The sequence below is a fragment of the Harpia harpyja genome, chromosome 2 (genome assembly GCF_026419915.1).
Source record: "Harpia harpyja isolate bHarHar1 chromosome 2, bHarHar1 primary haplotype, whole genome shotgun sequence".
Lineage (NCBI taxonomy): Eukaryota > Metazoa > Chordata > Aves > Accipitriformes > Accipitridae > Harpia > Harpia harpyja.
Window position 1 is genome coordinate 72,580,485 of NC_068941.1, and position 288,358 is coordinate 72,868,842.

Here is a 288,358-nt window from a genome sequence, read left to right on the forward strand (position 1 = left end):
TGGAAAAGATTTCCTGAGGATAATTAAAACCTGAAATCCCGGGGGGATTAACATCAGCAAATCCCAGCCCCCTAGGTCTAAGGGATTGGTCTGAGAATTCATAGATGTCCTTTACATAGTCATTAGTGTTTCAGCCTGCCAGGTTCATGTACTAACAAAAACTACCAGTACAGCCTTTTGTCAAAGTGAACAAAAACAAAGTGCTTTAGGAGGGTAGTCAGGCCAGGTAGTGAAGCATTTGACCTTACACCTTTGTTTTGCTTCTGAAATGGCTTTGCTTTCCCCTGGCATGCAGTCATTGCCTAGGTCATCAGGGCAAATTTTAGAGTGTTTCCTTTATTCCTGTAGGGCGCTCTCACTCACATACACCCATACATATACATATATATATATAAAGAAAGGGAGGGTGTGAGAAAATTCCAGATAGTAGTTGTCGTGGTTTAACCCCAGCCAGCAACTAAGCACCATGCAGCCACTCACTCACTCCCCCCCCACCCAGTGGGATGGGGGAGAAAATCGGGAAAAAGAAGCAAAACCCGTGGGTTGAGATAAGAATGGTTTAATAGAACAGAAAAGAAGAAACTAATAATGATAATGATAACACTAATAAAATGACAACAGCAATAATGAAAGGATTGGAATGTACAAATGATGCGCAGTGCAATTGCTCACCACCCACTGACCGACACCCAGCTAGTCCCTGAGCGGCGATCCCCCGTCCTCCCTCCCCCCAGTTCCTATACTAGATGGGACGTCACATGGTATGGAATACCCCGTTGGCCAGTTTGGGTCAGCTGCCCTGGCTGTGTCCTGTGCCAACTTCTTGTGCCCCTCCAGCTTTCTCGCTGGCTGGGCATGAGAAGATGAAAAATCCTTGACTTTAGACTAAACACCACTTAGCAACAACTGAAAACATCAGCGTTATCAACATTCTTTGCATGCTGAACTCAAAACATAGCACCGTACCAGCTACTAGGAAGACAATTAACTCTATCCCAGCTGAAACCAGAACAGTAGTAGAAAAAATGCATGAAAAAGATTTTGAAAGGAAGCAGGAATAAATGAAGATGCCATACTGGGAATATAGTAAAAGCCGGGGACTAACAGACAGGCATTTCAGTCTAGGAAAACAGAAAAACACATCTAAGATACATATGCATCTTTCACTTAAAAGAATCATCTGCCAATTGTATTTTTTCACTGATGGCAACTACTGGTATGGGGTAGGGTGGGCAGCATGTAGCATAAGTTAAGTAAGAGAAGGATGTTCCTAAAGGCAGACAAGTTGACAGAAAGTAATTTTCAACTTCTATTGCCACAAAATGACCAGGTAAGCAGGACTCCCTTTACAGTCCTCCTTTGAACACAAACTTTGCCTGAAGTAAATTCATGGTGTTATGGAGATACTGACATGGTATTCTTGAATCACAGTCCTGGAGAAAAACATTGACAAAATGGAAAAAATTAGGTCTTGTGGAGTCTTTTTTCCCCAAAGCATATGTGTTAGAGCCCTAAAACTCCACCATTATAGAAATAACACTGCTCAAACAAGAGTGTGAGAAGACAAAATGCCATCATAACTTCTAAATAATTAATGATATTCACAATCATATGAAGGAATAAAATTTTAAAATATATGAAAGCTAAAGAATCTTCCATTAAGTACATAGGATACACCCACAAGGGAGCATGAATCCTGATGTGTTAGTTTTTTAGATATTTTCTTTTTATTAAAGATTTCACAGGTGCTACAGTTACTAGACTATAAAGCAAATATTAATACATTAATAATTCACCATACAGAATTGTAAGATATCTCCTAAAAGAAAACTGTTGCAATTTGCACATTTTATATTTGCCAGAAACCTTGGGGTAGAGGTCAGCACACAAAAAATTTATCCCCCAAAAGACAATGTCTATTAGGTGTAGTTAGGGAGATCTTCACTGCTGTATACCATACATATACTGCCTGTCATCTGCACTTGGAAAAGAAAGGTGAAGAGTGAAAACCATTTGATCTCCATAGCATTTTCCTGTATTCTGTCCACCAGGCTGCCAAAATTCAATGTATTGTGAGGATTCATTAAATATATGCTATGCAGTATTGTAACACATGAACAGCATTTTTTGCAAGATGTGGAGGGCCACCAAGGCAGGCAAGGGCTGGGGCACATGGCATACATGGAGAAGCTGAAGGAGGGTTTGTTCAGCTTAGATAAGAGGGGACTGAGGGGGAACCTTATTGCTCTCTACCTCATGGGTGATCATAGGAAAGACAGTGCCAAAGTCTCCTTGGAGAGGCATAGTGAAAGGATGCAAAGAAATGGACACAAGTCACAGGAAGGACAATTCTATGAGGAAAAAAATATCTCCCAATGAAGAAAGTTGAACCCTGCAGCAGGTTGTCCAGAGAGGTGGTCTCTGTCCTTGGAGATATCTAAAACTCTCCTGGATATGGCTCCAGGCAACCTGGTCAACTGCAAAGACCTTCTTTGAGCATGGGATTGGACCAGATGACCTCAGAGGTCATATTCTGTGATGATAACTATGCATTGTAGAGAGGTATGGAGCCATTTGCATAAAAGCAGCAATTTTAGAGGAGGCCACAAAAGTAGGAATTTATAAGAGTAAATGACTGAGTTTAAAAGAGACTAAAAAATACCCTTGTTCATATCTCTTACTGTATTTAAAAAACAAAAGGGATTCTGAAATTCTGATATACAAATGAATCACATTTCCAAAGAATACTACATACAGTAAGAAAATAGTTCAAACACTGATAATCTCTGATTCCTCTGGAACATAAAGTATAAGCAGAATTCCCAGCTGGTTAAGGTAGCAAACATGGGGGTGGTGAGAAACACTAATTATACATTAGCTCAGTTAAACTAATTCATGTGGGACTGCATCACATGAATAGATGAAAAAAATGTTAGTATATGAAATGATGGAAAAACTAGTAAAGATGTAATCATTGTAAACCCATCTCTGTGATAAGTAGCCTGGATTTGTAAATGCTACAGTAAAAATGAGACTTTAAAAGAGGTTAGAGCTGTCCAACCTGCACATATCCTACAATTTGTTTTCAACAGCAATTAAACTGACAGTAAAACCAGCAGAAAAAGAGTGTAAACATCAACTGCAAATAGAAGACAGCCCCTAGGAACTTCCTGAAAAAGTGAAGTAATGATAACTCTGGGGGACAAAACATACTTTAATTATATAGAAAGACAAATTAAGTCATAGAATACAATCATAGAATCATAGATTCATTTAGGTTGGAAAAGACCTTCAAGATCATCGAGTCCAACCATCAACCATGCCCACTAAACCATGTCCTGGAGTACCCTGTCCACTCGCTTTTTTAATATCTCCAGGGATGGTGACTCAACCACTTCCCTGGGCAGCCTATTCCAATGTCTGACAACCCTCTCAGTAAAAAAATTTTTCCTAATATCTAACCTAAATCTCCCTTGCCTCAACTTAAGGCCATTTCCTCTCGTCCTATCTCCAGCCACCTGACAGAAGAGACCAACACCCACCTCACTACAACCCCCTTTCAGGTAGTTGTAGAGAGCTATAAGGTCTCCCCTCAGCCTCCTCTGTTCTAGACTGAACAGCCCCAGTTCCCTCAGCCGCTCCTCATAAGACTTGTGCTCCAGGCCCCTCACCAACTTGGTTGCCCTTCTCTGGACACACTCCAGCACCTCAATGTCTTTCCTGTAGTGAGGGGCCCAAAACTGAACACAGTACTCGAGGTGCGGCCTCACCAGTGCCGAGTACAGGGGAACAACCACCTCCCTGCTCCTGCTGGCCACACTATTTCTGATGCAGGCCAGGAGGCCATTGGCCTTCTTGGCCACCTGGGCACACTGCTGGCTCATATTCCGCCGGCTGTCAACCAGCACCCCCAGGTCTTTCTCTGCCGGGCAGCTTTCCAGCCACTCTTCCCCAAGCCTGTAGCGCTGCATGGGGTTGCCGTGACCGAAGTGCAGGACCCGGCACTTGGCCTTGTGGAACTTCATACAGTTGGCCTCAGCCCATCGATCCAGCCTGTCCAGATCCCTCTGTAGAGCCTCCCTACCCTCAAGCAGATCGACCCTGCCTCCCAACTTGGTGTCGTCTGCAAACTTGCTGAGGGTGCACTCAATTCCCTCACCTAAATCATTGATAAAGATATTAAAAAGAACAGGGCCCAACACTGAGCCCTGGGGAACCCCACTTGTGACTGGCTGCCAACTGGATTTCACCCCATTCACCACAACCCTCTGGGCCCAGCCATCCAGCCAGTTTTTCACCCAGTGAAGAGTGCACTTATCCAGGCCACGAGACGCCAGCTTCTCAAGGAGTATGCCATAAGAGACAGTGTCAAAGGCCTTGCTGAAGTCAAGGAAAATAACATCGACAGCCTTTCCCTCATCCACTAGGCGGGTCACCTGGTCATAGAAGGAGATCAGGTTGGTCAAGCAGGACCTGTCTTTTGTAAACCCATGCTGACTGGGCCTGATCCCCTTCTTATCCTGGACTTGCCATGTGAGTGCACTCAAGACAAACCGTTCCATAATCTTCCCCAGTACCGAGGTCAGGCTGACAGGCCTGTAGTTCCCCGGATCCTCCCTCGGACCCTTCTTATAAATGGGAGTCACATTGGCAAGCCTCCAGTCCTCTGGGACCTCCCCTGTTGACCAGGAACGCTGATAGATGATAGAGAGTGGCTTGGCAAGGACCTCTGCCAGTTCCCTCCGTACTCTTGGATGGATCCTATCAGGTCCCATAGATTTGTGAGTGTTCAGATGGCGTAGTAGGTCCCTAACTAATTCCTCCTGGATTAAGGGGGGTATGTTATGCTCTTCATCCTTACCTTCCAGCTCATGGGGTGGAGTACCCTGAGGATGACTGGACTCACTATTAAAGACTGAGGCAAAGAAGGCATTAAGTACCTCGGCCTTTTCCTCATCACTGGTTGCTACGTTCCCTTCTGTATCCATTAAAGGATAGATATTCTCCTTGGGATTCTTTTTACTGTTAACATATTTGTAAAAACATTTTTTGTTGTCCCTTACGATAGTGGCCAGATTTAGTTCTAGCTGAGCCTTTCTAATTTTCTCTCTGTATGATCTAACAAGATCCCTGTACTCCTCCCAAGTTGCCCGCCCTTTCCTCCAGAGATGATAAACTCTCCTTTTTTTCTTAAGTCCTAGCAAAAGCTCCCCATTCAGCCAGGCCAGTCATTTTCCTCGGCGGTTTGACTTGCGGCACATGGGAATAGCCTGGTCCTGAGCCATTAAGATTTACTTCTTAAAGAATGTCCATCCCTCCTGGACCCCTTTGCCCTTCAGGACCATCTCCCAAGGGACTCTCTCAACCAGTGCCTCGAAGAGGCCAAAGTTAGCCCTCTGGAAGTCCATAGTGGTGGTTTTGCTGACCACCTTCTTTGCCTCACCAAGAATTGAAAATTCTATCATTTCACGGTCACTAAGCCCAAGACGGCCTCCGACCATCACACCTCCCACCAATCCTTCCCTGTTCGTAAACAACAGATCTAGCAAAGCTCCTCCCCTGGTTGGTTCACCCACCAGCTGTGTCAAAAAGTTATCTTCCACACACTCCAGGAACCTCCTAGATTGTTTACTCACTGCTGTGTTGTATTTCCAGCAGGTGTCTAGAAAGTTAAAGTCCCCCACAAGGACAATGGCACACAATTCTGAGACTACTGCCAGCCGCTTGTAGAACGATTCATCCGTCTCTTTAACCTGGTCGGGCAGTCTATAACAGAATCCCAGCACAATATCTGTCTTAGTGGCTTTCCCTCTCATCCTCACCCATAAGCACTCCACCTTGTCATCAGAATCATGTAGCTCTGAACAGCCAAAACATTCCCTAACATAGAGGGCCACCCCACCACCTCTTCTACCTTGCCTATCCCTTCTGAAGAGCTTGTAGCCATCCATTGCAACACTCCAGTCATGGGAGTCGTCCCACCATGTTTCCGTGATGGTGACTAAGCCATATCTATCCTGCTGCACAATGGCTTCCAGCTCCTCCTGTTTATTGCCCATGCTGCGTGCGTTGTCGTAGATGCATTTGAGCTGGGTCATCGAATCCACCCCTAACATCGGCACGCTGCCCCCAGGCTCATCTCTGGTGCACCTAGTTTTATCCCTTACCCCCTTCGAACCTAGTTTAAAGCCCTTTCTATGAGCCCTGCCATCTCATGAGCAAGGATTCTCTTACCCCTTTGAGATAGCTGGACACCATCTATCGCTAGCAAGCCCGGTGCTGTGTAAGCCTCCCCATGATCAAAAAACCCAAAATTCCACCTATGGCACCAGCCTCTGAGCCACGTATTGACCAGGTGTGTTTTCCTGTTCCTTTCAGTGTATTTCCATGCCACTGAAGGGATTGAGGAAAACACTACCTGTGCTCCCGATCTTTCTACTAATCGTCCCAGTGCCCTGAAATCCCTTTTGATTGCCTTTGGATTCCTCTCTGCAATCTCATCACTGCCAACCTGCACAACCAGCAATGGGTAATAATCAGAGGTCCGAACCAGACCAGGGAGTTTCCTGGTAATGTCTTTTACCCAGGCCCCAGGGAGGCAGCAGACTTCCCTGTGGGATGGGTCAGGTCTGCATATTGGGCCCTCTGTCCCCCTTAAGAGGGAGTCACCTACGACAATTATCCTCCTTTTTCTTTTTTCAGAGGATGTGAGAATGCATGGGGTTGCCCGACTGGGCTTAGGCACCTCCCTAGATAGGGCTTCATCTACACCCTGATCTTCACTGGCCTGGTCCTCAAGTTCCAGAGCCCCATACCTGCTGAGTAGGGGCAACTGGGAAGGTGAGGGAGACCGGGAGCAGATACGCCTGCCTCCCTGAGCAGGGACCTGTATCCATTCCCCTCCATCTCTTAGGTCCCCTCCTGCCTGGTGGCAGGAGGGCAGGGGAACCTCCGCTTCTTGCGGAGCCTCCCTCTGCTGCCCCTGCCTCAGGGATGGTAGGGTGTGGTGTGTGTGTGTGGTGTGTAGGGTGTGGGCCCACCAATCTATCTCCCTCTCACACTCCCTGATACTCCTCAACCTTTCCAAAGTCAATAGAATCAAGGTGTTTGATTATACCAAAAGGGAAATAACTTGGATGTTAAAATAAAAGTTAAAGAGATTCTGCTCCAAGTCTTTACTTGGTGTAAATCCTACAGCTCTAGCAAAGTCGGGGGTAGATCATCACTACGTAGATCATGGCTAGGTATCCAAACTCCAAGACATTTATTTTGGAAGAAAGTAAGGTATAGTTCATACCTCTCTTTTCACATTGATTAGTGTTTTGTTCTTCAGAGACTCCTCATAATTCCAACACATTACTTGCAAAACAAAATAATATTTAAAGAGATGAAATGTCAAGGTTTAGAAGAAATTAGCAAAAGTGAGCAAACCTAATGGAGGAATATCAGATTTTGTGCCCATAAACAAAACTGCTGCTCCTCTATATCCCTGACGTCTAAAGAATGTGCTATATATATACTGTATATCATTCAAAAGATGTTAACACATTTCTTTCACCTGGAAAGACAAACACATGTTTCTGCAGCTTTGATAAATGCCCTATTTTAGTAAATTAAATCAGAGCATATTGTCATAAACAGGTACTTTTAGGATAGACAAGATGCATTACTATGAAAAAGTGCTTGTGTACATTGCCTATGGGATTACGCTTAATTTATAGAACTCACCCTCTGAGAGTGGTTTTAGTCATTTATTTCAGAGTGTATTTACGTAAAACACAAGTGATCCCATCAGGATCTGTAAGTTAGCACTGAGGATAGCAGCCAGCCATGGTATTCAATGTGAAGTTCATTCTCTCCTCCACAATTTGTCCTTTGTGACACTGAATAAATAACAGACCTGTAGTTTTTAAGGGCCCTACACAGAGGTTTTGTGATAATCTTCTGAATCTGATCACAGAAAGACATCACATCCTGATTTTGAAACTTCAGGTAATGGAGAATATATGACTTTTTTATTAGATGATTCAACAGTCACTTACTTTCAGCTTAAGAAAAATAAATCTACATTTAAATAGGAACTGAATTTCAGCCTTTGGAGTAAGTCACTCCATTGCTCCAGGCTTCCTTTTCCACCTGCTGTATTTTGTTCACTTAGCCCAGATTGAACCAACATGTTGCCTGGAAGCAAAATTCATCCTGAGTGATTCTTCCATCTCACCCACGATGACTTTTTTTCCCCAAGAAGATAGATCTTGTGCAGATCCTTGTGCAGTACCAGTGCAAACCAAGCCGCTACCTCATCCAAAGCAAGGCAAGGCAGGGGGTAGATTTTTGCACACATAGGACTTCTTAGAGTATCTGCTGTGTCTCGTGGTGGGGAAAAGCATCCCAAGTCACCTGCCTCCACCTTTCTGAGCAAGAGCACAGAGGCATGTGGCATACAGAGGAGTGACATGCCATTGCCCCACCAGTGCCCGCAGGGATTTGGAGAGGTGCATTCCTGCTTCGAGAGTTATCAGCATGTCCAAGCATGTTTTGGAGGTAGGGGAAGGAGCATGTCCTGCACAGGCAGTGTGCGTGTGAGAGCTGGAGGAGGAGGAGGAAGGTGTGCTTCCTCCACGGGGCCAGCCTCAAATGTGCCATGTGCCTAGTGCTGCTGCCACCACGTTGATGAGCAGAGAGAGTCCCAGACTCACACCGGGACTGCCACATTTACATCACAGCCTTTCTGGGATGGGAAGGGAGTCTTCTTTTACCACCACTGCACAGTGTCTGTTACAGTGTCTATTACAGATAACATAGCACAGTGTCACCCAAGGAGAAGAAAAAGTACTGGTGCTGACTTGCAAGTGGAATAAATTGTTAGATTTCTTCTCATAGCCTGCTGCAATGAAAATTCTTACTCAATGTGTTTTTTGCTAATTTCTAACCTGTGTTTATTTAGGGAAAAACATTTAGATGACTTAGATGGCTAGGAATCCTCCCGCTCTTAGCACACTACTTTCAATGATTTCCTTTCCTAGCTAGATTTTTGTCCTTTATTACTCAGGTAAATGTCAAACAGCAGTCTTGGCCTGCATGCAACAGATAATGCGTGTTGACTCCACTTCTAACAAATTAATGATGTATCTTTGGTAAGGTACCATTTTCTGAATATTCATTTTCTCAGAGGGATTGAATTCTTTCTGCTGATTTCAGCAGCCTTTGTTCTCAACCACCAACCACCACTATTATGGTCTAGTAAACACGACATCCTGAACTGAGGGTTCAACCGATTCTAACAGAATTCTGGCAACACCCAATTGACTAAAAGAAACTCAGGGAGATACCTGAGATGACAAAATATTTTAAATGTTAGTAAATTAGGGCCTTGGCATGGTTGCTGCCAATGGAGAAAAATGGCATGTCTAAATAGCTGTAGAAAAAAATGGTGGGTGGGAGGAGGGAGAGCTTCACAAGCGATAATTAACTTAGTGAACTGTATCACAAACAGTATTGTAATTTTGTAATAGATCTGAAGTGGAGAAAAAGGTAATGTGTAAAATCTTCTTAATAAGCATTTAAACGCAAAGTCCCCAAAGCAAGAACTGAATCTACAAGGGGAAGTCTCACTGAGCCAAATCTTACTGACACCTTGCTATCTCCTAAATTGAGGTGACAAGCTGTCTGCCCCAGGGAGAACAGCGAGCCATGAGCTGATAAAATGGGGGAGATGTACTTAGATATGAATAGAGCCACCAGGTTCTAATCTTTCCCACCGACTATCTTGGCTGTATAACCCTTGGACCTGCACAGGCTGCCCTAATTCACAGACTGTTCAAATGCTGCACTCAATGCTTCTTTTGCCTTTGATTTTCAGGAGTTTATAGTAGCTCATAAGGGTATAATAAGTTATTTACTTAAGTGAGGAGGTATTTAGGTGCTTTGCAGCATAGACACATGCTCTAAAGAATTTTCCAAAGCACTTACTCAGGTAACTGCCATCTCTGCTAATAAGCATGAAGCTTTTCAGTACCTTGAGACCTATATATTTCCTTAAAAATCTGGATTATATGCTTGCTGAGGTCATTTAACACCACTTATGGTGAGCTATGTTTGAGAAATTAAGCCTCAAATGGGCTGTATTTTTTGCAGCTGCAACAATACTAGGGCAACTGGATGTAATACTGAAATAGAGATGCTAATGAACCTCCTGGTGATAAATCTTTTAGGCCAGCTGGTCAGTTAAGTCTCATTTTGAGTTGTTCTGCATATTCAGTAACCTCTCAAAAATAATACAAACAGGACATGTTTTGAAAATAAAGACATGTACTCACAATAATAGTCTTAATCCCACAAACCTTCTTGCAGCCTACCACATCACTGGGCTCCAGAGCAATTGTAAATGGAAACCCCACCTGGGCATAAGTAAGCCTGAATCCTCTTCAGAGAATAAGCCTAAAAGTCAGTTCATGCCTATACCCCAGGGACTGGTGCTGCAAAAGACTGATTCCTAGTATAAGGAAAAGTCCGGTAAACCAAAATTATAGTGAAATAGTTCTGGGAATTGGACCCTTTAGTTACTAGACCATTGATTCAACCCCCATGAAGATTCAGCAGAATGAAAGAATGAATAACTTTATCTCAGAAGTTGGGTTTGACCACAGTTGTTTACAATAGCAAACCTTCAAAGGTAAATACCTGAGTAATTCACTTTTTTTTAATCCCTTATAAAAATGATTTCTGATTTTTATTTCTATTTCAAATGCTTAAGAACACTCATTATGAAAAGAAACATAGCTCAGCAGGATCCTCACACAGTATGTTGATTACAGTTCTATGGTATTTATTTAAGATAGAGAAAAATGTTCCTGGCATAATGCCAGTATCTTTCACTACTGTTTACAGTCAGCACAGAGTCTGCATAACTGCAGAGGTTAAAAAGGCTAAATTTTGGGTACATTTACTTGCTTCTTTAATTATTGAGGAGAAAACAGTTGGTCACTAGAGGTTGATAACATTCCTACTGTTAAAGGCCTTTTTATCTCCCAAGGTAATGAGAGAGTTTACTTTTTATAAAAATAATTATTTCTATATAATGCTAGGGGTTTTACATATGTCAAATTTTGTATTAATTTTAATTAAAAACAAGTAATTATAATACCAATGCATGGTGACTATGCAAAGATAATGAACTACAAATTATTGATCATTAAATATTACACATGAAGGTACTTAGAAGTATTCATATTTACAATTAACAATAATCTGAAATAAAGAGGCATATGAAAACCAAGACCTATTAATGTATTAAGATTGTCTTCCTATAAGATCCTGCTTTCTCTTATGAAATTATTCATATAAAAGCTTATAATTAACTATTACAATATTTAATTTTCTTAGCACATGATCAGTAAATTATAGGGTTTACTTTTGGTACCTTCTTACATTCTTTTTGTTCTGACTGTTACGATACATGTCTTGTGGCAAGTAACTGAATTTTTTCAACATAATGATTTACAGTTCTCTGTTGGTAATCTGGTAATTGAATAGTTTGTGCATGGCTAAGCTGTTGTGGCAGTTCATCACCTCTGTAATTCTTAATTTTTTTTTTAATGATCTCTGATGTGGAGAGATTTGTGGAGTTATACAGGGAAAATTAATTTAAATCTTTGCAAATCTGGTTTTGTATAGAAAGTAACTTTTGACAATATTTTTACTTTTAATATTCATAAAATAATCTCTGAGTTTACTTGATTGAGATCTAAGAGATATTCCAGATTTCAGAATGTCACACTATAAGTAAAACTGTGATAAATTTAGGTAGATTGATGTGAATCTGATTTTCAGAAATATTGAGTCCCCAGTCATACCACTTCAAGCTAATAAGAGCAAATAAGCCTTCGCTTCTCTAAAAAAAAATCAATCTGTTATGCAGATGTACATTTTCAAATTAACATCCATAAATACCTCATAAAAGCTCAAGAATAAAAAAGAACATGATAAATTGAACTAATTCTGCTAGCTAATGTGCAGCATGGATTTGCTTTGATGCCAAGAGCAGAAAAAAGGTTTTAGCATCAAAAAGCACCAGGTCTTTTTTTATTTATTTTAGATAACACCATTGTTAATAGCTGCCATGTCACAACTAAAATGAGTGAATGTGTGCATATGCATCTATGTAAAAATGTGCAATAATAAAGATGTAATAATTCTGTCTGTGCTCACATACACAAGATAAATCTCACTATCTTTGTTTGAAAGGCAGCTTGGCTCCAAACACTTGCTTTTAAAGCCTCATAGACCCTTTCCCTTTCTTCATTTCTCACACTTTCTCTAGGGTGAAGGACATGAGGGCATGTATATTGCTGACAGGAAAAACTTTGCTTAATGAAAATAAGCTGAGCTAAAGATTCTGGAAGAAGGATACCTCAACACTGAAATGATATGTATTTGCTTTCTGTGCATTTTAGCACAAATAGATGAAACACTGGTGCCAGCAACTGGAGTGTAGATAAGGAACAGATCAAGAGCTTTTCGTGTGGAAAGATTGCATTAGCCTAGGGAACAATAGTCTCCAGATACTGCTGAGCCACAGTGTAAAGAGGAAATATAATTTAAACAAGTGAGAGCAGGTATATATTACCCACTGACCTACTGCCATGGTTCTCATTTCTTAACCTTTAAAGAGAAACCTCTATTTGTTGGAGGACAAAAGAATGGTCCTGGCGTAGAAGAGAATGTGACATATCTCAACCCACAGTAAAATATGGCTTATGTTTATAGAGCATTCTTCACACAAATGAATACATACACATACAAAGTCTGTCATTATTAATTTTGTTTTCTTCCCTGAAAAAAAAAAGGGAAAAAAAAAAACAAACAAAGCCCAAACGTTTCCATGCAAGTGTTTTAAATGAATGTTTCACACAAGAGAAGCAATCTTTCCAATTTTCTAAGTCATATTACATGAATGCCTAAAGGGTGGCTGCAGACACCCTTTATTCAGCATTACATTTTATCATTATGGGAGTTTTGCCTTTCACTGTAATACTTAGTGCTCAGACTACTTCTAAGCAGACTAGAAAGGGCACATTCATCTCTATGGCCCAGTCCCACATTGCTGCAGAGATCCCTCCACCACAAGCTAGCGACATGCAGGAAGAGAAACCGGGAAATGGGTCAGTCTGCTGCAGCAATGTTCAGCTAGATGAATCCCTAAAAATTTTCCCATGGCAGTTCAGATCACTTTAAAATTTTTGCATGCTGAGATTATTTTATAGTTATATATAAATATATTCATGAGTTGTGGGAGCTCTCCTACAGGAAAACCCCGTGAGCAGACATAGCTAAAGGAAGGGCTGCTCCCCAAAAAAAGCAGCCGGGACCTCCAAACTCACCACAGTCTGAGCAGAAATGCATACTTAGAAAACAGCTGGATCTGCTAAGCTTGATGTCAAAACAGACCAAAGCCTTGAAAAGAATCCAAGACAAAGTTTATGACACTTTTATTGCTGGTTTAGAGATAACCTTTTATGGATATCTCTGCAGAAAATGGGTGATTGCGCCTCAGTTTTCTCTTTTCATTATGTTCAGTTTTCATAACACTATCACTAGCTCATCTTGTGACAAATTTTAAGGAAATAGCTGTTATAAAAATAACGAACAGACAAAGGTTATTAACCTGGAAACTTTTGACATCAACAGGCCTACTTGCATGCATAAGTATTGGGCGCCATAGAAAATTTTTAGTTAATATTTAAGCTGTCAGCAATGTCTCACCTTAAAATGAGAGTCTATGTTACTGAATATTACTTAAGACATAAATTTGTTTGTTTGATCTCCATATTACCCTGTAATGACCCCTCTGAGATGATCTTTCAGCACCATGTGCTACCAGAAAAAGCAAGTACATACATGTATACTTTTTCAAATCTTCATACGCAGTTAATATTTTCCCTTGGTACAGTAACATATTCCACAGATAGGACTAGTCATGTTCAGAAAGGAGAAAACCCACAGCCTGGTGAATTTAATATTACGTATTTGAATATTGGCTGGTAGTAAATAAACAGCTACTTACTGAGTTTTATGCAATATTTAAAATAAATAATTTAACTATATACTATTCGAGAATACTATCCAGGAAGCTACATCCATCCTCCTAAGACTAAAAGCACTCTTAGTCCTCCTAAGACTAAAAATGTCATGTAAATAATATTCGCCTGTACAGTAACCTACCTATTTTGCCACCTTTACAATTACTGGTTTCACAACACGGAAATGATTGACTTCCTAGTGAGAGGTATTATTCAGCACAAGCAAAGATAGGAGAACATGACCTAAGCAACATGCTTATCTAAAAGTTAATCATGTTCTCACTGGATGGCCTCACAAACTGCCAGGGAAGCAGGACTACCTATTTGACTTTATGTGCTCCTTTCAAAGATGCAGGCAGAATCTAGTAATACCTTTCAGATATATCCACCTTTCGTAAGCCAGCTTTTTGTTTCAGTGTGTATCACAGCTACCTCATACACCATGGAAATTACAGAGCTTCTCTACTGGAGTTAAATATGGCCAAGAACAAAAGCTGTTTTCAAAGTGACATTTAAAAACTAGCACTTTCAGTGTAATTAATAGAGCTGTGAAATAACATCAAGTTATTTTCCTCCTCAGACCAAATTATACCCTGAGATAACTGTACGCTGTTTCCAGCAAATTCCATAAAGTACATTTACCAAGGTGCATGCCCTATTTAGAGTTTTAGTAGAGCAGCCATGTCTCGTGGCCTTCACTATGTCAGAGCCTGATCTTACATCTAAGTTCCAAGAGACACAGTGTCTGTCAGATTATTGTATGTCTCCAAGACATTTAGTAGAAGACTAGCAGTAAAGCCACCAACTCAGCTTTTCTCTTTGTTCTATTAATCCAGGTATTCCAAGATTAACACGGAGGGGGGAAAATTAAAAATAAAAAACCCTGAAGCAGTGGAAAACAGTCAGCTAAAGCAGACAAGGCAAAATTATGGTTAAAAGGAAAAAGGTTTAAAACCGCCATGTCTTATTTTATTCCTTTGCCTCTTACTTCAGGACTCATCCTCAGGTATATGTGTGGTCTACGGACACCACAAAAGAGTTCCTGTCATACACCCATGCTTATGCATTTAAAACATGGAAAACACAAGTGCTTTCTCTTTGTTGTTGTAACCAAACTTTAATATCTCATGGCTGTGGGGCACATTGCATCCACAAACACAGAAGCACTATGTGCAGGAAGGAAGAAAGTACCACTATCTCCACTGGGAAATATGAGGGCACAATTTTGTGTTACAGCTCTGTGGAGCCCATCTGAACTGGCATTCCTGGAATGTGCAGCCCCACTCCCAAAACACCTGCCCTACCTGCAGGGGTAGGTTCCTAAAATTGTCTTGAGTCTGACCCCAAGTCTGTGCAGCCGCAGGTGATGGATCCAGTAAAAATAAGCTATGATTTTGCAGTGTGGTGTTCTGCTGTACGAGCCAGCTGAACCCAGTTGACTCTACAGCTGCAAAACTGCAATTTCCAATCAAGGGGAAGGGGCCAAAGACGTACAGCGGGAGCGGGACTGCCACTCTCAGAGGCAGTCACTGTTAGATGGAGCTACACATCAAACCCATGCTGAGATATAAGAGCTACCAGGGTATGACATAGTGGCAGTACCCAAAGCTGGTGCAGGTCTTGGTCTCCAGCCTCATGACCAAAGTGCTGGGAGAGGAAACTACAAGTATAGTTGTGAAGCGTTGAGAGGACCACATCAAGTCAGTTATATTTTAGGCAACTAAGTCATTTGCTGAGTGGGGATGTGAGGTGCAACCTTAATGAACTTCAGTGAAGAAATGCTATGATGGGAAAGGACATTGAGGGGGGAACATGCAGAAAGAAGTTGTGGTGTTGGGAGAAACAAAAAAAGCCTTTCTAACACTGATCTTCCTCAAAAGGGAAAGGGAGGGAATAAACAATCCACATTTCCCGATTTATTGCCAGTCATTGACTTGGCTGTAATGTTTATCACTCTTTTAATCCACCACAAATTCTCTTTTTGACCCCATGGCACAAGCATATCATCAGTCAGCAAAAGTCTCTTCTTCCTCCCTTCACAGACCAGAGCACACAAAGGGACAGTACACACCATGCCATACCCCTGCTCCTCTGTGAAAGCTCAGTGAGTTTGTGTAGCGCAAGTGTGTGACCTTCCTTCCTTTCTGCCATTCACTTTCAAGCCATTTGCAACTTTGTACTGGGATGGCTGTTGTGCCTGGACCTTTTGGAGTGGAAAATGGACGGTAGGGACCAACACAAGTATAGTTTCCTCTATTCTTTTCGTCTCCCTTTCCCCAAACAACAGCACGCACACCAAAGACAATTGAACCTGTATTGTTCACAGAATTAGTGTATCCACTACATTTTGCTGCTCTAATTATCTGCTTTGTCTTCCTCTGCCTCTGATTCTCCTCCTCCCCAGATCAAGTACATTGTCATGTACCATTTGAAATTGCTGGAACACAAAACACTAGCATACATTTCACAAAATTATACATTTACAGTATATGTCCCAGCTTTTTAGCATGGGTGGCAATGATGTACTTTAGTTACAATCGAGAACATCAACAGATTGTATTACAATCTGTCACACATTCTCAGGAGGGAGAAATTGGCAACTCACTACACTGAAGAACAGTAATCAAGCATCTGGAATATTACAGTACAAGTAGATATTATATGATCTGACTAGTTGAAGCAATTTGTAATAATGACTTTTTAAAAATGAGCTTGCCAGCAAGAGGTCTCTGTAACAAGCTTATGTTCATATTGACACCAGAACACTTAATGCATGTGTCTCTCTGCTTAATAGTATCTCTCATCTATTTTACTAATGACATTGTTCTAAATTATTTGCACCCAAAATAGATGTACCTTAAAGGCAAAAAAAAAAAAATCTCTTGGTGCTAATCAAAAGTAATACCCTATTTTTATAGATGCCTAATGCTTAGGAAGAACTTTAAGAATGCTCAGTAAGCAAAACATTTATGTCATTTTCTGCACCATTGGCAAGTAAAACATAATAACTGCATTCTCTCATGTGAGGAAAATGATACATTGAACAATGTGACAAAAATAGAAAGGCTGGCAAAAAATAATCCAAAGGGGAAAAAAATGTCCTCTGGTCTCTATCACTCTGAGTTGGGACCATTACAACAGTTCCTTTTGTTCAAAGAAAACCAAGATGAAAAGAATCAAAGAAACTGTGAATATGATGTTTATTTCCTGAAAGCACAAGTTATTAATGTTCTAGCTGAGGTAAAAAGCTCAATATAGTAGCCTACACTGACAGGGATCCCAGAAACTGCTAAGCTGCTCCTAAGTTTGTATCTGTCAATCAGCAGCACACAAGAAAGAAAGGAGAAATCTAAAGAGAATGCTACAATATTCTTTCAAGACAAATATTTTAAAAGGAAGGTAAAAACAAATTCAAAAATATCCTATAAAATTATTAACTTGGTCAGCCCTGAATTGGTCAGGCAGTTGGACTAGATGATTGCCGTAGATCCTTTCCAACTGAAAGAGTCCTATTCTATTCTATTCTATTCTATTCTACTCTATTCTATTTTAAAATATAGTTATGCACAATTAGATTTACTCAAACAAACTTAAAATTACTGCTATCTTCCAACTCTGAAAATATGTATGTGAAATGGAGACTTGAAAGAGAAATTTTAGAGTAGTCTTTAAGAAGGATACAGTTTATGATTAAGGTATATGGTTAAGAATTAAGGTCTAAGACACTTTAAACCTGGAATACTTATGAAATAAATAGTAAGATAAATCAAATAGTTTTGATTTATTGCTAGACTTAAAGCCAGAATAGCTAAGCACAGACCTGCAGAGCCTTAAAGCCATGGTCTGACCCAGTTCTCACAACCCATGACATCTGTGCAGCCAGAGAACTGGGAACAGCAGAGGATATGAGATAATGAAGGAATCACACCAGTCATACATCATTCTTGCTCCTTGTCCTCTTCTTTCTACTTCTTGACCCCAAAACAACTTCTTCTCCAGACAGTCAAGCTAGTCCTGACCATCCAGACCCATGCTGGGCCACATTAGGCACAGGAGGAGAGAGCTGCTATACCTCTCCTTCCCCTCTGGTCCAATGAGTGAAGAGAAGTTTCCCATCATTTCTGTCAGTCATACGTAGCTAAAGGAGATAACTTACTCAGGGATACCAATTTCCTTGTGTCCACACCTGGGAGTGGCAAACCTGGCAACAGACATACACACACATACACACTACAAGATTACAGGCTTTTGGTGTGTCTCAGGGTCAAGAAAAACACCATCTACAAGGAAATTCTCACGTGACTGACGGGTCTAACCCATTCACAACTCACTGTTGTGGGAGACTCAGGAGAGCAGATGTTCTTCTGACCAAGACGCAGCCTTACGTCCAGTGCCTCCCCTTCTACTGTTATGTCCTGAATCCTCCAGACCCTTTCACACTCATCTCCCAGCATGTACCTGTTGATCCCTCTCAAAAAATTACTGGATCAGTCTCATCAAGAGTTAGACATACAGGAACACTTCCAAATTCCTCTTTTGCCTTTCTTGGCGTTGTCTCAGTGCTGACAAGGCACTGCTAGAGCTAGATACAGCTTAAGAAGCATCACAGTCTTCAGGGGAAGCCACCACTGTCTCCCTTGAGTTTGGCCTAACTCAAACTTATTACTTAGCTGAGCTTCATTAGATCCACTCTTATTGGCAGGTGATCCCAAAGAGCAATGGAAACCCCAAAAGCCTTATGAGTTATCAGGCTGAAGCTGGGAAGACTTCAGTCATAACACTGATTGTAAGGGAAGAATAACAGAGCCTCAAAGGTCCTGGAGTGATATACAGGAACGAAGACACACAAGCTCCTTTGTGTTCACACACAACGCCTAAAGAGCAGAGAAGGAGCTTTCCAGAGCACTTGGAGTTATCCAGAGTAGAGACTCCTGTAAAAAAGGGTTAAAATCAGCTCTTAGGACTTGAGTTGAACAAAGATAATGTCCTTGAGCTAGAAATGTAACAACCCTTGGACTTTTCAGTTTAAAACTACTTTTTGTGTGTTAAGGTTGGCAGGCAGCCTGACTAAGCTGCAAATGCCTTCCTTCTGAATTTTCCTCCTGTTTTTTAGTTTACCTGCTGTTCTGTTTAAAAAACGTGACACACATAGTTCAGGCTCAGAGCACCGATCACTTATTCTGACTTGGAGATCTCACTGCCTGCAGACCATCTTTGGGGTGGTTTGTGAATGAAGAACAGAGAAAGAGGGAAGCAGCAGCACATGGATTAAGTCTGGGGAGACACAGAACAGCTATGCTGAATGAACAGCAGATGGAGAAAAGAGGGTCACCAACAGTGCATTTGGGGAGAGCAAACTGTGCATAAGGGCTTCAAAGTGACTGGGTATGACTCCCAGTATGAAGACGGACAGTGTGGGTGATTTGGCAAATGCCAAGGGAAGTAGTGAGAGGGATCAAGCAGTGCCTAGGGCATCAGTGTCTGATGTGAGTATTACAGAAGAGGTTGGCCACAGGAAGAAGAATGAAGTTCTGAAGTCCTGGCAGGGAGCAATTGCTTTAACATCAAAAGATCGAGTGCTACAGTAGCTCATTTCTTTGTTTTTACAGTCTGCAAGGCTCCACAGGGGTAATTCCTGCTCTGCTCCCTTGCCAAAGAGGAAGCCCAGCACATATGACCTCTGATAGATGTTTCTCCCCCACTGTTAGGGAACCATAGAAGAGTGCCTGTCAGGTTGGGACATCTGCAGAGGCATAGCTAACCCTAACACACGGAAAGGAGCCTGACAGCTCCCTAAAAGAAAGAACTTTCTTTATGGAGGAAGCTTGAATAGCTGCTTGAAGAGCAGAAAGTCATAGAATACATTAAGATGCCACTTCTCCATGGAACAGCTTAAGCATGACCAATAGGGCTGTTTCAGTAACACCCTGTATTGTATACAGGCAAAGCTGCTGCTTATCTGCTGCTGTTCTGCTTTTGAAGCATGAGGAAACACAACCAGCTATTTGCATTTATTCAAGGGGCACTAAGAACAAGGACCACAAATACAGAACTGAAGGATCAAACAGGGGCCAAAAAATGAGTGGAAATCTTGGGCTAAGAGGCAAGAAAGCAGTATGTAGAGTTGTCAGTACTGAGACCAGTGCTAGAGGAGTTAGACCAGTCCTCTCGTTTTGAGACCAGGAGCATGTTGTGGTTTAACCCCAGCTAGCAACTAAGCATCACACAGCCACTCACTCACTTCCCCCCCCACCCAGTGGGATGGGGGAGAGAATCAGAAAAAAAAAAAGTAAAACTCGTGGGTTAAGATAAGAACAGTTTAATAGAACAGAAAGGAAGAAACTAATAATGATAATAATAACACTAATAAAATGACAATACTAATAAAAGGATTGGAATATACAAAACAAGTGATGCACAACGCAATTGCTCACCACTTGCTGACCGATGCCTAGTTAGCTCCTGAGCAGCAATCCCCAAGGCCAACTCCCCCCAGTTTATATACTAGGCATGATGTCACATGGTATGGAATACCCTGTTGGCCACTTTGGGTCAGCTGCCCTGGCTGTGTCCCCTCCCAACTCCTTGTGCCCCTCCAGCCTTCTTGGTGGCTGGGCATCAGAAGCTGAAAAATCCTTGACTTAGTCTAAACACTACTTGGCAAGAACTGAAAACAGCAGTGTGTTATCAACATTATTCTCATATTAAATCTAAGACATAACACTATACTAGCTACTAGGAAGAAAATTAACTCTATTCCAGCCGAAACAAGGACAGAGCAGAAAGAAGACAGAAAGGCTGCTGAGATGTCATGGAGCAGTATGAGTGTCTTCACATTTAAGAAGGGATGAGCAGATAGGGTTCTCCTCTTTGGGAGGAGGACAAGATGAGGAAAAGTAAAGACAGCTGGATCTTGAAGAGTATGACAAAAAGGAGAGGGAAAAATTCCTGATCCAGCTTTCTGATTAGGGTGTTAATGTTGTGTTTCCTACAGCCTTGAATAGATTTTAGTGGATTGAAATGTTGATACTGATTTTGCAAATAAGTAACTTCCTGATGGGGTTTTCTGAAGTCAATAGAAATTGAATCACTAAAATCTACCAAGTAATTTTAAAATCCAAACCTGCACATTCATTTGTGTGAATTTTATGGCATTTTCTTGTAGATGAAAATGAAAATTAAGGTTGGTTGATTTGATTTGGAGGAGATGTCACTGCTATTAATGAAATTCTGTTGCTCAGTGTACTGGAACCAACTTAAAGTATTCTATCAGACCTCAAAATTTACATAAATATTTCCCAAACTTTTTCATTAGAGTTTAGAGAAAAAACCCACAATACATAAACATAAATTCATTTAATTTCTTGGTTAGTTCCTTAATACTCTTTCAGTAAATGTCCTCTGAAATATTTTCTGTATACAACAAGTTATTCACAAAATAAGATTTGACAACAGCACAGTGTTTGTTATTAAATATTCACAAAGAAGAGGGAAGCTACTTTTTTAATGTAGAGGTTGGTAAAGTGTGAATATGAAATACTCGGCTCTATTAATATGTTTGTTGTATAAGTCTTTATGGGAGGGACAGGAAAACCTTCTGACAGAATATTGCTAAGAAATCAACCAAAGCGTTATATCTTTTGGTCATTTTATGATATATTACTTCATACAGTGGCAAAGCCAAAAGCAAATTTGCTAACATCTATCACATCATCTTTCAAAATTAGTTTAGAAATGTGAGCTCAGTGTTGGATATTGTAACAGTTTTTTCCATTATGTGTGAGAGTATAATAAAATAGTAATAAAAGCTCTTTATTTACACAGTAGTTCAACAGTCCTGCTTACACAGGACATTTTCATCCTATTCCATTTTTAACAGTTGCAAATATAATGCTGATTTTGCAGCTGATATAGCAAAGGACAAGTCATGTTCAGCATCATGTCAGCTAGCCGTACTTAAACTCATTGAGAATACAGCTTCAGTTTGAGTGTATGATATGATTACTACCAAAACTTGTCTTTTTCTACACCACCTGCAAAATCGCACCAAGCTCTGTCAGCTCACTTGTGTATTACAAATCACATTTAAGGAGGAAAATATTTGCACCCTCTCAAGCTACATTTCTTTCATTCAAACAGGACTTCCTCCATAAGGATGATTCGCTGGGTTTCCAAAATCAAGTATTTTCTCATCTTTTGTGAAGAACTTTCAGGTACAGCAAGATACCATCACAGCTCTGTGAGATGTGAGCTTGTCTTATTTTCACTCAACATTAATTCTTTCACTTTGTTACATTAATTCTCTCTATTAATTGAGAATCAAAAAATAGAGCTACCTCACTGTTCCTGTTGTATTACATTGCCAATTCTTCCCTTCCTTCTGACCACATAGTCCCACCAATGTAGCTGAGTGTGCAGTGAGGCTCCTGGGCCTAAACTTAGTGCTCCACAAGTCCTCATGGCCTTTAGCAATTGCTCTGTCTTCACCCATTGCCGTAATACATCATCCTGGGGAGTTTGAACCAAAATCTGTTCTTAGAGACAGGAGGGTAAACCTGAAGCCACCGTGCTGTGTGTGCTGGCTCACACTCTTCTTGTCCCCAGCTGCCCCATCTCAGCTGGGCATCACCCTCGCAGCAGACAGGGCCTGGGGTCCTGCAGGGCAGGAACCGGCAATGACTTGCAGGGACAGTTGCTCATCAGCAGTGCACCCAGATAACTTCATTAGTACCTCTGTGAGTCACAGCAGAACTGCTTCAGGATGCCAGAACAGCAGTGGGATCCATTTAGCTGCTGTAATGCCTAAAACACTTAAACAACTGAATAATTTACCCTTGGTCTTTCTGAAACTAAGCTGCGGCTCTTCCCTAAGGCTAAAAGAATACAGCAAGTATCTGGAGCAATGGCTCCCAAACACTTTAACAGACCACTGCCTAAATAGTTTTATGGACCTCATATACACTTATATTCTATATTGGAAACACTATAGACACTAAGGTTGCCATGACCAGTAGTTGCATTAATGGTCTGCAGAGGACATTGACAATCTATACTAAAACCTACTGGAAACATGATAACAAAAGGAAGCTTTTCAAGAAACAAAAGATATTCATTAGGAGGTCCCAAAATTCAGCTGATAATGAAAACATTCTGCATTAATTACAGACACTAGAATACAGGTAATATTGGTATCAAATAATAATAGCTTTGTTCTTGTTGTAAAAAGAGCCTTTAAAAACAACAGTGGAATCTTTCAGTTATATATATTTAATCAGGAAATACCTATTCATTTTAATCAGGAAAGAATTGACCTTGGAAAATCTGGAAAATGGCATACAAAAAGTTCAGAAAACATCAAAACATTTCATCCTGGTGCTTTGAAATTTTAAAATTACTTTTCCCAAACTAAAAATAAGTTTAGAATATAATTATAATAAAACAAAAGGTTCAAAAAACCCACAGTCAAATAGAGGAGAAATATTTGAAGCTATTAAATAAAGCACTTCAATTGACTCGAGCTGACTGTTTTCCTCATTTTGGTTGTGAAGACTTTTCAAGATTTTGATATTGCATTCCTTTCTTAAATAGGACACATTTCAGGCTCCAAAAATTGTACAAGAAACAAGCAAACAAATACAAATCCTTCCTACCCATACTTCAGCGAAAAACCTTATAGCTGTTTCTCCCTGGCCTGGTGAAGGATTACCAAAATGCTCTGTGAAGCTCCATTGTCCTGCAGTGTTTAGAACAGTCCAGCTTTCCCTGACACTCATTATTCTGCCTTCACCGTACAAAGCTCTCCAATTTCTTTGTTTAAGACTGCTTTACAAAAGCAATTATAAAGAGTACTATTTTTGTGCTCCGAGTATTCTTCAGTCAATGAAGGTTACAATAACATTTTCTTTTTAACACGGATGCTGAGCAAAAGGCCTAACCTTGCTGCTTCACAGCTCTGGAAACAATTGATCTGCTAGTTCTTTCTGAAACAATGAAGCTAGCTGAAGCGAATGCAGTATCACATGGCTTAGAGGTACAATCGACCAGTACGTACACTATCTATGTGAGTACTTCAGTGGTCCCTAGCCTTGTGATGCTTAACATATTTATCTTGTGAACATGCTCATTGTCTTCCTAGTAGCTGGTACAGTGCTGGTTTTGAGTTAGGTATGAGAAAAATGTTGATAACACACTGATGTTTTCAGTTGTTGCTAAGTAATGTTTAGTCTAAAGTCAAGGATTTTTCAGCTTCTGATGCCCAGCCACCAAGAAGGCTGGAGGGGCACAAGAACTTGGGAGGGGACACAGCCAGGGCAGCTGACCCAAAGTGGCCAACGGGATACTCCATACCATGTGATGTCACATCTAGTATAGGAACTGGGGGGGGAGTGGGGGGCAGGGAGGATCGCCACTTGGGGACTAACTGGGTGTCGATCGGCAGGTGGTGAGCAATTGCATTGTGCATCACTTGTATATTCCAATCCTTTTATTATTGCTGTTGTCATTTTATTAGTGTTATCATTATCATTATTAGTTTCTTCTTTTCTGTTCTATTAAACCGTTCTTATCTCAACCCACAAGTTTTACTTCTTTTCCCTATTTTCTCCCCGATCCCACTGGCTGGGGGGGGAAGTGAGTGAGTGGCTGTGTGGTGCTTAGTTGCTGACTGGGGTTAAACCACGACATAGCTAGATCCACAAAAGTTTAATTATTATTTAAATGCCTAGCTCATTTACAGGTAGACAGTATAACAGTTCTGTATTCAAGGATTTTTCCACATCCATCAATGCATATGTAAAAACAGAAGTTGTCTTGGGTTCACTTTGTGAAGTTAATCCAAAATAATAAATACACAAAATAATAAATACACCATTTACAGTAATTATTACACTTAAGAAAACCACTAGAACTGGGACTGAGGAGTTTTCTTGTATCAGAGAGTCAAGAGCCACTGGGATTTTTGTTCATATGGAGTGTTGTTCTCATATGGAAATGTTATGTAATAAATATCCTGCTAGTGCACTGACAATGACCACAGTCTCTCCTGATCTCTTCCTGTGGAACATTTTAGCGAAGACTTTCATCTTTTATTACAGACCTTGCATCTTTAAGGGAATGCAGAAGTGTTTTTTGGCCCGTGAGATGCATAGATAGTGTGTAGCACAGATGATACTGTGGACCCTTCAAACTTGATATGATTGCTGAGGATTACAGAGAATTAGATCTGATGATGCAGGTGGCCATTTCCTGCCCTATATTCCTGTGCATTTCTCTTTTCATTTTTGATCTGTATCTTCTCACGTCTCTTACTTTTGTGGAAGAGATGGCTCCTCATACAGAACTTTGCTCGATTCTAAGGCTAAAGCACGCCTCAGTGAAGAAGGTCTTCGTTACAACGGCTAGGGCTGCTTCTTCTCCCCCCCCCCCCTTTTTTTTTCCCACAGTCCACAGGGACAGATCTCACAGCCATGGAAATTAAATCAGTAGTAGTTGATTCAGGACGTTTGGATTCAATTCTCCAAAATGCTGAACAGACTAGCCCTTATCCAGCAATTTATATAAATACTTGCTTAACCTCAAACATGTTACTAATCACAGACTTTAAAGAAAGCTTCACTTTGCATATGAATATAAACTATGGTTTTTATTTACTTTAGTGAGAGCTCCATAGTCTATTGAGAGTACTCCTGTAGCACTCCTTTAAGTACAGATCTATAAATCTTTTGGTGATCATGCCAAGCCAATCACTAATCTGGTGGTTTAATGGAAAATGAAAAAAAAATCACTTACTTAAACCAGTGAATCTCAGCCTTGGAGTTCAAGACCTAATTGGTTTCCTATATCCTGAACTCTATTAAATTATGTACTCTGTATTTTTCAGATTTTCCGCCTTCTGAAAATGAAAAAAAAGCCCTAAAATTTCAGTTTAAAATAACATGAATATAAAATAAATGTAACGTGTCAATGTGTGAGCCATATTTACCTGCTACATCTGTAGCTGTTCCACCTAATTCTTGGCAAAATAGAAAACTACTGGTCAAAATGTATTTTAATAATTCATTTACTAATTTTCCCCTGAGAAGCATTTAATTTTGTAAGATGTCTTCACTAAGTACAGATGGGAATTAACAGTGTGCTGTCCAGTAGAGTATAACTTGGTAAGGCTTTTGTTTAGCATATATAAGTACAAGGAAAAATACGCTGACATTCCAGGGAAGCCTTTGGTGATGTAGCACTTCTCCCAGGGCACACATAATCTCTTCCATCCATCAGATTAAAAATATGTGCTAGCTATACACAAAGAAAGCTTCCTCTGCATCCTAGAGAGAAAGCTCTGCCAGAGACGCTTTATCTTTTTTGACCCTTAACCCAAATTTGTGTGAACTTCATGCTATACACTCTGTTTGAAAGTGTAAGAAATACATTAGAGTGATGATCAGAAACTAGTAAAAGATGTATATGCATGGTTAGACCAAATAATGTCACGCAGGATATTCTGTCTGGTGTGTTCCCAAAGATTTGTATCACTAATACCAAGTTTCTAGTCTAAACTGTATTATTAGCTTCCTTAAAGATGGAAATTGCTTGTTACCTATGAAATATCTTTGCAAATAATTCACGTCATCCTCAAGAGAACTACTTTTAACAGAAATATGTGGAATTTGTAACTGCAAGTTTCATGTTCAGCTCAATTATAAAATAAAACATCTAAGGGAAAAACAAGTGTAAGCATATGTCATAAAAATTAAATTGCTTTTAAAGTGGAAAGTCCTCTGCATAAATTTATGTAACCCTTGAGAATAAAGCAATCCACCCTTTCTGAATGAAATGACAGCAATAACTGTATAGCTTCAGAAATCTCTACTTTGAATGATTTTTGGTGAAGAAAAGATGTCTCATAGACACTCAATAATTTGGTATTAAATGTTCCATAAAATGCAACTGTAAAAACTTCTAATATAATACTTTTACTTATTCCTTTTTTAAATCATAAGCCAAATCCTTCAAAAGCACAAAAGTCTGTATGTTAAAAGTCCTTCACACAAAGCCTTAAAAAGTTTATGGGCCCAATTTTCAAAGAATCCTGAAACAGTCACATTCTTAGTGACAGTCAAGTGTACACAAAGGCCAATATTTCTGCAGGCATGACTACATAATAATAAATAAAAACAACAACCAACTGTCCTGTGTCAGGTGGAAAATCCCTTCCTGTGATTTTTTTTAACAAGTATAAAAGCTTTGAACAAACTTACTAACCTCAGAAAACACCACTGTCTAATGATATTCTCTCAGCTTCTCTGTTAAGCTTTATATAAAATTTTCTCTCATTCTCCTCCTACTTGTCTTTTACAGAAATGACATATCTCTTCACACTTTTGCCTACCCATTTTTCCCACAAACACATTTTTAATAAAATAAGTCATTAAGTATTATATTACAGACGCAAAGAAGTCATTAGCTTTACCATTCATCAAGAGCCAGTTATCTGCTGGTCTTTGGTAGTTACACCCACTTTCACCTGATGCTTTTTAGATTTTTCCATTGTATTTATAAACTCCATAAGTAAACTTTTATTCAGCAGATTTAAGACTCCTCTTAATATAAATATATATAAAAAATCATTTAGCTCCACCTTCTCTCCCTTTAGATGACTAATTCAGATTAATTTGGACACAAGGGAGGAGCAGCTCTAAAGAATTCTTTGAGCAATGATTTTCCTCATTGTCTGAGATCCATGTTGGTAGAGGGGTTGAAGGCACATGCTTGCAATTGTATCACAACACAAGGCTTAGTGTTTGGAGCTGAAAAACTTCTTTATCTCCTTCTTATGAATCTGAAATTCTCAGAAACTATTTCTTCCATATATCACAGAGGGTAAATTAATGCTTTCTAACATTTCCATCCCCGGATCATATAGAAACATGAGGCAATATTCTTCTTCGGTCATGGAGTTCTGCAGCTACTGTTTTTTAAAATCTATTAGTCAATGTCCTCAATATAAAGTCTTTGAATTTTCTCAACAGCTTCTATGCTGGGCTGCAGGACTTGCATCAGGTTTCTGCAGGTCAGGTCTTTTTACAGATATTCATGGACTCTTTCAATTTTTTACCTCCACCTCATAATGTGTGGAACACCATCCACATAAGGGCTCACTGAAGTGATAACGCCACTAATTAGATATTCTGACATACAGTTTGCATTCCTGTATGAGCCTTAGGCAATACCTCAATTGCTGTGAACTCGGAGCCAAACCTGGCAGTATTTCAAGGTGGAACCCACAAGTTTGTCTGCACTGACCTCCAGAGACTCTGAATGATTAATAATAGTGGCTTTATATAATCTGCAGCAGAGCAATATCTTATTTTTTAGTCGTCTTAAAAATCACAGAAGCTAAGGGCCATCCTACTGTGTCTCTCCTCTTTTTTTCATGGTTGCTCTCCCTCGCTGGAAATTATCAAGTCGTTAGGCCCATGTGGGGAATCCCTCAGAGCCCCATATCCTCACCAACAATCCCTCTGACAGCTGAGCATCCTTTTCAGCAAGAAGGGAAGCCACTGGGAGCCCAACAGTACCCTACCCTACCCTACCCTGTAGCATCCATTTGTTTCTCAGGACCTACACAATGTCTCACTGCCAACACCTGCCAAAGTAACTTCAAACTTGGAAATGTTATAGAAAGCCAATATGGAGGATGCAGTCAATTAAAATGAAGCAAGGATATAACTGCTATTATATCTACTGACATAGTCGGAAAAAAATAAGAAGCTTTCAGGCACACAGATTGCTTTTCAATTAAAATTGAGAATCTGTGTTTATTATAAATCCATGAAAACATTGTTTGCTGTAACCTGATAAAGAGCTTGTCTTTATGAGGATGGTTACCATATTAATTTGCTCCTAATATTCAACATTTTGAAAAATTAAGTCATTCACATTTCAACATTTAACTGTCCTCTATTTTTTTAATTTGCCTGCACTTGCACACGCACTTGCACATACATGATTCTTATGAATATAAAAGCCACAGTTAGCTTGGTGTAGTTCACGTTTTCTTCTACAGAATTCTAAGCCAATAACCTCACTTACTTTCTGAGCATGCCTTAAACTAGCATTGTGTTTTTCCTAAAACTTCCCATAATATTAGACAGTTGCTAGCTAAAAGGAAGAATCAGGAGCAGCTCTAATCTGATAAGCAATTATTCTAATGTACGTGTTTTTAACAGATTTCAGTTAATTCAGGCAGAGGAGGATAGCTATGAAGTTGTGATTTTGAAATGTGAGAAGTTCTGCATTGTCACATTAAAAATAAAACACAATTTATATGTTTTATGTAACAGTTCAAAGAATGAAGAAGCTATTTTTTGGACTGATAGAAAACTGAAAAGCTAATATTGCAATTGTGGGAGATTGAGTTTCTGCTAAAGTAAAAAAATCATAATTGGGATCTGGGATATAAAATCTGTAGAGTGAGATTTATCCTAAAATAGTACTTAGAACTTGCTAAGCAAAGTCACCCAAATCAAAGTAAGGTTTATGCAACCTAGATGACATTCTGATGTTATGAAGAACACAAAATACTACAAGAAATGAACCTGTAAGCAGCCAAGCAGACATACTTCAAATGAGTCTTCAAGAGCTGCACTAAAGTCACTTGGCCAAACAATACAAACCAAATTATGATCCAATATTTGAAAGAAGATGTAAAGCAGTAAAAGCAAAGAGAAGAAAGCCCTTTAGCTCAAAGTTCACTTCATAGGCACAAGGCACAGAACTGCAGCAGCAGATGATAATACTAAGAGCCTTGTTGCAAAAGATATGTTAGTTTTCAATTAGTGCATTGGTGGTATGGTGCCAAAAGCAGTTACATTAGTTTCAAAAAAGCCTCATGTTTTAAAATTTATATTGATAGCACTCAGGGTTGTAAAAAATACTGCCCAAGTAAACAAACAATGTGAACTTAATCTGATAGTAAATAAACTGGAAAATATGGAATTTGCAGTAGTATTAGTATATTTTTAAATGAATGAACATGTTTACTGAAGGAAAAGGGGGCTAAAACAACTGAGGGAGAGTTTAAGGTGACTTCCCAGGTGGATATTTTTCTCACCGGAGTATAGAATATAGGTAATGGAGCCCAAACTTTCACTTTGTCCCAAGGGAAAGGATGCATATCAGAAGAGACACATCACTCTGGGAATCAAAGAGCAAACAAAAGAACCAGTAGAATAGTTGCATGTGGTGATCACTGCTAGAGAAAAAGAAAAAAAAAAAACAACAAGACAATGCATTGTTTAAGTTAAATGGTAGAATACATAGATTAGGGATATTTATTTTCCAGTACTTCAGAGATTTTATGAGAGAAGGCTAAGGTTAATTTTTTTTTAATGTAAGAAATACGTTGCATATGTGCGGGTAGCCACCCTTCCAAAAATACTGTGTACACCTCTGTATGTTCAATTTATCTTTTAGGTGACTGTTGCACTGCTACTCCCATTACATTCCATAGCCAACATACTGAAAGTTCAAGGCACACACATATGTGTTGTGTGTATACATTTTATCATACAGATTTGTATTGGTTTTGTGTGGCAAGGTTTTGGTAGCAGGGGGGATTACAGGAGTGGCTTCTGTAAGAAGCTGCTGGAAGCTTCCCCTGTGTCCAACAGAGCCAATGCCAGCCGGCTCTAAGATGGACCCGCCGCCGGCCAAGGCCAAGCCAATCAGCGATAGTGGTAACGCCTCTGTGATAACATTTTTAAGAAGGAAAAAAAGTTGCTGGGACAGACAGAAACGGCAGCCAGAGAGAGAGTGAGAACATGTAAGAGAGACAACCCTGCAGACCCTCAGGTCAGTGAAGAAGGAGGGGGAGGAGGTGCTCCAGGCGCCGGAGCAGAGATTCTCCTGCAGCCCGTGGTGAAGACCATGGTGAGGCAGGCTGTCCCCCTGCAGCCCATGGAGGTCCACAGTGGAGCAGATATCCACCTGCAGTCCATGGAGGACCCCACACCAGAGCAGGTGGGTTCCCGAAGGAGGCTGTGACCCTGTGGGAAGCCCGCGCTGGAGCAGGCTCCTGGCAGGACCTGCGGATCTGTGGAGAGAGGAGCCCATGGAGCAGGTTTTCTGGCAAGACTTGTGACCCCGTGGGGGACCCATGCTGGAGCAGTCTGTGCCTGAAGGACTGCACCCCGTGGAAGGGACCCATGCTGGAGCAGTTCATGAAGAACTGCAGCCCATGGGAAGGACCCACATTGGAGAAGTTCATGGAGGACTGTCTCCTGTGGGAGGGACCCCACACTGGAGCAGGGGAAGAGTGTGATGAGTCCTGCCCCTGAGGATGATGAAGCGGCAGAAATAACGTGTGATGAACCAACCGTAAACCCCATTCCCCATCCCCCTGTGCTGCTGGGGGGGGTAGGTAGAGAATCCAGGAGTGAAGTTGTGCCCAGGAAGAAGGGAGGGGTGGAGGGAAGGTGTTCTGAGATTTGGTTTTATTTCTCATTACCCTACTCTGGTTGATTTGTAATAAATTGAGTTAATTTTCCCCAAGCTGAGTCTGTTTTGCCCATGATGGTAATTGGTGAGTGATCTCTCCTGTCCTTATCTCGACCCACAAGCCCTTTGTTATATTTTCTCTCCCCTGTCCAGCTGAGGAGGGGGGAGTGATAGAACGGCTTTGGTGGGCACCTGGCGTCCAGCCAGGGTCAACCCACCACAAGATTATACTAAGACCCTCACAAGAAATATTTTCATGCATGAGAAGTGGAAGAATAGCATAGCCAAAAAATCTGAACATCTATGAAAAGGACCAGAACTGCTGGGCTAAACTTATAGATACAGAAATGTAGACTGTGTTAGAGGAAAAACTCACACAGCAAAAGACACAGGTAAGACTGAAACTACCACCTATATATACACCATTTTCCAGGCTGAAGTCGCCTAAAGTCTCAGTTCATTGATGAACAAACACTCTTACATATGGTACTCCTGAATAGGAGTATTTCTTGAATAGATCCAGCTAATCAAGCAGTCCAGATTCCTCTAAAATACTGCCAAATCTTCAGCGTTATTTACATCTCCATCCGCACATTTTATCATCACTGATTTCATATTTACTTCCTCATACCATTGCTGAAATCTTGAAAAAACAGCCTAAAATAAATCTGAGTAGTACCTCACTAGGAAATCCACCATTTGATGATGAGTCACCATTGGCAAGCACTTGAAATATGTCATACATCTAATCCTCAGTCCATTTATGAAGTGCTTTGTTGCTGTGCTATAAATCTAATTTTTCACCAGAATATTATTCACTGTACTTATTACAAAAACTTTATATATTCTGTATCTACAGGAAATTTTAAGCACCAAACTTTACATTCAATGCAATAAAAAAAATCAGGCCTGTTTGAAATGATCTATTTCCTTAAAGTCACATTAACTACAATAAATTGTATTCCTATTCTTTAATGTTTTATCAGATAACACCTTTCACATTATTTCACTTGGGTTTGATTTCAGGATAACCAGAATATATTTACATAGCTACCTCTTTTGCCCTTTTGAATTACTGGCACAAATGTGGCTAGTTTTCAACTGTATGGAACTTCCCCGGTATTCAAATGTTTATTATAATTAACACTAGCAGACTAGATATCTTAGCCAACTCTTTTCAAACTCTAGACTCCAGTTATTGACATCAGCAGTGGTATCAGTTCTCCTTCTGTGAGCATGCTAGAAAGTTCTTCCTTGTTCTTATGTAACTCCTGTACATCAACCTTTCCAAATAGGGAACAGGAACAGTTGTTGAATATTTCCTGAGTAATTATCTTCACTCTAGCCATGTCCAATTTCATAATGGCCTATCCCATTAGTAGGATCTTCTTTGTTCCCAACGTAATTGAAAAAAAAAATTCTATTACCCTTTTTACTGGCAGCCATGACTTTTTCGCAATTCCTATTTTATTATCAACTTTCTGTGCTCTAGATTGAAGTTCATTTCTCTCTCTTTTGCTTTTCTTCAATTTCATAGACTGTTTTTCTATTTCTGTTATCTTCATTGCATCATTGAACTAGGGTGAGCTTTTAAGAAAATTAGTCTCTTTCCTGATACAGAATCATGACTTTTTGAAAATTTTCTGATAATTCTCTACATTTAATCAGAACACCTACTTTCTAATAACTCTTTCTAAAGGAGCCAAATTTATTGAACTTCCAGCTCAGTCAAATTTATCCATTATAATGAAGTTCAAAATATCGTTGCTTCATGGTGAATTCATGTATTATAAAATTACTGCATTTGATTTTAAAACTTCTAACAGTGATTAGAGGTTCTTGCTCCATAAATTCTCCTACACTTGCTTTTAAAAGTAATTATACTTTTTCCTCTCCACACTTTACAGTCAGATGTTTTCTATTTTTATTAAGTGGTCTTTAACAGATTCCCTTTTGTAGCTGTATTTGTTAGTGCTTACACGGACTTCTCAATACTATGCTAGAGATACACCAAAGTGTGCCTATTTGAATTCCAATAGTAATTCAAGGTGAAAGCAGAGGGGAAGGGCTTGTGTGCAGAACTCAGCAGACACTCTCGAAAGTGTCTATTACTGAAAACCATACCACAGTTTTCAGACATGGATGTCTAAAGTTAGGCACCAGAATAAAGGATGTACAATGAGCTAAGCACAAGCGATACGATTTTCTTGGAGGCACTGCTCAGTAACAGAGGAGGTTTATTTTTTCAGGTTTGGCTTTCAATTCTCATTTTTTAGAATATTAGATTGAAAATTGTAAGCAATCATTATTAAACTGTTCACTTCAAGACTCTAAAATTTGACAAGGACTTGTAAATATTGCATGTTATTTCCTAAGGGAAAATGAAAACTCATAATGTCGATGGGCTGGAAATCCCACATCATCCCATGTGTTGTCCCACATCCTTCTCAAAAGCATTGCCTTTGTCAGGTTTTGACCTCAACTTTAATTATTCTGGTTTCTTAATGGAGGGAGAACTTACTTCTATGGAGTACTAAAGGGAATTTTAACAGAAAAAATACCTGTACTCAGAAAAGGCATAAATATGTTTTTAATTGGGCAATGGCCCTTCCTCTGGGGGGTGGAGGCAGTGGTGCCATATTTTTAAATATATTTTTAGTACAGTTGAGGAAGATTTATCGTAGTTTACATCTATCCAATGGCTATTTGTCATTAATTTTAAATATAACTTAAGTTACAAATCTTGTACAGAATAGCAGCTCACAAGAACTATGTTCCTTCTTAGGCAGAGAAAAGCAAGGAAAAAAAAAACCTGGGTGTCACTTCACTGACTATAAAACTGATGTAAAACAGGCATAAGGAGAATCAGGTACCCTATTAACAGATCTTGTACAAAAATAGAATATACCAATGTTCATTACACTTTTATTTAGCGTTTGTATTTTTGAGAAATCTTTCTGAGAGCTCATGCTGAGGTAAAAGTTTGTTCATCATTTGCAGAGGAGTACAGTTTTTATTCTTTCTTCACCTTTTGGCCTCTGCCAAAAATTATGATCTCCCGGAAGACCAGAACCTCAATTTGTTTTTAATAAAAGTGGATATAGCGCACAGTTTTCTTCTTATTTGTTTATTAAAAACTGAATGCCCTGATAAAAGGTATGATGAAGGCCTCACACATACTTGTTTTCACCTGCCTGGTTTCAGCTATTAATTTGATCTCAATGTAACAGCATGTCTTTGGCAAATACAACACACAATTAAACTCTATGATCTGGTTCTAATGCTTCTCTGCTCTTGCATACTCACATTTTATTTCAATTAGTTATTTAGATTTATAAATAAGTGGCATGTCTTTTCCTCTCACCCCAGGCAATCAGGTAAACAAAATCTAAGCTTAATTATGCTATGCTTTCCTCCCTCTGCAAACTCTTTTAATCGTTCCCATTCCAAACTCTATTGTTATGAGAGCCTGGGTAATAAGAAAAATTGAGTTTGTTGTCATATTTGCTGGGTATATCATCAGCTTTTGATTACAGATCCTTTTAAGCATATTAAAGGTTGCAGTTGATTAAAAAAAGGCTGACTTCATACTGGAAGGGACCCAAAAATATAAAATTCTGTACTTCACACTTTAAACATGATTATACAAATTCTGCTTATGCTATTTGATGTCAAAGAAGGGTGGGATCGTGCTGTGGTTTAGTATAATATAGTTAAAAAGTCAATTAACCACAAGATACAAACTCGTAACAAACCAGACTTCATTAGTTCCACTGTTCATGGAACTACTTATTTAAACACAAAGTCAACTGACATTTACCACGATTGTGAATTATTATTGCTATGGATGCAGAACATGCTGGGTCTGACAGAGCTTTGCTGGCTCAACCCCAGAAACGACAAGACAGAGGTACATTAATCCCAGGAGAACTCTTGCCCAGCAACAGTTCAACTTCTTTCATGTGATACAAAGGCTGAAGTTGTAAACTCAGAAGCCCTAATTTTGCTCTTGGAGAATCATCTCAGTGCCTCAGGATTGCACTTCTCAGCACCCTAATTCCAGGAGAGCTTCTTAAATGGGCACAGTAGCATGTGAACAGCAGAATGTGAGCAGGCTTAAGCCCAGCACCCAAGTTACCCAGGGATATGACCAAAAGACACCTGAGGTACAAAGCCAGCAGGTACCTGGAAAAGCCACTGCTGAGCTTTGGAGATAAAAAAGCTTTACTGAGCCCAAAGTAAGTTCCAAATAACTACAAAAACATTTTGCTTTTCAGCCAGATTCATAATATTCACAACATCCAGGTTTTTCCACTAGCCTAGAGCTTCCTAGTCACCTTTCTCCAGCATAATCCAGGGCTGACTATGGCCAAAACACCAAAAAACCCCAAAGTCCATTACTATGTTCGTTGCTAGATGTAGATATTGAAGTCACAAGTAGTGATGTATATTTGACAAAAGTATCCATTATTTATTTCTATTCTGTATTTGTAATGAGGCAGAAGGAGATGTTACATCCCATATGATGTCAAGGATGCAATAAAAGTTTACCATCTGTTGACAAAGAAAGATGTGAAGGAGCATTTGCTAGAATGAATTATTTCAGTTAAAGCTGAGTATCTTACATCCAAGATCCACACAGACTAGCTGAGGAGCTCACTGGAACAGTCTAGGGCTATTCTGACTAGGACTGGGGGACTCTTGGTGTAGTTCCAATGTCAGACATGGACAAGCTCGAGGGTGAATCAGGGACTCCAGGCCAGCAATCACCCCCTGCAGCAAAGAAGGGCTCCCATGCCCAGCTGTACAATGGCTTACATTGACAGCAATGTGTAAGCAGGGGTTTGCGGGTATGAACTGCCCCTGGGAGTGGTACAGATGCCTCTGTTAGGATGCTGTGCTCCAGCTTCTCACATGCGTCAGGAGCTCTCGCCAGCAAGGGAGCAGAAGCAGGCACATTCCTCCACAAAGTTAGTGTCCCAGGAGATGGAAAAAAGCCAAAGCAGCGTGCACAGATCTGTGACGGGAACAACTGGGAGAGAAAGTGATCTGAATGAGGGCCTGGGGTCACTTTAGCCTCTGGTAAATCCCCACCTGCCAATTTTAAAAAGAACTGGAGAACAGTAAAACTGGTCTGGCATTCATGTAGTATTTTATTTATCAAAACTCATGCTTCAGGGATTTAGTCAGTTCCTTAATTACATTAGGAATATTTCCCTTCCTTTCCTCTGCAACACACAACTGAGAGATGCCATCAGAGGGAGAGAAAGCTTTTTTTTTAAGACATTATATTGGTCAACAACAGAGAAGGTCAATCTGCTTGCTTTGCTGCAGTCCACTTTCTTAGCATGCCTGACTGAAGTATTCAGCTCACAAGTTCATATCTCCATCACTAGATTTGGAAAGTGTGAACTTCTGCTGCTGCTTGCAATAGATCATCCAGGACAATGAATATGCCACTGTTTAGTCTCCTGACATTTGGAATGATTTTTGCTAACAGAAATCTTCAGATTATAGGGGGAGATCAGTATGCAATGTAACAGCCTTTGACATACAGAAAGTCACACTAGGTGATTAAATGGTATTCTTTGGCAAGTAGATCTGCTGAAAAATATGACTTGCATATTCTCTACTTAAAGAAACAGCCAAGAACTTGAACACAGAAGAAAAATAAAATAGAAATACAGAATGAATTTCATGGACCGCTGGATCACTAACAGCAGATATTCAATAGAAAACCTAATTCAACAGGTAAGCTTTATTCTGTATAGTAGGCAGATTGAGAAGAATTCAGTTGCCTAAACACAGGTGAAAATTTTAGATGATCCAGAAACTGGAGTTATCCACACTTGACTGGTTGGTAGACTCATCACTTTCTGTAGTTGTAGCCAGAAGCAATAGGGAATCTAAAGTGAAAAATATGTCTGGACACATGAATACCAATAGGTAGCAAAAGTCCATTTAACAGTCATAAACTGTTTGGGCTCTTAAATCTTCCTGTTATTCCCCAGGAAAGAGACTGGATTTTCTGTATGCTAGAAATGAAAAAAGTGTACACATCCTCAACATCCTCAGCATCAGTTTTTATTTTCCTTCCCCATTATTTTGTTCAGTTTCATATTGAAAATCAAATGGCTAAATTTAGAAGATTAAATCTATATATTGAAAAATTGCAATGGGCCACCTAAATTACAGCAATGAGTTAGGGAATAGGCCTGGTTTAAAATACTGAGATAAATCAGTCAGACATCAAAGGGAATGGAATTAAAGTGGACTGATACAGCCAAAACAAGGAATCAAAGAATGATTTTATTTTTTGGCATGGACTTATATCTGCTTATAGAGCCAAATTGTTACGAAAATCTGGTGAAATCATATTAATAGGCTGATTTTAAGCAAAAGACAGCATTGCCTTTCTTTTCAAGGATAATATCCTTACAACCAGTCGTTCTTCACTGCTCCTGAAAGTTTAAAGTACTGGCTTAGTCATAAGGCAACAAAAGCAAGCCTCCAGCACTAAGTTATGCTCCCTCTTTTTTTGGATTAGCTACTCTAACAATTCGCCCTGAGAAAATACAGCTACCATGTCTGACAGAGCAAAAGCACAATACCATAAACACTGAGTAAGACAGAACCGGAAGGCACGGTTAACATCGGTCATAATAAAGTTCTGCTTAAGAAGAACTTGCAGGTCCTATCATGCTGCTATAGGAGACATACAGTATAACAGTAGAGGGGTTTAATAAAGAAGGAAGATATAAGGAAACCCATTATTTTCTGTATCTTGTTTCTTCCCTTCCACTTACAGGGAAGAGGACAGATAAGTAAGTCAAGCCTGACAAGTCATCAAGCAGACTATTAGCCACTTTTCTAGAGCTCTGTCTGCAGGTTTGTGAGCAGGTAGGGAAAGAGCACTTTAACTATTTCCCTTCATGCCTCCATTCCTCATGTCTCTCCCTCTACAGATTTGCTGAGTAGCAAAGGTTTCCTTCTTCTCTGGAGCTCTCAGGTGAGACTTTCCTCCTCCTTTGGTACATCTGGATTCTGGAGCAGAGAAATGTTCCTGCTTTTAATTTGCTTTCTCCGCTTTCTGTTCTCTGTCTTTAATGTTCCTCCCAACAAGATCCATGGGCTCCCCAAGAGGATTTTGTGGGGTTTCTGGAGTGCTTCCAGCATGAAAACTGAGCAACAGCTCCTTTGTAATCTGTGCCCCTAGTTGCATGAACAAGAGTTTTAACCTGCAAATGCAAACAGGGAGTGAAACTGTTGGTTCAAATGGTGCATATTAGCATATCACATACAGTACAAATGGACTTAGCATAAAATCATTTTTTCTAGCCAATATATGCATTAGCTTTCTTTTTTTTCTCCAAAATATATGTCAAAGCAAGAATAACGTTCATCTAAATTGTGATTATGGAAAATAGTTCTCCATATGATATGGTCAACCCTCCCATTAAAATATTAATTAGCAAATGATAGCAGTAAAATTTCATGTATGTTTGTAATACCTAATTCACACATTTTATGTCCTCTGAACCATAGTTTACTTTGTAAATATTTGCTAATCTAACAAAATATGTACTGCAGCCTCAGGTCATAATTCATGCAGATAGCAAAGAGGACTTCATGCCATTTTATAATGTGACTTCCTCATTTAATTAACTCCTTTAATCTGTTAGTATCAGACTTTTTTTCCTAGCTCCTGTGTTTTCGCTTGTGTCACTAAAAAGCTCTGTGTGCCATTCAGCACAGGTCAGCTTCCTCCCTCTCGCATAGCAACAAAATCCTGGCTACCTCTGAAGTGGATATGCTAAATGGGAGGGATTTCACATCATCTCTTGTCTCTCTAGCTTACATGCACAAAATGCCACAATTCTGCTCAGAATGTTTTTTTCAGCAACAACCATTTTGTGTGTGATGCTAATCAATTTGCTGTTGATGACCACATCTACTCAGTAATAGAAATATATCAATCATATAACTTGTCTGTTTCATGTTCTTTCCTAATTCAGTAATGTATGGTATATACAGACAGTTTTTTCCTGATTTTTTAATTTTCCAGAAGCCATGCTTAAAGAGCATGAACTTTTACAAATCTACTTGCTATTCTTGCTTAAATAAGAAAACCACATTCTTCTCTGGATGCTTCGCTTAGAAAAATACTTGATGCTAGCAATTTCTTGCACCAATACATTAAGCATTACACTGAACATTGTAGCCAATTTTTTCTGACACAACTTACACTTTTTGCTAACACAAGGTCCAGTCCTGCAACCCTGATTCAAATGACCCCATGAGAATAATCTCACTAATTTCAGCAAATGTATTTGCATTGGTGCTGTTCAATATTCCACTCCAGCTTGTTGAATCAGACCATTAGCAAAGATACACAAATGTATTCAGCCATAGGCAACTTGTATTTCCCTGTTTCTAAATTAATGAGTTTATCCTGCAGCATAAACAGCTCTTATTTTCCACAAAGCTTTAAAGGAATGAACATGGTCAAGATTAAAATCTTCCTTTATTATGACATCTGTTATTTTTTCATTATACATTCCTAAATTTTGCTGGGTGCCCCGCAAAAAATGTTTTGCTGCTGAGTTCAGTGGTAAAAGGATTGTTTCTACAAGGCACAAATGAAATATCTCCTGACCAGTTTGAAGAGCTTCTGAGCTCCCTTCACTTCTAATGAAGCACCATTACTTAGCAATGATAGAGCATTTGCTAGCTATCAATAGCTTTTATTGAGTAAGGCTATTTATGACAGCAGAACTAAAAGTGAGTATAAGCATGTGCAGGGTGACAGCTTTGACAAGAGGTTCTGCGAAGAGTATTCCTAACACAACACCTTACTCCTCAGAGCAAAGGCAGGCAATGTGGTGCACTGCTGACCTAGCTGCTATGTTAATGCTAGAAGAATAATTGAAGTTAAAGGGGGTTCTGACCTAATGGTAAATGGAAAAATTAAATACATTTACCAGTTTGGTGTAGTAATACTGCCCCAATCGATTTAAGCTCATTTACATTCATCTACATTACTGCAGTGATGTTTCTCCCCTTTTATCTGTCAAAATTCTGGTTTGATAGCTTTGCTGGAAGGGGAATATGAGAAACAGTAGATCTGCTGGAGCTGAAGGGAAAAGGAAAGATCAGGACCTTCAGTGTGACTGCAGTGTGCATTGCCTGAATTTTCCTTTCGCTCTCCTTGGACAAATAAGAGTGCTTCTAGTCTAGGTTACCATAGTTTCTGGTTTCCTTAGTAACCCCTTTGAGAGCATTCCTGTGTTTGTGTCAGTAGGAAAGGGTGCAAGGGGGTCTAAAATGGAATACAAACCTCTCAAACTTGGAGTGAAAAAATCCCAAACTTTCTCCTCAATCAACAAAACAAAACCAAACTTAAAACAAGCAAAGCCTCACTGGAAATCAACTCAAAAAATTATGACTGGGTATAATTTAAATCATGATGTGATGAAAGAACAAGTTTGTTCTCAAGTCAGAACCATTTAGAGTCTTCAAGGTAAACCTGTCAGCTGAACAGAAGAAAAGCACACTTCTTATCCTCAGGATGGGAATTTGGAGTTATGAACTCTGACTTGAAAGGATGCTTCTTTTCTAGAGTTTTGTTGCATGGTAGTTACAAAGAAAGTGGTTACCCACTTGAGGTGTAATATTAGCAAACAAAACCAAGGCCAGTAAGAATTAGGTGTTTTCTAGTAGCTTTCTGTAAGTATAATGGAAATTCTGTCAATATACTAACAATATAATCGGTAATATTTTGTACAGTACTTCCTCTTCCCTTCACCCACTTGGCACTAATTACCCAAATAACATGCTTTATGACTTAATGGCTTGATCTTGCTTTTTTTTAATCTGAAGTAATGGATATACTCCTTAACTACTTGAGAATTTAAATTTATATTTAAATTTAGACATTTATTTACATTTAAAGAAGACTACTTTTTACTAGTAGCCTTCACTGACCCTTATTTTTGTGCATCTGTCCTGCCCTAGAAAGAAACTTGTCAGTAGATCTGCTCTTTTGCTTTTGTTCTTGAAGAGCTCTTTTGTGTTTGGAAGTTATGCAGACACTTAACTGAAGCAAGTCTTAGCTAAACAGCAAAAAAAAAAAAAAAAAAAAGAAAACATATCTTTACTGTGAGGGTGATTGAACACTGGAACACGTTGCCTGGAGAGGTTGCAGAGTTTCCATCCTTGGAGATATTCAAAACCCAGCTGGACGCACTGCTGGGCAACCTGCTCTGAGCAAGGGGGTTGCACTAGATCTCCAGAGGTCCCTTCCAATTTCTGCTGTTCTGTGACCCTGGGATTCTGTGAAGTGTGTCATGGTTGGGAAACTGGCTAAATGCAGATTACTGAGAGAACTAGAAAAAGTCTACGATTCATGTAAGGAGACACCAGCACATGTAAAAAAGCTGTTTCACAAATGTAATACTTTTCTAAGTTAATTTATAGCATTTGAGAGTTTAAAGTGTAAGTGCTTTTGAGGATATTTCCATATAAAAAAACAGAGAATAGTAACTATGGCATTGGTTTTAAATAGGTCTAGTGTCCTAACAACAATTTTGGTAATTATAGGATTTTGAATTATAGGAATTTGGGGAAGTTAGAAGAATTAGAAGTTACAGTTGGAAGAGTTTCATTTTTATATGACAAAAGGTACAGCTCTTGTCACATACAAATGGGAGAAAGACGGAAAACAAGTGCATAGACAATTTGAGAGTAATATGAAGGATGAAATGCTGTTAGAAAGACAACAACATAACCATTAATCGGGTTTTTTGTTCATATTTCCCATTCTTGTCCCTAAGCTGTCATTCCCCTGTACTGTTGATGGCTTGCTGTGTTTTTGAAGGCAGTCATGCCAAAGCTGCTGATAGCACTTTTCTAATTTTTGGCTCCTGTACCATGTTTTTTAACTTATAGTAACAGATTGCAAAATACATTTGTTGATCTTTGTCTAACTGATTTTCTAAAAAGAAAATAAAAAAGGATGACATAGGTCAGCAATGAATGGTTTAGTTTGTTTCTATGAGCTTCTCCTCAGAAGTGGTTTGAAAAGAAATTGAAGTTTTCATATATTGTACCTGAATGGAGCATTAGTAATGGCCTCATTCTATATACAACACATGACATATATGTCTTTAATCAGGTAAGCAGTTTCAGTAGGTGGCTCCTAATGAGTTATTTGCTACATTTCAGAGGTGATTTATTGATTGGGTTTCCATTAATTATCAGTAGGAGCTCTGCCCTTCAGTAGATGTGTCTCCATTGGCCAGTTTATTGTCCTTAAATTATTCTTTGATCCCACCCTAGTTTGATATTTCATTGCCTTGAATCTTTCAGACATTTACTTCAGCACAAAGAGGAGAATCAGAACAGTAATGTTTTGCATCTGTTTTGCTGAGACGAAAGTAACTACCTATTGTCCACATCAAAAGATAGTGAGGACCTTTTCCTTCAGATAAATGCCACTAAAAACACATGGGATCACAGTGCACCACTTAAAAGTCTGACTCAAACCTCAGTAAAATCAGTGGGAATCTTTCTATTTTTACTGAATAAACTTCAGATCAGATCCTGAATAGCCCTGACTTATATTATAGTCAAAGAAATCTCTTTAAGGGCAGAAGTGACTCCCTAGTGACTTCTAATGCTGTTTTTGAAAAGTAGAAAACTGTAAAGGTGAGACTGCAGAATAACAAAGAAATAACTGAAAATACCATTACCACAGTTTACTTCTTAGTTGCTGACCACAACATTCAAGATTCACCTCAACTGGAGGAAAAAAAAAAAAAAAACAAACCAAACACCTACAAGTTTGCATGCATCCAGACTCCTGTGAGAATTTCCTGCCTCACGCTTAAACAGTCTGTACTGTAGGGGCTACTTATAATTTGAGCATCATTCTTGGTTTGCAGACTGAAAATACACATGTATGAAGTAGAATGTTTTTAACACAAAATACTAGTATAACATGTTAGTGCCATAGCTAAGACTAATATTTTTAGAAAGATGCATATATTATTGCATATTAATAAATTTTCTTCTTAGTAAAGTGTGTTCCTTCCAGATCTTGATGTTTACTATTCAATAAGATGAAACAAGCAAGTGTTACTATTTTCTTTCATCTTCTCATTCCTTCTTTTACTACTGACTTTCAGGTGTCATATGAAAAAAAAATGAGCATTCTTTAGCAACTAGGTCTCATAATAAAAATAAGTCTTTTCTAACCCAGAAACATGCATAAAGATGATAGTAAGGAATCATGAATCAGATAACATACTTTTTACAATACCATATATTGTACTCATCACAGCCACAGAATCATATATGAAGTATCCAGTACAGTATGTTACTAAAATGCCTTTCTTATACAGATAAGGTTATACTTCAAACATCTTTCTTAAATACATTTCCATAAAACCTTCAATCAGATGTCTCAGAGGATTAGCAAATGGATACCTATACTTTCAGGTTCAGGTAGATGGTTCAAGTGTCAAAAGGTTGTGGTTATCAAAACTTATTACCGTCTGATGGTGTTTAACAGCTCACATAATCCAAGTCACTCTCCACTTTCTTGCAACAAGTGATGTTCTCCCCACAACGAAAAGAGATACTAACTGGCAAACTTGGTGGCAAACTTAAGGTAAGGATCTTGAATAATAGAGGCTTAAATGATCTCTCAACATTCAGGGTGCTACACCAAACCAGGGTTTAGGCAAAATGATACAGGGAACTTTTCATTAACGCTGTCTGATATTGAAACTTGATCACAAACATATTACAATACCATGAAAAAGAGCCCAGGGGATAGTCGTCTTTTTTACATGATGGCTATTTTTAACAGTTCTTATTCTTGAGTGCTAGGTACAGGTACAGGGATAATCTTCAGTTAGGAAATCAAAACAGCAATGCTGTATGATACTGCTTTCAGCAGAGGCTGTCTGGTGAAGTTATCGGAGAACCGGTCAGAAAGGTGTCTCATTCTGATTAGACTACTTGTTTCTAGTAACTTCGTAATTTGTTCAGGTTCAGAGGCAAAGAAAGAAATTCATGCTCCTTATTTTCACCCCCAGTAACCCACTGGCTTTGTATACTTTTCTTTTGGAATGAGAAGCACTGAATTTCCAAGGTACTATTAAATAGATGCATTGTCAGTAATGCTAAGAAAATCCCTACTCTTATACAGTTAATTAGTCTTGTTACATTAATTGAAAACCATTCAGAACTCAGATCTGAATGGAGGGTGATCTGGGAAAGCGGCCAAGCGGGGTTTTAGACAGCGATGCACAATGCACCTCTCCACAGCCCGTTGGAAGCAACGGACGTTGCCTTCACATGGCAGCGGATCAGGCTACGGTCCTATTCAAAAGTGTTGCTGAGGAGCCATGTATTTATTTTAAGAAATCGCATTTAGTAGCTGTTATAATAATGAAAAAGGTGGAAAGGGAAAGCCTTTTAAAGGGCTTTCAGCAATTAAGAAGCAAGGAAGGTATCTTCTTCCAATGACCGTAAGGGTGTACAGAGGGCAGATTGATAATGGCTGAATGCTCATCAGGAAATAGCTGTGCCCTCTTGCAGGTGTTTGCAATGCTCAGAATACATTTTTGCCTCTTTTTTTTTTTTTTTTTTTTGTTCCCAGTTTGGTTCTTTGAATAACAGAATGTTAATAAAATAATGATAGATCATATACAAGGAAGTAGATCAAATATTCTGTTTACACACAGAAACTGAACTCTGCAGTGTAGCAAATAGGAAAAACAGGACTAGGATGAAAACATTTTTTAAGAACTGGATCACTGAATGTGAAGACATGTTTGCTCAGCTCTTTCTGAGCTTCCAACCTGGAAGAAAAGATAAAATACAGTAACAAAATACTTTATGATGGCTTTCTCTTACTAAAAGGCAAAATTATAGAAATATAGAAAATTAGGAATTATATGTACATTTGGATTCTAGTTTATGGAAAATTGAATTACAGTGCACTTGTCTTAAGGAAAATAAATGTGTTTGTAGCAGGTTACCCTTGGCCAAGGACCAAACTCCCACCCAGCTGCTCTGTCACTCCCCCCTTCAACAGGGCAGGGGGAGAAAATAAGAGGGAAATACTCATGGGCTGGGATGAAGACAGGGAGATTGCTTACCAGTTATCATCATGGGCAAAACAGGCTCAACTTGGGAAAAATTAATCTCATTTTGTACCAACTAAAAGAGATTTGGGCAGTGAGAAACAAAACCAAAAATTGAAACAACACCTTCCCCTGCTTTTTTCCCAGGCTCAACTTCACTCCCACTTTTTCTTACCTTCCCCCAAGCCTGAGTGGTGCGGAGTGGGGAGGGGAATGGGGGGTTGGGGTCAGTCCATAATGGCTCCTCTCTGCCCCTCCTTCCTCCTCACACTTTTCCCCTGCTCCAGCATGGGTCCTCCACAGGCCACAGTTCCCTCAGGCAATATCCACCTACTCTGGCATGGGGTCCTCCACGGGCTACAGGGAAATACCAGCTCCAGCACCTCAGCAGTTTTTCCCCTCTTTCTTCTCTGCCCTTGGTGTTCGCAGGGCTGTTCCTCACTCTCTTTCTCTCCCGCCCTCAATCTGTCCAGTGTTTTCTTCTCTTTCTTAAATAAGTTTATCTGGACGCTCCCCGTACATGGCCGCAGGGCTCAGCTGTGCCCTGTGGTGGAACCGGCTGGAACCAGCTGTGTCCGGCCCCGGGGCAGCCCCGGCCTCTCCTTACAGAGGCCGCCCTGCAGCCCCCTGCCCTGCGCCAACACCTCACCACGTAAACCCAGTACAGCGTTGCATTCAGAAATTTGGTTACATTTAAGTATGAGAGAACACAAATATATTATGCAAGGCTCTTGGTAAGGAAAGCCTCTTGTATTACCTTTGGAGGTAATAGCAAAATACTCCTGAATAGTTGTAGGATATTTTTTATATTCTTGTGATACAAGCTGATTCAAATTAAATCAAATTGTACACTGGAAGTTAGTAGTAGCACTTGATTTTCTGACAAATATATAGTTCTTCAAAGAGGCAGATCATTTGTTTTCTGGAATATGTTGACAAACTGCTGGAAAAGATTCAACTCTTTTGGGAAATGAACACTTCAAAACAGAGGATGGTGTTGAAAGTCTGTGTGGAAAATAAAGATACGCACCTGAAGGCTCTCCTCTTTTTATCATACTGTGGTTGGACTATTAAAGGTATCTTTCCTTAAAAATACTGCCTTTTTAGATCACTACAGAGTTCATTCCAGTGTCCCGAATACCATCAGGTTTGTAAGATGCTTTAGTAATCAAGACTGTCATTAAATGCCGTCATTCATTGCTGTAGTGTATTTGCTCTGTTTCCATCTCCTTTTTCCTCCCATATGTATGCCATAAATTTCTCTAATTCCAGATATCTTATTATAGCCATCCTTATTCGTTTGTGTGCATCGTCTTTGACTTTTTGTTACTATGACTTTTTTTCAACTACAGATCATTTTGTGACCTGAGATCTTTTTGTAATAATGGAAAAAACCTGGGATCAGGGCATGCATTTTGCAAAAATTGATGCTTGAATTATTAAATACAACTCTATTCCCACGTGCAGTGAGAGACAAGTAGAAAATGGAAGCTGTCTGTAATTTAATTATAGTACATACAATAATAATCAGTTTTCATTAGGACCCTGATTTTCACAGTGATGTGCAAATAGAGAACTGCCCAATTCACAACAGTGAGGTGTTGTGTGGCTTGCAGAGCAGGACTGGGTCCTTTTTTGTGCAAAACCGGACTTTTTATTTATTTCTAGTGTTTATTTCTGCTGACAGTATGTCACTCTAAATTTTTAATTGCACACAGTGAATACATGACACTAACAGGTATTATAACTTAAAGAATCCCTAGCTTACAAATTATTTTTGATGCAAATCACAGTAGATGGGCGTATTCTAGAAAAGAAATCAGAAACAGTATTCTTATTTCTAAGTGATTCCTGCTTAAATTGTGAGCTCGTGCTGCTATTTTGAAATTAAATGCCATAGTCTCAGCTCTGTAATGATAGAAATTTGTTGATTATTACAGATCTTTAAACAGCACTCGGGCACATACCGAAACAGATTGATAATGCCAACTGGATACAAACTGGAAGTGTTAAATTCTGCTGCCAGTTTCAGATGCTTTGAAACACTTCAAGAGTAGACTTCTGGTGGCTCCAGATTGAGGACTGTGCTCAGCACTGTACATGTATGTAACGAAAGGTCCCTATCTCAGCCAGCTTACATCCAAAGCGTAAAAAGATTCTCATTGACCAGATGAATGCTCAAGTGACACTAGGCAAAGGTCATTAACAATGATATGAAGATACAAAAAATTCAAAGTCTAACTATCGTAGCTGTGCAACTAAAGTAGAGACTGGCAGGAAAGGTGCCCATAGTCCATTGAAGGACAAGTGAAAGTCTTCTTGTGGCACTGTGTGGAGAGAGACATGCAGCCTGGAAAGTACCAAAACCAGCTTTCAAACATATATAGTTTGTACTGAACATGTGGTGCTACTAATGACTAGTTTTTGTGTACATGTTTTGCATATCAATAAATTAATTAACCAATTAAAAAGGCACATGATGAAAATTGTAATCTATAGGATTTTGTCTAAGGTACTGATTAGACATCGGTGAAGGAGAGGTGTAAGTTTGATTCAAGTTGCTGGACAATTGACGCTAATATGCTGGTGACGAAAACAAACTCCAGATTCAAGACTGCACCCCACTGCTAATATCCAATGGGAATCACAATACACTGCTTGCACAGGAGCTTGATTGCTGACAATTTCACTACCACTTTTGCCAGAATTCACAAACTTTCAGTACAAAAGGTTTTTTTAAGGCCTTAGCTCTCAAACTGATGCCATGAAATGAGACTTGCAGCTTTCATGTAATTGAAATAATGATTTCAGACTGTCATAGTTGCAAGCACATTCTTGAACACAAGGTCTGGGTGCACCTTGTGGGCTTAGAAACCAAAATGTAGACCAGTTATTCACAGATCTGCTCCGCAGCTATAGGGTGCTTGGAACTGCCTACCCTAGTGCCAATGTCATATACCTGAACGCGTTTTTCTCTCCCTTACTGGATAAAACTGCAGTCTGAATTCTTAATAGTGCCTTGATCCAGCACTAAAATAAGGAATTGCATACTGCTCAGACTAAACCCACTGAGCCCAGTGTCTAGCAGGGACCAGCACACTCCACTCAAGTCTACTACAAGGAAGGCTTTTGCCCCAAGGAAAGCACAGAAATTATTCCATCCTTACTCCTTCATTTTTACATAATGGATTTCCCACAGTATTTGCCTACAGAATTATGCATTTTAGCCGTGCTACCACATAATTTTTTAAAAGTTACAATTTTTTCAATTTGCTTTCTTTCTTCCATTATAATTATAAGGGCCATCTAATGCTTTTGGTAATGTGAAAGTTTTGAACTAACTTTAGTAAGAACACAGTTAAACCCTGTAGGCAAAAATTGAGCTCTGTATCACCACAGAATTTCTCTGCTTCTAAGGAAGAAAATATTGGCTAGCCAAAAGACAAATCCACAAGCATTTCACTTCTGGAAAAATACACATTTCAGGATATGGTATCAACAAAAAGCCCATCCGCTTTCACCTAAACACTTGTTTTTACACCTGTCATACAGGACTAAATATAGCCTGATTCTGTGCTCCGCCACCATATGTTGCCAGTTTCTGAGTGCAGCAAAAGTGATTTTAGATTTAAAAGGTTCTATGCAAATTCCAGCTGCTAATGGCACTCGATTGTATGTTCTAAAAGGGTTTACTGCTTTATGTAGATGTTTAATTTCTCTTTGTAGTTACTTAAGGTATATTCAGACATCAGATGGCACTTGTCTAAATTTTATATGGTATATTCACCCTGTACGCCTGTGAAAGTTTCTTGAGAAGTACAAGGTACAGTCAACTACTTACAGAAAATGTTAGTTCATGTTAATCAGCACATTATGAAAAATCGTAAGGCATTGCTTAAACTCATGGCCTCCATATATTCAGTCCTTACAGATTACGTCTTCTCAAATAGAATTAGAATTATGGCCTTGTTATTACATACCTCCACAAGCAAAATGGGGTGTTCTGGAAGCGGATTAAGGGAAGCATGCCTCCCAGTGTTTAGGACAAGACTCTTGCTCATAACCTGTACATGCAAACACCTTTAGGTCAGGCACAGAGTAAATCCATAAACAAACATCACTGTGAACATAAAGTGGTAACTTTCTCCAGCATAAATGGAAACTGAACTTATTGTAATAAGTTCAGCAGAACAAGCCTCCAATGAGTCCCACAGAGTGGCAACAGCAGAAGAGGGCATCTGTGGAGAATTAAACATGCCAAACCCAAACAACACAGCATTAACACAATGTTTAAGGCACCTCATCTCACTGTTCTCTGCAGGAAAAGAATCAGCTCTTTCATACCCTTAATCCTACTCCAGGAACCTTACCAACTCATGAAAGGGTTGAATCTCTAGTTCAGTCATCCAGATCACTTACATTCATCCTGATTCAGCTCAGCTGTTTCCCAGGTGAAGCATTTTCACTGAAGCTCTCACCTCATCCAGATGTTGCCTAATCACAGCTTTGCAGATCTGGCCTGCATCACCTCACAGATCTTCCTCAGCATCAGTTCTGTCCTTTTTTCCTAGAAAGTTTAGGCCAGGTGGAAAAGCCTGGCTGTTGTCTTGTTCGTAGAAAAGAGGGTAGAAGAAAAGTTGTCACTACTACATCCCATAATAAATACCACATTTTTTGGCTTCCAGTTGTCTCTAGTAAGTCTTTACAACACCTTTGATACTTGATGACCTCTTGGAGAATTATCTTTTTGTTACTCTGCAGACACTGAACCAGGAAAACTTTTATGTGCAGTCCAAGTTCATGCTTATTTTAAAGAGTGTCTTCACACCCTTCTGAAGCACAAGGTTTTCTCCAAAACTGTGTTCAGAGCAGGGAAGAAGATTTGGAAACCAGTATGACCATCTGTTAGCTTATTATCCATATTCTCTATAAACTGACAAGCAACACCTGAAACATATAGCAATTCAAATTCAGAATGTTGCTTGATATTTCAAAATACTGATTAATCATTTTCTTCAGTGATGTGGAGGTCACTAGTGAAAAACTGCAGCTATGACACCTTGTGGAACCCACACCCTTTTTGTCCCACCTAAAAGGCAGAGCAAACAGGAGAAATGTAAAAAGCTTAGAAAATTAAAAGAAAACTCAGGGGGGAAAAAAAAAGTTCAAAAGCTGGTTGAGTGTACTTTATCTTCAGGTGCCCAACTTGAAATATATCAAGTGTTTTTGATTTTCAGGAAGCCCCAAACTTGCTTTCTGAAGACCAGTTCCTGCAGGACAAGGGACATTGGGAATTCCTTGTCCATTCAGTCCTTTCAAAAGTATTGGCCAAAGTTGGTTTCATTTATCTTAGCTCTTCAACTAAGCTGACAAGTTGTCAGTTGCTCTTTTGAAGAGATACATTATACTATGATTTGAGGTTGACTTTTCTTGAAACTCAAATCAGGCTCCAGCAATGAATTATATAAAACTCTTAATCCAGAGCTTGTATAACTAGTATTTAACCTTTAACTTGTGTAACTTGTGGAACAGTTACATCATCCTATTTTGCATCCGCCTTTTTCTATTTTATGCAATTAAAGACAGTGACATGAAAAGACCGTCAAATAGGTACAGGACACATAACGATAAAAGGTTTTATAGCCATGATTCTGGGAAGAGTACATTCCTCACAAAGAAGTTGCACAACTCATTCTTAGAAGTGCCAATAAAATCTTTATTCCTCTCCTTCCCCACCCTTTCCCATCCACACACACGCTAGCACAAATTTTTATGCTATATTTTGGAAAAATGTATTTTATTACATTTTCAGAGTTTGAGCCTGTTTGTCATTCACCTAGTTTATTCACTATTCTGTATTTGTGTGAGGCTTTCAACAGCTTCATATACATACTATATGCATAAATATATGTAAATGCCTTCTTTATCCTATCCCTTCATTAGGTATCAGAAAAAATATTTTTAAATATTTTAGGCCAGGTCTAGAAATATTCACTGCTAGGTCACACTGTTCTGAACATACTGTCTTGTAAAGGAACATAACTGGAAACTTGTAGATTATTGCATTGGACTACCAGGATTCCAGTCTCTCCCAAAACTTTTAAAACATTAGCAATAAACTCCTAGTTAGAGTCATCAGTCATATAATCAAAACATGCATTTTTAGAGATAATCCTTTTAATCCATTTTGAAGTTTTGCATTTCACAACAGAGAACACAGGATGATCTAGTAAAGCAGAACATAAACAGCCAAACTGTACTGCAGATTTTGTAGGGATTTCTTGGGTCAGAGCAGGCAAGCAGATTTCTAACTGTCACATACTGTGTCTTCCTCTGAAGTAATGAATCACAGTTTCTCTCTCTCACAGAGCACTTCAGATTTACAGTCTAAGTGCTTTTTTCTTTCTCCTACCCCCCACCCCTACACACAAAGAGGAAATAAAAGTCACAAAATAAAAGGGGGTTTCTTGATCAGAACAATGACAAAACCAAAACTGACAGAATAAAGTCAGACATTTCCATGGAGCTTATTACAACAGCAGATACAACTTAATAAAATCCAAGAAAGGATTAGATATTTGGGGACAGAGTTTCTGATATATATTAATTAAAGATACTCTAAAACTTTTAACTGAAAGACCTAGGAGAAAAACTAAACTCATGCTTTAAACTAATCACTGTGTATTAGAAGTTAGGATGGCATTTAATGTATGGGAAAATTTTTTAATGTATGGGAGAATTTTTTACTGTAGCTGCTTATTGAAGTTTTTGGTATTGTCTTCTTCAATCTGTACTACTGGTCGCTATTGGAAAAGTCTAGCTGTGGGTTTGATCCACTGTGTCAGTTCCAGTATATGTATTCTCTTGTTTATTACATTGATAAAGTATTATAGCTTCACAGACTGAAAAGACAAAAGTGCTACCTAAACAAATTAACAAAGCTGAAAAAAGCTTAAACAGTGTTTCTTAGTTACACTATTAGGTTATGTGCAGTACTGGTGAATTCCTCTGAGGTGGCTCATAAATTTGAGACAAAGACTTTGCCTCCTATAAAGTCTGAAAGCTGTAGGTGCCGCCTTCTGTAAATATTAATAGTGGCACTGGAGCAAGTGCCACAAGCAAAGGGCACTCAGCCACTCGGAGCCTTCCCAACAAAACCCTCACTACCACATACACTCCATAATGCTTGTTCTTGAAGATTCCTATAAGATTGCAAATGTAAAGGAATTTTTCTGTAGATACCACAACACGTGGATTAAAGACTGCAGTTACTCCTTCATTGCTACTTGCATTCTGGACGTAGCATTTAAATATTTTTTGCAGCAGTCAGGAAAGCTTCAGTGTGCTTTTGAGCACTCACAGTGACTGACCCAACCCAAACTACATCCATTCCCGAGACAGTCCTCTCTAAGTGCACTCCAAAGTGTACTCTTCAACTGTAAACTACTTGAAAGCAGACACATCTAATCTCTTTTACAGATTAAAAATAAATAAATAAATTGTGGAACTTTTCAATCACTATAAAAGACACCACCCTAAATTCTGCTAACAACCTGGCAGCCTGAGCGGGTGCCCGACGGAGATGCCTTGTGCCTCGGTTCCCTGGGTAACGAGGACACAGGCTCAGGAACGGAGCACAAACCTGCCAGGAACAACGCAGGAGCCATTCCACTTTTTTGCTTCTCTGTCATTTTAAAATACCTCACGAGCATTCACTGTCTCGAAAGGCGGCTTGAAAGAGGCAGAAATTGCCTTGTGTGTATTCTCCTTTTGAACCAGGGCAGATCAATGATTGTTTATTTATCCTGAGTGAAGCAAGTGATGTTTTTTCTCCAAATTCTAGCAGACAACACTCCCATCACTGAACCTGGCATGGCACGTGTCACACAGAGCTGGGAAGGGGCACGGGACCAGAGCAGGTTAGAAACTGCCTTGGTCACACAGAGAGCACAATTACTTAATGACGGCAATTTACCAGTTTTACAGTTTGCAGTGCCAAGGAAATATCGCTTGTGACAGCGGAAAAAAAACAAGCCTGAAGTGGTTCTTCAGCACAGAAAATCAGAGCTAGTTCTTCTAACGCCGAAAATCATGGAATTTATTTCAGTGCTTAATTAATGCTTTGGATACCTAGTTCTAAGTAGATTTGCTGGAAAGTTTGGGACACTGGTCCTTTTAAATAACCTGAAGTTATGGATTAAACTGTCTTTGCTTCTTCCAGTTATTAACTTGACACTAGATTTTTTTCTAATGATTGTTCATTGTATGCCATTAGTCTTCCAACTGTGAGAGTTATTTATTTGTGCTGTTTTCCTAAGCAACCCTGCTAATTCCCTACTGAAAGATCATGCATAAGTATAGGGCTACAGAAGCCAGCTGAAGTCTTTCAGTTCACAAGGACAGGACATTAAGGAAGAAAAGGGTTGTTGAAACCTCTCAAGGCTACATTGATATCTTCACCTTTCCGCATTAAATGAGTGCTTTTCAAATTTGTATTATCATCAGTTGTAACAGGAGTTCATAGACAGAAAAATTATGACTTTTTAATATTTAAAATCACTTAAAGAGAAAAGACAGAAAGGGATTTGGTTTAACAGGTAACGAACTCAGAACGGTCTCTCAGGAATAACATCATTAGTGCACAGGAGGGGAAATCCCAGCTATATGTATTTTTCCCTGTTGTTTATGTACAGCTGCAGTGATGATTTCTTAAAGTTATAGGAAATGAATGAGAGTCAAAATGTGAAAGAATCGGTAATTAAATCAGGGGGGTGATTTTTGACTAAAAAATTAATTAGCCCAAAAACTAATACACAAATGTTTTTACAGTCGAGTAGCTTTCAGACCGAAAAACACTAGAAATCTATCACTGCTTTCTGACCTACTTTCCATGGTCAGGCTAATTCGATCTTCTTGCCTTTCATATCTCTCTGTCTCTGCCAAGAGACAGATGAGCAGTGGAAGAACAGAAGAGGCAGGTTGGGTTAAGAGGCCAGATCAAGGCAAATCATAGCAAACAAGAGACTGGAAGATTTCAGAGACCTAACCCCTAAATAAGCAGACAATTACTCTTATTAGGATGAAGTCAAAGGACATTATTATCACAAATACAATCTGTCTCATAAATCACCAAAAAGTGTCCAAGTAAATGATCTATGCATGGATAATGTAATGTCTGAAACAATTATTATACCACTTACAGTATCAAATCTAAATTCTACAAAAAGTTAACCAAGGCAATTGAATAAATAGTAGATCTGTTGAAAAATTAAATGTCAGAAATAGGGGGGGAAATTGAGTACATCAGACATTTTCTACAAGAATTATTATTATTTTTGTTTAAGGACTATGTATTTGTTTTGAAACAGAAGCAATGTATAAGATGTGAAATAACCCAGAAATCATACATTTCATTTCATTGCAGCTGTACCTGACCTGAACAACATAAAAGAATGCTTTTCAAGCTAATATGATTTTGCTTTTTTTGCCCTAAGAAACTTTTCATATGTCCCAATTTCTACCCTGAGCCCTCCCACATCAATCTTATTCTGATTTCCTAAGTAAATGAGGTTTATGTAACAGCACTGTCAATTGTCATCTATGCTCCATGTCTTCCAGTAGCTTTTTATCCCATTGACCGCTTTAAAATAGATTATACAAAGGTACAAATTTCTACAAATGTGTCCGATAATTGACAGCTCTGTGGGGAAGATAGACCAAAATTCATGTCCCTGTTTAAAGCAAGACAGTGTAACTCCAGCAGTTTCCTGTTACCCAGACAGTATATGCATGGACTAAGCCAGCCTCTGCATGAGCTGCTACATGCCCAGCCAAGCATGGAAGTGATTTAGGAGCTAGGAAAAAAGAAAGGGGGAGAGGACAGGAGCATTAGCACATCAGGATGTTCTGTGAGATGAGAGTGAGAGATTTAAGACACTGATCAACTGAAAGCTAGTCTCCACTAGTTTTACTGCTCAAGACTTCTTTTTTTTCCCCTCAAATTTTTCAATATACCCCCCAAAATGAAGTAGTCATTATTTGCAGACTCCTAATTAAATATTAATAAACTCTCAGGTACAAGCTACATGAAAGAGATCCAGAACCTAAATTTCAGGTGGTTAGGAGGGTTCAAAGAGAGGTACCTGACATCTAATTACACTTCCTTGATTGTGAGGATCTGCATCCTCTGACCTTGGCCCAAGTGTAAAACAAGCCACTGACTGCACTGATCCATGTCTACGATTCCTAAAGGCAACTATCACGTCTTTTCACGCTTGCTTCTGATAAACACAAAACACATTGCTTATAGAGATTAATTGCCTTTTTCAGATGAACAGTTTATTCCTCATGGAAAATTATATTGGGACTGAGACAGATGTAAAAATGGTAGGAGTGTCAAGTCTGTCAAAGAACATACAGATGCCTTCCCAGTCCCATGTTGTGTATACACCTCTGTAATCCTGTTTTAAGGAATGTGTTGATTTTTTTCAGTCTTAAAAGAGCTAACTGAATTTTGTGCATTTCAGTTATGACCGTAGGAACCTACAGGACATGTTTCAGCCAGCTGTCCCAAGCTCTACCCTCTTGCACTGAGATTTCTAGTGGAGCTGCATGCTCCCCACCACCATGTAATAACAGCAGCTGTACTATTGTTCTTTATAGTTTTGCAGAAATTAATTTTTATTTGTTTGTTCTTGCCTGCAAATTTCCCTTTCAGAAAGCCATCAATATTGGAAATAACAAATATTCCCAAAATGTTGTTCTCTCATTTGCTGTATTCATTTTACAATCCCTTAGCAAAACAAAAACAAACAAACAAACAAAAAAATCACCCCAAAAATCACTGCTAAGTTCTTATTTTTCAATAAAGCTGTAGAACAAAAATTACTAATTTCGATGCAAGTCTTTTTTTTAAATTGGAAAATACTATGATGATGAATTTTCAGCCCACTCAAGGTGACAAAAGAGAAAGTAGAAATACAGAGATTGTTCAGCAACATGGTTAAGGTTCTATGCACTGTTAGACCTTCACCTAGATTAAACACATTTAGTTTCACAATTTAGTAATCACAAATTTGAAAAAAATTATTCTTCAGAAGATGACAGAACTAGATATGCAATTTTTAATTTAATCTAGAATTTTAAAATGTGGATGCTTTATTCTGCAGTGTTCTGGCCACACAAAGAACATGAAAAGGGGGAGTTAATTTCACTGCAACTTTCAGTTTCAAGATTGTTAATAAAATGTATTTCTTTCAATTCAGGAACCGCAGCCATTGTTTGTATTGTATAATGCTGCTATAGATTTTCTTTTTAATAGATATTTTTGGCAGAAAATAAAGTAAAAATAGCTGGAAATAATATTTTGAATTTATATTAAAAATAATTAACAGGAAGGGAACATTTTACTGCTATAAAACCTTTTAGGACTGTTTTAATATTTTTTAAATATTATTTCTTTATACCATAGAAGATTAATCTACCTAAAAAGATAGTAAAATACCAATCATTTAGATAGATAGAGAAACTTTCTAAGGCATCTAGTAAATCTAATTTAATGTTTGCGGGCTTTGGCTTTTTTTTTTTTTTTTTTTTTTTTACTTTATAGCTACCTGAACTGAGAGGTAAAAGTATGTGGGATATATTATTATAGCCTAATGGCTATAATTTTATCTATATTGAGTAAACCAGCAGATACTAAAAGGCGTTTAGCTACTGTGAGTACAGTCATTCCTACACATTTACAGAATACCAGCTTGCAGCATGGTGCTCTACTTCAAATGTGTTTTTAGAAAAGCGGGTTCAACTAGGGAAAAATATGAAACAAATATAAAGGAAAGAAAGATCACCTTTGAAAAACCAAAGTCTTTCACATTTTCTTAATCCAAAAAGACTATAATTTTTTTACTATTATTCAGAAACAATAATTATTTTATAGTTTTCTGCTTCCATACTTTTTTTTAAACCTTTGAAGCCATGCTTTTGTCAGGAGAAAAAAAAAAATTTCTTCCCTCAGGACAACAGGAAGAAATTTTTGTTGTGTAGCAAAACTACAAAGTTCAAGCTCAGAAATATATAATAGGTATTTATTTATTTATAATATTTTACCTTCTACTTTATATGGACTAAAAATATCCTCCAAGTTATTTCACATTTTTAAACAATAGAAATTGTTCACATATTACAATACTGCTTCAATGGTCTTCTAAAAATTGTTTTAGAACTTCTGTTATAAAAAGTATGTGTCATTTTTAACTATAAGAATGTAATAAAAGATTTAGTACAAAATTCTATAGTTGTCCACTAAAAGGAATTATGAATCTTCAAAGGTCAGGTATAAATACCTTTTCTAATGCCTTTGCGACTGAAAAGAGCTTCATAATAATGAGTATAATCTTTGTCCAGATTTTCTTTTTCAAGGAAATCACAATTTGGTAATTTCTACCTGTTAAATTGGTTTCTTTAACTCTTTTCTTTCCAGGTGCTCTGCAAGATTCATCCTTTCATAGCAAAGGAGACAAAAATAAACCTGTTTAAAAGGAGTAGCTGGCATCATTGCAAAGTAGACTGAAAGTCTGTCTTTGGGGGGGGAGAGACTTCAGGAAGACAGACTTCAGGGAAAAAAAAAATCAGTTCTTCAGTGTGTGAAACAAAAAGTGAAACATTTCTGGATTGATATAGAGAAACACAAGAAAACCAGATTAACAAGTAGGATTGCCATTTTCATTGTTTCCTTAGATGGCCCTCAACCATAGTTGTTCCCAACACCAGAAGACATGTAAAATAAGTCCTGAAGGGCAAAAGTAGCTACTGATGTACCTTTCAAAATTAATCTTCAGCGTTTTTTACATTAAATCTATAACAATATGAACAGGTAGTGAAGTTGAAGACATTGCAGAGTTCTTGTGCAAGTGCATCCTGTCTGCTGTTTTAAGAGATCTCATGGGGTATGTTTTTCTCTGTTTATTTAGCGCTCTCCTTAATGCAATAAACCAAACAAGACATTGAAATATGGAGCTGAGTAAACCAGTAAGGTCTATGTTAAATACAAGAATTCCTAACATCTAGGGTATAAAGTTGTTTGGGGTTTTTTAATTATCATCCCTTTCTTAATATGCAGTGTAAAAATGTTCTTTATTTCATGGCAACTAACAGAGAGAGAATTATATTGACCTTTGTGGAACAAAAAGGTGTACTGGAACTAACCAGTAGTCTTACTGGCTCTCTCTCTACCTTGGCTTTCCTGCGAAGCAAAAATTCTTTGAGATACATACATATAAATATTTCTAAGCATTTTCTATATAACTTAGATAAATATATATATATCCCATGACCTTACTTAAGATAACCATCACCAGAAGACAAACTACTCCTAGAACTTCCTTGATGACTCAAAAAGAACACTCCTGAAGGTGTTTATAACCAAAAAATATGGACATATACAGATTAAAGTGACAGAATTAGGAGCCTCAGTTTTATTTCAGTTCATTTAGTCTGTATGTGAAGACATGGAAGAATATCAGTTTTTATGCCTCAGCTACTTAGCTTTTAGACCCCCAGGGTACCAGGGTCTCTTTCAGGGCACTGGGTCGGACTTCAATAAGAATAGGAATCACCCTTCAGGTAGGTGTCATATGTACACTTATCTAACAGCAACCAAATGAAGAAAGACAAGATTTTGATCTCTTCCCTTCAGTCTGACTCAAAACTAGACAGAAGAGTAGGGGGGGGGGGGGGGGGTCCAGAAGTAGTAGCACAGGTAATCAGTTGGCCCAAAAATCCTGCTTTTGAAGGCCTACCAGCAACAAGTCATGCTCAAAGGCTGTGTAAGGAGCCAAATGCTAGGTCTCAACCACCTGCCCAAGGAATGACATGAATATAGATCCAGGAGCAAAATAAGACACCTCAAGATAACACACAATGCAAGCGTAAGGGCTGAGTGATCGCTGACCACCGCATGATGCCAGATACAAAAAGGAAACTCAGCTACAAATGGATCATCCTAACCAGAGCCAAAACTCTGGGCATGTAAAAAAACAACCAAGGAAGTGCAAAATACTGCTTAAGTTTTTAAGTACAAGCAATGGGAGGCTACAAAAAACAGATTAACTGTTACTCTTTTTCCTGAGACGGCTTTGACCATTCAGTGCATGCAGATCTCTTACAGAAATCTGAGAATTATTTCATGTCAAGGAACTGTAAAAGGGTAGTAATTTTAAAAGACTGCTAAATACGGACGTTTCCAGTGCTCAGGTCAATGCAGCAATAATTCATTCTGTCTGAACTATTGCAATCGGGAATGCAACGTGACACTATGTCATGATTCCCCAATTAGTTTAACTCAGTGTAGATCCACACTACTGTTGAAGGAGTTGAGCCTGTCTCTTTCCCCCCTTCCCAATTCCTGTCCCCTCTCTTGTTCTAGCACTAGCACTCAGGAAGGCACGTGGTGCACCAGACAGAGATCTCATCTCCATGTAAATTACATTTGGGGGCTTAGTTTCTAACCAAATCAGTGCCAGGTCCAGTTCACCTTGCAGCTGCATGTACGTTCATGTCTGCTCAAGGGAGGGGGCAAGAATAAACAACTAAGGCTGTGCTCTTCAGTAGCTATGATGATTTATGCCAGTTAAACTGCTGTTCAATTCCCAGGTAATGGTTGCCACAGAAAACCTCAAAATGGAGCAAACAGACTGTTGCCTACTGTAGCTTTGCATAGGATCAGTGACAGTGATTCCTCAGCCACCTCTTGCAGTTTCTTTTTCAGCCTGGCACTTGATATATTTTTCTGTTATTTAAGCTATTCATTTGCAGTAATAATAGTTATTTCAGCCTCATTAACTAATGAGAATAATTGCCTATTGTCATCTTTATTAAATCCCTCCTTTTCCTTTTTCTTTTCTTTTAAATAGTCATGCTTCTTACAGCACTTCTTTCCCCTAAGTCGAATAGGATGAGCTGATTTCCATAGTGTCTGCTAGAATAGAATGTTGGTTTAATAATTATGGTTTAAATCCCCATACAAATTAAATCAAAAGTCTTATTGCATCACCACTTTGATTAACCCATTGCCATTCAAATGCAAGAATTTTTCTAGAAGAACTCTGAGCCTCTATTGTTTTCTCTCTAGGAATCAGCATCCTTACTTGCACTGTACCTTCCCTGAGTCAATGCAGAATTTACAGTGCCTTTGACCTACTGTGAAGGGAGTTGTATTTTCCACTCCGCAAGCACACAGATCTTCCCTAGCTGCTCTTAGACTAATTTAAGGACACATGGAGAATTTGGCAGAGGCTATTACAGTGCAGTGAATGGAACCACTGTAGTTAGTAAGGGCTTCATGAGCAAGCCCATATTACAGTGTCATAATACAAATATATAACTAATTAACTAAATAATGAAGGGGAAACATAAAAACAGTTTCTTGTGCCTGGGGAATTATAGAGCCTAAGGCTCAAATGGCAGCTTTAAATAAGTATTTCTCTGCTTTTGTTAAGACAGGTTGCTTTATTTTAATATACATTTTATATTAAAATTAATTATAATGTATATTGGATTCTGTGGTTATAATTTGTATTTTCTGCTTTATGTGTCACTCACTCATTAGTTTCCTAAATAACAGAGAACACACTTAGTCAGTTGGCATTTTCCAGTGTTTTAATTGCCTGCTGTGATATAATTATTGTGACATTTTGGGATGTTTTTAACATCCTGAATTAAATATTCTGACATCCCACAGAGCACTTCATGAAAACAGTCAAACTATATTCAAGTCATTAGGAGTCTACAGTTGTCCTTTAATATTAAAATTATTTTTGACACAAAAAATGCAGATAAAATGAAAGTATTTAACAACTTATGTCAGTTTTCATCTTTAAACTTGTAATATGTTATTAGACTATAATGAGTAACTATGGAGCTCAAAATACTGTATTAACTTGTATTTTCTTTTTTTTTTTAGGTAGCTATTAGAGAATGCTACCTATGAAATCCTGTCTACAAAGCTTATTTTTTGGTGAATTCTCACAGTAAAATATGCTATACTTATTTTTAAAAAGAAAATAAATAATTTATTCTGATTCTTCTTTCACAATGGTTGCGAAATACTGTACATCTTTAAAAATTATTTTACTTGCCACAAAAATAGTTTATGACACAACATGAAATGCTTTGACTTGCAGATTAGACTTCACTTCTGCAAACAGTAGTTGTTTAATGGATTAAACAATGAGAATGTCAAATAAAATTTTGTGAATTAACTCCTAACAAGGCGCAAGAATACCTAAAAATAAGATAAATTTACATAATAAACAGCCATTTCCCTGTCTTGGTCTTTTCAGCCCTGTTTTGCAAATGGATTGGAAGTTTCCCAGTATGAGCGAGGAGAGCGTGGAAGAGGTTTTGGGAACCACAGAGCCAATAAGGTCAGCTCCGTTCAGCCCCTTCTGTCTCTACCACCACCGCTACAGAAGTGTGTAGGTATTGTCAGGGACAGAAAGAGAAGTCAGGAGAGTGATGGAGGGTGATATTGCACACTGGCAGTCTCCAGTTAATACCTGGTCCCTAAAGACTCATATGCTGGCTTGTGCACAGCACTATATTAAATTGCACTGCGGTCAAACTAGAAAACCAGACAGACATAACCTACTATTTCACTTCCCCATGTGAGAGTATGGCTCTAAGACACAAATTGTGCCTGTTTATTAAATAAACTTTTAAAGAGCGAGTCAATGTTTTAATATATACTTAATGTTTCATTTATACTTAGCAGTGACACCCCAAAAACTCAAACAAAATCCTCAATTCATATTCTCACTTTTTAAGACCTAAATAATGATATTTTTTTTCTTTACTGCAAATTTAGTTAGTTTAGAACATTAATCAATATAACATTAATCAAAAGATTGCCTGAATTTTCCTGTAATAAAATTTAGAAATAAATGCAACCCTGTAACACTGAAGTAATATTCCACAAATCTTAAACGTAATTATGTATGTTTCTACAAAAATATATTGGGCTATTGAGTGACCAAGACATGGTCCATGCAAGATGAGTGACAAGACTTTATAGCCTGTATGAAAAGACAGTAGTTGCTAGTTATCAGAACTGAAACTAGAAGCAAGGAAGCAACAGTAAACAGCCCTATACTATGCCGGCATTGGTTTGATAGCAAGAATCTAGAAAGTGAAGTTCTTTCTATTTCTTAGGCACAATACAGCAAAAATCTTCTAAATCAAATCAATTATCTGATACAAGTGAAAAAGATGACAGTATTACTGAGCGCAGTGTGTGCAAAATTAATGTCCATCATAACTTTAGTGAGAACCTGGAGAGAGAGATAATGGAGTTACAACTAGGGGACAAATTTGCAGCAAGGATGTTACTTTTATGTATATGATTACCTGTCTCTTCTGTGAGTAATAGCTTTACTTACATGAGTACTTATTTACTTTATATCTTTCTGATAGTACACTGATGATTCATATTGACTTGAGCATGCCCTAGTGTATTTACTGCAATAAAATGCACTGAAACAATCCCAATTATGTGATCAAAATCTTCAGTAACCCAGCTGACTTAAAATGCTGACACTCCATCCTCACATCAAACTTCTATGCAGACTTGAGAGTCTTTTTTGTTGAAATCATGTCTACAGTTTTTATAAGTCTTTAAAACACTTTAAATGAGTTAATTACAATTCCAAACAGCAGATGTGGGTTTTAACAGCCATAGGGTTTCCACTAACAGGATATCTGAGCAAATAATCCTGTTAACTTAAGTGAAACTAGCTCTCTTGCAGAGCAGCAAGAATACTGAACCAAGAAATAAGATATTACAAACAACATGGTTAAAATTAAGCTCACATAAACTCTGTCTGCATTTATAGCCAGCAGCAGATCAGCACTGGTCCTATTTTACCCCAGTTCTGAATAATTTTTTAATGTAAGACCGGTGCAAGTGTCCTCAACCCTACTGCCTCTCTTGAAGTCAAAATTCCTACTACTTCGGTTTAGCTCCTGTTTGGCCAGGCTTCTACACTAACCGTGCTAAATACATTCTCATTCAACATAGTATTTAAGTACATGCTTTGTGCAGCTGAACACAACGTAGACTTAAGCACACACTTATAATGAGTATGGTAATACATGGCCCTGAATTTGCTTTCCCTTCTACTTGTAAGTATTACCAAGCATGAAGATGGTGACAGATCACTGGAACTGGGAAAAGATTATGCAGAACAGTTTATTCAACTGGTCATTTTCAGGCACAAAATCTGAGGGGACAGTTTTTTTAATTTTAAATATAATCAGCTGACATTGTACTCCATTGTGGTGTAGTACTAAAAACCAAAGAATAAACCAAAGAATTGTTAAGTGCCAGAAGCAAGCCTTTAAAAAGACTTTCCAAAAGTTTTGAGATTTTTTTTGTAGGATTATCTACTAGAAAAAAATATTTTTGTGTTTGTGTGTTGAAAGATGCTAAAAGACCATCTCTTCACTTTGTTAGAAAATAAGCACCCATCTAACAAAAAAACTTAATGCTTTAGTCATTTAATTCATTTCTTGCTCTGAGACAGTATGAGGTTACCGTCATATATTTACTTACGTAGTTCTTTCAGATATATCAAAGTGATACCTGAGGTTATGAGTAAAATCACACTCATGTTTCAACACTGTCAGACAAGGTATTTCGCTATTAATACGTTGGAACTGGATCGTTATCTTTACCAAAGGAAAATTACGTTGGGACCACCTACTTTAGCATTTTAGTTCAATCAAAAATTAGTGTTTTCAAGCCTGTCTCCCACTTATTGCCACATCCTATGCTCCACTTCACATTGCAGAGCTGGTTTAGAGTGCAAAAGGTGCATTATTTTCAGATGAAACTAAGCTAGAAGGTATGTTCCAGAAGCACACCTAATAGTGTCCGCTCCTGGCTGGACAACTAATCCATGGGGCCAGACTACAGCAAGTCCAAAGTAAACCTCCAAAAATATAAATAATGGGGACACAAGACCTGATCACCAGTGCAAGCTCCAAACAGCCTTCGACATGCGCAAAAACAAAAGTCTAGACACATTTGCACCTTTAAAGGCAAAGAAACAAAGAAAGTCAAGTGCATCTAGAATGAAACTGCTACTGAGCAGGATCTTTTGGGATCATATTTTAGGCTTCATGATCATAAGCCCTTTATTTGAGCTTCTACTGATTCCTCTGATTTTGAGGTCTGTTAGTACTTTCCCTACAAAAGAAATAGCCGGACCTTGGGAAAATAAAGGCAGGCAACTGCTCTGCAGAAACTAGAGCAAACTAGCAGAAGGAAGCGTATACGGCAAGCTGCATAACTTAACAGGCTTTACCAAGGCAGCCTGAGCACTGGAAGCAAGTCAGTGAAATCACCCCGAGCGCCAGGCAGCTGTGGTTACAGACTGTTTCCAGCCCCTGAGCAAGCTGCTTTCAAACTAGCTCAGATAGCTCTGTGCTCTGCTGCAGTCAACAGGCGTAGCATAAAACCAATCCAGGAAAGAACTTTTGGTATGTGCTTAGGTTCATAATTAGGAAAGTGGTTAAGGGGATGCTTGAAGTTAATCACTTACTTAAGTGCTTTCCTGAATTACAGCCATACACTGGTATAACCAATAACTACATCTTTACGTAGACTCCATTTTATAATTCTATACAGAAGCAGAAAAGGAAAGTATTCAGATTAAAGGAGGGGAACAAAGCTGAGCAAATTCTGTTCATACTAGTTTTGTTGGCTTTCTTAATGCTGTCATACCGGTTTGACCTTTATTTAGAAATCTGTTTGATTTTTGCCATTTGAGATTGATATGTTTCTAAGCAATAGACTATTTCTGGAAGGAAAAACATTTCTTCCTTTCCCCTTTGCTTTTCGTTTTTCCTCATATTATAACAATTTGTACCATTTCTTACTTCTATTGCTAAATAGATACAGTTGTTAGGTTTGCAGTAATTCCAACCATAACTGTTCAGTGTATATGGCAGAGAGCTGTTTCCTGTGCCTCACCCTGGTGAAGCAGCTTTCTGAGTAAATATTTACAAAGAAATTATTTCAGTACAGTTTAATTAAAATGTTATTTTTTTAAAGAATAAGAAATACATGAAGTTGATATGATTAAATCAAATGAAAAATCAAAACAAATAAGAAAACATAAGCTAGAGTCAGTATAATCCTATTGATCACTGTAAACAACACAACATTTATTCTTGAGAACAATCATTCAGCACAGAATATTTTCTGTTCATTGAATTCGTACAAAAACCCTTGCACACCTTTGTGTTTGCTAAACATTCTCCAACATACTTCATAAAAAGTGGAAACAATATTGTTAGCCATTCTGAAAAACTCCCAGGTTTCAGTAAATGCAGTTTATTCTGCTTACACCAGAATCCAGCCAGATGCAGTTACAACATCAGCAAGGGCACCTGTTAGTCCAAAGTTTGATCTTCACTCTCTGAAACTGTTGTTCAGGTTACTAAATACTCACTGCATTTTATTTCAGGGGTATGAAAACCATCCCTGTGCAGATTATATTTTAGATTTGGTGTTACTCTTTTCTCCAGAACAAAAAGATACCATATAGCCTCAGTCTTGCATATTTTAAACCAAGCTTTACTAAAAATTCACCTGTGAAAAAGTGACAAAAAATGGCTACAGGATGACAAAAGAAATATTTTGCAGATACAGATCTGAGTAATGAAACAAGAACACAGATATCTTTATTTTTGAGCTATATGTATATCCATTTATTTGCAGTCAGGTAAGCTAGGATGGAATTTTTGGAAAATTGCTACAAGAACAAACACTTGTCCACATAAATTGTCTTGCAGAAGCAAGGCCTAAACTTATTCAGAAAAGAACCCAAATTTAGCCAGAAGCTTGATATTAGCTCAGTTTCACCTTTTTTAAAGGTAAACTCACCCAAAGATGCTACAGATTTATAATCCCTAAAAAGAGGTCCCGTTAGACAAATAACAATGGAAGAGAACAAACTAATCCTGTAACTAGAGCAAATTCAGAAATATTGAGACATATGTTTGAAAAATGGCTTGAGAACAAATCTGTTCCCTACCTGCTGAGCCCCTAAAGGCTATGACCTTCCTTACAGTCCATTTTTCTTACCCAGAAGTTTCCCAAACTCAATACATGCTGCATAATCTGCTCAAGAAAGCCATCTTCTTTCTATTCCCTCTGAGACTTAACTCTTTGAGTGTTCACGTTACTGTAACTTAACTCTAACTCCTTTACAAATTTGTTTCCAGTTGCAAATTCACTATGTCCTCTTCCTCGGACTCCTTCTCACCCTTCTAAAAAGGCAAGATTTTTTTCTCTTCATGTAGGAAAGAAATGACTTATTGTAATAATCCTATTCTTTCACACCTAAACCTTCTCCCAGGTGAACATGGTTAACTACTCCCAGGGGAACTACCTCCCTCTCCCCTATGGACTTCACCCAACCAGAGTGTGACAGCCAGAGCAGTACAGATAGGTAGCTATTCTCTCTGTGCCCAGTCATGGGTTTATTAACAAAACATAACATAGAGTAAACTGTGTACAAAAAGCTAAATTGACTATCATAATAGGACTGGTTATAGCTCTAAGCTTGAGTGATCAGGTTAGATAAAAATAACCTTTGTGTCCTATTTTCTAATCTGAAATACATCTCTCTTGGAAGAACAAAAAAAAGAGATGCTGGTTTATAGCCTTCATTTGGGGAGTGATTAGCTTGTGCCTTGCATTATTCAGTGCTTGTACTGGGTGAGTATTTGAATACTTTTTCCTTTGCTCTGATTCTTTTGAAGATGGCACATTAAAGTTTTCTGATTCTAGTTGTTGTTTTTTTTAAAAAAAAAAAAATCTGCTGACACTGCCTACAAAGCCCACAATATGTGCTGGAGTCAGGAGCATTGGTTATGTTAGAGGCAAGTTAGCAGATCCTCGAGCAACCTTTCCATAAACTCCAGGATCCTTACTCCTCCTCAGGGAAAGAAGCAAGATGACTACCAGATCACTTAATATTTTGAGGAAAGGTGATTTCTAAGTCATCATTTCTCAAGCAAGGTATATCAAAATGAAATGAAAGCTCACTAAAATGAAACTTCAGGAAGCTTATGTAGCTTGGAGGTTTGTATAGCTTATACCAAGAGGATTTCCTTATAACCTCTTCCTCTAGCTACTCTTGCCTGTCCCTTATACAAAGAAGCAAAATTTGTTCTCAATATACAGCAGAAAAAAACTTGTCATAATGACCCGTTCTTTATATACTTTTGCAGACTTCGTAACACCATATTCACCTGTCTCTATTTCTGTCATATTTACAATGAGCAATGTAAAGGAGGAAAAAATGTTTAATAATATGTGTCAATATTCTTTTTTTTTTTTTTACTTTCATTTTCATACTGAGCTTTGCTTGCATGACGAGGGATTGCTACTGGTTTATGTGTGTGTACGTAGCGATAGGTGTGTGTGTATATATATATATATGGCTTTGTTTCTGAGAGAGAAAAATCTGCTGCAGGTCATCTGGATTCTGCATGGAGTTGAACTGTTTCTTCACCTTGAAGGTTTGTTTGTTTGTTTGTTTTTAATGTTACAAACTGGCATTTTAAGGAAGCATATTGGCTCCAGAAGACTTGTTTTAAATGCATTTCCCTGCTCCGAGGCATGGTATTTCTTGACTGAACACCTCTGTAACCAAGAGGAAATGTCTTTCCAGATAACCAAAAGGGTGACTGTTTTCCCATGTCTAGAATCACCACCATCATTTAAGTTTATATCTTTAGATAGGCCTACTACATCATCGTTTCTGCTTCTAGTGGGAGCACAGCTGTGCTTCAGAGAGTAAAATCTAGCTCTAGACAGTATAGCCAATTCCCCTGTTGGCTAGAACAGTTGCATCAGACACTGTATGAAGGATCACTGTGAAGCGTACAAGAGAAAAACAAAATCAAACTAGATGTGACGCCTTAATCATCTCAAGTATATTAAAAGTTTTGACAAATGAGAGATGAAATAACGGGGAGAAGAAACTTTACATACCTTTAGAGGAGGTCTTAATAGATATTGAATTTATTTACCTCATAGTATTATTAAGTATAAAAGCCCAGACTTTCAAGGGTGTGTTAAATTTCACACGTTTTACACTAAAGCATTTTCCACCTGTCTTTTACATATTGGAAATTATTTCATGTTCTACTTAATTACCATTCTCTCTACATTAAACCACGTATACAGTTATTGACTGTTGAAATAATGAGGGAAAAATTATAAATTGTGACATTCTATACTTTTGTATTTGACTTTGTCTTGAGTGACATTGTTTTATTAGAAATATAGCACAATATTTTTAATCCTTATTTGAAGATGTGAAGCATCTGACAATGTAGTGGTCAATGGGGAATCCTTACTGAATAATTTTGTTTAGCAGGCCTCAGTAAAGTTTGACAGAAAGCTCCAACACTATTTGATACTTTAAAAAATGGATTGCTATTTCAAAGTTTTCTTTAATGATCTGAAAGTAAACGGAAAATCCAAAAGATGAAAACGTGCATCTGATGCAAAATTTGTTGCATTTGTCAAGGATGGTGAGAATGAGCTTGTTGCACTGTACTCAGCTTATTAAATAAAATGTGGGTCTCACTGTAGCCAGGTGGAACACTAAACATTTATAGGAAAAAAGAAACATTGGCATTTCCTACAAAATGCAGAATCATATTTTAGGCAGTGATGGTCAAAAAAATGCAGGGACAATAGGACAGACCCCATGAGTTCTTCTAGAAAGGCTAATGTGATTCAGACAGTTATATTCTAGCAGGGAAGTAATGAGTATCCTTTAACTGAAGTAATTTTACTTCCAATATCTCACTTTTGAGATTTTTTTTTTTTAATTCTGCTGCCTGTTTTTATTCTTCCTTTTTAAGTGCATTGATAATCTAGAAAACAGGCCAGCAAGGATCATAAAAAAAAAAAAAAATTTGAGCTCTAGAATATGGCTTATTTTGTGACTGCAATGTAGAAATACCTCTGCTTCCTCTCTCACTTATGAGAGGCTTAGTATTATACCAAAATATTTCTAAGACACCATGTCAAACCTGATTTTTTTCCTCTCATCCACTTAATAAACGTGACTCCAAAATATAAATCAATATATTTCATGGTGAAGCATGTTTCTTAAAAGAATGTTGTCATTGTTTACCTGTTTAAAAAATACAGTTTGAGGACTATCTGAAAAATGTCACAAATGTTGACCATATCCCTCGAGTATTTTCAGCCTGAGAGTGATGGTGTTCCTGAAATGATACCTTTGTGCATTTTTAACAAAGGCTGGGGCATGGGGGTAGGAGGGGAAAGAGGAACTCTGCCATTTGGTCATGTTTTCCTTCCAAAATAGTCTATGACGTTCACCCAGATCATGGGAGACACAAACAAAGCATGTTATCCTCTGCCCTAGGAAGTTAGAACAGACATCTCCGAGTACTGAGAAGAGCCTGATAGCTATCATACCACCGAGGGCTTAGGGCAAGGCTTGCTTGTCTGCTGGCTCACGTGCTCTTTCTTTTTACAGCTGTCCACTTTGTATGGATCAGCTAAATAGTTGCATTGCCTATTTGGTGACTAGCTGTATATCCATGTAGGGTCCTGTCATGAGGGCTGATTGTAGTTCAAGCTTCTGCTTCATTTGTTTCTCCAGCTTGGTTTTGTTTCATACCTTACCCTCGGTTTTTTGTTCTCTACTGTGTATATGTTTATCATCTTATCCTAGCCATGGTTCTTGTATCATCTATTACACCACTAACAGCAGCATTATTTTATTAGCAAATTCCAAGGTCTCACTTCTGTGAAACAAATAAAATGCATCCCAAATAATATATGCTGTACAAATTGGTGATAGAAGTGGTATAATAATATTTAACACTTAATGTTGAACTCTCTTCATATCAAGACATCCTTGGGCTACACTGATTTGTCACATGCTGTATAAGACACTGTTTATGACAATTTTGATCAGAAGTACTCAAATTTAACAAACAATCAGGCCACAGATGGCAGTTAATCTAGTCTTTGACTAAATTAATTGCTTTCATAATTGGGTACACATGGAGCTGTTTAAACATTAAGCACAGTGCTCTTAGGTATCTTTAACAAGAGAAAGTATGGCTGTTTTAACCAAATGCTTTGAGCAGCTGAGAGTAACAGGGGAGTATGTGTCATAGGGAAAAAAAAAACAGAATGCTGTGACTGCATTTAGCTCTGCAGAGACAAGAAACAGCAAGATTAGAATTGTCATGTTTGGTTAAATTTGAGAAATGTTTTGTAATTGCACAGAGGTAGGAAACTTGTTACTGTTATCCCCTGACTGGGCACAGAATTAGCCTAAATCTTTGGGAGACAACATATTTTACCAGTTTCCCCTACACTTAACCAACTAATTGCCCATATATGAAAATAAGGGGAGAGGAGTTTTAGTTACTACTTGCACAACCTTTTCAGTGCTAGAGTGTGCAAACCTTGTTGAAGCTCTGACATACCTAGCCAGGGACCCTTTGTGGGGAGAATGGTGATAACCAGGGTCAACACATGACAGCTGTGGTAAGGGAAAGCTGATAAGCACTGGAATACCAGGGAGTGGGGATTTTGTGCGGGTGAATTTATATACTTATGTAGCATAAGTTTTCTACACATAAAGCTGCTTGTGCATCATAGCAGGTTGTGCTGACCTTGACTGGTTTCTACCTGACAGGCCAAGTTCCATCTTAGCTCATCAGGTAGTTTTGGGGAGATCATTTTTCAAATATGCACAAGCTCCTGTCAAGCGACCTACAGATCTACACAGAGCTACACAGGAATTCCCCAGCAACAGATCAAGCTCCTGTCTCGCAGGCCACACCTGGTAAGTCTACACCAAGCAGAAAACCGTCTCCGTTGAAAGTCCTAATATCCCTGGAAGCACAATGAACATTCTGTCACTTAGACTCTATTTATATTCCAGCTAGTATGTTCTTCCTACCCTTTCCTTTTCTACAAAGGAAATGCAAGATGTTTTAAAATATAATATTTTCACTGATAAGAAATATTGATCCTAGCAGTGCAAATATGCTATTTCCAATAATCTGTTGCTAATAACCATGCAAAACAGTTGTACAAGGTCAATGTTGAAATGGAGCCGAGATTTATTTTTGAAGTAGTGCTCCATGTATAAAAGGAGCATTCACAGGGGACAAGGCCACTGCTGAGGAGCCTAATGAGTTCTTTGCATCAGTGTTGGAGGTGGGAGAAGCTAGGGAGATTCTTATGCTGAACCCTTTATTTCTGGGAGGAGGGAACTTGGCAGAGGAGTTGTCTGAAATCAAAGTGGCTGTGCAAGAGATATGGAACAAGTTGCTAAAATAAACACTAAAAATAAATCACCAGGACTTGAGTATTCACTTGAGTTCTAAAAGAATTCCAGATTGAAACAGCTGAATTACTAGTGGAAGTGTATGACCTCTTATAGCTTTTTCGAATCTGAGGACTGGAGATAGCATCCCTAGAGATTTGCTATCTTCAAAATAAATACAATTTTTAAAAAGATCAAAATTGCTTTGGATTTTAAAAGCTTGTGTGCTTTCTACAATGAGTTTGTAAATCTATTCCACTTTCATAGACCTGTAGATACAATGATAAAAGACTAGAACCCACTTTAATCATCAGCAACCGATGCTGTTGGTTTAAGACATTCCTACCACCTCCTTTGACTCTCCAGTCTGAATGACTAGTTGAATGAATCACACTGGAATCTATTTTATGGCAGCAACACCTGGTTGATAAATGTTGAGAAAAGCTGACTGTGAGAATGCCTAAAAGCCTAAGAATATGAGAAATAATCTAAACGGAGAGGGCTTGTTACAAGGGTGTGAGAAGTACTCAGTATGAAACCTCGTCAACCAAATCTGAAGTGGTGGTACAGCCTTGGCTTGTAACAGTATTCATGTTAACACTTAAGTCTATGGTTAATTTTTTATTTTTAATAGTAAAACACTACAGTCTAAGATAGAGTGCCTACCTTAAAGAGCAAAACATTGCCAGCTCTCACACTCACATTACAAATTCTATTATTTCTTTAAGCCCAAGACTGTAGAATCAGTGAAGACAGGAGCCTCTTGGTTTCCCTTTGAAAGAAATTAAATACATAATAGTGCAGAAAAGGTTGAAAACATACCTTGATTCAAGCCTAAGCAGAAAGGCAAGAAAAATTGCACAATGGAAAGTAATACAATAGAGAGACTGGATGGAGAAGGAATATATCTGAATCATTGTGGCACTGTGCCCAAACTTGAAGGAGCAGGATCCCAGCATTGCTCTGAAGTGGTTATAGCACATTTAGATGCACACCAGTTTCTTAGCCATCTTGCTCTGTGCTGTGGGGAGGTATTACCAGGGAATATAGAAATCTAGCTGTGAAAACATCCTTCAAGGCAAATGGTGGGAGCTTAAACGCTTAAATTTTTAAACAAGAGGAGGAAAGGGAAGAAACAAATGTTTGTGTTTTTAGAGGAAGTGGACTTGCTTAAGATAGAGAAGGAAAAGAGTAGTTCTGTTTGCATCTGAACCCATGAATACTTGGAATGAAAAAGGCCTTTCCAGGGATGATCAAATTATGGGAAAGGACAACAGCAATGTTACTCTTTTTCTTATGATGATCTGCAGTAGATCTACTCTGCCGTCTGCTTTTCTCAGCAGGAATCCAATGAGGAACTGTTCAGTCTGTCATACTCAGCCTACTGTGACTTCATTTTTTTATTAGCTGAGGGGATTACTTCATGTAGTCCCAAAAAGGAATACTTAAGGTGAATCTATAATTGTTCTGTTAATTTGTTTGAATTAACCTAATACAAAAATAGTCTTTAAAAATTAATGTGCAAATGGTCAGACAATGTAAGAAAATCATAAAATCAAGTTTTAAAAAAGCTACTTGAGAAATAACATGAACAAAAAAATCATTCCATGTGTTTGATTTTAAAATATAAGTATGAAAAAAGGGACAATAAGAAAATATCTTGTTTACGTTGAATTAATTGCCTTTGCAAAATAGAAATGTTATTTTCAGTCCTTTTGCAGCACTACTGAGATTGATTAAAACCACATGAAAAGATACCTATTGAGAAGCAGCAGACAAAAACCCAAACATTTCAAGAATGCAGTTATGTGAAGCGATACAAGGCCATAGAAAACTAAACGCCACAGCGCTGATCTAGCTAGTGAAATAGTTGCATTTCAAGAATAACCAGGTCCTTATTTTCTTATTATTTTGGGTCTGAGAAATCATGTTGCACTCTGTTTATTTTGCTAAAAGAGTGGTGAATTTCACCCACAATGTTCCTCCTTTCTTCTACTTTTTTTCAATTTGAGATGTTTAGCTTGAAAATTGAAGACATGGAATTGGTGGGAAAGGAGGCGGAAGGGAATTGAGTGGGGGATTCAGAAGATAACATAACCTAAACCACAGACAAATTCAGCTAAAATAAAGGTTATACATAAAATTGATAAGATGAAGCTTATAGATGTAATAAAAATAGTTGTTCTAAATCAAACCATGAAAAGCTCTACTTCAAGAGGCAATAACTCTGCAAGTGATGTTACAGGAAATAAACTGCTTTACTCAAGTGACCAATGAGCCATTCAGTCTCATTTCCTACCACCTCCCATGGCAGATGCAGCTTGGGTTGGCTATAAAATTGTAGCCTATGCTAGAAACCGCAGCTGGAAAGAGGTGCAAAGGACTCCAAAACATGAATTTCTGCAGTAAAAACAAAAACAAAAGACCTGTTATGGGCATACACCTTCCTCCTCCCAGAATCACACACACATCCACTCCTGGGGAGGGAGGTGTTACCCTATGCTCTGCTTCCTGGGCAATGACTCTGCTGGAGCAACCAGCTTGTGGATTGGGTGTTGCTTACGTGATACTCTCCCTCTCTATTTAGACTGTAATCCTTCTGGGAGAAGGAACCACATCCTCTGTTTGCTGCTCCAAGTGTGCTGTATCTTGTCACATGCTCTGTTGGCACTACTATCATACAGGGAAACCCACCCAGTGTGACATTCCACGCAAGGAAGAGTACGTTTGGGGGAAAAACTTCCTTTTTAGCTTAAATAATAATTAATCTGTCATCTGCAGCAGGACTAGCAGACCTTGTATTACTTAGCTTTAGCGAGTTCTTAGCTAGTGTAATTGTAAAAGTAATTCATGAAGACAGTAAACAGTTGTCTTTTCAATAATAGCATAAGTTTGGATTACCAGCGCATGCTCTGATGGCTGGCTCAGTATTTCATGTCTATCTCTAATATTAAGCTGCAATTAGTGATCTATTCTCTCTGGGTTTAATAGCAGTATATTTTCAGCTGCAGAGTTGCTCTGGTGATGGCATACTTAAATTACTTGGCCACTTGGGAAACTTTAGAGAGAGTGAGTGACATTACTCAGCTGTGTGGAACATAGGATAACAGTTTAAATGGAAGGAAAAAACAGCCATATTTGATAGATAGTGCTATGGAGACATCACTTAGGAGTATATATCAGATTTTACCTTCCCTCTAAATTTAATTTTAATAGTCAAATAATGACATGTTAAAACAGCAGTCTAATCTATAGAAGACTAATTTGTTATTTTTTGGCATTTCAAGCTGTCTCCTTTCACTTACACACCTTTTTCTTCCAGGCTAGTACTGAAACATAGGAAATATCATCCTCATAAGAACACTTTAAGAATAATAAATGTTTTAAATTAGTACTGAACAAAAGTTGCTATATTTCTAGTTGCAAAGTGTCCTGTTTTTTCTAAGATAACACCATAGAGTCTTTCATGTATTTTGTGTATTAGCATTTGATTTCACCTTACAAGCCTGTATTGTTTAAAGCCCTATTTTTTTCTACCTTACTGTGCACTGAAATGTAGCTCTGCTTTGAGCAGTGATTCTGTAAAGTAACAATTTGGATTCCACTCTGACCAAATGTGCTCAGCTCACTATAGAAGTTGTGTGATTTTTTTCTAGCTCTAGGGGTTTGTCTAAATGTAATGCAGCCTTCATAGACGTGTGTTCTGGCATAGCAGAACATGTGTGTGATGAGACCATGGTGCTTTGGCCACAGTAGCACCAGACCCTTAGCCTCTAAAGAGTAGTGATAAACAAAGATCCAAAAATAGCCTATGAAAATGTCACTGTATATTCTAAAATGGTATAAACTGAGAGCTCTATTCATGTTTTAGTTACCCATGTAAAACCAAGTGAATCTATTTCATGAACATTTACTATAGAGTTTTATTACAAAGCTTGCTTGCTACAAACAAGGCTAGTTTGATACATGGAAGTGACATCTCTATTAAATCAGCTACTATAGTTAAAGTAGACAGGACATGAAGAATATTGGTGTTCTTGAAAGCTTGGCTGCTTTTTGCTAAGTTAATTAGATGGTCTGATAAGAAAACATCCGCTCAGATACAAACTTTGTTTTACCTATTTAGATCCTCACAGCTTTAAGAGCACTACTGCTAGAATATATGATAAGAAGCATTTTCCCATTTTTTGCCTTCCTGTACAAGGGATAAAGATGTTTGTGAAAAACGGTCATCTGCCTGCAATAATCATGTTTCATGTACTTAGAATTAGGTCAATAACAGGGGCACAAATATAGCGCTGGCTTGATTGGCTTTGTGCTGCCCTTCTACTTGAGGAAAGCTTCACTTCATGAATTTCCTGGTACTTTTCTCTAGGTAGAGATTCAAGGAGCAGGTTTTAGCTAAAAAATGTTAGTGTACACTTAGAAATTCACCTTGGCTAGCTTTCTATTAACCTGTGCACAGACACAGTGGTGCACATATGTTGAAACACAGTGGTATCAGCTAATGCTGATGAGATTCACAAAAGCAGACCCTGTAATTAGGACACAGCAGTACTTTTCATCGTATATATTGCTGAAATACACAGTCACTGAACTCCAAATATTACAGCCTGAGATTTCAGATGTAAACAAGTGCCATTTCTTTCTTCATCTTCAAGAGATTTCGTATTAAATTATAGTGTCTCCACACATCACCATTTGTAAACTATATTGAATTTTACAGGAGCACAGGGAGATAAAAGGCCTAAGCCTCAGGGGCCTGGAATGCTTGCAAATCTTACTTCTTCCTGGTGATCCAAAAGCTGATGAGCACACCTGAAGTTGCCTGACTTTTCTGCCTTGTTAAAAAGATAATTCTTTCACCTGTGTGTTAAGTGGAAACTTCTCCAATTGTTCTTATTTGAGTTTGAGCTTTCACTTTCCTTACTAGAACTGATGAAAATGCAAGGAAATGTTTTGGGTTTAAGTTCACACGGCCCCTAACCCAGGTGTCAGCCACTAACTGTGAAGGATTTTAGCTTTTTTTAAAAAATAATTCTGGATCTTAACGATATTTTTGTGTAACTTCACACTGATTGAGGTTGTTATGAAAATTCAAAGTCTAAACTATTAGATTAGGCATAATCTTTTCACCTGGGCTGTGCTGCTCGCCACCACAGGCCGGGAAGCAGTAGGTAACGGGATGGCACCTGTCTCACAGCATTCTTGCCGTACAGCACTACCGCTGCTGGTCCAGGTTCTCCTGCTGGATGTTACCTTCCTCCTCCACTGGAGGAAACAGAATAGGCTGTATATCAAATTTGGAATAGTGGAGGTATCTGCTGGCAGTAGGTGAAATAGTAGGTGGAGCAGTGATGCCTCAAACTACAGAAATCCAGCTGCAGTGGAAAATAATTATTCTCCCCTAGCTGTTTGTGCTTACCTCTCTTTTGGAGGCTGCCAACCTCCTCAGCCACAGCATTTCACAGTACAGTGTATCAGTTTAAATCTCTGAAATTCATGGTATTCTAGCTGATGAGACTGTGCTCTTTTGCATCTTGTCAGACCCTCACAAAACCGCTGTGCTGGCTGTCCACTCATCACAGCCTGAATGTAAGGACAAGATTGCGCCTGAAAAATCCTGTTGCTTTTGAATAGGTGTACTTTTCCAGGTCCTGAATTTGAACTCAGCATTACGCAGGCAACTCTAGAGCAACTTAAATACTTTGTATGAATGTGCCTTTAGGAGTGACCACAGGGATTCTGCCTTAAAAGCATGAATAAAAGCATGTGCAGATCGCTGAACAGAACTGGAAGGTTTGCTTGTCAGAGCTTCTTCTGTGGAAGCTATGTGCTAAGTCCCCTAGCATTTTTTTAGATTAAGTCCTCAATGATCAATGAGGAAAAAATGACAATTTAAAAAAAAAAAAAATGGGAAAATGGCCTATATAATTGATTGCTGAAAATGACATTTTTCCTATATCTGACACTGCAAAAGTGGTATATCTTATGAGCATTTCTGAATTCTTTATAATGTGCTAAATTGTTAGAAAGTGAATATTGCAAACAGGTTTAAGTAGTCAGGTATTGTATTGGCAATCTAATATTCACACTAATTACTAAATAACCCTTATTCTGTTTGGCTGGATCCTGTATCTAAATGATCATGTTAGTGTTTATGGTGAAATCTCCTCTAGTGTCATTTTTTTTTACCCTTCTATTTTCTGCTGTGGTGTATTGTTCAAGTATGAATGATTCTCTGCAATACTTATTCATAAAGCTATCACACAATTCATCATTTAACTCTTTCTTGTTTTACCAGGACACTGACAATTTCCAAGTTTACAAATTGCATTCATGTGAAAGAGGGAGCTCACCACTTCAGGAGGTACTCACTTCAAGATAGCATCTGCAAAAGGCTTACTACAGAGTTTTGACTGTTCAAGTTAGACTGTTTTAATTACACTTCATCCTTACCCCCAGTTTCCGCAAAGCAGTACTTATGTGACAAAGAGCCACGTAAAGCTGTCTGTACAGAAGTGAATTTCACCTTTGGGGATTAATTATAAAGAGGTTTTGGTGATGAACAATTTTGCAATGTTTCAATAAGAGAGTTAAATGTCCCCAATGTGTGTTCAAAAAAATTAATTCAAAATGTCAGATTTTGATGGGGTTATGGTATCAAACTGTAAGCATCTGTGACTGTTTTAATTTCTCTTTACCCCCAAATTAATACGAAATGAAACATACAGAAAGAATGGCAGTAATAATTCCTGTATGTTCAGACAGAATTGCACTGGTCTTTGCCTCCAGAGCCATTTCTAAGTAACTGACTCCCTGATCCCGTAAAAATTAGCTAGGATAGGCAGCTAAAATTAACTAAATCAAAATTATCCCTCACTACTCCAGCTTCTGCCCTCAATCAGACTTTGAGTTTTGATCCAACCCTTCTTCAGAAAAGTGGAATCACTTCTATAAAATCAAGTACAAATCCACCTAAGTGACCTCTTGGCTGGAAAGTCATTTTCATAGAGAAGAAAAACCAGTACAGCTAATGTAAAAATAACACCCCTGATGGTTTGACAAAGCAAGATCCTTCCGTTGGTTCAGTTTTAAGTTTGGAAGAATAAAACATCTCGAAGGGAGGGAATGGTTCAAAACCTAGTCTCTACAGCATATCTGATGTCTAGGCAGTATTTTCAGAAGGCCTAGGAGTTCAAAATCTAGGCGACTATAAAAATTCAGTTTGAAATTCTTTCTTTCCCTTTTCCTCCTCCTGCTCCCTGAAACCTGCCTGCCAACTTTGCTAGCCAGGTTTACTTCTTCTTTCTTTCATGCATGGAGAATTCTCTCAAACAGGAGGAACCTTGAAACTACAAAAAAAAGTGTGTTAAATTAACAAAACGGGGGGGGCAGGGGGAGGCGGTGTAGTTTCTTCTCTACTCTTTATTTAATCATAGACATCTCACAATAAAACTCTTCAGATGCAGGGCATTTGTGTCCCTACAAAACTGATTCATGTCAGATAACCTCAGGGATTCAGTTAAATGAATAGTGTTTAAAATTCCTGTGTGTTGAATTCATTAAGCTCAATTAGCTGTTTTACAGAAGTGACAAAGTTTATTTTTATGAAATTTCTTTACAAAAAAAGACGTGACCTGCCATCTGTTACCAAAGTTTTGTTCATTCCAGTGGAAGCAGAGCTGATCTTCAGGGCTGTGCTCTACAAGCAATCCCTGAATATGTCCTTCACCCACAAAAAAGAACATCTTTAAGGAGTTCAGAAGGAGATACCCACCATGGAAGGTTTGCATGAGAAGCAAATGCACGACAGCTTGGGGTTTTTTTAAACCCACCTTATGGCAAAAAAATATCTTTTACTGGAGGATATTATTAGTTTGAAACTGATGCATTCTATCCAAATAAGGTTACATTTTAGTTTGTGTGTGTTTTGACAATGTCTTCCCAGAGTTGCCTTGGCTTTTGCCACTTCTCTGAGGCAAGGCTGATTGATAGTTTTTCTTGCTGTTTGGAAGTCCAGTGCAAATAAGAGAGCCAAGGTACTCGCAACAGATCTGAGGTGAAGAAGGAGGTAGCCAGGAGACTGGCAAGCTGCTGCTTGCTATTTATTGCTGGCCGCCATGATGAAAAGCTGGAGGAAGCAATAGGCTGCCTTTTCACCTGCACTTCCAGTCTCGCCATTCTCCTCAAGTGCTCCACTGAAAGGTGGTAAGGGCTCCATTCCCAAACAGCCCCGCTTCTGGTTGCAGTGATGCTCTACACAGATAGGTAGAGGGACGAATGAGTGAGGAATGGCTTCCCGTTTTTTGTTCAAAGTTGAAGCCCTTCTGCAGCTTAGACGCAGTATCACCGTCATTAACTCTGCTCATCCTCCAGCACAAGAAAAATGTTGTGTATAGATAGGGGTGACAGGATTCTTCCTAGCATTGCTCCTTTAGCCCTTATGGGGGAGGGAGGGGAGAAGCAAGGGTGTCTTTTCTTTTCTATGGCCTTATTAAATCCTGTTTTCTATCACAACCTGCAAACGGGCACAGAAAATGCCATTTCTTGCTGAAGTAACACTGCTTACAAAGACTGTTCTGAGAAGGGGAGCGTGGGGGAGGAGGAGGCACTCAGAGACGCACCAGGATCTGAGAAAACAGCAAGATCTTCATTTTTCTGTCTGGGGAATTCAAGACTGCTAATCGCTCTCTTGCAAGGCATGGGTAGCAATTGTCACATTAGACTGGTGCTGAGGGATGTCTGTCTTGTGCTGGAGTCTGGAGGTAAAGCATGAGGGTGGCTGTGTGCAGAGCAGCAAAACTGACTGCCCAAGCGGTTGTCAGATGCTCCAAGTAATCCAGTCTGACGTTTGTGTGTTAAGTTTCTTGCAGTTACCTTAATCTGACTTTAGTTCTTAAGTCATTCATAGGTTGATAGCAAGCTTTCTCAGGCGTGCTCCCAGATACTGAACGAAACCGACTTGCTTCTAGTTTCCATGCTAGCCTTTTCCAAAAGGGGGGGTGGGAGGTAACACTCTGTTTTGCGTGATGCCGGTCCCCAGCACACCGCCCTGTCTGGCTCTATGTGATCAACACCCTTACGAAGAGCAGGCTGAAGGCAGAGCCGTTAAAAACAGCCTGGTGAACCGAGCAGCAGTTTAGAGAACTTTGAAAATCTCCCGACAGAGTGAATTTGGCAAACGACTTGGGAAGGCGTAGCATTGTGCCTTCCCTCGCGCGACAGCCACGTCCACGCAGGTGGTGGAATAAGGGATGGAAGCAGGGACGGACTGCCACGATGGGCAGCGGCTCCGGGGGGTCAGGCGTGGGCGAGGAGGTGGAAGAGGCTGCAGGGGGGACGGTGGGCCACGAGCAAGCCCCGCTCCGAGCAGCACCCGGGGCAGCACCGTGGGATGAGGGCGAGACCTGCGCCGCGTGTTGAAATCCTCTGAACCCGGAGCTGCCTCCCACCGAGCTGCGGTGCCGGGAGGTGTGGGTCGAGGGTCGCCCTGCGGTGCTGGGGGTCAGGCAGCGTGGAGCCCTAGGAAGGACCGCCCGGGGCGGGGGTGGGGGGTGGGGGTGGGGAGGGGTCATCCCGGTGGGAAGAGCTTCGCGGGCGGGTGCCGTTCCCCCTCCCTCAACGAACTACAACTCCCGGCGTGCATCGCTGCTGCCCGCCCTGGCTGGGCCGGAGCAGGTGGCGCGCTGCCCTGCGGGAGTTGTAGGCCAGGGGGACCTCGATGGGAAACGGGGCGGTGGCGGGGAGGGAGGGGGGGGGGGGGGTGTCCGGTTTCGGCCCGGTTACCGAACCGGCCCGCTGCCCGCGGAGAGGGGGGGGGGAGGGCTGGAGCCCGGGAGGGCCCGCGGCGGGGCGGGGGCGCCGCGGGGAGCGGACGCACGTGTCCATCACCCCGCCAGGCGGCGCGCGCTCCCCGCCCCGGATCCTGAGCGGGCGGGGGGGGGGGGGCGCGGGCACGCGCTCGACGAGGCAAGGGGGGGGGGAGGGAGAGGAGCCGGGGGAGCGCGCGCTCGTATGTAAATGAGCGGGCGTGAGGTCAGAGGCAGATGGAAAAGGGAACAGACAGAATGGCCGCCGCGGCTCCCGCTCCTCCTGCCGCCGCCGCCGCCTCCTCCCAGTGCCGGAGCCCCCGCTGCACGGCGGAGCGCAGGGGAGTCCGCCGAGAACTCGACTCCTGGCGGCACCGGCTCATGCACTGTGTGGGTAAGAGAGGGGGGGACGGGACGGCGGGGTATCCCGGCCGGGGGGGGGGGAGGGGCCGGTGGTGGGGTCCTTGAGGGGAACGGGGGTGGCGAGCCGGGGAGCGGGGGTCTCCGCGGGGGAGAGCGGGCGAGGCGCCCCGAGCCCGGCTCTCTCGGGTGGGCGGAGGGGGGGAGCGGGGATGGAGGAGCGGCTCCGGCGTCTTTCTTGGAGGGCGGAAGCGGAGACGGGGTCTGTGGGGGAGAGCGAAGGTCCTAAGCCGCCTCCAGGCAGCGGAGGGTGGGTGTTGGGGCTCTGGTTGGGGCCGCTCGGTCCCTCCCTTCGCCGCCGACCGAGACCCTTTCTCGGCTCGGGTCCTTTTGTCTCGGCATCTCGTCGTTGGCGCGGTGAGTGCCGGTGGCTGCCCCCCTCCTCTCCTCCTCCATCGCCAGTGCCTGGGGGGCGGGGGGGGGAGGGAGCCCGCCTGTGTGTGAGAGCGTGTGTGTGTGTGCGCCTTTAAGAGGGAGCCGCTCCTGCACTGACGGTTGGGATTTGAAGTTTTCCCTCCCCCCTGGAAGTTGTCATGGCGACGGCAGTTCTCCCCTCGCCCTCCGCCTCCTCCTCGCCCCCGCCGGGGGGCTGCCCCGGTGCCTCTCGTGCCGCGAGGGTCCCCCCCGGCTCACGTGACTTCCCCGCGTGTCTGGGCGGGGGAGCGCGGTCCCTGGCGGCCGCCTCGGCGGCGTTCCCGCGCGGGGAGAGCCCGGCCGAGGCGACGGGCGGCGGCGGGGGACGGAGCCCGGAGCCGCTCCCGCTCCGCCCCGGCGGATACCCGTGCCGCGGCGGCCTGCCGGCTTAACGGCTCTCGCCTCTGCCCTCGCTTCCCTGCCCCTTTCCTGCGGGCAGGCTGCCCGCCTTTAGCGCTGGCATGTGTTACGTGTGCCGCCGCCGCCGCGCTGCCACCTCAAGGCGGGGGACGCTTCGGTTGGGGTTTTTTTGTTGGGGGGGGGGGGGGGGGTGAACACTTCGATGGCAGGAACTGCTTATTTGTAACGTTTCAACAGACGTTTCCCTTCTTAGGGAAATAGGTAAAATCCTTGATCTTCAAGTAGTATGCTAGTGTCAGTACCGATCCTCCCTGATGGCTGAGCGGTGGAAACACATCTAAGATGTAAGCGGGAGGGTGAGCAGCGATTCATTCAGTGTTTCTGCCTGTGCTCGAGACGAGATCAAAGTAAGAAGTAAACACCTAACAAGTAGGTACACTTACAATTACAGGCGATTAGCTTTGTCCGGGTTTGGGGGGGGGGGGGGGGTTACCTCTTTTCAGTAACTTGGTAGCTGCTTCGTGCACATGTACTTCTTGTTCTTGCTGTGTTGCCCCAATAACACTTTCAAACACCCGTTATAACACCTGTGCATATATCATGATACCTGTGTATGCTTGTACTGTCTTTTTAATCGTTCGAGTTATGGTATGATTTAGGAAAACAATGCTTATGTGTTTCCATACACTAATACATTATATAATGCCTCTTGTGGAAAGAGTGCAGTTTAGTTAAAATGTATAGGGAGAGCTAGTTCATTGGCATAGATGCTGTGACAAACTGTTAAATCTGATGGACCGATATATCTCAGAACATAGAAGCGGCCGTTCCTCTGGTTACCTGTTATTTAATGGCATTTCAGTTTTAAGTGTAAACTAAAATCCTAAAAGTCTGCTTGACAATTGATGACTGAAGGGAGTTTCAGGTGATAAGGGTATGCCGCCAGATGTCTTCAGGGAACACAGTTGCACAGCATGACCAACGCTGCCAAGGACTGCAAAGAAATGTAATGAATGCTCCGTAAGACAAAATTCCACCATATGTTGGGTCCTCTGCTGGGCAGATCTGTTGTGTTTAGGGAACTTCTTCGAAGTTGGTTTTTGGGTTACTCTGTTACTGAGAACTGCAAAGTGTAAAACCAGTAACATAATTACTGACATTTTACACTGATTGCACTGTGGTGTTGCTTCACACTTAGTTTTCTTCTTCTTGGAACAAGTGTTATTTACAATATGATTTCTTTGTATGTTCATGATGCAAAACTCAGTTAATAGAAAGGAGCCCTGAAATTATTAGCAACTGCTAAGGAGGAAGGATATTGGTTGTGGTTTAATAGTTAGTCAAGAGCTATCTCGGTTAAGAACTGTTACTTGGCATGCCTGTTGAGCAGCCCTTATCTGAGTGAAAGTGTAAACAAAGTGGCAAGAAAGTGAGTGGTCAGGATAGTGGAGGTAGAGTACACTTAACAGGTTTGGGGTGGCTTGGTTTTTTTTCTTTACTCCTTTGAAATTCTGTAGCGTTAATTCTGTAGCGTTACCTTCTGTAAAATAACCTCTTACATTACCTCAAATTAACTTCCAAGGTAAAAATGGTTCATTGTTCTCACTTGGCAAAGTATTCCTAAGGTTTTGAAGAGTCTAACAAAGTTAGTATTAACTGGAAGGTCTGAACAATTGTCAAGTTGATGGCTGAAACAGCAACATGGTGGGGGTAGGAGTGGTGAATATGGTAGATTTGGCATAACTTAATTTTTTCTTTCTCTGCCCTTCTCAAGAATCATACATTTGTAGCAAAGTGAGAAAAACAATGTGGTAAAGTAGTAGCCCCCCCCCCAGTTCTTGAACTAGCTTCCTGTCAATCCTAAAACAAACAAAAAAACCATTTCGGATCATTCTACCTTTAGCATTTCTTTAATTAAAAAAATGTTGAAAGGTGATATGGTTCTGTGGACTATCATTTGTCAAGCGTTATGTTCAGAGAGCGAAACAAGAAAGTACAGGCTCCTTGAACGTGTCATATTGTTTCTGCTAAACCCTTTAGATGAACAACTTTACTTTGATGTCATGTATTATTTACTCTATTGATACTAAATTTGATATTTGCATTTCTGTAGTGTAGTCACTTGAGCACTTTGTAATCCTTTATCTGTAAAGGATTCCTCATCCACTTCCTTTATGGAAATGGTAAACTGAGCCAGAGATAATACTTCCAAGACTGTGATTGCTCAGCTTGAGGCTCATAGTCAACAGATTGTTCATATCCGCAACAGTGAGACAGAAATAATGCTCAGCTGCCTGCAGTATACTGTTTGCTTGAGGGTCAGTGATGGTTAGGGGCCTCTGCACGAAGGGCTTGATTGCTGAATTGTGTGTCAAAACCTGGTTGCAGACTTGAATGCTTGCATGGTCTTCAGAATTAAAAGCTTGGGTTTTGCTAGCCTATTATATTAATTCGTGACCTGCAGAATATGATTTAAAGTCTCAGGTCAAAACATTCAAGCATTTAAAGAATTTGAGAAGAAAAACAGTGATAAAATTTCACTGATATTACTGAGAATTCTCTTGCTTGGTATCTAAACATTTGGAGGTACAAAAGACTTAACATTGTAAATGAATGGAATATATTCACAGAAATTCTAAATAGGTGTTCAGTATAAAATGGCTGTTCAGATGGTAGTCTTGTGTGTGTTATGTTGAGCACTAACATTCCTAAGATGCCTAGACTTGTGCTGATGGATGTACCTAACTCTTGCATGACAATCAGTTCAAAACTAGATCCTCTTAGAAGGCACCTGAAGATCTTGATTCTGTCAGTGTTGTTGCAGCATGCATGATATGTGCTAACAAGTACTGTTTATAGCAGCGCTCACTGGTATGTTTTGTCCTAGGTACAGTCTTTGTGACATAACTAACGAAATACCCTAATTCACTTTCTGTGTTTATGGAAAAGCGCCAGAAAGCTCAGAGTTGAAGTACCTAATTTAGCCAGCAGTGAGTTCCATGGTGGTTTAAATTGCAAGATATTTTATAGAGGTGAATATTGGAATGGTTGAAAATTGCTCTTTGGTGCTCTTTGATTAAAACTTTGTAATGTGAATTGGTTAAATGCATTCCATTGGATTGAGAGGCTTTGGTAGTATGGAGCTATAAAAGTCTAGCTTCATACTGTGGTCAGCCTTAAGAAAAAGGGTTTGTGCAGTTTTTCTAAGCGGCCACTGATCCCACTGACTGATTTCATTTGAACTTTACAGGTAGAGTGATCGCAAGTACATTGAGTCCCCATGACTTTCATGAATAGGCACAGAGGAGAGACCTAGTAATTGCTGGGGTGCAAGAAAAAGCTTCAGCATGAGGCGGTGCTTTTTACTACGTTATCACGGTATTCTGTGGGTAAAGTTTGGAGCAGTAACTTAAGGCTCTTTAATGGAAAGTGCCAGGTTACTCCAGTAATGGATGTTGTAATCTTCTTGGTAGGGCCTCGCATTGTATTGTGAAAATATAAAAGCCTCATTTTCACAATGAAAGTTTAAAATAGTATCTCAACTACTTTAAAAAAATAAATACATTGCTATTTGGGGGGAGGGGAAGGGTAGAAGTTTTACTGTTCCTCTGCTGCAGCTCAAGGGCACACACTTGACAGGAAATAGCCTCGGTATTACTTTCTTATGAAAACTGAAATTTGATCAAAGTGAAAATCCATTTCTGTATGCTTCTGAAATCTAGCAGACAAATATTTCTTTGCTCTTGTATTTTTTTCCAGACTTTTTTCCCTCTAAGCTAGGGTGTGTTGGTGCATCTAATTCTGTTTTGATGGCTCTAGACTTTAAATTTTTTTTTTTAAATATTTTAACTTCTGCTCCTGTTTACTATTTTTGAACAAGCTGTCTCTCAAGTGCACTTTCCAGGAAGAGGAATTCCTCCCCAAGCAAAAGATTTATAGCTACTCTATTTGACATTATCCCCACACTTGCAACACTCCTGCATTAAGTAGTTTATGTCTTTATTCCCACAATATGCAGAAGTGTTCTCACTTTTGCTGTGGCTATAAGTATTTTGCAGTAGGTTAGTGTCACTTTTTTTTTTTTGTAATACTGCTGCGGTTGTAGGTGATTTTTCCATGGTTGCTACAGTAGTACTAGCAGAACTAGTTATTTTACTATACATCTGTAATGTTCTTGTCTACTAGTGATTGTTTTGATGGCTTGATGCTCTATTACCTGCTAAGCCACTAACAGACTGTATGCAAGAATGACTTCAAAATGATACCTGCTTTGAACTGTTTTGCTTCCTTGGCACTCCAGCTTCTTTAAACGGCGAACGAGCTTGCTATGGCCGTAGTGCCATCATCCAATATGATGGGCAGTAATACTGCTGTAAGGGGTTCCTGTGGATCTGTCATGCTTCGAGCTGTGATGTGAAACTCTTGGAGTGATTCCAGTGTAAAACAGATCAAGGAAGTAATCTCGGTGTTACTGCAAATGTTGGAAGAAGAACGGGGATTAAATCTAGATCAGAATCACAGCACAGGTTCACAAGCAGTGTTTGGTGCAGTGGGGGAAGATGGTATCATGTAAGGGAATAGCTCAAACTAGTATTGGAGGCAGGTGTGCAAGTCAGCATTAGTGTTGAACACTTATTATGAAACCACAGTCTAACAATACAGTAAAGTGCCACCTTGCATCATCAAGTCTCTCAGAACTATGACCAGAAAGGAGAAATCACAATCCTGACTGCATGCTCCTGCTGCTTGTATTCCTGCATCAGCGCTCATGGGACCCCTGTCTGATCTGTTTTAACTCGGTAGATGGTCAACTGTCTGTTGAGAGGAGTTAGGGGCTTGTAAAAAAAAAAAAAAAAAAAAAAGTCTGATGGATGCTGGTGCTAGCACAAGGACAGGGGTGGGACTGTGTGACAGAAGCAGGATGGGTAATAGCAGAAATAAGCCATTGGATTGGTTTAGTTGCCTGTGGCACTGTCAGCTGCCTGGAATGGAACATAGTGCTAAAAGTACCATCCTGATTTCCCCTGAACTAAGCAGGTTAACAAAAGAGGAAAACATGGTCAGTGTGTGTATATATGTCATTGGAAGTTGCTGTGGTATATGTATCACATTAAATGTCTTTAGATTGAAACAAGAGAAAACACATGGGGTTTGTTTTGCTTGTGTTGGACTATCATTGTTTCAAATATGTAGTGTTAAATCAGCTTCTTTTCCATGTCCTCTCACAATCTGTTTCAACTAATCAGCTTTTCTCTCAGAAGTAATTGCCTACTGCTGTCATTATGTGTTTTTGAAGGGATTTCTTATGTTTGACTCGTGAGACGTTTTTACTTGGGAAAACTGCAAGAAAAGTTAGAGTAATGACACTCAGAGGCTTAGTTTAAAAGGGGGGGGCAGTTCTGTGTATCTAGCACTAGATGCAGTACTACTAGTTCACTGATCTCTTGTGAACCTGCAATTTTAAGGATGTATGGAGCATAAAATTATGAAAGACAAAACTGTACCTGCTACACAGACTAATCCATGGACTGTGTGGGATGCAAGCAATGCTTTGTTTGAATTCTTTGCACTTAGAACAGAAATGTGTTGCAGAGCATGCAAGTAGATATACGTATCTTCAGTAGTGTTGATAAAACCGGTGACTATGGTTTTGGTGTTCCTTATGTTTAGATACTGGTATGTGGAAGCAGTTCAATTTTTAAGTGTTCCAGGAACTGCTGTAATCTTTGTCAATGTTTTTAGGCATGGCTTGAATTTTCTTTTTGTATGTTCTTATATGGTAGCTGTTTACTTTTTATGTGGCTGATAGTGAGCTGAGAAATTTAAACTCTGATAGCCTTTCTACATTGTAGGCACTAAAAGCTTCCTAAGCTGGAACTTGTGTAAACTGAAAATGTGGAGTACAGATATTGTCACTGCAACTCAGTCTCAGTTCTTCCCTTGAATTGGTATTCAGCAACTAACTGTGTACTAATGTTTGAGGTTGGTAACTAGGGGTTTGGGGTTGGTTTTTTGGAGGGGGGGGTGTTTTTTGATGCATAACATGATTTTATTGTCTGTCTTTCTGGACTCACTGTACCTACCTTCATGATTTATGTCAACTGGTATGAGCATTCATTTATTAAACAGCTCAACAAACTAGACTGTAAAACTAATCTAGCTTAACACTAACCTAGAAAACGGGATGAGAAACATGGCAGGAGGAAGAACAGGAAAGAAAAGGTCAGATCTAGTTTAACTTAGATTGGTTTCCTAATCAGGTTTACTACGTACCTGCATTTTCTCCTGAGTCAAGTATAAGTAGCTTTACTGGAGAGAACAAGGTTTCTGATTTTTAGTAACTGCCTATTTTAACAGCAGGGTTTTTTTGGGGGGGGGGGGTTGAAGTGAGCTGGAAATTAAGTTGGCTGAACAGCATCCTAATCAACAAGATTGTTGACAAGAGCAAGAATACAGTACCACTGACAATAACATCTTTCTGCTTGTTCTCCCTTTGTAGTGTGTATTGGGTTTGCGTGGCAAGGTTTTGGTAGTGGGCAGGGTTACAGGGGTGGCTTCTGTAAGAAGCTGCCGGAAGCTTCCCCTGTGTCTGACAGAGCCAATACCAGCCAGCTCTAAGATGGACCCACTGCTGGCCAAGGCCGAGCCCATCAGCAACAGTGGTAGCGCCTCTGATAACATATTTAAGAAGGGAAAAAAAGTTGGTGGCGGGCACAGAAACGGCAGCTGAAGAGAGGAGTGAGAACATGTAAGAAACAACCCTGCAGACCTCCAGGTCAGTGAAGAAGGAAGGGGAGGAGGTGTTCCAGGTGCCGGAGCAGAGATTCCCCTGCAGCCCGTGGGGAAGACCATGGTGAGGCAGGCTGTCTCCCTGCAGCCCATGGAGGTCCACGGTGGAGCAGATATCCACCTGCAGCCTATGGAGGACCCCACGCCAGAGCAGGTGGGTGCCCAAAGGAGGCTGTGACCCCATGGGAAGCCTGCACTGGAGCAGGCTCCTGGCAGGACCCGTGGCCCCGTGGAGAGAGGAGCCTGTGCTGGAGCAGGTTTTCTGGCAGGACTTGTGACCCTGTGGGGGACCCATGCTGGAGCAGTCTGTGCCTGAAGGACTGCAGCCGGTGGGAAGGACCCATGCTGGAGCAGTTTGTGGAGGACTGTCTCCTATGGGTGGGACCCCATGCTGGAGCAGGGGAAGAGGGAGGAGTCCTGCCCCTGAGGAGGAAGGAGTGGCAGAGATGTGTGATGAACTGACTGCAACCCCCATTCTCTGTCCCCCTGTGCTGCTGGCAGGGAGGAGGTAGAGAAAATCTGGAGTAAAGTTAAGCCAGGGAAGAAGGGGGGGGAAGGTGTTTTAAGATTTGGTTTTATTTCTCGTTATCCTACGCTGATTTGATTGGCAATAAATGAAATTAATTTTCCCCAAGTCGAGTCTGTTGTTTTGCCTGTGACGGTAATTGCTGGGTGATCTTTCCCTGTCCTTATCTTGACCTGTGAGCCTTTTGTTGTTATATTTTCTCTCCCCTGTCCAGCCAAGGCGGGGGAGTGTTAGAGCTGCTATGGTGGGCACCTGGTGTCCAGCCAGGGTCAACCTACCACAAGTGGAACTTGTCTGATGTAACAGTGAACTGCCCTTCTGTTTTAAGCTAGTCGTGGGGGGCCTACTGTGATTTTTGTTGTTGTTGCTCTGGATTGTTTTTCTGTTAGTTGAGTCTCCTGAACTGTCTTGCTATGGTAATAAGTACTAGTAGTTGTATAAGGGAAATAAATTGATCAGCATGACATGCTTCTATTATTATCAGATCAGTATATGCTTTTGAGGAGCTGTATTCCAGCTACTGGCAAGTAGCCAGGGCTTGTACTGCCTACAGGTGAAATGGGAAAAATTAGTACCTCTTCCCCTTATCCGCCCTTGTCTTTTTTATTTTTCAGCTGTATTATATGGGTGTTTTGAATAGTTACAATGGATCCCTTCTTCTTAAATATGACTCAAGTATCAGGGCTTCGAACAAGGTTGTTATTCTAACCTTTAGAGTTTAGTGTGTTTATGTAAAGTGTAGAGGTCAGCCAGAGATTTGTAGACTTCACGAACTTAAAATTCTTCATCCCAGTTAGGACCACTGTCTTTTATGTCATTCTTGAACCTTGTTCTCTTCCATGTGCTTGGAGGGAACTTTGATAAGATAGGTTGGAACACTGATAGAGGTTGGAACAGAACTGAATTTGTGTGATTCACATGTCCAGTATCAAACTTCTGAAAAATAGGATGGCATTATAAATTTAGCTACCATACATACATAAGAAAAAAAAAAAAACAAAACAAAACAACAAACAAACCAACCTTGTTTAAGGGTGTAAAGTTTTTGTGTTTTTTTTTTTTTTCCCCACTGCTAATCTACCACTTTATCCTTCCATCCACTAAAGGCATAGAGAAGCCAGGAAGAAGGGAGGAGAGAGTAGGGAAGGGAAGATGGATGGTAGTGGCTCTGCCTGTAGGGGTGTAGAAGATCTGTTACAAAGAGTAGAGGGCTCTGTCTGAATCTGCAGAATTGCATTGAGCAGTAGGGGTTGAATTCCTTTTTATGGGGTGTGGTCAGCAGCATGTGACTCTGCAGATCAAAGACCCGTGTGTCAGGTTGTCATCTTTCTTTTTATTTTCACTTCTGGCACAGACCAAGTTCCTGTGTAGTATCTTGAGAAGCTGGATTAACCCCTTCTTAGATAAATACTTTATTCTTTGCAAAATTCTTGTGGAGTCTCAGCTGCTGCTTTTAATTGTGTTTGGTTCTCAACATCCATCCAGGCTTGCATCTCCATAGCAGCATGTGTTGTAGGAGTGAGAGTTGGGTAAATGTCACTAGATGTGAATTTTTGTTTTTTTTGAAGTCTGTTGGTAAACGAGAGCTCACTGAATTTGTGACCTCTTTAACTATGTTCCTCAGCTTTCAGTTTCTGTATAACTTGGTAGGGTCCTGCTTTCCAGTTATGAGGCATCCTAGCTTTTGTGGCACCTAGGGATTGATTACTCATGTTTAAAGAGCTGTTCAGTGGAAAAATTTGTTGGTTTGCAATGTGTTTTATTCTAAAATGCTACTGACTACTTCTAAAAATCCTTAATTTTCAGATTATAAATACTTATCTTCCTCATTCCACAGTTCCTAGCTTCTTCAAATCACCTTAATTAAAAGCTAGTTAAAATCTTACATATGAATAATATCTCTCACCATCATAATTCCATTGCTTTATAAACTAGATTTAGTGCATTCCTAGTCTGCTGAGCCACTAATAGGTCAGAGGGCAGTGTAATTAATCTAGGGTTGAATATGCTGCTGCTTTTCATAACTACTGTCAAAAATCTTTGTGCATCTTATTTAAAAGTTTTATTTTCCATTCTAAAAGCACGACACCATTTCATAATGCCAGGTTAAAATACTACTGGTGTGAAACTGCTGGATATCTTTTGATTAACAGGGAACTAATATTGCTGCTGTATATAATGTAGATTGTAGAAGACTGCCCTAAAGGACTCCAGCTTGTGATTGCAGCTGTCAGTTTGGCTCACAGAACAGAGAGCGTGCCACAGCAAGGCCCAGTTAAATGTGAAGATTTGACTTTACCTAAGTGTAGCTATTAAGCCTCCTAATCTGAATATGGAGGAGGATTATCAAATGGCTACTGCTTTGTGACCTGTAGTTCAGATGTAGGTCATTCTGGTGTTGGCCATCTGATGAGGGGGAAGAAAAATAGGATCCACTGCTGCCTTAGACTGCTCTATATAAGGGCTGTAGTGCTAACTGTGCCAAACTTGGTCTCAAAAGTTTGCTGTGCTACCAGCTGAATAATGCGGTGACTGTGGACTTACCTGTGATTCTGGTTCATGCTCCTTCAATTTTCTTATTCTTCCTGGACCACCCTATCTCTCCGCCCTTCAACTTTCATAAGCAGTCATTTCCTATCTTTGACTTCTCCTTAAAAATACCCATTTGTCTTTGCTTCCAAACCTTTCCTTTTATTTATTGTCAGTGACATGAAAACAATTTTTACAACTTCATCTGTCTCCACAGATAGTTTTCTCTCAGCTTTTGGTTTTTATATGTTTTTATATGGAGTGTCTTTACAATTGACTTGCATTACACCACAAACATGCTCACCAAGGCAAATTTAAACTTTCCATCTTTTGGTCCAGGAGACTTATGTGATGTCTTCCTCCAAGTGTCTAATCCCATCTGTTTGTTTCTATATGTACTACTGCTAGATATGCCATCTCATGGTGCTTGGGGGAAAAAGGGTGTATGCATCTTCCTACCACCTTATTCAGGAAATGTCAGTCTCTGGCAATCTTGCCAGGTCAAGAAGTCTGCTGCCTTGTCATTAGTCTTTCACATACTAATCGGTAGCCATTTGGAAGGACTTAATTGTTCTTTTTTGGAAATGGATCCCAAACTCATTCTGGCTAGAAGTTAGGACACTTCTAGCCTTAATTTATCCCCAGGTTTTTATGTATTGTGGCAACACTGTCATTTAGGGTTTTTCCCTTCTATTTTTCCTCTTTCGCCTTCCATGTTTATTCCTATTCAGATATTATTGCTTATTTAACATGGTAAAAACTGGGTGTTAATAGATAATGAGCAGTAATGACTCAAAAGTTGCTGTAGTGGATTTGAATTTTAAACAAGTAGTTCACAGACAAGTGAAAAAAATGTAGCTACAAATGTACAAGCTTGTGCAAGCTGTTAATAGTGGATATTGTCCAAAGTTTACTGTCTGCACTGTGGTACAATCCCAGTTGCAGTGTAGAGGCTATAATAAGTTCTCTGTTCTTGTGATCTGTTTGAGTATTTTCCTTTCCTCCTGTTCCAGTTTGAATGGGTTCTACAGAGTCATGCTAAACAGTATTTCAAACAAAGTATGGTCTGGACCATGTTGAGTGGGGGTCATAATAATCTGTCTCTGCATCATCAGATAAGAACAGCTCTGCTAAATCAGAGCAAGTCTGCGTAGTCTAGGATTTATTGTCTGCAGCCACTGGTGGACTGCTAGGAAAAAAAATAATACATAATGATATATCTGAAATATCTTCCAGCCTTCAGTGACACTTGTCTTGATCCTTGGGAGAAAAACAGTTTTCTTTGGTTTTATAACTGATTTACTAGATTTTCCTACCATAAGTTATTGTTGTGTGGGTGTGTGATTTCGAAGCAACATAAAGCCTCAGTGGATCTCTGGTGTCCCCTGGTTATGTTTTTTTAATGCGACTGTTCTGTTTGTCCTAAAACAAGAAGTGGAAGCACCATATGAAACCATTACTTAAAAAAGGCAAGGGATGGCAAAGGTGTTTCCTATTCATGTGGTTTTGGGGTTTTTCCAATTATATTTTTTTCTGAAGACCTGACCTATCTTCCCTTGGTCATCCCCCAAGCTGAAGAATTCTTACATGTTCTTGTAGAGAAGCTGTTTATTAAATTTGATCATTCTTCCTTCCTTCCTTTCTTGTGTTTTCTTAGTTCTACTTTCTTCTTGAGATGGGGAAACTAGAACTACATGTATTCAAGATACACACTGATGTGTGATACAAGTGTATTTGTGTGGTGATAAACCAGGGAACAATGCAGAAGATCTTCCTTTAAGAAGTCAAAGCATTTCACATGCCTTTACAGAGTTCATCCTTTCACAGAACTGTGTATTCAAACCCCAAGATAAAATTTGCGTGATAAGTCAGTTCAGAGCCCATTACTGTCTAGGTAATATGAATATTTGCTTTTGCCACTGTTTAGCTTAATACGTACTTGCTTTTAGTAATCATCTTGAATTCTACCACCTCAGTACCTCAATATTTTGAAGTTCCTCTGACATTCTCTTGATTTTCTTTGCTGCTAATACTAGACTGTACTGGGCAGTGAATTGTCACTTCATTGGATCATCTCTTTGGGTGGAAGAGCAAAGGCAGCCCTGGGATACTCTTGTTTATGACCTTCTGCTGTGAAAACTAACCATTTACTTCTGTCTTTTAACCAGTTACTTATTGATGCAAGGACTTCACCTCTGTTGCTTGGGAAATTTTTAAAGCTTTTGGAGATGGATGTCAATAGATGTCTTTCTGAAATCTTGATTTACTCTTAGTGTCCCATGTCTGCATGCCTACTGACATCTTCAAATAACTCAGTTGTGTTTGAGGTAGACTTCCCTTCACAGAAATTGTATTGGGTCTTCAGTAATACATTATAATTCTTTATGCATCTGGTAGTTCTGTTCTTTGGATTTTATTTGCCCAGTTATGAACATTTGACTTGCTGGTTTATGAAATGGCCTCAAGTTGCCCCATGGGAGGTTTAGATTGGATATTAGGAAAAATTTCTTCACTAAAAGGTTTATGAAGCACTGGAACAGGCTGCCCAGGGAAGTGGTTGAGTCCACCATCCCTGGAGGTGTTTAAAAGACATGTAGTTGTGGTGCTTAGGGACACGAATTAGTGGTGGACTTGGCAGTATTAGCTTTACAGTTGGACTTGATGTTCTCTAAGGGTCTTTTGCAACCTAAATGATTCTATGTATACCTTTGCTGGCATATATTCTAAGCAGGTGTCTGGTAGGAGTGTACAGGCCAGTACAAGATAGGCATACACAGTTGTTGATTGCTTTTTGTTGCTTGGTGTAGGTTTTGCCCCTTTCCTGTCCTCTGATGTTGAGGTAATGAGCTTGCTGATTTCTTCGTAAGTACTAGTTCAGGTGTATCATCCTCAAGTTCCTCTCAATTTTTCTTCTTGTTGTTACTTTTTTTTTCTTTTGTCCTGTCAACAAGAGGCTGTTATTACAAGAAGCATGTTTTTACTTCTTATACAAACTGCTCATAGTATGACTGGGTCAGGTAGGCCCTCTGAGGAGCAGGAGAGACTGTTCCTTCCTTACCATCAACTGAACTTGCTTGGCAGAGGGAAGGTCCTAGGGACTATAGGATGTAGCGGACCATCACGGCCACAAGATGGGAACTCGCAGCTTAAGCTGGAAGGTGAGTTAAATGGGAAGGAGAAAAAAGGGATGGAGAGAAAGAAGGGTTAGCTGCTCAGCCTGAAGAGTTGAAAATGAAGACTTCTGCAGATAAAGCTGTACAGAACTCACAGGTAATATTTAGCTGACTAAGAACAAGCTTGGAGGTGATATAGTACGATGGGTCTTGGGGAAATATGGTTTATAAATTCACTTTTACCATCTTGCCTATTTACTTCGGAATTCTGCCACCTGTTAAGTTGTGTGTTCCACTCTGTCGTGGTACCTGGCTTTTGAGGTCAGAGATTTTCTGGTGACGTTTAGAGAGTTTTGCCATAAGGAAGAGGTTCAGGAGGCTTTGTTTCAAAGCTCTTCTGATTGAGGACTTGCCACACCTTTTTCTGCTGATGCCTAAATCTGAGGAATTGTTCAATTAATGGCTTATAGTTGTCCTGTGATCTATCAGGAAACAAGATCCTTTGGTCAAAGTAGTTTCAACCGTGCAACTCCTAGTGGGTTCTTTACTTGTTTCCAGGTGTATGTTCCTGCCCTTCATATAATTGGATATGAAATGAAATGTCCTGTGTTTATTTTTGAGGCCTACATCATGTTCTGTGCTGATGCAATCAGTCAGAACTTCAGGTATACTTGTATGCTTCTTTTGATTGTTGGTAAACTGTATTTAGCAAGGTAAAACTTAATCCTAAGGAAACAGTCTAATAACCCTTGTCCAGGCTGGACCATCTCCTTCAGCATTACTTGTTGTTGTCTTCCTCATTTTTTTTTGTCAGTTCCCTGCCTGTTTTACATGCATTGTGCAAATTCCCCTCGAGCTTGACAAAGTTTTGTCTTTAGATCCCAATTCATGTATCTGTCCTAACTCTGATGTATATGCCATAGGCACTTGATAGCAGTCCCCTATAGCAGTGTGCAAAAACATGCACTCCTGTTCCATGTCATCAGGTCCTCTCAGCTGTCTAATGTGGAGCTGAGAAATGTGAGGTGGCTCTTGATTTTGGCCTTTCCCTTTTTCTTAGGTGTCTTCCTGCAGTTTATTTTAATCCCTTACTGCTTTTTAAACAAGCAACATTACCCCACCCACCCCAAACTGATACTGGCCTTCTCTGTTGGAATGCCAAATGTTTTACCTTCTCAGAGAGAATTTCTTCAGCAAGACCACCAGACTGATTAGGATGTATTGGAAAGCAGTTTTATTTCCCGTCTGCACCCTCATCTAAGTCTACTGACTCCTGAACAAATGTGGTCTGCCCCAAGGAAATGGGTTTTAGTAAGAAATGCTCTGTTTATAACTTGTGGCATCAGGAGTTCTTATCTTGAAACATTGGAAGTGTCCAGAGTGCTCTGAGCATAGTGCTGATGTGAAAAACTGCACTGCGGCACTGACCCTAGATCAGCTTTTGTGCATAGTCCTCAGAAACAATGGTAGATTACTTGAGTCCTGGATACTTCTGCATTTAGTACCTCACTACTTCACTTGCACAGAGCAGAGTGTTTTCTTAAAACTAGGGTTTCTGGACAAAACATGAGGGTTTCACTGGAGAATTCACATTGGGGATAAACTGCTTAGTAAATCCTACAAATAGGAGAGTTTTTGAGGAAGCATTTGTCTGTATATCAGTCATGTCCGAATTATTGTTGTCATCTCTGGCAAGCACTCTTTGTCCCACAAACCTTTAGGGAGTGAACTGAAAATTCAAAGGATCATGGATTTCTTAGTTCACTAGTCAACGCTTCCTGCAGTGACACTGCAGGAGAAAAGCTGAGAGAGAAACCCACTGTAGGGTGTCCTGAGTAAACTTCCTTTAGGGTAGTGAGTTTGGTTATTGAAATCTGTGGTCTTACTTGCTGAATATGCCTCTTTAAGAATACTTGTCCAATGGTTCCGGAAGGGGTTTTTCTGGCCCAAGCTCAACTTTGTATAAGGCCTTTACTTCAGGTTATCACATATAGTAGCATTTTGAGGGCTGGTACTTGATGTGACTTGGAAGTCGTTTCTGGCTCTTTCATATTGTCTTGAGACGATCTTGGCAACTTTTCAGAATCTCTCTTCTGAGGAATCAAATCACTTTGAGGAAACTGATATTAACAGAGCATCTTAAAAGCACTACAGTGGCTGTTTGTTTTCTTGAGGCCTTTTTATTAATTTCCTAGGTAGGAACAATGGATTGCACACTATTTGCTCACCTTGTGTGCTTCATGCAATCACCAGTGTCACAAATCGTCACAAACTCAGAAGAGCCAGAGCAGCCTCTTCTACTGTTGTCTGCAAGAGCTACTTGGTAGTGATTTGGATGGTGTATTTGAAGAGCTGTTAACTGTCCTTTGTTCTGTGCAGTGCTGTACTTCTCCACTTGCCCTTTAACAACCAACTGAACTGACCTGATTATGTGGCATACAGAACAATTACAAACGGGATACTTGATAGCTTCATCAGTTGTACATCTCTAGTGGTAATCTGGCATTTCGTCCTCCTTAATTCTCAACCTTGCAGATCAGTAATAAAGACTGTTTTGCTCTTTGTGTGGGATATGAGTGACCTTGACCTATGAGACTGATTAAGAAGTTTGGTACCAGATAAGTAACATATGAAGTTTTCCAGAATGCTGGAACCAAGATTTATCTGGTTCCTGCAGGAGTTTCCCTCCTGCTGGAAATGCAGACTGTAATCACACCTTTCTCTTAAGAAATCCTATTCCTGTATTCTTGACCATGCAGTTCAGTTGGTTTCCCTAAGCGGTTGCTGCTGTCTTTCTAAATTGTTTCATTAAGAGGGAAAAGTATCCTACTTGCAGATCAGCTCAAAGTACTGAACTTTCCTGTTTTGCCTTGCTTGACATGTGGGAAGCAATAGGATGTGGCTGTCTTAGGTCAAAAAAACTCACTAGATTGTGAGTGGAATGGTGAAATCTGGTAAAGATTCTACCTTTTTATCTTAAAATTCATGGTCCTTCTGAAAAAAAAAAAAAACAAACAACAAAAAACCTAGTAGCTGTTTTGGTTAAAGCTTCTGATTCTAATGTGTTTAGGGTTTTGGGTTTTTTTTCAGCTGCTTAAACTTAATACAGAGTCTGTGCTGAGCTTTTGTTTGTTTTAAGGAGGAAAATAGGGATATAACTTTTATCCTTTTTTTTGCACAGTATAAAAAGAAGAGGTATCTCTTCTCATTTTTAAAGCAGACTAACAAATTTAGAACTGAGAATCAATGTCTGGAAGTGATGAATGTTTGCTTCTGCTAAGGACAAGCCACTGCTGGAATACAGAAGGAACAGAGCGTTTCTAAGACAGGATAGTCTACTGTTTAATCTATCTGCCTTGTGCAAGAGCTCATCTGTTCTGCATGTGATTAAAGTATTCAGAATTTTGCCACTAGGGACTCAAAATATGTATCTGTTTTTCCTTTGTGGTGTTCCACCCCCTGCTCCCCAAGTCAGGAGGGACAATTGTTAGTAATGTGAGTTTTATAGAATGTGATCAGAAATTAATTACAGAATTGTTACAAAATTTTTTTGTCTCCCAGTAAATTCTCAGAGCTGGTATATGGTTTCATTTGAGTACTATATAAATTGTGTTCCACAGCAGATGAGAGTCTGAGTCCCACACTTTGAATCTTACCATTTCGTGCTTTGTCTTGTGCCACTTAATGATTGTGAGGAAGTTTACCAAAAGTTTGTAGAGATGTGTGCTAATAGCATTGAAAAAACAAACAAAAAACAACAAAACCAAAAAAAACCCCACCCAAACACACCTGCTTAATCTTTGAGTTGTGTCAAATGCTAAAAGCAAAAAATAGACTGATTAACTTTTTCCTGTTCTCTGCTTACATCTGATGAGAGTGCCTAATGTGAAGCTAAAATTTCTATTTAAAGTCTCCGTTTCTGTATTTCTGCTTTTTCAATCTCCAGTGGGAAATGAGGGACTATAGCCCTCTTAAATGTTAAACGATTAGAATCTTGTGTGTGTTCTTTTCAGTATATTATGGAAGTTCAACAGAAGTACACTTAGAAGATGTAGATTACAGGTTGGTTGTCCATGACATGTAAATTGAGATACACTACCTACCTACTTTGAACAATGTCATCGTTTCTTTTATGCACTGAGCATGTTTAAGAACTTGTTTGAAATCACAGTTTCGCTGAATTTAGAGTTCTTACAATCTAACTGGAGCATCTGAGGCACTTGAAATTTTAACCTTGAATTTCATAAAATCTTTTAGAGAGAGCAGACATGGTTAATATATTTTATTTCAAATGAAGTTGTTACGTAGATTAAGAGTGTCCAATTCTTGTTGACCTAGTTGACATGTTGCCAGCTCTAAACTTTGTCTAATTTGCCAAGCCAAATTTTGACTGGATACAAAGATGATGGCTGTCTGGGGTTTTCTTGGTTTGTTGGTTTTTTGGGTTTTTTTTAAACCAGGTATTCATAAAAATAAACTGGAAGTTAAAGGTGAAAATACATGGCATAGGTATTATAAAATGCAGAAAAGTAAACTTATAACAAACTTACCTTTAAACTAGCAGTGAATTTGTTATGTTTGCACTCATTTCTTGGTAAAATTGTGGTATGTCTAGTATTGTTCAAAGTATTTTTTAATAAACTGTTTTCAGCGTTTGTGTTAACATTTTTTGGAAATAAATACTTCGAAGAATGCAGGACAGATTTATAGGGTTGATAGTTCACTTACTGTGTTACAGTTTGGCATCTAGATACAAGATGCCTTTCATTCTGTAGCTTCAGCAGGTAAGAGATGTGTCAATTTATTTCAGGGAACCACCATATTAGTGCAGCCTAGTTGCAGGATTTCAATAAATATCAAACTATTTAGGAAAAGTAATAGAAGCCAACAAATAGTTTCTGAGTATGAGGGAGTTGGATCTACTGGGAGATAAGAATGACTTTTCTCTTGTTCATCATTTCAAAATGGTTTGCAGGTTGCAGGGAATAGGCAGGTTGTTTGAATGACACAGAAATGATAATTTAAAAGAAACCTCCTGAAAATTCCCATGAAACTCTGAATCTCTTAGGAAATTCCATTTACTTGTTAAACTTACTGTCAGGCATCAGTTTCATGGAACGTTCCTGAAGGCTCATGACTTCATTAGCTTTTAGCAGACCCACAGCGTAGTGCGGAATCCTAAGCTTCAGTTTCTCAAAAGCCTATCAGGCTAGGAATGCTTTGAATTAAATATTTTTTGGCTCAGTGAACCGGTGTCTTCTAACTGTATTTTTCTCTAACAGCTTTCAGCTAGCTCTCCTTTCTTAGCAGAAAGCTTCATGCTCTTGGATTCTGACAATCCAGGAAGTGTGCCAGACCTATTTATTCATTAGTTGACTGCTAGACTTTCTCCAAGATGTTGGTTAGATGTGTGATACTGCATAGTAGTAAAGCAACGTTGTGACCTATTAATTGTTACAGATTTACTGTGGACTTCACTTTTCTGTGATGATTTAGTTAACATCTGACTAGGCCTTCATGGAGAAAAGAAGCCTTTGTCTGGCAATCCTAAACTTTTTAGGTAAAATAGCCAAACTTGTATATCTTAAAATTATGGTTAAGAAACAAGAATGTGCTTCAGGCACATGGTCTTCTGAAAGTGACAGTTGTTACTATGTTTTAGTCTTGGGCATTATTCTCCTCATGTTGTGAAATGGTTAAATTGCTACCAAATGAGAAAGTCACGAGCATTTTACCAAGCTGAATGTTGTTTTCTTTTACGGTGACTTATTCCCTCTAAATTTTCTTCTCTAAGGATATAAACTGTAAACTGGTCCAAATTATTGCCAGCACTGTTTTCTGACTAACAGTTGGTATCTAGATAACTATTTGATGTAGTGTCTTGAAAAAAGAAAGGCAGTAGGATAAGCTTCAGTGTCTGAAGAATACTGATATTCACACCAATTCCACATCTAAATGTCCCTGTGTGACAGCTGGGATTACATCACTGCTCAAAGAAAGAGGAGGTTTTAGAGAGAACAGAAATTAAGTTCTAGTAACTGTCACTTAGAAGTGTTTTTCCCCCCCATCCACAGAGCAGCACAGTCACTTCTGAAGTGTTTTCCTTACGCCTTTTAAATTATAAATAACACAAATCTCTCAAAATATCTTGCTACTACATTAGAAATTAAATCTAATATTAATTTTGACAGTGTCTGCAAGCTACACTAAGAGGTGTCATGTGGGCTTTCCTATTTGCAAGTCTACAAGGATACATTCTTACTGGCATAGAAGATTACTTTGGAGTGTGGAGATGCTTCCTTTTTTATTGAACCTTATTTCTCTTACTGTAATTTATAAGTACCTGAAAAATAGACCTGAACTCAGAATTTATGCTAATCTCAGTCTTTACTGAACCTACAAATCTATTTATTTATTTATTTATTTTTTCCTGTTGGTTGCCACCCTTTTCTTTAAAATTGTTGAACAACTAGGGGGGAGGTAGGACACTTCCTCTTATTGTTTTGCCTCCAAGGTATGGCCAATGTCAGTCTCCCTAGCACTGGAATATTACTCCCTCTTTGTATTCTGCTGAACTGTGTAATGTTATAGCTCATTCGGTTGATGTATATATTATTTCTGGAAACTATGTTCCATCACTGTCTGTATCCCCTCAATAAAGCACAGCATAGAAAGTTGAAAGCAAGGATCTTTTATCCTAAGTGAAAAGTAGCCAGTTAGAACTGAAGCTGTTCTGTAGTCTCATTTCAACTTTTGGTCACCCTATCTCTTCTCAGTGGCAGCAGCAGTGTCCTCAACTACATTAATTCTTGGAGTCAAGATTTGCATTACAGAAGGACAAGTATCTTTTTTAGTTATGGTTCAGAATTTGTATTGGAGTCTAAATAGCGGATTTCCTCCCTTTCACATTGGAATCTCTGGTATGTTGGTTCCTGTTTGCTCAGGGATCTGAATCAATATGGTAAAGAAAATGAGTGTATTAAGTAAAATGTTTAGAACTTTCTATTATAAGAATACTTTGTTTTAGTGCTATAAGCAAAAACTGGATTCATGCTAGACAAGATATTCAACAGAAGCCCCCTCCCTACCTCACCCCCATGTAAAATCTGTCCTAAATTATGTCCCAAGAATTTTTCTGCAAGAAAAATGGGCAGGTTTTTACCCAAGAATCTGGCCAGCATTTTATCAAATAATGAATTTTACTGGATAGGTATTCTGTAGTGGCATTACAAACAGGAAAAAGATAATAAATCTTTATTCAAGTGTTAATTTTTGCTTTTGTTGTCATGCTCTGTATCTTGAGTATTCTGCCCAGCAAGCTAGTTTACTTTTCCTTACAATTTGTATAAATGGCAAAAAGGTGATTGTTTGAGTGTTTGCTTGTTGGTTGTTGTTTTGGTTTTTTTATTAAACTCAGTGCTTCAGTGGTTTTGTAACCCGGTTGATCCTTTCCAAATTGTTGTTATAGTAGACTTAAAAACAAACAAACAAGAAGAACCCCCCAAAACCAACACACATACACACACACCCCCAACACCAATAAAACCTCTGTGACTTTGAGAGTGATGTCAATATATAAACAAGACTAAGATTATTAAGCTGTCTATGGCTGGGGTGGGGGGTGGGGGCAGAAAGGATAGCTGCTGACCTGTGAAAGGGAAAGGCAGAAGAAACAGGTGGAAACGTTAACATCTAATTTAAGTTATTCTGTTAAATGCTCTGCTCTACTCTTAAAAAAATATGAAAATAACTGTCTTCTCTACAGAATATTCTCCTTTAACAGGTTGTAAGGGAGTTGCTGCTTGTATCCTAGTGGTGGGATAAAGGTAACTAGGTGTAATAAAGAAAAAGATTGAGATAACTATTTAATGCTTTTCAAAATTTTGAGTTAGTGCAACAGAAAACTTGTAAAGTGTTTTCTAAATCAGTTGAGAGGGGTCTGACGTATCAAGGGAGCTTGCTGATGTCTGAGTAATAAACACAGATATTCTTAAGGGGTTTGAGTTTCTGATGCAATGAATTATTTTTTTCTGTCACTTAGAAGCAGGAGACCATTTCTTTATTTGGAGACAAAAAAAATGCGAAATGTATAAGCAGATAACGATTTTTCAGGGGAACCAGTGACATGCAGTGTCAAATATGGTGGAACAGAGTGCAAGCAGCACCTGTAAAAAGGGGCATATACTTCAGAAGGTTGTAAGTTTATATGATTAGAAGCTAAAAGATGACTGAACATGAGCTCCAATTCCCTTCCTTATGAAAGGGAAAACTTGTAAGAAAGGTAGAGGACTTCTTTGCCATTTTAAGTAAGCCAAAACAAAATACTGCTTCCTACTATTGCACCTGTATTTTAAAATAAATATTGAAGCAGCATTGAGAGAGAATTTGAAGAGAAGCAGAAGTTTTTCTTTCAGAGAAACTGAGGGACTTGGTGGCCTGTCTGCCTGGGTTACTTGTTTTTAAAAAAAAAAAAAAAAAATTAAAAGCAGTTCTAATGCTTGATGAAACTAATGAAGCTGAATTCTGTTTGTGGTATGACTGTTTAAATCCAAGGTACCTGACTTAGTAATACAAACAACAAAACTTCCTTCAGATATATTCCTGTACTGAGCCAAACTAATGCAGTCATGAAACTGTATAGGATGGGGAGAAGTAGAACTGAAGTTTGTCACTTATATATAATACTTTTTTGAATTACACATAGTTTTCAGAAGGGATAACTTTTTAGTTGAGTGAAAGAAGGCAAAGTGCCAAGGGGGGGAAAAAACATATCTGTTAAGTTATTGCTCTGGTGTGGAAGAACCAAGCTTAATGTCTTTAACTGCTTATATATTTTTCATGTACAAAGCAAATTATTTCCCATGGTAATGTAGGTTATGTCAGTAAGTTTTAGCTCAGAACTGTGTGTTTGTGTGTTCTACCTTGCCATGAAGTTGCTGCTACTTAAATAAAAGCATATGGGGCAAAGGAGGCTAGCAATTGAGGAGGTTAGCCTATTGGTTAGGGCAATGAACTGGAGTGTGCATGATCTGTCTTTTGGTCCTTACTTGTTCATAATTTCTTTCCAATGTGATTTTAGTTTCTGAGACTCCTCATACAGCTTATGTAATAGTCCTCATAGATCAAGAAATACTACCTCGAAATATGGGTTGTACGACTTCAGAATGGGAACAGAATTTATATGAAAACTAGGTAACAGTGTTCCTGTGGTCAAAGGAAAATGCAGAAGCAGGATTTGAACTCTTTAGTTGTAATCGGGTCTCTCTAACCACTAGGTAAAGTAACACTAACTACTATTACAGAACACCAAAAAATAAAAGAAGGAAGTTTCATTTTAATGCTCTGTCTGGCGTTAGTGTGCCCAATCTCATTAAATGTAATCCTATTCTTTGGATTTCCCTAATTACATTTTAAAGACCATTTGTTAAATTTTACAATACTTGAAGAATTGAAATCAGCAATTCTGAACCTATTTTCACATTAGTTTTGATTTTAAAAAGCAGCATTAATAGGCTAAACTCCACACTGCTTAAATGTGCAATTTTTTTCTACTTTAACTTTTCATTCCATTTACTCTGCTTAGAATAGTGAATAAACTCAAAAAACAAGGAGGAGACAGGATCTTCCTTGCTGATGCATGTTACTTAACAGCATCTTTTCCTTAAATATGAGGAGGGGTGAGGCCTGAATTTGCTTGACAAGCTAAATAACAAGTGATTTGGACTTTAATAAAACAATTTGAACTACCATAATTCAGATGTGATTCTTGGTATACTAAGCCACAAAGTAGACAGTGATGGAAGCTCCTGTGGTAAGTTAATTTTCAGGCATATGGAAGTTGTGAAGATTCTGACATGTGATTCTGCTAACTTTGTTGGGTGGGTTAACAAAGGTGTGTTTTACAGAGCCTCAAGATCCTTTTTTTTCTGTGGTGCCTGCAGAGGCTGTAGCGCTTTAAGCTAAAAGTCTCACTTTAATTGTAGTAAAAATACACATGCATGCCCCATCCTTCAAAGCAGTGTGCAGCAGTCTTATCCTTTGCCTAATTGAGAATATGCTGGAGAAGAGGGGAAAAAGCAGAACTTAATTTGCATGCACCTGGTATTTTCCAAATTCCTTAGCACATAGTTAGAGAGAACAATATGATCTCTTCTAACGGGTAACCTTTCAGCATTAAGATGAAAAATAGAGCAGTAAATACAAATCAGGTGAGCAGTATTGTTAAGCACATTCCTCTTCCATTTAAATTTTGTCTACCTATGTAAGGAACAGTCATCTACCATTTCTGGTATGCATCCAGAGATATGATTAAAATGGTGCTTATGGCTTGGAAAAATATCAAACCAAAAAGTGAATTTATTTATAAGTATTTTGACTGAAAGTTTTTATCAGTTCATCTGCTCATACTTTCCTTAACTGGAAAAAGCTGCAGGAGATCAGGGGAGGGGGGAGCAAGGAGAAGTGAAGGGTTTTTCTAGGTGGCTTATTGTGAGGTCGTTGGTGTGATGACAATGTGAAATACAGGGTTTTTAATAGGGTTTTCCTTCACCACCTTTTTTTTTTTTTTTTTTTAAATCGGTGGCTACAGCATGGTAGCTAGTTACATGGATTCCCAGTTATCCTGTTACAAGTGACTAGGCAAGTATCTCGCTATGCCTCTGCATCAATTGTAATTATTATGGTTTGCCTAAGTCTTGTGAGGCCCCTCCTTGAGATTTTAGTATTATCGTGTTCCAGTACTGAGTAAAAGAGCAAAGAAAAAGGCATAATTTTTTTCTACTAAGAAGGATTAAATTTTAGTAAAATGTTTCAAAGTGGCTTTAACAAAAAAAAGCCTTGTAGCTAAAGCCCTAGAATCAAATTATTTCTGAAACAGAAACATGTAAATGGGGGGCGGGGGGGGAAGACTACTTGTGAAGGAATGAAGAGTCAAAAGTGAACGGAAATACATCTGCTTTTATGAAACGGGCTTTCTTTTGAAAAGAATATAAAAATACTGGAGTTAATATGGCTGTAAACAAGACTAGGGGACTCAAGAAATCAGTATGATGTAGACTGTACCAAACCTATCAAAAAACATTTTAATATAACCTGCGCATATACTACCGTTCTCTTTCCCAACTGCATAGTACTTACCTCTTCTATCTTCAGACCTGCCAAGTGGCACATTTGAAAGTAGTACTCAAATGTCAGCTTCCATTTATTACATGATATTTTTTCTTTTTTGGCTGTTCTCCTAACATGTAGTCTGAGTCATTCAAACAAATTTGTTGAAAACGTACTTGCAGTCTCAGTTGTGGTCACCTAGAGGATGTGGGGGAGGGAAGGAGGAGAGGGGCGGTTTGAGAAGGTATAAAATTTGAATCAACTGTGAGGCTAAAATAACTATTTCCTCTCAGAAAAGTTATGGAGGTACAGCTTTTGGCAAAACAATAGCCAATGTCTAACTAAACCCGTTTGACCTCGTTTTGTATTGTAAAATTGTTCAATTACTACATCTGTCCAAAGTTAACCTAGGCCAGCCTTGTATTAAAAATTCTAAGTCTGCACCTTATGATTTCCTTTAGGCTCAGCGCAACTTAGAATATAGATAGCTTCCACAGTGACAGGTACAGCTTAGCTGTTTATTAGTTTCTGGATGGAAGAGGCCTTCATAGTACATAGCCACGCTACTGCTAAAGAGTAGGTGAAAAATGGCTGTATTTGGTCATGCAGTGAGGAAGAGTCCTCTTGTGTTCCTTGAATACCTCTGTAAGTCTGTGTAAGGTGCACAATCTGGGAAGTTTCCATGGAATGTATCTGTTTAATTGTTTTTCTGTTTTATTCATAACAAAGAATTGTACAGCCTGTACTGTTCATATGTGGCAACATACACTTTCCAATGTAGGTAGGCTTTTAAGATGTGACAGGCACCGAGTAGTTTACAGTGATAAATCATAAAGTTTTCCTTAATGTTTTAAGTTCTGTGAGCACCTGAATGGTAGTTTGTCTTTAAGGAGACTTAATTTAAAAGTTGTGAAGGCAGTCTAAAGACTTATTTTGGATTTAATAATCCTATTTTAATAGTCTTTTAAATCTGATTAAACTTGTAGAGACACTTAAATAACATACAGGAAACAATTCACAAAGTAATGGTTTCTGAATTGCTCAGTAGTGGTAATTACTCTTACCTTTGCAATTTCTTTGACTTTTTATAAAGAGTTAGTAGGATAACTCACTAAAAACCTTGCCATGGGCCCTTGGCCGAATTAAGACTTCTCTGGTTTAGGCAAGACAGTACAGCAGTCCTAATTCTAGCTCCATTGCACTTCCCCACCCCCAGGGGAGGGGTGTAAGTCAGTGACTGCTAAGCCCGGGACCATTATTCAGCTACTCAAGTTCCTCACTTCCCTTGGGATCTTAAATTCCATCTCATGGCTGCTGTGGCCAAGACCACTGTTAACTGTCACATCACTGATCAGTTCTTCCTTAATAATGAGTAGGGGCTCTGGCAGAGTGCCTCTCCTATTGAGTTTGTCCACCATCTCAATCAGGTTTGTCCTCCAAGCACCACAGAAGTCTCCTGGGTTGGTTGTGTGCTACCATGTTGCCTTTCCAGCAGACGTCAGGGTGACTGATATTTTTCATGAGAGCTAAAGCCTGTGATTGTGCAGCATTTTTTCTTGGTTATTTTGAAGGCTTCATCTACTTACCCTTGATTGGGCAGTCTGTAACAGGTGTTCACCATGATGTTCCCCTGGTTGAATCCTGACCCATGGATTTTCAACTGTCCTGTAGCCTGTTCCATACTAAAGCTCCATTTGTTCAAGTTCTCTGCATAAAGTGTAAATGCTGTCCTTGACTTTCTCACTTCTCCTTTCTTAAAGACAGTATCCATCCACTGCAGTTGTCCAGTTGTGTGAACCGTCTCACCATACTGCATACTCCCAGTGAGATTTTTATGCACTTTGGTTTCTAATCCCTTGTGCTTGCTTCCTGTGCTGAATGCATTCATATACAGCTACTTAAGATGTGTCCCTGCTTATGCCACTTTTTCAGGGGGATGGTAAGATCCTTACTGTTTGTTGTTCTGTGCATTTACCCTCTCTGCCCTTCTCCTACTTTCTAGGCTTCAGTCTCCACTTCCCTGGCAAACCTAGTCTGAAGCCCTCCTTATGAGGCAAGTGTGTTGGCAATGATGATTTGCATTATCAAATGGATCCTGTCTCTCAAGCACTCTTTGTTTCTCTGAGGGTCTCAGTGTCTTAAGGGCTGAAGTCCTGCCTGCAGCCATGTAGTCAGATGCTGATCCACTGGATATGTTTGCTCCTGTCAAAGCCTTTCCCCTGGATCAACACCTGGGCTCTGGTGTCATTCACCATTGTCCCTGGACTCCTGTAGTTAGCTTTGATCTGCTGAAGATCTCCTTTGGCATTACCATGGTGGCCATGTAGATGGACAACAAAGGATAATATTGCAATGGCCAGGTGAGCTGTAAGAGTTTCTCTGCAACATTTCAGATTTGGACCATGGGCAAACAGCAGAGCTTTTAAGAGCCAGTCTGGCTGCTGTGCAGAAGCCTTTATCCACTTGGGAGTCTGCAATTGCTGTCACCTATTGCTTTCTAGTGGCATTGGCTGTGACCCATGGATCAGGTTTAGATGCCACACCTGACAGAGCTTGCTCCTCCTCACCTCTTTGCTGGACTGTGTGCCTTTTCAGCACCTGAATGGCCTCTGATGGGAAAAAGAGAGCCCTGTTCCTGTTGCTGGAGGTCACAACTTCCCTCCTGGGAGTCATCCTAGTCCTGAGTGAGGAAAGCAATAGATTTGGTAGAGAGTGGTTGTGGGGTGGGGGGAGAGTTAATGTAGGGAAAAGAACTGTTCGCAACTTTGTTCAGGAAAGCAAACTGTGGAAGCTTTTAACTGTATCATAAATTTCTGCTTATTAAGACTGTTGGAGGAACCTGACTTGGATCATAAAGGGTGTCAGGTAATGAAGAAAGCTGATATTCTTTACATGAAGACACAAGAAGACAAATAAGTAACAAAAGAAATTTATTAGAGGTAAAGGCAGTTTGACAGATTGGGGCATTGCAAGTTAATAAAGCCAACAGTGTTTCTGTTCAGTTTGGAGCTAGAAAGTGTCAGGGCTCAAGTAACAGTAGTTTGAAAGGTAGTTTAGAATCAAGGAGGCAATCGGCCAGCAAGAGACACAAAAAATTCTGTGGAATTAATTTAGAGTAGGTTTTTTTGTTTGGGGGTTTTTTTTATTATTATTGGTGAATCACAAGAGGTATAAGCAAAGTATATTTCTGACTGTTATCTGTAGGCTCTTCAGGTTCTGAAGAGTTCCAAAACTACTACTACTGTTTGTTCATGCATACTGTCTCATGAAGTAAAACAAAGGTTTATTGATATGCCTGTGTTTGGGTGGTTACATTTTATGAAACAGTGCCAGCACATACTCATCAGTAGCTGTACTGGAAACTCAGATTATCTTCCTGTTTAGGGTAAACTTAAATGTATCAATCCTGCTGAAAAGCAGCACAGAACTTTGTAGAAAACTGCACAAAGTGGAAGTAGTACACATCTTTTCTGGGAAGACTTTAGAAGAAAGGCTGGAAAAAGATTCTATGTTGTTAGGTTGTACAAGTAAACTTTCTTTTAAAAGAAAGGATCCAGTATCCAAAGCTGAGGAAGCAAATTATCACATTGAATAAGTCTAAACTGTGGCTCCATGGGGAAGTTCTGGGAGGACTCACAAGAGAAGCATTGCTTTGGATGGGTGAGATGGAACTAAGTTTGGCGAACTAGTGGAGAAGCGGGTTGGTGTGTCCTTTGCTCAGGAAAAAAACCCACATTGTGCTAATTGCCATCTTTAATACAAGCTGTATGGAAGTCTATTTGGAAATTGCATTCTTCCTTAACAAACTGCTGTTTCACAGAGCTAGTTTTTCTGTGCTCATGTTTCTGCATAGGCAGGAGCAGGCAGTAGGGCAAGCAGAGGTGTCTAAGTACAAAAGTAAAGGCAGAAACAAGTAATGCCCTCCACACGCTGGGGGGGAGGGGGGAGAAGGTAGGTATCCAAAAAACAAAGAGGTTTTGGGTGCTGACTGGCATGCTGGTGCTGACAGGAGCAAGCTTCCTGTTGTTTGATTTACAAAGTGCTAAGAAATGGGAGTTAGAGTTTGTTCTTTTGGAATAAGTACAACTGTTTCCAAGAGATACTTCACTCCATTCACGTCTTTACCCAGTGACAGTAACTTGCAAGAACTTAAGTATTGCCTAGCTGCTGAGCTAAAGTGGCTTGCACTTTATAACATCAATGATCATAATACACGTAGCGTGTTTTATATTTCCAGACTGCTGTGTTGGGGAATTGCTACCTTAACTTCAGACTTCTTCATCTCTCTCGCTTTTTTTTTGTCCATAACCCTCTGAAGCCAGAAGAACTGGGAATTTGTGCAATGCTAGTATGATGTGAATTTATATTACATTGAATCTAAGAGTTGGTGGATAATGCTTTGAGGTAATTTTTAGTGTATGCCTGGGCTTTGGATTTTTGCTTTCCAGTTTTTGTAGACTGTATTTAAAAAGTGTGTGTGTGTGTATATATATATATATATTTGTGAGAGGACAGTGGGTTTATCACTTAATCTGTGTTCTTGGATGGGACTATATTTATTACAAAGAAAAGTAGAAAATTAAAAAAGAAATAAATACATTTATAGCTCAAATCAGAGATTTATAGAAAGTATAATTATAAACAATTTAATTTAATAATATAAATATATTAAAATCATAAAATAATACAAAATTGAAAGGTAAATTTTAAAGAGATGTGACCTGTCAAGCTGAACAGCTCCTGTGTGTTAAGGTGTTCTCTTGTCTATGTTACGATTTTAATATATTATTTAACATGCTACTTAAGATGTCATACATACTTATTCTTCCTTATACTAGTGCACATACAATCTAAACCAAAAAGTAAATGTCACTTTTGATGAAAGAGCAGAATATTGTGTTGTCTTAGAGGCCATCACAGCTGATGAGCAAATTTTATGATTTAAATGTTCTTTGTTGATTGTAGGTAGTTGTTTCCTGAAGATATTGGTAACTTTTATGTGGTGCGATGATAAAATAGTCTTGCAAAGTACTGCAAAATAGCTACATCTTTAATATAGACAGGTCATGAGTATGAAGAATGAGCACCTTCAAATACTGCTTTGAATTATCCTCTTAGTTGAAAATAAGCTTATTATTTGGAAGGAGAAAAGAGGGGGCACTTCGAAACAGTTTCTATATTGAATGAAACTTCTGTTATATTGATGATGGTGATGTAAATTCTCACCCTATTTCATCAGTTGTCATGCATCTCCTCTTCTGGTTTTTTGTTGGGGTTTTTTTTAATCATTTGGTTTGCTCTGTGTCTGTTCTCCCTTGTTACTGTATGTGATTTTACCAAATACCTAAACAGACTAGCCAGTAAATCTGGAAAATAATTGGATTTATCTAATCCTCAATTTTAAAACGTTTTTGTACAGATACAGAGGACTAGAGAGAACTGTTACGGTATCAAAAGCAAAATAAGCTTGCTTTCTTATATTTGTAGAAATAGGAGCCTACTCAGATTATGTAATTCAGGTGATCATAAATGAGAAGTTTCTGATTTTGAAGGTTTCCTACTTTTTTTTCTTCCCCTTCCATACATGATTCTAATTCTTGGTGTGAGAGACTACTTCACTTGTGTAGAGCTATGAAGCTAATCCTCCCACCTTTAAGATTCTGTGGTAGTTATTTTAAGTCTAATGAGGTTGTTGGGGCATGGCTTAATAGGCTGATTGTGTGCAGATGGCAGTTGCCTTATTTTTATCTTCTAATTCTGTTGAATAGTACTATAGTGGAAGGAGTAAATATTTGTGTGATAAATGTAACAATTTTTGGAATTGCTCTCAGAATTAGAGAATACTTAGCGCCAGTGTTTTTGAATTTGCTTTCTTTTGAGAAACCTTTGATTTACTGTTTTAAATGTTTCTTTTGTCTCCAGGTTTTGAAAGTATTTTAGAAGGGCTTTATGGACCAAGGCTACGAAGAGACCTCAGTTTATTTGAAGGTAAATGAGACAGCTTTTAGTGCAATGACCTTAATTTATTAGTTTTTCTTTTAGTTAGAAGCAAAGTATATATTGAATTCTAAAACAGAAATCTTCAATTGTTTTTCTTTCTAATGTTTATTTCATCATGTTCTTGTCAATACTGTGCATAGTCAAAACACTAGGTAAAATGGTACATAGGTTTTCTTCCTATGCAGTGAAATTTTGGATTAGCTAAGCTTTCCAGAGAAGCTCTGTTGAGAAATATTTATTTTTGTGGAATACTGCATCTCCTACTTCACTTTTTGGACAGCTTTTAGAAAGGGAAAACAAGCTGCTCAGCTTCCTATTGACATTAATTGGGAAAAGGAAGGTAATGAATGCTAGTTTGGTTTTCTTGTAGTGGTCAAGACAGTTTAAGCTTTATATATATATTTATTTTTAATCTTATATATATAAATTAAGCTTTTTACTTTTATGTATTTTTGTATAAATATAAAAAGTGTATTTATATTTCAGAGTGTGTGTGTATGTGTATGTATAAAAAAAAGTATATATATTTTCCATTACACTTATAAGACCTAGCCTTATTCCAAATGGGTTTGGTTTTGCTGGAATAGCTGTCAATACCTGAGTCCTTAGTTAAGTATGAAATTATTTATCCGTATTTAACAAAAGCAGAAGAGGAAAATCCAGCACAAAATTGCTTTGAAATGTTGAAAGAAGTGTTCCATCAAGTTCATTTTCATGGCTTTAGGATGTTCTTTCTGTTATCGAACCTTCAAAATGTTCCATTTAATTTCTTTACAATTTATTATCTGATAGTGTAGTATGTAAAGCATGTAACTTATATACTGCTAGTACATGAGGCAGAGTGGCATATACTGTTCATGTTTGATTAGAATAGGTTTGGAATGATGGCTTTAACTTGGTTATGGTTTTGTCCTCTTCATATTGTGCAAGTTCCTTGGCCTGTATCATATGCATAACACAATATTTTTCAAGGGAAAGGGGGAGAACTTGAAACACTACTGATGTTTTAAGAATATTTTTTTGCCACTTATAAAGCTAAACATACCACTAGTCAGACTTAAAAATATTTAAGAAATGTGTAAATTTGGGTTAAAGCTTATTTTCATGAGTAGTGCTCCCATCTGCTGTGATAAGCAAGCACATTACTGCTTTGAAAAGGGAACAGGACATTGTTACAGTAGTGTACAGGATCTTTTTTTCTGGCTGTAATTCCAATGGGTTGCTATGTATTGGGCTTTACACTGATTAGTGATTAAAGCTTTATTATTCTTTTGCATCAAAGGGTTTACATGTTGAAAGAAAATTCAGGACACTTTTTTTTTTTTTTTTTGCTTTTGTGTAAGAAGGCAGAAAGTACCAAGGTAATGACCAGAATAAGTGTTACTGTTAAAGGAGCCTGATAGTACACAACAAGGTGTTATATTGCTCCTTTAGAGTTCCTGCATGCATATATTTGAGCTGTCTCATGGGAAAAGCTTTAGCTTATTTTGCCTCATGCTGTTGAAGATTTCTTGTAGCCTATTTAAGATCTGCTACTTGATTGCTTGCAGAGGACCTTTGATATTTGATGCCCCAGTGACTGTCCTGCAAATTAAATTCATGTTTATCTAAAATTTAAAGTTTTAAAACTAATTTTTTTCCAATTTGCAAGAATGTCTGTCAGTAATGTGCCGGAATTTTTCAACAGTTAAAGCCTGTTTCCATGTTTGACATATCTGATTTTTACTTCTGGGGCAACTGCAGAAGAGACGAAGGGGTGCCTACCTTACCTTACTATTTTTGTTTCTTTTTTATAGATATAGTAACTTCAATAATGCTGTCTGAAATTGCCATGTTTTGTACAAACACAGTAGAGGTAGACCTTATAGTGTAGGATGCAATTCAGACCTCAAATTAGAAATAGCCCTGCATTATAAAGATCAATACAGAACTCTTGAGTAAAATTTGTTATGAATCTTTCTACTGTCCTAATTTAAGTGCCACTTTTCACTTTACAGGTAATGAAACTAAGATACAATGTAAATAACTTGCCTTAGGTAACAAAATAGATAGTTGGTAGAATCAGAATCGGAACCCAAGTTTTTCAACTCTTAGCAACGTCCCTAAATCACTGCGTCTTGTAAGGTGTCCATTTTCCTCATCATAACCACTGAACCAGTACTGTCAACATGCTGCATTATGCCTCATTAGCAAAAGTGTATGTTTGCTTGAACAAACCTCAAGAAATTATATGGCTTTCTTATCCGGAATTGTGGCTGAAGTACATGCTGCTTAGCTACAATAGCATTTTTTCTCTTACATTGTTGGTTTTATCTATTGTTTGTAACATAGGAAAAAAATTAATAATGTGCTTAAAATGTAACGTGTGTGTTTAATTGATGTATTGTCTCCCTAGTTCTGTCTTGAAATAGAATTTGATCTATAGATTAAATTATTGTATAGTATTCTCTCAAAGTTGCTTGAAAGAATAATAAATTGTAATGACAAATGTAAATGGTAAAAGATAAACTTCAGTTTTACTAGGTTTTTTTAATTTTCAAAGAAAATACCTTGTAAACCTCAAACTACCTTGCTGAGAAGCCAAACTAATTAAACTGAAGTAGCCACCCATAATAACAGATAGTTACCTGAAGATGGCAAGATTTTTTTCACTATCTTGAAATTCTTATATGATGTATAGGTAGGGCTTACCTTGGGCTTGCTTAAATGGTTCACATCACCTCCATTGTTCAGCACCTTTTTTTTTTTTTCTTTTTCTTTTTTTTTTTTTCTCCCAACTGCTTTGATAGTGCAGCTTCTGGTTGCAAAGGTGTCCAGTTCTATATCTTGGTGTCTGGCCTTGGTCATGCTCTGAACGAGCTCAAGGCTTTTTGTGTCATTGAATCCTTAGGGCTTTCTAATCCTTTGCTTATACCCATTTTCAGCTAAGTAGATTCAAGTGTTGAATGTAAAGAGTAACAATTTACTTACAGATATTTAGCCAAACTGTTAGAAAGCTTTTCCTCTAATCATTTGGTATGTGTGTATTTTCCTTTTTGGGGATTATGTGCTGGGGTTCTAGTCCCTTATGGACAGAGGAAAAACAGTGTCTTGTGGGAGAAAAGCAGCTCTCTTATCATTCTTTCTCTGCCAGGGAAAAAAAAACTCTTTATACAGGATGAAAGGTTTATTTAAGGGTGTGTTTTATTTTTCCTTAGGTTGTCTGGAATATTTATTCATATATAAAGTAATGGAGTGAAAAATTGTGTTAGAAACACTGATTTCCTAATATAATTCAAGTTTTTATGAAATTAAAAAGATGAAGAAACATGATAAACACCTCAGATATTCTAATGTACTTAATAGGAAGCAGTAGTGCCTTATAAAAAGGAAGGGGACGATTTGTTCAGATTTGTGACAAATAGCTGGAAAATTTATTGGGACATTATTATAATGCAGAAAATACTGGAAAGTAAGGGTTGAATTTTTTAAGCTATCTCATATTTAGATTTACTAGACAATTATTTCACATTTTAAGAGATAAATATGGAATCTGTTCAGTACTACAGATGTCTGTATTAATTTAATTCAGCATGACTCCTTGGGAAGAATGGTTTGGGGAAACAAAGATTTGAATAGCTTAAGAAATGAAAAAAGGTAGTAGTTTTTGTCAAAGTTCACCATTTTATTCCTAAAAAGTTGAAATAGATTTAACAGCTTTGTACTAAGTGACTTTGGTTTCAAGTAATCTGTACCCTGCTTTGTATTAAAATGCTCTTTGCACAATCGTAACAACTCTCTCTCATGGGCTGGCTAGTGTTGTAGGTTGTCAGCAAATCTTTCATCAGCCGACCCCAAGCAAGATAAAATGGGGAGGGGAGATGATCATGATCCTAAATTGAATGCAGCTAAGAGAAAGTTTGTTCTGCTTAAAGTGCCATCTGTGCCTCTGATCTTTCTGAGATAATGGTTGTGTCTCTCTGTAGTTAAAAACTAATACTGATCTCAGTATGTTTCCTGTGGTGGTGACCTGAGACTGTTGGATGCCTGGCATTTGATATATGTGGTATACATCTGCTATCTGATGGTAGTTTTGCTTAGCTCACTGGCATGCTTAATGTGTTATGCTGTACATGGCTTATAATTCTTTGAATAAATTTAGTGTTATGTAGAGCTGATGTTTCTCAAGGTTTGGGTTTTTGGCAACACACAAGGATTGCTCTCTAGACTTTTAATAGTGGAACTTCAGGATTCCAAGGCAGAAGAATTTCTCTGAAAATATAAAACCTGTCTTGTAGTTACACGCAGAATCCCAACATCCATAAGTAAATTTATTGTGGTTGCAAGGAAAACTATGAAAACATGAACTTGTTATGAAAGAATAGTGTGGGGTTTTTCCTCTGTGGAATTCTTAAAGGAATAGCTCTAACAGGCTGGGACAACTACGTTAATTCAGCAAGAATAACTCATTATCTTCTGTTACTGTCCAGTCAAGAAAAATCCAGTGTCTGTTTTTGTTCATCAGCTGTCCAACTTGTCAAAACTGCTGGTCTGCATCCCTGGAAGCATATAACATGTTAATGCAGAATTCTGTTCTAAATTAGTATTTTAGAGCTGAGTAAACTAGTTTTAAATAATAATACAGTGTCACTTGGTTTATGTTCGCACTCAAAACGAATCCGAAAAAATTAGATTCTTATTTCTGGTGGTGCCTCTATGGTAATATATTTAAGAAAGAGTAAAAGCTCAGCAGTTGGGGGGATGGGGGAGGAGAGGAGTGGGAAACAACCCTGCAGACTGCAAGGTCCAAGAAGGAAGAGGGGAGAGGAGGTGCTGTGGGCACCGGAGCAGAGATTCCCCTGCAGCCCATGGAGAGGACCATGGTGAAGCAGGTAGAACCTGCAGCCTGTAGAGGACCATGTCAGACAGATATCCACACTGCAGTCCATGAAGGACCCCATGCTGGAGCAGGTGGAGATGCCCTGAAGGAAGCTACAGTCCATGGAGAGGCCATGCTGGAGCAGGCTCCTGGCAGAAATTGTGTCCCGCGGAGAGGAGCCCATGCAGGAGCAGGATTTCTGGCAGAAACTGTGAGCCTGTGGAGTGGTCCCTTCCTGAAGTGCTGTGTCCCATGGAAAAGATACATGCTAGGGCAGTTCATGAAGGCCTGGAGCCTGTGGGAAGGACCCCACAATGGAGCAGGAGAAAAATGTGAGGAGGAAGGAAGAGGCAGAGAAGAACTGTTGTGAACTGAGGACAGCCCCTGTTCCCCATCCTCCTTGTGCTCTTTGGGGTGGGAGAGGAGGTAGAAGAGTCAGGAATGAAGGAGTGAAGTTGAAGCCTGGGAAGAAGGGGTGTGAGGTGGTTTTAGTTTTGCCTTTCTCGTTATTTTTGTTGGCAATAAATGAAATTAATTTTCCCCAAGTTGAGTCTGGCTTGCCTGTGACAGTAATTGGTAATGATATCCCTGTCTCTATCCTGACCTACAAGTTTTTCCATCTTATTTTCTCCCCCTGCCCTGTTGAGGAGGGAGAGTGAGAAGGCGACTGGGTGGGGGTTGGCAGCCAGCCATGGTCAACCTACCACAGTGTTATTGAAAGCAGATAATCTCAAGAACCTCCCTAACAGAACTGTGATTGTAACTTAGTGGTACAGAGAAAAGGAGGAAACATATTTGGTAATTAATAAGGAGGGAAAGAAGTTGTTTAGGGTTTAAGCACATGAACTGGAAATGAATGGGATTGAGAGGACCTTGGTGTTGTAATTAATCAGGTTCGTATTCACCTATGATACTCATGTGTGACTAGGATAGTGTAGGAAGAGTACTGTCTACAGATTAAGGAAGTCTGGTGTAAATGTAAAAGAAAGGCATCATCTTGAGATCTTGGTCAGCCGTGTTCAGGAAACAGTTGTGCAAGTGAGAATGGTGCGGAGAAGATAGGGTTGACTCTCAGGAGAGAAAACTGGGCGGACTAGATTAGCCTAGCAAAATGACGTGTAAAGAGGGGATAATGATATTCTCCCTAAATACATCAAAGTGCTAAATACCTAAACAGTTACTGTTCATGGGTATAAGAACAATGTTGCCACAAAAGCAAACTGGAATAACTTGCTGTGACTAAATTTAAACAAGAAATAAGAAGGTTAATTTTAACTATTAGCACAGTTGGTTTGGGAAAAGTTTTAAAGCAATTGGTTTGGGAAGAGAAGGGTATGTGGTGGAAAACTCTTTAACTTTTAAAATGGAGCTTAATAACTTGTTTAAAGAACACAGATGGTGTGTCTCCATTCAGTAGAAGACTGGACTTGATATATGTAATCTGTTTAAGTCCCATATTCCCTCAAGACCAACGTACATCTTCTGATAAAATATGTAAAGTTAAAGTTTTCCAAATAAATGAAGTGCTACAAGTGAGTATAGTGTTTTGGTTTACCCGTAGTGATGGTATCAAATCAATTAAAATATTGTAAGTACAACACATGTAGCGCAAATGGTGAGGAGTCTGTATCCCAATTCCTAGTTTAGTTTACTACAAGTTTGCACACTTTTGTTAAAAGGAACGATGACTGGAATTCAGAGCTTTATTTACAGTATTCAGATGCCTCCGGTAACTGTTATAGGTAATCAGTTGAAATGCATGAGTTTACCTTTCCTTTTAAGAAAGGTGCCTTCCGCTATTTGCAGGTTGAGCCACGTGAGACAGACAAGACTTCGGAAATATCTGAAAAATTGAATACTGCCGACTACATTGTACCAATAAAAGCATATTAGATTATGATGGAGTTTATTTAAGAGAATTGTAGGATGTGTATTTTGTTCTCAAAATTCATTTTTACTTGTTTAAAACATCTAGCTTTTTTTCTTCTTTTAAGACTGTGAGCCAGAAGAGCTAACTGACTGGTCTATGGATGAGAAATGTTCCTTTTGTAACTTACACAAAGAAACAGTCAGTGTAAGTATGAACATGATACCAAGCATGACTCCCCTCAACACTCAATTTTTGGTATGAAAGTAAGAATGGGAGAAATGAATTTTGCCAATAGGTTAATACTTCATTTTGACTCAAGATAGTTTGGCTCTGAGAGTGAAGCGGTTTGGCTTTATAGTAAATATCTTTTTAGTGGTTCTTTTTTACTCAATAGCTCAATAACTTAATTGTGTATTGTACTGCCAGTAGACTGACTTCTGAAAGATGTTACATTCTTCATATGTCTTCTAGGATCGTGCATCAGTTATCGGTTCTTCACAGTCAACGCCTACAGAGGAACTGTCATCTCAGGGCCAGTCCAACACTGATAAGATTGAATGCCAAGCAGAAAACTATCTAAATGCACTCTTTCGAAAGAAAGGTAATAAAAGCATGTCTTTTATATCAAGAGATATGACACAAATCTAGAAGAATCAAATGATTTAGGGTTGATTTTGATTCTTAAGTAGGTTTTATTTATCTACTGAATGCTGTTTTTCTTCTTTATTTCTTTGATTTTCCTTAATCTTTTTCTTTGCTAACTTGAATCGCCAAATGAAGCACTAGTCTTCCTACTTGCCATTGCTGTTAGTCCTGTTGCATTGTGTGGTACACTCTTGAATCCCTGTTCATTATATATTTTTATCTTTTTTTATCATGAGCTGCTACTTTTTTCATGCCAATTTCAGGTGCAATTCTCTGGAATTTTAAGCATTTAAACATTTTTTTGTTCCTAAACTTTCATTTCTAGTTTTCAGCAGGAAGACTGTTTTAGGTGAGAGAATGTCTTACAGATTACAAAATGGGATTTGGGGTCTTCTCACACAAAAGCTGCTACTTCAAATACATCCAAGTCAAAGGTTTAAAATTCTTGTCAAAATATGGTATTTACTAGCTCGTTGATTCTTTGACTATCCTTGTTCTTTGGCACTCAAAGTTATAGCAATACATGAGTGACTGACAAGTCAGCTTGGTTCATGTAAGTTATTTAGCTAGTCACTGTCAACAGCAGCAAAAATAGTCATTTTCTTCCTTAAATTTCTGTGTAAGTAATGTGAATGCAGCACTATTCAGTAACTACAACTTTCACGGGTTTTTCTTGGCTTTAGTAGGTGTAATTGGATGTCAAAATAGCTGACTATGACTAGGGTGACAGCCCTCTCTTGCTCTAACAAAGAATTAGAGAGAGTCAGACACATTCTCTTCCTTCACATAGGTGGGAGAAAAAAACAAATTTAACTTTCTTCCCTTACCTTGCTGTAGCAGGAAGAGATTACTATGCCCTTGAACATGGGGTGAGTGGGATCTTCTGTACAGAGTATCTGTCTGGTCAGCCTATGCTTTGCTTAGGGCTTTAAAGAAGTTTAAATGGAGTGCAACAGCATTTTGAGTCCATCTTCATTCCTTGGCTTTCTTTAAAACCAGCTATTTTCCATTCAAAATAAAATGTCCAGTGAAGTTGCGATCTCATTACTTCTGAAATTCTTATAATATTTTCATCGCAGGCCCAGCTGCATGGCATCTCCCTAGACAGGTATATTAATTCCTCCAAATTTCTACATTCTCAGATCTTTTTTTTATTGGGTCTTGATGTACAGTGTTTTTCAACATTTGCCTGCTTTATGCTTCTGCTGGAGATGCTGGGTTTTGATACTCCTTGAGAGGAACTTTTATCATGGGAGAAATGAAACTTGGCATGACCTCACCTTACCAGAGTGACTTCTGTGAAGTTTTTCACAAAGAGCATTGGCTTTTAACATCTTCCTTAGGTTTTTTTTGATCTGCCAGATCAGTAATGCTAGGTTAAAAAGGCTTTGTCTATAGAAAAACAAAACCAAAGTCTTCTCCAATTGTTCTTGTGATTCTCTGAAGGACTTGTGTATTCCTAGGTAAGAGGTACTTTGCTGAAGAGTTTTCTAAGAATATTGCTTCAGTTCAGGTTCCAGCAAAGTCTCTTAAGTTGTTCAAATTATGGAAGTGAAAAGGAAAAAAATTTCTGTATCTGCAAAGGGCATGTGAAACCAATTTATGAGGTATTTAAGTAATTGTCTTGGCTTTGTAGAAGTAAGATGAAGAGTTTTACGAGGAAAATCCCAAGTCTGCTTTCTGAATTTTTGTAGGTTTTTGAGATCAGTTAGCAACTTAAGAAAAAAGGAATCAAAAAATGCCAAGTAATTGTTTAGCTAAGGAACAGTTCTTATACCTGGTACTAAAACAGTTTCCCTTTAATTGTCAAAAAAAATGTAAAATTCTTGGCTGGCTGGCTTTAAAATGGAAGTAACACTTGTTTCACTTATTTTGGTTGCAAACTCCTCAAGATCATATACTGTCTCTTACTATCGTAACTAGCATGGTTTCATTTAGAGCCTCTGAACAACTTCTAAGACTAGTGAGCAAATTGGAAAGTTGCGTTTATTGGTCTCATTATCCTTTTATTTTAGAACAAGTTAGTATATGGCTGGGGTTTTTAATTTGCAGACTGGTTTTTGGGTTTGGATTTTTTTTTTTTGACATCAGGAAACTAGTTCAGAAGATCTTGAAACGTGCAGCCATGTTATATCAATGTCTACAGCATACAACCTTCAGGCATTCACAGATGAGGATTTGTCTGTAGAATATCAGACAAAGATGATTCCTCTTTCCTTTTAAGAGAATGATAGAATTACTGCCAAGATGGGTAAACTCTTGAGAGGCTGTAAGTAACAAAGTCTTCCTATTAGGAGCCTATCTTCACTACGTGTTAGCGAAAGACCAGTTTGGTAGGCAGTTGTCTGTAGAAAAGGCCTATCCTCAGCAGACACTTCAGTAAAGCCAAAGTACTTTTTGTCATCAAACATTGATTGTTTCCATTAAACAATGTATCTGAAACCCAGATGCTTTCTTCCCAAGTATGACATCTCTCTCTACCCATTTGGTGTTGTAGAGTAGCCTGTGATACTTTTCCATTTGCATAACATTAAAACACATCCATTTTCTTTCTTCAAAGAAGCAGTTTTGAGGAAAAACCATGATGTGCTTTAAAAAATACATATTAGTCTCTTTTGGTTTTTTCCTGTGAATACTACAGACTGTGGCATATATGATTATCATTAAAAGGCAGAACTATAGTTGTTTAAGAGCTTAATCACCCGTTTTGATCATGGTTTAATAATTTTCTGGGTTTCTAGTGACCCACGTTGTATGTTCTTGGAAGCTTTTTTTTTTTCCCATGTAATATTAATGTGACCTTTTTAAACAAAACCAACAAAATATAAAAGGTTATTTAAATACATTCACGGTTGTGAATCAGGTTCTATCTGCAGGACATGATCTGCCAGGAGAAGAAGAAACCTGAAAAGCTTTTGTAGAAATTAAGGAATTGAGACACAAAATTAGAGGGAGAAAATGGTCAGGATGACTTGAATCTTTACAGATTCTCTGGGCAGCTCTGTCAAGTATCCTCAGTGCCATGTTTTCCATACCAAAATAATTTCCCTCTAAGCTTTTTGAAGTTCTTCCTTGTTTCTAGGTACCTGTCTCGCATTCTAAAATATTTCCACTCATAACTATGGCTTTCTTACACCATACCATATACCTTCATTTAACTCTCTGAGTTCTCCTGTTCTTCGCTTAGTTATATCTCAGATACATAGATGTCACGAGCTGGTTATGATTCTGGCACAATGTACATGTAATTTGGCAAACCTATGAAAATGTGATCTTGCACACATAATCTCAGACTACAAAAAAGTGTTACTTTCTGAGGTGTAGTTTTGTGATGTGCATGCTACTTGATCCAATACCTGCAGTTCCTTTTTATTAATAATTTTAAGAAATCTAATTTGTCCTTTCAAAATCTGGAAGGTTTTCTGTAAGAACTGTCACAGCTTGTGCAGTAAACTTTTATGACATCTTTGCTATCCCTCTTCCTCAAGTTCATCAGGAAAGAATGTTTAGCAGGATTTCAGCTGCTTTCATAAGGAAGTAAAACATACTTTTTGTGTTGACTGCCTGCCTGCCAGTGTTACTGAGTTCTGAATTTCTTGGTCATTTTCAACTACATTTAAGAAAATCCTTAGAGATATGACTGTATGTAATGAAAATTACCATCTGAGTAGAGGAAGGAAAAACATTGAATGTTTACAAGAACAGAAAACTAGGGTGAACTTCGCCCTTATTCCCAATGTTTGTTGACCAGTCAAGTTAACTAAACTAATCATGATACATGGCTCAGAATAAATCGCTGTATTCTGTTTTTAACTTGCTGGTGATCTGACTGAGCTGGACAAGTTTATGAGTAGAGCTAAGAATATTGCTGGGACAGTTTGGTGGCTGTTGAGGTAGGGTGGTTCTAGAAAACGTGGCCTTTTTGTGAAAGGGGAGAGCTGGAGTGAATACAGGAAACATGCTGATAGGCAACCAGGTGTTCTTCATTCTGCTACTCACACAAGAGGATTGTAAGGTACAAGAGGGGCTGTGATTCCCTGCTGATTTCCACTGCAGGAAGAGAGAAGAGAAATTAAGTCACTATTGACTTCTTAATGAAAAAATACTGTTTTTCAAGAAATAGAATACTATTGTGAAGCACTATTTTGGGAGCTTTTAACTCCTCGTCCATTGTCCTGCCAAATACATGTGTAAATCTGAACTGTCAGTTAAATCAGTTCTTAGATTGTGCATTGCAGTCTAATGATCACACATAGTGTTAATGTACAGAATAGTTAAGGGTATGGATTTGAATATTTAAATGAGGAAGTCTTAATCCTAAATGTGAGCTTTGAATTAAAATAAATCATTGCAATTAGTCATAATTACACATCATCTCTATTACTGCCTTCTCTTGCATTCTGACTGTAATCTTGACAATCACAAGCAGAAAATACCAGATTATATCATACAAATGTGTCATTTAACCTTCTCTTATCCTAATAATATCAGGAGGTCTACAGTGATCTGCGAGAAACTAGAGGAACGTCGGAGCTACCTTTAACTCTAAATCCTTAGAGACTGTTCTGCTGGGTTTGAAGTAGTATGTATGTACATACATGATCCATGGAGTAAATACAGCTGCCTTGTGTTTTAAATCAACTCTGTGAAAAACAGAAGTTTAAACAGATGTAGGCATGTAGATCTAGAACTTTGTAAGTAGCTATAATCATGACTCCTAATAAAACATCTTAGAATAAAGACTTTTTATGTCATATAAAGTATGTCTGGTGCCATCTGCTGATAACAATTAAGAAATATTTGCCAGTGTTACTAAGCTCAGAGACCTAATACTTTTCTTACCCCAAAATACATTAAATTGCATTTAAAATTTGTATATGACTAATTACAAATTTTGCATGTGTAGCGAAACTTTTTACCACTGTGAACTTAAAATTACAGGTCTCTACATGTTTTCATTGCATACTTGTATAATAATACAGACTTACAGCCATTGAACGTAAGTAGTTAGACTTTATATAATATACTTCAAGTGTGTGTACCCTATTCTGATCACTCAGGAGTCTTATATTGATAAAGCATTATGCAAAAGTTGCATTTACCCTTAAGTCTATTTTCTTTAAAAAATTTACAGTTTGTAAAAAGAAAATAGTATATGAAACCATATAACTCTTTCTTCTTTTCTTTGCATATCTAACATCTCTCTCATTTCTGTTCTATGTCCTTTGGAGAGCTGTGGGAAATGATTTCTAACTTAAAAATACTCCAAGTTACTTCTTAATACAATTATTACTTCATAATACAAGTTATGCATCCACAGCTTTATTCTATATTAGGAAGCGAAGTAGCATTAATAGGAATGGATCAAGAGCAGCTTTCCAGTACCTCTGAGGAGGTTACTGAGAAGGCAGGGTCAAAATCTTTCCAATGGTGTGTAGCAGGACAATGGAAGACTACAGATAAATTGAAATGAGAGGTTCTTTTTTATGTAAGGAAAAATGAGGACAGGCAAGCAGTGGAACAGGCTAATCAGAGAGGTTGTACAGTCTCCATCCATGGAAGTATTCAAGACCTAACTAGATAAAACCCAGAGCAACCTCATTTGATCTCATAGTCAGCTCTGCTTTGAGCAGGCAGTTTTACTAGAGACCTCCGAAGGTCCTTCCAACATGAATTACGATTTAATCACTTACACAATAGAACAGTTGATGTGATAGCAACACTATTTGCATTTATGGCAGTTAAGCTTAGACTAACTGTGTGGTCCAGCCCTGTAGATTGAATTTGCATTAGCAGCAAAAGCACTTCAGATGCACCCCTGGAGCACATCTTCCAGATAATATGCTCTGAGATACTTCCCTCCCACCCCAGTATTACCTTTTTAGAGTAAACTAACTTAAAATCTGTAAACTGTCAGTAGCTGTAGCGGTTGAATATGTGAGAAATTTTGCTGCATTTATTCTCCCATAGGGAGTATTTGGAAATTATTAGAAGAAAAAAAATAATATTAAAGAAAATATTATAAGAGCAAAAAAAAAAAAAGTCTTTTGTTATTCCAACTAGGTCAAAAGATGACTTTGCTCCTAATGGAAGAAGTAGGCTTCTCCTGCAAGTGTCTAAAAGCGATTCATACTTGGATATTACCAGTGTGAAGATTCTAAAATGGAATAGAAACGCAATAGAAACTTGGCAGTTCTGAAGGAGTTTTTTCTTGCAGTTTTATAATAATTGATGCTGGGGATGGTGATTAATAAGCAGAAATTTATTCCAGGCTGTTGTGTTTTCCAGTTAATGGTAGCCATCCCCTGTGCTTTATGATCCTTTGCTTTTTAAGTGCACAGATCATACCAGGATGTAAAGGAACTGTCTTTCCCATTTCCACTGATGATCACTTGTTCTTCAGAAATCTTCAAAGAAGTTTTTCTTGGGTGCATGCAACAAACTAATTTCTCTTTATAATCAGGGTTGTTCCAAACCAGATATCTGGTAGACTATTCAGTGTTGATGATGTTTCATATATTTCATTTTGTATTAGTTTCTTGATTACTGGCTGTCAGATTTTTGTTTGCTTGTGTTTGGGTTTGGTTTTGTTAACTACTGACCAATAGCTTAGCTTTTCATTGTCTAGAGCTATGGTTCCCCTGTCATGCAGACACTTACTTTTGTTCCTAGATAATTCAGGTTTTTCAATTCCATCTCTTAACTTTCCTTGTTCTTTTGTTATTTTTTGCATCTACATTAGCATTTTTTCACCTATTGCCTTACTGCTTCAGTATCTTTTGTTGAATCTTTTCTTTCCTCGTAAGAGTATCTCTAGGATGATAAAATTCCAGTTGAACATTTATTGGATTCATTATTCAGGAATTGGGAAATACCAATAAGCAAAGAATACTTGTGCCTGGGTGTTACATGATGGGGAGAGATATTTTTCTTTGTAGGTATCCTCCACCATGTAGAATTTTACCTCATACCTCTCCTATCAATTTTAGAAATTTTGGTAGAGATTGGTTGAAACATTGTCAGAAGGTAGAGCTCCAACCATAAGCAGGCTTGTTTTGTTATGCCTTGGATAAGGTCTCTTGAAGCCAAGGTGTCTAGTATATACTCAGTCTTCGAAGGTGTTGGAGCTTCACCTTCTCATAAGCATTACTGAAGGGCCAACCAAAAGGTATTGACAAGAAGCATCTGAACAGTCAGCTGCCCTCTTGTATGCTTTAGACAGCAGATCACATATGTGCATGTTTGTAATTCCTTGCAATACTGCGTTGGTGAAAATAAATTCTCAAAACGGAATGTTTTGAATAAAAGTGCAACAAAAAAACCCAAACTTCTATGCATTCATCCTAAACTTTAGCAGCATTCTTTGATATGTCTCAGTGGTCACTCTCTTGCTAGTAGATGGACAAAGCTTCATTGGCATAACATCTTTGAGCAAATATGCTGTGTGATCTTCCAAACTATGTATTAGGAAATGTATACTTTACATGCAAACATCTGCCCAATCCAGTCCTTCAGTTTCTCCACTTCCATGAAAACAAAACTCAGTTTATAGTCTGTCTTGAGTTTCAGGCTAATTTAAGTATCCCAGTAACTGCCACCGTGTCCTTTAGCATTTCAGTATTGCATTGATGAGTAACACAGCCTACTCTAAGTGAGTTTCTTAATTACATTGTTACTTATGCTGAGTTATATATCTTTATTTTGTTGATCTTTCTGGTACTTCTATTTATATTAGGATTCTTTTTTCAGTGATTCACAAACGTAGTTTCAGCTGTACTTGTTAATAAGAGGTTTAACTTTTTTCTAGCTGACAGATAACATTAAAATAAAGTCATAGGTATCTCATGTTTGATCCTTTTATTATTTTTGTGTTTTTAAAACAAAACACTTCTTTCTGTGGGACTGTTACATACACAAACAAAAAATAGGGTACATCCAGTTTAGAATAGGAAATAAAGCTTTTCTCGCAAATGCTTTCATTGGTAGCACTTTGAATATGTCCTGGAAATGTCCTGGAAATATCCTGAAAATCCTGTAAGGTTTTACAATAAAAAATTTACAACTTTACTGTAAAATTTGATTGCTTGTATACTACAGTTTGTATGGGACATTTCAAGTAGCATCATATCAGTTTTGACATTGCAATCTTGAATCTACAATGGGGATTATAATCTAATATGTAGGTGAAACAAATTTTTTTCTTTTTTTTTTTTAAGATCAGCTTCTCAAAAGTCCAAATGTTTTATGTTATGAAAAGGACTAACCTACAGAACTGCACTTTAATTATTTTTCTTATAGTTGTTCTTTGAAAGTAACTTCTTTATGTATTAGTTCATAGCTTTATTTAAGTTTCACTATTTTTATTCAAAACTCCATTTTCAAAACTGAAAATGAACAGTCTGCAAATGAAAATTCAACTAATAAATACAGATTCTGACTCCCATACTTGCATTATTTATCTACCCACATGGTTTTACTTGCATGCTGTGACAGAGGGATAAGGTAAAAATTACTGGTATGTGCTAAACATGTTCTTCCAAGTGACCTCCAGTTAGGGATGCTCATAAGAAAAGCTTCCTAGACATCTGAATGTGTTGATTACATGTGTACTTATTACACACAATTATTGTGCTTATAGGAATTTCTTTATTTAAAGAAAAGTAATTAAATTTGTTTTTTTTAATACGTCTGTTGCCTGTGGTGTTGTTTTTTTTTTCATTCCTAGATCTTCCTCAGAACTGTGATCCTAACATTCCCCTAGTTGCTCAGGAATTAATGAAAAAAATGATCCGTCAGTTTGCAATTGAGTACATTTCAAAAAGTAGCAAAATTCAAGAGAACAGAAATGGTTCATCGTTTGAACCAAGTCTGATATGTAAAAGTATCCAAATGAACCAAACGGAAAACTCCCTTCAGGAAGAACAGGATAGCCCTCTAGACCTCACTGTGAATCGAACTCAAGAACAGAATACTCAGCAAGGTAAATTTCTGTATCTGCTTATCTGTGTTTTGCTGTCATTTATTACCTTATGTCTTATTCTCTTTTAAAAAAAAAAAAAGTGTCTGTGTCAAATATCTGTAAGTTTTGTCTTTCCAAACTAGTAATCAGTACATAGGGAAAAAAAATTATGCTACATGATTAAAATAAGGTTTAAGGAAAATTGGCATTGCATCAACTTAACACTTAAAGGAAACTCATATATTTTCCTTTAAACACCAGGTAAAATGTTATAAGATAACTTTAAAATAAAAAACCCCACCACATTCTTTCTAGAAACATTTTTTATATTGTGTGTTAGCAGATAACACAGGCACTCATAAATGAGAATATTTAAGTGGCACTGGAATTTCTCAGCTTTAGAATACTGAATCTAAGTCAGCTCACCTGTGGTTGTCACAGGTAACAGTGGTTCAAGATTTTGTTGAAGAAATGGCTCTTAAGAACTGCCTTCTGAGAAAAGAGAGAAAGATACTGGAATTTCAGAGAGCAAAGGTCATTCTGTCTGTGTGAGCCCTTGGACACTTTGATTCTATAAATACAGACTGGTTAGAATGGTGGAAAGAAGCTTAATTTAGGAGGAAATTTCCATACTTCATGCCTTAATCATTTTAGAGCAGTGCAACTTTCTTAATTGAGAGTAAAGCTAGAAAAATAAAAATCTGTCTCACTATCATTTACAAAAAGGAAGTAATTTCTTTGCTTCAAGGAATATTGCTATCCAAAACTGGTAACAATAGAATCACAAGAGTGTTTTGGACTTTGAACTTGATTTGGATTAGCAGCAGTTTTCAGGAAGGAGGAAGGGTTGTAACTGTCATGTGTGACTGAAAGCAGTGGCAAAAGCAGCTTTTGTCTTTTACAGATATAAGGGTGCATGTTAATCCAATGATACTGCAGACCAAAGGGAAAAGTTTACCTGTATGTCACATATCATAGTAAAAAAGTTAAGAGAAAGTAGAACTGCAGAACTAAGTTTTTAAAAAAAATTTAAAAATAAAAAAATACACTGGTCAGAATGAAAGCAGATTTCATATGTGTGTGCTTAATGATGCAGTCATTTAATTAAATGACACATCCTTTTGGGGGGGGAACTCTGACATGGATTTACCTTGCTAAACATGCCTATTCTAGCTTAAATTTTAAGCATCCTTTCTCTTTAACAGCAGAAGCCTTAAGAAATTGTGGAATTCCTGCTTTTATTCTGCATGGTCAGCAGAAACCATTTCATGCCTGGGTTTAGCAAATACCTTGTGCAGATTGAATCCTGAGAAAATATCTGTTGTGTTTTGACATACCTCTGCTATGGATGAATTACAGATTTTAGAGATTTACAATTGACCAGGTTGAAGTATGTTTCTTTTGCAAGGGCAATAAAAAGTACTTTCCTGATATCAGCACTATAGTCTGTTGCTTACTTCAACAGCTGGTTATAAAGAATAACTAGTTTAAAATGTCCATGAGGGAGCAAAGTCCCCAAAGACAGGTTCGGGTCCTCGCTGAGCCCAAATAAATCTAAGGAATGAAAGGGAAGTCAGAGCGTGAAAGGGGCAGGGACAGGAAGAAAGTTCTGCTGCCAGCCTCAGCTATTTGAAAATCCATTGATCTTTTGTCAAAAAAAAACTTAAAGTGTCAAGAGGTTGAGGTATTTAAATCTTTTTTTATATCATTTGAATTTCTTATAATGAAGCTAAACAGCAAGTTTAGAATTGTGTGTCTTCAGAAAAAAATCTGGGGCTAAAGTAAGTGCTCAGCATGCATAGTTTACTATGTAAAACTTGTATACTGTGTAAGATACTGTAGATTCTCTGAAATTACACTGCCATGTTTGCTGGAGTGCTTTGCAGATGTTAAAGATAGTAACCTTGCTGTGAAGTTTAGAGCTACTGAAATGAAGTATTGAAACAAGACGGTAGCTGGAGAAAGGTTTCAAGCCATCTTATCTTATCTACCAGGGAAGCTGTCTTGCACTTCCCATTTCCCATGAACAGATCCATTTTGAGCTTTCTAGCTTTCCACTGTAGTGGTAGCAACACAAGCAAATAAGATCAAGATGGAAAAAGTCAGCCTGCTCTTTATTTGCATTGTGTTCTAGGTGTAATGATTCATGAAAAGTTCTTTCAATTAGCTATTGTCAAGGACTATGTATTATTTTTCTGCCTACCCCTCACTTCTGTCCTTTTCCTGAAGAAAGCTTAGATATATTGAAGTGTTACATGCTTACAGTAGGGAATTGTAAAATTTTTTTAATTGTATTATTTTTCAAAATGCATTATTCTGTGTTTAACATAATAGTGTGGAGACTTGCAAAAGCTGTAGCATGGTTCCCTTCTTAGTAGTGTCTTCTAATATTTGTGCAACTCTCTTTATTATTTGCTATTTGTAATTCCTGTTACAATTTCCAAATGAAGTGGCAGTAACAGAGTAGGAAGTTCAAATTTGTACATTGCTCTGATGGATCCTCAAAGCTGAAGTCTTTTTAATTCAAATCCTGTGAAGCAGAAAATGACCTAAATATAAATACTTCAGGTTCATTTTCTGTTTAGGCAGGTGCTTTGTATTTATAGTAGTCATCTTTAAAATGAATGATCTAAATAATAAAATAGTCTTGTTCCTTTACTGTGGCAATAATTCTTGGACTTAAGTTGAGAGGAAGGAACAAGCTTTATTTTCCAGATCACTAGAAGCATTCTTCTTTTTTGCACTGAGCAGATCTAAGCTAAGTGCTAGCTCAATACTGAAAAAAGATTCCACCACTGAAGATGTCTGGATGATCTTATCTTCATTTAAGAAAACTTACTTTCCTCCAGTATCTGTGGGCCATCTCTGAAGTACTCCCAAAATATTCAGGTCTGACACTTCCAGACCTGATACGCCTGTGTATTGGGTTTACATGGCAAGGTTTTGGTAGCTGGCGAGGGCTGTAGGGGTGGCATCTATCAGAAGAGGCCAGGGGCTGCCCTGCGCTAGGCACAGCCAGCTCTACAGCAGACCCACAACAGGCCAAAGTGGAGCACATCAGTGAGGTTTGTGGTGCCTCTGTGAAAACATATTTAAGAAAGAACAAAAATTCTGGACAGGCAGAGGAGTGAGAAACAGCAGGGCGAACAACAAGGTTGGGGAAGGAGGTGCTCCGGGCACCAGAGCAGGTCTTTTCCTGCAGCACATGGAGAGGACCACAGTGGAGCAGGTATTCCCATGCAGCTCATGGAAGAGACCACTCTGGAGCAGATATTCACACTGCAACCCATGGAAGACCCCACATTGGAGCAGCTGGGTATTTCCTGTAGGAACTGTGGCCTGTGGAGAACCCACAATGGAGCGGGGGAAAAGTGTGAGGAGGAAGGAGCTGTAGAGAGGACTTGTACTGACCGTAACCCCCATTCCCAATCCTGCCTGCCCACCTGGAGATGGGGAGAGGTAGAGGAGTTGGGAGTGAAGTTGAGCCTGGGAAAATGTGTGGTGGGGAGGTGCTTTAATTTTTGTCTTTTTCTCATTATCCAAATCTATTTTAATTTGCAATAAATTAATTTTCCCCAAGTCTGTTTTGCCTGTGATGGTAATTGGTAAGTGATCTCCCTGTATGTATCTTGATGACCTCTTTCATCTTTTCTCCCCTTCCCTGTGTTGAGGAGGGGGAGTGAGAGAAGGGCTGGGTGGGGTTCTAGCTACTGGTCAAGGTCAACCCATTGCACCCCTGGTACTGAAGCATTCAGTACTGAGTATTTAAGCATTGGCATCCAGGTATGTCCAGCTGGCACCTGACTGATAGCAGAGTCCCAAATCATGCTCTGCTTTGTTCTACACGTGGAAGTGTGGTAACTTAGCAGGGTGGTTTAATTCCAGTGCACCTTGCTGGTAACTAATCAGGCAATTACTTCACTGTCAGTCGATTAGAAACAACTGTCTCTGGAAATATCTGTATCTTGCTTTTTTTTTTTCCTAATCCATTAACTCTAAGACTGCCCAAGCCTTGAAAAGAATACTCTGTATAGCAAAAGAAAATTTGTTTTACATGCACTGCATCTAACAAAAATAGGGTGGTATTGTGTATTTTTGCAATATGATTTGTCTTCCAAACTAAGCCAATGAAAAAGCAGCATCTGTGCAGAATAAAACATTGAGTGAGGAACAGTCTTGGAATATCCTGCAGCGACTTACTATTTTCTTGTGCAGTCATGATGCTAAGCTCTTTGGGGAGTGTTCCCAGCAGCAGCCAACTTTGATGCAGAGGCTTCTTTCCCTTGATAGATACGGGAGAGTTGATCACTCTCAAGCTGCTAAGCAAAGTGATTTGCAAGAGGCAGAAGTATAAACTGTACAAATGAATAATCTGTTTAGCCACACAAGCTTATTCTTGTTGCTGTATCTTCTAGGAAGAAACATAGCAGAAAAATGCAAGAGAATTTGCATAATTTCCTTGTTTCATTGATCCATCATAGATTGGAAGACATCAGAAGGTAGCTGGCAATGTGTGACATTTTGCTGCATGAACTTTTTACAGCTATCCAGTAGCTTTGTCATTGTTGTTGACTGTTATTGAAGAAGTAAGAAAAATAAGGATAACCAAGTCAAAAATTCTGTTTAAGTGATTTAAACTGGATAATAAAATGCTATTTTAACAATGTGCATGTGATTTCACCAAAATTTGTAGCAAAATAAAGACTTCTGAATAATGGACCAGAATTTGGAAGCAATTCAATTTTTGAGAAGTGGTTTCATATCTCTTGAAAATCCACACTGAAGTTATTATGGCAACTGGGATTACAGCATGTGTGGCTTCTTGATTGCTACATTCAGGGCTACTGAAAGAATTCCAAACATTACTGAAAATGACCTTTTATTTTTGTAATATACTGTTCTTACCATATGTATTGGGCAAAAAACTATGCTTTTTGAAGGTACGTATGTTATGTTCCTAAAGATAAATTGTATGAGCTGTAAACCTATTCAGGAAACAGTTTAATACTTCTGCATTAAAAGGTCCTCCTAAAAAGATACATTTTTGAGGGGAGTAGGTGTTTATGTCTTCCTTGTCTGCCGTGGTGGCTAACAGCCAAGCACCTTGTCAGATGCTTGTTTGCTTACACCCCTCTCAGTGGTACAGGGGAGAAAATGGGAGGAACAGGAATGAGAGCTCACGAGTTGAGAAAAGGACATGGTCGTTGCTTACTGCTTGCCATCATGGGCAAAACAGATTCTGCTTGGGGAAAATTAACTTAAATTATTGCCTTTTAAAATAAATATTTAATTATTAATTCAGGTAGTGGAAACAAAGACACATTACAATACCACCTTTCTTCCCCCCTTTCCCAGGCTCAGCTTCACTCCAGCTTCCCTTGTGACTACCACCACCCCTGTGGTGTAAGGGAAATGGGTATGGGGTGTCAACAGTCTGTACCTAATGGTTTCTCTCTGCTATTTTCCTCTGCCATTGGGTTTCCCTCTGCTGTTTTCTCATTCTTTTTGTTCCCTTTTTCTCTCTATCTGGCACTTTTTGCCCTTTCTGAAGTATGTTTTCCCAGAGGCTCTGCCCAAAAGGCTGCTGGGCTCAGCTGTGCCCTGCAGTGGGTCTGTTGGAACCAGCTCAAACTGTGTCCAGCACAGGACAGCCCCTCGCCTCTCCTCACAGGTGCTGCCAAGCCCTTGCCATGGACACCCAAAATATAGCCATATACTTTTCATTTGGCAGTTTTTCATTTTACAAAACAGCACATCAGGTCAGCAAAAAGGGGCTAGTCAAAGCAGTAGTTAAGTAGTTAAAAGGCTTTTGCATTCTTACTGACAGTTCTCTGAAAATATTTTTCCATGTGCAGCAGCACAGAAAAGAGCCAGCAAAAGGCAAGGCATCATGGGGAAAGGTGTTGAAGACAAGACAGTTTCATTTTATTGCTATGAAAAACCTTATCAAAGTTTACCACAGTATGATGGATAAGGTAAAGGGAGAGTTGTTACTTACTAAATTTCACAATATTAGAACTAGGCAGGGCTTACTGAAACTTCTTAGAAGGGAAAAACAGATAACAGCAGCTTTTGCACAGCAGTTTGTGAACGTCAGGAAGTGCTGTGACAGGAGGTTGTGGAGATGGACAGCATCAGTAGGTTCAAAAAAGGCCTTAGGCAACTTCCCAGCTAACAGAACCAAAGCCAGAAACTAAAGCTAGAGTAGGCAGGGATGAACCTCTGAGATCCCTAATCCAATGCTAGCAGCTACTGGGAAAGCAGGAAAGGAATGAGCTGCAGGTAGTGGCCAGGCTGATGTGCTCTCCTGTGCTAGGAGCAGAGTTTTTCCCATGCCTGGAGACTGGGTAGAGAAGGTTGTCTGACCTAAAAAGGTAGTTCATAATAGCTAGTGAGTGGGTTCCTGAAACCCACTAAAAAACAGAGAAGTTTGCTAGAATCAGTACAGAAATACCAATTGTAGGAACTCAAGGCTGACCCATACAGTTTCTGTTACTTGCTCTTACCCCTCTGTTTCTCTAACATCACTAGTCTGGAGGAGTTTCAAGTGATTGTGGTCCTGATTATTTTGAAGATGACCTTTGATTACACTTAGTTATATCTTGATATTGCTGCACCTGATGATCTGGTGCTGAGAAGCAAAGGCCAGAGGTTGAGCCATTTCTTTGAAGATCAAAATCATTTAATTTGCAGAGAAATAACTTCCTTAGAAGACCATGAGCAGCAGACCTGAAAAACTTCTAATAATTTTTTTCTATATTATCTGGTGTTACATAGTATTGTTTATGAAGACTGTTGTCTTAGTAGTCATGGCTTCAGCTGAAGAGTGGAAGTAATTCCATGTCTTTAATTAAAACCACCTTATAGAATGGGTTTTCTGTTCCTGATGTTGTTCAGTTCCTGTCTAGAATTCTTGCCTAAATACCTGTTTTGAGTGATTTGATAGAAAATAGAAAGTTCTGGTTCAGTTTAAAAAAACCCCTATTCCTACCTTGCAAGTAACAGGTTTTCAAGGTTCATTATCTACCTGTAGGATGCTTTTTTGCAAACTTTTTGGTCCTGTACCTAATGAACGTCTCTACTGTGTATATATACGTACATACATCTTATTAGGGAGCATTTCATTATGTCTTGAAGCTTTATAGGAAATGCTCTCACTTTCCTACCAATTGTAGGTGCTCCTTCATTATAATAATTGATACTGCTACAAAGCAGGAAGAGCTACCAAAACCAGGAGCTACTGTGTATTTTTAATGAATCTTTTTGACTTGTCAGCCCTTTCTGCATCAGTTTTGGGGGTTTTGTGGTGGTGGTGGGGGGGGTGTTTGTTTGTTTGTTTTTTAATTGGAGCAAAATCACTGAATAAAAGCCTGGTGTGTGGTGATTTTATCTGGTTTCTTGTACATATATCAAATTTCTTGCATGCTTCTCTTTCACTCTTTTCACTGAGGATCATCTTCCCATAAAGCATTGTCTTCAGGGAGGTGTCATATACTTAATGAATATATTTGCTGTGTTGGAGAAACCAGCTGTCTTGAACCCAAAATGACTCTTCAGTTCTTGTTACCTTTTGGAGGACCAAAATGTATCTAATTTTTTGTTTCGGGGGCCTGCATTTTTCAGTACTCTGTTCTTTTTAGTCATTTTTCAACTTATTGGTGGCCTTGTATTGTCAAAGCCAATTCTGAAAGATTGGAAATGAAAATTGCTTTGGTTAGATTTCATTATGGAATCTTGCAAGAGGCTTTGGGTTTTGGTTGTTAGGTTTGGGGTTTTTTCCTAAAAATTTAGTTAGCTTCAATTTTTTTGTAGATTGAATAGAGATAGATGATTAGCCCTTCATAACTTGATGAGTTGTGAACTTTGAAGTTTTTTTCCAGTGAGTTTGTCCAGTGATCTCTTCTAAACCTTTTTATCATAGTGCCTGTGAATATCAACTGAAGGTGGAGAAACTGTTGTGAAAGGGAACACACAAACACTTAAGAAAGGGAGATGTATGACTGACAGAACACAACAGATGAAATCTGTCTGTTACACAGGTCTCAGGCACATTGTGAGCTTAGGGATTTGGGATGTTTTACAGCTGGGTAGGCCAAATAGTCCCTGTAGAATATTTCTGTAGTGTTTTTAATTGGCTGTTCCTTCTGGAATATCACTGCATCAGAAGGATTGATTAACACTAACTAGTCCTTCCTTTAACTTTCTTAGAGTTAAGGAAGACTTTGAAAGGAACATATTCAGGAGAAAAGGAGCATCTTTGACAAGTGGCATGTTTATAAATATTTTTCCCTTACGCTGACTTACGATGCTACTTTTTGTCTCTGCTATTCTTCAAATAATACAAAGTAGTTGAGGAAAAACACTAAAAATTTGTTAAAACCAGTCCAAAACAAATAGCTGGATTTATTATTACACAAAACTGTATTTCTGTGCAGTATCAGTATAAAGGAGAGTTACCCTAACAATTTTTCTGACTTCTTATTCCAAGTGTTGGCATTTGGACTATTCAGCCAATGCATCATGTCTGCATCTGAGGCTGTGGGAAAATATATACAGTTGATTGATGTTTTAGAAATAATATGCAGTAACATGAAAATGACACTAATGTAAAAAGGGCTAGCATAAGGTTGCTTGTAGAGTTGAACGTTGAGCTACATGTTGAAACTCCAAATTGGATTCGCAGAGCTCAGGCACACAAAACAGCCCAAGTTTGAAACAGTGATCCAAGGAAGAAAGGTATAAAATGAAATATATTTAGGGGATTTATCTATAATTTAAATGTGATTTTTTTAAAAAACAAAAACTAAAAGGACTATTTCAGGTGCTAATCAGTCTCTTTAATTTCTACTGTTTTTAAATATTGATTTTTTAAAAATGCATTTTTCTATTTCAATACTTTATAAACTTTAACAGCCAACTATAAATCTTAAATTTAATATTTGCCAGTGACTTAACAGAGTGGACTCCCACCCCAGTTTAGGTCTTTCAATTTCTCTGGTTTCATTATTACATACACGTGGGGGCAGCAGGGGGAATACGTATAAGCAAACTGTTAGAACCATTAATGACATAGGCCTCGTCTGCTTAAAACTCTATAATGGGCTCAAGCTCTCTTCCCAGTTACTGGGGTACTACTTTCTCATCCAGTAACCTAGTCTGGTCTCATAGCTGACCCTGCTCTGAGCAGGAGGTTGGTCTAGAGACCTCCTGAGATCACTAGTAGCCTGAATTATCCTGTAAACCTATGATTTAGTTATGTCAATTTTAACTTCAGTATCAGAGTTGTTTGTTTACAGGATGTAAATATGAGTATATGAATAATAATATCAAGTGTATTGCTTTGGTTGCCTTGAAAGTAAACACTGCAAAATATATGCATATGTGATTTTTAGGAAAGCAGTCACATGTTTCTGTTTCAGACAGACTCTTCTTTTAAATTTTATTACTTCTGAATGGGGATTTTTTTTCTTAATTTTAAAAAGTTTTGTTACAAATCAAATATATAAAACCATTTGCTGACGGCTGACACTGTTAAAGGAATAAGATGTCAGAAATTTTACATGATAAAGTAACTGCTTAAAAATTGTGCCACAGGTACAAACATTTGCTAACAAAATTTTTGAGATCATCCTTAAACAACTGCTGTCATCACTACTCATTCTTTGCAGGGGATGGAGTGCTAGATCTCTCTACAAAGAAAAGCGCAAGGTTGGAAGAACCAAAATATGATCCATTGTGTTCTGAAAACTCAGTGTCTGGGTAAGCAACGTTTAGGACTCTCTTTGGCTTATGTAAAAAAGACAATCCAGGTTTCTCTTCTCTGAAGTCAGGTTTTATGTTCATAACATATTTGTATATACTGACACACACATGTGGTTCCTATTTTGCTTTCAGAAGAATTTTTGTCACTCATAAGTGTGTGTCTACGTATATATCATATGTTTCATTTGTCTTTTTCCTTTTTTTCTGTTTAAAGAAAAGTTATCAGAACAATCACCAAACTTTAGTTCATGTTGCTAAAAATGAACTGAAAATTGATTACATAACACATTAAAAGTAATAGGATAGTAGAAGAAAATGTAAATATATTCTTTCGGAGTTTATTTAGGAAACTTCAATTTTGGACAAAAATGACCACATTAATATTTAGATTTAAAATATTCTTCAACTAACATGAACAAGTTAAATGACTATTATCTATAACATTCCTTAATAAGAGAGAGAGAGAGAGAGCAAGTGCGCGCGAGAGAGCTCTTAATCATCATACTTATACTTACATCATGGTTCTGACTATGGTGTGTGGTGGCAAATGGTTAAATTTCTTTATTCAGCAAGAAAAATGTTATTGGATCTGCTGAAAGCTACCACGAAACTAGTGAAACGCATTGTTTTGTTGGATTTTTTTATGATCTTGGCATCCTCCCATCCACTAGCCATAGCAGGACCCTTTTTGTCACCTGTACGTCTTACCAAATAACTTATTACAAATAGGACTACGATAGCAGTATTTGTTGAATGATGTAAAATTGCATTTTATTAATTTGCTGATATGAAAAAGTTTTAAAATGAGTATGACTTTGTAATTAGAGAGCTGTAAATAGTGGCTAGAAGTTTTTAAAACTGTGTTTTAATTTGCCAAAATGGACTTGATTGTTAACTACAGCACTTTATCTTATTGTTGTAGAAAGCCTATTTTTGTGTAAGTCTGGGATGTTTGTGTGTAGTTACGTACTTATTGCTGCAAATTTTCTATGAGGGGGTTGACTCTTTTATTACTTGTTTAGCGGTAACGTCACGTTTCTACTAACAAAAACTCCTTCAGGATTTGGGTATTTAATGGAACGTTAATTGTATAATTAAATTTATAACAGTGTTGCTCTGCAAGCATGTGAACAAGGAAATATAGCAAGCACATGAGAATATTATCAAATACTGAGCTAGGATATAAAGTTCTTGGAAGGGCTGCTGTAGAAGCCACCGTATGATTTTTGACACACTGTCCTACCAGAACTGTAACATTTTGCTAGGATAATCATTTAACTACCACATCTCAAAGGCTTAAAAGTATCAGAAGCAGTGATGTTACCGAAGCAAGGAGTATAATAAAGGAGTGGACCCTTCCCTTCCATAGCTGTGTGAGAGTCTCTCATACATCAGTTTACCATCGTTTCATTCCATCCATCCAGGAGACTACACAGACACAGAGAGGACTATGTGGAAAGAAGTGCTGAGTTTGCAGATGGTTTGCTCTCAAAAGCTTTGAAAGACATTCAGTCTGGAGCACTGGACATAAATAAAGCAGGCATACTTTATGGCATACCTCAAAAAACTTTACTTCTCCACTTAGAAGCCTTACCAGCAGGAAAGCCTGCACCTTTTAAAAACAAAACTCGAGATTTCAATGATAGTTATTCATTTAAAGACAGTAAAGAAACTTGTGCAGTCCTACAAAAAGTAGCCTTGTGGGCAAGAGCTCAAGCAGAGCGCACAGAAAAAAGTAAACTCAGTCTACTTGAAACCTCAGAATTAAAATTCCCAACAGCTTCCAGTTACCTCCACCAGTTAACTCTACAGAGAATGGTCACTCAATTTAAAGAAAAAAGTGAAAATCTACAATATGAAACTTCAAGTCCTACTGTACAATTAAAAATTCCTCAGCTAAGAATAAGTTCTGTATCCAAACCACAGTCTGATACTGCTGGTCTTCTGGATGTTATGTACCACGTTTCTAAAACCTCCTCAGTCTTAGAAGGATCAGCGCTTCAAAAATTGAAAAATATACTCCCTAAACAGAACAAAATTGAATGTTCTGGACCTGTAACTCACTCAAGTGTTGACTCCTACTTTCTGCATGGGGACCTCTCTCCTTTGTGTCTTAATGCTAAGAATGGGACAGTAGATGGAACCTCAGAAAATACAGAAGATAGTTTGGATCGTAAAGATAATAAGCAACCAAGAAAAAAACGTGGCCGCTATCGGCAGTATGATCATGAAATAATGGAAGAAGCAATTGCAATGGTAATGAGTGGGAAAATGAGTGTTTCCAAAGCACAAGGAATTTATGGGGTACCTCACAGCACTTTAGAATATAAAGTAAAAGAGAGATCTGGAACATTGAAGACTCCACCGAAGAAGAAACTCCGATTACCAGATACTGGCTTATTTAATATGACAGATTCAGGGACTGGCAGCTGCAAAAATAGTAGCAAGCCTGTGTAGAATAATAGTTAGCAAATTGTTTTGTGTGTGTGTATGTATGTCTGTATACACACACAGTGTGAGAAATACATATGCTCACTCTGACAGAAAACGTGAAATTATACAGTTCAAAAACCACATACATGCCTTTTGAAAAATAGTTTTATTCAGGGTTTTCACTGTGGACAGAATTATAGAGTTGCTCACTTAATTCTGATAGTGTGTATTTAATATAATCCTTGTATAAATAGGTGAAAAGATTCAGGTTTTATTTAGTAGTCAATAGCATAAAGATGTTTTGGAAAACAAGTATTTGTCATGTGAAGCATAATTTTTAATTGGTGAAGAACCACTCTACCCATTCAATAATCCATCTTATTATGGAAATACACAACCAAGGGTTAGCAGACTTTTATACTTCACAGAATACTTGCAATAATTTGTAAGTAACTCAGATTATACAAAGCAAGAGATTTTTTTAAAAAGCTAATTCCTTACAAGGAAGTGGGTTTGTGAAGTATTAGTAGGATATAGTACATTCTGTGAAATAAAAAAAGTTCATCGTTACTTAAGTATCCAATACAAGTAAGAAAAACATTTCATTATTAAAATGTGTGTTTAGCAGGCATAAACTGCATTTTTTATCATTTTAAGAAAATTTTGTTGTTGGTTTAGAAAGAAATTGGTGTTTACAAAGTGTACACTTATGAAACCTGAGAAATTACTGTAGTTATAGAATTATTAAATATGAAATAAGATGGAATACTAAGAGCATAAAATAATTTAAACTTTAACATAATTTTCCTTTTTAGTTTGACAAATAAGGTAACTTGTAAGGTTTAAAAAGAAAGTTGGAATGCAACTTAGAGCATGTTCATAATGTGCACAGAATGAGCTTGAGAATGGTTTGGGTTTGTTTGGGTTTTTTTGTTTAAATGTGCTGGTTAGTTGATGTTATGACTACTTAAAATTTATTTAAGGATTGTGTCACACTCCTATTGAAAAACCTCACTGTAACTGTAATGTATTTGCTGCTGTGACATTTCAAAACATTTTCAGTTTATCAAAATGAATACCAAGTTACATTATCATTTTGCTAATAACCAAATTTGCAGTTCAGGGTCTTGATAGAAATACAAATATTAAACAGTGAAGCTGTTTTGAACTTTCAATAATATAAATTCTTTATAAATTTGGTAGTTAGAAGTTAGGCAGTTCACTTTAAATATGTAACTTTTAATAGAATTTAAGGGAGACCAATTACCTTCATATTGCAGTTTTTACATGAATTTCAAAGTATTCACATTGGACTTGATATCATACTTAATTTTTTTGTGTAATATCACAAAGTATATGTCTACATATGAAGAATGGGGGCTTGCTTCATACATTCAATACTGAACATCAATGCCCTTTTCCTCTCAAAATGTAATTTTTTCTGTATGCATCTAATCTGGCATAGAAAAAGACTTTTTTCCAACTTTTATACATTTGGTGCACATGCATACATTTTTTTCCCCACTTAAATTTGCATGTGTATAGGTTAATTATATAAATGAAATGGGACATTAGATACATATGGGCCACATCAGGTAATTTGATTTATAAACTTGCCATTAAATTCAGTGGAGAGCATACTGCAATGTCGATGGCAAAATCTAGCCCATATTTATTTAACGCTACTGAAAAATAACAACTTCCATTTTGAAACAGAATAATCCGTTGAAACTGCACAACCAGTGTCTCAGTTCTTTGGTCTCTCAGATCTATACTGAATCTTCTTCAGTGATTAAGGTTTACTTGCATATTACAGAATGAATCCTTTTCTTAAGCAGAACTGTACCTGATAACAAGGAGGTCACAAAACAGCAGACGTCAGGGTCATCTTTTATTTTAAAAGAATTAAGCCATATTTTGTGAGGGACGGAAGGATTAATTTGTGAATATATCCCCACAGAAAAATGAAGTTGAAAAAACCTTAAATGTTTCAAGATCTGTCTTTATACAGTTTTACTTGCAAAAATTTGGGGCTTCAATACATTGCCTAATATTTGTACCATACTGATGTTTTCTACTTCTCAGACAATGTTATAAATTTGAGTCAGAAGTTTATATTGAAGGCAAGTTACAGTACTCTTTTTATATCATTTAAAAGATGACCTGACCAAAAAATTAACAGGATTCATAAAATCAGGGATCATTTTACTATTGACTTAACAGTACTCAGTAGTTTTGTATGTAATATTATAATTAATTTTCAACATTTTAGTACTTGTATTTATTTTTTGGTCAGAAATAGTATATTAAAATATTTTTTGATAGTTTATAGATGATACTCAACCTGTAAGTGTTTAAAGGAACAGAATTATTTGTTTCTAATTATTAGGCTAACCTTTGATTACACAACTAAGGAAAGGCAGGGAAATGTGTAAATTCTCCTTCCCCAATCCCTATGTATTCCATTAAATGTCATTTAAATTACACATTTTGAACTGTTTTATAAATTCAGTTACCAGTCACTACTTAGTAATTGACAATTTCTGAAAATTCCTGTTTCAGCAGAATTTTAAATGAAGGCGAAAGCAAGCCCTACATGCTTTCTACTTATTTGAATGTTTCTCGAGTATTTTATATTAAAAAACAGTGCCTCTGTTTTTAGAACTACTGCTCAGTAAAGCTGTTTAAACCATTTCTGGTAGCTAATGACAATTTTATATTAAATTGTATATTAACTTTAGTGAGACTGATTTTTTTAGTTGTTTACAGTACAAATACTTGTATTTGTTTTTTAATTGCAGTATTTCCATTGTCGCAGTAATTTAGTAAAACTCTGTGGCTGCCTTGATTTTTGACAGATTTTTGTTAACAACTGATTTTTAGGCAATTAGTTATATTTATGCATAAATCAATTGCACTATAATTCATGAATTATTTATTACAATATTTTCTAATGAATTCCATGTATTTGTCTTGTGTTGTAAATGTACTGTAATTCTGTTTCTTCTTTGTGTTGTTATATTCCTAAATCTGATTGTATGAATTTAATTGTTTAGTTAACGTGTTTCTACGTTGTAATTTGTAGTAAAGCACTTCAATGCTTTTGCACATAAATTTACAACACTGATGTGTGATTGATTTGCTCATTCAGTAAAAAAAAAAAAGAAAGAAACAAAAGCCTGTACACTGACTCATTTGACTTACTCCTGAGGCACAAGTTTATTAGCAGTGACATAAGATCAAGAACTGTACAAACTAAGCACATAATGACTAATTTACTATGATAATTTTATATATCAGAAATATTAGCTTTAAGAAAGGATGATTTCTCAGAATTGATGCATTATTCATAAATGAGAAGAAATTCGGAAAACTAATTTTATAACAATTACATCCTTTAGTTTGCAGCTAAAAATTATCTATTATATATTACAGATAATATATAGCTTTTTTTGAGGGATTTATTTACTTAGTAAAGTCAAAACCCAAACATTTCTATAAGACAAAATTTCTATAATCGTTCTCTGCTGTTCATATGAGTACTTGAAAGTATGTTCTGTTCCCAGTTTTGTTCCTGTTCCCGGTCTGCAAAGAAGTTGCTAGATTGATCTATCTTGTCTGTGGCTGAGACAACAGAGGATAGAATGCTAGGGAAGGACATCTTTTAGGAGTCCTCTGATAGAGCTCTTTCCTGATAGTTTTTTGGATTTGTGGAGGAGGCAAAGTTTTACTTTTTTTTATACATAAAATAATAAGCTGAAAGGCTAGTATTTAACCTTGTCATGCCTCTGCCTTTGTGCCAGTTTTGGACTCCAGTCAATCCCCACTCCATGGTATTAACTGCCCCTGCCCACCAGCAGGGAAATAATGTCATTCCATGGTTAACTTTTGTCTTCAGAGATATTGTGCACAAAAGGTAGTGGGGGAGCAGTGTGTACTGATCCTCTCGGCTCTCAACCCCTCTATTTCCTAACCCCTCTCGCCCTCTTTTTTTGTAGGAAATGTAAGACAGTTCTATGAAGGGAGTATGCAATTGTGAAAGTGATAGCTCTTCCTTCTATGAAATTATTGTGTAAGCCTTTTATCTTGAGGATAGTCTAAACTACTGTGTGACAACACAAATTTAAAGGGCTATAGGAAGGAATTACAGGAAACTGAAATATAATTCCATAATTGTATTGAAAGGCTATTAAAAAATAGTTTGTTTAAATATATGGACAGCTCTACAGAGAGACCCTTTAAAGAAAATGTGTTGCTTTAATCTGTGTTTGCGTAATAAGCTCTGTTCCTAAATGGCGACCAAGTAAAGGGTTGATGTGTTTTCACAAACTTGGAAGATCATTTGGAATGTGGTACTATTGCAATAGGCTAGATGAAGTTAAGTTGTCTGTCAGCTTTAGAAACTAACACATGCCTAAAGGAAAGCAGATTATAGACGTTACACAAGGGCAGATAACCAGGAAAGAAATCATATTAGAAGGATATCCAGTATGTCTGTGATAACCAGGCTATTATTACTTTATACAACAGGTTGATCTCCACATAGCAAATTCAAAGCAGTTTTGGGGCCTTTGGAAATTTTGGTTACTGACTTTGAGAAGGCTTTAGGGCTCTGGAAGTTTCTTCCACCAGTGAGCATATTTTAAATAGCAGTTACGGATAGAGGTCCTCTAGAACTAAAGCTCTCCAGTGAAACTCCATTAGACATACCTTGCAAGTCTAGACAGACAGAAAGATAGCTGTCTAGAGATTTGGTCTAAAAAGACTGTACTATAGCCATCTTTTTAGCAAATTCTACTTAACACACTTACTGTGATTTACAAGCAAAATATTGAAGACCGAGTGCCGTGTTCATTTTTTTTCTATCTGGCCTTTCAGAACATTATTTAATTAAAGTCGTGGTGGGGAGGGCAATTAGTTTTTATCCATAATTGTATTACAAGAATAAGCTTTGTTTTCACAAGCATAGTGATACATTTCAACACCTCGTGACTCCTGAGTTGTTTGGACTGAGTAACACTCAGACTCTTCTCAGTGAAGTGGTGTTTCAAAAACAGTTAAATCCTGACAATGACATGCCCTTGAATAATGCTGTTTTTACTTTAGATTGCAAGTGCAAAGAGGGTTTTTTTCTTTTCAAGAATTCAGTTATTTCAGTTTAAACATAATCGCAATTTCAGCTAGTACCATCACAATAATCTTATGCTTTTATGAGTCAGTACCATCTAGCTGCTTGATTTTGAATATATACCGTTTCGTACTAAATATTACAGGAGAAGGAAAAATAATGAGGAATTATTAAGCATAGTTGGCTGGTTTTAAGCTCTAAACTTTTAAAATCCGTGTAGGACAATAAAAAGTATGTATAACTTCGAGTAAGAAACCTGAAGCTAAAAGTTAGTGTTGATGCTGATAACATTGGATATGAGCTAATTAATGAATAGGTAACTTTATATAAACACAGCACATTAAATTTTAAATATGTTTGTTCTTCGATCAATACAGTTGTAAACCCAATCAAAATGATATTTTTCCAAAGTACAGGCTTAAATGCAAAAAATTACAGGAGATAATAGTAGGGCAAAAAGTTAGTGTCATGTTCAGAGTTTGGTGATATGTTTAAACAATACATACTTTTCTAAAACAGAATTCTAATATTTTCTGCTCATGCAATTGGTTTCAGTAAAACACTTGAATTAGGTATTAACTATCTGTTGATAGTTGCTATCCAGCACAAGGATTTGTATTTAATTGAAGAAATATCTGTATTAATTTCTACCATGGGAAATTTTCAGCTTTTCAATATAAATGATTAGGTAAGTAGTGACATTAGTTTTAATAATTTATAAGAAATTAATTAAATAGTTAAGGTAGTATTTTATAAGTGATTTTATTTTGAGTTAATATCTTTGAGAACAACTGCTCAGAAGTTGTCTTTAGATATAGGCCTACCCTGTATTTGAGATCTAAAGGATATTAACCTTTATCACAGAAGTTATTTATTCCAGTGACGATTATCTCTGTTTTTGTTTAATGAAGAAGACTCTGTGTGTGTGCGCGCGCACGCACGTGTGTGTGTGTGTGTGTGTGTGTGTAATATATTGCAATGAAGAGCCTGCGATGCACCGCTGCAATTTATTGAAAAACTAGAAGGGAAATTTATCTGCAAAGAACAGTAACAGTAGCAAGTGGCTATTTTTTCCATTTTCTGTTAGCCTATTTAGTGTTCTTTAAAAAAAAGTATGTAAATAAAAATGTCTTTAGAAGGATCTTTAAGAGTATCCTGAAGAGCATTCAATACAATTTGGTATATAAATATCTTAGGGTGGGATTCAGGAGAGATGGATCCATTCTCGCCTCTGCTACAACCTTGAATTGTGGCCTTAGGCAAGTCATTTACCCGCTCTGTGCCTCAGTTTGTGAAATGGCAGTAATACTAAGCTCCCCAGGTTCTTGGTGAGGTTTTCCTTCATTAATGACTAAGGTAGTTTGAAATATCAGAAAGTTAACATTATTGTAATTACATTAGATACAAGAAGCTATGTTTCGAACTATTCTTTTTGTCCCTTAATTTCTTCCTGATTATTTTTCTTATGGTAAGAGTATCACTGCTATAGATAAGATGCACATCATTGCTAGTGACACTTGCAAGTATGATTGAATAGTGTAAATAGAACAGAACTGTTTTGCAAACTTCAGATTTCTAGGCTTGAGTTTAACCATTATAACAAACATTAGATATGGTGTTTTACTGTAATTTATATTTTGTTTTGATTTGTTTTCATTTTCAGTTCAAGCTCAACAGCTGATGCAAATTCAGAGGAAACAGCTAATTTGGAAAAAGGAAAATCAACATTAAACAAAGTTTTGGAGTCTTTTTGTTCATATCACTGGCAACAGACTTTGGCTATGTTAAAATTTTTAATACAAGATGAAAATGTTCCTATAGTTTGCGGTTGTAAGCAAACACATTTGGTCCACTCTGAAACTCCCAGTTCCCTTACTGAAGAGGATGTTCACATTTCATTTTGCAATTGCAATGGACATATGCTGACAAAAAGGTGCTGTTTACAAAATCAAAGACCAAACACTTGTTTACCACCTCTGTCTGTTTGTATTAAAGATTTCCATTCTTTGTCATGCCAAGCTGTAGCAATTGGACGTATTAAGACAATGGTGAACAAAGCATGTAGTTCTCATAAGTATTGTGCTGAGCAATTGCAAAATTGTAACAGGCATTCTGTGAAAGCAGCAGCATGTACATATTCAACTAAGGACTCAGATCTCTTGAACAGCATTAAAAATTCGAATAGATCTCGCAGCCCATCGCCACCTCCGCTATCACCTGTACAGAGTAAAGAATTTGAATCATCAGAAGGATCAGTTATAGATTTTCCAACTTTAGACAATAACAAGCTTGAAATATCCATCAGCCAGCCTCCGTCCCTCTTGCCAGCTGAAGGAAGCAAAGGAGAATTTGAATATGAAGGTAAAACACACAGAGGAAAAGAGACCAGATATTCAGATGGAACGTTGCTATCAATAGACCAAGAAAGCAACAATTATTATATAAATTCTGAGAAGGCTGAGAAAGGTGAACATTCTGCCATTTTTCAAGATTTAATGGACCGTATTAATGAAAAGTTAAAATCAATAGACACTACAGATATAGCAACAAATCTTGTAAAACTTTCTAGCAGTGACAGGGCACCAGAAAATGATGTCAAATTAGGAGACTTCATAACCTCTCTTTTGCATAGTGCTAAGGCAAGTGATTACAGCTTTATGGAATTACTTCGCCAACATGATAAACAAATGGAAAATAAAATTATCCAAACAAGATTTCGCAAGCGTCAGGAAACTTTATTTGCAATGTATAATTCTCCTGATTCACCACTCTTTCGACGACAGTCTTTGCAAATCAAGAGGGAGCTTGCAAGCCTTGATGAAACTCTTGTAAGAAAAAAGTCAATTTCTGAGAGAAATGCAAAGAAATCTACAAAAAAAATTGATAAAATATATCCAAATAAAAGACACAATTTTACTGTGATAGAAGATGAGGCTTTGCAACATCTTGAAAGTAATCCATGCATGAATTGCCAAACCAAACCAATGTGCTTTCCAGTACACCAAACAGAGTCTTTCAAACTACCTCTTCCTAATTTTCAGACCAGCTCCGGCTTTCTAGTTCTTTCAGAAAACAGTGCTATTGCAGCCAGCCAGGCGAAACTCACAAAAACACAAGGAGATCGTGCAACCTTAAGAGAGACAGATCAGATTCCTCTAAAGGATGAGAGTAATGGAATCATGGGCAGAACTAAACGTAACATTGTGCCTCCTGGATGGTATTCAGTGTATGTAACAAACAATATTGTGTTTAGAAAGTCATCCAATGCAAAAAAGTCTTTAGAAAGTTTGGAAAAAATCAAAATAAATAAAGATGTTCATGCTGAAAGATGCAGTGACATAAACATAAGCAAAATTGTGAGAGACACAAATCTGCAAGTTGTTGTAGAACGTTTAGAAGATACAATAAACCTAGCCAGAAAGACTAACAACTCATTGCTGGATAGTTACAAAATAAGCCAAAAATTAAAAGATAATGCTTATGAACAGGTTATGAATCCAGCTGCTAGAAGAGGCTTACCTTTCACTCTGAGTGAAATGGGATACACAGGACAAAGCTTCCTTCCACATTCACACGTGCCAAGCAGCAGTAAAATCAAAACTCTGTGTGTGACAACAAACAGACAAGAAATGGTTATAGATCAAGAAATTACTGACAGCCTTTTGAAATCTCTGACCTTTGATTCATCCAGTTCAACTTCCAATAACGTGGACTTGCATACAACTTTTGAAGCTGGGGACATCTCATCTCCCTTAAATTACTCTAGTCCTATTAAGCTTATGTTTGTCTCAGAGGTTAATAGTAATGAAGGAGTCAAATATACTTTGACATCTGCAGCTGCATCTTCTAAAGGAAGCACAGATATTTGTTTGTTTCAGGGGCATGCAAACACTTTGTTAGACAAACAGGCCGCAGGAGACCTTTCTCATGCAATCTGCATCAAGGATTGTGATTACAGTGAAAATGATACCAAGGAGGAGTCAGGTTGTGTTTATGCAGAAGCAATTACAAGCTCTTGTCCAGTTGATCAAACTAACTTAAATGACTTGAAACAAAATGATGAAGTTGTGGAGAAATCAAGCAGTAGCAGTGAATCAGTTTTAAAAAGAAAACCTGGTAGACCAAAGAAGATAGGTCCTCAAGTTGTTAAGCAGGTTAAGAGACCTATTGGACGGCCTCCAAAACCAAAAATAGACATGACTGAAAGCACAGAACCTAGACCTGAACTTAGAAGTGACAGTAAAAGTACCAAATCTGATGCAGCAGTAATGGAAGAAGTTAACAGCAAGAAAAATATTACTGTGACAGTTGTTTTCGGAAGGTCAAGAAGAACTAAGAGGCATGTTTCTGAAGGTAATCTAAATGTAATTAGCATTCTGCCCACACAACACATTGATTCTACTTTTGCCAATGACCACAGCAAAGCGAGGCACAATGCAGAAACTGAAAATGCTTTGACTGAAATAGTAAAAGCCTTACAGAATTCTTCCACTGAAAACGAGGTCTCTGGTTATGACTATGTCAGACCTATCAAGAGTAACTTAGCATCGCCACATCCTTGCAGCAATATTATACGGCCAATTAAGAAACCGTTAACCACCATTCGAAAACCTGGTAGGCCAGCAAAAGTAAAAATCTCTGGCATATCAGTGACTGTTAATCGAGTTTCACCTCAGGAAAGAAAAGTGAGTATTAGCAACTGTTCGCCTCCTTTACAACAGCAGAATGTGTTAGAAAAAAACATACCACAGGAGAGAAAAAATCAACTGTGCAATAATATGGGTCAAGTAAAGAGCACACAGAAAGATTCTAGAGAGGATGGATCAAACAATGTTATTACAACAGTGTCAAGAAAACGCGAAATTCCATTGAGGCATTCTGCTAGAGACAGAAAACCTTCACTGCATTTTTTACATTCATTAGCATCTTCTAGTGCATTTACTTGTAGAAGTGCCTTACTACATAAATCTTACAAACTCCATTTGAGAAAAGCTAAAGACAGAAAAGAAAAACATAGGCAATCAAATCGGAGCACAGCATCCAAAGATACCTCAGAACTGAGAAATTCAGGAAATGCAAAAAAGGCTCTTAAGGAGGGTGAACTCGGGCCCGTTAATGAAGTATCATCGGATCCCATTTTTTCATCGAATCCCTCTCTCAGGTGGTGGGCTACTTCCACTTCAAGTGACACTTTGTTGGAAGAACTAAATAATAGATTTGAACAGATAACTAATACCTGGTTGCAAGTGGGGGGAAATGAGTTTGATAAATGTGTATGTGAAAAAAGGGATCCCGTTGAACAAGACTGTAATACTGAAATGTCAAACCCTTTAGACTCCTGCCTTGTAGAACTTGAAACATCACCTATAAAAATGCTTTTTAAGAAAAAGTGTAATATGAATGAACTCTGCACCTGGTTTATGCAAACTACAGAAACACAGTCTCTCTCTCTAGTGAGAAAGGCAAATGCTCGCAATCCTTTAGAAGTAGTTAGTACTAGAGAGATAAAGATGGAAACTAAACAAGCTGATCTTAGTACTTGCCCTTTCAGAAAGCACTTTAAAAAGTTTGCACTATCCTCTCCTTCAAAACCAGCAGGGAAATTACAAATATTACATAACATGGTGAGGTCTCCGGTCTTAAGCATGAAAAGTAATTTTACATTAGCCAGATTAAAAAGAAACGAATTTAAGAAGCTACAGCGTGATAGGTGGGGACAAACGAAAAAGCTCTATAATCAGGCTCCTGGAGGCTGGAAATCAAAAAAGAAAAATTTGCAGTTCTTTTGCCAAAGCCAGTTGTTTAAAAGTACAAGTGGGGAAACCAATGATGAAATGCCCAAGCTCCAGGAAAAAAATACAGTAGAAATCCAGCCCACTCAGACTTTGGTAGAATCTCAGAGTAGCCTCTTGCCAACTGAAAATGAAGCCAGAGATGCATTTGTTCAACAGATGATGGGATCTTCTGACTTTAACCCACATCCTGGTTTAGCAAATATACTTAAGTCACATGCAGAGACAAATGGAACAATTTGTTGCCAACAAAATGTTAGAAAAGAACAAAGCCAAGATAAACTGTTTCAAAATACTTGGAAAGCCAAAACCTTTAAAGATTGTAGGATATTTCTGAGAAAAATCAACCATATTGAGCAGCATAATTCATTTAAGTTAAATAATGTCATTTATTCTCCCGAAGCTGTTGAAAGTAAAAGCACTCAGGCCTATATGGAAGAAAAAAGACATCCTCTTTTAAGGTCCCATTCTACTAAGCAAAATGCATTAAAGAAACAAGAAAATGAAATGGAAACATCTAAAGGATCTAATTCTTCTAAAGTGACTGAAAGGCTGGATGACCAGTTTCACAGCAGAAAATTTATTAGTGATGTAAACCATGATGATAATCCTGCTGGTAGTTCTGAAGTTCTTATCAGAATAAACAAAAGAAAAAGTCCACAATGGGAGACCACTGATACAAATATAAGAAAAAGGCATAAGAGACAATCATGCAGTAGTGGACAAATGGCAACTTATTACCCAAAGTACCAAGTAGGTAAGTTCCTGTTCCCCCCTTCATCTTAAAATTGCAATCTTAAAGAATTGGAGAAGTCAGACAACTAAGCACTTTGGAATTATTTTTTTTATTGCATGATACTCATTTTAATTTCAGAGAAGTCATTAAATTAAACATTGTATAGCATCAGAATAATGCAGAAAGTGCATTTTTAAAATTTATATAATATTTTACATGAATCTTTTGGCTACAATAGGTGTGTTACATTCTATGACAGCTATAACACAGCAAGATAAAAAGAGCTAGCTAATATAGTTCAGACAGACAACAAATCAAGTTCTGACATATCTGAAGTCAGTTGCACTGGTTACTGATTTCAAAAGGAACAGAATTTCATTCCGCTGTGTAGTTTCTTATATTGTGAGGAGGGGTAAATTATAAAAGCAGAAATTCAATGTATTAACATATAGTTGTTTAAAAAAAATTGTCAGTGAATGATTTATAATATAAATCTGTAATGGTTTTATAATTATACAGTAAAAAATAGTACTGTGTGCTTCTGAGAAGTATTCATTCAGAGATCCGTTTTAGTATCCTTTCAATGCCAAATGAAATCTGCTGACTCTAAAGGGTTTGCGCATTGAATCCTTACAGAGCAATTTAAAATGCAAAATTATTCTAGACAAGTACAATATACAGTTACTATGCTAAATGTATTGACTTGGCATCTTTTTAGGCTAGTGTGAAATTAAATCCATTTTTAAAGCTAGATATTTATAATACATTGTAATACAACTGTGATCTCAGAAAGGCCATTATATTACTTACAAATAGGGTACACTTGTGAAATTATTTCTCCTGTTGGATGAAGAGATCTCCTTAAACAGAAGTCTCAACTCATTTCAATAAAATAACTAAGGTGTGAAATACTCACCAAGTGAAAAAAAAAGTTCTGCAATAGGAATTCAATTACTGCAGAAGTATTCAGTTGTAGAAACAATATTGTATTAGCTAATCTGATTATATTGCCCGAAAGAAGAGAAACCATATTCAAAATATTAGAGCAAAATCTTACATCCCCCTTTGTATTCTATGTTGTGGAAGACTGTCCCTGATAATAAACTGAAAAGTTAATTTAAGTTGTAATATAAACAATATTATGGCTCTTGTTATTATGGCTCTTTATTTCTTTTGTGCTTTATGTGATATATAAAATTCTTCATATTAAGCTCATTCAATGTAACCCTGCTTTTCCAAAGTACAGCATTTTTTATATTTAGACTATTCTTTTCTATTTTAATTCACTGATTTGGGGTGAAACAACATAAAAACTTGTTTTTGAGAAGTTCAAACCTTGACACAAGTTTGCAGTAAAAAAGCCAGAACTAGAAAAGGAAAGGGCAACATCTATCTGTTTCTTTTTTGCAAATTAAGAAAGAGCTCTCTCATACTTTTATTTCATAATTTTGACTGTAGTTGAGAAAATTTCACATTCGAATTATATTTATCTTTAAACTTTTTCTTGCTATGGCAATGTAAGACCTATTACTGTGATATGGTCTCATGTTAGTTTTAATTGGGACACAATTTTATTTACCTGATAACTTTCCTCCTTTAGTTTTGGATCTTTAGGAAATCTGATAACTATTTTGGTATTTTACATTATTTCATTTACAATTTTTGTTATTTTCCCTTTTACTCATAGTTTCTCATATCAATCATTGTCTCTAGAAAGGATATGACAGAAAGTTCATTGATAAATGTTAAAAGACAAAGAATTACGATTCTGGAATTTTCTCCACACTTGTAACCCCAAATCTTTTTTAGGGGTACTGTTGCAGTATCAGGGGATTGCGTGATATAGAAGAGGATGTCTTGTTTTGGCATGTTGATTCAACATTGTGTACTGTCTGCACTAGCCAAGGAAATCATACTAACATTTTTAGTCTAGATTATAGCTACTGGCTAAAAAGAGGGAACATGATTTCTAGCTGTGCATGCGTTTTCAAACATAATTCCTGCATCTGGAAGTTAAATGCACATGAAAACATCATTATTCATTCATATGTTCTTTGGACTGTATTTTTGTTGATGTGATATCGTAAATTATATCATTGTTCTGTTGTCATACTTGAATTGTTCTTATATATACATTTATGGTCAATATTTAAAGTTTTTCTCCCAAGTTTTACTGATCTTGGTGTCTTACCGAATATTCTTGAAAGAGGCAGGTGTTGTGATGCTGTTTTATTGTGGCAGGTAGGCAGAACATTGTTATTAAATTTTTATGTATACTCAGTTTTTCTTAGAATGTGCAAGTGGGAATAAAGCAATTGAGTTCTTGCAGCTCAGGGTAGTATCAAGCAACCAGAACTAGCCATGTACTCATTGTAGCAACAGAAGAGAGTTAATCACTTTTTCATATTGTCTGTTTTATCCAAGATAAGGTGGATGGTAGATACATTGGTCCATATGCTGTTTGTTACTACTTGACTTCTGAACTGTTGCTTCAACAATGTATTTGATGTGTTGAGGGGCAGTATCCTTTTACTGTAAATCTATGTTCTGGCCATTTTAATTTCTTTAGCAACGCTGAAACGTTATTACTGTCTGTGGTGGCAAAGAAAATTACATAAGTATGTTTTTAGGAAAGCATTTATGTTATGTTTTCTTTCCATGAGAGTGGTTCACTGTGTTTCCTTATAACACTAAAGACCACATTCACGTCCTTTGGACTTGGCTAAACTAGATCCAAAAAGGCTTCAAGAGAGCCAAGCTAAAATAAGAGAAACTATTATCCAACAATAAAATCGGTCACTATAAAAGACTCCATTTTAGGAACTTAGAATGTACTGAATATTTTAAAAATCTACTTCAGAGGGTGTGGAGATGCAAAGGAGGCCATGGACCTACTACAGTAGCAGGCAGTACTGCATGCTGGGATGACATGACATACCTGTTTACTTACCCTTTGTATCAGGGTGGGAGTTCACACAGAAAAGCTTTTAAAAATCAATTCCAGTCACTTGAAGCTAGGATATTTTCTTCATCAAAAATGAGCTTTTCCATTTTCTCCCTTATAATTTTGCTTTTCTTCAAGTAGTCTGGAGTTTTAGAAGAAAATCTATTGTATTTGTTGGCAGAAAATATAAATTTTCAATTTTAATTTTTCATTATATTTGAATGCTGTTTTTAAATGCTATCTTAATGAGATTAAGTTAATGCAGTACTTAAAATGAGAATTTGCTAATCTTTGTAATCATTTCAAAGTTGACTACAAGAGTTAGGAATCTAACTATGAAAACTTGGTATTTTTATGAGTCTAACTGCTCTCTTGATCGTGGACGTAGAATAACATCTATATTAATATGACAACAGACAAAACTTTTCTTCAACTTGACTTCCATTACCATAAATTTTCTTAAAATTGGGAGGGAAAATTTTGCGAACTCTTTTTAAACATCTATATTAGTATGGCATTAATATTTCAGTATCGTTTGTTGCATATTTGCCTTATGGTAGTGCAATCCAGTAGTGATAAGGCTACACAACGTGAATCAGTTTCCTACTACTGCAGAAGACATTAGTCTCACACCAATGATCTAGTGACAAAAACGATTGTTTTTAGCAAGTCTCTTCAGCTTTCTCTTTCATGAAGGAGCACATTCTACACTCCTAATAGGGAACAAATTTAAAATATTAGGTTAGGTAAAATGCAAGGGAGACATAGTGTAACAGTCATTAAATCTGTTGATTTTCAGAAATCCTTTTCAACAGCCATGTCTTAACTCTTTTTTCACAAAGGCATTTCATCAGAAGGTTACTTGGCTGCAGAATAAGTTTCACCTGTGATGCAGAGTAAGCAGATAGAAATTTTCATAACTGTGATTACCAGACAAGAAGTTACTTTTTCACAGCCAGCCATAAAACACTGTAAGAAAATTAATAGAAAATGTAGGAACGGTAGTGAACTGAATGACTATTCTAAGTGGGCCATTTTTAAAAGTATAAAAGCAGAAAGGTAGACTTGATATATAGTTGACTGTACATGTATAATAAATCCTGACTCATTTAATGAACTTAATGATCTCTGCCTCATTCCCCTTAACGCAACAACAGCAGCTGTAATACCACAGTCTGATACTCCTTGTTTTACACTCTGGAATTCCACTTGCCAAATGCAGTTATATAGTCTTTCCTTCCCTTGTCTTTTTCTCCCATCATGGGATCTAGTGTGAGGTGTATAAATTTTGGGTGCGGTTTTGTTTTAAACTGTGGTCATTTACATACTGCCTTAGGGTATGCTGTTCCTCATGTTCTTTTGAGGGTTCTGAGCTAAGGAATTTTGCTTTTGTTTATTTGAATAGTAGACTTCTTTCAAAGCAACTCTGAAGTCTTTCATTTCCTTTACCTGCAAGGACATTCCTGTAGTTTAGTGTCATGATCATTAAGCCTTTGTGCAGGATTTATATACCCAGTTTTATATATAAGGGGGGGGGGGGGGTTCATCATTCAGTATTGTTATCTCTTTTTAATTTTACTTCCTCAAAAACTGAGGAACTCATACTCACACTTTCCCATTTGTCCTCAGTCCTGAGGAAATGGTTAAATTTTTGAGCTTTCTGTAGGGAACTGCTAATACTATATAATATGGACAGGCTTCTGTCTTTCTGCTTAAGCCTTTCTCTAGAAGAGAAAATAGTAGTTTTCCCAGGCCTGACAAGCACTTCTGAAAATATGACAAGTACTTATCCTTTTTAAAATCCTCGTTTCTGTTAAGAGTTTACAGCCTTAAAGCGGAGCTTCAGTAGATATTAGATAGAGGTCAATCAACACAGCCTGTGATGACTTAACTTGTAAATAAAGTGTTTAAGTAGTCTGACCATCACAAAGCAGGTTAATTATTCTGAGACAATTCCACATTTTGGTGTTGAGCTCTGGGAAAATATTCCTGTTCAAGAAAGATGCTTTAATTCATAGAAGCATGTGTAGCTGTGCCTTAGTTTGCATTCCTCTATCATTTATATGCTAAAGCTAGTGGTTCGGTTTTTTCTTTCATCAAATTTTTGTAAAGTGTCTTATAATAGAATCTTCAGTTAATTACATTCAAAAATTGCAGATTCTGGTTCCAGAATCGAGGAAAAGATTTAAAATAGTGTGAGATGACTGGGCTGTTGTTTGCATGTATTCTTGGCTAGATTTTCCTTCCCTAATTCCTCTCACTCAATCAAAAGATAGCTGTAGTCTGTCCTTTGATGATTCAACACCTTCTTCAGATTTTCAAGCCAAATACAATGCTGCATTTATTCACTGTTTATCCTTTTGCTAGTGGTGTCCTTTCATTTTGCTATAATTACGGAGTTGTGCCTTAAAGATATTGTTTAAACAAGATTTGAGACTAATAGCAATGTTTTCGTTATTTTAAAGTATTTCAGGAGAAAGTCTAGTTATTTGTTTGCAGGGCTTTACAGAGTGGTGCTAAATCTTATTAACTTACCTGAGATTTTGTTTCAAATGTAGGTAAACATTTGGTAGCTGTTAGAAATTATATTTCTTTTTTTATGTTCCTTCTTCCTTGTATTCATTTGGTAACTGGATATTAATTTAATACAAATAAGATTTTTGCTATATTTCAAGGACAGCATTTTCTTATCATAAGGCTTTTTTTTTCTCTGGTGTTTCCTATGGTCAACGTGAAAAAGAAAGACTCTCTGCCCTTTAAAATGGCCTTGAATCTTGAGTGTTCCCTAGCATACTGAGTGTTTCTGAGAGGTCTTGACAGCCTTCAGGTTCTAATTAAGCCAGATATTTAACAGTGATCAACAACTAATTAGATGGATGTATCTGAATGGCAATTGTTATATATGGGAAGCCCAAGATTTTAAGAGCAGCATTTTGCATTCACATGCACACACCACTACATCACAGCTTGACAGTTTTGCCCTTAGTGGTAATTGAGGTAGTGTCATGCTTTGTGGTCTCAATGTAATATAAAACATGATGGTGTTCTTGGGTGTGTAATCTAGCAAAGAAAGTTTATAGAGTCCTCATTAACAAAGTTTACTTCCTAGTTATTTAAGAGATATTATTAGATATTTTAAGATAAATCACAAGAAAATGTTTGGAAAGCCAAGCTGTTTGTTAACAAATACAAGTATATAGAAATGTATGATTTATAGACCTGTACCTCTATATATTTGTATAGGGATATGTGCTACCTATGAACTGAGAACATTTCTAATGTACCATTTTAAGAGAAAATCACTTCTTTGAAATACTGTAAATAGAACCTAGATTGAGGTCCCAATTTAGAAGTTAATTTGAATTTTTTAATTACTTTGTTGTTTGCAAGGATTTTTTTAATACTGCCTTATAAAAAAGCTAGAAAAGAAAATAGAAATTAATTTCACTGCTAGTCAAATAAAATACTGAAGTTATTGTAACTGAGCAATAATTTAAATGTACTCCACACATTTTTATCAGGTTCCTAACCAGGTCATGACTCAAAATGATGTTCTGATTGGTTGCAGTACATTGATAAAATAATGCTGTTCTTAAGACGCATCTCTCTCCATCTTCTCCTTTCAGTGCATACATAAGGTATCATCTTGAATTACTTCAGTTTTCATGTCCTCCATCTCTTATTTCTTTTTCCTCCTTATTGGATTGCAAGCTTTCAGCTGACTGACTTGTTTTCTCATCCAAATGCTCACTTTATTTTTTTTCTCAATGTGTGATTTTTGTCAACATTATTTTTTATATTACTCACTTTAATAAGTCAGACCAGCTATATTTTCTCTGCAGCTTTCTACCTTTTTTCCTCTCTCACAGAAGCACACTTTTTCAGGGAGGCTGCTGAGCCCAAACAGGATGTCTAACCACTTCTCATAACGGCTCAGCTCCCATAATGATAATTATGCCATTGTCTTTGGCTATCTCTTCCAATGTTAGCTGTCCCACTGCTTTTTATATATCATGCTACTTACTTGTATTTTTACAGCAATATAGCATTGACTTGTGCTTCATATGTGATCCACTATAGGCACCTACGCCTTTGTTACAGAACTGTCTAACCTGCATTGGTACTTTGCCATGGTCCCTGCTGAACTGTTGTTTATTTCACACCATTGCTTTTATTCATTTATTTTGTTCAGACCCATGTCTGAACCACCGTTCAGACATTGATCTGCACATTCATCTGCATCCTCTCTTCATACTTTGCTCTCCTTTGGTACCAAACTTCAACTGATCACACATCAGCTTTCTTTTTTTCCAAGCTGTATGTTTGTGAGTGCCAAAGCATACTCTCGGGAGCATTGCAGAATGAGCACAGCCAAATTTCATTCCCTGTTTTGGTTTTTAGTGCATATTTGTCATTGTGTACTTCTGCTGGTCCATAGTCTCTTACACCTGATAAGAGATTTATAATATCATATGAACAAGATGTCAGTCAGCCTTTGTCATAGATTTCTTCAAACCCAGGTATGGAAAATTTTTTCTAAATAGCCACGCCTACTTTTTAATCCACTTTTTCTTATTGAAGACCAGGTAATTTTTAATTTTTTTTCTACAGTATAAAGGTACATGTCTTTCCAAAATCAGGATGTATAAATGGACTTCGTCGTCCTAGCTGCGTGCTTTTGGGCCAACAGCTCTGGACACTGTAATTCTAGAAAAGTTACTGTTCCTGCTCCCATTCTTATGGCAAATTGTACATTCTGTTCTTGTGGAACAGGTCAAGCAATTTGTATTCCTCTTTCCATTTTTTCATAACTGAGGGAAGAGGGCCTTTTTCTGATGCTGATTTCTCTCATGTTCTAGACATCAGTAAAGGCTGCTTAGATTATTCTTCAATGTTCTTTGGAGTACAAATAATGGTATCTCTTGCTCTATTAAGAGGATGTAATTCTTTAGTGAGAAACTCCATGCTTTATGGAGACGTAGGCTTTTTTTCTGTATTCTTTTTGGTTTTGTCGATCTGACAGATTTTCCTGTCTGATTTGTTCTTTCAACAGCAGAAACTCACCTGAGTTATGTCTGCATTCAGCTTTATTTGTTCCTTGCCACAAATTAAATGTAGACAGGAGTTTCACAAACTTTTGTTTCAATGGCTGTGCCAGCTCACCTACCCTCCATCCTCTACTTACTGCCACATGCTCCTTTCTGTCTCCACTTCTAGGCATACTTAAAAGGAATCTGTGCTTCTGTCTTTTATCGTGGTTTATCTGTAAGTGGGGCAGGTATCTTAACTTGGCTGTAGCTCTTTCTTCAGTAATGATCGACTTTAGACCTGCTTTTCTTATTGCATGCCTACCAGTAGAAATGGCCTTAATTTAACATTAGCTTAGGACTTAAAATCCTTTCAAAAGCATAAGCCTATGCGTTTCTCCTTGGTCTCGAATGTTTTATATCAGTTGCCAAGCCAGTAGCGAGTGACTACATTCATGTCTTTCCAAGCAGGTCTTATGTAGGTATTCTTATTCTTGGTTTTCACTTTGCAGCTTAGGGCAGAGTATTTCTAAATTGTGATCCTGCTAGGAATTAGAATAATCAGACTTTCACATTTTGTATTAAAATACATGCATACATAAAAATTAAGATGCTTAGGGAAATCAGTCTTTTCAGATGGATCTTGACACAGGTTCCTATAATCTAAGGTGCGGATTTCATAAATGTACAGAGATTATACTTGATATTTTACTGACAGAGACTTGCCCTCAGAGTTGTCCATTTGAAACTATTGAAATCTTGATTATTTGCTTCAAATAATGGATTATTTTCCTGTACATGAAATGGAAGCCTAGCTGAAAAATTCTGGTCTAGAAGCTGTAAGAATGTCACAGGATATTTTTCTTAATCCCCCAAAAATTCTTATTCTCACATAGATGGTGCTCACTTATGAATGGAGGCTAAATTGGGGGGGGGGGTAAAGTTAGGTTTCAGTGTTTTTATTGGGGCACTTAGCATAAATTTCAAACATTCAGTAATAATAATTTATTTTTAAAATCGAAGAATGCAAGTAAAGATTTAAGAGCTATACTTAAGGTATCCATTCTTAAAATTGTGGTGGTGGTTGTTACCTGTCTTTCTAGTTTAAAATTCTAGAGATGTGTGTTTGAAGAAATTTTTTTGTATATCATATTTGTTGCTGAGATTTCATATTTATCAGCTGACTACTTACAGCTGTTTTTAAATTATATTTAAGTAGTAGAAATCTCAGAAAAGGAAATGACTTATTTGTAAATTATTGTTTGACCTTCCTTAATTCAGAAGTCTGGTGGGTTATAAACTACCCAGGGACTGTCTCATCATATTTCTAAGATTATCTCCCTCCATAACATAATTGCATTTGTAATGTCAAAAAACTATTATGAGTTAAAGATTTGAGATTAATCCAGCTCAAATGGCAAGATTTACATAGCTGCATTTATCACAGTATTGAGATGGTGGCATTCTGTTTCCTCTGAGAACAGCCCGAACCAGCATACGTAGTCCTGAACCTCCCAACCTTAGCCTTATTGTACCTCGTTCAAAACCATTTTTAATTATGATTAAGTAGAATAAAAATAGCAAAAACTTTTTTCTGTTATAGTGTGTTTCTAAGGCAAATCCAACAGTACTCATCTGCACAACAGGCATTTAGGATTTTTTTAATTTATTTGCATGCTACTAACTTCTGATAATGCATAGAAAATAGGTAGTTTTCATTCATGGAACTGGTGATCAGAGGCAGACTTGTTTCATGGCGGTGCCTAGATGCTAAGAATTAATTATGTTCATCATAAAATTAATGATGCTTCCTTTCAACTGTTAGATTCTTAGCTTTTTTTCTTTCCAAGATCTTTGAAGGCAGTATGTTATGAACAATTTGAGATCATAGGACTATTTTTTTCTTTAACAGGTTTAATACTATCATCACTAGTAAATTATGCCCTAAAATTTTATCACTTTTTCATGCCCATTTCAGTGACAGCTTACATTAATATTTTGCTTCCTTGTTCTCTAAGAAGCCTGTGCCTTCTATGGACTGCTGAATAATCTGTATTACCACGAAACATAGTGATTCTTGTCAAAAAGATCACAGTTCTAAATTACTTTCTAAGTCAGGCTGCATTGAATAATTATAACTTAAAAAGGGGGCAGGAATGTTGTCTATATTTAAACTTGTCAACATACGTTTCAGTCTATCCTGTATTTTGGGGAGCCATCAGGACTGAGCTCTGTACTTCCATGGCTGTGCAAGTCTGATGAATTTATTTATTTATTTACTTATTTTTAAATACTTGTTTCAGTTCCTAATTTCTGCAATGAAGTTGCAATTTAAACCTTTTATGTTGCCTATGATCTGTTATGTTTAAGAGACTGAGAACATTTTCTGTAGCTGACTGGTTTTAGGGAGAAAGTCATGTTGTTTCTGTGACTGCACTCTGAAACTGTTGTCACCTATTCCATTTCCCAAACTTTTACCTGAAAGTGCATACAATATGCTGTTTGGTTTTCCTATTGTGCTGTGTTCTTTGAAGATGAATTAATGATGTAAAGGTGTAACCAAAATCCACTGCTATACGATTTTGTCTCTGTGCAAGTTAAACTTAAAGCTTGAACAGCGTGTGGAATTTCAGTATAGCTTCAGGAAATAGCTACCAGTAAGTAATCTTCTTTCACTGATGTGCCAGAAGTGCTCAGCAAATTCCTACTAGCCTCTTTTAGTTATCTTTCTCATATATTTTTTATGTATTTCATTCCTATTTCCTTTCTTCTTCCCACCCTTCTTTTTTCCTCCAACCAAGAAAACATTTACTGAGTTAGTGTGAAGAGCAAAAGAAGCTTTTCTATCATAATTTCAGTCTGGGACTATGGCTGCTTCTGACTTCTTACCCTGTCTTTTTGTCTCCATTCAGTTCACCTCCTGTCTTGGTTCTGTCTTGTGTCCTGTTTTATTTGTCTTAGTACTCCAGCTGTGTTAAATGCAGCTCTTATGTCTAATTTTTAAAAGACTCCCTGGATATTGCTTATCTCCCCAGCTTGCTTTGATCTAGTTGAGTATGCCATCTATTTCCAGGGCATTTTTTTTCTCTCAGATTCCCAAATGGGATTCCATCCACTCAGTTGAAAAATATTATTTCTTATTACAATGAGAATCCATTTGATAAACGGAAATGAGACATAAAAAATTTCATTGTAGATTTCTTTGTTGTTGCATTTTGGCATTGTGAAAAGATGAGTTTAGAGACAATAAATCTGACTATGCGTGCTTGGTTTACTTTAATTTCAGTGTATGTTGCATTACCAAATCAAACTCTGTTGGAAAGTGTGCTGAGGCTACTATAGTCATTGTAGATTTTAACCTAATATATTCCACTATTTCCTCTTCTGGGAAATGTTTGAGTAGTTTGTACAGAGAAAATTTTTTTATGCTACTAAAGTTTTACTATTTCTACTCAGTATTTTTGAAACGTTTCTGTAAAAGCCTCAAATCAGTGCTATATATCACAAATGCTCTTACGCTTTCCAAGCTATCAATTTGCACATCATTGATGGTGGTGTTTAACAAGTGCAGTTTGCAGAATTTTTGTCAGACAGGATGGTAAAAACCAGTTTGACCTAGCTCTCAGCTAGTTGGGAAGGAGTTGTTTTTATCTATAAAATAAGTGTTGCAAAAAATTTAGAGAAACATAACTCTACAGTGATACTTTCATAGTCATTTTACAGCATACAAACACAACATTCGATGGTAATCTCTTTGATAGGAAATGCTGAGGAGTCACCTAACAGATAAGAAATATTTATCCCTATTCCTACTTTCTCTGCATGGCCTTGACATGTCATAGACACAGATTAACTCAGCAAATGTATGGACTTGATCTAGGGGTTTTTTTAACTTTGTCATTTTCATACGACAGGTGTCAAATTCCTGGTTTTCCTGAAGAACGCAGTTCCAAACTGCACAGAAAATAAGAAGCTCAAAGAATATTATTTTCTTTTTGTGCTTGGCAGCCTATCAACTTACACAGTATTGCTCTCATGTCCTCCTATCAAAAAATCAGTATTTCTGTTATCATAACAATGATTTGGGTAAAACTAAAGAAAGAAATGCAAAATTTCACAAATAAATACTTGTATTCAAGCAGTTTTCCACACTCCCAGTTAAAAGAGCAGCGTTTTCTTTAGCTCTTAAGAGCATGGGAAGGGCCCTTGTTGCTTGCTTTAGTAGAAGGTTGAATTCAAAGACCTTTCTGTTTAATTCCTTTTGCTTTAATGATAGGAGGAAATTTTTGTGGAGAGAGATGCTCCTTTTAGGTCATAGCAGGCCTGGAGACTTAACCACACAGAGTTGTCTGCTTAGCCAGCGGAGACTAAATAGGACTTCAGAGTCCATTGGCATTATTCTGATTTGGCTGCTATGATTTGTCAGAGTAACACAGGCAGTTGCCTCTTTTTCCATCGCTGTTGAAAGATAGTAAATTCAGAGATGATTCAGGAATGGTCATTTGGGAACTGAGGGTTGCAACATATGAAAAAAAAAAAAAATCCTGGAGTCATCACTGACAGTTTTGTAGAGCCATTGGGTTTGTGTGCAGCAGCATCCAAAGAAAGCCAAGAGCATGTGAGGGCACCCTCAGCTTGCATTGACAAAACAGTGTCCTGTCACTGTACACAACCTTCGTGTGTCCACAGCCTCCGTGCAGTACCTGGCCCCTCCTGCCTCTCCACTAGTTCACATACGCTCACTTACAGGGAGGAGTCAAAAATCTTTGTAAGAGTGAATGTGCTCCTTATACAGACCAGGGATATAGCACATGTTAAAGGACTGCAGAAACACACAACTTAGCTCCCTGAAAGATTTTTTTTTTTACAGTGCTATTGTTTTCAGATCAAAAAGGTATAGTCTCATTTCCAAATACTTTCTTTTTCTTTTAATTTTTACTTCTTAAGAAGAGACAAGAATGATCAGGATCAATTATTGTACACTCTGAAATATGAAATCTTTTAAATATGTTACCAGCACTTCAAGAGTAGTTAGAGGGCAATGGCTGGTAAAGGGTAGTATAATCAAAGATGAAGAAAAGCATCTGAATTTCCAAAAAATATCACTAATCTATCATACAAAGAATTTTTAAAAAATAAAGCCTGTTTTATTCTTTTTCACTGGGCTTTTAGCACTGTTGGCCTGTCTTCAAATTCACTGGTGAAAGCAGAACTATTGAATAGACCATGGCTGGAATTTATGTTCCATATTACAGAAGCACCTGTACCTGACTTCCACAAATCATATGCACGGAAGCTGATTAACTGAGTCAATCCTAAGTGAATAAAACCAAAACAGATTATAATTGCTGGAATAGTAAACAGATGACTTCGGAATTGGAAATTCTAACCTTTTTAGAGACCATTATATAAGGTCAATAAATGCCTGTTGTCTAGGAAGTTAAAGGGACCTCCATCCTCTTACTGGTGCAAGCGGTGGTGGTGGAGAACTCTGGAAGGATATAGAGAGACTCTACAGCCTAATTCCAAGCTCTACTGAAACAGGCTTCATAGCTCCTGGTGGCATCAGGCTGTAACCTGCAGTTCTTCCTGACAGGGGGGTTGCTGTATGACACATCTCTTTCTTTTGCTAGGAATGCTTAATGCACAGTGCACCTTTTGTAAGCAGAGCGGAATGAAATTTAGAGTAGAATCTATTGATAGATCTGACTGGAGAAATTCAACTGTTTCTATTTAATTTTATGCCTTAATTAGATTATCTGCTTTAAAATTACTATTTAAATACACCATTTTCATACCTTGTTACATCAACAGCTAGAAAATAAATCACTACAGGTAAAAGAATGAAAAGCAAGATGAAAGACTAGGTTCTTCTTGGTTAACGGATATATTAATGCAGATCTCTATCCATATTATTTTCCACTTTATTTTTATCAAGGTAAAATTTCCTAAAATACTTGAGCTTTTTATGTTGATGTAACCCATACTGGGGAACTGAAAAAAAAAAAAAAACAAACCAAAACATTAATTTAACATTCTTCTATTCCTGTTTTTATGCATTCTCTTAAAATGCCAAATTTACAGAGTTCTTCTGTAAGAGGTAAATTACTGCGTGACAATTACCAGCATATACTTCAGTTCTAGTTTTGCAAGTTCAGTCCTGCCTTTTACACATTGTACAGAAACTTGTACAAAAACTAAAAGATAAGGAGTAGGACAGTCTTATGGCAAGTCGACTACTCAGAAAGTGCTGTTTGGTAGTATTATAGCACTCCGCATTTTCATTTGCAGTCCAAGCAAATGGGGAGGAATTACGGTCACAATTACACCAAATCCTAGTATACACTCTTACTGCTAGCAGTGGTATTTGGAAAATGGGCCATACTGACTTAGTACAATTCCTATTTTATATGCAGAATTAACATGCCAACTCATTTGAGAAGCCTGAACCTTTAGCTTTTTCTGTCTGGCGCTTGCCAAGCATTAAACAAGGTTTATGTATCTACTGCTTTAAAGACAGTAGAAATGCTGTTCTGTAAAGCACTTTGCAGGTATATACTACTTCAAAGGTTGCAATTTCTTGATTCCTAAGGCATTTATGTTCCTTTCAGATAACAACCACCATTAAAAAAAAAAACAAAAACAAACAACAAAACCCAACACACACCACCAAAAACAACAACAAAAAACCACCCACAACAACAAACACCAAAACAAAACAACATTCCAGCTCTATCTCTTCATTTAGCTGTTGATTATTTCTGTTAAGAGTTTAAGTTTTGCAACCTGGCCACACCTGGAAAGCATGTAGTCAGTAAGGAAAGACTTCAGAAGTCAGCACTAGCACCAGCTCATATACACACTTAATCTCATGGTCTTAAGAAAAGGCTTTGACTTTCCTCACAGCAAGCGAGGGCAAAGGTTCAAGTCTGAAGAGGTTGTAAATTCAAGAAAGTAACCTTACTGACTAAAGTCTTCTCTGTCACCTATGCTTGTACTCAGTGCTTCCTACAGGAAGGAAAAGATCAGAGCAACAAGAGTGCGTGCAAACCAGAAAAGAATGAAGGAAAATGGTACAAGGCAAAACCAAGACAAAAGATAGAGGCAGAAGAATAAAGACATAAAGAAATGCAGGGTATAGGAGCAGTACCCCAGTTAAAGAGGGTTAGGAGCTAGGGTTAGTAAATCAGAAATGCCCGTTTCACTGCCATGTCAGAAAGGCACACAGTCTTCTAAAGAGCTTGCATAGAAATGTAAAAGAATTTAAAGTGTTTCAGATGATCTGTGAAAAGGAACAATGAATTGTCACTTTAGCTGTTACGCGGGCTGTCTTTCCCTCTTGCCATGACATAGGAAAAAGTTTAATCAGTCAGTCAACAGTATTTGAGTAACACAAGCTACCATGTTTCAGGTTATAGTCTTATAATTACTGAATGTTCAAAGCTAGACTGTTCACTCCTGTGAACACTATACTTCAGCAGAGTCAATCCTTGATAGTTTGCACCTAAGTCCTGTAATGAACCTGGTTTCCTGAAATGCAGCAAGTAAGAGCCATTAAGATATTCTTGCTGCTTAAACACTCCTTTGTGTGCAGGTAGTTTATAGCATGATCATTCTTACCCTCTACCCTCAATTAAAATACATAGACCTTTATTTTTAGTATCTCAGTAATTAGAAATATTTCCAACTTTGTATCATTCTTGCAGTTCTTGAAATCTTTGAAAAGGATGGCAAGAAACAATGAATTGCATATAGGACACAGATCACTGCAGGAGGTAGGCAGTTAAAAAAAAATAGTAGGGATAGAGAGGTTGTAAACTCTACCTTCTCTTCTGAGTGTGCACAATTACAGCGCTTTATATATTAAAGGAAGAAATTTTTTACAATGAGGGTGGTGAGGCACTGGAACAGGTTGCCCAGAGAGGTGGTAGATGCCCCATCCCTGGAAACATTCAAGGTCAGGTTGGATGGGGGTCTGAGCAACTTGATCCAGTTGAAGGTGCCCCTGCTTATTGCAGGGGGGGTTGGACTAGATGACCTTTAAAGGTCCCTTCCAACCCAAACCATTCTATGATTCCGTATGGCAACAATGAGAGTATGATTCAGTCCACATTTACATCCTACTCTGCTTACTGATCCCCACAAAGGGCTGGGTTTCTTTCCCTTGTATTACTTACTTTCCTAGATCTGAAACAAAATAAAAACTGTCTATATAAGAGTCCTTTCATGGCTGTACTAAATTATCGATATCAGCAAAAAAAACCCCAACCCCAAATTCTCGCCCAGTTCTTGCTGTGGTTTCACGGTATTCAGCTGGACACGACTTAAGGAAGGCCAGCCTGCAGAACACACCTCTTCCTGTGCAAAGGAATAGCACGAGCAGGAGACTGACCTACGACAGTCTCTGCAAATTAAGAGGACCTCAGCTATTTCAACACAAAACAAGCCTGTTCTACTTTTACAACATGGAGAGCACAGCACAGTCAGGCTCTGATCTCAGTGTTTCTGGAACATAGTGCAGTAAAACAACAAAAAAACCCCAACCGTATACGCAATCTGCCACCACCTCATCTTGCCTCCTATCAGTTTGCTTGTTTGCAAGGGAAGAGGAAAGTGTACTAAACTTTTTCTCATTTTTTTTTCCCTCTCCCACCCCCACTTCTTTTCTCACAGCACACTACAAGTGAAAGTCTCGGAGCCGCAGAATTCAATAGACATGAACACAGAAAATGAACATTTGAAGTCCATAAAGATGTGCCTTAATCAGCCCACTGAGTGGAATCTGAGTTTTTCAGCAGCATCTCTCACCAGCTGTAAAGTTTTTAACCAAAATCTCAAAACTGATGAGAACAAATAGATTGCAGCTGTTCTTGCACTATTATTTTGTACATTGTTCCTGATTTTTTTTTTCTGCTGAATAATAAGCATTTATTACATTGATCTTGAAATTATCTTGTGTGATTTGGCTTTATATTACTACTAGCATTATTCATTTTGATGTACTTTTTCTTTTTTTTAAATATAAAGTCTCACATCTGATCATCATGAAATTCTTGCAGTACAAATTTATATCAGAATCAGATGTTCCCCTTTAATAGTATTGTGATTTTTCTATGCTCTTTAAGTTGAATTATTATTTCCCAATTTTATTTTTGTGCACGAAAGTTAATATATTATGTAATTTGTGGCATAGGTCACCATGTAAAGATTTATGGTAATAACAATTCAAACAAATCTGTAACAGGTGGAGACCGACTACCTCGAAGCAAAGCAGTAAAAAGAAAAGGTAAATTATCTGAGGAGATCTCCTTTGCAAACGGATTGAAATGTATTGAACAACAAGTTTGTTTCTGCAGTATGCTTTCATCTTCATTTATCTTGAGAACTTCTGTGTGACAGTGTTTAATGACCATAATGTCTAAAAGAAAGGCCAAGCCTGCAGGAGAATCTCTTGAAAGATTGTCATTCAACAAATCTGTATCTGCACTTTTTGAGGTTTCTGCTAAACGGTCTTTCTTCCCCTTTTGTTTTTATGAATTTATGCCTGCCACCAATTAAAATGGATGTAAATGCTCTTCCTATTTCATTTTTTCCCCCCGTGTACTTTGGAAATTTAATGTAAACATCAACATTTTAAACTCTACTCAAAGAAGTAGTAAATGGTTGTAGCTGACTACATTGTAGACATTCCATGCTTAGATCAGCTTCAGCAAGGTTCATGTACGTCATTCATCAAAACTTTATTATTAACAGAGCTATAACAAAAGTGTTAGAATAAAACCATATGATATATTTCTCTTCTCTGGAGTCATACATTCAACAGCTAGAGTAGAGGTTTCTTAGTTCAACTTCTAATAAGTTGTCTGTCCTTTACTTGCCAAGAAGTAATTTTCCAGAAGGAAATTTCCTTGGAAGACACTGTATTTTATAAAACAAACGTTTTAAAGATTCACTTAAAATTATCATCTTACTTAAGTGATGATGCAGTTGTTCTTCACAGAAGTTCGTTGGTTTGCAGGTGCAATCCAGTAACTGAAATAAAAGGATTGTTGTGAATTCTGGCAAGTCTCACAAGATCCCACAAGGATATTGAGTCACTGAACTGTTGACAGCACAGAACATGATTAAAAGAACGAACATTCATCATCACGCCACACTGTCTAGAGGGTCTTTATGTATTCTCAACTGTTTAATGCACTTGCATTCCATGGGGCAAGAAAGCCAACAAGAGAATTAAACTTCATGGGGGAGAGGCACTGAATTTGACTTCAGCGGAGCCCTACCAAAGCACAAGGAACAGTCAGGAGTCAGGGCTATCCAAAGGGACATAAAAACAGTCTTTCAAGCAGTGAGACTAATGCAGCCGGTATCTTGTTCGTGTGCCTGGAGGAGCAGATGCCACATGGATTTACTCATTTCAAAGACCGAGTAAATACCAGAACCTTTCTGTTACAGACATGTCTGTCTCACCTCCAAGCAGCTGTCTGGTTTTTTAACTTTTAACAATTATGATCTATTCCTTTGTGTCATATTGAGTTTCAATTAGCTGATGAGTTAAAACGTTTTCAGGTGGGAGTCAGATGCAGGCATAACCCAAACTCACTAACCACTTTAAGTCAGACAATAAACAACAAAATTAGAAAAATAAATGTTCTTGGTGCAGCACTCACCCTTCATCTTGAGATAGCAACCAGGCAAAGGAGACTTATCAAGAGAAAGTCTTTTAGTTTGTAGTCTGAAGAGACTGATTAGGCAAGCAAACAAAATCAATCACAAAACTGGTTTTAAGGAAAAAAAAACTAGTGTAGGAATAAACATGGGATCATTTTAAGTTTGACAACAAATGACCACTGCTATTTATCATTATTTAATATGGAATCAAGTCTAGGTCTTGTATGCCTCGTGTTTGACACCATGTGGTGTTCAGCCAGCAAAAGGAGGGAAGATGCACAGTAATTGGTTCAGAGCAACAAAGAGGCTGTTTTTAAGTCAATTAGATTCTTTTAGGGATTAAAATCTTATTTCTTAATTAAGCAGCCAGGAAGTTAGGTACTTTCAACCCATAGAATTAAAGTAAATAAAAATCAGCAACATTATTTTAGCTAGAAAGAGTAATGCATACTAAGTCAAGATTTTTTTCACTGCAGGTAGTAAGATACTTCCAGACTTGGCTCCTTATCACCTTTGGATGTACTCTATTGCTACCATATGTGACTTGCTTGAAAGTCAGCTGCATACATTTAGACCTTGATTATTGCTAATAATCAGCTTTGAAAAATACAACACACATCTGATCATCCTATCCTGTAATTAAGCAGCCATCCTTCTTCAAAAGATGAAGTAATTGTGCAAGAGCATACCAAATTTTCTATTGCACAGAAAACCCATCCCTTGACAGGGAGCAGAGCAGGGGAAGAGCCCAGAGGGGATGGAAATGCCAGTTGCTGGTCAAGTTTCTAGCCTGAAAGAGGATCACAGGGTAATTCAGGCATAGAAGGACCTCAGGAGGTCTGTAGTTCTACATCCTGCTCAAAGGCAGGCCAGCTGTGAGGTCAGAGCACATTGTTCAGGACTTTATCTAGTCACATCTTAAAAACCTCGTAGGACAGAGCCTGCACAGCCTCTCCAGGCAACCTGCTCCAACTGTTCTCAGCCTGTTCCACAGCCTTTTTCTCCTTGTATTCTGGTCCAAGTTACAACTTATGCCCATTGGTTTTTGTCCTCCCATCATATGCAAAGAGCCTGGTTCCATCTCAACAGATGCCTTGCAGGTAACTGGGGGTCCTCCCAACACCCCCAGGCTGAACAAGCCCAGGTCCCTCTGCCTCTCCCCACAGGGCAAGCACTCCAGCCCCCTGACCAGCCTGGGGGCCTCCACTGAACTCACTCCAGTTTGTCCATGCCCCTCTTCTATTAATACACACCAGTGAAGCCATATCCACAGCAGAGACATCCACTGATTGGGAGGTGACTTTGGGGAAACCTGATCTTCTCAGTACAGGATTCCTAAGAGATGCCAGAGGCAGAACCTGCATATGTGGCAAGGTGCAACAGAACAGCAAGAAAGCAAAACTGAGGCATTCCCAGAGAAGCCTTTATAAATTAATTGCTCCAGCTTTTCCTTGAAACTCATTTTTACCAAAAATGAGTGGACTAGCCAGCAGTTCCTGAAAGTATATTTGTGGCAGAGGAGCAAACCACTCACTAGAGTGAGAGCAAGAGAGAACTTGTAACTGAAATTAAAAAAAAACAAAAACAAACCAAAAAAACCCCCAAAAAACCCAAAACCCCAAAACCCCTAAGCTTTAAAGCACAAGGAAAGCTCTATTTGACAATCAAATATATACTTAACCTTTTTTATCTATGTTCAGGCAGCATTCCAGGGGACAGACACTGTCTCTGATCTCAACTGGCTGCATGTACACAAACTCACACTAGAACACAAGCTGGAGATTTGAAGAAAAGAATTATCAAAAGAAGGAGCTCAGGACTTCAAAATTCTGCTTAAAATGATGAATAAAAATAATTCACCAGTTACATTAACTTCTGAATAGCACATATCAGCAGAAAAGCATGTCATAGCATTTTGTGGTTTAACAAGTTTCTAACAAAAACTGAAAGGGAAGAAAAGCAACACAATTCTATCTGTTTTCTATATGCAAGCTTGAAAATAGCATAACAGTTTGGGCATTGCACTTCGGGAGCGCTACTTTTCACTTGTGTCCCTAAGCCATTTCTGAGAATTACCAAAGATCATTTACAGTATATTTACATATTTTAAATGCAAGTTCCTTCAAAAGCTACATTCGGCATCAGTAGTTGAGATGCACCTGTCAAGCAATCGACATTTTTCTCCAACTGCCTTGGAAATTATCTATATTGTAACAAAGACAGACATGATTGACAGTGTGTTTCCACACCAAAAAACTAGCATTTCCAGGGTGAGTCTCCTCAGCCACCAGTGACTACTACATGCAGTTTAAAGTTACTCTTCTGTTGTCTCTCTAAAACTTATGACTATTCCTAGGTATGTTGTTAGAAAAAGGTTTGTGAACTTCAAAGCTACAAAGAAATCAAAATTGTAAGTCACTTTAAAAAGACAGTACACAGACCTTACTGAAGTACTTCATTTTTTGCCCTTTCTGTACTTAGGTATTCCTTTCCTTATTGGATCTTGTTTTATACCACAAATATTTTTATGCTTTTCTAAAAGCACCTTACTGATTTTCCATAACAAGGTCAAGATCAGTAGCAGACTTCCAGGCTTAGGTTTGTAAAATCAGCAACTCAGTTTTACCATTTTAACATTATTTAAAATAAAGTGGACACATATCTGCAGGAAGCAGAATTCACAGTTAAGATCAATTCTATTTTACGTTAACACAAACAATAAGACCTGCTCAGCAATGCACAGGCTAATAAATGCAGAAAGTATGTGCATAAAAGGTAGGTACATTCAAAATTGCTGCCATCACAAGCAACTACTCCAGGTCAAACATTCTCTCTGAATAATGTTAAATATCAAAACAGCTTTAACTATTAAGTACTTACCACCAACAGCAATTTTTATTTGCAGATAAAAAGTATTCTCTGTAAAGTAAAAAAAAAAAAACCACACCAACAAAAAACCAAACCAAATTTTGTTCAGGTAATATTTTAATATGTTTTTATTACATGAATGATGGACTTCATAGTGTGAAAAATCATCAAAAGCATCTATTTTTAAAAAATTAAGTTCCTAGAAAAATCTAGAATTATAAATGATCATAATATAAAAAGAGTTAAATATGACTAAGAACAGATTTATTTTTCAAGTCTGATGTTAACTTCCAGCATTAGCAAAGCACACTTCCTCTCCTTTTGTCTTCATTGATCTGCTTCCCTATTCAAAAGTCTTGAAAGATTCATTCTTGTTTTTTCAAGTGCCACTGTTTTTGCTTGTCTTGAAGGCCTTGAACTTGACATTGGGACCGATTCTGGAATTTCATCACCACTGAAATGTAAGATATTTTAAAATAAGGCCAAAAAGACTAAGCAAACTGAAGAGTTTTTATATTAACAAACTTGCAACATGGTCTTAAAGAGCAAAAGTACTTCTTACTAATTATAAACTTTTTATTTTTTGAGAGGAATATATTAATGTTTTCCAAGTGACATAGCAGTATCAGTAAAGATAACCAAGTGTTAGCAGTTACAAAATAAGCAAAGCCCCCAAAAGATTAGGTGGTATCAAAGTAAACACACTGAACAGGCAAACGGGAATGATTGACCCTGGTCACCCTAAAGTCTGTGGCTTACTTGCTTGAGAAAGAGTGAGCACAGCTGAAAATTACAAAGATAATATCATTTTAATGCTTATCTCCTACAAGATCATAAGCAAAGGAGTGCATTGTGTGTATTCACTTACCAGTCATTTGTAGAAGCTTATCAACTACATGTTGAAAAAGAATCAATAAGAATGTGGAGGGGAAAAACGAATTTAAATAAAAAATAAAAAAATTGATTCCTCCACAGAACAGTTATTAAAAAAGCAGAAAAAGTGATTGGAAGAAGAGTAATAATGTAAGGCAAAAACCTAACTTTTGTCTGCTAGAATGTATGTAAACTCTATGCACAAAAGGTATGTTAAAAAAAGAATTACAGGCTCTTAGGCAACAATGATTAAAAAGTCAAGCTGTCAAACCTGCTATTGTTTCAGAAGTACCAGTTCAAAGGGGTTTTTTTCTTGAATATTTATCTGTGTATTAGGAATAGAGGATATTAAAGATGCAGGTTTGGGGTAAGAAAAACATTTGAATTAAAATTTCCTTGCTAGAACAGACATCATGGTTTTGATGGTGGAGAGAAAAGGATTTTACCTTTCACTACTGCGTTTTACAGTTGTGCCAATTTTTCTTCTGCTCACAGACCTCACTTCTGCTGCTGCTTTCCGTTGTCCTAAGTATAAGCAAAAGTCTCTTTTCATATCATGATACCATTTCTTTTCTTAAACTAGTTTTGTATCTATCTTCAGTGTTTGGTATTGCATCGAAACATATAAATACGCAGTCACCACAGATAGAAGGTGGTGACAAAACGAAACCAACAACAAAAAACCCGCAATGTACCACTTCTCCCATAAACACCTGTACATTACTGTAGATGACTGTGGCCAAGTTATCTTGAAATCCTGTAGTTGAACTTTTTTTCTTTTTTAAATCTGTGTTGTTGGGAGAGGCTAACAGCACAAAAATTTCCACAAAACAGACTATTTTAATCTTTTAACAAATAAAATTTTAAAAACAGAGTATGAAGACTGAATGGTTTTTATATCTGTATTTTCACAAAAAGTTAGTATGAAATTATTTTACTAAAAACAACTACTATTGTAGCCAGAAAAATCTAGTGCATACCTTTGCCAGCTTTGTTTCTTGTGGATTTCAATTTTGCAGTTGCTTTACTTTTAACTTCATTAACTGGAATATGAAGAACATCTTTATTATTTTCTGTTAAAAAGAACAGCACATGCAGAAGTCATAGAAAATAAATTTTTAATTTATCTTAAGTACCAGTATTTTAAGTTTTGGCTGTTATACAAAAAAAGCCACACAATTTTAACCCCACTTTTTCCTTAAACTAGAAATTAGAGAATAAGGCTAGAAGGAAGCTTAAAATGTCACTCAGCTATAACCCTGCCCCAACACAGGTTAATTACATGTAAACTATTCCTGACAATTGTTTAGCCCCTTCCATTGTGTCATAAGTCAAGCAAACAGGCACAGGACCAGCTTGGCCGAACAGGGAACTCCTCGTGGAGCTCAAGAAGAAGTTGTATGATTTCTGGAAGCAAGGTCAGGCTTCACAGGAAGAGTACAGAGCTGTGGTTCATGTATGCAGGGAGAAGACACAAAAGGCCAAAGCTCAATTAGAGTTGAAACTGGCCACTGTTATGTCAGATAACAAAAAGGGCTTTTTAAAGTATGTTAAAAGCAAGAGGAGGTCTTAAAGAAAACATTGGACCAATACTTGTTGAAGGTGGTCACCTGACTAACAGAAATGAAGAAAAAGCAGAGGCATTCAATGCTTTTTTTGCCTCAGTTTTTAATAATACTGATGGACCTTGAGCTGCCTGGTCCTCTGAGTTGGAGGCAGTCACTGAACAGTGACTTTCCATCTGTGGACACTGAAACTGTAAGGGACCAGCTGCATCAGCTGAGTGACCATAAGCTGAAGACAAGCCAGCAGTGCGCCCGGTTGGCCAAAAAGGCCAATAGTATCCTGGGTTGTATCAAGAAATAGTGTGGCCAGCAGGATTAGGGAAGTGATCGTCCCCCTGTACTCGGCACTGGTGAGGCCGCACCTCGAATACTGTGTTCAGTTTTGGGCCCCTCACAACAAGAAAGACACTGAGGTGCTGGAGTTCGTCCAGAGAAGAGCAACGAAGCTGGTGAAGGGCCTGGAGCACAAGTCTGATGAGGAGCGGCTGAGGGAACTGGGATTGTTTATTCTGGAGAAAAGGAGGCTGAGGGGAGACCTTTATTGCTCTCTACAACTACCTGAAAGGAGGTTGTAGTGAGGTGGGTGTCAGTCTCTTTTCTCAAGTAAGTGACAGGACGAGAGGAAATAGTTGGATTCTGCACCTAGGACAGAGTTAACAATGGGCACAGGTATAAACTGGGAGAGAAGCGCCTGGAGAGCAGCCCTGCCGAAAGGGATCTGGGGGTGGTGGTCGACAGCCAGCTCAATACAGGTCAGCAGTGTGCTCTGGCAGCCCAGAGGGCAAACCCCATCCTGGGGTGCATCAAACAGTACAACCAGCTGGTCAAGAGGGGTGATGATCCTGCTGTATTCAGCACTGGTGCAGCCTCACCTTGAGTACTGTGTGCAGTTCTGGGCCCCACAACTTAAGAAGGATGTTCAGGTACTTGAATGCATCCAGAGGAGGGCAACAAACCTGGTGAAAGGGCTGGAAGGAATGTCCCATGAGGAGCAGCTGAGGACTCAGTTTATCTGGTTTGGAGAAAAGGAGACTGAGGGGCAACCTCATTGCTCTCTACAGCTTCCTGAGGAGGGGAAGTGGAGAGGGAGGTGCTGAGCTTTTCACCCTGGTATGCGGAGATAGGACGCGTGGGAATGGTTCAAAGCTGTGCCAGGGGAGGTTTAGACTGGACATTAGGAAGCATTTCTTTACCAAGAGTGTGGTCGAACACTGGAACGGGCTTCCAACAGAGGTGGTCAATGCCCCAAGCCTGTCAGTGTTTAAGAGGCATTTGGACAATGACCTTAACGTGCTTTAGCTTTTGGTCAGCCTGAAGCGGTCAGGCAGTTGGACTAGATGATCGTTGTAGATCCTTTCCAACTGAAATATTCTATTCTAGTCTTAACATTTCTAAAAATTTCAGGAAATCTCCTTCTTCAGCAATCTCTGTTATTGCTGGGAAGCCTTCCTCCTAACATCAAATCTATATCTCCTTTGCAGCACCTGAAGGACAAAAATAGTTTCTGTTGCCCTTTTTGCTCACAGCTATCACTTACAAATTTGAAGTAGTAAATGCTGCTTTATTTTTAATGATTCCAAATGGGTCTGGGGAGGAGTGGGAGAAGGGAAGGGAACAATGTTTTTCTCCTACAGCCTGCTTTTTAAAAGTGCTCAAAAATCCTCCTCCATTAGAAATTCATACCAAGAAGTATTATCAGATGTTAGAAAACAGTACAACTATTTCTCAAAAGCATACTTCCAACAAATATTTGAAGACATAAACATAGAAGATAAGAAATTAAAGTATTTGACACTTCCAGAAACAACAGATTAAAGCCCTGAAATAATTCGCTAGAAGATATAAACAAATAATTAGAAGAAATGTTAAAAGAAAACGTGATCTGCTTAAAACAGTTGCTTGTCAATATCTTTGCTTTACTGCTGCAAGCAAACCTAAACAAGTTTCATCCAATTACTTTTCTGCTGAAAAATGTTAGACTTTCTGTGCCACCAGCACAATGTACGCTGCTAAGGTACCTGCAGCTGCATAAGCTGTGGAAAGTCTTCCAGCTACTTCCACTTCAAGCTCTTAAATAGCAATAAAACCAAATCTGGCTCCAACATACAAGCTCCTAACAAGGATAGACCAGTGTCAACACTGAAGATATCAGCTATATATTGCTATAATACAGTCTGCAAGAAGCACAGGCATGGTAACTCCAAAGTCTAAATACCCCACAAAGTACTTGTTTCTTTCTCCAAGTTAGCAAGTCACATTCTAAAGATGAGTTAGTCAACACTAGTATTTAGCAGGCATACAAGTGTGCCAAACAGCTTAAAAAAAAAAAAAAAAAAGAGCAGCCTATTTTAATACTGTCTTTGTTAAAAAGAAAGAGCTGCAGGGCAGAGCTTAAGACTCAAAATACAGCACTGGTTATACTAGAGTAATACAGAGAATAAGAAAATAGAATTGGATCAAAAAGCAATAAAAAAATGGAAAATACTTCAGTACAAATATTTTAAATTGTATGCATATTTACTAGATGTTACCATTTGCCATTTTTCAAAAAGTAGATTAATTTAACGCAGGAAAACTAAAACTTATTTTCATACACATCTAAACAAGTCAGTTGTATACCTTCTTCATTTTGAATAGTATTCTCAGATAATGTAATGTCAGTTTCCTGTGTCCTTTCAGAGAGGCCTGTTTCCTCAGTCCTTTCAGTGTGGTCTTTGCCCACATTAGGATCTTTGGTCAGGTTCATCTTGATCTTCTCAATAGCTCTTTGACACAGTTTATCTTTCACTTTCTGGAAAAGTCACATTTAATGTTAAATGCTACTTAATTTTACAACTATTTTATCCATTAAATTTACCCACTAATAGGATTAGTTAAATTTACTGTATGAAGGATACAATGTGTGACATGAAGATGATCAGTCAAGTTGAAAGGAGGAACACTTTCTCCATCAACACCAGGCATTGAAACCCCAAAATACTTTTTTTGTTCTTTTTTAAAGGAAACCTAAAAAACGTTAAAGCAACTGGACCTTTCCGGCTGAGTCCTGGAGTATAGCTATCTCTGGATAATATGCCCATAGTAGATCAGCATTCTTTTCAACATTTCTATATACTATTCCTCTGTCACACTCCCAAATTTTACTTAATTTTCCCATATTAATAAAAGCATCAATGTAAAAACTTTCACATCACTCTTGTAATCCCCTCCCGCTTCATCTTAAATCAAGCACCCTCTTCATGTTGCCTAATGATCTTACATTTACGTCATAAGTTTAGGCGTAAAATTTCAGTAACTAAAGATACTGAAAGATAAAGCCATCCAAACTGTAGAAGATATCAGATTACTAATGATTAAAGAAGTAAGAACCATGTTATTTATGTACTACCTCTAGAATCTCATTGAGCAGAACCAGAAGATTCTCTGTGGAAGAGCTACTAAGTTCTAGTGAATTTAAAGCTTTTGCATAAATCCGAACATCTGGTGCAGTTGGGTCCATCAAGATTTCATTGCAAATTTTCATTGCTAAACTGTCATGCACTGTTAAGTCCTGTAAAGGAAAGTAATTAGATATCAGAAGTTTTGCTTGGAACTATTTACAAAAGATAGCAATGAGATCATTCTGATTTAAGCAGCTAATGACTAATTTTACAGAGTAAACATTTTACTAAAATGCAGTATTTTGAGTACATACACCAACTGATTTTTATAAATACTTTTCCCAATATAGACAATTAGCCATGGTGCAAGTTCCTACTAGCATTTTTTAATTGTAAGAAGGAGAGGAAATTGAGGGAAGGGAGGGCAGGGAGGTCAAGCTAAAAGATTTCATTACCTGAACAGTCACTCATTTAATCCAGCTTCTGACACTAGGAATCTCAGAAAGGCCCAAACAGCTAGCAGTAGGTGAAGGTGGTCAGTTCCTAATCTCTAGACACTAATATTGTTTTCCTCCTGTTTAACACACTGTACCTGATAGTCCTGAGACTTTTTAGACTGCGGTTTCAGTCCACTTGGTCTGGTCAGGTCCACTAACAGTTCAGAAACATTACTGATATCTATTTCAGACAAAGGTGAAGTTGCAGGAGCATTTAACAGTGTTCGCAGAGTTGGAAAATAAGCTTCTTCAAAGCATTCCTGGTTAGACCTGTTTCAATTGAGTCAAACATTAGTAGCATAATGAGACAAACCTTAATTTGCCCCTAAATTTTCTCTTCTATGATGAAAGTTCACAGACCTACTACAATTCATCAATCAAAGCAAAGTGGGAGCAGTGAACCTTGGTAGAGACAGCCAGCAGGATCAAGATATCAAAACTACTTCACAGAACCAATTTCTTTTAAGCTTCAGCACACAGTATTGCAAGTAAGTTTTAAGTAACACTTCCTGCCTCTGAACAGTTTGAAAGTTCACCCTTACTACTGAAAACCTAACTGATATATACAGACACATTCTCTCTTAAGGGACAGAAATACATTTCTCTAAATCTTTTATTTAGATTAATCTGTCTTCTGCTCATCCCTCCTTCCTGCTAGCATTTTTCTTTGGGGATACTTCTTATTGTGTAAGAAAGCAAGGAAGCCTGGCAAAAAAAATGCAGTGCTTAACAAGATTTTTTGAAGAAATACTTGTGCTTTCTTTTCTCAGAAGTTAATAACTCCTGCCAAGCAAACCTAAAAATCATGTTGCACTTGGTTCTGCAGCAAGTTGTCTAAAAGCACAGTTCCACAAGACAGGTCAAAACAATTTAAAAGGTAAGGTGTCAAAAACTACGAGGTACTAGTAGGTGAAGTGAAGCCTTTTTTGTTTCTGATATTTCTTAACCTTATATTTGAACCCAAATAACTACAGGAGAAAACTAAGAAATAATTCAAAAAAAGCAGGTTGTTTGCTGCTGGATTATTGAGCCAAATCAGCTGACCAAAAGACCTTTTGAGCGCTAAAACCGGGGCAAGAAAGAATGGAAGCAAGAACTCTCCCTTTCAGCAGCTTTAAGGCTTTAGATTGGCTCAAGCATAACTGAAGAATCGTTCAGATTTTTTTTTTTTTTTTTTTTAATTTACAGGAAATAGTCTAGTAGCATATAGCCACGAGGCAGAACTTTCTCCTCTTAGGCCTCCAGAGAGTTGAGTTTACTCTTTAAAAAACATTCCACAAATAAGAATTGTTCACTGGTTACAGGATCTTGTCCCTGTTATTAGCGTGCCATGCTACTGACATGACAGAATATTTACAGAAGTCAGCATCAACATTTTTTCCCCCCTCACACAGAATTCAAATATTTAATTTCAAAAAGTAAACCTCTTGATTATATCTGCAACCAGATGAAGAGGTTAACAGAGCAGCACCCAGAAAACAAATGGAATTTTAAAATTTGGTGAGAGATCAGTACCAAATTAGGTATGAACCTCAGCCAAATCTCATTCATTACCTGAGTTTTCATTTTCCAAGTGGCAACTTTGCAGACAGTTCTGAATTACACATGGTAATTTATAATTCTTTCCTGAAAATACAGTATTGCTAACCAAAGATAATCCATGATTCATCTTAAAACAAACTGTTTGTGATCCAGAATGCAGATAATGTTTTGAGACAGAAAATTAATGAGGTTTCCTAACTAAACAGAGATTCCAAATCAATGAGCCAGACTAAGATTTAGGATTTTTTTTCTCCACTGATTTTTCCAATTTTTGCCTAAAGCATACACCATGTTTTTCTTTTCCAGAAAAAGATCATCTATGAGGTGCCAGAAGGAGTTGCCTCATTTGCAAATAACTTTGAAATACACAGAATTACTCAGGTGGGCAATCATTAGGACTCATAATTAAAAAAAAAAAAAAAAAAAAGAGGGCAATTCACAGGATCAGAAGGGTAAAAGATTATCAATGTTAAAAGCTTAAATTCATCACTCAATATCAGATACTGGAAGTATATGAAATTAGTTTTTCTGTTACTTATTTTCAAAAGAATTTAAATAGGGAAAACCCCATTCTGGAGGAGACTAGGTATTACTCTCTTTTTTTTTTTCCCTTACAACAGCAAAAATACATTTGTTTGGGTTTTTTTCCTCTCCAAACCAACCCCCCCTTGAACTACTCCTCTTAATGTGGCAATTTATAGGCCACAAAAAAATTTACTTCAATTTGGTTTGGAAAAATAGATAAGGTAATATATAATACACCTAAATTAAATCTTAACCATAAAAAAAAGCAGATAAAAACTTAGCTAATTCAAACTGGCTAAAACCACTAGCAGCAACTGAAAAGTAAGTTAATAATATTTTTCTTTGAGCAAGTGAAAGGAGATGACAATTACTATTTAAGCTCCTATCCCCTTACATAATCTTTCTACCTCCTTTGTCCACTACCAAAATAAACAGGAGATTTTGTATCTGCTGCGAATTTAGATTGGAGTATTCTTTGGTTTAAAAAAAAAACAAAACAAAAACAAAACCCAAACCACAACCAATAGCCTGCTGCTTTGATATCTGCTGGGCACCAATTATTTTCTTTTGAAGCATTCCTTCTAGCTACTTTTTAGTGACACTTCAAAGTCTACCTGTAGTGCTCAACAGCGTAAATAAGCAAAGCACATCCTTTTAAATTAATCTCTATTCAGTATCTCGAAGAACAGTTCCAATCATAAGCTTAGGAAAGAAAAAAAAAAAGTAGAAGGCCACAAGGGTAAGAAGGAATTAATAGAACGTCTTCAAAATAGTCATAGGTTGAGATTATATATGTTCAGAAGTAACACGCATATGAGGCTGAACTAGACCTTTAGGTCTAATTTGCATTTGTGCAATTTCTGCTTGTGCAAGATCAAAAAAGGTTCCTAAAGCTGCTAGACCAATGTATATTTTCACATAATAATTTACAAAGGCCATACCTATTTGCATAAGCAAATAAAGGGAAGAAAACTCCTAGACAGTGTCTAAGCCGAGTATCCTCTTCTGTCACAGGATTATACCACAACAAAACAAGACGAGAAAGAAGCTTGGCACTAATCAGCCTCCCAGAGAACATCAGTTTGGCTATGCCTTCTGCAGTTTCTGTCCTAAGTTCTGAAAACTGAAGAAAGAACTGGTCATTTACACAACACACCAACCACAGCATTTTTCACTAATACTGTATAAGTCTACATTCTATTTTGCCAATCAATTCTCTACATTCACATATTTCCACCTGCACGGAATTCAAAGCTAGCTCAAGAGTTTAGTCTATATCAGTGACAAAGTTGTGGTCATTTTGTAGGACAACTGTTTTGACATTAGACCATTAATTTTAATTACACATCATGTAATATTCACAGGCAACTTAATGGGATGGTAAGCCTTCTGCAAAAATCATTTTTAAACAAAACTAAGGCAAATTTTATAGTATTTCTTACCTCACTGTCTAAGAAACCAGAAAGAAGCTGCAGGAGGCTGTGAATCATAGCAGTCTCTTCTCCCTCCTCTATTGTTTCACTTTCTTCTTCACAATTTTCAGCTCTAATGTGTGCATCTTCACTTTGAGAGTCATTGCCTCTTCTGGCTTTAAATGGCTCAATTCCAAACAGCATTAGTTGATCAAAGATTGCCTTTAAAGCACTGAGCTTTACATTTATATTATCTATTTGTAAAACCTAGGTTTAATAGGGAAAATACATACATCATCTTACAGTAGACCACCCATGTTAACATTAAGCATAATAAGATTTTTTGCTTTAATAAGATTGTTTAATTTGGGAAACTTTTTATAATACTTGGGACAAATTTCAGACTCAGCTATACAAGTTTAAACCTGATTTTGTAATACAGTCTGGGAAATAATTTATCAAGTCATCTATGCAATTTCCATTACATAAAATCAATTGAATTTCACTCACGGAGTGAGCATGCAAGTGTGAGATGTAATTTTATTGTTCAACTTCTAAGCAGACATTGGACAAACAGAAAGTTTATTTGCCTGTAGTAGCTCCATAGTGACTAACACAAGCACTACAGAAAAAATACATAAGACAATCCCTGCTCTGAAATACTGTATAGCTTAATTAAAATAAACAGTATGTGAAAAGACAGCAGGGAGCAAAAGAGTAATAAAAGTCAAAGTTGCATAGGTTACTATAGGTATTATAGTTCAAATTAACATTCAAATAAAACCATACATAGTGGGTTAGCCTAGAGATCCTAGATCTGTTTAGCCCAACACCCTGCTTTTGATGGCAGCCTACACAAAGAATTTGGGGTTTAGTACCTACAGAAGTTACTTAAATCTAAAGTCTAAGTTGCTAAAGCAACTGAAATCCTCCCTAAACAACCAAACTGATTTTTAATGAGACATACTCAAAGGCAAATTAAAAGCAGTAGTATATGCTAACTTTTTAGGAACTGAAAGTTTTCCTGCTATGGTGACTGACAGCTCTATCATCTTGTCTGAGCCAAGCATATCATCTCAATGCCTGCTGTCAGTTCTCTTGAGTGTGTACATGAACATACTCTTAATAAAGCACGATGGCCACCTATGCTTCTCTCAAAGCCAGGGTCTGAAAAGTTAACAATTGTGTCATCTTTTATGTAATTAGCTCAGCATCAGAACATTTACCACAAAGGTGGGCGATGTGGGTATTATGGCATCCAACATGTTCCATATCCATAGATGTTTGGCCATGCTATCGTTTGTTGGTTTGAATACTGCTTTATCCTCTAATTAACAACCCTTCCTTAATCCATACAAAATTAATAATTCAGAAATTAAATTGGACACCCAAGATCACAGGTAAGTATGTAACAGAAATGTAAAAACAATCAGTCATGTTTTTAATTTTGTTTCCCAGGGAAGAAAGGCTTACACAATCCTACAGCTTCTCTTTTCTATGTTGTAATAGCAGAAATATATGACTGATTTCACCCAGATTCAGACGAGAAAGTGAGACCTTACAGATAAAGAATTCCTACAAACTTTGAAGACAACAGGTAACCTTACAAAGTAAAGGCATGCTACTACCAAGACACAGTATCAGCTTGAATATTATTAGACATCAGAGTAATCTACATGAAACCACACTCTCCAGATCCAGATCTTTAGGAAATCAGGAATCACTGGTTCTCAAATAATGTAACTGTGTAGAATAGTTTGTTATATCTACAAGATTATTTTTATTTACTAAGCCACACAGACCATCATTCCATTCACCATCATTCCATTCCCCATCAGACATTTTACCTGTAACAGCAATGCAAGCTGTTGTCGGGCAAAGTCTTTGTTCTGAAGGGCACAGCAACCCAAACACAGAACTGCCATATTTCTCACAGCTGGATGGACATTAGTTATGCCAGGAAGTATCTGGAAACAATAATATTAGACCTTATAGTTGAAATACATAAATTGAAAATAAAAAAACCTGACTACTAAAACCATGCTTACCCTGAAACTAAAAATAATTTAGTTTGATACAGGATTGGAATATACTCTGTTTATCTAGATATAAACAGAAGCAGATCAAGTATGCTGTTTGAAATCAGTAATAAAATAATGGCGAAAATCATGAGTGTTTTGCTTTTTGTTTTTAATAAATATTTGTTTTCAAACAAAACTGAATTGACCACACATTGTCAAATAAAAAAAAAAAAACACACAAGAACAAACCTACACATTTCTTCATAAAAGACATTAGCATTCTTGCAGAGAAACAATGCCCAGTTCCAAGTTGCAAAAATACAGATGCCCCTTTCATGGACTTGAAATAGTTTTGAGAAGACAATGGTAAAAATCCACACAAAAGAAAAGCCAGACTAGATACAGGGTGAATGCTACAATGGCATCCTTTTATATTTTTGCATTTACTAAAGAGTTCGAGTTTAAAACAACAACAAATAAGATATCCCAAATCATGTAATATGTGAAAATCCAGCAGGAACAACAATAGGAAAGCAGGATCTTGGAGAAAGAAAAGTGGAATAAACAACAAATATGGAAGTTAAAGACCTAATGAAAAAGAAAAGGTTTCTGGGAGACACATAGCACTAATTAGTATTTCTAAGAATACTTCTATACATCTGAAAGAAATGTGGTTCCACTACATTTAAGTTACTCTAAATTGGTGTTGCAATTTTCTTTGCAGTTTGAATTCTAAGAATGTGCCCATACTGACTCAGGTCATCTAGCCCATTGTCTCGTTATCAAAGAAGATCAAAAACAAATTCCTATGAAGTATTACATAAACAGACTAAGTAGATACTTCCCAAGAATTCTTGTCAAGGTCCCAACATTTTGCAGCTGAGAGGTACCAGAGCTGGGAGGCTGTTCCTATCTACCTAATCATTCCATAATATTTATTTTTCTTGAATTTGCTCAGTCTTCCTTGAAATTTATGCAAGTGCTCCCCACGCACACATCTTGTGACAAAAAATTCCACGGATTACATATTATGTGAAGAATCAATTTATTTCATTTGTTTTGAGCTTGCTAGTTGCTAGCTTTATGGGCTGATCAACCAATCCTTATTCGTGTTCTCCATAATACTCAAACCTTAGGACTTCTGCCCTCTCTTAGACCCTGCCCCTAACTTCTCTCTTCTCCAGGTTACAAAGAGGTAAACTATTTAGTCATTCTTCATACAGAAGCCATTCCATGCTTTTCTTTGCTGCCCTTTTCTTGACCACTTGCAATTCAAATATAAACTTTCTAGATAGATGGGATAAGAATTGCACTGAGTACTCAGATGTGGCTGCACCATTCATACAATAGCATATTACTTTTTTTCCCCATTTTGTTTGCACACTCAGTAACAGTTAAAAGTCTGTGATATTTAGAAATGTTCATCTTAAAATCCATACTCTTCACAATGAAAACGAGGAAGTATATCTTGTAGGCTGTAAGAGGCCTGCAACGCCACTGCCTTATTTTTCAATACAGAAATATTTTGCTCTTCAAAGGTGCTAAGAAAACAGAGAGGGTGGGCAGGAATCCCCCCAAACTTCTCCTTGTACATGGAAGGGATGAAAGAAAGGTCTATATGAGTTCCAGTCTTTCTGCACCTCCAGGACACTAGGTTCTGAGAAGGCTTAAAAGAACCAGACACAGCACTACAGATACAGCAAAGTGATTGTGAAATAACCACAAACCATCCTGCCAGCACCTAAGGGCCAGCTATGATGTATTCATTTTTATTACAATGTAAACAGTATTTAATCCTACATACCAGAGATTCAATGATTTCATTAACGGTTGGACCAATTCCTTTAGAAAGGGACATGATCTTCAGAAGCTCATAACACATCATCAGACACTTCAACAGTGTTTCAGGATCATTCTTCAAGTAGGTCAGGAAAAAGAAAAACATTATTAATACAAATGGTGGCTGTGATAAGGAGAACAGGGACATTAATCATAATTTTTCCCTACCCAAATAAACATTTCCTGTCCACTACACATTTGCTGTGCAAGAACATTAATCAAAATCTGTCTATAAACTACGATGAAAAGAGATTCAGGTTTATGTTTTCAGTTAGTCAAAAACAGTAAAACCAAGACCCTTTTAGAATCCTTTAGTTACTCAAGGACAAAAGAGCAGTTTAGCCACAATTCGTTTTTTTGCTAGAGCATACCATCAGCTTCTATACATGCAGAAGGAGAATACCAATACCATAAATGTTCATTTTCAGTTTTAAAAATTTAGATGATACAAGGCCAAACTACACTTTCTTTTAAAACTATGAGTAAACATCAAGACCTAACCAGCACATGGGAATACAGGAAAGGAAGAGACCTTCTCCACACGCATTTCTTTAATTTCAGGTTGCTCTGCCTCTTTTATCAGATCATTTTTATTGTGTTCCAACTCAGTTATTTTCTCTTTTAGTACTGATGCTCTATTAAAATCCTGCAGAATAATGCATTCTTCCAAAGCTTCTTTTGCTTCAAAAAGTTTAACTTTTATTTCAGCCAACTGAAATACAAAGTAAAAAGAAAATTAATGTAATACCATAACTTTTGTGGTATTAGCCAACAATACACTATTGACACTAGCCAATAATACACTACTATATAAAACTCTTACTAGATAGATATGCTTAAAAAATATTTTTCTTGTTGACTAAAATCTGCTTACCTTAAGCTCCTGCTTTCTTATTTCAGCTGCATCAACAGGCTGGCTGACTGTAACAATTGGCTCACGAACTTCTGATATAATTTCTGCAATCTGTTGTTACAAACAGTATATTAGTGCCATTAAGTTCAGCTCATATGTCAGATACTATGCATTTAACTTTTCCAAATTTAAAATACCATCCTTCTGAAAACGTATTGAACATTTGCGCAGTTTCCCTTAACAGCTAATTCACTGCAAATAAGTCCACATTTTGACAATACATAGTCTACCCATGAAAGTCTAGTGTTTTCTAACATTCACCTAGGTAAGCAAGAAAATAGAAGACCGTATATCCATAAATAAGTTCAGCAGTTTTTATGCCAACAGTTCACAGGCACTATCTCCTTTAGATCTGAACACATGCTTTAAAAAGAATTACTGGTAACAAGAGTAAGTTTTTTCATCTGTTACTACTTCAATCAAAATACAACAAAGAACACTATCATTTAAAGGTCTATAAACCACCATATGTAGTATAAGAAGCCACGTAAGCGATTTAATTTCAAGCCAAATACATGTCTACAACTAGAAGCAGAACTTGGCTGAGAGTTTTTCAGTTGGTTAGGGGTTTTCTTTAAAGTCAGATCCATTATGTTAATTAAAAAATGAGATGAAACATGAAGAAAACTAAAGACCAAATGAGACAGGACAGTCTTAATTTATCTTGTATCAGATCACCTCAGTTTAAGTTCCTCTCAAGCTGTGTCAAATCAATGGAATGTATTGAATCGGTGTATTTCACTACATAGTAGAAATGCACACATTTACTAGTACTATTGTACTATAATGCTAAGATTACCATAGTTCTTCCAACGTAATCATGTTACAAACCTATATCCTAGCTTTAACCACTGGATTGAGGTTTTCCAAAAGTGGTCTCTGTCCTTAAGTCCAGGGTTCATTTAAAATATTTGAGCAAAACCAAGGGTCTATTTTTCAGGAGTCAAGTTTAAGTAATTATGCTGTATATAAAGACTCTACTATATAAAATACTTTTCTTATAAGGATTTTTAGTACTTAGGTAAAAGGAGGGAAGAGAAATTTGAAACCTGGAAATGTACATTATCCTCACTTTGAATGTTTTAGTCAAAACTGTTTGGATCTAATAAGACAAAGGATTCTGAAACAGGCTGTTGAAGTGTTAATACTTTCCTAATTTGAGGATTACATTTACAACACCAGCCAATTCTCTAAAGATAAAGATCTTTAGACAACCACAAAAATGCAGCTATGCTAAAAAGAAAAAAAAGAAAGGGGGGAGGACATAAATGCTTTTCCAAACTAAAAATATTTGAACTCCCAATATTTCTGTTACAATGCTTTGTAAAGGCTGTTTGCTATACAGAGAAGGTAGAGCCTAGAAAACAATGAGCCTTTAGAATTACTCACAATTTGAATTCTTCTGTCATCATCCTTAACAATACTGAGTAATCTTTCCACAAGCAGAGATATAAGGGCTGTTGAAGTTGCAGGTAGAGTGAGAATCTTTTGTAAAGTAACTAACAGATGCTTTCTACATTAAAGAAAAAAAAAAACAAAACAAATAATCTGTTTGCTTATTCAAGAAAGTAGAAGACATTAAGAGTTAGTATTTTACCCACTTCGAGTTAGTGTAATGAAGACTTTATAACACATTATAAGAAAAACTTCTCTATAGCTATATTAACTGCTGAATATGTCTTCTTACTTAGCAATGTTTGTCTTTTCTGGATTTACTTGATTTGTCTTGATTAGAAAATGCTGATTTTTTTTTTAATCACGTGTCACTACTGTCCAATGAAAGGTCATATCAGCAGAAAAGTCAAGAGTATCAATACTGTAGAATGCTTTCATAGAAATTATCTGGCTGGAAACTAAAAAAAAAAAAAAAAAAAATTTACAAGTTAAACTATCCTGCCAGTCCAGCATACATATAATGCATTCCACAGAGTCTGAAATTATTGCTGTGTTTGTACTATCATAACTGTAATTTTTCATAAAATGTCTGTGATGGTATGAACTTCCAAATTCATTCACTCTTATTACTTCACATCAAAATGCTGTTCAAATTATAGGAATGACTCAGTTAACACAGTCCCATTCAGCTTGGCATCTAAAACATCTGTAACCTTTTAGGCCTTAGCAGACTGGGCTTAATTAAAAACATGGAAACATATAGGCTACTCACTACAAGCCATCTGCCGAGAAGTAATCCATTTATTTCCTTTTATGTTTTTATATACTACATTCCAAATGAACAGTCTTGTAACTTCATAATCTCAAGAACACGTTATGAAAACAACTGAATTTGTTCTCCCCAAACAATGTTGTATCTGCATTAAAACTCATTTTTCGATAAAAGTAAGATGATATTTGGCACACTTTGGGGAACAATTCCATTAGAGAGACTGTGCCTTTTTTTCCAGCTAGCATTAGAACTGTATTTTGTCTGCTTGATCAGGTTATTTTCCCAACAGAGACTCTATGCCTGTCCACAGGCATGAGTGCCATAAGCTTAATAACACAGATTTTATATTTAAGTTTACCTTCCTCCCTCTTCTGTGGTATCCATGCAGCCTATGATAACAATCAGTTGCTGGCCTATAAATTCTTTTGTCATCAGCTTTTCAAAACAAGTAAAGTCTTCTCTTTGTTCTTCAGTAAGAACTGGCATATTTTGAAGGTAACTGAATCCAAATCAAACACATATAATTACATTCAGAACCACTGTTGGAAAGTAAAAAAAAAAACACAAACCAAAAACCAAACTAAAACCCAAACACACACACCCCCCCCCAAAAAAACCCAAACACGTGATTTTCCTGTCCTGTATAAACAAGCGGTTACCTTAGTCACAAACCTTAAAAATTAATGTTTGTGTTCTCCTTTTCATAGATTAATAGTTCCAGAAATTTATTTATACCAAATAATGTACAGTTTAAAAATAATGCACTTCATTAAAAAAATCCCTCGTTTGAAAATACAAAATAGTAAGAAACAGAAAATTACAAGTTATGCTGGTACATGTGATTTCAGTTCTATACCCCTGCATAAAGGCAGAATCTTAGTAATACATGTACACATGTACCATTTTTCATATATATAACTACTATTCTTCTGCATATTTAGGTACCATGTATTCTACTACAGGTTCAGAGGTATTATATTGCCTACAAGACAAATACAAGAAAAGCATTAAAGTGTGCAGTGAATTTTAAAGTTCCTTAGCTGATCAAGTATGCCATCGCAGAAAACCAACAATTTGTTGTCAGATATGCTCAGCCACATAGCATGGAAAGTGTAATCAGTTTGTTCTGTTTCTTTATTTTTCTAGAGTCATTCTTTTATCAAAATTTTATCCATCAATGAAAGCACACGTGTTCAGAAAATCTGGAGTGAAACACTTCATGTACAAAATTCAATACTGAATATAGTGTAATATATAAAATTCAAATACTGATATGAGCTGTGAAAAAGATGCTTATTTTTACCACAGCTTTGCAGATACTTTCCAGCAACAGCTCATTAAATTTAGCAAATTTTAAAAATTCTTCAAAGTTCGGACAAAAACTTTGCATGTAGCTACTATTTAAGAACATCTGAAATTACAACAATGCAGGCAGCTGTTGCTGATAATTTAACAATAATGTTACCTGCACCAGACAATAGCGAAATATCTAAATGAAGCTTACAATCCTGCATTTTTTTCTTAAGTACCAATGACTCGCAGTTTCTCGCTCTGCCTAACTGATACTCTTACAGTGCAAATAAAGACTTGGATTGTACAATTGCAAATCTTACCTGAAACAACTGGTGGCACAGCTCACCAATGAATAGTTTAGCAGTTGATACTACAAACAAGTACTAGTAAACCTAATTAATCTTACTCAGCCTATTCCTGAAGGGGAAGATAAATGAAGGCATTTTGAGTAAGATTGGATAGAAAAAAAGAAAACTGTTTTTTTTGAGGACAAATGTTTTATGGACTCTTAAATTAATTATGAATGAATCAATTTACACCCACCAGAATGGATCCACATTTCAAAATTAAGGAAGCACAGATGCTTCATTTATTAAATGTTTATGAAACATGTTAGCACATTCCACATAGAAAAGTAGCAATAATATCTGTATGTACTACTAATATACTATACCCACTGAAGTGAGAAAAGAGTATGCATATTTTTAATTGAAAACATCCATCAAAACAATGCATTTTTCAGCAGATCTGATTTCTAATCATTTCAGGAAGCTTCACTTCACATTTTGCAAGTACAATAGCTCAGTTAAGATTTCTCAGCATTCTCCATGCTCACAAACACAAATTGTGTTCAAATTTTATGTTAAGACTGAAGTATCCCTCAGAGAAAAAAAAAAATTTACCTTTCTTCACTTTGGTAAAAAGATTGACTTAAGAAAACATTCTTTTTTTTCCCCCAATTATATGTTCTGTAATTGGCTCATTTAGCAACTCTGTCACTGCCTTCAAACACAAGTTTTTGGGAAGCATGCCTGCCTAAGCAGGGGAAAGAGAAGATAATGAACTCTCAGTTTCAAAAACACTTCTCTTGGGGACAGCAGCCAAATTTTACTTTATTTTCACAAATTACAACAATTAAGAAAATATCGGTTTCTGCAGACTCTAAAAACCTCTTTCTGCCAGCTCTTTGCAAACACATAGTAACCTAGATAATAGCAGATGGACAAAGGATAGCTGCATATTACAGAACAATTATTCTATTATCTCAAATGGCAAAGAATTATATGCTATTGATCTAGAGGTCCATCTTGCTGATAATTCATGAGAAAGGACATTCCAAAAATGGTTTTCAAGTTACAAATTTGCCTTTTACAGTTTTTGTTTAAAACAAGAAAATCCTCTCAAAAATCTTATAAAAAAAGTTTTAAAAAATTTAAAAATCACTGTTCAAGCACAACTTTGGCTTCAGAGGAAACCTCAACAGTTGAATAAAAGAAATATTCTCTACTTAAAAATATACATATACACATACCTATTTTAGTGGTAAGAGATTTATTTTTAAATTAAAAGGTACCTTAATAAATAATCTGCATATATAGCTGGTTCTGGCAACATCTGTTCTAGTAAATCTTCACCTTGTTCACCTTTTGATTTTAGATATTCACAAAGACATCGCCAATATAACACATTCTCAGCCGTTAAGTCTTCCAGTGGAATCAGTTTTCTAAACAAAAATAAATAGATATAAATAAAATAGGGTCAAAGACAACAAATGCACAGAAATAGATTATTTCCCAAGATGAAAAGAAATTCTTGTCAAAGCTATTCCCCACAGAAATAAGAAAGAGGAAGTTATTTTTGTCAGTCCTTAAGCAAGTGAGGACACAGAGCTCCCCGAGTGCTCACGGAGCACTTCTCATTATTTTAAATCAAGGCTGTTCATATCAGTTTGCAGAAAGATTCTGCTCAGCCCTTCAGACCTCCTACAGCAACCACCCAAGTACTTTAACTCTATGAAACATTGTTATCACTGTACAAGTCTGGGATACTGAACTCCATTAATCTGCAGAAATGCAACAACTGCATTAAATTATTTTTCAGCTGCAGTTTATGAATTGTTTCTTCTGTTCTTAATACAATATCTTCACACAATATTCCAGTAGCAATCATAGTATGTCAAATGCAAAAAGTAACATAACTGCTTCTCAGCATCTCTGTAAGCTCATCCTGTTTACCAGTCATAGGACCCCCACTCCTTTTTATAATCATAGTCTTTTCCATGCTAAGCATGGCATATAATCTTTGTTTTAAGAAGCAGAAGTTGTGCATTAATTCTACCTCAAAACAGAAAAACCAGAGTATCACAGTCAGTGGTACTTTTCACTCCCTCAAATGTCATTTTACTTGCAAACTATCAATAACAATTCCATTTTTCTTTTAGGTTCCTCACATGCACACACAAAAAAAACCCCCACCAACAAAAAAAGAAAACAAAACAAACAAACAAAAAAAACCACCAGAAAACCCCAGCAACATGTAGATGAAAACTGAAAACTGATCATTTGATGGCTTCCCATTAATCTGAAAAGTCTTTATTTAAAAGTAAATTTAACAAACAGAAATCATAGACTTCAAAAATCTAAGCATTTATCATATTGATACTGCATCACTCAAGCTGTAGTCAGAAACATCATATAAGAACAAGCCTAATATTTTCCATAAATCAAATAGTCTCATTACAAGCTGAATAATTTCACTTCTCAAAATGTCATTAGTCTAACAGATCCACTACTTAAAAAAAATTCTCAGTTAGCCCAGTCTTTCAGAATGAAAGCCTTGTATTGCGCAGGATCAAAGTTAGACTGGCAAGTCCATAACTACATAAATTTTTCCTTTGAACCTCTTAAGATATTGGCACATTTCCCGAGGCTGTAAGAAAGTTATTTCACCATTACTGGTGCTTTTGAAAGCCAGACAGGCCCACATCTATAGCTTTGGAGCACAATGCATGTAACATCTACTGATTTCAAACCATCTGTCATAAACTACTACTAGAAGGCAAGACACTTCATATGAAGACATTACACATTTTCCCCCAAAACACGGAATAAAATTTTGTTATCACTTCTTAATCAGTGACAATTTTTCATTTATCATCTAATATTAGAATCCTACCACTGTTAATAATCATTCCACTCTGGTTGCCTCAATTAAACTCAAGCTGTTTCTTCTCACCCCTTTTTGCCTCCCTTAGCAATTTCCTACAACTTCTAATTTCTTGTTTTCTTCCCCCTTTCATTTTTGCTTTATGGATCTTAATATTCACCATGCCATCTTCTTCATACCTTAGGAACTCACTTTACCAAACATTAACACAGAAGAAGAAGCCTCTAATATATCAACTTCTGTCAAGCTCTGTTAATACGAGTAAAATACCTCCGAAAGAAGGCTGAAACACAAGCCAAATAATTCCATTCTGATTGATTCTCCAAACAGTTCATGGATAACTGAACCAGCCCCAAATTGTGCTGCCTCTAGCTCAGCAAAAAGGATAGAGGGAAGCCAAAGAGGACTAGCCAATGTGTGAGAAAGACCAGAAGCCTTACTGAGAAGGAGGACAAATGGGAGAAAAGGAGTTTTTCAGTACCACAGGTTAAAAGAAGACAGGAAATTACATTTGTGGGGGTAAACTAGAGCATTGCCTTTATTGTAAGCTGTAAACAGTATAGGAAATAAAACAAATTAGGCTCTAAGTTGTTACTCATACAAAAGCTTGTTTAGTTGATTAATTTACTGCATCCTTCTAAATTCTAAGAGTGTGATTTTGGGGCTGTTCAGGAACTGAGAAGTCATTTTTCATTTTTTCTCTTGCTTATCTGGCACAATCATTTTCAGCTGGTGAACACAGATCTTTTAAAAAAGAAAAAAGCATATCCAAAACACTTAAGTACACAAACACCAGGGAGACATCATGGCTTACACCACAATATTAGTCTTTTATCACAGGTAACAGTTACTCTGCTCCCCATTTAGATATAACCTTTAATTTAACAATCTTATACAAAATATCTTTTGGAAATGAAAACTGATTTGCATACCTGCTGTCAAGGTGTTTACAGTTTTGAACCAATTCATGAAGTGGAGATAATGAAAACATAGCATTTAGCACTGGGATGGCCACTTCTGGGCAGTTTTCCACATCCAGTCGATGAAGCAATTCTAAAACATCCCCTTCAGTGAATTGTAACCAGGCTTGAAGCAGCTTCTTCATTACTTCCTGAACAGCACCTAACAAGACGAGAATTTAAACAGTTTAAAACATTAAACGTAAAAAAACCACCAAGTTTTCAACATACTTTCACAAATCATTTTTCTACAGAAGGCTTTTTGGAAAGAAGTTATTATATAATTGAACTTAGTGTTACCTTAAAAAAAAAAAAAAGAACAAACCCAAAAAACCAAACCCAACAGTTAAATAAAAACTACCTATGGAGAACTACTACATTTTTGAGGCAACATTTTTCCCCCCAACAGGGAATTAAAAAAAACAACCCTCTATCCAAAAACTGTTACATCTAAAAGACAGCACCTCAACCCAGAAAATCTACAAACCATGAAGTCTTGTAGAACAAGGAAATATTCTGGGGAAGCATTGTTGTATACTTGCTCTGTTTCAGGCATTTAGGAATCGGCCACTTTTGGAGGCAGGATACTACTGCACAGACCTTTAGTCTGAACTGCCACACAGAATTCTTGTGTTAATTCAATTATGCAACTGGATTATAAAATTTACATAAAGATACTTTAAGTCCTTCCTCCCCATTGCCACAATGAACAGATAGCTTCTGGATCAGGAGAGTACTATTTAATCAAGGAAAAAAGTATTTATGGGAACATCTAGAATACATACATCATTAATACACACACAAAGATTTAAGCAGGGAAGTACAAAGGCTAATAGTCTGGTGGAAGCAAAAACATAATAACTAGGGAGTGATATAAGTATGCTCTTAGGACTTTTTAGAAAACAATATCCAATATAAGGGAAATAAAGTCCACACACACTGACAACATTCATCTTTCATCTTATATGTAACTTATGATAAAATAAAGACAGCACTTCAATACAGTCAAGAGTTCAAAAAGAGCTGTAAAAAAGGCCTTGAAAGAGCTAAATTAAGGTCCTAAGAATGAGAAACCTCTCCAAGAAGATGAAAAGCATAAACTAGTAGAATGTAGTAAAATGAAAGAGAATGAGAGTGGAGAATTGACAGCTGAATGCATCCCGAAAAGAACAACTTAGCAGAATCTGGATTATGTCTTCTAGGTCTTGTTTAATTATAAACCCTTGTTCTGAAGCCGATATGAAAAACATCCAAGATTTCAACCGACCAACATTGAACAAGCAGGTTCCTCTGTTGTTAGCTTGGGAGTTACTCAGATAAGCAAATTTGATAAAGAAACACATATTCAAGATTATAGAATTTGCAAAACAGATCAAAATGAGGGAATACTAGTGGACGTATATATATAAATGCAGCCAATTTGGAACATAAACCTCTTTTGCCCAGCAAAGAGCATATGATATCAAAGATATCAGTGACACTACATACTCTGACAGATATTTTCCCTTGGGATTCTAGGTGTCAAGAGAAAGAGCAAGTCCTCAACAGCTGGGATGAAGAATCATCCTAAGGAAGAGACAGACACCAACAGAAAAGTATCTGCTCTGGATCATAAAAGAAGGCAGTTTTTCATGTTGAATACCTCAATGTCACGGAAATATAGGCCATGTAGAAACGTTGTACCTTCTCAGTAAGGGAATACAACAAATCCTTGTTCCTGGCAAATGAAGGATCATGGAAAAAATAGTGAAGGTAGCTTCCCCCCCAGTTTTGAAAGACTATTAAGACAGAAATGCATTCACCCTAAGACAAAAGAATTAAAGAATTATCTGTCAAGACCAAGTATTATGGGGGGTGGGGAGGGCAGCCAGCAGACAAACAGCAGCTAGTTACAGCAAACTAGTATACTGATAAGAAATAGTAATTCAGAACATGGGTTTTTCAGTGCTGGACTTCAAAAACAAAACCTGACAAACTTCATTAGACTGCTATAGAACAATTTAGGGTAGGTGGGGAAAAATGTTAATTAAAACTTATTATACAGAAGGAGGACTTCTTTTTAAGTGTAGTTCTATACAGCATAAGAAACCACTTAGGTGACCTTCTCTTCCTTTGCTGTCAAGAACATACTAATATGATCCCCAACTAGCCAAAAAGAAAGGTAGATCAATACAAACACACACATACATGACACACCTTTAAGAGCTCCAGTTACCAATGAACACAGTACTTTTGCTCTCTAAGTGAATAACTACATATGTCATATTTCTTAAAGTTCACAAGCAGCACATATACTAAGCAAGGAAAATTCTCAGAGTAAAACTCAACAGGGCTTAGTACAGAGTTTCCAAACAAAGTATGTGGATAACACAGTAGCACTTAGTACAACTGGCAGCTTTTATTGTGAAATTCATGTATATAATTGCTATTGTTGCAAAAAAAAAAAGCCATGTTCTATGTAGGCAGGCCAAAATAGTCTCACTCAGATGCATGTGATCTTTTGATCTTTTGGCAACAACACTACACACAATTATGGGTACATTCTGAATGGCTCTTTTATATAAAAATGATGCAGTACAGAAGACATCAAAAAGAATAAAGCTGCTTCATGACAAAATGAATAAGGGTCAATCAAAAATTCATTAAAAAAAACCAAGCTAGTTAAACAAAAAACTAACCAGCTGAGATTTCTGTAAATGAAAAACTAACCAGCTGAGAAGATTTCTCTCCAAAAGCACATAGGAAACATTTTCAAACAATTATCAAACTGATATTAATGTTTACATTTCAATTCTTTAATATATTTGTTGCAAAAATATCTGTAATGAAACGTTCCAAAAGACACTGAATTAAATAATTACATTGTTGTTTTTTAACTTTAATAGCATTTGGTCCTATTTTAAAGCTCAGTGGCTTTCAAGTTTTTTGAAAGTGCAATCCTTTTCTGGTTTGTCCACTATAAGGGGACTGGAAAACCAAAGCAGCAAGCAGAATTTCTTGTGCTTAAACATTTCATGGTACCTCATGAATCCCTTTGAGCTCCTTATTATTGCCATCACAGCTTCCACATAAGTCATCCCCAAAACCTTGAGAAGTATTCTCTCTTAAACATTTGTATTAAGATGTTGAGAAAGATGACCTTTTACCTGATCTGTCATTAAGTCCTTGTTGCAACAATTTTACTCTCTGTGCTATTGACAGAGCTCTCAAGTGAACTTTTTCTGCCAAAACCTTAAAAAAAAAAAAAAAAAAACACAACATTAAAGTGCATTTCTACAAACGGTAACAACTGAATTCATTAACTACCTGTGGTTTTAAACTCTCAGTTTTATCCATCCACAGAAATCATAAGCCAATAAAAGCCTGTAATACCTATACCATCAGCACTGTACCAATACATTAACAAGCAGATTCTTGTGCATGGAAGAAAATGTAAAATAAAATAAAGTAAGAATAAAGTTAACAAATAGCTTAGAAGCTTGGCAGCTCCGCTTGAATGCAACACCTAGGTATGAAAACTATTCTCTCTCCTTAAAGCTCCAAGAGCAATGAATACATGCAATGAAATCACTAAGTAAGCCTGCTAACACAGAGATTCAGTTAAAAAACAGAATTTAATCTAAGTTAAGAAAGAACAGAAGATAGTTCTGTGTGAAAAAAATAGAACATTTTTAAGATCTCGCCAAAGATGCCTGCACAAGAAATACACATGGTAGTGTACCTTCTTGCCCTTACCTCTACATGTAAACATAAGTAATGATTGATACTTCTCAAAATTGGAATACCAAATTTTTTTTACACTAGTATTGCTGTGATCCTAACTGTACTTAATTACCTATTATGCAATGACAGGGAACACAAATTGCTTCACAAACATCACAAAACGCATAGATAGAAAATAATAAATTGTATACATAATTTATATTTTTACTGTCTGATCCCAAAGACCCAAGTTCTATGACAAAAGTAATTTCTATCAAGCAAGTTCTGCAGTCAAGTTCAGGGGTTTTATCTTGAAAACTTGTATTAAATCACTCCCCCTCAAAATTCTGGTAAGTGAAAAAAAATTATTTAACCATTCTTGGTGTTTAACCAGTGAAATATAATAAAATATTTAAAGCCTTTTTTCCTAAGTCGCTCTTTGAAATTAAGTGATCCAATTTACCTCATATGCCAGCTTCCTGACAGCTTCCTTTACATCCATAGTGCGGCCTACAATTTTTGGCAAAGTCCTTGCTGATGGAGCAATACATGACAGCACTGCACGCCTCACTTCTGAATTTGAATCATTTTCAAGCAATGTGTTGTAAACTGAAAGTAAAATAGTCATTATAATGTTTTTGGAAGAGTCTGAAACATTATAAAAAAAACAAGAAAATACTCAAAAAAACCCCACCCCAACCCCCAAAACCAGCAGCTGTTATTAAAACCCCTCCCCTGCCCCTGCATAGCTCATACAAATTTAGGGAACACTTTAGGGTCACAAACCCAAGATTATATGGCAATTACACGCTGAGCTACGAGCTCAAAAGAAATTCAACTATGAAAACAGTATTTGCAATCTTAAGCAGTATCTTCAGTTAATAACTCTGAAAATTGCTATTCTAGATCCCACCTGTAATTAACCACTTTGTCATTACTGGGGAGAAAAAAAAAAAAAAAAAAAAGCTTCCAAATGTTGGCTCCTTAAGACCCCTATTCACTGGCTATACATCATCATTACCTATGAGGTAGATCCTGAAATCTTCCTATAAAATGGAAAACTACAATCTCCATTAAGCCTACCAAAACTTACATAGTAAATCTCTCACATAATGCTTTTTTGTTATATTCTTGACCCTTCTTCGAAATTAAAAGCGACAACAAAAATAATTTAATCAGAGAATACTTGAATTCATCTTCTTGCTCTGCGAGATGATGACTATGAAATTTATGTGGTCCTAAATAAGCAACTTATAAACAGTTAGAAAATATAATTTCAAAGAAGGTACCTTAACAACAAAAAACCCCCAACTAATTCACTCTTTTCACAAAAGACAGTATGTAAAGTTTAATCAGGGCACAATTTACATAATAGCTGTGGTGGTACCAACCTACAGTCCGTCTACCTTGAGGCACTGGAAGTAGAGGCTTAGTCAAGAATCATACCATACACAAAGAAACCCACAAACAGCACAAAAACAGCATCAAGAAACCTGGGTTCCAGAGGTGCTGGTCTCTTAAAGGAAGCGATCCATGAGTAAGATGAGATCACCCCCCCCCCCCCCAAAAAAAGGGCCAAAAAAAGCATAGGTCAACAATGGCAGTAACCAGTTTGCCTCTCTCATGGGGCAGACAGCCATAATTTGAAACAAAACTAGTTTTTCTATTATCATCCTTACTCCTCTAAGTGTTTTTGTACAAATTCAATTCAATTAATAGTACAAAAGGGTCCTTAGATGGTAAGAACTGAGCAAGCATGTATCATGTCTCCACCCCAATTCGCAACATGCCATTATTCTCACCATCCTTCAGCTACATTCAGTTCATAGAATAGCCAGAGCCCAATATGATTTGTCCGTCATTTAATCCCCAGTGGATCTCTCCTTGAAGCAGTTCTGTCTTTTCTCCTTAAACATACACAACTCTTACATCTACAACCTCCTCTGGCAAAGAGCTCCACAGTTTACAAATTATCACAAGAATACCCTCTAAGATTTGTTTACTCAATGCTTTAAAAAAATGCTTAAAAATGTTTTAATGTAAATCAACAAACGTTCTTAAACAAAAGAAAAAAACCAGTACTACTTACTATTAACAACAGGACAGTTTTCATCCTTTGGATCTTGAAGTCTCGACAGGGCCAACACAGCTTGAATTCTCACATTTGAAAATTTATCTTTAAGTCTAATCAGCATAGCTTCATTAATTTTATCAAATAAGTCATCATCAATCTGGGCATCCTCTGGCATATTTCCCAAAATCTTATTAACAAGCTGACATGTTCGAAACCTAACTGCATGGCTGTTCACATTGTGAGACTTAGGGAAAGAAAAAAAAAAGTATTCTCATAATCACATTTTTCTCATTTCCAACATAAGGCTATTAACATGCACATGTAAGTAGCTACTATTCTATACAGTATGTGAAATATGCCCTTCTGTATTTCAAAAGCTTTTCCTATTTAAGTTTCTTTTTAATAAGATTAAAAAGTCACAGAACTGGAAAACAATTACGGCCTATCACCTGTATCAGTGGCACTTTACATAACTAGCAATGCCTTCACCAAGAAAGAAACAGCTTACCACTCAATGTAGAGTACAGTATATTAGCTAACTTACCACTCTGTCTCTGTAAAACATTAGAAGCAAAAAAAAAAAAATAAATTGGCAATGACAACTAGTGATCTTGGCCTGACCAATAATTTTTCCATGTCAAAACACTAGTTTGAGAAAATGTAATTCTACTTGTGTTTTCATGCTATTGGAACTGTTGATCTTCTATTCTATATACCACCTGCAATAAACAGAGAGGAATAATACATATGCCAACCACACCTGTATGAAAGATCTTTTAATATTTTTACTTATCAAAGAAACAGTATAAATTAATTTCCACAACACTTCCACAATTTCACACTTATAAATGCACCTATAGTAAAGCCTATAATGACACATCAGACAGCCAAATAAGAAAACCGTTCATATTTTCTCACAGGCCTAACTTTTGAAATCCAGTTCTTGGGTTACTGGGGGGGCATGGTGGGTTTTTTGGATTTGCGGAGAGTGGTGTTACTCGTAAAGCACTAGCTTTGCCTTGCTTTTACTTTTTAAGTTCTAGTTTGTAAGTATCATTCCAAGTGCCAGCATGTTTTCCCCACTGCATGATGTTTCCATTTGTTACGTTAAAGATTTAATAAGTGTTACAGTACCTCAAGCAGAAAGTTAAACACGTAATTCATAAGTAAATTATCTTCTTCTCCCTCCTCACTACCATCCTCTTTCTGCATTTGATAAAATGAAGTAACAAATTTAGCCACAAAATTGATCACTTGTTCCACTGCTGGTTCCCGTCTGTAGATTATCATAGCATACTTAAGGAAATGAATGAATTTTTCATGAAAATCTTCCTTATCTTCCAACTGAAAAAAAAAAAAATCAAACCACAACAAAAGGTAACTGCCCAGTTCATCTTTCAAAAGCAGTACCACAGAAAAATAAAATAAGTGGTTTTATAATTGACAGCTTCCATTTAAATTTTCAAAGCTCTAAAGCCAGCAGTTAGGGCACATCGGCTGTTGTGCACTCTTCACTGAATAGTTTACTTTAACTCCACAGCAGGCATATGTCTTGACTGCCGAGCTCCATTCTGGAGTTTACATTTACCTGCTCACAAGTTTCAGAACAGCAACCGACACCCTCATCCATTATTATCCTGTGTCACACCTACTTCTCGGGTATCCAAACACCTACCAGCAACATCGTTAATACCTGCCGTGGGCTGTTCTTACACCCACGTTCGCAGGAGACAAATGTGCGTAGTAGTTTAGCGTGTAGCTACTTTTTTTTTTAAAGTCGCAGGGCTTTTCTTAGGCATACTGGCCTCAATGCTTGTTTTAGGGGAAACAAGGCCGAAGAGGCCCCCTTCCCTCTAAAGGACATCACAGCAGCTGCTGAGCGCCCTGCCCTCATTTTCCCCTCAGCCCGGGGGGGTCACCGCTCCTCCCAGGAGCTGTCACGCCCCGAGAGCCGGCGTACCTGATCATACGTTCTCTTCAAAGCCGCAAGAAGTTTCGCGTGGTTCTGGTGAGGCTTCTGGGCCAGCTGAAAGGCTTCTTTTATCTGCAGAAGCTTCTTTTTTGCTCCCATGGCTGCAGAGAAAGGGGACGGTCACGTAACGACTCCCCTGCTCCGGACTCCCTTTAGCGCAGAGCCGCCCCGGGAAGGCGGAGAGCTGCTGTTCCCGCACAGGCCCCTACGGCGGCGAGGCCACTTCTAACGGCCGACGGCGAGCCCACCGCAAGCGGACGGCGGCTCCCGCCCCTCAGCCCAGCCCAGCCCAGCCCAGCCAAGCCGCTCCTCAGCCCCTGCTCCAGCCGCGGGGGCTGCCACCGGAAACCGTCCCCCAACAGCCACCGCGCGCGCACCAGCAACAGCCGCAGCGTCCGCGCCACCAGCTTCAAACTGGGCGCGAGTACCGCTCCCGATCTCGCGAGAAACTCGGGCGGGGTAGGGCGAGGCGGGGGCGCGTGCTCGTCTCCGCGCGCTGGAGGCGGGGCGAGGGTTGGGCCGGGCCGGGCCGCGCCGCTGACAGGGCGGGCGCTGGCGGGCCGGGCGGCCGTTAGCCGGAGCGGCCGTTAGCAGGGGAGCGCGCGGGACGCGCTCCGCCGCCATCTTCCTCCGGGGAGGGCCGAGAGGGAGAGGGGAGCGGCTGGGGCGGCGCAGGGCTGCGGGCGGCTTCGCCTCCGCCTCTTGGGCCGCGCTGACGGCAGCAGCGGCTGTTTCAAAGCAGCCTCGGTATCGGCTCTGCTGCGGCTGAGGAGAAGCGTCGGGCAAGAGGATTTCCAGAATGTATGTTGGTGCAAAATAGTTGAATAAGCCTGACAGACTCTGGTACTGCCCTCAGCCGCTCTCCCAAAGTCCTCACTGGACGCGATCATCTGGAAAAATGAGTGCAGTTGCATTTTGTAAACGGGAGCCTTAACCGAAGCAATTGGGGTAGCAAACCAAGAAAGCTCAGCCTGTGTCTGAAAGTAGTAAAAGCCCTTTGGAGAATGGTCATCCAGTGAGACAAAAAGTGCTCAGCTACTGTATCTAGAGCGAGATACGTTTGCCTATTTTAAAGTTAACTTTTGCCTATTTTAAAGATTTAGGTAACAAAGGGGACTAAGTTCACTAGGTTACCAGTTAAGTAACTGGTTACTCAGTTCCCTGGATGAACTGCCTAGGCTGAATCCAACTTGCAGACTGTGTTTCTTACTGAAACATCCTTCTGTTTTATATCAGCTGTAAGGAGGCGTTGAAAAGATGGATAGTATGCATAACTGGCTTCTTGGAATGCATATTTGTGTTCCTTCCAGTCTGAATCTTTTACTAGTGGAAATATTCCCCAAATTTTCAAGCATTTTTTGTGAACCTAATGTTTTCCCATAAATCCTTTAACTTGAGAATAGTAATAAATTCTGTTATTAAAAACAGGAAAGACAACTAAGCTCAAACTCCAGAGACATGTTACGGGCTACAGAACATACTGTGAGACAGGGACTGATATTCAATGAGAAGCAAGGCAGGGGATGATTAGCTGAGGGGAAACATTCTGAGCATATGTTAATTACAGACTTACAGACAGCATTCAAAAATGTGAATAGAAGTAGTTAACTGTGGACACTAGGTATTTGAGATCTCTATGTGTTTTGGCTTTTAAAAAAAAAAGTGTCTGATTACCTCAAGTGATGACAGTTAGTTTGTAAGGACAGATGACCTACCAGCAAATGACAGTAGGTCAAATAGGCAGAACCCATCCTGAAGAAGGGTCATTTTTGGCTAAGAAAAAAAAACACCTAACAAATAAAATAGATAAGCACTAGGGGTCAGTCTTGTTCCAGATCTGAATCTTTCCAGTGTTTTCTTTAAGCAGCAGCTTTCTATCAACAAAACAATGGAATGATTTTCTCTTTATAATTGTGTCAAGAATTATGGGGTATATGAGCTGTATGTGAAGAATGGAGGGCAGCAGCAGGAGAAAAAGCGTTCCATTTTATAGCTAAAAATAAATTTTAAAATCATTTATACATGTGGCAGAGTTTTTTCCTGACTTAATGTACTACCATGCATTTATGTATGTTTAAAACAGATACCTGCTTTTTAAAGGTGAGTCGTTTGTATTTTGTATTAACTTTGAAAACATATGGATCTGGCCTAATCTACTTCTGCTCGTAGAGAGCAGGAAGTGGATTCTGTATGCACAAGTATGAGAGTAACATAGAATCTTATGTGTTAACTTTTTTCTAAAAGTTTTTATTTTATGTTGGAGAAATAGTCACTCTACAAAAACACTATAATCAACAGCAAATCCTCATGAGTTGGTTTTTTTGTAAGGTGTCCTGGTTTTGGCTGGGATAGAGTTAATTTTCTTTCTAGTAGCTGGTATAGTGTTATGTCTTGGATTCAGTATGAGAATAATGTTGATAACACACTGATGTTTTTAGTTGTTGCTAAGTAGCTTTTACACTAAGTCAAGGATTTTTCAGCTTCTCATGCCCAGTCAGCAAGGCTGGAGGGGCACAAGAAGTTGGGAGGGGACACAGCCAGGGCAGCTGACCCAAACTGGCCAAAGGAATATTCCATACCATGTGACGTCATGCCTAGTATAGAAACTGGGGGGAGCTGGCTGGGGGAGGTGGATCATTGCTCTGGAACTTGTCACAAAAAGGAATGGTTTGGACTGCTTAAAGAATCATTTAGCAAAAGAAAAATGATTTAATAGGAATTTATATAAAAGCACGACTTCACAGAATTCAATGGCAAGGTTCACTCTATTACTTAATACATGGATGAAATGCACAAAGGAAAATTAAGTTAGAATCAGACTAAAAATTAGGTGTACTGAAACCGAAAACGCAATAGGCTAAAAGAGAAATATACAAAGAATAGTCAAGTTAGAATTGATTTCCCGTGATTTGTACAGAGATTGGGAATGTAAAAGGTAGGGGAGACCCTCCTGTTGAGTCATGAGGTTCAGAGAAGACCCCCTTGCTTTCTAAACTCCTGTCAGAGTCTAGGTGTGGCTGGATCGACTCCTAGTCCCAGACTTGGTCCACAGTTTATATCTAAAGGGATTATAATAGCAGCCTGAGATTCATTCACGGTAGAATAAAGTTCACAACAGTAATTTAAGTATAGATTTGAAAAGCAATAACTTGTAATATACTTGCTACAGAATATTCAGGTTAGCATACACACACATGCATAAAGACACTAAGAGATATACATATAAGCAAATAAAATAGTATGCCTGTTAAAAATTCCCCTCGAGTTCTGTGAAAATATTCACGTCAAATGCTTCGGCATCTTTCTCCACAGGTGAAGGGTCGAGCCTCAAGGAGCAGAGAGTATCAGCCCAAGTCTTGTCGGCTTTCAGCAATAGACCTCCAATCTTCACAAACAGAAAAGTTTGCGAGCTCTGAGAGGCATCCCACTCAGAAGGAGATGCTGGTCACAGCCCACTGTGGTCCAGGATAGCTCAAAGGGTCTCAGTACCGCTGCTTATAGGCTCAGGAGATGATTGGCTTTAGTCATCAGTAAGTTACTGGGATTCCAGCTGTGCTGGTACCGTTTCACGTGAGTTATGATTCAGATAAGGAAGGCCCTATGGCTGTCAGGGAATGACTTAAGATTCAGTTACGGGATGCTCCAAGGTTGTCAGGGGAGGGCTGGGATATGTCTCAAGGTTGTTAGGAGAGAACTAGTTATCTCTACTCCCGTGCCCCGCCCCCACCGGGTAGCAGGAGTCCTTGAGATGGTCAGGATGACTCCCTGTCTTAGCCGTGTAAGAGTTCCTGGTACAGTCAAGGGACGCTTAACTGCCCAACTCATTACACTTATGCTAAGGCCTAGCGAGACTTCCCAAGTTCATAGATCAGCCCACAGAGGGGGAAGAAACACACCACCACAGAACTAACTGAGTATCAGTTGGCGAGTAATTGCATTGTGCATCACTTGTTTTGTATATTCCAATTCTTTTATTATTGTTATTATTATCATTATTATTTTCTTCCTTTCTGTCCTATTAAACTGTTCTTATCTCAAGCCAGGAGTTTTACTTTTTTTCTTCCTGATCCTCTCCCCCATCCCACTGGGTGGGGGGGAAGTAAGCAAGTGGCTGCATGGTGCTTAGTTGCTGGCTGGGGTGAAACCACGACATAAGGTTGTATTTTCTAGGGAAATACAATGTGTAACCATCTTTCTATTTAAGATATTTTTACTGGACAATTAACTTCATCTAGATTTTTTCTGCTATAGGAGTCTGTGGAGAAGAAGATGGAAACAGGAAGAGAAGAGCAGGTAAAACTTTTTGATTCTTGTGGCTTTAAAAACCCAGGACTTTTATTTTAAGATAAACTAATAATGCAAACTGAATTATTTTTGATTCACATACGTTTGGCAGCCCATTTGTGCCTACCTACATCTCAGATCTACAGATGAGGATTTTCCCTGGTGAATACCTTGCAGTCCCTTATGATGGATTTCATCCAGGATGTGGGATTTATTTCTTCCAGTCTGCTTTAAATATTTCTGCTAGGCTTTGTATTTCTAGGCAGAAATAGAAGTCAGGCTTCTGTTATGACAATTGATGTCTAACCCAGTTAGACATACTGGCTTTCAGGGTAAATATGCCACAAGGATTCACATTCCCAGTATCATAATTGGTGTTTCATGTGTAGGTATATAACATGCTGAAGTAGGATCATAAATGTTGGCCATTTAGACTTTGCTCTACATAGCATAGAACAGCCTCCCTGTGATACCAGATACTTGTTCAACTGATAGACGTGTTTGCTGTCATGGTTCTTACAGGTTATGTTTCGGGGCCTTGACTGCACTAATAAGCCTTAATGGCCCCTGACCAGCCTCACCTGGGGCCTCCAGCCACACCCCTTGCCCATGGACCCAGGAACCCCATTTCAGCTCAGCCCTGAGGCTTTAGTCCTTTTTTGAGCTAACTCTCAGGGCTCACTAAGAGCCAGCTACCTCTTGAGGGATAGATACAACCACCTCCCGGGAGGTCAAGGACCTTAGCAGCAGCACAGACCCAGAGGTTGTGGCTAGTGGGTGTCACAATTCTATCTGAAAAGGAAAGGAATGATGAAACTCAGAACTTTGGATGGTGCTCCAGGCTCTGGAGGGACGTGTGCGCTAATAATTCAAGCTTTTTTCCTTGTCTTTTGAAATAGTGACCTTATCTGCTATGCTATGGTCTACTTCTGGTTATCTCTTTCTACTTCTGACCCACTGTTCTAGATCCTTCCTTTCCTTTGTCAGTCCTGTTGTGTGAGCAAATACACGGTGCCACAGGGTAAGCTAAACTTGCTGCATGCCAGTTACTTTGTGGTGATTTTAGATGTAGGTCACTGGGTAAAAAAACAGGTAAAAAAAGGGAAGTTGTTGCTATCCTATTTAGTAGGTATTCAAGGGCTTTTATAACTGATGCATCTGGTTGGTTCCAGTTTTTGTATTAAAAATACAAGCACAGTAATATTTCATCTATAATTGGGCCATCATTATGCAGTAGTAATCAGAGGTTCTGTTCACCACATTCCTCCAAAACTTGTGTATATGTAAGCTATAAAATTGTATATACATTTTTGAATAGTTAGTTTTCAGTCAATAAGGAAATCAGTAGTGCTTCTGGTGCTTTTTGAATGGGACTCTCAAATCCTGTTTGCCTTATGAGGTGGGAAGAAATGAAAATTCTAAAGTAGTTATATATAATATTTTATATATCTATATAATTATATGTTATACGTGTAATTACCCAAGATGTACCAGTGGCAGAACCACTTCATACTTGTCCTTCTTCTTGCATTCCATCCCAAAACAAGCTTTACTGGAAGTAGGATAGTGAATTATGTGAACAGGATAGCTGCTCTTATGAGTCTTCTGACTACTATTTTTTATCCTTATTTCCCTTTTTTTCTTTTTTTTCCTATGAGAAGGAGGAAAAAAAAACAGTCCGTGAATTCTGTATTCTGGGGTCAAAAAGCTACTCTGGGACCAAAATGAATTTAAGTGGAGATCAATAATGAGGATAGTGATTTATGAATTAAATTAGAATCTCACTTAGGGATGCACCTTCCTTTGCTGAGACACTAACTTGAGAAGTTTTAAATCCATTTTATTGATATGGCTTTGTCATTTGAAACATAATGTGACAGTTAATGACTAACTGTATTGTTCTACCATTTTCAAATGCAAATTTTATTGGACTGCAAAACAGCAGTAGAGTGTAATCTGGGGGATCAGTTTAACTTTGCCCTCATGTATTAAAAAAAAAAATCCCACTGACTTCAGTAGTACTGGTATTCAGGCAAAAAGTAGACAAATTGGGCTCTGTATTGTGTTTTGGGAAAGCTGTTTGTAATATGTTAAAAAAAGGCGCAAACTTATGTATTAAACATGTGCAACATAAGTATCTTTATGTCTTGGAATTTGGGGTGTGTGGATCTTCTAATAGTAGCTAGTCTAAAGATTTCAGAAGCTATATAGTCTGCATATTCAGCAAGCAGGAGGTACTAAAAATGGAAGGCTTATAGTCTTTTACTCATATGACTTAGTTTTACAATAAAACGGAAATTAGTTAATGCATCTGAGCAGTAAAGCTATAAACCTGTATACAGTTACTCATAGACTTACAAAGACTGTAGTGACATGACCACTTTCTCTCATAATTTAAAACTAATGCAGCAATAATAATTCAAGCAGAAGTATATATGTGTGTTTTCTGTTTAGACTTTTAATTTTTATTTTAAACTGTCTTTGCCGTATACTGCCCCAAGTTCACGAACGTTCTGTAATCTACTTATGTGTTCCATGCGGTTCTCACAAGACCCACATTTGTATAGTACACACTTAAGTTATGCTTTGTGACATCCTTGCTTTGTCGCCTTATCTATAGGTGATCCCTAGATCAATTAGAAGAAAAAAAATAGGCTAAATTCTTTTTTAAAAGCTCTGGCATTATCTGTTGAAATTCTGTTACTGAAACCAAGTGGGTTTTTTTGAGTAGTGGAACTAATGAACTTGAGTGACCTATGAATTAATGTTCTGTGGTTGCATTTTCTGGTGCATGAGATCTGACTGAAGCTTTTCCAGTGTTTGAAGTATTGACTGACAAGTCTTGTCTGGACTCAGAATACTTTACCAGGGACAAATTATGTTCTGCTTAAACACCATCTTGCACCAAAGCCTCAAGTTTTTCCCTCTAACCCCCCAAAATACATAAACAGCCTGTTTGAAAATATCTCAGTGGTTTATTCCTTTCCCAGTGTACCTGAAGATCCGTGCTCCTCTGCTCTGTCTATGCCTATCCAAGTGTCTCAAGGCTCTGTCCAGCCATGCATTCAGATCCAGTGTGTCCTCTGCTTTTCAGTGGAAAAAACATGAATGCTACTCTCTGTCTAGTAGAGCGATAACACAGGTAACTTATTGTAAGTACTTTTAAAACCTTTTTCATTTTTCTTAATTTGCTTTCTATTTTCACTCAGTTTTGTCCTTTTTCTGAGGAAACAAGCTAGGAAATTGCTCTAGCCCTTTGTGTTCTCTTGATTGTCCTAATAAGCTTGTCAATTTTCTCAAAATTTTACATATAATTAAGTTCCCACACTTTTTGTCTCAAATTGATGACCATGCAGATAAGATATTATAACCATATTAACTGAGTTAAACTTGAGTGTGAGTACATGTCTTATCAGATAGCAGCCAATCGACAACGGCATGTACTTATGCCCTAGTGATAGAAAAAGTTTCAGTCACAGGCAGCTGCATCTTGGACACTAATGCCAGTGAATGAAGAAACTATATTTAGTCATTCCTGTGTGCGAGGCTCTGTTTCTTATCTTTTATTAATGTTCTGTCTGGGCTAAACTTCTCTTCCCTGCTTAGCATCTCCCAGCAACTGTGACCATCTTTGTTTTCCTTCCTGGCCTTTCCCTTCTCCTACACTGTGTTTCTCAGTCAGTTTTCATTTCCTCTTGCTCCTGGAGTAAAGATTCTTTCTGCCTCTAGAGATTTAAAGTCCCTCCTTTTCTCCCAGCAATTAAAGGGTTTGGTTTCTCCATCCCAAGGTCTTCTGTTATTAGATCTTCTCACTCCTCTTTCTCCCCACTGCCTGCAGGCATTCTTCTTCTGCCCTGATCTTTTTCCTCTTGGAGTGTTTATTCTTAACAGTGCTTTATCTCTTTTTGCTCTCACGAGGATTTCCCTTTTTCGCTGAGGATTCTCCCTTTTTCCTTCTGCCCTGCCCTTAGCTGACACCAGATAATCCTCCTTCCCAATTCTGATAGTCCTGAGGAAGCTCTTTTTCAAAGCCACCACTAGCAAAGTGGAAGCTTCTTGCCCAAGAAGGATGGAAAGTACTGCCAGGAGGTGAGACAGGAAAGCCGCCTTACCTGCTTGGGGCAGGGGGTAAGAAGCAGCCTCATGCCCACTCTGGCCGGCTGTAAGCCAGCGGGAGCTGAGACAGGGCCCTCGGCCTGCTCCATGGGGGTCTCTTGTACTGGCTGCAATGACACTTCAAAGGGGTGTTGAGCAGCTCTCAGCTTCTCTTACCTGTTCTTTCCCCCTTTTCCACCTCTCTGACTTTACCCTACTTTGACTTCTCTTCCTTCCCCTTCCTCTTCTAGACTTGTTTAAACATGTCCACTAACCATTTTCTTCTTGCATAACGCTTTACTGAAGCATTCTTTAAAAATCCCATTATCTTAATAGCTTGCCTCTTGTGCCCTTTTTTTCTGCCTTTTCTGTCCTCTTATTTATTTTTACATGTACAAGCCTGGTCTCTTTGAAGAGAAGGAACGGCTTGCAAATGAAAAAAAAAAAACCACCTGTAATATTGTCAGTTTTCTTCTGGCACCTTTCCAATGCCTTTAGTGTAACTGAGGAGAACTGACTAGTCTCTTTGGGTAAGGCAGGCAGATCGGGTCCTGGACACTGCTCCCGGGCTCAGCTGTGCTCAAGTGTGCCTCTTAGCTAGAAGAACTGCTCCATTCTGCTTTCAGCATAGCAGCAAAAATTGAACAAGGTTTTCTTCATCACTTTATGGGCCCATCCGGACTTAGAGAGGATTGCCAAAATAACAGCTTATGAAAAGTGCCAACACCAAGTGTCTTCTCCGATGACCTCTGCAATCCTTTGGCAGCCCAAGAAGGCAACATGATTTAATCTGCAGGCTATCTCTATAACGGATCCCCAGCAACGTCTGTGCTGCTGCCTGTATGGCTGGCTCAGCGTCTCCTGTGGGGAATTTGTAGCATCCAGCCGCTGGCATCTTCTCCTGGCGGAAGCTCAACCATTTGAAGAGAAGGGGAGGGGAAAAAAAAAAAATCCCAATCAGGATGCTTGCACATGCTGTTCTCTGCCTCCTCGCCTGGGTGTTCTGCTGAAGGATTGGGACATCTGCACAGAAGGGAGAGCGGCGGCGGCCGGAGCTTGCCCTGGCAGGGGCTGAAGTTCCTCCGGCGCTATGGGGGTTTGAACGCGTGCAGCGCGCCGGGGGAGGCCAGCAGCAGGAACAGGATCGCACTACCTGGAGCGTACACAGACTTGATTAAAATATTTCAAGGCTAATGGCCTCTGGCATAAACAAGATTCATCAGCCTGGGACTTGCAATGGATCTAAAGCCGCTCGCAGCAGCTCGGCAGAGGGATGCAATCAGGAAATGCACATGAAAATGTGCAAGAAGATTGCCCAGCTCACTAAGGTAAGTCTCGCTGTTGCAGCCTTCCCGGGGAGGTGAGGCTGCCCTGGCCGGGGGCGGCGGGGCTGGCTCAGAGCTGCCTCCTCTGATGGCCCCTGACTGAAGGAGGGAAGGAAAACCGGTCCTCTCCTACAAGGCGGTTGCTGAAAACATCGGTGTGCGCAAACTTCCTTTCAAACAGTTCCCCCGCGGGTGCTACAGACCAACCTTAGCGGGTTGCCTTTGTGGCTGACGATCGGCGCCTCGCAGTTAACCGCTCTAATTAGCGTGGAACAATAGCGAGAAGAGCTCAAGCTCTGCGAAGACCGGGTTTGTCGTTGTGCTGCTCGGAGGGATTGGCGGTATCCGCTTTTTTCCTCAATTACGAAGACGGCAATTAATTTGCGTTTTATAGGTTCTCGAGTAATATTATTGCAAAGCTGCAGCCGAACTGTGGTACTAAAGTACAGTATTACTTGTTGTCTTGTACTTAATTGTTCTTGATGTGCCTCAGTCGAGGTACTTTAGATGACATTCGTGAAAAGCAGGAGTTGGAAAAGAGGCAGGACTAAATTACGTAGTATATTGTAGTAAAACTTTTAGTCAATACTGAGCTACACTACAAAATATTTTGAACATTTTCCACACCATGTTAAGAAATAAGAGAAAATCTGTAAGAGTGGCAGTTATCTTTTAACCTATTTTTATGCTGTACCTTTGTCAGTGAGAAAAACCTATTTCCTACCCTTGTTTACTAATCCAGCTTTTACATGTTCTGTAACCTCACTGCAATTGGTAAAGACATTTTAGCAATAAAAACGACTGACAAAATACAGGTCAAATAGGAAATCATTAAGATGTTCAAGTTAGAATGGCTTACTAGTTACATTCCCATTCTCATCTAATGATGACTATGTGATAATGTATATCATATATGAATACATACACAGGTGCTGCCTATATTTACACACATACTTGCTATATTATCTTACTGTACTCTACCGGTACTTTCTTTACCGGTGCTTTTGATTGTATGTTTGTGTAACAGTATTTGTCAACAATCTGATCCTTACTTTTTGCCCATGAATGCACACATTACTCTTCAACGTACATTTTCATTCTGTAGTAATTGAAAGAAAACTATCCACATAAACATCACATTTTTTTGATTTTGAACATAGATGTTTGAGCAATGAAGTCTGTAAAAAAAATTCTTAGAGAGAAGCACTTTCTGTTTATTGATAACATTCCTGATTCCTCAATCACAGTGAAGTATACATGAAGGATGACTGTAAATTAGATTAAGATGTCCTGAGTTGTTCCCTTGTTTTCTGCCTGGTACTCACTTGCTATCTTTGATCAATTTTGCACACTAAGTAAAATTTGTCCATAAGTATCACTCAAAAAAATCACAGTATTACCTTTTCTAATAGAAAAGCAATAGCTGGAGATCTATTAATTGATAGCTTATACTTCACAGTATCAAGAGTTGAGGAATGACCAGCTCCCTCTTTCTGGGCGATCCATTTCTCAACAGCAGACTTAGAGCATAGTGATGAGATCTGTGCAAAGAAGCACTTGTTCAAAATTTTCAACTCTCAAGCTAAACTCGTTTTCTGTAGAGATTTTTGTGCTTTCCTTTTTATATAAAGTGATTCTTTTTAAAGTTTCTCTAATCTCAACTAAATTTTGAGGAAAAAATATCACATTCCTTTCTGAAAACTCTTATATTACTTTATAAACTTTATAAAGCTTGTCTTTGGGTTGGGGAAGAAAGTTCTGCTATTTTAGCAGCAGAAGGGGGCGGGGGGGAATTACCCCAATGCGAAGGATCATGGCAAAATTTTATTGCAGTGTTTTTTTTCAGATGCTTTTGCTAAATTTCTCCTGTTAAAATGTGGGTGGGGTGATTTCTTTACTTTTAATAGAATTTCCCCTGTGGATACTTTTCAGTCGTCTGAAATAAAGATGATTTATACCTGAAGCTCAAAAAAGTACTTCTGAAAAGCAAATAATTCTGTTTTGGAATGTGGCCTTTAAGAACCAATTTTCTCTGCAATAACACTACATTTATAGAGAACTCGTGGTAGAATTGGAATTTTAATCATAAGCTTTCACTTCTAAATTCTTGGTAGACTAATGCTGTACCAATATCAAACAGAAGCAAAATCCGAGACCAGATTAGCTGAAAAATGGCTATACGGAAAATTTGTTATAATAATTTTTGGCCTAGGAACTTTGAGAGCTCCTTTTTGAATCACTGTTTTCTTGGCTATATTACAGTCAGGATAATTATAATAAAATTACTCCTAACTTTAAATTGCCTGTACTGCTTTCCTTTTCCATTTCTAACCTAGTATGCAGTACTGTCTGTTGTTACACAGCTGCAAATTCTTGTCCCAGCGATGTTAGATTTTCATTGATGGGGAGGTAGTGATCTAAGTACTTATCCACTCCCCATTGTGCCGGGAGAAATGAATATAAAATGTTTACATTAGGTGTAGGATGCAGAGCTTGATTTACATTCTGTTTCTTTGGTACATAGTCAGTAGTGGCTGCCTCCTACTCTCAAATGCGAAGGAGGGGTATGCAAAGGCATCAACAGCAGAACCAAACTTGGTGAGGTGATCAAGTTTCCATCATTGCATGAAGTGCTGATTACATTGTAAGACATGGGTTGGTACAGGGAATCCCCACAGGTAAACAGGACACAGAGATCCTGAAAGCTCCTCCCATTCTACTGCCCTGCTATTTCTGCTTTTGGAGAGGTAGAATATAGTAAGTTTTCATACCTTTAGTCATGCATTTTTCTGTTCTGCACTTTTTTGGCTGTAGCAGCAAAAATAGAAACCTTTAGAAACATTTTGTTTACTTTGGGCAGCAAGCTACTGCTTTTTGTAGTCCATTTATCAGTATTTTTAGATGCCTGGCCCTTCTCACAAAGATTGACTTTTCCACTGTTGGCGTGTAGTACGTACATTGTTCTTCTACGTCAAGCTATCACAATGAGCAAAACCAATGAGCATACTTGTAAGCTCAGGCAGGCTCCCTGTTCTGCTCTTCCTCCTCTTTCTGCAAAAGTAAGGTGGCCTTTGCATTTCAAGGTAGAAGTGGCCACAGATCCTTGTTTACCATTAGACATGTGTCTGCCCACATTTGAAGTACATCAGTGAAAATATGGCAGGGTTTTATTATTAATTGTACAGTTTAGGTTTTGCTTTTAAAGCCTCTGCTCATAGTGCTAAATTAATATGTGGGACAACCAGGTTTTGTCTGAAAAATATATAGGTTAAAAAAAAAAAAAGGGTATATTAAAAAGTACAAACTGAAATTTTTTGTTCCTGTGGATGCAGGTAAAAAGTTTAAAGGCCCTGGTAAGATGAGTGAGTTTGGATGAGAGCTGCCTAGGCCTTCTGAATTTTGACCTTAAAATCAGATAACATTGCAGCTATTTCCAGATAAGCTATGCTTTGATTTATGAACTTATAGAAATTAAAACAGAAACATTCTGCTTGCAAATGGGAATGTCCATGTGTAGCTGTCATTCACATACATGAATCACACATTTAGTTGGTAGGTACCTTTCTGCAACACCAGTGCATTGAAATTAATAGGAACTTGAGATTGGTGTATTCTTATGATTGTAGCAGCACGCATGACTTTGTACCAGTAATTAAGTTTAGACTTCTCCATTGGACATTGGACCCTTGGCATGCTGTTTTGTGCTTGCCAGTTCTTAGTATTTCTGATCTGTTTAGCAATAACATGGAGTTTAAAATGCATGGTGACTTTTACAAGACACTTTGGGTCTCAGTCCCTGCTGCCTCAAACTACAGATTTCAAACATCGATTGGCTATTACAGGATTTTCGTGTGCTAATCAATTCTCAGGACAGTCCTTTTTACTTGAGATAGGGTGAAAAATACAAATGAACTATTGAAGAGGAGTATTGAGGAGAGTGGATCAGCTTTCATTGAAAAGGCAGTGCAGGCAGGGCTGGCAAGAGCTAGATACACTGCAGATATCCATGTTATTTAGGCTTCTTTTCAGACCTCTCTGCCAGTGGGGCTCAAACCAAACCTGCTGTTCTGGAACCAAGCCAAATACAAATAACTAGGATGGTGACATTACCTGGTGATCAGAGAGCTACCTAAGCTACAAAATGGTTCTGTGTCCTTCTTAAGAGACAAATTCCTGGATACCAATGGAGGAATGTTTTTAATGATAGCAGATAGTTACCCTCAAACTCGTTTTCCCTAGGGGTTCATCTGACTCTATATTGGGAATTTGGGAGCCTTGTTGTAAGAAGCACGTTTTAAATTGCAGTATTTCTGGTCAAGTAGATTGTTAGTCAAAAAATCAAGCAGTCTGGCAAGAATTTTGTGTATGCATATGTTGGATACTGTGAGTCTTAATAGAGAAAGAGAGTGCCAATGCAGGGAAAAGTTAATTGCTGGTAAAACACAATTAAGAACCTTTTTTTCCTTCAGGGGAAAGAAGTGTCAAAGGGGAGCAAGTGTGTTCCTCTTCTAGAAGCAGCAGCATAGGTGGATGTTCTTTAATGACTCTATGTGGAGCAGTTGAAAATTTTACAGACTCTGGCTCCTTATCACCACCAGTCACCATGAGGTTTATTGCCCCTCAGCTCAGTCAGTAGGGCATAAGATACGAACATTATTAAATAAAGCTTCAGTGGAAAATTAGCCAGATAAGCAAAACCCACTTTCATTAGTTATTTAAGGAAGGATGTCTGAGTTTTGAACAGAAGCGTATGAGATACATGCTCGTATTTTGTTCTATTAGCTTCGCTCTACGTGTGGAAATTTACAGAATTAGCAAGTGGCCTGGTACGTGTGTGAGGTCATAGACTGTTTATGCCACTCCAGTGTTTTGCAGCATGGCTGTATATTAGATCTTTTAACCTTTCCTGGTTTATCTGCCATTTAAAAAAATGGCTGATAGGTTTAGGAATGAAATATTATCAAATTCTAATGGCTTACTCTAGAAGCACCTATCAGCTGAGCAACTGTGACAGAGCATTCCTGTTGTCTACTCATGTCTCTAGTTGAAATATGTTGCCTTTTTCACATAGTTTAAGCTAAGTTTATTGACCTCATTTACTGTGATGTGTTAACAGTACTCAGTAACCAATGCTTAGAGTGGCTCAGCTGATGTGCAGTTAGTTGTTATGCTACCAGAGCTCTCCTGTGTGCTTGAGGCTTTTTGATCTCAGTTCTCTAGAGAGGTATTCAGTATTCTACAGAAATGAAGCAAAATGGAACAGCATAAAAACTAGCATCATGCTTTTGGAGCAACAATATTTTTCCTTTGGGCAAGGAATATAAAAACTGGTTTCCATGTAGGCAAAGAGAAAGAATCTTTTTATAAAGCTGCTTACATTATGTACTAACAAGACTAACAAAGTCAGCTATCAATATCCCCGTGTGCTTTACTTGATGTCTTTGCTTTCATGATTTTTATCTACAATTTTCTATCAAGATTTCAAAGCTAGCATTATTTTTGCCTACCGGCTGACAAAAATGTGCAGACTAAGATTTCTCTAACTTGTCATCACTATATTTTCCTTACAGAACTAAAAGGGAACTCCTGGATCATAAAATCCATGTGCAGTGTCATATAATCGTATTGATCAACTAGTCAAAAGCAATATTAAAGCCACTATTTCTATTAAGAAGTAAGCCAGAATCTTATTATTTGGATGGCTAGAAATTGTCATTGAAATTAATTCAAGGTATAAGAATGACATCTATGTATTGGAATTACCTTCTTACCACACAAATTTGTCACTGACTATACCAAGTTTGCAGAAAATCTGACAGCCTTAGTAATCGACAGCTCAAAGCTATTTTATAATGGAAACTATATACTAAATTAAAGTCACTTTTTCAAGGAACTCTAGTTAATGCTTATATACAAAATGTTGTGTTTCATTACTACGTACATTACAGGCAATAGATAACAAAATATCTTGTGATCCATTAATTGCACAAAAGAAAATTGCAAGGTTATAGTTTTTTCATATTCTCTCTTTTATTCGTGGATAATGTATAAAAGTACCCTTTTCAGTGACACTATAACTGTACCTTTCTCCTAACATTTTCTTTAACCAGTATGTAGATGCCAATATTTTACAATTGAGAAAATTATACTCAAGTTAGAAGTCAATGCCAACTCAGCTTAAGACATTCTCACTTAAGTATTCTAAAGCTGTGTATTTAGGCTTTTGAGCACTTCAGCATTTTGTATGGTATATGAAATATTTTTTTCCGTAAAGTGTCCTGTTATCTTTTCCCTGAAGTCCCGACTTCATTAGGTGAAAGAGTGTTTATGACTCATTAAAACAGCTGTTACACTGAGGTAGAACTATCTCTGTTGCCACCTCTACAGTCAGATCTTACACACAGTAGCTGTCTCTCTGGAACAATTCACTTCCTGTTTTTCCTGCCTGTACACTACAGGCTGTCTTGATGTGGTGCTGAAGACCACTTAACCTGTGCTTTTAGTAGGAACAGATAAGCATGCAAGTTTTTCTTGCTTGTGCTTAAAGCCATCAGGAAGTGTGTGAATGTATTAGTCCAGTACCAAGACTGAGTTAATTTATCCCGCCTCCCAGTGGGGCACCGCAGCTCAGGCTCGGCTGTGCTGGTTCAGACTTAGCATTTTACTTAATGTTTATTCACTTGTCTTCCAAAGGGCTCCGAGGCAGCAGAACACACATACCCCTATTACTGAGGAAGTACTGCCTTTATTTCATAACGAAACTACAAACTGACTTTTCAAGTAGGGATTTTTTTCTTAAGTTAATGAACTCAGTGAAATTAATCTGAAGTAAGATTGTACCTTTTTAATGTAATTGTCATTCAGAACTTTGTATGACTTGGCCTTTAAGCACTTAAACAGTTTTAACTTAAAACAGGTTACTACCAGCGAAGTCTTCTGTTTTAATTGTCTTTGCAAGCTACAGCATTTGGTTGTGACTATGCACTGACATTTAGAGAGTTATATAAGAGCTACCTTTAGATGTAAATATGAGATTACTGTTGAATATTTTGCTTTTTTCATTCACGAGGAGAAAACTACTAGAATTTGGTAACAGGGCTGCTAAGAACTATAGCTGGTACTTTTAAATGTTTTTACAATGCTTAAATGTTCATAAAAATAATGAATTGTCTCAAAACTATAGGACATTGCACTTGGCAATGCACCTTACAGTCCTAGTCCCCTGATTTTCAAGATAAGGAATGTGTACTGGAGAACAGTATAGCTCCCTGCCCACATGTGCACCCAGATGTGTGAATGCAGCCAGGGTGCGGCCAGTGAGTATAGTCCAGTCGGAGTAGTGACAAGTGCCTCTTGGTCATCCAGTGCAGTCATTCACGATATAAACCTGATGCTGTCAGAGACCTGTGGGGCTTAAAGCTTTAAATTTTAATGCTTAAAAATTAAAGCATAATTAAAAATTAGCATAAGCATTAATATTTGGACTAGGCCCTTATGATAGAATCATAGAATGGTTTGGGTTGGAAGGGACCTTTAAAGGTCATCTAGTCCAACCCCCCTGCAATGAGCAGGAACATCTTCAACTAGATCAGATTGCTCAGAGACCTGCTCAGTTTATTCAGACCAATTTAAATTTCCCAGACTGTTTCCACTTTTTCTGTCAATAAGCGGTGGTTAAATTTTCTTGGTTTTGTGATCATTGATGCAATCTCAGGAAGTGTCCGGCATATGCTTAATATGCATATGCTTAATAAGAATGTCTTCATGAAACAGGAATGTGAGTAGTGGCTATATTCAGTCTAATTCAGGTAAAAATTACATAGGTACATGAGTAATAGTGTAGCATTATGATGTGTATTATCATGTAGCCCTTTTCCTGGCTCCTGTGATACTACTTTGAAAGGGAGGAGAGAAACTGAAAGAAACATATCTTTTAAAAAACACTGTATGCTGAGGTCCATCTGAGCCAGTAGCTTGTCTCTAATGGTGCCCAGAGAGTTACAGGAATATGGCATGCCTCTAGTGCACTTGTATATTCTCCCTGCCTCCAGTGATTTGTGCGAGTTTTCTAGAGACTGACAAAGTATCTTAGTACTTAATAGCCCTGACTGGATTTTTCTTCAATAAATTTGTCCAATCACTTCTTGAATCCATGTGATCTTTTAGTGTTACAGACTAACAGTTAACAGTGTGACAGGAATTCTGTACTTGGTTGAATATAAGATGATATACTTGTGACGGTCTGACAAATTATAGTCAATGTCTCAAACATTCATTAAAGAACTTCGGTGGAGAAAACAGCCTCTGTAAAAATGCTGGAGTTTTGTGAACAGGACAACGTGGCTGGAGGAGAGGGCCCCACGGAGGGTGGGACCGAGCTTCTCCAGAGCAATAATTCCTTATCTTAAGTGACCAGGAGAAGGAGCACAGCATATGCACCTGGAGGAGGAGGAGGCCCCACAGAGGATGGGACTGTGCTTCTATCTTAAGTGGTCATGCCAGCAGGGAAAAAGGGGCAACTCCACAATGAACCCCCCCAAAGCTCACCAAACGATTCCAGAGAACCCGGGGAACATGAACTACGCATGTCGAAGACCATCGACTAACACATTATAAAAGAAGGGAGAACGAGTTCTCAGCGCGCGCCCTCCGGAACTGGATCTCTACGCTGGCTGGACCAACGCTGGACCCAGGACTGGTGAAACCCTTTTCTTCTCTCTCTCTCTCCCCCCCCCCCTTCCTCTCCCTTTCTCTCTCTCTCTCCCCCCCCCCCCTTCTCTCTCCCCCTTTCTCTCTCTCTCTCCCCCCCCCTTCCTCTCTCCCCCTTTCTCTCTCCCCCTTTCTCTCTCCCCCTTTCTCTCTCCCCCTTTCTCTCTCCCCCTTTCTCTCTCCCCCTTTCTCTCTCCCCCTTTCTCTCTCCCCCTTTCTCTCTCCCCCTTTCTCTCTCCCCCTTTCTCTCTCCCCCTTTCTCTCTCCCCCTTTCTCTCTCCCCCTTTCTCTCTCCCCCTTTCTCTCTCCCCCTTTCTCTCTCCCCCTTTCTCTCTCCCCCTTTCTCTCTCCCCCTTTCTCTCTCCCCCTTTCTCTCTCCCCCTTTCTCTCTCCCCCTTTCTCTCTCCCCCTTTCTCTCTCCCCCTTTCTCTCTCCCCCTTTCTCTCTCCCCCTTTCTCTCTCCCCCTTTCTCTCTCCCCCTTTCTCTCTCCCCCTTTCTCTCTCCCCCTTTCTCTCTCCCCCTTTCTCTCTCCCCCTTTCTCTCTCCCCCTTTCTCTCTCCCCCTTTCTCTCTCCCCCTTTTTTCCGTCTGTCTTTTCCACAGTCCCTACACCTCATCCTTTTAAACATAAACTGTTGACCAAGTCTGAGACTGGGAGTGGATCTAGCCGCCCCTGGGCTACTCTTTGAGAAGGAGTCCAGAAAGCAAGGGGGTCTGCTCTGAACCTCGTGACTCAACGGGAGGGCTCTCCTTCTGATACAGTTTCATGTTCCTTTTTCCATTTCTTTTTCTACACCTCCCTTGTCTTTTCGAACAGCAGCTTAATGACATGTTGTGAGGTTCATATTGATAAGTTCACGTGTACTTGGGCAAGGTTAGCTAGGTTGAATAAATGTTGATTGTTGTTTGAACTCCCCTGGTGTCATTTCACCTTAATTCTGACAAAGGAAATCCATGAACCTGAGTCACTCCAACTTTGGGACACGACACTGTCTTCTATTTATTTTAACCTGCCACCTAGCTGTTTTGTAGTGCATATATTGAAAAAGGTGATGAGTTATCATTTGGTATTTACGTTCTCCATTATACTTTTGACTGTAGGGATGGCACAGATGAGGTTCAGTTTGAGATTAGGATACTTTAATTTAGCATTCTTCATGTGTACTGTATGTCCAAGCTGCCAATGTAATCAGTAGAGCCTAGAGAGTAATTTGGTAGACGAACCATTAGGGACTGAACTCAGCTTCATGAACTATCTAAAACTAATGTCATTTGGGATTTGAGCATTATCTGCCTAATTCCGGAAAAGCATAGTTACCCTGCAAAGCCTGTGGCATATTTGTCAACTCCTGTGTGGATGTTTCAGGTGTCTATGGCATCTTAAATGGCACCAGATCTCTGAGATGAGGTAGGGGAGTCAGGACCTCAGTGTCTACCTCAGTGAGCAGAATTGCTCTCAGGTCTCCGTCAGCTGTACTAACTGGATCTCTGTTGATGGCCTGTAATGGGAGTTTGCACAAATGGCACACCAGTGAACACCTAAATCCCAGTATTTTAATCTCTAACAAAGTTACCTCATGTTCCGTTCTTAGCCATGTCTCTTTCAGAGTTGAAGAGTCATGCTTTATTGTGTTACTTCTTGCATGGAAGCTTTTATCATGATTGATTATTCTTGTAGCTTTTTAGTATACCTTTTTTCAGTTCAGTTAGACTCTGCTTAAGTGGGGGAGGGAGGGGTGAACCATAACTGCATGCTGTATACAAAGATGTGGGTGAATCATAGACTTACGGTTGCGATATAAAGAGGTTTTTTGATTTGTTCTGCATTTGTTGCTTAGAAGTCCTGTTATCTAGCTGTCTTGACTGCTGTCTTCATTGTATATTTTACAGCTCCAAGATTTCTTTCCTAAGCAATTTCAGATTCTGTCAGTGTGTATGGAAAATTCAGGTTTGCTCCTTTAAAGTACATTATATCACATTTATCTACACTGAACTTTATCTGTCTTTTTACCACTGCGTTTGTGAAGTTGTTCTGCAACTCCTGTACTCAACTATTACTTTTGATATGAATTTATTTTTCAAAATTTTAATACATGTTTTCAGTAGGATAGCTGCTAGTAGTGCTCTAGAGACTCTTCATGATGTCTATTCTGAAAACTGACTGTTTTCTGTGAGTAGAGAATATATTTAGTCATAACGAAATAAGAGTATGAACTGCATATTATTAGAATAAGAAAACTGCAAGGCAACTGAAATCTCCACAGCCCCTAGAATACTGTGCTTTTCTTTTTTAAAAGTGTATACATAATAAACTGGGAAGAAAAAAGCGACAACCCTTTTGTTAACATAGTAGCCGTAGAGGGTCTGTGAAATGTTCACATGTATTCCCACTATTGAATTTGCTTACAGCAGCAAAGAACTTAAATTTTGGTGCCTGCGGTAGTAGAAACTGGTATTATTAATTCATGGATACTTGAGGGTTTTGATGGTTTCTTTTCTTAATTAGCAAAGTATGTAGAACATATAAAGAAATCTTTTTAAACTTTAAAAATTCTTCTATCAGAATTTTACCTGCAAACTACAGGAGAGTAAGAATTTGATCCAGTCTGTATAATGCATTAGTCTGGATTAGGAAGAAACAGGCCTCATTTTATCTGTGCTCATCACAGATCTGAATCAAAGGCAAAATCTGCAATAAACATTGTGTTTTAAATAAATTATAATCTTTGTCTCCACAAAAAGATGTATTTGGTTGGGAAAATCCATTTCACCCTGGGCTGTAATTAAATCAATGATTCTACAGTTTATATCTGCAAGATTTCCAAATTCTACTGTATTTAAAGTAAGGAAGTACTTTGAAAAACAGGAATCAAGTGAGAATTTACTTGATTAATTTGTTTGTTTACTGCATTTATGGTAAAATTGGATAATGTTGCTTTATTATAATCTATATAACAAGATTTTAAAAGATATTTTGGAACAATAAAGTTTCAGATAAATATCTAGAATCATAAAAAAAAAAAAACCAACCCTTTGAAAGCACTGAACATATGTCTGCAATTTTAGACTCCTTAAAGATCTTTAAAAATCTGGGATGTAATAAGACATTTGCACAAAATTGAGTGTTAATTTGTCAAATGAATTCTGTCGCCACTGTATTTAGATCTGGTTAATGAGGTGCATTAGTTCATATTTTTGAAGCATAATAGAGATCCAACTTCTGGGGTATAAACCTATCAAGCTCTCCTGTAAGTTTTAGATATGTAACAAAAACCAGACAGCTAAATTATCAGTGAATTACATGGAAATAAGGCCTTTTTATTCCTTCTATTAACACAGAATTGTTGACTTCTGCACTAAAAATTCACCTGGACTACAATGACCTTAAAATGGACAGAGGGCGTAGATGTAAATGTGGCTTGTGTGGAACAAATCTCCTATTCCTTGCATGTTACCTATCTGAAACAGCTTCATAAGATGGGTTTGAACTCATCCAAGAATGTAAAAACCAAAAATTTATGGGATATTTGAGATCTTAAGAAGTTATGCAAGGATTTCACCAAGACAGAGATTACAAAAGGTGAACAGAAAAGACTCTGAAATCAAACAATTTGACCTTTCTGCTTGTCCACATGTGTGTGTTGATTTACTTTATCAACGAATAAGCATAATCTTTTAAAGTGTTTTCATGTAGTTCTGTGGGTTTTAATAGGCAGAAATTTACCTAATTTAACTTTTACTGAAAAATAATGTGATTCTCTCTGACAGCATTTGAATACAGCTTAACCTGATAAATATGCTCAGGATGAATCTGATTCACCTCAGGGAGAACAAAGAAATAGAAATGTATTTCATGTAAATGTCATGCTGACTGATTCTATTTATTCTAGTTTTTAACTGCATACAAAATCTACAAAAAATAATAGTGCTTTTGATATTTAAGTTTTGCAAAATTATTTCAAAGTTATGTAGAAAAGAGTTTCGGCAGATAAGATACAACATGAATCAGGAACTGTAAACAAAAGGTGTATAACATCATATTGTAAGGAGGCAGATGCTACAAAGTTCTGGGTTAGAGCTTGCAGTATTTCACATATTAATTAATTATCTGGAAGTAAAAATAAAAACCATATTAAAATTAACGGGTGATGCTAACTCAAAGAGAATCATAACTACCTAAACAAGATAGAAAGAAAAAAGGAATATAGATGGAAGACAAAATAAACTGCATTCAGTTTGGGGAAAAAAGCTTCTTTTTCCAAAACCCTGCATCAAAGCAGATAGGCATGATATCTCTATGCCAAATATCTGTTTTGGTTTGTAAAGTGTTGCTAAACGAACACTAAGTGGGCATACAGGAATGAAGACAATATTAAGTGAGACATTAGTGCAGGATGGAGAGAAACCCCAGAGAACAGAGAAACAGGAAAATGAATCCGTTCCAGCCTCTGAGAATTAAAACTTGTCTCTTCCCTCTGTATGTGACTCTGCCTCAGCTCTATAGAAGAAGGAAGAGCTGGGAAGTTGGGTGTGCAGAAGAAACAATAACAAAACAACCAAACACCTGAAGCAATTCACTTCACTTCTATCACCTGATTTAGGCACTTTTATTGGAAAAGGAAACATTGTCCTTTGGAGGCACCTGTCTTCCTCCATTGACTAACCAAGATTAGATGTGTAATGATGAAATGGATGGTGTTAGGTGAGATGAATCCCATCCCTTGTATGCAGGAAACATCCTTCTGAGAATGAAATGCATAAGGTTTTTCTCATTGTTTCCTTGCAGTAATTACTAGTGGCCTCCTCTGACCTCTTGCTGTGGTAGCTGTGTTTCAGAACAACCAGTTTCTTGCAAAATTTCCGTGTCAGAACTGGAGGAATCTTTAATATTTCCATGACTGTCTAGGAAGACCTATTTCTTGAGATGCTGAGGAGGCACAGCTTATAACCAGAGTCACAGCAGGTGGATTTGTGACCAGTGTGAAGAGAAGGGATTAGAGTTGAGTAGATTTTATAGAACAGTTCCAGAAGAAATTTTGGTAATAAACTGCATGTGAGTTTCCCAGCAGAGGAGTCTCTGTGTAGAATTAACTTTTATGGTTCTATAGTATATTTTTGCTTTGCTGAAATTGTTGGGATGTGGTATTGGTGCCTTTTTTAGCACCTGCTTGGCTTCCGGAAACATTCTTGCAATATAGTTTTTCTTTCCTAATTCTTAGGTTGCCTGACAGTTATTCTGCTTAGCTTATTAGAAACTATAAAATAAAAATGAGGGACAGCTGGATGTCTCTTTCATAAAATTTAGGCCAGGGCTAATTTTATGTCGATTGCACTTGAGAGATCAAGTGCAATACACAAGCCACTAAACTAAGGTTTTCTATGTTCAGTATTGCACCGCACTAGGCAGAAAAATAAAAAAGTAAAAGGGAATGAATAAATGTGCCTGTGGGATTTCTTGTATAAAATTTAAACTAAAAGTGGAAAAAAAACACAAGGAGTGGCAGAAAGAGGCAAAAAACATGCCAAAAGAGATTAGAAACCTGTAGACATTTTATGCTTATAGTTTCCTGATACATTTTAGTATCTCAGTGTATCTTTGGACTGACTGTAATACATGGTATATGTAGGAAAAAGGGCAATATGTCAATATGTTCACATTTTAAAAATTTAAGATCAACTTCCTCTCTTCTAGTGTGAATCTCTAGATAAGGAAAACCACAAATACTATGGATACTGTGGGACATTCAGGAGGGTGAGACATTGCATAGTGAGTTTCTGCCCAAGAGACATCAGATCACCTAAACACAAGCAGATTTCATTAAGAGCTATTGGCTACCTCTGTGCTGTGCACCGCCCACCCCGCGGGATCTGAAAGACTTTAGTAACACGGTGGGAGCAACAGATAAAGAATTTAGATTGACCCTGCACTAGAAGAGAATCTCCTGAAGCAAAATCCTTTTTTAGTACAGTAATTGGGATTCATTCTGGTGCAGGACACAAGCAATGCAGCTCTTCTGAAGCCAGCTGTGGAAAACAGCCTGGGTTGTTGTGGCCAACACGGGTGAGAGCTGATGGAGCTTTCTGAACTTGAGCTAAGGCTATGTCAAGTGAGTTGCATGCGTTTGCAGCGTGATGCTGGGACATCTCATGTGTCTTTTCATAGAACTTGCATCCTCAAAGCTCATTAGTTTCTGGTTATAGTTTCCAGAGCTAAAAGGAGACATACTGTTTTCAGTGAGAGGCTGGCACTGTGAGCTCTGTTTTTAGCTCTGACTTTGAGCTCATGAACACCATTGAATGTAAGTTGGCCCTGAACTCTGCATCTCTGACTTTGTTAATTTGTTATCAATGCCCGCTATGCATGGATAGATAGAAGTTTGAGGGTTGGGAAATTTTGGAAAAATATTTTTAGTAACTTGCTGACAATGAAAGGCTTGAAATAAGGTATTTTTATTGTTTTGTAAGTGACAGTCAACACTGTGTTGGTCTGTGTTGATTCAAGGTCATTTTAATGCACTGTCACAGTGATTGGATAAATGATCCATGAACTGTATATATTTCTTATAAAAAGAAATGTACTGTATAGCATTTTTCAAATGTATGGGAGGGTAGTAGTCTGTGTAATCTGAAAGCTCACAAAAGAAACTTTCAGTATTTCTCCCCACAACTCCAGCTTTTGAAAACAAAGTTATTTCAGCTGGAGCTGAGCTTTCATTTCAGAGGGTAATAAATTACTTTAGCTTGTGGTTTTGCAAGGTGCTGAAGGCTCACCTGGAAGACTAAAAAATCATAAGGCAAATTGAAAAAAACAAGCCTTAAAAAAATAAACAAAATTCCTTGTGATTTTAAAGATATTTTTGTAATTTTAGGTTCTGAAACACTTCTGGATGTTTGGAGTGCCAATTTTTTAAGGCTTCTCTCATATGAACACATGAATGGGTAATGTTATCAACAGTTGCTGCAACTATTTGGATGCATAAAATTATTCTTGTGCTTTCAGGAAGCCACAGAGGACACAAGGAGAGATAGAGACTTAGTTCATGAGGTCCCTGATCATATGTTACGGTGGTATCATTCAGCTGAAATCAGCATAGGTGTAAAATTGGATCAGCACTGTAGCTAATCATAACCTAGGCCTGTACCTTAATTAAAAGACATTCTTCCTTATGCAGTGTTAGAAAGAACAAAAGATACTTATTAGAGTATTAATTAATAAATTATGGGAGTTGCTTTTATTTTCTAATCTGTATAGTTACAGTGACAGGGGAGGCTAAGGGATACAGAGCCATTTCAATAACTGAACTTTTACTAATTTCTCTGTCCTTTGCTTTAAAAGAGACCCTTTCAAGGCTGACATGTTTAGATACCCCACTCTGCTCTGGTCTGCTTGGGAAGTAGACAAGACAGAATTCATAGAAACAAATTCACCAGCTCGTGAAGATAAGATACTACGACTACTAGTGAAAAGGAGAGGATGCAGTCACCTGGCCTCAGTGAGTCTCTAGCCAGCTAATGAGCACTCGAAACTTGTCTCCTTCCCTGCTTTGTTTAGGGTGCTGCCAGGATTACCCTGTTTGGCATCCCCCCCGTCCCCGGGCCTTTTCTCATTCTTGTGTTTCTTTTTTTTTTCTTTTAGCCCTTTCTCTGTCAGGAGGGCTTTGTGCCCACTAGCTTGGGCCTGAATGAAGAACACTTACGATCTTTTGCCTTTGATTCTTCTTATTGTTGTCACTCACCTTCCATACCAAACTGTCTCACTTAATTCAGCTAGTAAGCAACCTGCTAGAACCATTGTTTTCATTATGATAGGTTCCTACAAGATATTGTTTAACACTGTAGGAAGATAGAAGAGTCTTTTTTGGTTTGAATGCTTTAGCTATGTCTTCACTAATGAAGTGCAGTTGAATGTTTTCTTTTTTGTTATTTTACAACACCATAAAGAAAAGGAGAAGGGAAATGCCATTTAGATTTACAGCATTTGGAGGATAAAATAAGACTAGTAAGATGCAGTCACATTCACTGCACTGTTAATGTTCCAGTGTATGTGTGTAACAATGTTTTTACCAACCTGTCATACAACTCTCAGTTGCTGTAAAATCAGTACAATGTTTCCCAATACATTCAGTTTTGGAGAACTCTAAGGAGGCAGTAGCCATTGGTATTATGCTAGTAACTCAAGAGTAATCTAGCGCTCTTTTAATTTGAAAGCAATTGTCTGTATTGCCAAACTGATCCATTTTAGAGCTGCTTTAAAAAGCTGTTTATCAACACAATTGTAAAGAGGTTTATACCACATTAGCCAGCAGTATGTACACCCACAAAGTACAGATGCTGAAATAATTTTTCAGTATTTTTTCTTCCAGCACATAAAGTCCCAGATTCATCTCGCATAACTCCAGTCTCTTAAATGAGGTATCTGGAATGGGAATATAGTAGCTATATTTGGTAGGGAGTGAAAAGCATGTGTGAGGGACTTAAATTTCATAAAGTACAGAGCAGCAGCCCTCTAAAAATTAAATCTCTTAAGAAGGTTAAGATAGAGAGGAATCAGTTTCAGCACTCAAGCTTGAAGATTAAATTTAAGGGCATGCATTTTCAAGTCAAAATTCTTCATTGTGGTTCTAGCCACTATTGAACAGAAGTGTAGGCATAGTAGAGCAGGGAGGCCAGTTTCTTCCATTCTTTTAGGTAACTCACTTAAGATGTTGGTGATGGTCTAATGGTCAGTGGAATCTGCAAAATCTCTATGATGAAGTCACACTTTCAAGCAACCCAAATTCCACTGTCAGCCTTAACACACATAATACGAGACAGGCAGTGCTGATTTACTAGATAACCAAGTGGAAGTCTTGGAGTCACAAAGGCTGGATGTTCATGTTTTGCTGGTGGAATGAAACGCAGAAATGCAATCATCAACATCTGACCTAGCTAATTGAAGAATTGCCCAAACTAATTGCTGGTCATTCTAAACCCGTGGGCAAAATTAACCTTCTCCTTGTAGTTTTTATGTCTTCTTAAGGAAGAAGCCGCTCCCGAGCATCCACACACCAATCAAGGAGTCGCGCACACACGATCTGAGACTTTAACTGCTAGGACTGGAGTCCCTTCACAACGGGTGACTCCAGTGAGCCGATGGGTGCCCCTTTCAACTCCTCACAGACGCGCTCACCCTCGGGTGCTTCTTCTTCCCTCAGGCTTGACCCTAGGTTCCCCAAAGCAGAATCTCTAATCAAGGCCTTCAAAATAAAAAGCATTATTTACTCTATCTATGGTGCAAAAATTTGGACATCTGAAGCTGGGTGCCTCTACAGAGGGACCCCAAATACTAAAACCCCTGGGCAGTTGTACCCTTACAGTCTAAGTTCCTGCCCCTCACACCACCGTCTAGTCCAATAGTAATATTTGGGTCTGGGATCTTCTTCTCTCTCATTGGGTCCTTTTTCTCATCTCTAGGCGGGTTCTTTTTCCTGTTTTTTAGGCTGCTGGTGACTATGTCTCCTTTTCCTGACTCAAAGTGGCTTTGGGGCTTTGCCAATAGCTCAATGTTAAGCAAAAGCATTAAGCATGCTATGAGTTCTGCTTTATCATGAACGACTACTTTTAAGCAGCTAAACAAAGTCCTTAAAAGCCCTCCAAAACATATTAACAGCCTCTATATTTTATATACATTCCTGTGCTATTATAGCTTAACAATTTTATCCCATTATTGTCACGCACTATTTTGTCTCGTTCGAGTGTGGTCCGCATGCCTACGTAGTTCAGCTTTGCTACCTTCCACAGCAGTCTGTCTCCTGAACAGTTAAGAAAGGTTTATAGAATTATTTTAGTTAGTGGGGAGAAGGAACTGCTTGGTATCCTGTAACTATTCCTGTTTCAAAGGAAAAATGGTTAAAAATAATGGAGAAGAATTAACAGCATGTAATCTAAGGCCCAATGCCCTGAGTTTGGCTGTGATAGAGTTAATTTTCACAAGAAGCTGGGAGGGGACACAGCCAGGATAGCTGACCCAAACTAGCCAAGGGAGTATTTCATACCATAGGATGTCATGCTCAGTATATAAACTGGGGGAGCTGGCTGGGAGCAGGAGGGATCGTGGCTCGGGAATGGGCTGGGCATTGGTTCCAGGTGGTGAGCAATTGCATTGTGCATCACTCACTTTGTATACTTTTTTATTAGTATTATTACTATTATTATTTCTTCTCTCTTTGTGTTGTCCTATTAAACTGTCCTCATCTCAACCCACGAGTTTTTTACCTTTTTCTTCCGACTCTCCTCCCCATCCCACCAGGGTGAGGGGAGGAGTGAGCAAGCGGCTTCGTGGTACTTAGTTCCTGGCTGGGCCTAAACCATGACACCCCAAAATATACATATCTAAATGTAGGCAATGACATCTTGTCTGCTCATCTTCTAGAATATGATGCTGTTATTCTCTGTTGTCACATATTTATCCAGAAATGTATCCAGACCATGTTTTGCATTTGTGACTTTTTAAGATTTCTGTAATTAATTCATTACTCCCAGGGAGGAAGTTGACTACATGCAGGATGTATTTGTGTGTTTGCTTTCATTTATGGATGACTGAAATTTAATATGTTATTCATATACAGATAGAACAAAAATGGTTAGACTTAGCTAAGCAAATTCAGTAATTCTGGAGACATCCTCAGGGCTTATACAACACAGACTACAGACTTGTGACCCTTACTGTGGTCAAGATGCCTGTTGTCTCTCAATTGAGGCTTTCCCTGAGGAAATATTGAAGATTACAAGGCCAAAATTCTAGTATAATTAAAGAATTAGTTGTGACCTTGCTTCTGTATTTATTTATGTACTTAAGACTATTATTTTCTCAAACATTGTCTAGGAATCTTTTGATTAACCTCTATGGGCTCAGGCCAGACTGAAAGTATCTGTCATAACTTACATACAAATACTAAACCTAGTTTGGTAGAGCAATAAGTTCTCTCTAAAAAAAACCCCGACCAACCAAACAAGTGGAAAACCTCTACACATATGTTAATACCTAATGTGTTGTTCCCCTTGAGTTAGGTAACTATGCCCAGTAAAAACTGGATTAGGCTCCATGTGTTCTAATGGGGGCCTGAAAAGACAAGCATGTATCTTTTCAAGGCAGTTACTATATTTTGCAATTATATATAACTGTCTTGTAAGCTTAACATACACATTTACCAGTTTTGTCTCTGACTCTTCATTTCAGTCTACTGAGGGCTTCTAATAGCATTTTCTTTTCAAAACAATAGTAGCGTGCTTGTAAACAGCTTCTGTGAGAGGTCTTTGGTGTTTGTCATGGGTAATGGGTGGAGCTTGCTTGGGGTCATAATTTGTTTTATAATCATGAGAATTATTATTCTGCCTTTTGTAGAAGAGAATAAAACATCAAAGGGTTTAAATCAATTGTTTGAAAAAATTGCTTATTGTCATCAGAGGCTCACTCCAATCTGCTAAAACCTGCTTTCTGAGACTTATAGCTGTTACTTCAGCTGTTACTGAAGCAAGGAAAAAAACCTCATTGCCTGAACACTTCTCAGAATCAAGCCAGAAGGTGCTTGCAGTTGAGTAATACCTATCTTGAAATGCTGACCAAGTTAACTTGCCAGGTATATGGCTTCTAGAAGTACATCTTCAGTGGTGGTTTAGTTTGAGTCAAGAGTGCAAAATTTAATCCCCCTTACAAACTTTACTTTCATTTACATCACAAAATGATTTTGGTCCACATGAACTGGATGTCAGGACTTCAGGTTTCACTCTACAGATCTGCTGCTACTGGTCCCCAGCACTTGCTAACGCTAAAGGCAACATGGCAGGTAGTCCTCCTGCACTGAAGGCTAGGTGAACTGGACTACAAATACGGAGTCAGTTAGCTAGAGAAGGTGCCCTATTTCATTCCTTGTATCAGAGATCAAACTAGGGGCATGAAGTGACAACTTGCCAGGAATAAAAAAGGAAATTTCTGACAAAAAGTGAAAAAAATAAAAGCTGTTTCTCACGGTATTGTCCTCCTTCCCTATAAGGTTTTGCAGTTTATAATTGTCCCTTCTTTTCCTAGTGAAAAAACCACCACCACAAAGAAACAACAATAAAAAAAGATTAAACTGTAGCAGTAATTCTCTTTTAGCATTTAACACCTTGATAAATACAGTAACTGAATTCGTGACTACCATTTACCAGATACTTACATTTCCTATTATTTTTCTTATTCTATAGGTGATATATGCCCTGAACACTAAGAATGATGAACATGAGGCTAGTATACAGGCTCTGAGAGAAGCTCATGAAGAAGAAATTCAGCACATTCTTGCTGAGACAAGGGAAACGATTCTACAGTGTAACAGCAGAGTTGAAGAAGAACAATTGCTGAGGAAACGTGTTCAGGCCCTTGAAATTGCAGTAGAACAACACAAGAGACTAACGGAAGAAGCCTTGGCAGAGTTAACATTGTGCAAGAAGCAGGTAGAAGAGAGGGATCCGAGAACAGAAGCAAAACAAGCACAGACGGTCCTATCTACAGACAGGGTAGATACCAATTCAGTCTTTGAAAACAAGCTTCTAAATTTAAATCGGGAGTCTGATGGACTGCTAAATGAATGCAAAGCATCTAGGAGAGCAAATTTAGATAAGAAAGTAATTTTAGATGAAAAATACAGTGTGGAAGGACAAGCTCTAATAAATGAGATGGAAAACCTGAAGAGTGAGAACCAGAGCGCAACTGAAGAATATACTCAGAAAACAAGCAAACTGCAAGCCTCTTATAAGAGAGAAAAAGAGGATTTGAAAAATGCTATGCAGCAATCTGTGGTAGAAGCAAAGAAGAATTGTCAGCAAAGAGAAATGGAGCAAAGGAAGAGCTCAGAGGCTGAGGAGGGTTTTTTGCTGCAGCAGGTAAAGAAGCTGGAGGCAGACCTAGAGGAGAAAAGCCAGAAGATAAATGAGAGGAAGAAGTATTCCCAGAAGCTGAAGGACAGAATACAGGTAGAGTATGAGACCGTGATCCCTATCTCTGCCTATAAAAGAGCAAATGATCAACTCTTCTAAATTCAGGGGAGGAGGGGTCTTTCAAATATCGTATTGAGTCAAATGCTTTGTAAGCACTAAAGCAGTTTTAGAGGCTTAGAAGAGAAATAGGAGGGATATAGGGATATAGTGCTGAGAGTTTTAAAGAAAGTGTTAAGATGATTAGTAACTCATTAGGAGAACTCTTTGAACACTAGACTTCGTATTCCCTAAGGAAGGAGTGAGGTAAAATTTGTTGACTGAACAGAGCTTTACCTTTACTCCCCAGAAATGTGAAGAGAACAGCAAGCAGGCACTAATGTTAGCAATGAGTATTTACAGAGTACATTCTCCTTTTCCCTTGTGGTTGCCAACAGCTTAGTACATGGCTATGAACAGGATTAGATAAGAGACCTGACCTGGCAGGTTAGGAATCAAGTGCTTTGTATTGTATGACTCTTGCAACAGTGGCTGGTACCAAGTGACATTTAATGAAGTGTCCTTTACACCTGTGAAGTTTTATGTGCTGAGCTGTGAGACTTTCACCATTAGTTCTCACCTCACACTTTGTCTGTTGTCGTGGTTTAAACCCATAACACCTGTCTACCCTAGCTGGTATCTATCTCATATGTTTGCAGCACAGCTCTGCAGCCCCTTTTTGCTTAATTGCCTCATGTGTTAGATGCAGTTTCAGAGGTTGGCACATCATGGGCAATCTGCCAACCAGCTGCATTTGGTACATAGGGTCAGGATTTGGGAGAGACACTGATGAACTGCGCTGAAGCTGAAGAACCTAGCCACGCTCTGTGCTCAGCAGTTCCACTTCCTTCTAATACGATTGGTCCTTCCCATCACATAAACTCACCTACCAGACCTCTCCCCAGCCTTGACAGCAATCTTGCATATTAGATAAGAAAAATCCTTGAAGGTCTAGACTTGGAGTATTTCAGAATAACAATAATTGTTTCCTGATAGGAAAGAAGATTTATCTCCTTCAGAGTCAGAGAACCCCAGAATCCTGTAGAGAGCAGGGTCACCCCGGTCAACTGTGTTCCTCCAAGACAACTGTGACCCTTCTCACCATCTGCCCTCACATCTTGCCTGTCAGTATCATTTTGCTGATGGTGCAGAGTTCTGGGCCTCTTCTTTGAGGATGTTCTTTGAGGGAGTTCAGCCTTCAATACAGTCACTGCCTTTTTGTTTCACAAGATCAGAGCATGAATTGAACACGCCTTCCCCAACATGATTCGGACTCCATTCTCTCAGTGTGTAAATCTGTAGCAGAACAACCTGTATCTTTTGCAGAAAAGTGGAGAGGATAGAATGAATGGCAGAGATGTAGATAAGCCATTTTTTAAAATTGAGTCAGGGAAATCCATAATATCTGTTGCAATAGGGAAAAGTGTCCTGGCTCTGTAGAAGTTCGAAGCAATAGAGGGGAAGAGGGAAAGTAAGATCCTGATTTCTTGTGGGTATGTGAAGTAACATTCAGGAGAAATGAAGGATGGAGACATGAAAATTTATGCATGTGGTTTACTGTTTTGATTTATCATATAAGAAATGCAGTCATTTAGGAATACATAATGTAAAATTTGATAGGAACTGGAATTAAGAAGGTGGTATCATTAGCAATTTAATTTCTAAATGCAGTATCAGCTGGATAAAACTGAAATATTTTCTGAGGGACATACGCTCAACTTGTACATTTCAGATCCTCTAAGTCTATGGAATGAGGGTGATTTACATACCACCAGCACATATTGTCTTGAATCTTTAAAGAGATAGCCTCAGACTAGGATAAATCTGGAAGAAGGAAAACAGTTAGACACAGTGTTATTTTCTGTTTCTTTCCAGTTTAAATAAAAAAGTAGAAGTTTCTCCTTTCTAAATTGGCTATTCCTGATGCCACCATTAAATACTACATTTTTTTGAGAATCCTGTGGACAGTGGCAGACTGGGAAAACAGAAACATTTCTTTCATCAGTCATACCTCTGTTCATTAGTAAATACTAGCAAGAAAAGCTGTTATAAGGCTTGAAAAATAAAAGGACTGATGTTTAAGCAAGATGAATTTTCTGTTTTCTCCTTAGTGTATGCCAAGAGGTTTGAGACCTCTAGATGAAAGGCATCACATTAGTGCACATTTATTATTATTACAGTGGAAGAGAGAATAGAAAGGATGACAAGTCATTAAGTCAGATCTGTTCAGTCTAGTTTTGGAAGAATTTTGGCATATGCCAGAGGTAAAAGGAACAAGCTTACCTTTAAGTTTTCAACTACAGAGAGTGTTAAACACAAGTTAGTTTTAACCCATGAGGTTTTACTCAGCATTCATATAGGAACAAATGGCAATTTTGTCTAAGTGAATATTGTAGTATTATGTTAGACGTCTGGAAACTGAGACTAGAACCTCCAGAAATAGAACATTAAATATGGTTCAAATTTTTGCCTTTAGTTATGGACAGACAATTCCCAGCAAAGTCTGTAGGAGCCGATTTTTCAGGTTTTAGGCATCTGTATTATGTTACAAACTATTGTACTTCAGCAACTGGAAAAAAAAAACAAACTAATATTCATTAACTTTTAGCACAATTTGTTGTGAAATTAATAGAAGTATATCTTGTTGCAAGTTTAGGATAATCTCAGACATATTTTGGATGGTAACTCTTGATGAGTGTTTACTTTACAGTGATGCCTACATCTGAGGGAATGGCTCCACATTACAAATATTCTGGCAGCAGAGACTGTTTAAGGATATGGAACAGCAAAAAATGCATTTAAACCAGCTCTGTAGGTGAAAGATTTATATCATGGAACTGCGCCGAGAGAGAAAATGACCATTTATTTCAGATGACAAAAAAAGAACATATATAATAAACATAGAAGTAACGTCATGCGTATTTTAGGATTTGGAAGTGTAGCTTAAAGGAACGTAACAAGAAATTCTGGGATCAAAAAGTATAGTGAAAAAAGTGGAGGAAGTTCTAAATGTAGTCAAAGAGAGAAATACACTTCAAGAGAAGGAAATCCTGCAAAAAACCAGGTAAGATGCTCATTGATGTCATTCTGAAGTATTTCCCCTGTTAGTAGTCACTCACATTGGAAATTCCACAAGTTAGTTATGGTATTTGAAATGTAAATTTTGATACCACAGAAGATATGGAAACTATATTGAATTCCCAAAGCAAAGCTATTAATAAAGTAGATGAACTGAAACATCAAGTAACACAGCTGCAGCAAATGACTTCTACCAAACAGAGCCAGAACAAGAGCGGCTCTGAAGATTTGCAAGAGCTTAAACAGGTAGTTTGCTCTCAAATATTCAAAGGCATGGCATGCCAAAAGTACTGAAAACAATGTCATTTTTCTTTTAAGATTAATGGCTTTTGGGTTATTCTACAGCAGTCAATCCTGTAAGATTCCGAGATCTCTGACCTCATCCAGTGGAATACTGACTTTTGTTCATAACCTGAAGTACATAAGTTGCTCCAGTGACAGCAAAGGAACTACTGACATCCTTGAGCTAGACCAGGGCAGAATGTTCAACTTCTTCTGTAACCAAAATCTTAAAGAGAACGAGGCCCAAGGCAGACTTTCTCTGTTGAGGTAAAGTTGGAATACTGATTTAGCTTTCTTAACTATAGAAAACACTTACTCTGAAAAGCTATGCAGAAATAATACCAGGAATAAACTCAGTACAATGAGGAATGTATGTATCCTGAGACTTCCCTCTGTACAATGTCTCCCCTTAAACAATTGTCCAGCCTCGAATCTTTTCTATATTTGTTCAGTTCTCCTAGAATATTGTTATGCTATAGCATTCTGGAAAATTAGACCTGGCATCAGAGACATAACAAAAACCAAATTGTCCTTTGTGCTGTTTCACAGAACTAAGGTTGTCCTTGAGGAAGCCTACATGGTTGGAAGTGAGTCACACACCCAAACTCAAACCAGAACAGAACCCCCTGCCCCCCATCCCTAGGCTGCAGAAGAGGCATACAGCCCTGAATCACAACAGTTCTACACTGTTAACTAACATAAAGCCAGTATTTTTCAATGGAGTATATCCACCTTAATAGCATATTCCTTACAAAATAGAATACTGCAACCCCAGAATTCTACCCTGGTTTTGTTATATTATATAGCTAGTGTGTTTTATGGACTGTAGGAATTGTAGTTATGTAAAAAGAGGGTATGAATAGAAGACACAGAGAACTTGATTTGTAAAGGCAAGCATCAGTCCCATAAGGAAAAGATTTGTCTGAAGGAATAGCTGTTAAAAGGACTGGAAGATCTTGTAATGAAGCATGCAAAGGAAATCAAGCCAGTCTAAAACTTCATGGAAGCTGAAAGAAAAAAATGCAGAAGGTAGGAATGTTCTGCTATTTATAGATGCTCTAATTCATCTGGTTTTAATCTTATTGGTCACAGTGACATCATTTGAATTATCCTCACTTGAGGCACTTTGAATTAACATAAAATGCAAGGATTTTCTCGCTATGGTCTTACTGGGGAAAAAAAAAAAGAAAAAAAAAAAGTCAAGCTGATGTATTTCTGAAAAGCTCCACAGGCAGAAAGGTGAATTTATCCTTGATGTGATAAACTGCCGCCTTAGCAACACTTATCCTTGCATGCTTTGCTTGTGACAGTTGGAGTGATTAATATATTTCCTGGTGAAAAATGTATTGTAGGTGTATTCCAGTTTCTGACTTAAATTTCCATGGATTGCTGCTGTGAAATACTCAAATACATTGATTTAATCAAAATTTTGCATTGTTTAGGCAGAGGATCTAATTCTGCAAAGTGTTGGTAAATGGATTCAGAGAACAGGTGTTACCAATGAAGTGACAACTAGTTACAAATACATGCATATATGTGTCCTTATTTAACTTTAGTCAGAAAGAATGCTAATCTTCTCGTGGATCCAGGCAGGTTAACTAAGCAATACCTTCTCTCGATGTGTTTTAAGTGGCTGAGCTGTAATTTTTGTTGTCGGTAAGCACTAGCAGCGATTGGCTTAAGAGATTCTTCAGAGGATTTCATCACAACTGCTGTCTGTGGCTGAATCCTTTGGCTTCAGGAAATTTGCAATCTGTAATGTTTCTGTGCAGTAGGAACCTAAATGTGAGCTGAATTCTATTCAAATAGAGGAAAACCTTGAAACACGTGTTTAGTTTTAAGCACGTTTTAATGCTTAGTGAAGCTTACAACTCAGTGCATGCCGAAGTGGTTTGCTAAATTTGGGCATAAACTAAGGAGGAATTTAGTTTCTGTCTCCTAAAGTACTTTTGTGTTTGTCAGACATCTTGTAGACAGAAAAAAAATTGATTAGAGCAGTTTCAGACTACTGGTCAAGCATTCTTTACACCCTTCTTGGTGCTAAGAATGTACTTCTAACCATTTTTCCCAGTTTTAATGCTGCTATACCTTTCCAAGTTCAACATTTACTTGAGAATAATCAAATCACTTGCTGACAACTTGTGAAGTCATAAAAAGCATGCAGCTCCTATCACTAAATGTTGAGCTTCATAGTACCTTCTAGATTTTGGAGACTAGGAATTGTGTTAAGTGCTTGTCAGAAGAATTAATTTCTGCCCTATGAAACTGCTGAAGTTTATACATTTATGCAATCTCATTTCTCAAAAAGAACCTGTGTGAGTAAATTATTTTATCTGATTGTGGAAGTGCTCAGTTTGAGCAGTATGTGAAGATGTATTTCTTCAAGTTACACAGTTACATTATCAAGTATAAGCCTTATGAAAAGGATTTTGCCTTTTATATAGTGTATTCTTTAATGTGAATAAGTTCGTACAGGTATACTTAAAATGATACCAGGCTGAAGCTCTTTATGCAAGTCAGATCAAACTTAAATATCTAACACTTTATACTTAGTAAAAAAGGCATAACAGTAGGCATTTATTGCTTATAGGCAATGAATATTATTGCTTCTAACCATCTCTTCTTAGAGGTTCATATTAATTAAATCAGAAAAATCTTGAGTTAGTAAAACGTAAATAAAATTACATTTTCATTACTAATGCTGTTTATATCCTCTGGTGCAATTAAGGCCTGTAACAGCTATTTGAGAAGTGTTATATCTATTTTCCAGATGAAAAATTAAGATATAGAGAAGGAAGTCAGTGGAGTTGCTGCAACTGTGAGCAGTGAGAATGCTGCAAACACCTGATCTTCAGGTTTTAATCAAAAAGACCATTATATCCTCTCCTTTTCTTACAGTCAGAATTAAAGCTAATTTCTCCCTTGCAATATTCATGCATCTGTGTTTGATTCCATCCTGTAATTGCTACCTAAGAGTTTTCCTGTTTTTAAACTGTGAAATGCTAATGTATTCTTCTTTATTTAATTATGAGTTGCAAGGAAGAGGTCAGTATTGCTTGGGCTTCTGTTTCCTAATATCATGCCATCCTCCCAATGATTATCACTTTCTTAGTTTTTAAGTACTTCTTCTGTTATCTTGGATTCTTAAGTCATTGTGCTATAAAAATGGGGGTGGGGGCCACTGTACAGGACGGGGGAGGTGTTAAATTGCTATTTTTTTTCTGTTTCCTTCGTTTGTGGTGTCTGAAAATATGGTAGAATATTTTTTTTGAGTCAGCAAATTGTCACAAATAGGAAGAGCAAGCACACTAATAAGCTTGTAATATGTATCACTTCAGGACATTTCTAGAAGTTGCACATTCAGTCTTCTGCGATAAACGGTTGCTCACATTTGCTACGAACAATTGCTACAAGCTCTTGGTCACTGTCCTGAAAGTGGTATTATCATGGATTTTTCAAAAACTATTTCCAGCAATAAGGTGATAATATGGTCTTCAATTTTTTATTTTATTTTATTTTTACTTCCTCACTGGGATTTTCTTCATGGATGCTATAACATAGTGCTTCCTTTGATGCCCTTTTCCACTAATTGCTCATTAGTTAGTAGTCTGGTTTTATATAGTCAATGTATATTTATGTTTTTTCAGATCTTGTGGGGACTCTTGCATACTAAATTAATTTTGAACGCTAACACCACTCAAGGGAAAACAGTCAGACTCTTGATGCTGTACAGTTTTCCACCTCAGGGAAGCTTTCAGTAGAAGATTAGGATTATGTGAGCTGTATTGTCTAACACTAGTATTAGAAAAAACCAAACCAAACTCTTAATACATCTTTGATTGAATAATACATGAGTGACGTTAAAAGGCAGTAGCATGTATTATTGTGTAAACAGTAGCATGTATTACTGTGTAAACTGCCCTATTATCTAGGGTAATTGAGAAGAAATGTTCTTTCTTTTTCATGCTGCATGTTTTGTCCCAGCTCTTTTTTTTTCTTTTTTTTTTTTACTTTAGGAGCTCCAGACACAGCTAGAGGAATTTAAAAGAAAATCTGAGTGTGAACAAAAGCAACTAGAGAAAGAGAAAGAAGTCCTAAATGGGAAACTTCAGAACTCTTCACTTGAGGTAAACTGGGCATAAATGTAACCCAGTAGTGAAAGGGCTCTTCATTTTTCCTCCCACCTGAGAGATTCTTGATTAGATTTTAATTATATTTGCTGTGACTGTCATTCAGGAAAATATGCAAGGACTTTAGGTAGAAATAACAGAAATTACTGCTTCTGAACATCTATGAAGATTTTGACAAGCCTATTTATTTTGATAAATTTCATATATCACTCTTTGGAGATATACTAAGGCTTTCTGATGAGGAGTTTGGCTACATCAGGGTTGGATGGTGACTCTGACTGTTAGTCTGTATACAGGTCTAAGGGAGATTAGAATCTTTCTCACAGCTCTTGTTGACTTTCTGATTTAGTTTTTTCTGTGTGTAGACATGTAAAAGGGCCTGCTTGCTTGGTCCCTTGAGCAAGAGAATTGAATGGAAAAAAGGTCAAATAGATCATTGTTTCTGTTCCGCCTGCTTGATGGTAAGGGTGGTAACTGAAGCAGATTGGAATGTGCAGTAATTGAGTATATATTAGTAGCTAGATATGCCTCCCTCTGTGTTCTCAAGATCGAGAATGAAATAGAGAAAGCATTGTGACCCCAAAGTAGCTCTGAGGATGTCATAGTTTATGTACTGTTCCCCACTCTGGTTACATCTAAGTCATAATGAAAATCTGCAGACATGGATTAATCTGGAAATAAATACCTGAGGTGTGTTAGTATTAGATTATCTACCTATAACAGCTGTAATGTATACAGTTGCAATGTAACAGTTGCAAGCCAAGTGGTGCAAATTTTCCAGATTAGGACATCTGCCAAAATATTATACAGGAAAGTGTCACTATTTGAAAAGCCATAACAGGTTCGATAAATAATTTTCTGCCAAAACAAAAGCAGAACTTCTACAAGGCAATTATTTACCCAAGTAAACAATTCACCTTTAAAATTTCTGACAACTGTGAATACACGTTTTCTCCTTCTCAGGTGTTCCCCTTTATGTTGTTCAGTTTTTCTTGGCAAACGCTATCTGCTTTAAAATGTTATGCACAAGTTATTTCCTTCAGTGTGATCATGTGAAGTTTTTGCCTGCAAACATTTTGATACTTTTATCTCATGGATAAGCTATAAAACAACTGCTTTAACAGAACTGAAATCAGTGCCCTAGTGAAAAGTTCTGATGATGCTCAGTGCTGCATTTGTTTTTCTACCCCAAGTATATCATTGCATTTGGTACCTTTTTCAGAAGAACAATGAAATGATTTGTGATTGTTCATTCTGGGAGATTATGGGTGAATGGACATGTTTTCACCATGAGAATTTTTCACCCATTTCTTTGGGTTTTTTTCCTGCCAATCCATGTTTTGAGGCTCCAAGATTTTATTAAGCAAAATGAGGATGTTCCCAAATATACAAAATTTCTTCAGTCTAGTTCAAGAAAAGGTAACGAACAACAGGAATTAAGTAGCTCACACTGTGGAACTACTGAATTACAGATAGCCACTGTTGTTCTAAGTGGCCGTCTATGATTTCCATTGCTTTATATCTTCACTGATTCTAACCAATTTCACTTCCAGGAAGTTCAGTGGGAGCTTGCATGGGAACAGCTCCACAGAATTTGAAGATCTAGATCTTTCTCAGATGGCATTTGTAGACTCTGAGTGGCCATAATAAGCTCTTTTTGAGTGTTTGATGACAGAAAAAGGACAGATAGGCTCATCAGGGGACTAAACAAGATGTTGGCCCCCCTCTCCTACCTGCTTCCCCTTTCCCACATACCATTACTGGTGCTTGGTGCAACATGTTCCAGCAATCAGGGCATGTGTTGTGGTCATTTACTATGTAACACCTTGTTTTTTTCCCATTCATGCTGTACTAGGTGTACTAGTTTTGAGTGCAGCATGGCCTTTTCCCTTTCATTTCTCCTGTAAAACAGATTGCTCCATTCTGGTATCACAATTGGATTCTGACATTCTATCCATTTCCCAGTCTTAGAAATAGAGAATTTAAGTGTAGTTCTTAAAGTTCTAGCTAAATCCTGGGTTTAGTTTTCATTACACATTTCTGCATGCCACAGTTTCTGCAGGTTCTTTGAGAGAATTTCAGGTCAATCCAACCTGGACCTATCCGGAGTGACTTCTTTGCACCTAATGCAAAACATGGGTTCTTAGAAATCCGTTGTCTTTATTCTTTTCCAAATTCCCCTAAATGTATATATTTCTACAACAATAACTTAGTCCATTCAAAGCTGAAAATTTACCATGATATTCTGGCATCCCTGGGTAATGCCTGAAAGTTATACTGGTTTGAGGTGTGAGGGAAGGAGATGGAAGGAAGGAGTAGTGGCACACTGTCTGATCTCATAGTATTGTGTATATGCATGCAGGTGGTGTATTCCAATGAAAGGTCTCAAAAGTCTTATGTCATGAAGCAATTATTGTTCAGGTTTTGCAGATGGAAAAAGTGAGGCAGTGAGTCATCAAATTACTTTTCTTGAAGTCACACATTCAGGACAGAAAAATATCTTGGAATCTAACAATGCTCCCAAAAGGGAGGAAATGCTCCCTCTGAAGAGAAATTTTGCGTTTTTCTTGGTACTCTATAAGTTACTTTCTGAACCAATTACTCGGCAGTACTCAGGGAAGTAATTTCAACTTACAATACTTTTCTTCTATAAAGATGTGAATACTCACAGCCAAGAAACCACCATTGACTATACAACATTATGTTTCACTGAGGGCATGATTCCCATCTGGGAACCTTTGCAATGGCTCAGCCCAGAGCTTCCGCCTGAAAGGTTAGGCAATGTGCTGTTACTAATCCAGTTCTAACCTGGATACAATTTCAGATCTAAAAATAGCTTCCTTGGCTGCATAAGGCACATTTTTGGTTGGGCTGACATAGCTAGAACACTATGGAGAGTAGACAGAATCATGATAATTTCATCTCTCTGGGGATGCACTTCAAAGTAGTGGCATTTCTGTATTACTAAGATTTTTCTGGATAAAGAAATCAGATTCACACCTGTTTGCTCCTTTGGAAGGAAGGATGTGAGATTCTGTCTGAGTCAAATGCTAATTTATTAGAAGTTGTCCAGTTACTTGCTTTTGCACTACAGGATCTCTCCAACATGTGTTAAAGGGGCTATTCTGGAATTAGAAGGTACATAAAATGGAAGCGCAGGCATCACCTTGAGGTGATACATCTTTGCACAATGCTAGCACAGCAATGCCCAAAGCCTTGACAGAGATCTTGTAGGCACCACCAAATAGCAGCAGCAGAGATGTGCCTAGTGTGTTCACACCTGTCCTTCTAGGCAGGAATTGCCATACATTTAGGAAGGCAGTTAACTGTGAACTTAACTGAAGTAACTGTGAAATAAGCCTAAAGACAACAGTAAAATATAATCTCATTATTTTGTTGTTAGTTCTTGTACCATGTTACCGTTTTGATATAATAGCATCCTAGTATGAGTAAAACCCTGTAGTGTTTGGGTGCCGTATTTTAACTCTCTGAACAAATTCTCAATTATGGTGACTCTTCTGTAATACATCAAAAGGCAGTTTTAAGTCTTTTATATAAATTCGTCCCCTGGCTGTGTGTTGAGAAACTCAGATCTTTCTACTTAAAAGATACAGGAAGTCAAAATATTCTCTCTGATTCCAACTTTAGATCTTGCCTTTGAGATTTCACATTTCTTACATACAATAAATAAAAGAAGAGGAGAGCAGACATAAGATAGACTTAAAGTTTTCATAGTGCTTGCAAGCACAGTGAATTAAAGTCATCAAAGCAGAAGTCAAACAGGGGAGCCAACTGTGATGGCATGCACGGCCTTATACTTGCCCAGTATTTTTGTCCATGGGCTCTCAAAGTCTGAGAGGTACTTCTGCAAAAGAATCAAGCCATCCTGCCCAGGAGAAGGACAGTAATTATGGTTAGAAAAGAATGAAACTTCAAAGACTTTTGAAATATTTCAAAACTTATGTTTTAGAAATAGTTACTCATTTTTGCTTTACTTGGAAGACAGTGGGAGGCAAAATCAGCTATCCTAAGAAAGGGCAAGTGCAAACATAACCCTGAAATTTGAAAATAATTCAGCAGAGCCTAGAAAAATACTGTTGCCTAGAGTTTATACTGTGGATAGGTATTAGTTGCACCTTTAAGACCACTTTATGCCATTCTGGTGGATAAAAGTGAATGAATAATGGTATTAGAGGTATCGTTTTCTCAAGAGGTTTTGTTTTGCAGCAGGAAGACATTATAAAACAATGTTGCTGGTCTGTTAATAGTAGAAGGAGCCAAATAGATTCTGGACTGATGTGAGTTGGCATAGTTTCATTGGCTTAAATGTTGCTTCACCCGTTTTACAAATTGAGGGTCTGGCTATCTGTTTTGAAGTAATGAAACACAATAAAATGCCTGGGCACTGCAAAATATTCCAGGGAAGGATTTGCACTGGTGATTTGAAAGCCCTTTTAACTGAAAAACAGGAGGAGGAAACCTGATGGGATAGAAATGTTTGTTTCATAACCTTTAATATCTTAGAAGTAGCAGGATTCATGAGAAAGAGTATGTTTATATCCCTGATATATTTGTGTAGGTCTTTTTCCCTAAATCACTGAAAAAATAATGTTTTCAGAAATACTTTTCCATCTGATTTCTTACTACATTATGTTCTCTGCTGCCACCAATTTACTGCTTAGCCTATTTCTAGTTAGTATGATCTTATATTTCATGCTAGTAGTGCTTTGAACCAATACTTGTCTATGAAGAGAGTCTGAAAGGTTAAAAAGTTGTGACCACAGCTGAAGTCTCTTTTCGTCTTCCCCACCTAAATGAATATTTAATTTGCAAAAGCGACATTTGCAGGCAACATTTTTCCTGTTTCCAATTTTTCTATTAGAAAATATACAGCCTATTCTGCTGGCACATCTTTTTTTACTCACTGGCTTGCTTTCAGGAAACCCAGAAAAAAAAAGCATGCTTGAGTGTAGTAGTGCTAATGCATATTACATCAGCTGATACAGGGAACTGTACAGCATTAAGTGTTTCACATCAAAGGTTAGTTTTATAAGGAACTGCAGTACCTAACAACTTCAGTGTTTCCTTTCTTTATATAGGAAAACATTGGTGAATTCAATAGGCATTAAGACAAAGTAAATGTTTTATCTATAACCAGAAGCCAAAGTGCCCATTTAGTTAAATCTTATGATTTACCACTTATTTAAAAAAAAAAAAAATTGCAGCAGCTCTGGAAACAACGGTATGGTTGGCAAGTGGTTCTGGCATCTGCCTGTTCTTGGAGTGTATCCAGGCTACAGATAGATCCCATCACACAGATCCCATCACACAGACACATTAAAGACAATTAATGTTTTTCATTAAGAATAACATTTAGCAGTTATTTTTCACTAGTTTGTTCAGACAGATAGTTTTCTTTGTGTTTAGTTGGATGACACAAAGGAATAAGCCAAGGAACGTCTGGATGATTAGGTAACTTAAACTCACAGTTTGGGGCAGCTAGGTGCTCTTTCAAATTTGCTAACTCAAATCAATTTATTTAGATAGCTTCAGTGAAATTCAAATGTACCATGTTGGTTTGAAATTGTTTAAGAAGTGGTAAAACTAATCTGTCATTTTCTGGCACTTAAAAGAGAACAAAATAAAAAACTTGATTCACAAAGCACTGGGTGAAAGAATGTTTGTTTTCTTATCCACCAACCTAGCATTCCATGATGTGTGGGAGACCTAGGCTTGGTTTTGTTGTTTTTTCTTCTGTCAGCTTTATCACCATTTAAAGAGTTCCCTTGTCATGGGGTTATAGGATAAAACAGGGTGAGCTACAGTGTGTCACCTGTTGCTGCTTCTTCACTTGTATATTAAGTTCTCATTGGACAACCTAGGCCTTCATCACTTGGGTGCATGTCCCAGCTACCTTCATATGCACACGCACGTACTCTCTTGCTTTCTTGGTTTTTCTGTGCCTCCGTGCTTCCTTTCTCTCTCTCACATACACAAAGCAGAACCACCGCTGACATCTCTTCTTCCCCTTTGTTCTGTGAATAAAGCCATTTGTCTCCTTGCAAATGATGAAATAATTTAAGTTTTAAAAACATTGAATTCAGTCTGGAGGAAATATTTTAATTTTTCATTTTGACGTGTACATTCAAAAATGTTTCCTTTGGATTGATTTGACTAGAAGTTTTATTGATTACTTGGTTTGGCCACCAAATAGGAGAAAGTCGACTGCCCAAGCTGGTAGCTTTGCTCAAGAGCTTTTTAGCAAGGTTCATCTTTGCTTGCAGACTTCTGTCACGTCTAAATTACAGATATTGTTGTAGATCTCAGAACATGTGAAACATCACTAATAAACTGATGCAATAAACTAAACATCTACCCAGCTGGTAAAGGAAATCCACATTAATTATAATAGTAGTATGACCCTTTCTGAGCAAGCCATTGGAAGGGGTTCAGAAGGAAACTGAAGTACGAGATCAATGATGATAGTAATGACCACCACCAATTAATTGGAGAAAAGGAACCTGACTTGTGGATTTGAAGTGAAGGACAAACTCTATTTAAATGGAAGGAACACAGTATACTGACTTGTGTATAGGAACAGCAGTTCTGCAGCTGTAAACATACTCAAAAATGGAACAGTAATTCTTTCTTGTAGCTGCTTACAGAGGAACAGAAACCAGATTTAGTAAAGGAAGTTATGACGTTCTCATGAGATGTGTGTGTTCAACAGGTTTTGAGTTATCTCCGCAGCACATGAAGTCCGTGAACATTCATGTTTCATATTACATAGAAATAAATCATCTTCATCTGATACTCTGTGAGTGCAAACTTTTTACTCAAAATTATAAACTACCAACAGACCAAATAGAGCAAGTTTTTACAATGTTTTCAGGCCCTTATTTAGTTGCTCTGTAGAAAAAACAATTAAAATGGGACAAATCGATCAAGTAGAAATATTCTAAGCTGTGGGTGTCTCCAAAAAAAAAAAAGGGTCACATTCATTTTTCTTCTTTAACACCAGGATTCATTTCTGGGACATAAAAACTTGTATAAATTCTAGAGAGAAGGGAGCAGGTGCCAGGAAATGGTAAAAGCAGAAATCGGGACTAGAAGTGAAGACAAGTCAAGGTACAATGTAGTTGAAGGTTGTGGTCATAAAGTGGGAGTACAGAACGTCCTTTCTCCAAAAGGAGTTGAAACCCTGGGAACTGATAGAAGCTCTGTGGTTTGCCGCATTTTGAGCCTTCAGAGCACAGTTCTGTGCTGGGAACCTATGAGAATAATAGAGGCTTAAAGAGTACATGAGTAAGGGCTGTGATCCATCTGGGAATGGAGAAGGGCCTCAGGAGAGGGAAAGGAGAGAACGCATCCTTTGGAGGAGAGAAGCCAGCATGCTCAACCAGTGTGAGAAAGAACAGAGCCATGAGCTAGCAGGAGTACATTTAGCCATCATCAGAAAGGATTCCTATGATTTAGAGAGATCTGGTATAGCTCATTAGTATCTCCCTTTGGACAGTGCAATGCTGACTGTGGCCGTGAAGTTAATGAGAAGGGCTTTGCACAGCATGTCTTCTATTCTCTTATGTAACACAAAATATGCCAGAAAGTGCTATGAGAATGAAATGTGGAAGGATACAGACACCTTAGCCCACTTAGTGCATCTTCATCCAGTTTTTGTGGTGCTGCATCAGAAAGGACCACAAGTGTGCAGCTGAAGTTACAAGCAACTATTTACCTAGCTAAAGCTTCAGTGCTTCCCCAACTAAACAAACTGTCTGCAGTATGCATGGAAAAAAAAATGGCGGCCACGCTGAAGAAGAGAAAAAGAACATATATTAGTGTAGAGCAAAGAACAGGATGGGGTCACAGGTTATAATCTGTACTATATTCAAGTTGCAGCTGTGTGTAACATCATTTGAATAATTTAAAGACACATGGAATTCTAAGGAAGCCAATTTCTTCCTTTCATAGTTTGAATTCTGTTTGTCTAAGACTGGAAAGTACAAGTATATAAAAATTGGAAAACAGACCATCTTCTTTCACATGCTTCCAAAAAGAAAAGGCAAGAGACATAAGGTTTTGCAGGAGGCATAGAAGAGCAGACTTGGAAGTCAAATACAGCAGCAAAAATGCTAATTGGCCTTACTAATTATGCATGCTCCCTCTATGCAGGAGGCAGTTTTTCAGAATTTCACAGCTATGAAGTTAGGAATGGCAAATTTAAGAAGGGCAAATACAAATTTTTGCTGAAAGCTCAGAAAACCTGCCAAATGGGAAAGAGAACAAACTCCTTCCTTCCCCACCAAGTTATTCTTATAAATGGGTATTTTTTTGTTACTTTTTTGTCAGCCATTATAGACATGTCTACTGTATTTAGTAATTAAGCTAAGAGAGGGGAGAAAATATAACACATCTGAAGCGTGATGTGCAGAATTCTTGTTTCCATTGGTTCTAATCCACTGCTTTATATAAATGGACTCTGCAGTGTTAAATCTCCAGGATGACAATAACCACAGCCTTAGGCCTGCCTCCTGGTTTGTGTCATCATTATTGTGCAAGTTGAACTTTGGATTGTACGTATGAGATGGAGACGATTTGAAAAGAATACTTGATGGGCAACAGACAGTATACGCAAAAGGGATGTCATTCTTCACTGAAAAAAGGGCTCCTTGCATGAAACAAGCATCTTGCTGTTATTCATAGAGCAATACAAGTTCATAAAATGTACTTAAATTTACATCAGTCCTCTCCATTGTGAATGCAGCCATTAATCCTATCCTGCTGACTTACTTTTCTGGAAGGTGGCTCAGCTGAAGCAAATATTAGATCAACAAGCAAATAATTTCAAGGAGTCACTGAAGAAACATAATCTGCAGTCCAACAAAGAAAAAGAGAAGCTTCTGCAAGATCTTCAAAACACCATTAAAGAAAACCAGAATGTTAAACTGCAGCTGGAGGCATCACATCAAAAAGCCTTAAAAATGTTGGAGAAAAGCAAAGATCAGGAACTCAAGGTCAGTTTACAACATACTACTGTAAAAAATCATATTTGTGGGATAAACCATATTAGCTAGAGCCGATTATCAAAACTCGGTTATCTCCAGTTATCTTAATGATGGGTTGCTATTGTTGCACATAATGAATTATTCTGTGATTTTGAAACCTCATCATCTTTAGGTTGGTTTTTTTTTTAAATTTAATATTTGAGCTTAGACCATAGTGTGAATGAAATAGTTTCATAAAATAATATAGCCTACCCTCTACAGTTAGGCTGCGATGAATACAAGCTGCTCTAGCTGTGCTCTTGCTTCAGAAATACAAGGGAATTCCTGTGTATTATTAACAGGACTCAGTTTTATTCTTTTTCATCCATTATTAATTTATACATAAATACTTTAAAAGAAGTATAATAGACATGTATAATGATTTGTATTGCCTTAGATACCTTCAAGAAATCAGTTCTGTAAGTGGATAACCAAACTTTTAAAGGTTCAAGTGGATTTATTTCAGTGACAAAATGTTAATGCCATAACTGAGGTTCTAAAGAATGTTGCTGTTTGAGGAAAAAAAATCAACTTAAAAAATCCAGATGTGATTGTGACATGGAGTTCAGATGTCCCCATTGATATTGCACACCTTAGGGAAAACCTGCTTATATATATTAAAACCACCCTAAGTAGAATTTAATATCTTGTTTATATATTCAGAATAAAATCCCAGCTTTAACAAAACCAAGCTGAAGGCAGTAAGCTGGTAAAAATGAAACTGAGGATAAGAGTTTGCTCTCAGAGCCACTACAGAGCAACTGCTCCATTGTTCACAGTGTATCAGCGGCACTTCTAATGACAGTGGAATTTTTAGCCAAGAACAATACAAGGAAAGATAGAAACCTTTGTCTGACACACTACGATAAGTAATGACATACAGGTCAAATCTGGGGGACTTTGTATGTTGAATAATAAAACGTCTTTCTAATGCCAAATAGATCAAAGATGTCAGTGTTACTATTTCATAATGTACAACAAATCTAATAGATAACTTGACAATTTCTCTTGTCCCTATTAATTTATATTTTTTAACTAAATTTAACTGATTTTTTTATTCTTGTGTTGATGAAGTATCATGTAAAGTGGTGATGAAAATAAAAGTTCTACAGTGAAAGACCAGATTCATCCTAGCATTACAAGTAAAACAACAAGGTGATAAATAGGCTCCAACTACTTTGTTTTCGGGGGGGGTGGGGCTTTTGCTTACAGGAAGCAGAAGAACGTTTGAAAAAGGAATTTAATGAGACTTTGAAGATCCAACATCAGTCTCATAGGCTGGAAATACAAACCTTGGAAGAGAAAGCAAAGAAAGAATTACATGATGAACTCGAGCAGATACAGAAGCAGCAAACCCTGTTGCTAGGTATAATGTCGCATGTCATTCATTGATTATATGCTGAGAAGCACTGACTTTCCTCCCATTCGTTTTCTTTCCCATCTTCTGGGAACTCAGGTCTTTGTGAATCTCCTTTTCCATACCCTGCAATTTTAGGAATACAGACTTAATATTCTTTGTTAACCTAGCTCTCAACTGTTAGCTGCAGAATGTTGCTAGGAGAGTAGTCTGGTGTACAACATTCAAGTATGCATTATCAGGTATATTAAATTAGAATATTGTAGTTAGTGTAAATGACTTTCCTGCTTTTTCTGTGATGTGAAGAATTATTATGTGTGGTTCAAGTCTGTTCTGTTGAGTTCAGCAGTGGAGATCAGTTGCTCCATACATATTGTTCAGTCAGTTTAGAAGGTTTTCATAAACTCTTAAGAACTAAACAGAACACTGCATTAGGAGGACCTGTAATATCTCTGGGTTTGAACTCAGGTTATTAAAGTTTATCTATAAAAGGTTTTCTAATTAAAGAAAGAATCATCTGAAAGTACCTTAAGTACAAACTGGATTCTCTTCTTGGGGTTTTTTTTTCAGTAATTTGAATTTGCTAGAAAGATTTGTTGCTCTCTAAAGTTTATATGTCCAATAGATAAATTCTGAAGAACAACTTCCAGAAAAATTGTAGGGAGACAATAGAGCTCTCCTCAGTCTGCCTTATGGCCCTCTATAAAACACCAGTGGACTTAACAGGGAATCTCAGGGGTGCTCCAATAAAGTTCAAGGTTAGAAGAAGCAATTATAGTGATTTAGTCTGCAAAACAACTGCCACAGTATTACCTCTCTGATTCCGATATTGAATCATTGCTGTAGTAGCTCCATATCTTCTTACTATTGCTCAACTGAGTTACTTGTTGAGTAATAGGAGGCCATTATACGTAATGGCAAAGGAGTTGAGGAACAAAGCAAAATGTAATGTATTAATGTTTTCATCTACATTGTCTATATCTACTTTCCCCATCCAGCTGGCCTCTGACTGCTTTAACGATTGTCTGTCTGATTGTTACTAGGATCTGTAAGGATGGAACTGTCTGAGCAACAGACATTGTGCACTAATCTCAAGAAACAAATAGAAGAACTCCAAATGGAGCTGAGGAGTGTGAGGACACTGAAGAAGCAACAGGCAAGAATCCAATTCCTACTTCGTTGCCGTGTTGTGTTTGGCGAAAGCAATAGTATCAAATTTCTCTCTCCAGAGATAATAGAAGTGTACAGAATCTCCTACAGAAACGGAATGGGTTTCCTTCCCTTAGGTCACATTTTAAAATGTTAGTATTGTTTATCATCTTTTCCCTATGGGCAGGCTTTTTTTCCGTTTAAAGATCAGAATCTACAACACAATAAATGAATGTTACAATAAAATAAATTTTATGGGGACTATAAAATATGTTCAGGAAGTTTTGATCACAGATTTTGTCTTTCACATAGAATTGCACATATAATTGAAAAATCAGTTCACAAAAATTCCATGCACACAATTCCAGTGAGCTCTTCGCGTTAAATAGTTAGAGGCTGTGAATAACTAAATTTGGCCTTTTTCTTAGGAAGGAAGTAGCCAGAGCCAGATCAGATCTCTTCATGATGAACTGGAAAAATGTCAGAGTGAAATTTCCGAACTCAAGAAAGAGAATTTACTTTTGAAGGACACAATGGAGCTACTCAGTGCCGAGCTGGAGTCGCAGAAGCAAGAAGCTGCACAGCTTCAGGATAGGGAGAAACAGCACAGAAGGTTTGCCTTCAATTCACACTTCATAGTGCTATCTAGAGAGTCAACAATGATGCCAGCATCAGAGGTGTTCTAAATGTGAGGAGTGTCAGAATCTCTCCTTTCTAAAATACTAATTTTAGAGGTTAGGAGTTTTGCAAAAGCAGTAGTTAATTTCACATTTCTCTCCAGCCATAATAAAAGCATTTGAACTATAACTGTTCATTATGTCACAGAGAACTATGTCCAGTGTAGCCCCACAGGAGTGACCTGAGAAAATCTGCGTAACGTCAGCCTTTGAAAGGCACTGGAAGAAATAAACAAATCCCAGATTCACCCAAGAGCTATTAAAAAAAAAGTAGAAGTCTCTGAGAATAAATACCAGGTTTTTTACGTACTCTCTGTAGCTGAAACCAAAGGGTTGTTAATTCTAAAGGAGACACTTGAGAATTCCTTATGTTCTCTGTGAGACTGCTTTGGCTGTAACAGCCAGCTTTGCACTGGGGGAGTAAGGGCAGTGATAGCAGACACTGACAGCGCCTCTGGGCTGATGGAAGCCTGGAGCTGTAATATGCTGTCAGGGCACAGGAGGGCAAGCTGACTAGTAGTCTTGGCTGTCTTTGTAGAAGGTGGACCATATCCTCTTGGTGTAGCCACAGGCTCGAAGCACTGTGTTGCATTGCAGTAATAGCAGTCTTCCCATCTGTGTACAGAAAAAGTACAGGACTTACCTTTTACATGGGAGACAAGACTGGGGTTCACTGTCCAGTGCATTTGTATGGCTGTTGAATCCTTTGAAGTTCCTGGGTGATCATACTTAACACGTTCTCTTTGCAGAGAGATTGAGGGATCTGGTGCATGGGTAACTTTCAATTCATTTCTGCAATGGTGTAGAATGTATGCCCCTAACTACTCAAGATGTATATATAAAAGGATTTCTGAAGAGTATACCCTTAAAGGAATCTTTAAAATCATGTCCTATATAGTCTAGAGAAAAGCACTCAAGGGATACAGAGTCTCTCAGCAGACTGTCAAGAGTGGCCAGAGTAATTCTGTTTCTGTCGACCAGTCAGTAGGTATTTAAAGAACGAGAAAGAAACTTTTTTTTTTTTTTCCTTTGCACTCTTTGGAGAGTTACTTGAAAGTGACTTCCATTTCAAGCTTTTGAAGCAAGATCAACAGAAAGAATTGCAAACCAGAGAGTTTCATCAGTGCCCTGCAGCTGCCTTGAAGGAATTTAGAGCCTCTGTTCATGAAGAGAAGAATTATTCACATGTCAGTGATGAGGTCTAAAAGGCCTCAAATGCTAAAGCTGCTGGGCTGGAGGATAATCTCTACAGGGGATAGATGGTGTAGCTCTACTACAGTAAGCATTTGAGAAGGAAGCATTAATGGAAATTACATGAGGAGGAATCCTTCAAATAACAGAAGGTAGAACCGAAGAGCTCAAATGGTCCTAGGCACCTGATACAGGCTGCTCTGAAATTAACCCATGGAAGATCTGGAACGTTAACTTGCAGTTCATTTTGTTTTTGCAGGGCCAATAATTTGGGTAGAGGAATAGTTAAATTGGTGAGTGCATATAAATAACAGCTTTTTTACTGTTACTTTAACAACAGTGACCTTGTCTTATGTTATATAGTTGTTTCTGATTTGAAAGCTGATAGTGGCTTGTTATTTGCATGTGCCAAATTTTTATAACCAATTACTTAAAATTACTATTCCTAATGTTGCCAAGTAAGTGAAACCAGTAATCTTCTTGAAGTAATCATTCCCATTTCCATTCTTGTGAATTGTGTGAATTCCATCTCCAGCACAGAAACCTTTTGTAAGGACTAGGATGAGGGCAGACAAAGGTTTTTTTTATGCAAAGAGAGGACAAGTCCCAAAATGGCTATTCTGAAGGAAAGCTTTTATTCTACCCCTGAAGAACCATTTCAGGGATTCTGCTCCCATTTTCACTCTTATTTTTCTGCTGCTTATTTTGTACCACGTGCCAAATCAATCACTCCCATGGCTGTGCTCTAATTTCAAGGGCTGAAACCTTTCATGGGCCTTTTGGCCTTTCCTAAAGCATTTCAGAAACAAGTGAAAGGGGCTTAGAAATACACTAAAAAGAAAAAAAAAAGGTAAACAATATATTTTGTGAAAATTACAATTGTTAATCTCCTGAGTTTGACATTTCTGTTTGTTGTTTAATCAGTAAACAACAGAACATGGGCTTTGCATTGAGTTAATGTAAAAGTTTCTCTAAGGTTTAACAAAATGTTAGCAAACAAAAGGCAACAAGCTAACAATGATTCTTCAGTAGAAGTCTATCGGGTTTAGGGTTGGTGTCAGAAAGCAATGTTATGGCTAGGCTTGAAAAAATGTTAGGCATTTTTTAGTTTTCAATTGATGGTGTTAATCAAATAGCAGTATCTTTCAAAATATATTGCTTATTAAAGGCAAATGTAGTTAAAGGTATTGTTATAACATTTCTTACCTTCACTTTTTAAAAAAAATTATTTTTATGACAGTGGTAGGCAGTATTAAATGTTCTTGGTGCCATGATGTGAGGAAATACAGCATCAGAGCCTCACGTTAAAATCCCAGAGATTTCAAAATAATTTTGCTTAATACAAGTGAGTTTCTGTGGTACTTTATTGTCATGTTTGACCATTAAGATTAATGTACAAACTAACCATACACAGAATATCCATAGCATCATTATATAAAACAGACCCTCTGTTTCCTGAAGGCTGAAGGTCTCCAAATAATTTTCCTTTTCCTCAGTGTTAGTATGGTTCTGCTTCAGATGATTGCAACTGAAGTGTCAAAGTCAAATCAGTAAGCAGAAGCCCAGAGCTGTGCCCAGTTAACTACCTTTGTAGTCAATAAAAGACCTCAAAACTGCATGCTTTGATCAATGATAATAAACTAGTATTGAAACATGACAATTCAGACATATTTTAATACCAATGAAAGGCTACTGGTAGAAGACCTCAATATCAAGCATAAAAAAGAACTGGACATACTGAAACAAGATCACTGGAAGGAAATCGAAAACATACTATCTGATTTCAGCGGCACTCGGGTACATCTCCAAGCAAAGATTTTCTCCTTAGAAACCAAGTCATTTAAAGAAACTCTGGCTCATACTGGCAATGAGTTCTGTTTGAAATTATTATTCTTAGTATGTATAATATTTAATTACTCACAGGTAGAATATTACAAGCACTGAACTAGAAGTGTATAAGTATTTCCTTTGCAAATGCAAAAAGACCCAGATATATTGTAATAAACTGAATATTTTTTAATGTAAAGCACTACACATATGGTTTTACAATGCTAAACTAAAACCTGCACTTAGCATCTTGCAATTTTATGAAGTGTAAAATCATCTTTGTCACAGATGATACCAGAGGCCTTGATCCATGATCTTGTACTTAATTTTGTTCAGCAGAGCAGCATCTTGGAGGTTAAGCTCTTGCTCATCCTCGCTCCCTTGCAAATTTCCCAGGACAGCCCCCACTAACTCATGTAAATAAATGCACTTTGCAACCCCCTGTGGAGTTAAGTAGTTCTGTGGTGCTTCAGACTGTACAGGAGAGGCCACTCAGAAATAATCCCTTGTCCTTTTCTCTTATCCCAGCTGTGCGGCATAGGTCCAGAAGAGAGACCTCCTTGCATGTAAGCAGGTCTCAGACCATTCAGATGTTAAGATTTATCTTTTATCTAAACTCTGAGATGATACACTAAATTAAGTGTATAAGATGGGGGGGGGGGAAGTCCTCTCAAAAATGTTTACCCTCACCAAAAAAGCCCCACAAAATGGTGGTTTGTATTCTGTAATACATTTCTCAGTATGGCAGCTGAACTTCGTAACACTCAGTTTCTCAAGCAGCAAAATTCATTAATTTGGCTGTTGAAATACTGACTTGTTTTCTCATGGGTCAGTCAAATGTATGTTTCCACACATCTTGAAGAAGGTGTAAGTTCTCATTTGAATCTTTTCCCCTGATTAAGGCATTTAAAAAGCTGAACTCACACTACAGGTTTTGACTTAGAGGGTTCACTAAAGCAGCATGTATATCCAAGCCTCTGTTTTCATGAAAGTTATAGGAATAGAGTATTTCTGAGGCCTCTATCAAATATAGTTGGAAACAGCCTGTGGATTATAAAGTTATTGGGTCAGAAGAGAGAACAAATAGGTTAATACAGACATGCATAGATACTGCTACACAGATTTTTTTTCTTTAGGAAACTAGACTAGCAATGTGATGTGCAAGCTTGTTAGTATTTTACACCAGGGGTTGGATTTTACACTGGACAGGTGTTGTGGGTTAACCCTGGTGGCAGTTTATTTTGGAAATCCACAACATTCTATACTTATATGTAATCCATGTACAGCTGCCTATTTTTAAAAAATGCTATTTTATCGGAAAGGCCTGACTATGTGCCTGTATTTTAGGCTTGGAATTTAGGGCAGAGTACAGCCCAGGTATCTCTTGAACCTGGTCTGAGGAAGTTTTTCTGGTCTGCATTTTCTTTGGTACAGACTTAAAGAATTAGAAGAACAGTCAAGAAAGTGGGAGTCCAGATCAGAAGATACACACCTTATAAGCTGTCTGCAAGACAAATTAAGTGAGAGAGAAGAAATTATCAACCAGCTGGCAGTAAGATTTCATTTTATATGTACATACATAGTTTGGCATCTGTTGGAAGGCTTTATTCAGTGTTTCACACGTTGCTTCAGACTGATACTTTCTGTTCTAGAATATTTTGACAAATATATGTTTCCATTTCAACTTCCAACAAATAGATGTTTCCATACACATAACTTACTTTCCCTTTAGGAAGGAAGAAAATTTCAGCATTCACTTATAGCCAACACTGAATCTTACAGGAATCGATCATTTTCTTTCAACCCTAATACGGGATGCTTGACTCCTTCCATGAAGGTAAGATGGGCAATGCAATTAAAATCACAAATTGTGATGTTTTATTGCTATTTGAATCATACAGATGATCAGGACAATAAAGGTCCTATTAATTTTTTATGGTAATGTTATTCGGTAGAATTCTTTCCAGTAACACAACCTACAGTCAGGTGCTGAGTATAACATAAGTTCAGTGGAAGTGTATATGCACATAGATACAGGTGTTTAAGCAAATATAAAACACTAGAACTCCAAAGATGCCAGTCTTCCACTGGGATAAGCACAACCATCGCTTGCAGATTTGGGAGCTGCTTGCAGATTTGGGAGTTGCTATTTGGGATATTGCATGCATCAACGAAAATTATGAATTGTGTTTGGGCTGTGCAGGATTTGCCCTTATCATTCCAGCCCCTCTGTATGATACTGTCTATAAATAGTCATGGAAAGAAGGGAGGTCAGGTTGGTGGAAAGCACCTAACTGAGCTCTGCAAAGCTACTGGCTTTGATGTATCTAAAACCTCAAGGTCAAATAAACAAGTTGTTTTAATTGGACTGCCTAATCCATGGATCCTCACAGCATACCCTGACAATGTATTTTAAATGCCTATAGCAAAAGATGGGAATCTTCATTTTTGGGTGCTCCTCACAAGATATCTGGGAATGAGGTATTGTTGAGGTTTTATAGTATAAAGTGTTAAAAAAATGTGTGTGTAATGAAGTTTTCTGTTACAATAAAAAGCAGCAGAAGAAAACGGTTGAGGTGCCCAGTCGTGTTGTCAGCGTTCCAAATTTAGCTTCCTACGCAAAGAGCTTTTTGAGCTGTGACTTGAAATCAAAAAGAAGTGCTCCTCAAATAACAAAATCTACAAGCTTAGACCCGGGTCCCGGCTGCTTCAGGGTGGGCTCTTCATCAGCACAGTCCTCAGACAGCAGTGCTGCCACAAGGTATTTGTCCATTTTGCAGTGATTTATAAGATGATAAATGAAATTGTATTCAGAATCTTGTAGGTAATTCAAACACATTAGACATTTGGAAATAATGATGTAAGGTTCCTGTCGTGCAGTGAACTCCATGTGTTCAATTCTCTGCAGAGGGACCCAGAACTTTACTGCAGAAGTAGCTATAATCACTACCCAGCAGAGCTTATGCTTGCAACCCCTCTTGGTACAAAAAAAGAGGATTTGCAAGTATTTAACTAAGAATGTAGTTAATAATGAACATGGCTGTTTAAAACTTCAGGCACATATCAGTGGTTCTGTTAAGGATGTGTTTTCCTTCTTTCTTTTGTTTCTTTGCTTTCTACTTGGCAGATGTAGATGGCATATTTTTATTTTAGGAGGTATTTGAATGAATCTAGGCTATTCATTTGGCAAAAGGTTTAGAGGTTTAAAAATTGATTAGCAGATACTTAACTAAAAACTACTTAGTTTGATGTTTTTTCTCTGAAAAGCTTGAATTTTTTTTCAAATTTGAGTTATTTAGTGTTTAAATAAACATGACTGAACTATCTCTTCAAGAAAATTAAAAATGTATGTAGTTAACATTATGCAGTTATAATGATAAATTTTAAAAAAACCCAACAACCTACCACTATACTTCATACTATACCACTATACTATACCACTACAAAAGCCAGCCTTCTCACCCATCTCCTAGTGGAGTTTAGTTTTCGTGTAAATTGTGTGCTAGAGAGTGCTTTCCTTGAAGGCAGATGGTGCTGACTGCTGCCAAAGACAATAACCCGGGACACAGGCTTGGATCCAGTTTGGCAACTCCTACAGCTTAAAGATAAAAGCATTCTGTGTCATGCCAGAAGACTGCCAAGGCAAATCAGATTTGTATTTTAAAGGAAAACGTACAGGGAGACTGAGGGTAGCTTGGCTGCTACTTACTCTTTTAAATCAGTCAATCATAAATGAAGTCATATTTGCTACTATAAGCTAACTGAAATTAATGTATTAAAAAAGCATCCTGAATGCTGAAAAATCAGGGACTGTGTAATAGAATTGATTATAAAAGTCCGTTAAGATTCAGATAAATCTTTCAGTTCCAAATAAACTTTTACCCAACATTTTCAATGCATAAAATGTATTTTTAATGTATTTTTAAGAGTGAATTGCAGCTGCCATTTTCTGATTTTCAAGACTTCATATTCTTGAAGCATGCTTTTTTTTTTTTTTTGAGATGTCAAGATTTATGTTCAAACATTTCTCCATAGCTGTTTAGCTCTCCTTCACGCTTTCCTTTGTGGTACTGCCAGTGCTGTTAGCCCAGTTACCTGGCTAGCACAGATCCCACTAGAAATTGTAGCTGGCACCTTTTGGCCTCATCCAGCTCATGTGACCACAGATCCATTAATAGGATCATTAGTTTTTCCAGGAAAAAAGTATTAAATATTGATAAGGTTGTAAGTGATGCTAATGCTTATTTGTTTGCACAGGACACATGGCAATGAACCACCACAAACCAAAGATGACCTAAACCAAGACCCTCAGCATCAAGAATGGTTTACTAAATATTTTTCATTTTAAAGCAAACTATTTCCATACTTCTCAGAATTACTAGAAAAGCTGTTCCTGTCTCCTTTTAGGGAATGATAGTCCAATATATAATTTAGGAAGGGAAAAAAAAAAAAGGAAGATGTAATTTCCAAGTAAATAATTAGGAACAACTGCACTCTCTTACATCTAATTACTACAGAGTTATAGTCATGGATTTCAGAAAAATGCATTTTTTTAACAATCTCTGTAAAAAATGAAGAAAAAGCAAAGTTCTGGATACTGTTACATGAAGAGACTTTTTAATCAAGAGACTGTACCACTCCACAGTTACATTACATATGCAATTTGGTCTCTGATATGTCCTGTCAATCTGGCTCTAGCGGAAAAAAAGATCTTACTTCTGTAGGTGATTTCTCTAAGTTTATACATTTCCTTCATCAGCTGTTTAAAATGATTTCTGCATTATAGTAATGTAATTTTTAAAGTTTTTAATAGGTTTTTGTTAAACATTTTAAGCTGTACAACATGCAGTATACCTCCAAGAATAGCATGTTTATAGCAGGCTGGTTTAGAAATAGTTTCTGGTTTGCTTAATAAACTGTTTTGTATAGTCTGCGTTGCAATATAATATTCCTGTTGCACTTCAATACATGTAACAATCACCCTGATAAATTAGGGTAATATGTAAGTACAAACATTAAAACTTGCTTGTAAATCATCCATTTTCATGTTTTGCAAAATAGTGCTATGTTATGCTGAAGTGTGAATCAGACTGATACACTGAGTTCCAGATTTATGGGAACTGCGTACTTGTACATTTTATCTCAATATTGTTCTTACACCCACCAAAATACAAAATGGGCGAATGACTACATTTATCAGATCATGCTAGCTAACTCATTACTGGGAGGAAACACAGCCATGAAGAAATTAACCCTCAGGTAATTCATCAACAAATGTGAAAGGCAGGGAATTGTGCAACCAGCAGTCTAGTGTTTTATGACAAGATAGTTCACCTTCAACTGCTGTACAATTTGAATCCCCATTTAATTTCAACCAGCAGGGCCCAGCTACATAGCAAATGTTATGTGTGCAAAGAGCCATACCTGCAGCCTAACCTTCTTAGATCAAACAGCCAGCAAGAACTGTACCAACAGATGCAAGCACTTACTACAAAACAGCCACTGCATCTCACCCGTGGTAAAAAGGTGGCAGACAGGGCAGAATGCTTCTACAAGCCAATACTTTTCATCCCAGCTGTTAAGTATTTTTTCCAAGATGAACTGTTCGGTTTGGAAGGAGACTTTGGCATCAGATTTGGCAAAAAGACACTTTTTATACATGCAATCAAGAAGGGGATAAAATGCTGTGCAGTAAGTAACATTGAGGAGTGCCTCAGTATCTGTGAGAGGATCAGGTATGTATAGGGCTAAGTTCATCCACTCTACCCCAAAAACTTTTAAAGCACACTAGGAAGTTCAATACACAATTCTAATTTCCAGGGTTACAATATTCTAATTTATTAACCCTGTCCCCCAAATGATGTCCCTAGAAAGTGGCTTTCCTGCCTATATATTAAGCTTGCTGCCTAGTAATAGAGACAGGACTCCTTTGCCGTTTCTACCTCCGAAATCTTGTTTTGGCTACATTTGGATTACTAAATAGTGCACCCCAGTAAAAGCTAGTTCTGTAGACTGGACAGTGCTGACGACCCAACAACCACAATGAGTGGTCTTTATTTTGAGCGTAGGTATTTTGGACCATCTCTACACTAGCCTGACAGACAGAACAACAGTAACATTGGGCCTGCACTACCTATCCCCTACAGGGGTATGCATTTTGCAGTTTCCTTTCATCCTGTAAGAAACAAATTTATATGTGCCAAGACCCCTTCATGAGGTGAGTAAAAAGTCCGGTGGAGATGGACAGTTCACTTCACAAAAAGTACACTCTTCATCTGATCTAGATACAGAAAATTCTGTAAGGGTGCTTCTACAGTGGTACTTATGGATAATTACTGGATCACAAAACATTTAAATATTCCAGTAAAACCAAACAGTAATCTTTGCAAGTATTTTCATCATACCAGCAAAGATATAGTTAGGGGAGAGCTAGGGCCACCCTTTCTAGAAAGAGCAGGATGCATTCTGGAAAACACACTTCTACCAGAAAGCATCCTGAATAGCAACTCTGCGTATTTTCCATTGAAATACAAAACCAATCCATATTTTTGCAAAAAAAAAAAAAAAAAAAAAAGATAATTTATTTTGCTTGTCTTAACTATTTATATTTTTAGTACAAATTACATTATACAAAAAGCATACAAAGTAAAAAGAACACCACTGCTTTGCATTGTTGAAAATATTCAGATATGCAAAATCAAAGATCATGTTTGCTTCATTGGAGCAGGAATATTAGCAGGTGCTTGTTCTAGGTAAGCTAATGGACCCTGAGGCATTTCTGCAGGCTTTTTGTGCTGTACGCTGATATCTTCCAGGACCTGCTGCCAGTGTCGCAGTTTACCCAAATGCTTCTGAATTAATGCTTCTTTTCTCTGCAATTCATTTCTTAATTCTGAAACATCCTATGGATGAAAAAATGTGTATTAGTAAACAAACAGACAGTATTCATAAGAATAACCACCTCACATAAAGAGCATGTAATTTCTTTAGCTTGAGTTTTCAAGCTGATCTTATAGGGATTCTAATAATGGAAACAGAGGGAAAGCACTGTGAACGCACTAGTTCTGTTCCCCTAGGTCAGATATTTCAGAGATCATTACTTCCAGCAAAATTTGACTAACTGGTTTGTTTCTTCCAATGAAACTATCATCTGTGTTCCAGTACTCCACTGAGCAGCAGGCATCCAGCTTCTCCAGGTTCATGACGAGAGCTATGTTAACAGTCAAGTTCTAGCAACTTAAGATACAGCATTGTGTTGAGAAAGCCCAAATTAATGTGAATGAGGCGATTAACTGTACTGGTACACAGCTCATCTCATCTAGCACAACACAGGTAAATTAATTTAAACATACCTCTTTAATTACTTGCTCTGGTTTCTGGACTGATAGCTGTAGTCTTTTTTGTAGAAAAAAGCATTCCGTTTGTCTTGCAACATCCAGAAACTTCTGGATGCACTGATCAACACCTAAACATAAAAGAATAGATTCCAAAAAAGAAGTTATCAGGCTGATACTGGTAGTTGCCTGCATGCTATTAAAAACACTTTCTAGAAAGAATATCTTCAGATTTACTAAAATGACATATTTATAAAACCAGGATGTGCATTAAGTCTCTGTATAAAACATTCCTTTGCAAACTTTCAGAACTTCTTTTAAAGGTGGAAGACAACAACTCTTTTTCCCAAGTTTTATTACATTTTTGACAATGACAGAGAGTGATAAAATAATTTGTGGAACTTGGTTGAATAAAGAAACCATTTCACTGCATGCCCAAGCAACAAGCTCAATGTAAGGTTCTAAAATATGGGCATTATTAAGAGAATATTCTGCCTTCATATATTATGCACTATGGCTTTGATAATAAAAGCTGTCCCATTCCAGCATATGAATATGACCCAATATCCAGAAAGGAGTTTTCAAAAGCATTTATGCTGTTTTTGACACAGCGCTTGAGAGTCAAGCTTTGAAAATTTTTCAGGGAAAAGTACACTTCTAAACAGTAGTCAAGGGCCCCTTTGTAACTTCATGTTTCTACCAGTTCAGCATTAATTACGCTTCCCACAGAGGTGCCTATCATACAAGTCTTAAAGCACTGCTACTAAGCAATCCAGGCTTTCCTTTCCCACCATTCGCTATTGCTTTATGTGGCTTCACAATGCATCACGTTAGCTTCCTCGTTTTTTGAACCGTGCATTTCATTGCACGTTAATATAACCCCACATGACCCCAGGAGCCAGCTGGCACTCGGATCTTTCCACAGGACCCCGATCATTCCCGGGTGCGAGCCTCCCGCTGCTGGGAACAGCGTTCCACCCGGGAAGGGCCGCGCAACCCTGAGTGACGCCAGTCACCGTTCAAGGTCCCCGAGACAGCTTTTAAACCTCTTTTGGCCTCGCATGGCGACAAGGCACGTACACAGCGACGCCCGAATGCACCTGCAAAACTTCACAGGAGTTTTAGGGGAAGGAGGCCCTGCCCCTCGGTGTTTCAGGCCTGCAGAGTAAAACCGTGGCTTGTCCCGGGCGTCTGTGAAGCCGAGCCCCGCGGCAGCGCCCTAAGGCACCGCCCCCCCTCCACCCCCCGGGGCCTCACCGGTGCGGATCTCCTCCTGGTCCGTGCCGTTCACGTAGTCCTGGCTCACCAGCGAGGCGAAGCAGGCCTGCGAGAGAGGGAAGCGCGGAGGTGGGAGGGCCGCGGGGGGCCGGCGCCGCCACGGCAGCGCCCACCCACGGCCTCCCCCACCCTGGCCCACGCACCTCGAAGGACGCTTCCAGCTCGTCCACGAGCGTGTTGTTGGGATTGCGCGGCCCCGTCGGAGGCGGGATGAGGCCGGCTGGCCCGGGCCCGCCGGGAGGGCCCGGCGGCGGCGGGCCCGGCGGCTGGTTGGCGAACATGCCGCTCAGCGAGCCCGCCATGGCGCGCCGCGGCGGGGGGGGGAAGCAGCGGCCGCGCATGCGCCGAGGGGCGGGAGCCGAAGGCGGGCCCGGGGCTGCCCCGCCCCCCGGCGCCTCAGCGTCGGCCGCGCTGGGGCCGCCGCTCCTCCGCCGGTGGGCCGCTACCTCAGCCCGCGGCCGGCTCCGCCGCCTCGCACAGCGGCAGCCCGAGCTGCCGCCTGTCGCCCCCCGCGTGAAACGGTAAAGAGGAGAAGCAGAGAAAGCAAAGGCATCCTTCCCAGCGGGACCCTCCTTCTCCAGCCTGCGCCCTCCGGCGCCTCCCAGGCTCCGGCCGGGGTAAGCACCAGTTCAGCACCGCTCGTTACAGACCAGCGTTTAACAAAAAAACCCCCACCCTCTGGGCCCGGATTCCCCAAATTCTCAAGAAGACATCGCCCCACGTTGTAAGGGTTAAGCCTGTTGGACGTTTGAACTGAGTCCGGGAATGCTGTCCCTGCGTGGAGCCTGACAGCCTCACACAAGTAAAGGGGGGAAGCAGCAGGATGACAGACATCATGGGAGATGGTGGCAGGTTCCCCCCCCCAAAAACCCCACCAATTACTAACTTGCATGCATTAGTTTTTGTAGAACAGTTACAAGATACACTCTTGTTAGCACTCGTTTAAGACTTGCTACATAATTTAGTGCTGAAGCCATGCTAATCACGCTAATTGCAACAGTTTGAAAAGTCTGATGGTGCATCATTTCTACCTCAATACACACCAACAGCGGTTTTAGTTTTTCTAAGGAAAAATGCTAGAATGGCATTTTTATAAACAACGTTGCAGAGTTACCTTTCACAGCACCTACAATTCACCCAAATCTGAGGCTCAGCTATGATCTCCATCTATTGTTAATTCTCTCTCAATCAAAACACACACCCAAATAAAAGATTTATTGTTTGCAAGAATTATGATTACTTTACATATAAAATAGGAGTTCAGATGTTTTCCATCATCATGTTTTGGTACTAAATATCTCAATAGTTCAAACAGAATATTTTTTATTTCAAACTGCATAATATGGGATGACAAATCTCAAAGGTGAGATATTCTTACCCAAATAATGATTTATAAATGCATTTGTAGTTCATTGCCGTAGTGAAAATATGCTTGAGGCATTCATTTATGAGTAATACTTTTAAAGATTTTTTTTCTTAAGGCAGAGTGGATGGTTTTAGAATAAGTATTTTATTTGGTATTGTGACTGTCTTGACTTAATCGAGCCACAAACTCTACTAGTGTTCTTGTAGGCCGCCCTGCCATGCCTTTTCGAAGATAGGGCACCTCATCTTTATTCGACATCACACCAGCTATATCTAAATGAGCCCAGTGAGAAGCAGTCACAAATTCCTTCAGGAATGCAGCAGCTGTGCATGCTCCTCCAGCTCTGTGGGAAGCAGAAAAATTGTATTGTTTCTAAAGCAGCACCAACAGCACAAACATTAAACAAATACACTGAAAGAAAGGGGCACATGAAGGATATTGGTACATCTTACCTGCTGTACTTTCCAATGTTACTCAGATCTGCAAGAGGACACTCTGTTACTTGTTTTGTGTAATGTTCAAAAAGAGGCATTCTCCAAACTCTGTCTCCTGTCAGAACGCTGGCCTGAAAAAGAAACAGTGATAAGTTTTGGCAATTTTTTAAACTGCATTTATAAGCCCCAGTATCAGGCATGCTTATTTTTGTTTAGCTTTGATCAGTCCAAAAATCTTCAGCCCAATATAATATTAGGTATTTGGAAATACACTGAAAAACAAAACAGTGAATCCTACTTTTTAGGTACTTTGGTGTTAGCTAAAAGGCAAAATTTAAAGACTGCTTTGGTTTTTTCAGGGTTTTTTTTTTTCCTGACAACATAAATCCTTCCCTTCAGAGACTTCTTTTAGCCATCACACTTCAGCCACTCACGAACCCACTCTGAATTTCTGTCTCAGTGTTGTTAAGCAAGATCAATTATCTTTTTAACATGAACTAATTACTGTCAGTAGTCCTGAGCTTATGCAGGTGCAGTAAGTTATCAGAACATGCAGATCCTTGAGATGATGTGCATGCTGTTTGCTGTATATTAAACCTCACCAAAGAGCTAGTAATAGTCAAAATTAATTATTTTCAATTAAATACAGTACTAACACCATTCCTACGAGATTTCAAAATGTAGTAACATACCTTTTAGATTTGCATAAAGAAGGACTTTCAGTAATGCACTAACTTTTCAATAACAACAGCTATTACTCAATTATTATTATGATTTAATAATAAATGCAGATGGCCTACCTCATAAAGGTGAGTCCAAAGCCAGGATGAGTTTGTGAACACCCCTGTGGCAGCAGACCCCAATGCAACATCCATGGCACCTACAGAAACGCACCTTCAAGGTTATACAAAAAAGTCAAAGGTGGACCAGAGCTATTCCTCTGCATCCTGACTCCTCACAGAACTTTCCATTTTTAATTCCCATTATCAGTAATTTCTATAAGTCTGCAAAAACTAAAGATTTTAGTACACTTGCATTTTAAAAAGTTTAAACCTTGTTAAAACATTTATATAATCTAATAGGACAAGAATTCATAAAATTATATTCTGTATCTCATGAAACTGATTTTCTGTTTTCAGCTTGATGTTTATTAGCAATATTTCTAATGTAATGTATTCAGCAATAACAGTGTCTTCTCAAAAAAAAAATCTAAATTTTATTGTTTCCATGTAGAAAATGTGAGTGGCCTTTTTCCAATTTATAGACTTCTACAATTTTCAAGCTGATACTTTCCCTTTTGTGAATTTCACTTGCATAGATTTTTGCACAGCATCTGTGAATTTACTTTTAAGTGAAATAATCCTTATCAAAATACTAAACCATGCCTAAACCAGAGGGATTACATATATGTTTGTTTATTTGATGCCACAGAACCGCTTCTGTAATGCCAACACTCAATCCTCAGTAAGATTAAAAAAAAAAAAAAGAAAGGAAAAAAGTAGTTTAACAAATTGGTATGTCAAAGAAATTTCTACAGGAGCTCTCCTCCTTCCTGCTTGGTGTCCAAGGATCCCAAACACAGAATAATCTATAGTGGGAGGAAGGTCCTTCTTCTGTCATGCCCTTTATAAGGGAATACTTTTACACAAGCCAACGATCTTAAAATCAGCTTCCCTTCTGTCTATTGAAATTTTCCATAGCATCTGAACAGGTAAAACTGATGGAACACAATTTAAAGCGCTAGTAGAGAATATATAGAAAGATAATTATTTTGCTTAGCATATTCATTAACACAGTGGACTCCTGTCCGAACTACTCTTCCATGTTTGCTCTCATTTCAGCTACAGTCACTTCACCCACAACAGTTTGTTACTGCAGTTCATGAGATGCATACACAATGCTGTTTTTAAATTTAAAATTATAACCTCATTCACATACAATTGTAAAGACGAACCAATTAAAGCACATTTTATTATGCCTGAAAGTATGCAAACTGCAAATAAGAGATACTTCAGTCAAATGAATTCTTGGGAAGATGATAATGACTTTCCTATTCTATTATCTAGAGGCATAGAGACCTGAGCTAGCTCACATAATGGAAGAACTGGTGCTGGCTAGGTCAGAGCTCAGGCACTCAGGAAGCCGTTTCACAAAGAAGCTAGTTTGGCTCCAGCGTGGCCAGTGCCATATGGACCTGGCAAGATTCTTCTACAACCACGCCAGTATCCCTGCATCACACAGCCCTGGGAGCTGGGAGGGCTTAGCTCAGAAATGGAAGCACTGGGAAACATCGTGCAGAAACCTCAAAGTCTGCATAGGTTTTCCTGCTCTTACTAGTTGGAACCTACTAGTTCCAACTTCATCTACGTTGCTGAGCGTGTACCCTGAGTTCCAATACCCTCCCCAGTCCTAGAGACGCGGTGCAGCTGTACAAGTTGTTAGAGCATAAACTGTGCTAGCTGTTGTCCTACAACATGTAAAATCATCTCAGTTGCTTTTTGAATTCACATTGGCTTTATATACATAGTGCAACTAATCCACAGCCCAATTTATGAGAGTAACAAAGAACTGACTTGCAAAATGAGCAGGGAAGGGAGACTGCTTACCTGTTAATGTTGCAGCATTGACAATAGCCCTTGCATTAAAATTGTGGGCATAACAGAGAGCATCAGCTAACAGCAGTCTTCCTTCTGCATCTGTGTTATCTACCTTCAGGTGCAAAATTAGTAAAAAAAGATTAACTACTGAAAACATCCCTTTCACTGACTTATTTCTTACATATTATCTTCAATAGCTGTCAGATTGTGAATGCACTGTCACAGGCTCTAGGAACTTCAGGTAATCAAAATTTACTCAAACTAAAAAGAAAAAAGATGTATGTTTATAGAATAAAAGCATATCTGTAGCTGAGATCAAGTCATCTTTCAGCACTGCAACCTCCTCTGCATGCTGGGCCTCTGTGCTGCTGGCTCCTCAGAAGAGCCTGGAGGCTGGAGAGGTGCTCCAGTGGAGTCCCGGGGGGCTGGTTACCATTCCCAGCAAAGCCCCAGGAATCCCAGGGGCTGCTTCTGAGCAAGCACAGAGATCTGGCTAATGGAGACTGCAGAGGAGGAGTACAGATGCACGCCTGGAAACAGTTCCTTGTTATACTGCTTTCTCTTTGGATCTTGAAACTTTTAAAAAAAAACACCACAAAACCAAAAAACCCCCACAATAGCCCCTTTGCTCCTTTCAGGGAAAATTCATTATGAATACTGCAAGATTAATTGCATGATATGCTCTGAGCTACTAGCACTTTCTTGCAAATTTCTTCTTGGTGGGGAAATATGTGCCTAGTCTTCTCCCTCAAAGCAGAGGGTGACTGAACTCAGTTTTGGGAGAAGAAGCTCAAGGAACTGGAAGGTTCAGCAAGTCAAAGGTGTCAGAATCACAGAAATCCAGACAGAGAGAAATAATTAAGCCATCTACTTCTGCACAAAATCAGTGGTCTACAGCACAATGACTTTCAGTACCATTTAATCTATTAGATGAGTATGGAACAGTTTGGATTAAATATAAAATATGTATTTTGGGTACTGATTTGGCAAGCTCCTTTGAACCAACAGCCCCTATGACTCAGAGTTCTGATTGTACAGAGCAGCTTGGCAGTGTTAAAGACCTTGGTTACATCAGCAGGAAACTAATACTCTTACGTCTTACTCCAGATAGCAGGGAGTCTCCTTAAGGGTCTGCTGGAAATAATTAATATGTTATTCATTCTAACTGAGAACCTATATTTAAGATCATCTGCTAAAACAAGATTTTCTAGCATGTTCAGTAAATGTCCATACTTTTCAGCTTTTCGCAGCAATTTATAAAACATGTCTAATCTGTTCAATCTATATTTATAAGAATCCTATGATAGCAGTTTCTAATTAATATCATGCGTCTTACTTTTTTAAAAACAGTACATTTGCACTGCTTATCTTTTTAAAGGGTCTTTTCAAACATGTACTTTGACTGCAGTCATATAACTTGATTGATTAAACCAATTCACTAAAAGCACTCAAAATCCAATTTTCACATGCATACCTGTATTGTTTTTCCATTCCTGGCTCTAACTACATCCCCAGGCTTGTTTGCCTTACCACTGGGCATATTTTCACAGAGGGGTGCCAAACCTCAGAGAGAAAAGAAAAAGTGCATTACTAGTTTCTTTCTCAGAAAAGATGTAGAAAAAACACTTAGAAAACAACCAAACACCTCCTTAAGAAAACAGTACTATTCTCATCTTGAACTTATGAGTCAATGACTCAAAATCCAAATTTTCCTGTTTACTGAAAGACACATGGTTCAGCTTTCAATCAGGGAATTTCCTCTGCATGTTGCACCACCACATTCTCTCACCTATATCATTTACCACTAGGATTTACTTTTACTTGATGCCCAGACAAGTCAGGTCAGAGGAGCAATAAATACCATCTTATGTCTTCCATATATGAATAATTAGTCACATGTAAAGGGATTTCTTTCTTTCTGAAATTAAAAACTTCTTGAATTAACACTGAGCCAATCAAGCTCTGCTCATTGTAAATAAACATTATGTAATGTCAAGAGGGGTCCAAGGACTCGCCATAGAACTCCAACCATAAGAAGAACAAGTAGAGATGAGCAAAAAAGAGGGTCAGCATCAAAACTCCAACTATGAATGGGGTAATGGGATGAAAGGCACTCCACCATTCCTAGGGAAAACCTGCTCCTGGCATAAGGAATAAGCAAATTGTGGACCACCACAGTGGAATTACATACACAGACTTTTGCTCCACTGACTTAGCCCTTCCCTTTGCATATTTTTAAATGAGGCATGTCGTGAGGATGCGTGTTTCGCTGCCCTCTACTGGTTGAAGCATAAAAGTGACTAAAATACTCGTTTCCTCAAAGTCAAGGTTCTCAACTATAAAACTTATCCTAGAATGGATGACATGTCATCACCAACTGATTTTGCCACGGTTGCTGAATCAACTCATTTAATTTTAGCTGTGCAACATTTCTGCAGAAATAATCAGCATTGCTTATACTTAAAAATAGTATCAGCAGACTGGTTTTGTTTGTTTTAGATTTCTCTTCTGCTGAGATATTCACCTAAGGAAACAAGAGTTGATCCCTCTTCCTGTTTAGCTGTGGCAAACACTTATGGAGGTAGCTCAGCTAACTCCTTTTCACTTTTAATTGCTTTTACAGATATCCACATTCCTTCTTGTAATGAAGGATCAGGACTTCTGAAAAACTCATTGAAAATAAGTTTATTGACAATCATTTCTCTCCCAAGATCTAAAAATCATGCCTTCAAAATTTTAATTTGGTGTTGCAATATTTTATGCAAGCAAAGATAGTAATTTTTTTATAAGCAAGTAAAAATGGAAGAGAGGCTGAACAAGGGAGTGAGAGAAGTAGGTCTGCAAGAGTCCATGACATTTCTATTAAGACCATTAAAACTGCTGATACTAGAAAATTACTGTCTAAACGGAATCTTGTAAAATGAAGAGGTTTGGATTCTTACACAAACACGCTTACCAATTATGTTAAGAGGTAGATTTAAAGCTGCTGCTGTCACAATGGCTGAACAGACAGTTGCTGCCCCTCCCATATCTGCTCTCATCGCATCCATACCTGATGATGGCTTCAGTGAAATGCCACCACTGGAACAAATAGCACAAGCATCATCCAACGTTTAGGAGTTCGATGTTGCATACATTGATAATATTCTGTCCATCGGTATGTTTTAGCACCAAATATCAGTAAATGCTAGACTTGGTGTTTTCAAATATTCCTGCAACACCCTAGTAAGCATACTGAAAGCAAGGTATCTGGGTTTTCATTTCAGATAAAATAATGTCACTGAGTTATTTCCTCATAATTAGGATGCCACAAAAATCCAGGTAATCTGCAGCGGTCTAACTCGGTGGTCTTCATAATAGCAGAAGAGCACAAAACAAGAATAAAATAGGACACTTGGTAAAATCAGCTTATGGAAGGGGAACAGACTGATAAATTCTTCAGTAGTTATGTGACATGAAAAGCAGTTATAAGGAACTGCTGCAAAGAATAAACTATTTTCTCTTTCCTTAAGCATGATGTAGATGTCCAGTGACAAACTGCAATTCTAAACATGTAAATTCTTCATCCAGAGGTTTGCTCAAGCCAAAAAAAGAAAAAATAGCACGTTCTTTGTTTTGTTTCCCTCTGAATTTCCATTTTCCCCTTACAAGATGAGGGCATATCAATTCCTACTTTGTCCAACCACTCACTCAAGCTTGTCTTATCCCCAGGAAAGGCAGCACAATCTACTATATAAGGCAAGTTCACTGGAATGGCATTGGAAGATGGGCTGAGCAAAGAAAAAGCATCTCCCCATTGAACATGAATAGCAGGAAGGCATTTTCCCCCCTCTAATCATTAAAATATTAGCATACATACCTGTCAAATGTAACTCCTTTTCCTACAAATACCAACGGGGAATCATTTGTATTAGCACCACCTAAATAGTGAATCTCCAGAAAGATGGGAGGTTCAGCCGAACCCTTAGCTACACTCAGGAATGCTCCCATCTGTTGTGTTGCTATCCAAGACTCCGGTCTGGAATAGAAATTTATATTATTTTTTTTTTATTGGACACTTTGACCGAGATGATTTTGTTTGTTTTTAAGGGATCACAATTCTTGAAGGTTCATACACAAACTATTAATTTAATTTAGTTAGTTATTTTGAAAACTGCCGTTTAAATCCAACCGTTATTACTTTTTTTGTGAAACAGAAAAATACTTCCTTGAAGTTGTTGCTTGATTTTTGTTTTACCTCGTTTTAAAAAAACAACCAAAACAACAGAACAAACAACAGCTCATCTACACTGTCTGCATCAGAAACATTAATCTTTCACTTGCCCGTAAGGCCACAGTCTCTGAAGGCATATGAAGTAACAATATCACAGCAGGTTACAGTTTAGCTTTCTGCTATCAACATGGTTAACTACAGTTAAAGTTGATTTCCCTCAGTCTTTTGCTTTTCAACAAAACAGCCTCCAACACTCGCACAACCAGTTAGCCCATTCCCACCAAAGAGCAGTAACTAGAAATTCAGAGGCAAGAAGCATTAGCTGTCCAAATTCAATTGCAAGGGCTTTTACAGCTCCATCTCAGCATTTTTAAAAGACAAATAAGAAAACCCCCAACAATAACAGCAATAAATAGAGGATGTTTAATTACCACATCCAAACAAAAAAGCAAAGGTGTGTATAAAACCCACTTGGGAAGAAAACAAAAGGTATTAGAAAAAAGGTACCTAGTATTTGCCCTCTTATTCACCAAGTCTTCATCAGGCTTCCTTTCACAGCATATGTGTTAATTAAGCAGTAATTGACTGCATGACTAATTGACAGTTAATCATTTTACTGTGTCACAGTATCTAGCTTACTAGGCAAACTAGAAGCTCACCTCCTAATTCTGAGAGTAGGTTGCAGTGTGGGCACCCCTCATACCTTTTTGCCAAACACTTCCTCTGCTTTTGTTACTTGAAGTGGCAGAGTGAAAATGAAAGCCTGCTGCAGATTTGAATAACCTGGACGGTATCTTACTCTATAGAGGAATCATTTCACTGGAATTTACCTTATATGGACCTTCACATTGCTGAAACTTCTGAGCTTCTGTTCAATATGTTCAGCAAATTTGATTGGAGTTATATAATTAGCTGGAGCCTCCATAAGGTACCGAGCAAGGTTCTGACCCTCAGCGTAGATAACACCTTTTTGCCAGGCTTCACTTTCTGCACTAAACACCACCATACAATAATCAGGATTATAAACATTTGCAAAAGTAAGATGTTGTCAGCATCCATCTGTTCTCTCCTGTCTGAAAATGCGGTATCATTAATTTGGGGCAATTAAGAATGTCATAGTAATCTTACTATTGGGAATTTAGTATGAGATCCAAGGTGCATCTAGTCTAGTAGCTCATCTCTGGTTCTAGTCAGTGCCAAATGCTTCACAGAAAGCTAGAAGAATCCTAGAACAGACAAATGTAAAATTATCTAATACATTAGGTGTTGTCCTAATCCTTACTAGTCAAGAGATTGGCTTAAATCGTTAAGCACAAGGTTTAATACCCCTTCCAAAATTTGTAATCGCATTAATTATAACAGCCCTGGAAGTTTTTTATTTACCATATAAAACCTCCAATTCTGTTTTTCACTTTACTGAAATACAATTATGTGATAAGAGTGGAATATGGATCTCATTTCACAGTGCACTCAAGGCATTTTGCTAATGAATGACAGAGCAAACATTGGAAGAGCTGCCTGCACAGGAAATGGGGATGTCTCTCTGGTTACTTTGCAACACTACCAGTACAAAACCTTTCATTTTACTGAGACAGAACTGAAAGACTTACTTGCGTTAAAAGATACCACAAAGCAAGGCATCAAGCTGGATTCCACCTCTCAAAAGAACACAGTGAAGAAGGAATCTAGAAACATTGCCTGGATATGGAGGGATGTAATTAAGAAGCCAAATCTCAGCTGACACTGAAACAGGCAAGAAGTAGGTAAGGCAACAAGATGACTTCAACAGGTACATCAGGAAAAGGAAGGTCAGTAATAATGCTGTCCCCTCACTAAATGGGGCAGGCAATCCAGTGAACACCAAGACGACTGAAGTTCTCGATGCCTGCTTTGCATCAGTCTTAATAATTACTAAGGTGGGCTTCCACATTTCCAGGTACTTTGTGCTTAAGGTTTGGGAAAGAAAGGTACTACCCATGGCAGAGGAAGATAGACTTAGGACTGCTTAAGGAAGCTGGACATACACAAATCCTTGGTAGCACGCAGGACATAGCTGAGTGCTGAGGGAGCTGCCTGCCATCATTGCAAGTCTGCTCTCTTTCAGTTTGAAAGGTCATAGTAACTGAATGTGGTCCCTGATAATTGGAAAAAGGACAAATGCCCATCTTTAAGAATGGCAAGGAGGGAACTACAAGCCAGTTATCCTAGACTAATCCCCTAAAAGTTTATGGAGAAAGTCATCTTGGAAGCCACTACCATGTACATGAAGGACAAGATGGTCACTGGGAACAGTCATTATAGATTTATTTGGGGCAAATCATGCCTGATTAACTTGACTGTCTTTTATGATGAGAGGGTTGGCACAGAGGACCACAGTGGATGTCATTTATCTGCTTTAGTGAGGTTTTCACATGGAATCCTTGCAGACAAATTGAGAAAACTTGAACTGGAGGCGTAGACTACAAAATGGGTGAAAAACTGGAAGAACTGTTGGGCTCAGAAGATAGCAGACAACAGTTGAATGGTCTAGCTGGCAGTCAGTTATGTGTGGTATTCCTCAGGGGTTGATGCTGAGGTTGATACCTTCACCAACAACTTGGACAATGAAAAGTACCGTCAGAAGTTCATGGAAAGCACCACATTGCAGGGAGCAGCTGAAATGGGGAGGGTGGGGCCATCATTCATAGGGGCCTTGACAAGCTGAAGGAATGCACCAAGGGGAACATCGTGAAGTTTAACAGGCTGGTGTAAAGTCCTGTACCTGGGACAGGACAGCTCTATGCAACAGTCAGGCTGGACACTGACTAGGCAGAAAGCAACGGTGCACAGAAGAACCTGGGGATCCTAGTGGACAAGTTGAGCAGGAGTAAGCAGTGCATTACTGTGGTGACAAAGGCCAACCATGTACTGCATTGGATTAGAGCATAGCCAGCATGTTAATGGAAATAATTATTTACCTCCTTGGCATTTGTGAGGCTGCATCTGGCTACATCTTCTGGCTGCCTCTAGCTACGTCCACTTTTGAGTTTCTGAATACAAAACCAATACTGATAAACTAGAGAAAGTCCAAAGGAGGGCCCCTTAGAGGGGTAGGGAGCTGAAGCACATGGCATATGAGGAGAAGCTAAGAGAATTGGATTTGTTTCACCTAGAGAAGAAAAAAATGAGGAAAGATCTAACTGCAGTCTTTCCTCTACCCTTAAATAGGGTTTATAGAGAAGATGAAGACAAACATATCTCAGAGCTGCACAGTAAGAGGGTAAGACAATGGTCTCAAGATTCAACAAGGGAAACTGCAAAAAAATTAACCATGAGTGTAGTTAAGCACTAGAACAGATGGCCCAGTGAGGTTGTGGAATTTCCATCTCCGGAGATATTCAAAACTGGGCTAGACAAAGGGCTGATCAACGTGATCGAGCTTTAAAGTTGTAGGTAACTTCCAGGTTATCCCTAATCCAAGTTGGATCTGGACTAGATGACCTCCAGAGGTCCTTCCTAACCTATATACAAAAATTACTTCCAGTGTCATAAATGGTCATAGGACCATCTATGTTTTCAGGAAATGTTTATTTAATATAAATGTGATTGGCTCCCAAACTATCTGCTGTGTTACAAAATGGAAAGTGTTGCATGTGGCTTAATAAGACATGCTTAAATTGAGATGTTTTTATTTTATTTCACTAACTTCCTCATAAGGAAGGACTTTTTTCCTGTATAAAGTACATATGGGAAATACCTCCCCTCTGCATGACAGAATATCCTATATGGAAGGTCCAAAGTCCACTCTGATAGGGTAAAAGAGGATTAATAAAACTTTGTTCTGGAACCAAAAGCTCTGATATTACTTTCTGCTCTCAAGTAACAGTGATGTCTATTTAGAGGCCAGAAGAACCCAAGCTTCTCTTCTTGCATTATACTCTGTGAATGAAAATATAACAAATGAACTATGCAAAATGTCTCTATCATGGCATGGTCTGGTGTCAATTAGCACTTCCCGATTCTCAGAAGGATTTATTCGTTTATGGAGTTTGAAGTACCTCTGCTCCACAATTTTGGCATGCAATACCAACAGAAGTCCTTTTACATCACAACTACGCTTCAGGTAATTTTTCACTTGTATTTTCAACTTGGGCCGCCTTTTCTATGAAGCAGCATTTACTTAACCTCAGAACATGGCATACTAACAAAGCATATGGAGCAAACACTATAAATATACTTGAGACGTCAAATACTTCAGGAAATTCAAAGGAGTAGGAGGAGTTAAGAGGGATATTGCTGCTAGCCCTATTCTTTCAGTTTTATATTTTTCTCATGTACAAGCATGCACACAGTTCTATAAATAAATAAACAAACAGATAAATAAATAGGCAAGCTTTCCTTTTGCCATCACCTTCCATGAAGCTGAGGAGTAACTACAGGTTTCTTTTTTTGCTTCAGCTCGTTATATTCATGCAATCCAAGGACAGCGCCTTCTGCAGCCGCTTGAGCATCTCCACAGGGGTCTACTTCAACACAAGAGATCTCCAGATCTTGGATCTGTCTACAGCCAACTGAAAAATACAGTACAGAACTAGTAGGCTGAGTATTGCACAGAACAGCAAAACGGGTGTCTGAGGTGATCAATATGACATTTCAAGGAAAAAATAAATTTAACTCAAGATATCTGAGTTTATAAGTAAATCAAACAGATCATGCAGTAGAATAATTAAAAATCCTAATGACCATATACTGACAAATTTTGACTGAAATTATCACTTGATGAATTGTAATGATTAAGACATTTCACAAGAATAAAAAGGAAAGTCCACACTTGTTCCAATTCCTTTAAGCTCACTCTATATCAAAGAAAAGCTTTATCATTCTGGAGTGCTATAGATTATGACTATCTACAGGTATGGAAATTCACTGTAATTTAGTTTTTTGCTAAGAATGTATGACTGCTCTTTTCTTCCAAACGAGTTTATACACACTTTTATAAACAAACAAAAAAATACAATAACATATTCCATAAATTCTATTTTGTACCCAAATAATTTAACAACGTTTTGGCAGCTGGTGAGACAATGTGGGCTAGCACTTCAGACATATAGCTGTCATACACGTGTGACTGACCTCCAGTCTCAGATTATAAATTCTGCGGTGATAACTCTTTCTATTCTTGTTTTATGCACACTTAGATGCAGCAGTCATCCTTGATTAAGATAGAGAGGCCTCCTCTGCCTATGAGGGATAACGTACTGAATCATACTACTGATGCTGTGAAAGATAGCAGTTTATAACACAAATATCTCCGTTACAAACTAAGTGGCAAAAGTAAATACATGTGCATACTTAAGTACAGCATGTGCATAAAGTGAATCGGTGATGCTCTCAGGCTTCAAAATAGTAGTAATTAAACAAGTGCCTTTTCAATATCACACTCTTTAGGAAAGTTATTTGATATAAATAACTGCAGTTACCTCTCTGCAGATTGATTTACATGCCCTATAACTCCTTCCTCACTAAGGAAAAACTTATATGAATATCAGTGACAAGTAAACGCATTTGCCAAACCATGAAGTAGGTTTTGCATTTAAAAACAAAATCATGTCTAGACTCACTCTTCAAAAATGGAACATGCTGCAGCATTGCAATAGTACTATAGACAAAATGCTTAAAAATAGTTAACCTGCAACAGCTGCACGAATATTTTCTTTGCCTTCATTCCAGTTTTCTTGCTCATTTACTCCAGCATTCTTCTTACCCAAGCCAACTACAACCACGCTCGGAAAGTCCTAGATGAAGCCGACACACAAATGGATTCACTTTCCTCATTGTTACAGCCACAGCAAAGAGTTGTTAAAAAGACCTTACTTTTCAAATCAAACCAAGCACAGCATTAAAATACATTCAGTACTTTATGTTACACACATTTCTTCGTCAAGAGTGCCAGTATGGTGCCACTGTCTTGCACTCCCAATCATTTGCCCCAGGCATGCAACCAGTTGTTCTCTTGTTCTCGTCCGGTTAATAGTTAGTTATGCGTATTGCAGCAGAGAGGGCTTTATGCTCAACATATAGCAGACTTGATACTTCTAATGGCAAGTCTAAGAGTCCTTTGAAAGCAGATCCAGCTTTCCAGCTGCAACAAAGGCCAGAACTGAGCTGGAGAAGTGTAACCTTTTTTGGCACAGTACTATGCTCAAGGAAATAAAATCACTTCAAAGGCTGAGCCTATTAGCTCAGCTCAGGAGCTGAGCTGGCATGATTTGCCAGGTAACAAACCAAAGCTGCACAGAGGTACACAGCTCTAGAACTCAGGAAAGCAACGTAGTACAGCAGACTAAATGCTTGCCTTATAAGCTGCAAGCAGAAGGCAAAAAGGAAGAAATAACAAAGATTAAACCAGCCTTTTAAGAATGAGTTAAATTTGTACAAAACTCAAGGTTATATATGTGAACAGACTTCCCATAGCTCTGAAGAAAAATGAAGTTAATCTTAGGCTTTCCCTTCCATCACAAAAAGCTGCTCTGTCAGATTCTAACAATCAGCTTTCAAACCGTTACACTGTAGTAAAGTCTTTTAGTCCACAAGATGCTGAAACCAGTGTTAGCTTTCTAGAAGATTCAAGTTAACATTTTTTTAGTTATCATTATTTTACAGACTTAGAAGAGTGTAAGGCCAAATTCTACTGCCTTCTCTTGCAGAGATTTGCTACTCACTTCAGAGGCCATCCTGTATGCAGAACTGGGATAATGGCACCTTCAGTGGACTCAACTTCCATGAAATTTCCAAGAGCTTTTCTACTGAGACCAGTGTCACCTGTCCGGGGTCTCCACACAGGAATTTATACATGGTAGGCAATACTCACTATAAATTGATTTATTTAAAATCATTTAAATAGCCCTAACATAAGATTCAGTTACTTAGGCAGGGACACCTAGTGTCACATTACATGTCTGCCTAGCCTCTAGCTACTACTCCAGAAAGGCACAAATGGTAACCACATTTGCCAGCTCCACGTAGGTGCATTAGATGTATTAGGGCTTCTCAAATGGCACCTAAAGCCTAACTTTAAGCAGATGAATCCCCGTCTCATACTCTTGTGATAGATCATGTCTGTGCAGAGAGAAGTCCTGCTTGAAGAACAGTCCCACGTCTTGATTTCAGAGGTTTCAAGCAAATGACTTTAAAACCTCTGATTAAAGCCTACAACGGGACTACCTTGCGTTAGAACTGTCATGTTGGGAAGGCCTTTGCACATACTGGTACACACTTGCACACTCACTCCTCCTGAACATAGAAGGCACAGTAGAAGTCTGATCCAGAACTGTTGTGCTTCAGCTCATTCAGTAAGCAGTTATTCAGAGCACACCACCTTTGCAGCAAACTTGTTTACATCTTCTCCATTTGCAGCACAGTGGAGGGAGTACAGGATTGTGCAAAAGGCCATGCAAACATGGGGAGTGCAGAACAGGAGGTTTCAATAAGAACCCATGTTTTGCTGAGAGGGATGAGAGGGGCAAGAAAAGCAGAGCATTTATACAAGCACAGCAGTGAACCCAGCTTAAAATAAGATGTAAGGGCAAACCTCACACATTAATCAGTATGCACACCAAAATTCAAAGTTCGTACCTGATGCAAACCATGGAATATGTGTGTTTTGCCTTTCTTCAAAGGTGGCCCACATCTAGGACACAAAAAGATTCTTTTCAATAAAGAAGTCTTTATTGGTGATAAATCTTACGGTATTACGTTCCCTCCACAACCATACAGTGCTCCTCAACACCGTACTGGGACACTCAGCTCAGTGCTGATTCACAGAAAAGGACAATTCCCACAAACATTTTGCATCTGTTTCCTCAGTGCTTAGTTTTTTCCACTGGAGTTCCCCTCCAAAGTGCTTGGCCTCGTAGAAGCAAATACCAGCCTGAGAAGTGGTATGGATACAAACCCTAATAATGACAAAAAAAGATCATTCTTATTGGCATTTGCAGGTACTTTTAATTCATTTCAGAAGCTTATCACACACTTACACGGATAGAAGTTCTCTCAGCTTTCCAGACACAAGTCTATCGAAAGCATCTGCTGCACTAGTGAGCTGGGCGGCACCTTCATCCTTTTCACTTGAGTAGATTCCCAGAACAAGACCCTAAAAAAGGACACGCATTAATGTAAACAACATGGAATTTAGAGACCCATCTGAAAGGCAGCAAGCACACTGTTCAAACCATAGCTACTGCTGTCTATGTTCATCTCAGTTTACATACTTATCTAACGTGACGCACAGAGCGGTGCCTTGGTAAACCAGGATAAACTACTACAACTACTTTTAAGCATGAAAAAGAAATTAGATACAGTATAACTAAAGTTATAATCATTTTGCCTAACACGTAGAGACACAAACTCTTTCAGTCTGTAGTTTTAAGTACAAAAGAGCTTTTCTTTTTTTTTTCCCCTCCCTCCCCCGAAACGCAGATCTGCAGCCAGGTGCATCCAGGAGGAGCACAGGGGGCCGCACGACTCCCGACTCAAGCCCATCGGCAGGGCAGCGAGGTGCCGGGGCAGGAAGGCGGCTCTGCCCCGGCAGGGAACCCCTCCGGGGCGCAGCCTCCCAGCGGCCCCAGCACGGTCCGCCCCCCACAGGCACGGCGCCCACCCCGGCGCCGCAGGTTCGCGAGTCGAAGCCCCAGGCTGGAGCTGGGGGGCACACGGCAGCCCCGGAGCCGGGCGCCGGGCACGCTCAGCCGAGAGCTGCGGAGCCCAGGTCCCCCCCCCGCTGCCTCCGCCCGCCTCGGCTGGCGCCGAGCAAGAGGGGCCGCGCAGGGGAGGCGCCGCCCGCCACCCTCCCTCTCCCTCTCTCTCTCTCTCTCTCTCTCTCTCACCTTCCCGCCCGCCCCGCGGCTGTAGCCCCGCGGCGAGGGCCCCTGCACCGAGCAGCTGCAGGCCAGGGGGAGATCCCGGGTGAGGCGGCGCGCAGCCACCCTCCGCACCCAGGGCAGCAGCATGGCTGGCTGGCTGGGAGGGAGGGAGGGAGGCAGGCCGGCCTGCCGCCACCTGACCCCGGCGCGCTGACGGCCTCATCGGCCGGCGCCGCGCGGGGCGGGGCCGCGGCCGGGGCCGGGGCGGAGGGCGGCCCGTAGGAAGAGTTTGCAAGCCAGGGTCTTCAGGGCCGCGAGGTGGTCTTGCGTTGTTTACGTGCGTATGAGACTTTGTACCGCAAGGAATGGGGGGTGACTCGGTGTCCGGGTGGGTTTTTGCCCTCTTGTGGTATGGTCTGGATGAGTATTGGGACGTGCTGCTGAGGATGAAACAACTTCTCGGGTGGCCTTAACCACAGACTTGAAAAAACTAGTCCTGGTATGCATGCGGTATCTTTAATTTGCATATTGAAGATTAAAATGTAAACGGCTAATGAAAAAATAAAGTTTTATTGCAAATGCAAAGACAACAAATTGACATTACTTTCAATGTAGGATGGTGGTTTACTTGTATAATATCACCCTGTCTTTCTAGGAGGTTGATTAGGTTCTAAGAGAAAGCAGTAAGGATCCCAGACTGAAATTAAAAAAAAAAAAAAAAAAAAAGTGGTAAGTGAAAATAGGAGGCCAATGAGAATGACTATCGTTATATTTTATCAGGAAAATTCACACCAGAATATTGGGTCATCAGTGTAATGTCAGAAGTAGATTTATGCTTCTCTAGCAAAAGCACTGTATGGAAAAGAACTGTTTGGAGTTTGCTGCCATTTATTTTGTCATCAGTATGAAGAGCCAGAGTTTCAGTGGCACTGAACATGCACTGGATTTTGATGTCAAGTGATCCTTTTTTTCTTTTTTGGGGGGGTGGGTGGTGTCAGAAGTATGAAACATAGATTATAAGTAATTTGCTTTTATATGTTAGAGCCTGACATCTTACTATGTATAACAATTAGTTTGCTTTTGCATACATCTGTAACTGAACTTGCACTGTTGCATCAGCAGAACATGACGAAGAAGGGTAGCTGGGCTTATTGTCTAACAGTATATTGCAGTTCCCACATAACCGCTTTTTCCATTACGTGGTACAGAGAGAAATAACATGTCTTATTAAGGACAGCGGCACTCAAGAGTCAATGACTGAGGGAAATTGCATCCATTTTGATTTGTCCTGTAAAATTACATTCTTTAACATTAAATCGTAACATTATTTAAAGAGTCAAAGTCGTAACTAGTTTTTAGCTTCATTTATTTTCGAGAGGCTCTTAGAATCAATAGTTTCTTAGTTCTTTGAAGAGTAGCTCCATAGCTTCTCTATGTCCTGCATGGAGCTTCTATATATTCTGCATGTACAAATTAAGTGGGTATTTTCAGGGTATATGAAGTTGTCTTTAATTTTATGAAAAGACAGGATTTGACCCATAATCACTTCAAAGTTCTGGGCAGATATTGCTCATAAATATTCTCATTTGGGATTTCAAATCTTCCAAAGTAAAAAGCACCCCCAAAGAAGTCTTCACTTCCACATGTTGAGCATGCGTATGATCAGATACACTATGTGAAGTATATCTAAAATGAAAATGTGTAAATAAAGTAGATCACACTTATATCAAGTCCCACATTTTTTGAAAGTATTTTGTGATGTACAAGGGAAAGCTGAAAAGGTCTAAGTGGTAGACTTAACTATTGTTAACCTTAAGGTGTGCTTTGTAATTGTACGTCTTTACTATGTGTGATTGCGTTTAACCTTTTTTCCCAGACAGAATTTCACAGGGCAAATATTCTATGCATTGTCCCATCAGCGTGTCTTGGCAGTGCTTAAACTGAGACAACCTGTGCAGCTGAAAGGTTAGTTTAGCCTTGTATCTGTTTAATTTAGTTTAATTCATGCATGGTAATACCTCTGTCCACTCTAAAGTGAACTAAAAATACTATTTTCTCAAAAGTCACAAAACAGTCATTGGGTGATAATGTTATTTGGTCATTCAACTCATGCAGCTACAATATCCCACAATAATAGTTCATACATCTGCTGTGAGAAATCTTCTTTTGGACTATTACTGCAGAGTATGGTTCATTGTTGAGTAGATTCAAACCAAGAAATTAAAAAGCTCATCAGCCCAGCTATCCCTCTTTAATTTTATTTATACAGTGTACTCTAATGGTTCTTTCAGAGCTACTGTGACCTATCTAGGAATCCAGTCCAACAAATCTTTAATCCTGTCCTTACCTAAGTAGTCCCACAGCTCTTACTCAATAACTAGTTTTTTGGGGAAGTTTGGGGGGCATTAAGCAGTTCATTGGCAGTACGAAAAATGTGTTCTAATAAATACATATTAGTACTACTGAAAAGCATTTCTGAAACAATTGGTCTCTATGGAGGATTTAAAAATCTGCTTCCTTTTCACTTCCTAAAGAGAATTATATTTAGTAAAGGCTAAGTTACGTGTTACAATATAATTCTTTCTGTACAACAACTATGTCTAAATTATATGTTCATAGAACAATTATAAGTGACAAATTTTTAATTTTATAATTACTTGTGTAATTATACTGCAGTTTAAGGTTGTCTATTTCAGAGCCACTCAGAATTTTCTGGGAGGTGAAGGTGGTGGTATCACAGAGGCCTCTGTGGACAGTTTTCTGGACAGTGCTGTGCTGTTACCATGTAAGGCACCTTCATAGACTGGGTTGGTTTGCTGCCTGTCCATGTACAGGGTATCGCACCATCTTCCTGGGGTCACGGCCCAGAGGCTGAGTGAAAGCACCAGTAAAATTAGAAGAACAATGAAATAAGTGGGTGGTATAAATTAGGAATCACCTTTTCTGCCTTATTGAGTCTCCTTTATGCTAGAATTGTACCAGTGCTCTAGACTCACCAAAACTTTCCAGCTGTCTCTTAAATTGTCGTGGGACTTTAAAAAAAAATTCAGTGCTCCTAAAAAAAAAGTGGCTAACACTGTCTTGAAGAAGACAGATTACTAGGGCCTATTGCAGAAGCACCCTCGCAAATTTCTGCTTCAGTCATAATCCTGCTAAACTTGTAGGGCCAAAACCAGAAATGGTACAGGCTACAGTAACAAACACTGATCATAACATCTGTAGGTTGAGTTTGGCTAATAACATTTCCTCTGAAACTAGGCCACTGACTGGCAAATGTCTGCTGGTCTTGCTGTGTATGTGCTGAAAAGGACATAAATAATTTTCATTTCTTACCTCACAGAGACCTTGCACATACACTGCTGAAGCATTTAGTG

General features: G+C 38.2%; 5 protein-coding genes across 11 annotated transcripts; 2 read left to right on the forward strand and 3 right to left on the reverse strand.

The window, feature by feature from the left end:
• Positions 1-82,121: 82,121 nt before the first annotated feature.
• On the forward strand, positions 82,122-171,308 carry LCORL (ligand dependent nuclear receptor corepressor like). Of its 5 annotated transcripts, XM_052780388.1 has the most exons (8): positions 82,122-82,329; positions 113,115-113,180; positions 120,045-120,124; positions 120,392-120,521; positions 129,291-129,545; positions 139,193-139,283; positions 148,511-153,396; positions 170,020-170,152. In XM_052780388.1, exons 1-8 carry the CDS (start codon positions 82,173-82,175, stop codon positions 170,031-170,033), a joined length of 5,679 nt encoding a protein of 1,892 aa, XP_052636348.1. In that variant the 5' UTR covers positions 82,122-82,172; the 3' UTR covers positions 170,034-170,152. The 5 variants fall into 5 exon arrangements, with proteins under 5 accessions (XP_052636348.1, XP_052636350.1, XP_052636347.1 ...); XM_052780390.1 differs by lacking the exon at positions 148,511-153,396 and having other exon boundaries at positions 170,020-171,308; XM_052780387.1 differs by lacking the exon at positions 170,020-170,152 and having other exon boundaries at positions 148,511-154,946.
• A 3,765-nt stretch (positions 171,309-175,073) lies between these two features.
• Positions 175,074-205,174, reverse strand: NCAPG (non-SMC condensin I complex subunit G). 2 transcript variants are annotated; one of them, XM_052780393.1, is made up of 21 exons: positions 204,773-205,174; positions 203,947-204,156; positions 202,828-203,056; positions 201,202-201,347; positions 200,183-200,267; positions 197,010-197,199; positions 194,486-194,635; positions 191,978-192,118; positions 190,842-190,965; positions 189,414-189,503; positions 189,072-189,251; positions 188,505-188,615; positions 186,527-186,646; positions 184,710-184,946; positions 184,209-184,390; positions 181,296-181,470; positions 180,712-180,873; positions 179,943-180,114; positions 176,739-176,801; positions 176,205-176,283; positions 175,074-175,339 (listed from the first exon to the last, which is right to left on the reverse strand). In XM_052780393.1, the coding sequence occupies exons 1-21, from the start codon at positions 204,881-204,883 to the stop codon at positions 175,213-175,215; spliced, it is 3,084 nt and encodes a 1,027-aa protein (XP_052636353.1). In that variant the 5' UTR covers positions 204,884-205,174; the 3' UTR covers positions 175,074-175,212. The 2 variants fall into 2 exon arrangements, with proteins under 2 accessions (XP_052636353.1, XP_052636352.1); XM_052780392.1 differs by having other exon boundaries at positions 176,739-176,831; positions 204,773-205,172.
• An 8,909-nt stretch (positions 205,175-214,083) lies between these two features.
• FAM184B (family with sequence similarity 184 member B) lies at positions 214,084-263,918 on the forward strand. Of its 2 annotated transcripts, XM_052780394.1 has the most exons (12): positions 214,084-214,491; positions 235,423-236,187; positions 243,564-243,674; positions 252,479-252,691; positions 253,934-254,087; positions 255,122-255,234; positions 255,656-255,840; positions 258,784-258,930; positions 260,357-260,474; positions 260,655-260,759; positions 261,478-261,683; positions 263,180-263,918. In XM_052780394.1, the coding sequence occupies exons 1-12, from the start codon at positions 214,357-214,359 to the stop codon at positions 263,268-263,270; spliced, it is 2,343 nt and encodes a 780-aa protein (XP_052636354.1). In that variant the 5' UTR covers positions 214,084-214,356; the 3' UTR covers positions 263,271-263,918. The 2 variants fall into 2 exon arrangements, with proteins under 2 accessions (XP_052636354.1, XP_052636355.1); XM_052780395.1 differs by lacking the exon at positions 258,784-258,930 and having other exon boundaries at positions 214,088-214,491.
• Positions 263,919-265,501: 1,583 nt separating this feature from the next.
• Positions 265,502-267,864, reverse strand: MED28 (mediator complex subunit 28). The gene is made up of 4 exons (XM_052780397.1): positions 267,678-267,864; positions 267,514-267,580; positions 266,275-266,387; positions 265,502-265,824 (listed from the first exon to the last, which is right to left on the reverse strand). Exons 1-4 carry the CDS (start codon positions 267,834-267,836, stop codon positions 265,627-265,629), a joined length of 537 nt encoding a protein of 178 aa, XP_052636357.1. The 5' UTR covers positions 267,837-267,864; the 3' UTR covers positions 265,502-265,626.
• Positions 267,865-268,734: 870 nt separating this feature from the next.
• On the reverse strand, positions 268,735-285,172 carry LAP3 (leucine aminopeptidase 3). Its single transcript, XM_052780396.1, has 13 exons — positions 285,009-285,172; positions 284,160-284,275; positions 283,759-283,813; positions 281,813-281,918; positions 280,535-280,694; positions 276,975-277,136; positions 275,791-275,949; positions 274,888-275,012; positions 273,406-273,494; positions 271,941-272,043; positions 270,135-270,214; positions 269,353-269,465; positions 268,735-269,243 (listed from the first exon to the last, which is right to left on the reverse strand). The coding sequence occupies exons 1-13, from the start codon at positions 285,129-285,131 to the stop codon at positions 269,045-269,047; spliced, it is 1,590 nt and encodes a 529-aa protein (XP_052636356.1). The 5' UTR covers positions 285,132-285,172; the 3' UTR covers positions 268,735-269,044.
• Between the last annotated feature and the right edge of the window lie 3,186 nt (positions 285,173-288,358).

Coding starts and splice junctions, on each gene's coding strand:
- MED28 (XM_052780397.1), bottom strand. CDS start 267,836: ATGGCGGGCTCGCTGAGCGGCATGTTCGCCAACCAGCCGCCGGGCCCG. Junction 267,581..267,677: donor AGCTGGAAGCGTCCTTCGAG/GTGCGTGGGCCA, acceptor CCTCTCTCGCAG/GCCTGCTTCGCCTCGCTGGT. Junction 266,388..267,513: donor CCAGGAGGAGATCCGCACCG/GTGAGGCCCCGG, acceptor TTTTATGTTTAG/GTGTTGATCAGTGCATCCAG.
- LAP3 (XM_052780396.1), bottom strand. CDS start 285,131: ATGCTGCTGCCCTGGGTGCGGAGGGTGGCTGCGCGCCGCCTCACCCGG. Junction 273,495..274,887: donor TCTACCTCTTAACATAATTG/GTAAGCGTGTTT, acceptor TTTCTCTCTGAG/GTTTGGCACCCCTCTGTGAA. Junction 269,244..269,352: donor AACATTGGAAAGTACAGCAG/GTAAGATGTACC, acceptor TGCTTCCCACAG/AGCTGGAGGAGCATGCACAG.
- LCORL (XM_052780387.1), top strand. CDS start 82,173: ATGGAAAAGGGAACAGACAGAATGGCCGCCGCGGCTCCCGCTCCTCCT. Junction 113,181..120,044: donor AGACCTCAGTTTATTTGAAG/GTAAATGAGACA, acceptor TCTTCTTTTAAG/ACTGTGAGCCAGAAGAGCTA. Junction 120,125..120,391: donor TACACAAAGAAACAGTCAGT/GTAAGTATGAAC, acceptor TATGTCTTCTAG/GATCGTGCATCAGTTATCGG.
- FAM184B (XM_052780394.1), top strand. CDS start 214,357: ATGGCCTCTGGCATAAACAAGATTCATCAGCCTGGGACTTGCAATGGA. Junction 252,692..253,933: donor GCAAAGATCAGGAACTCAAG/GTCAGTTTACAA, acceptor TTTTGCTTACAG/GAAGCAGAAGAACGTTTGAA. Junction 255,235..255,655: donor GGACACTGAAGAAGCAACAG/GCAAGAATCCAA, acceptor CCTTTTTCTTAG/GAAGGAAGTAGCCAGAGCCA.
- NCAPG (XM_052780392.1), bottom strand. CDS start 204,883: ATGGGAGCAAAAAAGAAGCTTCTGCAGATAAAAGAAGCCTTTCAGCTG. Junction 190,966..191,977: donor ACCACAGAAGAGGGAGGAAG/GTAAACTTAAAT, acceptor TCTTTAATGTAG/AAAGCATCTGTTAGTTACTT. Junction 186,647..188,504: donor ATGAAATCATTGAATCTCTG/GTATGTAGGATT, acceptor TATTGTTTCCAG/ATACTTCCTGGCATAACTAA.